Raw genomic sequence first — 206,171 nt, 5'->3', positions numbered from 1 at the left:
TTGTGGTCATCCACTGCTGGATGAAGAACCTCCCAAAGACATTTCCATATCTCACGGTCCTGAGATGTAACATTTCACCTAGCCACTTGCATATGCGCTGATGCCATCGCTTCGTCTCTGGTGAACGTGTTCTGTTTTCACGTTTTCTCCTTTAGCAACCATCTATCTTTAGTGCCGACCAATGGCCGTCATTCATTCGAGCGACGTATCCCACCAAAGCCCACTTTTGTTACATTTGAATGATATAATTAACTTTTGTGTATGCTTCAATCCATCTGTTCTTCTTTTTGCCTCTGGGTGTAATTCCAAGCAAGCATCTCTCCATGCTTATTTGTACACCCTTCAGTTTTGATTTAAAGCTTTTGTGACTGCAGGGATTCATATTCTTGGTTCTTTCGGTAAAGTCACGTAGAAGGGAAACAATAAAATAATAGAAATATAAAACAATAAAAGTCTCACGACGTTTCGACTGCAACACAAGCAATCATCAGGTGGTTTTCACACCTGATGATTGCTTGTGTTGCAGTCGAAACGTCGTGTGAAAACCACTTTATGATGATTGCTTGTACTGCAGTCGAAACGTCATGAGAATTTTATTGTTTTAGATTTTTATTATTTTATTGTTTCCCTTCTACGTGACTTTACCGAAAGAACCAAGAATATATACTCTTTAGTTTGTTCCATCTTCATTAATGTCCATGTTTTTTTATCTATGTAACAATGGGTAATCTATATTGATAAAAAAACGTTATTCTTTAGGCACATTAGTCGGTTGCCTTGCACTGTCAAGTTCTGCTTTCCATAAGTACTCGAGCCCACTGTTGTCCGCCTTATTTCATCGCAGTTGACTTCAGTCCGGCTTCAATAACTAGCCTAGGAACGCACACTGGGAGGTGTTTCCAGTTGCCTCGTGCACCACACCTCCAACCCCTCCTGCGCATAGAAAATGTGGGGTCCAACTTTGAATCTGATTACCAATCAGAGTTAACATTGCACATCTACACCAGGTATCCTTAGAGAATCGTTGCAGACAGGCCACCTGACTGGACTAATTGGGGGTAGAGGCTTTCTGGTGACGAGGCTTTTCTGGCATATTTCAAACAATCAAATAATTTATACCTTATACTGCTCTGGTCAGACCCAAATGTTCTGTGTTTGGAGTGATAACATTTCTGTGATTGAAAAAACATTGGAAAACCGTTTTAAAATGGTATATTCAACATATTTTCACCAATTATCTAAACAATATAAATTCACACTTTGTAAACATTTTATATTTTAACACAGTATTTGAATAAAAACATTGGAAACATCCACACAATAACCACAACCATCAAACTCGTAGAATAACCATGTAATTATTTGTTCTCGGACTAAATATGCTTGAAAATCACTTTTATTGAAACAGCATACAAATTTAACATTAATGTTTAAGTTATGATACAACTTGTATCATTATAGCACAATACATTGCATAGACGAGTCACAGAATGATAACGATGGCAGATACCAGGGGCTTTACAGAATAATGCAGTTGAGACCTATGAGCCCTGACGGTGAGCTATAAGCACAGTAGTGTGGCATACAGACATTGCATTGTAAATTGTGTGTGGAGACAAAGGCACTAATACTAAAGTTCATAACAGACGTTTGTTTGGGTTAGATCGCGTAAATATGTGTCGTTAAAATCCACCACCACCCGACACAGCCAACTAGTAAGGGTTGTCACGTAAACAGAACATGCCAATTCGTCACTAGTACAGCACGCCGGTGTGTTGGAGAGCCAAGCCACAACATTTACAATCAGAGTACGACGTTTCGCCAGTAATTACCACTAGCTTCATCAGTCGACATCCAGATATGTGGAGAAGTCCACCTGTTTCGTTCCTTATATAGAGGCGTAGATGTGGTGACCACGCTTCTGCGCGCTCTTGCGCCACGTGGGGGGATATTAATGAGCCAACGTACATTATGCATGCACATTATGCGAGCCCTTTGAGCTTGACCTTCCTGTCCATTGTGTGCATTAAAATAGCCGTACCAACGGTAATCCCTATTGAAATATGGTGCCCCGTATAGGCACGCATTTAAAGAACGTATTATTTGATGATTCGCTTCCACGCAGCAATAAGTCGGTGGCTATCCGAACGGTTAAAAATATGTTTTATTTATTTCAATTTCGATAGATTCCCTAGTCTTGGCCAGTAGTAGCTAGTTTTGCACAGAACTTCAACATCAAAATCAACTGAGTGTCCTTGTTGGCACGTGTTACGACCAAGTCGCTGTCCATTAAAAACTCACTTTACGCAACCCAGGAGCCAGCACAGACGAGTGCACACACTGAAAGGAATGCTTCATTTCTTTAAAAAAAAACACACATTGGATGCACGTGGAACTGACGGTGTAGCAAAAGCAATCCAGTTTTGCTTTACTTCGGGTATTTTACCATCATCTCTGATGCAAAATTATATTGATCAAGTTTGTCAATTCAAATTCTGTAAGTAAATCTATGCAATGATAACAGAAAACTTATTTTTTCCCACTAAGTGTTCAACAACTTCCACGATAGTTGTGCATGCTCCCTCACAACAACAGTCACATGACTGTCATTCGACCACACTTTTATTCTTGTACAATGTAAAAAGAGCATTATACTGCACATTTACTTCATCAGTGTGTGAGAAGTATGGTTCCATGATTTTCCTTTCCTTGAAATCGGAACATTTTTGCTAACTTGAATCTCCTAATATATACAGTACTGGCAGACCGATAGTTCTAAAGTGCAACTTATTAATGTTTAATTGTAAAACATGCTTTCTTTCTTGCTTTGAAGCCAGCCAGATTGTCAGAACATTTATGAAGTGGGTACTGAGCCAAAATGTTAATATTTCATGTTTAAAATGTATCTTTGGTCATTTCAACAAGCTTAACCCAGTTTCCAAAGTCAGAGATGGATCACATCCCTTGAATGCTGAATGTAAAATCTTATCTTTAAAGTCAAATATCAAATATATCACATGCATATGAAGCAGCTGTATCAAAACATTTACTGAAAAAGATCAATCGTATTCCTGGAAATATCATATATTGATCGCTCGCACATTCTTAGATGTCTTTGGAAATTGTAAAAATATAAAGTTATAAAAAGAAACAGACCTATACATTTTCTATTTGGCTTTCTCCTCATTTTAGGACACGATATGCTTGTAAATTAAAACAATTTCAATTTAAACAATATATCCCTTGCAATCAGACACTAGATAAAAAGTCCATCATCTTGAACCTTTTGTTAACGGTGGCATTGCAAACAAACGTCATATAATCATGGTGAGTTTTACACAAGGTGTTCCTGTTTCAATGATAAAACAGGATCTGGTCCCATTTTTTACGATATACCCTGTAAGTATCTTATTATTAAGTGATGTATGAATGCTGTTTAGCCTTGAGATTATTGTGACAATCACTGGATCATTGCAGGAGTCAACGGTTAATGTCTATAACCTCACCTAAGGATGCCTTCCTCATGCTGTATTGATTAAATCACTATGGAGCCATATTCTTGGTTCGTTCGGTAAAGTCCGTAGAAGGGAAACAATAAAGACTTTACAGAAAGAACCAAGAATATGAATCCCTGCAGTCACGAAAGCTTTAAATCACTATGGAGCCAGTTCATGGAGCTATTGTTGGCAGAATAGTTGTTTTTGTGGAAAGTCAGCCACATTCCACATTTTTCAATTCATTCGGGGCCAATTCCCCATTTTAAAGAGCCTATTACGCTACTGCACAAACCACAATTGCAGAATGAGCCAACGTTGGCGGAAACGTTTTTCCATCGCACAGAATCCCAACAATTGCACCTGGGGGGGGGGGATGAAGCTCGTGCAGGGAACGTGGACGTGGAAACTTGTGTACTTGTCAATCCACTGCTGGATGAGGGCCTCCCTAGGTCATGCGGATCAGGAGGTTATTTGTGCCATACTTGAATGCTGGGCTGTGTGGCTTGAAGACTGAGCATAAGCATGACAGCATGGATTTTTCTGCACTGCCCACTGCTGCCAACATTGCATTGTCACTTAATGTGCCTGATGCCTCCATGCTGCAAAAAATATTTTCAGAGGTACCGGGATAATTTGAGCACCTATTTCGTTCCTCTTGAATTGTACGGGAAATGCCATGGACATTCAGAAACTGATGTTATAAAAGTCATAGAAATTATAATTGTCTTTGTTATCATGTTGATCATCGCAATTATTGCTATAAAAATTATTTTTGTTCATCATTATTATCAGCATATTCAACATTGTCTTCAGTTTCTTTTAACAAACGTTAAGCTGCCATTGGATTTGCGCTGCTATTCTGCTCCTTGGTGGAGGAGAGATGAAGCCTTGATTGGTTGGCTCGGGCCACCAGCTGGAATGTGCGCTGATGGCAGCAAGCACGACCTTGATTCTCCTTCAGCAACTCCCTCCGGCTAGCGATTGGCGGTGGATTTTATGGGGGAATGGAGTTCAATCCATTCTGCCCGGTGAACTGGGCCAAAACCTTACACATGAATTTGGTGCAATAACCAAATCGTACAGGAATTGAGACAGCATGGAACCAATTTCTAAAAAGAAACCACAAAGGACCTGTGTCGTGATTGAAAGGTTACATTTGAGAATAACCCTATACTACAAAATAAAATAAAAGCTTCCCTGGTAAAATAAGGATCAAGCTAGAACACGCAATAAAATGTAACTGAAATTATGGCATTGCATTTCTGCAGACAGAATTGTTTAAACACTGTTTAATTGATCATTTAAAGTAATTAATGATCACGTAGTATTTAAGGTTTATCTTATGTTCCATTTATTTTAATCAACCGCATCAAAAAAAACTAGGAAGTAAAAAACCTATGAAAAGCTCGGCTCATACCAAATGCAATCACAATAGGCAGGGCACATTATAGGTGAAAAGTGGATGAGTAAACAATGGGAGATGAATTAGTTGTGTTAAATTATGGACACTAAAATGCACTTTTATAACCTGTATATTTTCACACCTCTAGAGGATAACACATCGTAACTTTACGATGGTGAAATATAAAAAAATGTACCATTTACTTGATCTTTAACAATTCTTTTCGATAGCACAAGGCAGAATTCAGCCTTTTAACAAGAATGCTGTCCTATTCGGTGATACAAAAAAAAAATACTTCCAGTTCTATTACAGCTGTCGCTGTTAACAAGCAGAGCAAAAGTAATAAAGGAAACGACAACAAAGACGATCATTCACCGAGCTAATCCATAGCTTCGTTGACTTCAATTTCACTCACCAGGAGATTTCTATCACTACCGCTTCCCTCTAGAGCCCGGCTACCGCCACCTCCACGTGTATATAGTGCATTCTGGAAAGTGGAACAGCCCTGTGGCCCCCTCGTTTCATAACTGTCACTGGCGCAGTCTACACGGAGCCTGCGGGCTTCGTTATGGCGGCGCCGCCGACTGCGGTATATCCAGCAGATGAGCAGGAAAGCCCCAACCACGCCCAGCAGCATGAGGACAAGGCCCAAGACATCCACAAGAAAGCCGTACGTCTTGACTGTTTTTTGGAGAAACACACACACACACAAACGCACATGGTTTGCTTTGCATTTCCGTTTCAATGTACGTACATATCTTCCCATGCACCTGCATATATGTGTATACCTTCACATGTTTGAACTTACACTGCATTATATGGTATATTAATGCTGCTCTAATATCCAAAATAAAATAGCCTGGTCATGGGCATGATGCCTGAGAGAATAAAGGGCCATCCGCCACAGTTTATGCACTTTCCATCAACTACATGCCCATTTGGTAATGCTAAGGACCACCAGATTGCATTCTGAAACTTAAGATGTATATAGACATTGTTTAGATTTGAGGCATTACATGCATGCAACCACAAAACATGAATTAATCCAAAAAGGTATGAAACAGAATCTTTTCAAGACAATACCATAACTCTAATTCATGCACAACAGTGAATTTGTATTTTAGTAGACAACGAAAAAATAATAGTTACAAAGCAATGATCCAATATTGTTGTTGTATACAGCTGCTGGACAAATGCTTTCACAGTACAGAAGTCATGCTTTCTAAAGTGTGACACATTTACATACATCATTAAAATGAGGGTTTTTTTGATGACTTATCCATCTACTGCTGGATGAAAGGCTACCCAAGTAGCTGCTTACCCTCACAGTCCCACAATGCAACAATCCACCCAGAATGTCATCGCCCCATCTCCGTTGTAGACGTGTGCTTGGGTGTCTTCCCTCCTTTGGCTCCTGCTCAGTAATTATCCTTGCCCATTAGCCATCACTTCGTGACATGTCCTGCCCAACCCCACGTATTTTTCTTAACAGTCAAATCTGCAGATGTATTGAATCTGCATATGTTCACAATCCATTGTTTCCCTTTCTGTCTCGGTGTATTCCAAGCATGAATCTCTCCATACTTCGTTGTGCACTCTTGCACCTCCGATTAGCACGGTTGGCTATGTACAGTGCGAAAGAAGTTCAACATACATACACTCTTAAGCTTTTGTTGGTCAGGGACTATGTTTCTGAACCATATGTCAGGGCAGGCAATACACACTAGTTAAATATTTTCCTCTCCAGACATTTATCTTTCCAAAAGCACTCCAGTCTGCTCTCTAACCATAAAATACCATTAATTAGCATTAAAAAAAGTGTGCAGAGAGTTTGTAGAGGTTCATGCTTGAAATAATACTGAGTGACAGATATCATATTAACTGTTGAAAAGAGTAAGTTTCCTTGGACAGGACACATCACGAGAAGGAATGGTCGTTGGACAAGGCTTGTGATGGAATGACAGCCAGAGGAGGGAACACACTTGAGAGGAAGACCACCCAATTGATGGCACGATGATATCAGCTCACGGATTGTGACATGACGGATTGCAACAATGTAGAGGAGCCTGCATCCAGCGGTGGATATATCAAGACGGACGATAACTTGCAATGGGTGAAAATAACTTACTTTTCATATGGGTGCTGTGATCTGAATCTTTCACTGCCAAAATAAAATCAATTCATTAAGCATCGCCACAGTGAAATGTGCTTTTTTGCATGTATAGCCAGCATACTTTAACCCTTGTCCACTTCTGATATATTCTATGCGAGACCTCCATTGCTGCAAGTTGGCTAAAATGTCATTTCTGCATTATTTCAAATGATGAGTCATTTTTTTATTGTATATTACACAATCGTGCACTAAACACAATTTAATATGTTTGACATTTAAACACTACGTGTACAGGGCAGCAACCAAGATGCTATACCCTCCCAATTCAAAACCTCCCATGTGAGCATTATATGCAATTTTATTCTGTGAATACCACATTTACAGAGTTTAACAGAGTTAAAAAGCTATATATGCTGATGTCTGTGACCTGTTATGTCTAAGGCTATGTATGATTTTGTTACAGAGGTCTTCGCTGTCATAGAAATATTGAATTTGAACAAAGTGCATGACATTTTGAAAATAGCTGTAGAAACACATTGTATGTATGTCCAACTTATTTCACACCAATACATAGCCAACCGTGCTAATCGGAGGTGCGCATATACGAAGAGATGTCACACATTTCCGGTGGGTGACATCTGTGTCACCACGCCCACCCCAACTTCAGCAAACATGCAAAAGGACACCCATTGTTCACATACTGGTCCACCTCTCCCCATCACACTTCAATTTACTGCCGATATTTAGCGATTGCTCCCTCCTCAAGGTTATTATTTGTTTGCTCTTTCCCCAAGGTGAAGCCGATCACACCCCTATAAATAGTATATGACAGGGGACAGTTCTAGGAGAAACAACCCTATACTTGGGTGACTAAAAATAGGTGAGCACTACATAAATAATGCACCTTCTATTATTGTACCATTTTAAAACAGCATCACTGTGAGGAAAGTGTAGCTAATGGCCCCTTTCCAGAAGGTCCCAATCGGAACCTAAATAGAGTTTAGTTTGTTGTCCTTCCCCAGGACATCCGATTAGCACGGTTGGCTATGTACGGTTCGAAAGAAGTTCAACGTACATTCATACAAGGGGTCACAGAAAAATGTACATGCACAAACGGTACCTCGAGGCATCTTGCATATGAGGCCAAGGCCGGGGGTGGTGCATGTAACCAGCTCCCACTTCCCAGTACTTGTCACCATCCACGCACACAGATCGGCATCCATGAGGCCCTGTGGATCGCCGTGCGCCCAGTTGGTGTAGAGGAGCTCTGAGCCATCCGCCCAGCGCAGGTCACCAACTTCAGTGAAGGGAGGATAACATTCATTGTATGACTACCTATATATGCCAAAATGCACACAAAGCTGTAGTCTCAATCTGTGGTTCCCACACTGCTCTATGAACCCAGTGGCGATCACATGAGCAGCAAATAATACTTGGAACTTCTCCTATGTGTCCGCTTCACTAAGCCGCACTGACCGACATAGTGAAGTATGATTAAAACTGATGACTTATATGGCATTCATGAAGATTTGAATTGACAATGCACTGTAAATAATTTTTTGTATTCTTGAGTATAAGTGAAAGAGATGGCTAAATGTCTGTTGATAATTACAACTTTACCACGAACAATAATTCAATCCAATTGAATTTTGTATCACACCTCACTGAAGCAGGCAAATGCATTTGTCTCTCCTGATTGGTATTACATCCTCTCACACGTAAATCTGCTTACATGAATACCTTGAATTATTTATATTTAGAACATCTAGTGTATATGTACCATCAGTGTCATAGCTGAGGCTGAGCCAGATGCTTGATATGTGCTGTTGGTAGGGCTGCAGGTTTTCCCACACGAAGGTATTCTCCTGCTCATCCTGAATGGACAGTGGTTTGGCCTGGGGATCTGAAAGACATTTGTGTGCTTGTGTCAGAATACATGTCTTTGAATGAACACAGGAAAAGTACAAACATAAAGTGGTAAAATAACCCACACAAAATTCAACCATGAATAATGAGCTAAAAAGTTTTGGCAGACACAATATTTATCTGACAAAAAGTTTTTATCTTATAATTCATGGTTGAATTTTTGGTTGGGCCATGTAATAATATGGCCAAATTTGTGTCGTTAATATCCTCCACACCTGACAAAGCCAAAAAAATATAATTGTCACGTAGTGTACAAGCATTTAGCGCTCTGAATATCATTATTTCAGCTAATCCACAATGTGCTCTAAATAAATAAATATTGCTGTTTTCTCTTTTACTTTATATTCACCCTAATATCCACCAGAAATAAAATCTGTTTCTTGATACTGGTAAAAAAATAGTTGTCTTTTAACTTGAAAATAATTCGAATATATCCATAAATGTATATGTTTCCTAGAGGTGTGCTTACGGATGGAGGCACAGGCCTGTGCTGCACCATCCTGGTATGTGGTGCGCTCCGGATAGAAGGCGTAGCAGTTTCCACGAAAAGGCAACCAGGACGAGCTGTTGATGGAGTGCGGGCACTGCCCCTGGATGGTACTCTTAACGGGAACCGCTTCTAGGTACGTGACACAACAGAATACAGCCATAACTGTCAACATCCAAAACGTAATAATCACTGATACATTGTATTGCAACGTTACAACTACATTAAATACATACTCTTTGGTTCTTTCGGTAAAGTCACGTAGGTAGAAATACAATAAAACAAATCGCGACGTTTCGATCGCAACACAAGCACTCCTCATCAGGTGGAACACCCACAGCAAGAAAATTCTGAAGTAGGCGAGAGAGCTGCCGTGGCAAGAGGTTATATAGGTAAGAAAGGGGGGAGGCAAGGGGGGAGAGAGAGAGAGAGGGGGGGAGCGTGAGCGCTAGGGGAAGAGGTCGTGAGGCTGGGGGGGGAAATTGGGCGGGGCTAGAAGTTGGAAGCTGAGTGTGGGACACGGGGGGGGGGGGGGAAATAAAAATCTACTAGTAAACGGCAGGTAGGATGGAAACAACCACAACCAGTTAAGGCATTACCTAGTTAAATTACATCCTTCCAATGATTGTTCAATTTGTATCCATCTTCTCGGTTGAAGTTATGTGTATGTTTACATATCTGGATGGCTTCATGAACAAACCTTTCATAGTTGCCCGAAGGTTTGCAGAGTACCTTGGTCTCGGAAAAACTATATCATGCGAGCCCACAGCATTATAACAATGGTCAGCTACGGCAGAGGTATTGGTCCTGCCGTGTTTTAGATCTGCTTTGTGTTCGCGAACACAGTCCGAGACATGTCGTTTCGTTTCCCCAATGTAACTGCTAGCGCAGACACAACTTAGTTTGTAGACACCAGGGTATTGCATGTCAGGAATAATCTCCTTCATAGATGGGATTAGATCACGGATTTTGTGTACTGTATTGAATCGGACCTGGATCTTGTGTTTGTTTAAGATTTTGGAAATCTTTTGAGTAACACCTGCAATGTATGGTAAAGTGATGGTTTTGATTGGCTTTTCAGGAGATTGTTTCTCCATGGTTGGAGAAACAGCTTTGCGAATAATGTGGTCTGAGTACCCATTGATCTTGAGGGCTTGGTGTACGTGTTCCAGTTCACTGGCTAGGTGGTGTTGGTCGGAGATGCAGTGGGCCCTATGGTGTAGTGTTTTGATGAGGGAATTCTTCTGGGCCGGATGGTGGTGGGAATCAGGTTTTAGATAGGAGTCTGTGTGGGTGGCTTTCCTGTAGACAGAGTGTCCCAACGAGCCGTGAATTTTATGGATGGGTGTATGGAATTGATGTGGTTGAGAAATTGGTTCAATGCTGGCAGGCCATGTGGCAAAATGATGAAAGTGTCATCTACGTATCTCTTCCACAAGAAAGGATGTAGAGTGGATGTCTGGATGGCATCTGTTTCAAATTTCTCCATGAAAACATTCTCTATCACTGGTGATAAGGGGGAACCCATGGGGGTACCTTCATTTTGTTTGTAGAAAGTACCATTCCAGTTGAAGTAAGTGTTGGTAAGGCAGTGCCTAGCCAAAGTTGGTACATCAGGATTCAGTCCATGTTGGACAAAGTCTTCAATTATTGCTAAGGTTTCAGGTACAGGAACCTTGGTGAATAGAGAGACTACATGAAAGCTGACAAGCAAATCATCTGGAGACAGTGAGATGCCCTTGGTGAGAGAGACCAAGTCAGCTGAGTTACGTACTGCTGAGGTAGTCTTGCCCGTGAATGGAAGCAAGGTCTCAGACAGAAATCAGGCCAGTTTGTAGGTAGGTGAGTTGATAGTGGAAACGATGGGCCGAAGTGGAGTACCATCTTTATGGATTTTTAGAAGACCATAGAATCTTAAACAAACACAAGATCCAGGTCCGATTCAATACAGTACACAAAATCCGTGATCTAATCCCATCTGTGAAGGAGGTCATTCCTGACATGCAATACCCTGGAGTCTACAAACTGAGTTGGACCTGTGGTGGGTGTTACATCAGGTAAACAAAACGACATGTCTCGGACCGTGTTCACGAACACAAGGCAGATCTGAAACACGGCAGAACCAATACCTCTGCCATAGCTGACCATTGTTATAACGCTGTGGGCTCGAATGGTATTGTCTTTTTCGAGACCAAGGTACTCTGCAAACCTTCAGGCAACTATCAAAGGTTTGTTCATGAAGCCATCCAGATATATAAACATAGAGATAACTTCAACCGAGAAGATGGATACAAATTGAACAATCATTGGAAGGATGTAATTTAACTAGGTAATGCCTTAACTGGTTGTGGTTGTTTCCATCCTACCTACCGTTTACTAGTAGATTTTTATTTTTTCCCCCCGTGTCCCACACTCAGCGTCCCACTTCTAGCCCCGCCCACTTCCCCTCCCCCCAGCCTCACCTCCTCTTCCCCAAGCGCTCACGCAGCCCCCTTCTCCCCCAACCCCACACCCCCCCCCCCCTCTCTCTCTCCCCCCTTGCTCCTCCCCCTTTTCTTACCTATATAACCTCTTGCCACGGCAGCTCTCTCGCCTACTTCAGCATTTTCTTGCCGTGGTTGTTCCACCTGATGAGGATTGCTTATGTTGCAATCGAAACGTCGTGATTTGTTTTATTGTATTTCTACCTACGTGACTTTACCGAAAGAACCAAAGAGTATGGATTCCTGCAGTCACGAAAGCTTAAAATCATTACTTTAAATACACTCAATTGCATGGCACATTTCCCATATAATTTGCACTTCAAAGTCAGTGGCAGAAGTATGAATCACACCCGTATGTGAATCACACAGTGGCAAGGTAAGCAAGAGGCCTTACCTTGTCGACTCATGCAGATGGCACCCTTGAGGAGCGTCTTGCAGCCTGTCACCTTCCACCAGCTGTCACGATCGATATAGACGCAGCCCTCGATCGTCTGGGGCTCGCCTCGCATCCAGTGTGTGTAGGGAACGTGATCATCATAAATCCATTCGTAGCCTAAGCCACCTGACTGCGCATACATACAAAAGCACGTGCATGGTCGCGCACATGCAAGTAGAAGCACGCACACGTTTATCAACAAAATTCGTGATGGTCATGAAAGTAAAATTTCGGGACTGGAATCATTATAACATATACAATGACTTATTTATCTAGAAAGGCACACTGAATCCAATAAAACAAAATTCAGAAGGGGTCTGCATTCTATGTGTTATATTAAGATGTTTACAGCCAATAAACATATAGGTATGTAGGAGGACAATGGAGCACCAGCAGTAAAGATACGCGTGTGTGAGGGCAACATTCTATTCCATACAAATGGGACAAATTATATTATTCCACATTTGCTGTACTTCCTTCTCCTGGTGAGCCAGAGTATGGCACACGACATTGGAAAGTATTACTGAATATATATTTTTTATACGAGGTCAAGAGTTTATGGAACAATCCCCATTCTATGAGATTTGTTTTTTTACATCAACTACATGGTCTCAAGTCATGTTCTGCAGTGGGCAGAAAGAGCAGTGAATAATTAATTCCTGATTACTATATAAAATTATGGCTACAGAAGCTATGGAATGTAGAACAAAATGAACATTCTGAATCAAGTGAAATTAGATGCACATATGAAAGCATTGAATACAAATCAAGCCGTAATATAAAAAAGTGTAACAAAATGAATATTATTCTTGGTTCTTTTTTCAAAATATTTATATACTTCTGACCAACGGAGATTTATAGAGACAAAACGCCTACGATAACATCTTCTTACTACCAAATGTGTGCTTTCACATGGCTCACAAACAAAAACGTGTACGTATAATTTACACAAACTTTTCATTCGCTAAAAGAGTAAGAAGACGTGTGTGTAAAGTTTTATCAACCTGGTTCAAATTGCTGTCAATAACTCTTCATTGATGGACGATAACTTTTGGGAGAGACACACTGTACATGCACAATACGGGATCCATACTCTTTGGTTCTATTCGGTAAAGTCACGTAGGTAAAAAATAAAATAACAAAAATCACGACGTTTCAGCCACAACCGTGCTGTCATGATGACAGCACGGTCCCTTCACCTGATGAAGGCCACTTGTGTTGTGGCCGAAACGTCGTGATTTTTGTTATTTTATTTTTTACCTACGTGACTTTACCGAATAGAACCAAAGAGTATGGATCCTTGCAGTCACAAAAGCTTCAAATCTAGAAAACAATACGGGATGTTTTATTATAACGGAGGTTCAAGTCAAAAACTCCGCACATCAAAGCTGGAGAGGCCGATCCACAGCGGCGATGCCACGCGGTCGAGCACGAGTGTGAGGAACGCCTGGTGTCGCGGGTCCATGATGCTGGCCAGCACCGTGTCACGGCGCTCACAGAGCCACGCCGCCTCAGGCCACGACAGGCTGTACAGCACCATCGTGTACGTTACATTATCCATACGCAGTGTGTCCACAGCGAGCGGGTCTGGGATCGGTGACGGAGATGGAAGTGCCGGGTCTAAAATGTGTACACACCCGCGCAGAAAATCCTCGGTCATAGTGGAACGAAGGAGGGGGGGGATTGACAACAGAGTCTCTAATAGTCAGGATAAGCGTTATGTTTGACTCGTCAGGGGAATCGATATGTGAAATTAAGGGGAAAAAAATATTTACTCATATAATTGTTCCAGCACTAATATGCACAATGGTAGGCAGCAGGTGAAATACTGAGGAGGAACACAGGCGTATCAGGTACTTAAATGGCATGAGGCTAAGGACTAGTATTACACTTCAGACTGCGGGACTCCATCTTATATCTGTTGATTGCTAAGAGGCTGAAAATCTACAGCGATTCATTGACTGGAATCCCTTTTAAAGCAGGCAGTTATTTGAGTGGGGAACAGTGCCATGAGTCTAAAGAAAAGTATGGAGGGTAGCTACCTGAGCTCAAGTGCATACTCTGCCGTCTCTGTTGACAGGTATTCCAGACATGGTAGAATAGTTTTCGAACAGCTCTTACACATTGGAGTTATTGAGGAATTTATTTGACAGGGCCCGCCTGCAAGTGTGCAGCAGATGTCAAGAGCCTGCTGTGGCAGCCAGGGGTGCAAGTGGCTTGGGACCCAAATTAAAATAACATGCACAATGGGTCCTAGGTGGGATCAGGGTGTGCCTGGCAGGCCATCAGGCCATAACTAAAATTCCACGCAGTGCTGTGGCATGGAGCCGACGTATAGCCCAATTCCCACCCACAATGCAAATAGGCACCCCTCTCGCACACCCTTGGTGAGAAAAGTTATTTTTTAAAAATCACACTGAAACATTAAATAATCGTACGTGAATAAAAAAAAAACCACATTGATTCTACCTTTGTATTTTTGGCAGATAAAGTTGTGCTCCTCCAGCACACAGTTCCGGCTGTCCCACTTGCCGGTAAAATGGAGTGGAGGGCCATTCCACACCAGCACGCAACTCACCTGCATCACCAGCCACAACCAAAATAGAGAACAACAGCAATTTAAGAGCATAGGTCATCACAGTTACAATTCTGAGTTGGGAATTGTCAACTGCTGCTGGTGGGTTAGATAATCTTAGGATGTGTGTAAAAATAATTTGCACCATTGTAAAAAAACACCATTATGCTAATGCTACGCCACTGTATACCAACTGCTCAATGCTCTCCAGTTAAGTGGCAAAACGAAAATATTAAAAGTTCAATAATGAACAATCACTCACCTCGACTCATTAAACGTAACAGGACACAACGATGACTCAATGTAGATGTAGCCCAACTTTAAGGGAACTATAAACAGTAACACTTATCGCTGGCATTACAATTAGAAATTGCATGAAATCTCAAGCAGGCCTGATGGTTTCCATCATATTAGAAATGCATTTTCAAAATTGTCATCTTAAAATTCTCAATTTCAGGTCAAGAGGTCATTGTGGCCAATGTCGGTGATGGGATAACGCCCTCGTTACCACTTCCTCCCGCTATATCCTGTAGCACAGTCAACACCAGACCTCAAAGGCCTGCTTTTCCAGCTACCTAACATCTGGCTTTTTGTCTTCACCTTGGTCTCTGACCTCTGGGTGCCAATACAAAATAATTACCCATCTTGCTCCCTGTCACATATGTACGTATGATATACGTGGAGACTGATTTATGTAGCCGAAGTAGTGATTATTCCATCTGTTTTCAGTGGAATGACAGCCTTCCTTTCACATACATAATTGTGCAATTGTTCCCTTCTCAAATTCAATCTGTATCGTCAAAGCTGTCCCTCCAAAAATGATTTGTTTTACAAAGAGGCTTGCAAATGTTACAGGACTTCGATTCTCACAATTTCCAAAAGCTTGTTGCAACACTGCATATACTTAAATCTTTACGTCAAACAACAAAATGCACGAATGATACGTACAAAGTCAATCTTGTCGTTGCTCCCTTGGTCTGCTTTGTCTGTGTTGACCCAAGCAGGATGCATCCAGTTGGTGAATGTGACATTGTGTTCTTCCAGCCACGTGAATGCCCCCACGCTCGCACGCACATGCAGTCCCACCCAGTAGCTGTCTTGTCCCGGTGCCAATTTCAAGATGATAAATGCTGCAAACACACATTCACAAATGTGGCGCAGTAGGAACACTTGCACCTTTGCAGCAAAAAAGGGCCCTCGGTTCGATTCCAGACTTTGGCACCTTTATCTCTGGAATTTGTATGTTCTCGCCCGGTTCGGAATGGGTTTCCTCCATATTATATGAGTTTGTCCCATAGCTAAAAAATATACAATGTTTTGGACAAACATCTGAAGAATTACCTACAAATTACTTAATTGGGATTACACATATAAATATCGCCCAATAATGCTAAAGCTTGGCAGGACCCTCCTGAAAAAGAGATGAAATTCAGCAAGGCTTTTCTGGAGAAATTAGTGTATAAAAATAACAAATTCACAAACATGTCTGCAAGGCCCACATGTTTGTATGCAAATCTGTCACTCAAGCCCATCACAAAATATAGAGTACAAGAAAATATAAACACCGATTGTATTTGACTACCATTTTACATAGCCCTAACTATAAAATTCCACTTTATTTTCTCATATGCATGTTATTGTGTGCATTATGCAAGACCTGCAAATAAAGTCAGCAAGTGTGCAGAGGTGGGTTCGCTAGGACAGACAGGCACCTTGCTCGAGATGGTTTGCAATGGTGGCCAGGGTTGCATCCTGGCTCTCGCAGTACTCCTTAGCACCCATCCACGTCCTTGCCTGCCCAGGCCCATCCACAAATCCCAAGCACTGCACCACACAGCACACGCCAAGCACACATATTGCCGTCTCTCCAGTCGAATATATAAAACAATACATTTTCAGGGACTGTTATTCCAATCCTTTGTTGACTATTCAACCTTATGGAAATGTTTGGATTAAAATATTTTAATCTGTTACAAACCAATGCCTAAATAAACGCATTTTTGGAAATACTTAAAACCATTTCCCATAATGGAATTAGTTGCAGTGAAGAGTGCGCAGCTGCATGCAGCACTAGTTTGTCACCTTATCTCCAAAAACATGCCAGCCATCAGGACAGTTCCCCCAGCCTGACGTGGCAGGGTGTAGAGGAGTAATTGGAACTGGCATTGTGACATTCCAGCGCTTGCACACTGCTGGGAGCTTCATCCCACAGCGCATGTCCCCCCAAGTACCTGAGAACCATCAAAACACATCCTCGTCAACAACAACACTCTTGCTATCCAATCAAAACACAATAAGAATTTGGTAATGTTGCTTTTGCAGTGGTGCACAGGCCACTAATAACAAAACAAAAAGTTAACACGTTTGTTACTAACATTGCCTAAATAAGATTTCAAAAAAATATAATCAGGCAATGTCCTGATTAAAGAAGTCGTTCCCCAAAACGTTGCCTATTATATATTTATTTTCATTTTTATACACTGTTGTTGACAAATGTGTTGAGTTTTTTAAAAATATTTCCTATCTAACTATGTCCTTGACAATGGTATCACTGTATTCAAAGATGTGGCATTATCTATTCAACATCTCAGCCGGTGGTTATTTCCATTGGCAGCCCTTATCCAGTGATGTAAATTCCACCTTCATGAGGTGGAACCTTAACTCTCTGTAAGACAATCAAGAGCATAAAGTGGGAAGACTTTTTAACCAAACATCGACGACCTAATGGCAGCACCACCAAACGTGATGCCGAATTTTGTTTTGTAAACAGTGCAACAGCCGGTATTGACAGAAAACTGACTTAATTTTACTGAATTGACTGAATAATCACAATAAAAGAACCGCCCTCACCCTTGTTGGCAGACATGTAGACGCAGGTCTGGAATTTGCGGGCTGCATTCGGTCTGCTTTCTGCCCATGCCATGAACGTCAACAATGAACCATCCGACCACCTACCCACACATAAAAAAGGGACATTACTGCATACTGCAATTGTGTGCAAAGTGACTTACAGAAATAATTTCAGAGTTTTGTAGAGGAACCAAACCTATATATGCACTCACTACATGTTATTTTGTCATGTTGTTTCATTATGATAAATGATATTCATGATAAATGATATTCATGATAAGTGGCTGACTCCCCTTGGCTGTGGCACTCTTGATACTGGCTTTATGATTTTCAGGGATTCACATTTTACCCGAAGTCTTAAAAGTGCCTTTGGTACTTGCAAAGGAGGTGCCATGACGAATGAACATTACCAAATTCTAAAGGTTTGGCACTATTGTGTCAATATCGCACAGAGAGTGACCGCTCAAATTCTCGCACGCTCATTCATGAACGGAATCTAACTTGATAATTGTTTTTTTACCCTTTTATCTGGCAACAAAACTGAAACCTCTTTTACAAGGAGTCATGTTTGCATTGACCGAAATACCTGCCGTCGGAATGCAAACAAAAAACATAACTCTGATAATGTATGCACTGTCCTTGAAATTGATTGGTCCACACCTGAAACAGCTTTCCTTAGAGCCTAGTCTCACATGGTGTTAGACCAGATGACGCCAAAAGGCCTTTTTTTGCCGTCCTCTGGTTTAACACCGTTTTGAGACTAGTATACATTGTAGTAAAACAATGTATACTTGATGCCTAAACAGTGAAAATGTTTGCTGTAAAGTATCATGATCAGTGTTTGGAATACAGTATAAGGATTTGATGTGCATTGCTCACACTCTTATACCATGTGCAGTATGAACTCTGTACTGTTTGCATGTTTTTTTAATTATGTTTATAATAATGGAAATCCTTCAATGTGCTTCTTACATTGATGGGGATATTATACAAAACAAGTTAAATAATGGGCCCATTTCCTGAAGTGAAATGATTCCCCATTATGCATCCCCATTATGCATCCCAATGTGTTCTGCCACGTCTACAATGCATTACTCCAAGCCTACATTCTGTACAGTGAAAATAACCAAAGTGTGCAGGGCTAGGGCTGGAGCCAGGATAGGACTGCACAATTGCAGAATTGTTCAGAAAATCTGTACTGAAAGCTGCACACTATGGCTTTAAAGTGAGTTTTCAATAGTGGTGGTTAGGGGATAAGACTTTTACGCATTTGCTGCACGTGTTGGTAAGATGTAAATATTTACAGGAATGGTTCTGCACTTAGTAATACAATTCCAAACTATCTTCGCACACTCTAACAATGTTTTGCAGAAGTCATTATTTCCAAAACATACTCTCTATTTATTGTCTACAAATTGATACTAATTTTATTAACCCAGAGGGATGATGGCTTTATTTGACCTCCGGGCAGGATTTCACCAGACAACCTTTACATTTTAAGTGGCATGCTTTGTGGCAACACTGCGTAGGCAGCTAAGACAATATAAACATATTGATCTCACTGCAGGGGCTGGGATAAAGATGTAAAAAACACACACAACCAAATGAAAATACATTTTAGCCTAACCTACCAAAAGCCAACCTGATTGTGGGTGGAAGTGGGACTCACTGAAGTTCACTATCACCATCCAGCATGCTGAGTCCAATCCACCACTGCTGCAGCGAGGCCTTGGACAGCTGTAGATGTATACACACGTGCACATGTACAGCAGCAACAGCTCTCCAAGCCAGAATCATAATGGAGGCAGAGCTCTTCTGAGTATGGGAGTCGTCTGCCATGCTGCAAATAACTAAATAACAGTTCATTCCAAATGTTAAATGACACTGACATGTCACAAACTCCTATGCATTTCATTCAAATGTATTTAATGCACATGCACACACATGCACAGCTACATGCACAAAGACATTCCCACATACACAGGCAGTATGTATGTTGAACTTCTTTCGCACCACAGCACAGTGATCTCTGTGTGGCTTTATAAGCATTGGTTTTCAACCTAAAGTTTGTCGTGTACCCCCCACCGGACCGATCAACTATCCGCGTACCACCATTTAATTGTGTACATGTTTATACCACGTACAACGTTTATTCAGTGATTTTAAACATATGAACAAATTCAATAAATAGTTACAATTTGATATTTTACAATTTTATAAAACTTGAGACATCACTTTATGGTTTGACCCGAGTCACTTGACCATCGCCATGAAGCAGAGGTGGAAGGCTGGAACACTTGAAAAATGTCCTTAAGGGCTTGTAGAATTTGTTTTGTTTATTTGTAAATAAATTGTGAAAAAATGCTGAGCTGTTGCAGCACGGGGATGGCCTAGGCGTCCAAAGGCACCGTACATTTAACAAGCCATCGTCTTTAAAACACCATTTTCTCATCAAAGGAGTATAAAACATCGTGCAAACTACGGTCATCCTCGCAACAGCGGCTTTGGCCATCGGACAAAAACGGTCATCACATCGCGTGCTTTCAAATGCGCTTCTGCGGACACCTGGAACGCTCTTCCTTTCGATAATAGGAAAACACTGGAGCTATGAACTTTTAAATCTAGAATGAAAACTAATTTCTTCACCACTTGTTTTTGTCTTTAGTTTTGTTGTCGTTCCCCAAACCTCTGATTAGCACGATTGGCTGTGTATGGTGCGAAATAACTTCTTTCTACATACGTTTCTGTCAAGTGCCTGCTGGTGGAAGTTTCAGCAGTGCCAATTTGCGTCTCATTCATGGATGTAACAAGATTGATTTTTACAGCTCTTGGATGTGCACACCAAGTACAAACATTAAATGTGAAATTGAAAGTAACAAGTCTGATGTGCATATATTGTGTATATATGTGTACGAAACTAACAGATGTGAAAAGTTAAGTTTGGCGTATAGATAACGTTTCTGTAAATTCTTCTTGGTTACCTTCTGCATGGTGTGCAACAGGTATAGAAACTCGGCCCTGTCACGCACGGAGGCCAGCTCGCCGCCCATCAGCGTGCAGGACAGGCGGGCGTGGATCCAGCTCAAGGGTTGCTGCACAAACAGATACTCATCGCCCTGGTGATGCAGCCACTGCGTGTCGCCGCTCACTGCAACGCAAGCGGGAAGCACAGCAGAGCTCTCAGTACGCCGCACGTCGTACGTACGGACGAACCTCGTGGATGACGGGGGTCAGTGGAACACAGTCACGTGTTCATCAACGATCGAGAAGCATTATGCCTGCAACAGATGCGTTACTCAACGTAATCGGGTAGCACTGCATGCATAATACTCAGCTTGTCCGCACACGACGCAGAAAAATAGATGTGGCTTCCGCTAACCACGTACACTCCACACATGAAATAACAAGCAATAACTGCATGATAATGTGTCATTTATTATTAAGAATTAATAACAATTTACTGCCCTTTTTCAATCCACTGCTGGATGTCTACCCATGGTTATCTGACCATACTTCACCTCACTGCTCAGTATGGATTGGTATAATGGGGTGAACTCACACCGGTTCAGTTAAAATTGGCCACTGATGTCAGCCATGGCCAGATATCAAACTCAGGTCTCCGGCCTCACATTGCAGTGCGAGAACCATTGAGCCACTGCCCCCCAACAACCAATTCATAACTCTTAACTGATTAGAAATGCAGCTGCCAATTCAGTACTCGGCTTACAAGCAGTGCAAAGCTGATTAACATGTATATGGGAACACAGTGACTGCAGCCAATCACAAAAAACAACAGCAAGTGTATAAGTAAGCTAATCCATGATAGTTGGTTCACCAACCATCCAGTTTTTGCCTGGACAGTCAGGGCTTTTGATCGAGTTCAACAATGTCTGTATCTATGTATGGTGAACTTCTTTAACAACCAACATGTCTGGTTGACACCTTCATCTGGACATCAAATTCCATTGTTTGGAATATAATGGCATCGTGAAAAACGTGTACGGAGTGGCGTGCTTGATGGAATGTGGAGCCTAGCACTTTCCCTGCGTAAGGCATGACATGTGCTTAATGGAACCGGGTTAGCCAATTAATAACGATTGATTTACTACATTTGCAATAAAACAAGTAATGTACCAACAATAGACCCTTGGGACCAGCCGCCGAACCGACCGAGTAATATAACTACACCACATTGCAGTAGACAAACAGTAATTTGTTTACTGGGATAAGTAAAACTCCCTTTTATCAAGCACACAAGGCCTCACAGCGCTTCAACACATTAAAACTAAGCGGAAAACAACCCGACACAGACAGTAAAATATACACACACTGCTAACGATGATAGATTCCATACATACACACATATACACGGGGTTACTGTTTTTTTGTGACAAGATTTTCATTACGTTTGTAGCTAGCTATACAATAACAGCTGGCCGGACCAGGACTCCCTCATATTAGTTCCGCTAGCAGAGCTCTTACTACTTTGAGGTGTTTTGACATTTGCAAACACTGCGCTGTAAAGTCATACAACATAACATAGCCAAAGATTACCCTGTATAGCCCCAACAGACTGTAAGAGGCAAGTGCTGTTAGCCAGCAAATGAGTACCCTAGTGCCATGTGTAAACATCAACAATAGGGAGACAAAAGCGGCCGGGCGTGGTTGCTGGCCATCCATGCCCCCCTATGCTGTTCCGGCCTTCATTGGTGCTCGCTAACAGCACTTGCCCCAACAGTCTGTGAAGGCTATACGGGGGGTCTTTGTCTTTTTCTCTGCCTACACAGTTTGGAACAGTAGGGCATAGTAGGGGGCAATCATCTCAAGTCAGTCGACCCATGCCACCTGGGTCTGTCCCGTGACCTCCTGCCAGCGGACGTTAGACACTTCACGTGGCATTAAAGTGCACATAGCCTGGCACAAGCGCCGTGGTTATGTCACCGCCACTTAGTGGTGAATTGCGGTTGTTGTTGCTCTGCCCAGAATTGTAGCACAAGCCAAAGGTGGCTTTGCAGAGGTTAAATATGATGACATTAATGATGATATAAAAACGATGTTGATAATGATAATAATTATGAGTATCATGGAAGTGATGATGCTGTATGATAACTTTGGTAATGATGAAGATGATCACGATGATAGTGATGAACATCATGACGGTGCATCTGCTCCAGCTTATGATATTCCACCACCCCTCCCCCCCCATTTGCTCATGATCCACCAGCTACGATCGGCCCCTTTCTCTTGGCAATCCACCTATACTTGTCTCCAAAATCCTGGACTGCAGGTGTGCAGTCGTGCCAACGTGAAGACCAGATAGCCATTTAAAGCTGAGTTGACATAGAGGAGGTGTTAACAGATGCCATTGATGTAAGCCATGGACAACAATCGAGTTTCAGGTCACTGGTTTCACAAAGGCCCTACGCATCATCATGATCAGTTAAACAGCATCTGCACGGGCAAAATAACATCATTACCTTAAACTTCGTCGCGTGCGTGACTGCCACAATTCTGTTGCTTTTCACGCTGTTTTAACGGCTAAAACCTGCTTGGATTTATTTTTGGAAATGCCATGAAAAAAGACTGCAGAATGGACCAGCCGAAGACGCGCACCACGACAAGGCGAACTGGAGCACCACGCCTACACAGCCTCCCACCAATGGTGAAAACCTCCAGACATTGTTTGGCACTACCATCACTCCACACTGGTGTAAAGATTAGTAGCAGTGGAATCAGTTCTTGTGAGTGTACAATCGGTCCCCCGTGAATTAAAATGTTTGGAGAGTGAACGATTTTTTTCACCAGCACGGCCGTCATTTCGTCAAACTGTAGCAAAAATTATGGCCAAAAGGGCAACGCGAGTCGGATCCAAAAATGTTAGTCTAGGAAGAACGTGTAAAATAAGTTACAAAAACTGACACCAAGAGTAGTGTACTCAAGTGGTATGGTACACACTGAAATAGATGTGCATTAATTTACTGATAAATGACAGGATCAAAAGAATGAGGCACGGCACACTATGGGTCGTTTCATAGGACCTCTCTTGCCAGTATCAAAATAATAGAAAGGTTTTACCCTTTCTGGCAATAAAACAGGTGTTAAGATATTAAAACACCAAACTGAAACCTTTCGCAAGGATTACTCTTTGGTTCTTTCGGTAAAGTCACGTAGAAAGAAATTAAATAATAGAATACGATCTTTCGATTGCAACACAAGCAACCATCATCAGGTACACATGAATGAGAAAACAAACCTAGTAAACTTTGGATTGCGAGTAACTTGGTCTGCGAGTGTTTTGCAAGACGAGCAAAACATTTTCAGTACATTTTAACTTGTGTATACTGTTTACTACAGTACTATAGTGTTGTGACCACGTGTATACTGTTTACTACAGTACTATAGTGTTGTGACCACGTGTATACTGTTTACTATAGTACTACAGTGTTGTGACCACGTGTATACTGTTTACTACAGTACTATAGTGTTGTGACCACGTGTATACTGTTTACTACAGTACTATAGTGTTGTGACCACGTGTATACTGTTTACTACAGTACTATAGTGTTGTGACCACGTGTATACTGTTTACTACAGTACTATAGTGTTGTGACCACGTGTATACTGTTTACTACAGTACTATAGTGTTGTGACCACGTGCATACTGTTTACTACAGTACTATAGTGTTGTGACCACGTGTATACGGTTTACTACAGTACTATAGTGTTGTGACCACGTGTATACTGTTTACTACAGTACTATAGTGTTGTGACCACGTGTATACTGTTTACTACAGTACTAAAGTGTTGTGACCACGTGTATACTGTTTACTACAGTACTATAGTGTTGTGACCACGTGTATACTGTTTACTACAGTACTATAGTGTTGTGACCACGTGTATACTGTTTACTACAGTACCATATTGTGACCACGTGTATACTGTTTACTACAGTACTATAGTGTTGTGACCACGTGTATACTGTTTACTACAGTACTATAGTGTTGTGACCACGTGTATACTGTTTACTACAGTACTATAGTGTTGTGACCACGTATATACTGTTTACTACAGTACTATAGTGTTGTGACCACGTGTATACTGTTTACAACAGTACTATAGTGTTGTGACCACGTGTATACTGTTTACTACAGTACTATAGTGTTGTGACCACGTGTACACTGTTTACTACAGTACTATAGTGTTGGGACCACGTGTATACTGTTTACTACATTACTGTAGTGTTGTGACCACGTATGTACTGTTTACCACAGTACTATAGTGTTGTGACCACGTGTATACTGTTTACTACAGCACTATAGTGTTGTGACTACGTGTATATTGTTTACTATAGTACTATAGTGTTGTGACCACGTGTATACTGTTTACTACAGCACTATAGTGTTGTGACTACGTGTATATTGTTTACTACCGTACTATAGTGTTGTGACTACGTGTATACTGTTTACTACAGTACTATAGTGTTGTGACCACGTGTGTACTGTTTATTACAGTACTACAGTATAGCGACCACGTGTGTACTGTTTACTATAGTACTATAGTGTTGTGACCACGTGTATACTGTTTACTATAGTACTATAGTGTTGTGACCACGTGTGTACTGTTTACTATAGTACTATAGTGGTGTGACCACGTGTATACTGTTTACTACAGTACTAGTGTTGTGACCACGTGAATACTGTTTACTACAGTACTATAGTGTTGTGACCACGTGTATACTGTTTACTATAGTACTATAGTGTTGTGACCACGTGTATACTGTTTACTCCAGGACTATAGTGTTGTGACCACGTGTGTACTGTTTACTATAGTACTATAGTGTTGTGACCACGTGTATACTATTTACTACAGTACTATAGTGTTGTGACCACGTGTATACTGTTTACTACAGTACTGTAGTGTTGTGACCACGTATGTACTGTTTACCACAGTACTATAGTGTTGTGACCACGTGTATACTGTTTACTACAGTACTGTAGTGTTGTGACCACGTGTATACTGTTTACTGCAGTAATATAGTGTTGTGACCACGTGCATACTGTTTACTACAGTACTATAGTGTTGTGACCACGTATATACTATTTACTACAGTACTATAGTGTTGTGACCACGTGTGTACTGTTTACCACAGTACTATAGTGTTGTGACCACGTGTGTACGGTTTACTACAGTACTATAGTGTTGTGACCACGTGCATACTGTTTACTACAGTACTATAGTGTTGTGACCACGTGTATACTGTTTACTACAGTACTTTAGTGTTGTGACCACCTGTATACTGTTTACTACAGTACTATAGTGTTGTGACCACGTGTATACTGTTTACTACAGTACTATAGTGTTGTGACCACGTGTATACTGTTTACTACAGTACTATAGTGTTGTGACCACGTGTATACTGTTTACTACAGTACTTTAGTGTTGTGACCACCTGTATACTGTTTACTACAGTACTATAGTGTTGTGACCACGTGTATACTGTTTACTACAGTACTATAGTGTTGTGACCACGTGTATACTGTTTACTACAGTACTATAGTGTTGTGACCACGTGTATACTGTTTACTATAGTACTATAGTGTTGTGACCACGTGTATACTGTTTACTACACTACTATAGTGTTGTGACCACGTGTGTGTGCGTAAAGCATTTTTTTCATTTTGTGTCCAAGTGTAGTGACTGTTCTTTAGTAACTGTACTGCAACAATGCTTTTTGCCTCCTCAAAAGGAGGCAAAACAAGTGTCATTGGATAGGTTCCTTGTTAAAGTCGCACAAAAATAAAAATATTCCAGTGAGCCAACAGATGGCAGTGATTCCGTTAGTGACAGTGAAAGTCGTCTTACACAATAACCCTCCTCCTCTACTCTGTCTCGTCTCCCTCACACCAGCCACGATTAAATGTAATTAATTAATTTGATTACTTTATATTAAATTTTAATAAAAATCTAAAAAGGTATTTTGTATTAATAATTTTTATATATTTTTGGGTTGTGGGACGAATCATCTCAGTTTCCATTATTTCTTATGGGGAAATTCGCTTTGATATACGAGTGCTTTGGATTACAAACACGTTTCCGGAACGAATTATGCTCGCAATCCAAGGTTTTACTGTATAATGCAATACAACACAGAGAGTCGGCCAACATAACTGTCTACACCCCACCAGGTTGATTACGTTCTTCCAAGATTGCTAAATTGGAGAGAGAGACAAAACATAGACACGGAGACACACAAGCAGAGAGAGAGACACACACATAGGCACACAGAAAGACGTCTCTGTGTCGAGGCCTTAAATAGAGAGGGGGAGGTTGGGGCAGAGGTGGAGTTGTGTGGAATTCCTGCCAATAGCGGCCGAAGGAGAGAATAAACCCATAAACAAGCACGGTAGAAAGCTAATTTGGTAAAATTAGGAAGTGTAATGCAATGCAACATAGAGTCTGATGATGATTGCTTGTGTTGCAATTGAAACGTCGTATTCTATTATTTAATTTAATTAATTTCTATGTGACTTTACCGAAAGAACCAAAGAGTAATTCCTGCAGTCACGAAAGCTTCAAATCTACTTTTGCAAGGAATCATGTCTGCATTAACCACATATACTTGGGTCGTATACGCTCATCTAAAAAAGTGACAGGCGAATCCTTTCCTCCTTCCCAGCTCACAGTGGTGATGCTGGTACTTATGAGTGAATGGGTACAATACTGACAACACCATTTGAAATAATACAATTTCTTAATTCCTAACATCTTAACTATCGTCATGTTTAAGGCACTCTGCGTGTATCTGCTTTCAGGCAGGCCTCCCGCCTCCATCTGTCTTCATGTATCCGGCATCATCCATTTTCTTACCCCGTTCGCTGCGATGCCCTAAACCAATGCCTTCGTCACATCTTGTTTGGATTATTCCAACTCTCTTCTTTACGGCCTCCCTGAAATCCTTGCTTGAAAACTCCATCGGAAGAGAGAGAGAACGCCACCACCAGACATCCCAGCTACAAATTAAAGGATGAGAACGTCGCTCCTATATGTCTAACTGCCTCCTAATTCAATCAAGGGTCAGTAAAAAGATAGTTTTCGTCGTCAATAAAACCGACACCACTTAGTGTACATGACTTTTATTTTGGCAACATTTGCAGCCTTCTTGATCAAGTTCTTCAATCATTTCCTGTAGTTAACTCCCACTGGTTCGTATAATGACTGCCATCAGTAAATCAGAGATGGTTAATGTTTTCCCCAATTATGTTTATGCATTTTTCCTCCATATCCAAATTTCAGAAAAAAAAGTACTCTTGTAATGCTGCTGAGAATACTTTTGGAGACAATTTATTTCACATGTGTGAATCCCCTTCTAATACGTGCATTATTACTTTCTTCCTGCAACCTCAGTGTAGCTGTCCAGTTTTATGAATGGGCATTATTAAGTTATAAATGTTTTGATGCAGAGGTTGGATGAAATGCATACATTTCAAAGGATTTAACGAGTTAATTTCCTATCAAAGGGATATCAGTTCATAGTCTGGACGAGGGTCAAACTGGAGTCAATACTACTTTGTAGACATTCTGCAGTGGTTGTTTCAGGGATAATCAGGCCCTGCCATGGGAACATGGACTATCCACCACTGGAGGAATGTTCGCCGTCAATGTTCGGGATTCACCATAGAAAGACATTGTATACTAGAGCAGTGTAGCTTCAACTAAACAGGAAGGTTTTAATCTTGATTTGAAGCTTTCGTGACTGCAGGAATCCATACCCTTTGGTTCTTTCGGTAAAGTCACGTAGGTAGAAAATCAAATAAATCACGACGTTTCGGGCGCATCCATCATCAGGTGGAAAAGCTTTCCCACCTGATGATGGACGCTTGTGTTGCGCTCGAAACGTCGTGATTTATTTTATTTGATACCCACGTGACTTTACCGAAAGAACCAAAGAGTAGGAAGGTTTTAGTTTTAAATTCTCGTTGGTGTTCCACTCAATCCTATTACCATTATTGTTGAACCGTCGTCACTCCACAGTCTAAGAAAAAGGTAGCCACTACGGGGGAAGTCAACAGAGGTTGCTCGAGAGCAGAGGGGGCTGAGATGGCTGGAGAACACATGCAGGGCAAATGAGAGCAGTTTGGCGAGAGAGGATGGGCACACTTAGGTCAGCGATTGAGATGGACACGACACTTGTAAAAGTTGTCATTGGAGTTTGTGTGGTAACTGCTGCAGTTGCAGAAACAGGCAGAGGGGAAAAAGCAGTGGCAAGGTGAGGGGGCATTGCTTGGTGTTGGCCTATTGGCCTTTAAAAATGAAAATGTATACACACATGTCCCAGCGTGTGTACTGCTACTTTCTCAACCCCCACCAATGTTCCTCACTATCGAAGGGCTTTGCACAACAGTTCTGCTATTGTACACACACATACAAATACAAAGATGCCCCTTATAAAGAGAACAGACTGTTGGGGCAAGTGCTGTTAGCGAGCACCTATGAAAGCCGGCACGGCACACGAGGGAGTGGGTGGCCAGCACCACACCCGGCCACCTTTGTCTCGCTAGTGGCGATGTTTACACACCGCACCAGGTGCTCATTTAAGGCTGAGTCGACTTATGGGAGGCCCAGAGCCGGTTCAGATAATCGTCACTGGTGTTGGCCGTGAGCAGGAACCGAACTCGGGTCGCCGGGTTCACAGCGCAGCGCGCTAACCGCTACACTACCGCTCACCAAACACACACACACACGTGTGTACACGCTCGATTGTGTGGATATTGGGTGGATCAGAGCATGCTTGACCAGATTTTTCTATGAGCCGGGGTCCTCGCTCCTAACTCTGAATTGGACGCTGCCTTCAGAGCGGACAGGAGCACTACCCATTTTTCCTGGCAAAGTGGCAGCTAAAATTGTTCATGAGGGGGGTTGAAAAATTGTTGTATAAAGTTACCATCAGCAGGACCTCAAGTAAAATCAAACCACACTTCCTTCACGAATCAGCTGTGTTGTCTCAGTTAACCCTCACCTCTCCTTCAAGAATATCTACCTCGGCCTAGAGGCACAACTGCCTGTGCATGGTTGGCAGCGCGACGCTTGTATCTTGATTTTTTGGATGGGGATGTCCTTACATCTCATCACATGCATTATCTTTATACCCAATTTAACTGGAATCCATAAGTATGTTTTTTGAAAAAGAACAAATATTTGTGTTCATACTCTGGCGAGCGATAGGCGCAGATTAAATGGACATACAGCGGTACCTCGGTATACGTCGTTAATTCGTTCCAGAAGGTAGGAGGACTTACACCGAAACTGATGAATATACCAAACGAATTTTTCCCATAAGAAATAAAGGCAAAGGAAATAATCCGTTCCAGAGTATAAGAAATTATATTTTATATGGCATGTTATACATTAATGGGGTTGTGTAACATAATTTAGACACTACTTATTACTAAAATGCATACATAAATAAAATAAATGCATTAATACATTAAAATAAATTTAAATAAAATTTAACAACACTTTAGCTTTCTGAGAGGAGTTGAATTAATTCGCAAAAAATTCACGTTAAAATGACAAGAAAACCACGTGAAAATTCACAGAGAGTTACAGCAAGGATTGTGCACTGAACGAGATCTACAGGCAGACTGAGGAGCGGCGCTTTGTCTCAGTCGTGAACGGGGTCTACGCGGGTACGCGGTGACTCATCCCGACCCATACAAGTTCTAGCAAGCGAGACGCCGTATCCCAAGCAAGACGTCGTATCCCAAGACATTTTTTTTTCCCGTCAAAACACGACGTGTACCAAATTCGACGTATTCCAAAGCGGTCGTATACCGAGGTACCACTGTCTCTCATTTTACCTACGGAGTATCTATGGAACTGCAGTCAATTTTTGGTTGCACTAATGTATTATATGTTGAACGTTTTAACATAATCAGGAAAACAGGAAACTAGGGGGCACATAATTGGTAATGGCTGAAACATTTAAAAAAAATAGCATTGTAAGCAAAGCAGGGCAGAGGAGCGAGAGGAGGGGGCTGGACGCCTGATGGAACACTGCGATAGGATTTGTATATACTCATGATGTCCCATCGTGGTGGATCATGGGTAACATACACACAGAGAACATTCCTGTTGCCCACCAGAAAATAAATATTGTTTTCAGTCCATCAGCTCTCTGGACCAATGTTTATCAGCGTAGTTTTGTTTAAGCAGGAAATCTCTGGTGCGGTATAAACCATTTACGCTGCGGTGTGGTCTCGCTATGCATGGGGTACAATGCTCCACTCCACATTCCGTCAAGCACGCTCCATGACAGGTTGTAGTCCACGCTTTTCACAATCCCAGTGTGCCTAAATACTGGACATTGATTTCTGGTTGAAGACATCGAATAGACACTGTACAGCTCGATCAAAAAACAGTCCGGTCAGAACCTGGATGATTGCTAAGTCTCCACTTGCATAGAGCCAGCCAAAATGTAAGAATTCCACACATGTTATATTTGTACAACTGCATAAGTTAAACATTGGCTCACAGTGGGAGGAGAGTGAATAGTGGGAAGAGGATAAGCAGCCATAATGCGGTTACATGGGCAGGGACAGTTGGGGTTGGCTTGGACTAACAGAGCCGGATTCAGTAATGCCCGTGAATATGTTATTGTGATAATCAGTTGAGGACGTTAGTCACAAAAAGACAAATCTGCACTCACGTGGGATTTCATCCTTGTCTCCTTTGGAACCTGCAAAGCAGAGATTCAAAATACATATCAATTATGTGTGAGTGATCAAAATTGTTACCTAAACCGATTATTAGCTGCTGTTCCCAAATAGTTTTACCTCGTGCAATTCCAAACTTATCCTGCTTGGGAATCGGTGCCCAGCGTTGAATTTGTGCAGTTTTATATATTTCGTTGTGTATGCCCTGCCTGCAAAAGTAGTAGTGATATAGGGGTTTTCAAAGAAGGTTAAGTAATCCATTACCTTGACTGCATAGAGGATGGTATGTTTTATGTTTTTTCAAACTCTAATGAGGTCTGGGACTGTCGATAGATGGAATCTAAAAAACATAACATACGTCACTATGCCTGATTGATACTCCACTCATTTTGCTATAATTTAAACACACTATGTTTTTCTGTAACTCTTGTCCACTGACAATGGACTCATACAATATAATTATGAACAATGCTAAGTGTAACCTGTACTTTTAATGCTAATGTTTATTACTCTATGGCGATTAAGTTCCTATATTCTAAACATTACATCCATAAGGTGGATATTCACTTCATTTTAGCATAATACATTTCCTGCCTCAATGTGTAATTATTTGTCCGACAAAGTGTTTAAGCATGTTTATTGTCGTCTCGAATGTTCAAGGTAAATTTGCAGCAACATTATTGCATTGGGGCATGCCATATATAGCCATTTATACGTTGCAGTATATCCTGTACCCGCACTTTTATTTATAATTACCGGCGAAACGTCGGACTCGAATGGTAAACGTTGTGGGTTTACTCTCCAACACACTGGTGTGCTCAACTAGTAACGAATTGGCATGTTTTGTTTACCTGACAAACCTTACTAATTGACTATGTCGGGTGGTGGCAAGTTTAATGACGCATTTATATTTACGCAATCTTACCCAAAAACCTCTATTGTGGATAATACACCAGTAGTGAAAGCCTCCTACGTGTTAAACTAACTCTCTATATTGGAATATACCAGTAGCAAAAGTCTACGTGTTAAACTAACTCTCTCTTATGGATAATACACCAGTAGCGAAAGCCTCCTACGTGTTAAACTAACTCTCTATTATGGAATATACCAGTAGCAAAAGCCTACGTGTTAAACTAACTCTCTATTATGGAATACACCAGTAGCGAAAGCCTCCTACGTGTTAAACTAACTCTCTATTATGGAATATACCAGTAGCAAAAGCCTCCTACGTGTTAAACGAACTCTCTCTTATGGAATACACCAGTAGCGAAAGCCTCCTACGTGTTAAACTAACTCTCTATTATGGAATACACCAGTAGCGAAAGCCTCCTACGTGTTAAACTAACTCTCTATTATGGAATACACCAGTAGCGAAAGCCTCCTACGTGTTAAACTAACTCTCTATTATGGAATACACCAGTAGCGAAAGCCTCCTACGTGTTAAACTAACTCTCTATTATGGAATACACCAGTAGCGAAAGCCTCCTACGTGTTAAACTAACTATCTATTATGGAATACACCAGTAGCGAAAGCCTCCTACGTGTTAAACTAACTCTCTATTATGGAATACACCAGTAGCGAAAGCCTCCTACGTGTTAAACTAACTCTCTATTATGGAATACACCAGTAGCGAAAGCCTCCTACGTGTTAAACTAACTCTCTATTATGGAATACACCAGTAGCGAAAGCCTCCTACGTGTTAAACTAACTCTCTATTATGGAATACACCAGTAGCGAAAGCCTCCTACGTGTTAAACTAACTCTCTATTATGGAATACACCAGTAGCGAAAGCCTCCTACGTGTTAAACTAACTCTCTATTATGGAATACACCAGTAGCGAAAGCCTCCTACGTGTTAAACTAACTCTCTATTATGGAAGACACCAGTAGCGAAAGCCTCCTACGTGTTAAACTAACTCTCTCTTATGGAATACACCAGTAGCGAAAGCCTCCTACGTGTTAAACTAACTCTCTCTTATGGAATACACCAGTAGCGAAAGCCTCCTACGTGTTAAACTAACTTTTTTACACTTACATTTTTTAATGTTTTTTTTTTACCCAATTTCTTTATTATTTAAAAACCAAAGTGTTTCAGCTAAGGAGCGCAGCGTGGATATGTGGAAGGGTGCGGTGTGCATGCCAGTGTCACGTTGTCGGCGCTTCAAGAGACCCGACCTCTGGGAATCTTGCAAATCCACTCTAGGCGCGTGTCACACCGCAGCTTGCGCCATTGCTTTCCCCGCGAGCCCAACGCGGCGCAATCCCGCACAGCCTCGTCGTCCTCCGCATGTCCCTCTTCAAAATCCGAGAACGACAGCTAAAGCCAGAGAGAGCAAGTGCTTTGTTGTGCTTAGTTTGTCGTCCTTCCTGCACCTCCGATTAGTGGTGGTTGGCTACGTACGGCGCGAAAGAAGTTCAACATACATGTATACGGCTGTGGTGTTTAATCAAAAACCAAAATAGTAATAGAATACATGTGAACATGTAATTACACCGATGCACACTTGCCATGTTCTTTCTCCTACCGCTGTTGCATACCATCCTGAGATTAAATATATACTACATATAACCAAACTGTATATGAATTTTAGAAGAAGATGACAGGCGTAAGCTAAACAATAAGGCAAACGCTACAGTTCATTTCCACATAGGGCTACATTCGGTCAGTTTATCATGTCAGATGTAGAATTGGAGGTTTTTATCTATACAGTATATTCCCCATGTATCTCTATCTTTCTCTCCATAGCTGCCTGTGTCTCTGCATCACTCTTTGAATCTATCTGTGTCTCGCTCCATGTTTCTTGATACTGCTGATACAGTTCCATCAGCATCACCAACTTCATCGTCACCAACATTATCATCATCACCATAATCCATCAACATCATGAAAGTTGTGGACACAGGAAACATACAATCCATATAAAACCAGAAAAGGTATAATGATGATGAGCTTGGCAAGCAAAATATAACATACATAGAACTCTGATTTATAATCATAATTTATTTTGTCCTTTTTTATATTTATCCTGAATTTTATTCCAAGTGTGCTCTCGACCTCTTGTCATGAGATTAAATTCAGAGCTCTCGAAAGAGCAGTGCATCACCCCATGCTAGAAGATGGTCTGCCAAAGAAGGAGCTATCACAGAGAGGCTTGTGAAATCTCAAATGACTTCTTATCCAGACTAGAAGGCAGCACTGCACTCACTCACCTTCTTTGCTGTAAAGAGGTAATGTTCATCATATTAGTTCTCAGGGCTAGAATCTATCCAAATCACGTGGAAATGTAATGTGACAGGGTTATTTGTGCAGTGAATTGGTGACTGGACTGAGATCAGATCATCAACTCCACTTAATCATGGGGCGGCTTCCCAGATTTGAACCCAGGATCTCAGTGGTGTCAGCTCAACATTTCGACCGCTGAGCCACCTGGCCACTTCCATACACGTTCATAAAAAAAAAGATCAGTAATTGTATTGTATTACTTTTAAAACGGACAACAAAATAACTTTGCATCGCTTCTGATGTATGTAATAATGAATCATCAGATACTGATTACATTTAAAAGGAAAACAAATGTTTAAATTGATACACAAACAGCAATTAACAAACAGAACAGCCTGGAGGTTGGGGATTGTAATGTTCCTAATTCCCGTAATCCTATAAAGTGATTAATTACAGCATTGGCGTTTGGGGTGTAGGTTCATGGAAGTCTGACTTTGAATTGTGAAAGCGATAGGAAGGCAATGGGAACAGGAGTTACATGCAGCCAGTTCGACAGACTTGTTAAAAGTCTGTTCGGCTATTCCATCACTATCTTGGTCATAGCTTGATCTTTTCAGGCTATGTTAATGTTTGCATTCAATAACAGTCGCGTAGACGATGTCTCTACGTGTGTGAGGTAGGGTTACGTGACTGCCACTTACTGCAGTGCCATCACTCCATTTCCACGACTTGATAAGTCCCGGATTGCGGCTATTCAGTCCAATCCAGAGCCACCGCTCGTTTTGTTCTCCAGATTCTCTGAGGAATACAGTGTGGGAAGAGGTTGATAATGGAGAAGGGGAGATGTTATATGGAAATAAACGACAACCTTAAAAAAAGTCTGCACAACTTAGCTTCTTGGCATGGTAGGGTGTGTTTGTTCAGCTCTATTGACATCGTGAAGATATGCGTAAATGGTGATGAAAGCTAGTCTATGTCAGCAGCACAGTGTATAAATGCTCCCACACATTCCAAGCACAGTGTGCCTGTTGCCACAGTGGATCAAGCAAATGGGTCACGGGCCAGCGGTTGGCTCGACAGCCATTGGAAAAGCAAGTGCGGCAAATCCCACAAATCTTGCGAGACAAGAAAGGCAAGACTGAAGAGGCGAGGTTCGGATTTCAATGCGAGCAACTCCCACTTCCTTACTGGGGTGGGGAGCATATCTGTGTGTCCTCCATGGGGCTGACAGTCACAGAATTTCACAAACCATGGAATTTCACAGCAGCCACAGACATGCCCAACCACCCTGTCCTCCACTTGTCCTCGCCCCACCTGAAGGTTATGATGACTATGAAGTTGATAATGACTGTCTTTACAAAGGCGGCCACTATGTCGCGTTCTTTTAGATGCACTGCGGCCGTCTGGAATGCTTTTCCATCGGATATTAGGAAGCCACTGAAGCTATGCACTTTTAAGTCTAGATTGAAAGCTCGTTTCTTTAGAACTGCTTTTCGTGTTTAGTTTGTTGTCCTTCCCCTGCACCAAAATGAGCATGGTTGGCTACATATGGTGCAAAAGAAGTTCAACATACATACAGAGCTGCGTATTCTTTACAATTCACACATAATTTATCTCGTATTTCAATGCACCGGTATCTTCAGTGGCATATACAGAACTCCTACGTGTTGGTGAATGTCCGTGTGCTGCCGTGCTTCCGACAATGCCACTTGCGGTGCACCGCGTACCCCAGGAGGCCACGGATGAGCGTGGAGACGGCGCGACCCTCAGCTGGGTCCCTCAGGCTCAGCAGTGTGGCCCCCAGCTCTCGGCAATACCCGTCTGCCTCCTCCCATGACTTCATGTTCCCCGCATCTGCAAAGTGCAGCAACTGCAGACAAAAATAAAGACATAACCTTAACAGACTGCTGGAGCTTCACGTGCTGTGAGCGAGCACCTATTTTAGGAGAACCCTCAAATTAAGATCCCAAGCAGGGCTTTAATCCAGCCGGTTTGTGGCAGTACGCGTATCCAACTCTGGAAGCCCTTTTCTGATCAATGCTCAGACGTGAATGCCAGCAATACAGCTGCCCTGAGAGCTGCATCACGCGGAACCGCACCAAGGCAAACAGCGCGCCTTAGACTTGCGACCTCCATCACACTCCCGTGCAAGCAGCCACCCATCCATTTTAGAATGCAAGCACTGCATCGAGGCATCAAAGGGTATATTTCTGAAGAGTATTGAGATTCGCCGTGGTTAACAGTGTTTCAACTGCAATACGGTAACTGGGTGACTCGAGCAAAGTGTACTTGTGATACTGCGGTGGCAGTGCTACGTAAGCACAAATCACAAAAGCTCAATATGCTCGTCACTGTTTTTAAATGAAAAAATATGTTTCAAGCTACGTGGAAGGGCCATAGCTTGAAACATTGCCCATTGTATATTTTTCTCGACCACAGGCATCATACATTCCAGCCAAAAAAAGTTCCCTGAACTTGCACATGTTCTCTGATCGACACATTCCCCTTTCTGTGCACTTTACATACATTTCAGAAAAAAAAATATTTGACAATGTGCTGAAAAAAAGAACACTTTCAACAGTGTATATTACCTCCTGTGATATGGCTATTGCAATGTATATCACATATATTATGGTGGCACTTAATTTAAAAAGAAGACTGTCACGAGGGCAGTGGGTGGCATTGTAATGTTAATGTATCAGTAAGCATGCAAATCAAAGATATCGGGCCAAATCACGTTGACCGAAGGACGGTTTTTACTCACATTTTACAGAAAAAAATACCAAATTGCAAGCGGATATCAATGGATTTCCATAGAAATGTATCATAATAGCGGTTTCCTCCCTAAAAATAAGCACAGCCATCACGTTACTTGGACCATATTATAGATTAAAACACGGGTGTGGTTAAACGGTAGTAGCGTGAGTGTAGTGGCCTACCGACCCTGTAGCAGTATGGAAGGGTGGCTATGGAATCCCATCGAAGGGGGCACTGCCCGGTGAGGCTGGGAGTGGGGTCCGGCGCGAGGGAGCCCCCTTGCTCTGTCCCAGATATCTTGCTCGCTCTCTTGCACACGCGCTTGGCACGGAACGAGACGCAGTCGTGCACTTCCCACAGGCCAGCTGCTACCCCGGTCACCATGACCACGCACTCTCCCCTGTGAGCTGCACACAGGCACGCGCGCACATGCACTCTTTGGCATCACAAAGACATCATCATAATCATCGTGGCGAATATGAAAGGAAGAAATTAAGTAGGATGGGCTACTTTTGGAAAATAGTATTTTCATGAGGAATATACTAATGAATCTGAATTACTGGATCAATGGGTACTGTTAGCAACAACATAGGGAATGGAACATTGTCACTGAGAACAAAATGTCAACACAATGAGCAACCTGGAAATTAAAGCTTCTTGCTTAAAATAAGTTGAAGGATACAATATAGGAGCCATGAAAAAGAGAGTTATTTCAACGAGTTTTAAATATTTCGATTTAAAGCTTTCGTGACTGCAAGGATTAATCTTCTTGGTTCTTTCGGTAAAGTCACGTAGAATGAGAATAAAACAATAAAACAAAAAAAGACAATAAAATTCTCACGACGTTTCGGTCACAATACAAGTGGCCTTATTCAGGTGAAGAAGCAGGTCTATCCAGGAGACAGAGCTTGAATGGACGCTGTCACACAAGGACCGAGTCTGTTCAAAATCCAACTCCGCCCATACAGCTTTAAAAAAACTCGGTCCTTGCGTGACAGCGTCCATTCAAGCTCTGTCTCCTGGATATACCTGTTTCTTCACCTGAAGAAGGCCACTTGTGTTGTGACCGAAACGTCGTGAGAATTTTATTGTCTTATTTTGTTTTATTGTTTTATTCTCATTCCACCGAAAGAACCAAGAAGAGTTTTAAATAATAATGGTAATGTCCATCAGCAGTTTGCAAGAATATTTCAGTTATCTTGTCATGATTTTTTTAAAATGCCTTCCCTTTGTCAATACATACAATAATGCCTTCCCTTTGTGTCAGTTGTCAGGGTTTCGTGACTTCACCACACTAGTCAATGTGAGCTGTAAATCGGCTGGACATAAGTAAATTAATATAGAAATGTCCATAAATCAATGTCCACGCCTATTGCTGTTCAAAAATGTGGAATGAAAAAGAAACGTGTGCATAATAAATACAGTAAAACCTTGGATTGCGAGTAACTTGGTCTGCGAGTGTTTTGCAAGACGATAATTTTTTTTAAACAAATATAAATTTGATAAACGAGCGAGGTCTTGCAATACGAGTAGTAGTACGTATACGCTTTGCCTGCCTAGCGTCACGTGATCACAACTGATATACGAGTGCTTTGATATACGAGTGCTTTGGATTACAAACACGTTTCCGGAACGAATTATGCTCGCAATCGAAGGTTTTACTGTAGGTGATATAAGACCATAAAACAAAAAACAGGAACATGTAACCAAAGAAGAGGTGGCATAATCAGACAATGGTTCATGTTAAAAGTGCATTTGAAATGTGGCAATAGCAAGGCAAGGTCTTTATTTTGCATTGAAAGGGAAACTATGGATTATTTGTCAGTATTTAGATATCTCCACAAAAATGTGTATATTAAAAAACTTTTTTTGAATAGAATTGGATATTAATTTCCAAGGGCTTTACAGAAAATAAAGACGTGTTTATATACTGAAAAATAATTAAAAAGAATGGTCAAAGTCCAATAAAAAATGTGAATTAAAAATACATCACAAATCAGTTACACCTGCATCACAATTCATGACGAAGTTTTTTCTTATCCACTACATTGCACGAATTAATTGTGTGCACCCAACTACTCTATTCACAACGGAAACGACAATTCAGGCACTGGAACTGCAAAGTGATAGCGAGGACTGTGACATTTGTTATCATTTCAAGGTAGTTTACTGCGTGATGCAAACATCAGCATCAAAACGGCATGGAACAACTTATGGGCTTCGAGCAACGTGCCCGACAAACACCTGGTCAGCGACCCCACCAACAGACTGCCTGGCTTCCACCTTCCACCGAAACAATGGGCAGCACTTAACTGTCTTCGCACAAACGACGGAACCAAGTGGAAAATCAAGGCTCTCCTGTGCGCGACATTGGCTAAGAATTCCAAACCATGGCCTGTATAGCTGCACGCTGCCCCAATTATACAGGTGAAGGTGGTGTATCTGCAATTCACCAACTCTCAGGCAAAGCAATATAATGGCTAAAATCACCCACAAGTGAATCTCTAATAAATGCTCTTCACACAGGCCCATATGGAGGACGGTGATGGTATAAATCGTGACCGGGCAGTGATAAGAGGCAGCAGGGCAGGTGTGCGCACACACCAGGCTCATTTCGGTTCCAGTTGGTGAAGGTCACGTGCTCCCCACCCAGCCATCGGAAACTGTCCAAGCCACCCGTGTTTCGCAGAGACGTCCAAAATGAGTCACCTACGCGTGGCCCAACCAGACTGCTCACAAATGCCTGCTCAAACCTGGAAAAGCAAAACAAAACAGATATCATAAACTTCATTGTCAGGCCTGCAGTTATTGATTAATCTTGCTTTGTTTGATTGTTTTAGATTGGTTTGCTACGACAAACCAGAGCTTCTCCCATTTTTGTTCTGCTCGGAGGAGACCTGTGCCCTCCGTTTAAGTAAATAATTTGAGGGGGGGCGGGGATCAGAGTTCATGTTCATGTCTGGGCTCTCACCAGTACCCTCCCATCTCCCCCACCCCTCCCCGGGGAAGCTAATGATCCATCCAGCGGGTATAATTCTGCGAGCTAAAACTCTACGAATTCCAGTCTCAAAACGCAGACGCTAAATAAAATAAATTAATGCACGTTTCCAGTAAAGTGATACGGCGAGTCACATGGACGTTACAGAGACAGGAGAGACAGGAGCAGAGGGACAGACATTGGTAACGGAGCTGCTTAATGCTTTACAGATGACAGCCCAGAGATTAGTAACCTCATCTAAACCAAAAGACATTGAAGTAAACGCCAGTTTCTAATTTTGTGAACAGCACCAAACACACATTAATATTGTGCTTAGAAAAATATCAATCCTACGACATTAATCCGTGGAAAACAAAACATCCTCATACAAAATATTACCATGTTGGTGAACATTAACTTGCTATCAGGCCTCAACATTCCAACGCATTAAATTTGTATCTGGAGGGAAAAAGACACGTGCTTCTACTCCTGTGTGCGCAGAGTCTGCATGGCGTGCACACAGGCCACATCAGCACCACCACTGCCAAGTGGGCTAGTAATCATTAAATCGTAATTCTTTGGATTAGTGCCAGGTTATCATTTATGAAATAATGATTCCAGGTCCATTGTAGACACACGCATTTACTATTTAAAATAACATATCAATAGCACGTACATTAATGAAAGGGTATTTAAGAGGGTTCGCTTTCAATAGCGGTGGGCCGAAATGACATAAACCATAGGGTGGAACAGACAAGACAAACCATCGGGTGGCTGGGTGAATCAGGGGTCAAAGACAAATATCCCTCGTATAGCCTAAACAGACTATTGGGCAAGTGCTGTTCGCGAGCGCCTATGAAGGTCAGCACAGCACGAGGGGTTGGGTGGCCGGCACCATGTCCAGCCGCCTATGTCTCCCTAGTGGCAATTTTTACACACCACACCAGGTACTCATCTGAGACTGAGTCGACCGAGGGGAGGCCCAGGACCAGTTCACATAATTGTCACTGGCGCTGGCCATGAGCACACGAAAACACACACACACATGCGCGAGCACACACACACCAAGTGAGGCTGCAGGGGGGTTTAATAAGTAACCTGCTCGTGACGGACACCAAGGTGGCCTGCTGCTGGGAACAGCGTGTCCACGCATTCTGGAAGTCGGTCAGCTCTTCGCCAATGAGGTAGCAGAATCCATTGTGTAAATCCCAACCCTACATTTTGATAAACACAACTATGTTACAAGCGCATCGAAACATAAAAGCCACATAAGAACCCATCATTAGTCAATACATGTCAAAAGCAAACATGCGGAGACCTGACATCTAAAAACATCTGACATCTAAAAACATCTGACATCTAAAAACATCAGTGTTTCATAGCTCAAATGAGCATGGGCCAGTGCTTATCTCCACTTACAGCCTTGAGCCAGTGGTGGAAACTCCACATTCCTATATTCTGTTGCACATTATCCAAAACGGAAATTGAATTTTCCCAGCTCTAAATCCACTCAGGTCGTGCATGCGGTGGGGGTGGGGGGCGTAAAGATGCATCACCACGCACATTCACGCGCAACATTGCATCAGACCGAACCCATGAACAACCTGAGTGGATTTAGAGCTGGCAAAGTTATTGTGACCAACTCTCGGAGTGGGGGCACTTGTTGGCATGCTTCCACATCTGGATTGTGTTAAGTTCAGAGCAACCGTGAGGATGAACACACACGTGTGTTTACGAGCACATTTTCTCTCATGGCCTTGTACATTTAGACCTTCTACGACCCATATGAATGCCCTGTTATGTTTTTTTTTTATATTCGTAACCATCCTGCTTGTAGGTCGAGGTTACGTGTCCTTTCCCATCTCTCGAGTTTTCATCTGCACCGAGTATTATTCAAAAATAGCTGTGATATGCATGTTACCTACAGATTATGAATGCTTTGTGAATAATTTGCACGTATTTATGTGCATATTCCCTGAGAACAAGCACATATTCACTGTTACTGGTAGGAACCTCCTGGTTACACCAGCCCACAGGGGATTATTGTGTCCGTCCGTCGTGCATCCAAACATGGGAGGAGTGGGGCTGGGTGGAGAGGGGAGGGTGGGAAGGGGCTGGGTGGGGAGGGTGGGGAGGGGAGGGGCTGGGTGGGGAGGGTGGGGCTGGGTGGGGAGGGGAGGGTGGGGAGGGGCTGGGTGGGGAGGGTGGGGAGGGGCTGGGTGGGGGGTGTGGCTGGATCGGGAGGGGCTGGGTGGGGAGGGGCTGGGTGGGGAGGGGCTGGGTGGGGAGGGTGGGGAGGGGAGGGGTTGGGTGGGGAGGGATGGGGCTGGGTGGGGAGGGTGGGGAGGGGCTGGGTGGGGGGTGTGGCTGGATCGGGAGGAGCTGGTCACCCGTGGTGCCCTTATAAAACTCAACGTTTAACCTACTCACGCCGGCTTGTGCCCGCCCTCGCAGTCGGGAATATTTGCGGAATACACCACACCACCGTTTATCCTGGCCATTGACCGAGCAACCCAACGTTCCTACCAGCTCCCTACGCAGGAATGTGTTAAATCACTGCACCGTCAATGAGATTTCTGCAGTGAGTGACATTTAAAAATGTTGTTTTTGTATCATAATCAGAAAAAAGAGCATTTCCCACTCTGATTGTAAATGTTTATGTAAAGGGAATGAGATTTATGGTGTCAGAGATATACTCTCTTGTCCAGAGTGCAGATTTCATTGAGGGAACCCAACAATGTTCGTAGTTTTATAGCCATAAAAATTAAATGCATAGGGTTTCTGTACAAATTGCAATGATTCAGAACGACTAATCATTTGGCTCAAAAGCTGAGGTTAAACAGTTCACCATTGTTGAATATATCTTAAATAGTCTCCGAATGTCTGAGATGTGTACAGATATTACAACTTTTCATGAACATTGTCACTTATGTTAAGAAATGACCAATCATAACCCAAATTTTAAACGATTTATAACTTCATGGGTATGACATAATTTTGGGTAATCTGGAAAGGATCTCCTGAAAAAGTGTTATAAAATAACTTTCTTCATTTATGTTCATGCCTTTATGCAGGAGACACTCACTCTACTCCTCTGTCCACACTCTCCAAGTGAGCAAACAAGACCTTTTGTCAAAACCCCCCAGGAAACGTTTGCTTCGTAGGAGGTAGCTCCTTCTGTTCTGATACACCAATCGTCTTCCCCCAGCCACTCACGCTGTCGTTTTCTTACTGTTCAAGACAATTCTTTGTTACTCTGCCTATGACTGACCCCCTTTCTCTATGAAACAAATATGCCTCCTTTCCCCCTGACTTACCGTATCCTATTATTCTGTACAGCCTCTTAAGATACCGTTGACTTGATTCAATTAAAAGCAAACACAAGTCCAAACTGCCTCGTAAATAGTTTATTTCTCAAATTCAAAGCAAATATGTTCTACTGCCGATGTAAATAGCCTTGGTAAAGAGTGTATCTCCTTGGCAGACTCTTCTTATTTGGTTTTGTCCCTCTCGATTCCAAAAGCAGCCTGGCGTGCCCTGGCAGATGAGAATGCTGTTCTGCTCACTACAGGGGCGCTCAGACCAGCTGTGCCAATACAAAATTCAGCAAGGATCCCTGTGTGAACTGCAGTGTCCTTAATGTCAACATTGACTAGGTCAAGGAATCCCTTTGTGTCAACTACTCAAGGTCTCATGGCTTGCAGCGAATAATTTTAGCTACTGCCACAGCTCAGCATAAGGGCAAGTCCAGTCGACTCATAACAGGTATCCTGGGAATCACATCAAATTGCCTTACAGCTCCAATACAAATAACTAACACTTGAACATTGACTAAATTCGATTGGTCAAACCCCAGGTCATCAGAGATGTCTCTGCCCGCAACAAATTAATCACAGCAAGCGATCACAAACTGGTGCGATGGAAGTTGCACTTCAGCACAGCCAAAGAGAGGCCAAAACTTATTACAGGTAAAAACAAGATAATTAACATACTCTTTGGTTCTTTCAGTAAAGTCACGTAGGTAGAAAAAATAATGCTCAAGTTTCAGCAGTTTTTTTGCTGTAGATGTCTCACCTGATGACGGAAGCTTGTGTTGCGATCGAAACGTCGTGATCTAATTTATTTTATTTTATACCTACGTGACTTTACCGAAAAAACCAAAGAGTATGGATTCCTGCAGTCACGAAAGCTTCAAATCAAGATAATTAACATCAAAAATCTAGGTGAGTCAATAATAGACGAACGCTAAGAAAGATATTGAAATGCATGAAAAGTTACCATGTTTTCTTCTACATCACTTTACCTAAAGAACCAAGAATATGAAAAGTTACCACTTGAAGTAACGGAATTAAATGTTTTATTTATTTTTGGAGTTGTGTATTTATATTCTTGCTACTTGTTGTGTATACAGAACTTTTCATTTGTATGTTAAAAGAGCCTGCCTTATAAAGGTGGCTCTCATTTTCAAATCTGTAAATGACGAAAAAGCCGACCATTACCCTCTCGTTATCCCTCTCGTTATCTCTCTCGTCATCTCTCTCGTTATCCCTCTCGTAATCTCTCTCGTTATCCCTCTCGTTATCTCTCTCGTTATCTCTCTCGTCATCTCTCTCGTTATCCCTCTCGTAATCTCTCTCGTTATCCCTCTCGTTATCTCTCTCGTTATCTCTCTCGTCATCTCTCTCGTTATCCCTCTCGTTATCCCTCTCATTATCTCTCTCGTTATCCCTCTCGTTATCCCTCTCGTTATCTCTCTCGTTATCTCTCTCGTTATCCCTCTCGTTATCTCTCTCGTTATCCCTCTTGTTATCTCTTTCGTTATCTCTCTCGTTATCCCTCTCGTTATCCCTCTCATTATCTCTCTCGTTATCCCTCTCGTTATCCCTCTCGTTATCTCTCTCGTTATCTCTCTCGTTATCCCTCTCGTTATCTCTCTCGTTATCCCTCTTGTTATCTCTTTCGTCATCTCTCTCGTTATCCCTCTCGTTATCCCTCTCATTATCTCTCTCGTTATCCCTCTCGTTATCCCTCTCGTTATCTCTCTCGTTACTCCTCTCGTTATCTCTCTCGTTATCTCTCTCGTTATCCCTCTTGTTATCTCTTTCGTTATCTCTCTCGTTATCCCTCTCGTTATCTCTCTCGTTATCTCTCTCGTTATCTCTCTCGTTATCTCTCTCGTTATCCCTCTCGTTATCTCTCTCGTTATCTCTCTCGTTATCTCTCTCGTTATCCCTCTCGTTATCTCTCTCGTTATCTCTCTCGTTATCTCTCTCGTTATCTCTCTCGTCATCTCTCTCGTTATCTCTCTCGTTATCTCTCTCGTTATCCCTCTCGTTATCTCTCTCGTCATCTCTCTCGTCATCTCTCTCGTTATCCCTCTCATTATCTCTCTCGTTATCCCTCTCGTTATCCCTCTCGTTATCTCTCTCGTTATCTCTCTCGTTATCCCTCTCGTTATCTCTCTCGTTATCCCTCTTGTTATCTCTTTCGTCATCTCTCTCGTTATCCCTCTCGTTATCCCTCTCATTATCTCTCTCGTTATCCCTCTCGTTATCCCTCTCGTTATCTCTCTCGTTACTCCTCTCGTTATCTCTCTCGTTATCTCTCTCGTTATCCCTCTTATCTCTTTCGTTATCTCTCTCGTTATCCCTCTCGTTATCTCTCTCGTTATCTCTCTCGTTATCTCTCTTGTTATCTCTCTCGTTATCTCTCTCGTTATCCCTCTCGTTATCTCTCTCGTTATCTCTCTCGTTATCTCTCTCGTTATCCCTCTCGTTATCTCTCTCGTTATCTCTCTCGTTATCTCTCTCGTTATCTCTCTCGTCATCTCTCTCGTTATCTCTCTCGTTATCTCTCTCGTTATCCCTCTCGTTATCTCTCTCGTCATCTCTCTCGTCATCTCTCTCGTTATCTCTCTCGTTATCTCTCTCGTTATCTCTCTCGTTATCCCTCTCGTTATCTCTTACCTTGGGGCATTCCGTTGGGGTGCCGCCCTCCTGCGAGTCCGGCTGGGCCTCTGACAAACTTCCCGGTGCCCGGCACACAGAAGCCTTCTTGGCATCGCATGGTCCATCTTTCCAACGACCTTCCTGCCAAGCACATTTTTTGAGAAATAATAGCAAATACTCGCTCACCAGACATAAAATACTTCACTCGCCGAGTGGCTGAAATGCAGAGCAAAAATCATAACATGTTGTGGTATAATCACGCGTTTGCCTTATGGTTATGGAATTGATACCGATGGAGAAGATATCATTAATTAAAAGTGTTAAATTGTTATTTTACAGGTTCCTTTATGCGTTAATATGGGAGATTGCTTCTTTAAAATCGTATACCTCATCCCATTGTAGTATTCCTATACATTTCTATGTTCAGTCATGATTCTAAAATAAATGCTGAATCAGACCATATAATATATGGTCAAATTAATATGAAGACCGAGTGAGAATACATTATTTACTTTTTGATGTCTGACAATGCAGCTGCTCAAATGATGTGATAACCAAGCTCCTCTGTCTACTGCAAGGTGAATTTTAGGTAGTGGGGGTTAGAATAAAGCTGTTTTGTTTTAAAATATCCACGATATATGGACATCTCTTTCAACACTAAAATAGGGCCCTAAATATTTGAGTCATGACTTTATATTTTTGTTGAATGGAACAATGATAAAGATGAATGTTCACTTTGGGAGTTTCTATTATGTACTGTAAGATATTGTAAATATATATGTAACAATTGTTTTCAATTCTATTTCTGATGCTATACAGGTCCCTGTGCAGAAGCGATGTATAATTCCACAGGTTCTTACTTGGCTGTTGAATAATCACTAACAATGCTACAGCACACCTTTGCTGAGACAACGTACCAAATAGGAGGACAAATTCATGTAACGTTTTAAACACTCTTTTGGAAATTCCGCAAAATGCGATTCTGCCTGATTCATGTGGTACTTTTTGGCCCCATTCTGCAAAAACATCCTGCAAAACAAGCAGCAGCTGGGGAAAGGCCTTCGCCTTCGGGGATTTGGAGCTGTGTGTGTATTATCAACAGGCTCTCCCTCCTAATGAATCGAGCCAACCAATCAGGCTCTGTCTGACTCACACATGCACACGCAAACTAAATGTGTGCTGAGTCTTGCACCGCTCTCCACCTAGATGGAAACTTTAAAACATTTAAAACATTATGACAATGATGATGAATATGATGGAGACGACAATGATGTATGTGAAGATATGGTTGATAAGGATGATGACTACGAATACAGTGGTTATAATGATGAAGATGATGACCTTGAAGATAAATGAAATAGTTCATTATCATAAATGACAACGATAATGAAGAGTGATAAGGATGCCGTTCCCTCTACTAATTATCTACCAATTGACAACTATCCTGTGGCAATCCACCAACCCTTAACTTCTAAATTACACAACACAAGCAGGTACACATTTCAGGCTCGCTTATTCCTTTGGAAGGCTCAGAAAAGGCAAACTTATGTTTGCCTTTTTGGGCCAGGAATGAAAATCAGGTCACTGGGTTTCATAGGACATTGCTCAAGCAATTGCACCACCAGACTGCAATTTAAACACAACGTGTGTTGTCAAAGATCAAAGACGGTGATAAAGGCTGTAAAGACAGTCAACCTGCATAACAGCAATGCCTCGTAAAAGCAGCCTGAGGCTCCGATACTTTTGGTAATAATAATCTACAGCAACATGTCAATCCACTGCTGGATGAAAACCTCCTCAAGCCATGCTGACGAGGGGTTGTTTTACTAATACTTTACCACACTGGTCACAACACTATGCTCCCCACACAGATAACCAAGAGGTAAATGTAGGGTGAGTATATTTACGCAAGGACGCTACAAACATTTGAGTTACCTTGCCCCAGAGAGAGACACAGCCCTCTCCTGGGCGACTGTTTGGATGGCGAGGATGCCAGAACGTGAAGGTGACCGGTGTGAAGTCAGACCATTCAAACACCATCTTCGTCTTGAGGTCATTAAGACCCAACCACACCTCTTCCCCATCTGCAGCAGCAGCAGCAGCAACAGAAAAACTCACTCACTCGCCCATCATTTGCACATTTCATCTTTCATAAAGTTGCAGTAAAAATGTATGCACGTGCTCTACGTGAGTCTATATTGCGTCATTTATTTGCATTGAATTCTGAGAGGATATGTTTTTTTTTCTTCAAACGTTGCAAATGCAATATATTGGAGTAAAATTTTAAGCATACTGTAATTATGGGTTCCATCCATGTAAGTGGTAAGAGTACAAATGACGGTAATAATATTATTATGCAAGTTTAGCCAGAAAAGCCTGATTTTGAACTCTTTTTCAGGGGGGGCCTCCCAATGTTTTGTTGTCATAGGCGACGATGCTACATGCAATCGCAATGGAGTTTTTTTTCAGCTCATTTGTCAGCATTGGAATATTTGGCCAATGCTAGTGACAGTGTATGTTTTAGCTATGGGAGGAAACTGGAGAACTCGAATGAAACCAATGCAGAACAGTGGGGAGATCATACAAACTCCACGCAGAAATGCATCCGAGTCGCGAATCTAACCAGGCAATTATTGTTGTGAGGCACAGGTGTCACCACTTCACCAACCATTTTCTCATAATATACACAAGTGCATGAGAAAACATTCATGCATTGAATAGACGTGGATGATTTATAATTTAATCTTTCTCAAAAGAGAAGCAAGGTGCAATCATAATTTGCATTTGTAAGGCGCATTACATCCATAGATCCCAATATGCCTAACCAAATTGATATTTTATGCCACCGAGCAATAGACCCACATGGACCCACAGCAAACAAGACCACTTGTTGCTCCCTTGTAACTTCCCATTCCTCTGCTGCCAAATGAATTATCCCGTATACTCATCCATCTTTTGGACCTTAACATATTTCACCGGTAAGATGTTAAGCACCTCAAAAGGCGAACACCATTAATGGGAAATATGTTAGCACTGCTTGGAAGGTGGAACACCTTTCCAATGATGATGAGCTGGTTTTGTAATGGGGACTGTTCAGTTTGCAAGTAAGGGCATGTAATGCGTTTTACCAACCACTAAGCACATGCTGAACTAGGAAGTCGACATCTGCCAAGCCGTGTAGGCTCAGAAGGTCGCCACCTCCTAACCGGCATCGTGCCAACGCATCCTGCCACGTTCGTTTCTCTGCATCGCGCCAAAAGCAGCTCCCGTTGAATGGTACCCAGCCGCGAGGGCACACGGTCGGTCGATTCTCCCAGCTCTCTGTAACGACACCACAATCAGTTACCTTTCGAAATCACTCCCATCGGAAGTGTAAAAGCTGTTCCCTCTGAAATTTTTTTAAATTCTGACTTCAATCACGCTGACGTAAAATGGAGACCGAATTGCCTAACTACTTAACAATAACATATCTGTCCGTCTTATGGAATGCAATGAGTGTGAATCAAGCTGCAGGTTATTTTGCAAATATAAACATTGGCCAATATCAAGTGATTTAACATGCACAATTTTCCAAAAATCTGTTAAGGCATTTAATGCAATATATCTTCATAAAAATGGTTAGTAAGTGTAACACGTAGGCTTTCGCGACCAATATCATCCATAATACAGTTTTTTAGGCTAGATCGCATAAATACGTGATGGTTAGTAAATTTAATTGAGAACTATGTAGCACCCAATAATGTGTAAACATTCTCTACGAGTTTTGTATCTTCAACCCCCGGCCATCACCCCCTCTTTATTTTGGAACTCTCTTCTTGTAATCTGAGTGTGGCTGTTCAAATTTTTTAAACAATTATTTAATTAAATATTTTATTTCAGCCTCGGTTTGTGACAGTTTAAACGGCTGCGTAAATGTCCACGGAGTGAAATGCCTCAATTAAATGAAAGCACATTGAGACAATTGTGATAAAAGGCACACACCGTTGGGTATCTGTATGGAGGTGATATTGAGGCGCTTCTTGCAAACATAGGGCAGTGCAGCCGCACACTCCTTGGTTTGCCACTTGCTGAAAAACTCGGCACGGAGAAGGGCGCAGTTCTGTCCATCCGTTTCTGAAGGGTGTCCTGCAGGAGCACAACATTTATACACACAATAAGACACAGACAAAGATCTCCCACATAGCCTTTAACAGACCGTAGGAGCAAGTGATGTTAGCGAGCATCTATGAAGGTCGGCATGGCACACGAGGGGGGTGGGTGGTCAATACCATGACCGACCACCTTTGTCTCCCCAGTGGCGATGTTTACATACCACACCGGATACTCATTTGAGGCTGAGTCGATCTGGTGGAGGCCCAGGACCAGTCCAGACAACCGTCACCGGTGGTGGCCGTGAGCGGGAATCGAACTCTGGTGTCAACCGTGAACAGTTGCAGGGTTCACAGCGCAACATGCTAACCATTACGCCACCGCTCTCCACATACGCACATTCAAAACTATGCTACGTAATTTCAAAATTATTGCGCGAGTATACTGCTGAAGGGAACTGACGCGGTGAAGAAGTGGAAATCTGAAACAAATACAACTGCTTGCACCTTGGTCCCAGTTAAGGAGCTTTAACGGAGAGCCATCAGACCACTGCCAGCCACCATCCGAGTCCAAGTCATTGAGTCCAATCCACATAATGGCTCCAAAACCACTCAGAAAGCCTGCACACAACAGTGAAGTGATTGAGGAAAAATGACAGTCAACGGAAGAAAATAAGCACTACACATTTGCACCTCAAAATGTCGTAATGCGTGGCAAAATTATCCACTGACACGATACACCAAGCAGTACATGTGCACGATGTAAATTAGCAGTTACTATCAGATGCACCAGAACATCGGCTGAGTACAGTTCAGCATTATGGTGTGTGACTTTCTATAGGGTGTTAGTATTTGCATTGTGTAATACATAAAAGATACTGAATGACTGCATGAAATGCATTCTCATGTTCTATAGAGTGTGGGTACCACGCTAGAAATAATAGCGAATTAAGGTTACTGATAATGGCAGGCATTTATAATAATTGTAGAAGCATACTTATCATATCAGGAGATAATGCTTCTATTTTTGTAGCTGCACATACGTGGAAGAGCTCATTCCATTCCAGCCATTTAAAATAAATATTAAGGCATTTATTCATTGATTTATTAAGGATTAAGGTCAAAAGTTAGACATTAACTACGTGTGTTTTCTCTTGTAGATAATAAACTGGTTCATTACGTTCTGGAAACGTGTTTGAAGGTTGCGCTTTAAGACCTGGGTTATGAAATGTGCATGAAAAATTATGACGATGTGAATTTTTTAAGTGATGTTGCAATGGACTGTATTGGCACTGACAACAGCAAAAAATCCAATGAGATTTTGTTTTAGTTCTGTTTAAAGTGAATCCTTTATGGAAAGGTGTGTATACAAAGTGTATTTACAGATAACCATCCTTCAGTGTGAGACAGTTTTGCAACAGACTTACAACAGTGCTATTCGAAAGAGTTTACTTTGCATGTTCAGTGAGCAATCGTGATGGACTGGACTCATAAAGAGTGCGCGATAACAAACGTTCAAAATGTATTAATGAACCAGCAGTGACATTGTAGTGAGATCTCGGGATATCACTGTGCTGTGCCGGCCATAGAGAGTCACGGCGTGCGATGTAACGACATCATGAACACCACTATGGTGTGGATGTAGTACCGTCCCTAGAGAGTCACAGCGTGTGATGTAACGACATCACAGACACCACTATGGTGTGGGTGTAGTACCGGCCCTAGAGGGGCACGGCGTGCGATGTAACGACATCACGGACACCACTATGATGTGGGTATAGTACCAGCCCTAGAGAGTCACGGCGTGCGATGTAACGACATCACGGACACCACTATGGTGTGGGTGTAGTACCAGCCCTAGAGGGGCACGGCGTGCGATGTAATGACATCACGGACACCACTATGATGTGGGTGTAGTACTGGCCCTAGAGAGTCACGGCGTGCGATGTAACGACATCACGGACACCACTATGATGAGGGTGTAGTACCAGCCCTAGAGAGTCACGGCATGCGATGTAATGACATCACAGACACCACTATGGTGTGGGTGTAGTACCAGCCCTAGAGAGACACGGCGTGCGATGGGTGGCACCACGCTTGGGATGCAGTGCCAGCCCTAGAGGCTAGGGTGTGGGTGTGCCGGGGTTACTAAAGGCCATGGCACTCTGGTTGACCCGAGAGGACACGTGACCGGTTAAGTCTACAAAGGGGCCCAAGTGGGGGCTAGGGGTGGTCACGTGGTCCGGGTCCGGGTCCAGATCCTGCTCGAGGATTCTGGAAGGTGGTCGTGGCCAAGGTTGGGGGCAGCCACGCCACAGAGAATATAAGCCGGGTCCCCCAGAGGGACCGCGTTGTTGTTCATCCTGAAGAAGCCTTCGTCTATGTTCTACGTCCTACAGAGTCTACAACACGTGGACCTGGGCCCGAGCTGTGGTCCGGTCCGTTGTAGCCAGCTCCGTTGTAATTAGCGTAGTTAGCCTGGTGGTCACCACCATAGGTTTTTATTCTATTAAGGGGCAGTTACCCCATGTGTTGGTGTTAAATAAATGTGGTACCTCCAAGAGTACGTCTGCGACTCAGTTGAACTCACCACAACATTAATAACAAATCTGTAAACAAAGCAGCGCACCAGAATTTGAGCGGTTGGCAGTGTGAATGCCCCTTACCGGCAATGTAGGTCTGCTCATGCATCTCCGTGATGCTAAGGAGGTCGGAGCCTTGCTGCAGGCAACTGGTGCGTGCCTCGTGCCATGAAAGCACAGCATGCACATTGAACTGGTAGCAGTTTCGAGTCACAGGATCCGTGTCCCAGAACACACTGCAGTCCGGAACTGCAAAAGCAATTGAACGACAGTGACAGGCGTGACTGTATGCATCTAATAAACAGCCAGATTAGAAAATCTAGAATCTGTTAACGATAGAATATCATCAAATCATCTACCAATAAAATTGAAAATGGCAAGATGCAGTGTAAAAAAACACTAGGGAACTTGATTTATAAAAAAAAATGTATACAGAAATTCAATAAAAGCGGCACATTGCTTTGATTAGAAAATACTTGAGAGTCACACAAGACAATGAACACAACAGTTATTTGCACCCCATCATATGGAAGGGGATTAATTCAGAATATGACAGTAAGCGTGCTGGTGAGACACTGCTGTACAAAATCCTGAGGCAACGGAGAGGAAGTAAACCGCAACTTGTGAGACACCTTGCTATATGGTTATTAGATTAAAACAACGACAACCGCCACAAACAAAATTCTGGGAATACTCCCACGTGTTCAAAGGTCCACAATGCAGTAGAAAAACAACACAGTGGGATCACTGCAATCATAGCGACCAAAGTGTTCATCGCAGACTCTATGTTGAAATAATTTTAATATTGGTACATTTTAAATTATTTGTTTATTCTGTACTATGCACAAACAGGTTCAGGTTATTACTCTGTGTGTTTAAATGTAAATCCCAATCATGTGTAACCAAGTTCTTGTTTACATGTATCATTTCGAAAATGTACTTAGCGGTCAGGTTTCTGTGATTTCACATATTAATTTCTGCAATTAGGTTCAGAAACTCATCTTGACAAATGTTGATTTTTTTTTAATCGAACTTTTCACACAAAAAATCCGCTCTTTCTATTTTCTACGAATGGCAATATCACCCTGTTGTTATTTGGAACGAGTCATTTTAATAAGCCAACCAACCACATAGTTCAGTCTTTGTTGAATATTTTTGTAAAAACTATCTGAAAGAAAACCTTTGTATGGGGCAGAGGATGTGGAATACCAGTCATGACTTTAAAACAAATGTTTGTAGCACATAAATTGGCTTTTTGGGGGATTTAAATGCAATATGTTTAAATGCCAAGTTAGAACATCACTTTGATTAAAACACTTCAATGTGAATGACACAATTTTTATATAACGGTTATTAAACATAAAATAACATTAGCAAAGAGCTCATAATGACCATGATGAGGTCACAAGGGAGTCAAGACTATTTTGCCTGTAAGTGAATTGTTGTCACGTATACTAGCTGAGAAGTGAACAGCCAAAATGGATGGAATGTCAACATAAAACACATTGTCGTGCCCAATGAGAAGTATAAATAAGTTGCCTGATGGCCCTGTATTTGTAATTTGAGTGTAATTAGTGGACAGAAAGGGTGTTTACTCACGCTTGACAGGACAGAAGCCCCAAAGTTCATCGGTGCCATAGTCGGCTGATGTGGCACACCACAGATGCCAATCATCACGGCCATCCCCTGTGCAGGAGTGATACCACCGGTGGTCATACTTGTACGGGATAGCGCACGGCCGACCATGGGAATTTCCTTGGATAGTATATATTTCTGCATGAGAGGAAGCGTGGGATCAGACATCAAAATAACAGAGTGTACGATTGTCAAAGAATAGATGAAAGGAAGGGATACAGTATAAAGACTGAGAGGTGCACTCTCAGCCGTTCTCACCACGGTACGGTCGTAAGCACAGGTTATCCTGAGTGCCATAGATCAGCAGTCGCGTTCCATTCTTAGGGTGCAGCTCAAACGGAGCCTGGGCACCGATGGCTCCACGCAGACTGAGCTTCCCTCTGTGTGGAATGATCAGCTGCTCATCATCTCCACATGCCCAACGCAGCTGCATCTCCTCCACATCGCATTCATATAAGGCAGGCTGCTCAGTCTTCTAGCAGACGGCACATACAACCCAAAACAACCTCTATTATACATAATATAAGAGTCGACACATACATGGACACATGAACATGTCTATCTCTCATAAGCAAGGCTGCCCATATTCCTGAAGGCTGGAGGCCTGGAGTAAAATTACACACGAGGACTCTCTTATTCATTAGTGACAAAAAAAACGAGTCTCATTATGGGGCCTTCTTTAGTGTATTAAGCAAATGCTATGGCATTGTCAAACACTGTTGGTGACAGCGCTCTATCTTTATAGACGGGCCCCGTTCAACCCAAAGAAGCAATAATGTGTCCTAAATATTCTTGTCACCTGATCATCTTCAGCGTCCGTTTCTGATGCGTTCAAGCTGGGCGATTTACTTGCAATACTGCCACTCGGTTGCACCGGAGCCACCCCGAGACAGCGAGACATCCCCAAGTTGAAAAGTCGCTGGCGAGACACCCATTTCCACTGCTGAGCAGGCTCTGATGAGTTACAGCTCTCTACCAAGCCCAGCCCTGAGGACTCTCCCACGAGGCATCCACCCACGTCCGGAACTTGGATTGCAAATATATCTGAATATTCCTCTCCTGTGGATGAAAAATTTAATATATTTTAAAACAAAGCACTTAAGAAAATTACATACTTGCTGTTTTGTACATTAATGTATATATTTTTGTAAAATCAGTCAGGGCAATACCATCACCACTACCGATATTTCATTAACATCTATTTAGGGGCCGTCCATAAATGACGTCATGCACCTAGGGGGTAGAGGGGGGGTCAGACATTTGTGACGATGTGTGACGAGAAGGGGTTTTAGAAATGTGACGTCACATCAAAATGCGCAACTTTAAATAAATATAAAAAACACGTTCTACTTAATTTTGATTAATTTTCATTACAATAATTGTCATTGTTAACTATTTGATTATTTAAATTTACTAAGGTCACCTTTTATTTATTCCATGAAGGAGCATTTTGCTTCTCCATGGAAGAATGGAGAAGCATACATTTTGTAAAATTTTTGAATTATTGTTATTAAACATTTTGATTCTAATGATTCTACCAGGGCTTATCATTCTGTGGTATGAATACGTGATTGTTATAATTGTACTCTCCATTTTGCTTCGTTCTACTACAAACTTTCAAGTATTTTTTATAGTTATAATTACTTTTAATATGTTACAATTATAAGAGAATTTCAATATAATATTCTGAACATCTGCAGTTTTAATTAGACGTTGAATATTTTCAAGTGAATTTTATGGTAAATTTCAGCTTTCCAACGCCTCCTTTTTAATGTTTTCTCCTACAACATCAGAGTGCAGCGCCACATTAAATACGCACTACAATGACAATAGTTTAAAGCGATTTGAAGCATGTTTTATTTTCAAAATGTAAATATGGTTTTGGGGGGGGGGGGGGGCGAGCTTTGTGACGTCATATTTTAGGGGGGTCTTACTTTTTTGTGACGCCATGTGACGAGGGGGGGGAGGTCAAAAATCGGCCAAAATCCCGTGACGTCATTTATGGACGGCCCCTTAATATCGGTTCAAAATAGTTGGGGGAAATCAGTCACATTTATTCCCACGTGTGCCACTGAATGGGAGGCGATGGGACTTGGTGACGTCACCGACATCATAGGCCGCATTGCGAGGGCTCGGCTTGTCGGGAGTTTTCCCTCTTCAAAAGACCACAAATGAAAGTCGTTTATGTTAGTCGATTAATGGTGCCGGCCAGTTCGATCTCCCGAGAGGACGTAGTAATTTAAACAATGGCTGAGAGGTGTACTCTCATAAATTTCCTGCCGTCTGTTCACAAAGCAGGGTACACCAACCAGTTTGTCGATCTGCAGATCGCTTCTGATGGGTGGTGGGGTAAAGCATGGGTACTCCCAGCACTTCCAAGACGTCTGGTCCAGCATGGAAGAGTAGGCCAAATACCCTTAAGAGGGGCTCTCTGAAGCTCACACCCTGGTGAAGGCCCTTCTGCCGGCAGCGTGTCTTGCTGGATGACGCTGCTGCTGCTGTATCGCAGCGAGCCATTAGCTGCCACCATCTGCGCTTGGTTAAGCCTCTGCAGTCAGCGGCTTTGCATTGCTCTTGCAACCACCTCGTTATCCTCATCATCCTTGCACAGCCATAGCCATGACCACTGTCATCTTGCGTCATTAATATTGGACAGTCAAAACCAAGGCCGTAATTATAATATATATGGGGGGGGGGGGGGGGACACACATTTCCCCCCCCCCAATATTCAAATATGCTCAAAATGTTCCCCCAATATATTGCAATAAAAACAATTGCTATGCTGTGTAAATTAAAACAATTTGCTAAACCTTGGCCACAATATCTGGACTTTTCTTGATATAAATCAATGCATAGATTTATGTTCATATGATTGTGGTTATGGTTGTACTTTATTATCTCCTAATCTCTGCCATTACATACAATGAAACAAGAAATGGTAAAAAAAGTAAAAACAGAGCAATGTAATACAATACACCATTAGACATTATTGCAAAACATAAATAAAAAGTCCATCCCACGTTAGTGAATTTTTGTTAATATTTTAGGCAGGAAATTAGTTATGAAATTTAGATATATTTTTTTCTGGGTTGGGACCCCCAGACCGCCTGGAAGATTTGCCCCCCCCCGCCCCCCCCAATGTTGACTCCATTGCTACGGCCTTGGTCAAAACGTGCACGCATGTGTACTGCCTTTACGTTCAAAACTCCGGGGGCACGCTCTTTGCAGCGCTTCGCATCGACCGTGTCACCTATTGGCGATGCGCTCTGACACCCCCCCCACCACCACCACCACGCTCACCGTAATTTGTTAGAGACGAGAGACGCACGGGGGGTGAGCAGGGCGATAGGGCCCCGCGTGCCGCCGATGGAGAGGGCACTTGAGATGGGGAAATCTGCAGCAGCCGTGCAGCCCGGCCATGTGCAGATCACAGCACCTCCCCCCACGGAGACTTCGCCACACTGCCCCCATGTGTAACCCACATTCCTCTCCGCTGACATTCATTATATCTTCCCTTGAGTGTGTGTGTGTGTGGGGGGGGGGTACCCGAGTTCCAAGTATTAAGGTCGGGGGGGGGTATCTTCTGCAATGTTATAATTAATGGGGGGGGGGGGGGGCTCGTTTCACGATCCCCATGCATGAAATGTAAATGTACAAATTCCTCCTCGCAACGCGCTTTATTCTCACGCTCAGATTAAAGTTATCTTCTGTCGAAACCTGTGTTAACCTGGCCGCCCTTGTTGAAGTCCTGGTCGACTTCTGCGTGTGTGTGAAGCCGTGTGTGGGGGGTTAGGAGGAGGGGGGGAGGGGGACGCAGCCCCCCACTTTTGTGAAGCCGGGTCGGTGTGTGGTGGTGGTGGTGAGCGGTGTGTGGTGGTGGTGGTGGGGAGCGGTGTGTGTGGTGGTGGTGGTGGTGGTGAGCGGTGTGTGGTGGTGGTGGGGAGCGGTGTGTGGTGGTGGTGGTGAGCGGTGTGTGGTGGTTGTGGTGGGGAGCGGTGTGTGTGGTGGTGGGGAGCGGTGTGTGTGGTGGTGGGGAGCGGCGTGTATGGTGGTGGGGAGCGGTGTGTATGGTGGTGGTGAGCGGTGTGTGGTGGTGGTGGTGAGCGGTGTGGTGGTGGGGAGCGGTGTGTGGTGGTGGGGAGCGGTGTGTGTTGTGGTGGGGAGCGGTGTGTGTGGTGGTGGGGAGCGGTGTGTGTGGTGGTGGTGAGCGGTGTGTGGTGGGGAGCGGTGTGTATGGTGGTGGTGAGCGGTGTGTGGTGGTGGTGGGGAGCGGTGTGGTGGTGGTGGTGGTGAGCGGTGTGTGGTGGTTGTGGTGGGGAGCGGTGTGTGTGGTGGTGGGGAGCGGCGTGTATGGTGGTGGGGAGCGGTGTGTATGGTGGTGGGGAGCGGTGTGTGTGGTGGTGGTGGTGGGGAGCGGTGTGTGTGGTGGTGGTGGGGAGCGGTGTGTGTGGTGGTGGTGGGGAGCGGTGTGTGTGGTGGTGGTGGGGAGCGGTGTGTGGTGGTGGTGGTGAGCGGTGTGTGGTGGTTGTGGTGGGGAGCGGTGTGTGTGGTGGTGGGGAGCGGTGTGTGGTGGTGGGGAGCGGTGTGTGTTGTGGTGGGGAGCGGTGTGTGTGGTGGTGGTGGTGGGGAGCGGTGTGTGTGGTGGTGGGGAGCGGTGTGTGTGGTGGTGGTGGGGAGCGGTGTGTGTGGTGGTGGTTGGGAGCGGTGTGTGGTGGTGGTGGGGAGCGGTGTGTGTGGTGGTGGTGGGGAGCGGTGTGTGGTGGTGGTGGGGAGCGGTGTGTGTGGTGGTGGTGGGGAGCGGTGTGTGGTGGTGGTGGTGGGGAGCGGTGTGGTGGTGGGGAGCGGTGTGTGTGGTGGTGGTGGTGGGGAGCGGTGGTGCAGCGGTTAGCGGGTTCGATTCCTGCTCACGGCCAACACCCGGTGACGATTATCTGAACCGATCCCGGGCCTCCCCTAGGTCGGCTCAGCCTCAAATGAGCACCTGGTGCGGTGTAGTAAACATCGCCACTGGGGAGACAAAGGCGGCCGGGCGTGGTGTTGGCCACCCCACCCGCTCGCGTGCCGTGCCGGCCTTCATAGGTGCTGCTACTCGCTAACAGCACTAGCCCCAGCAGGCTGCGAAGGCTACACGGGGGATCTTTGTCTTTGTGTTGGGGGGGGGTGGTGGGGGAGTGCTGGTGGGGGGGGGTGGTGGTGGGGGGGTGATGGTGGGGTGGTGGTGGTGGTGGGGAGGGTGGGGGGGGTGGTGGTGGGGGGGGTGGTGGTGGGGGGGTGGTGGTGGGGGGGGTGGTGGTGGGGGGGTGGTGGTGGGGGGGTGGTGGTGGGGGGGTGGTAGCCCGCGCATCAACAGCGGCGGTGCGGGCGACGCACTTCAAAAGAAACTCCTCCACATTGGCCATCAACAAGCGTCGTGTTTTTCAGGCTACAGTCTACATTATAGGCTGCCAGTACACTCCCCCAGCTTTATCATTGCTACAGTCTACATTATAGACTGCCAGTACACTCCCCCAGCTTAATCATTGCTACAGTCTACAGTATAGGCTGCCAGTACACTCACCAAACTTAATAACCATTGCTACAGTCTACATTATAGACTGCCAGTACACTCACCAAACTTAATAACCATTGCTACAGTCTACATTATAGACTGCCAGTACACTCACCAAACTTAATAACCATTGCTACAGTCTACATTATAGACTGCCAGTACACTCACCAAACTTAATAACCAGGCTACAGTCTACATTTTAGACTGCCAGTACACTCACCAAACTTAATAACCAGGCTACAGTCTACATTACAGGCTGCGAGTACACTCACCAAACTTAACCATTGCTACAGTCTACATTATAGACTGCCAGTGCACTCACCAAACTTAATAACCATTGCTACAGTCTACATTATAGACTGCCAGTACACTCACCAAACTTAATAACCATTGCTACAGTCTACATTATAGACTGCCAGTACACTCACCAAACTTAATAACCATTGCTACAGTCTACATTGTAGACTGCCAGTACACTCACCAAACTTAATAACCATTGCTACAGTCTACATTATAGACTGCCAGTACACTCACCAAACTTAATAACCAGGCTACAGTCTACATTATAGACTGCCAGTACACTCACCAAACTTAATAACCATTGCTGCAGTCTACATTATAGACTGCAAGTACACTCCCCCAGCTTAATAACCAGGCCACAGTCTACATTATAGACTGCCAGTACACTCACCCAACTTAATAACCAGGCTACAGTCTACATTATAGACTGCCAGTACACTCACCAAACTTAATAACCATTGCTACAGTCTACATTATAGACTGCCAGTACAGTCACCAAACTTAATAACCAGGCTACAGTCTACATTACAGGCTGCCAGTACACTCACCAAACTTAACCATTGCTACAGTCTACATTATAGACTGCCAGTGCACTCACCAAACTTAATAACCATTGCTACAGTCTACATTATAGACTGCCAGTACACTCACCAAACTTAATAACCATTGCTACAGTCTACATTATAGACTGCCAGTACACTCACCAAACTTAATAACCATTGCTACAGTCTACATTGTAGACTGCCAGTACACTCACCAAACTTAATAACCATTGCTAGTCTACATTATAGACTGCCAGTACACTCACCAAACTTAATAACCAGGCTACAGTCTACATTATAGACTGCCAGTACACTCACCAAACTTAATAACCATTGCTACAGTCTACATTATAGACTGCCAGAACACTCCCCCAGCTTAATCATTGCTACAGTCTACATTATAGACTGCCAGTACACTCACCAAACTTAATAACCATTGCTACAGTCTACATTATAGACTGCCAGTATACTCCCCCAGCTTAACCATTGCTGCAGTCTACATTATAGACTGCCAGTACACTCACCAAACTTAATAACCATTGCTACAGTCTACATTATAGACTGCCGGTGCACTCACCAAACTTAATAACCATTGCTGCAGTCTACATTATAGACTGCCAGTACACTCACCAAACTTAATAACCAGGCTACAGTCTACATTATAGACTGCCAGTACACTCCCCCAGCTTAATCATTGCTACAGTCTACATTATAGACTGCCAGTACACTCACCAAACTTAATAACCATTGCTACAGTCTACATTATAGACTGCCAGTACACTCCCCCAGCTTAATCATTGCTACAGTCTACATTACAGACTGCCAGTACACTCACCAAACTTAATAACCATTGCTACAGTCTACATTATAGACTGCCAGTACACTCACCAAACTTAATAACCATTGCTACAGTCTACATTATAGACTGCCAGTACACTCACCAAACTTAATAACCATTGCTACAGTCTACATTATAGACTGCCAGTACACTCACCAAACTTAATAACCATTGCTACAGTCTACATTATAGACTGCCAGTACACTCCCCCACCTTAATCATTGCTACAGTCTACATTATAGACTGCCAGTACACTCACCAAACTTAATAACCATTGCTACAGTCTACATTATAGACTGCCAGTACACTCACCAAACTTAATAACCATTGCTACAGTCTACATTATAGACTGCCAGTACACTCACTAAACTTAATAACCATTGCTACAGTCTACATTATAGACTGCCAGTACACTCACCAAACTTAATAACCATTGCTACAGTCTACATTATAGACTGCCAGTACACTCACCAAACTTAATAACCATTGCTACAGTCTACATTATAGACTGCCAGTACACTCACCAAACTTAATAACCATTGCTACAGTCTACATTATAGACTGCCAGTACACTCACCAAACTTAATAACCTTTGCTACAGTCTACATTACAGACTGCCAGTACACTCACCAAACTTAATAACCATTGCTACAGTCTACATTATAGACTGCCAGTACACTCACCAAACTTAATAACCATTGCTACAGTCTACATTATAGACTGCCAGTACACTCACCAAACTTAATAACCATTGCTACAGTCTACATTATAGACTGCCAGTACGCTCCCCCAGCTTAATCATTGCTACAGTCTACATTATAGACTGCCAGTACACTCACCAGACTTAATAACCATTGCTACAGTCTACATTATAGACTGCCGATGCACTCACCAAACTTAATAACCAGGCTACAGTCTACATTATAGACTGCCAGTACACTCACCAAACTTAATAACCATTGCTACAGTCTACATTATAGACTGCCGATGCACTCACCAAACTTAATAACCAGGCTACAGTCTACATTATAGACTGCCAGTACACTCACCAAACTTAATAACCATTGCTACAGTCTACATTATAGACTGCCAGTACGCTCCCCCAGCTTAATCATTGCTACAGTCTACATTATAGACTGCCAGTACACTCACCAAACTTAATAACCATTGCTACAGTCTACATTATAGACTGCCAGTACACTCACAGTATTATTGTCATTCTATCTTCGTGACTTTAACGAAAGAACCAAAGAACAAGCTCTTTGAACGGGCGACCCATTTGCCCGACGCGTTGTTTCGCATCAAATACGGCGGTGCTAACAATGACGAGCAAAGCTAATTGATGAGGACGTTCGCTCGAGAGAGAGGGAGACTGTGTGTGAGTGAGTTGGTTTATTGGTGAGGTTACACGTGAAGCTCACACTCGGGAGGAAACGAATCGGGGGGGGGTCCCGGATCCCGTCCCCACACGGGACCCGCGGTGCTGACCGGAGGGGCCCCCCGGTGCTGACCGGAGGGGCCCCCCGGTGCTGACCGGAGGGGCCCCCCGGTGCTGACCGGAGGGGCCCCCCGGTGCTGACCGGAGGGGCCCCCCGGTGCTGACCGGAGGGGCCCCCCGGTGCTGACCGGAGGGGCGCCCCGGACACGCGAGTTCATCGTCGTGAGCTGCTGCCACTCACCTGGAGCCGTGGAGCAGCAGGCGAGCGGCGTGAGGAGCAGGACGAGAAGCAGGGCACGGGCAGCGTCCATCTCCCCCAGCCCAGAAGCCAGAGCTCTCCTCCTCCTCCTTCCCCCCCAACAAACTCTCACTCCCACGCCACCTCTTTCGTCTGCGTACTTAGCACTGGGCCCTCCTTTATTGTTCACTCCTACATTCACTTTTCATTACGCGTTACCGTCTGCCTGCCTGGTCGTGAGTGTGACTGCGAGTGCTTTTCGTTCCCGTGGGAGGTTGTTTTTTTTTAGTTATTTGCTCAGTCGCTGATCATTGGATGTGCACGGGCCACGTGGCGCGTCCCGGCATCAGCAGCCGCTGCCCCTGCTGCCCCTGCTGCTGCTGCTGCACAACTCTCGGTCGGCGAGTTGCAGCTCAGTCACTGCCACCCACCCCCCTGCCCCCTCTGGCTCTCTCTCTCTCGCTCACAACAACGCAGTTTTCTAAGCCGCGCAGAGCCAGGGGCTGCACGGAGCCAGTGGCTGTACGCCAGAGGAGAGAGAGGCAGGGGACAAGGCGGAGAGGCCAAGACTCGCTCGGCAGTCACTTGCTCATACTGTCAAGACTGGAACAAGTTTGCGCACGCAGTTGCTGTTATGCCAAAGGGGGGCTCGTTAACAACTTGATTTGAGTATTTCCCCCTCCTATAAACGACAACAATGACGCGTGTTAATGAGCATGTCTCTTTTTTTTAAAGCCACCTTTAAAAAAAAAATACAATCGTGCTCATTCACTTGATGAAAAGTACCCAGAAAGTGAATGATCTAAAATCGAGTGCCAAGAATTGGACCGTATACACACACAGTTGGCGCGCTGCAACGCGTCTCGGTAGACGAACCAACATCGTCTGTCTCGCAGCTTGATGTGAGACCCACAAAGTGTGCTCTTCTCACTCCCTTCCTCCCCAGCATCACACACACTACTGCAACTTTACTCCAAAACGCGCCCTGCCCTTGCCAGAGCGTTCCCAACTGCGTCGCTCGCCTTGCGTGTCTGAACAACGTTCGTTCAAGAACTCCGTGGGTTGTTGTTCAAATACACGGAGCCGATGTGTTTGTGCGCAGTGGGATGAGAAAGCGGGAGAACCCCGGGGCTGTTGTCGTCGATGAGTTGTTGTGAGCCACGTGGGAGGGAGGAATTGGGTCTGGCAGGGTTTGTGGAGCCGCGTGGGGCACCGGGGGGGTCTGGAGGAGGCTGCTCCTTGTTTATTTTTCTCCGTGTGCTGCGAATTTATGGCTGTGACTGTGTGTGTGTTTTTTTTGCACTCGTGTTTGCGATGTGTTTTTCAGTGGTGTCCTTTAGATTCGATTTCAAGAGGAAGAGCCCAATAAGCTGTATAGGCTCTATTTCATGGTGGCGTCCGACAAACATCTTCAATGATTGTGCGAGCGAGCCATACGCGACTTTGGCGAATTTATATTAAGCCCCATTGTTCAGCCTTCATGTGTTTTCATTATAATGTCATGAACTGTTGTAACATTTGGAAAGGCATCGCAGAGTATGTTTTACTCGGGCATACATTTAAGGCCCAAAATGGTGGAATAAAGAGTCGGACACAAGCTTTTGAAATTATTAACTTAATGAAAAGCCATATCATCAGCGTGCATTTCACACATGTGCGTAAATAAAAACAATTTTAAACCGTGTTCGTTATCTATAATGGCGCTAAGTGTAAACACTGACAAAAACCGAAAAGTGTGCAATGAAGCATGGAGTGGTGGCAGTGTATGTGGATTATAAAGAGAAATTTGTAAGTACATACCATTTAGGGGCCGTCCATAAATGACGTCACGCGATTTTGGCCGATTTTTTACCCCTCGTGACATGGCGTCACAAAAAGTCAGACGCCCCTAAAATATGACGTCACAAAGCTCTCCCCCCCCCCCCAAAAAGCATATTTCCATTTTGAAAATAAAACATGCTTCAAATCACTTTAAACTATTGTCATTGTAGTGCGTATTTAATGTGGCGCTGCACTCTGATGTTGTAGGAGAAAACATTTATTAAAAAAGAGGCGTTGGAAATCTGAAATTTAGCATAAAATTCACTTGAAAATATTCAACGTCTAACTAAAACTGCAGATGTTCAGAATATTATATTGAAAATATAAAAATATTACAATTAATTATAACTAAAAAAATATAATTGAATGAAAAGCCCTGGTATAGAATCATTAAAATGAAAATATTTAATAACAATCATTAAAAAATTTTACAAAATTTCTGCTTCTCCATTCTTCTATGGAGAAGCACAATGCTCCTTCATGGAATAAATAAAAGGTGACCTTAGTAAATTAGTTAATAATAACAATTAATCAAAATTAGTGTTATAACAATTCTATTGTTTGTATTTATTTAAAGTTGTGATGTCAGATTTCTCAAACCCCCCCTCCCCCCCTCGTCACACATCGTCACAAATGTCTGACCCCCCTCCCCCACCCCCCCCCCCCCCAGGTGTGTGACGTCATTTATGGACGGCTGAATGACGCCCAAAGGAAGCCGAACTATCGCAGAGATCGAGCGATGGAATTCGTTCACGTGCAGTTTTCAAATGGCTCGTTGCATGACGAGGGCTTCTGTAAGCGGCAATTCATGATGTGTGTGTTGTGTGTGTATACATATACCTGTGCGCGTGTTGCCTGCGTGTACGTTGTGGGGAGCTGTAGTGTAGTGGTTAGCGTACTGCGCTACGAAACCGACGGATTCCAGTTGGATTCCCGCTCACATGCAGCCAACATCGATGGTCAAAAAAAAAACAACTGAGACCGGTCCTGGGCATCCCCTAGGTCGACTCAGCCTCAAATGAGTACCCGCTGCTATGTTTAAACATCGCCGCTGGTGAAACAAAGGCATCCGAGCATGGTGCTTTTGGCCATTCATAGGTGCTCGCTAGCAGCACTTGCCCCGACACTTGTGAAGGCTACATGGGGGATCTCTGTATTTGTGTGCATTGTTGACGCTTCGTTCTGTCCGCGATCTTTCTGGTGTCCGCGGCAAAAATCGATCCACAAAACTCGAGTTATCTGCGTTCACCCTCATCTCCCGCTATCTTCACCGTGGAGTGATGATGATGATGATGATGGAGGTGATGATGTATTTGATCATGATTTTGATGATGACGCTGCCGATGATTATCTTCGGTGACACTGCCGTTGCTGGGCTGTGTCCCACGAGTCGTGGATTGATGATCTCCAGATATATAAAAGGCAAAGTTGTGAATATGTGTGTCTGTTCAAAATGTTTATTAGCGTACTTCCCGACATGCAACAAACTTGAAATTTGCCATGTGGGTACTTTCCAAACTGTACACCATGCAAAAATTAAAAAAATACACTTTTGTGTGTGTTTTTTGGTGGGGGGGAGCTCAATAATGCATTTATTTTTTTGCACGGCAAGTGAGCTGTGACGTCAAATCTGTCACGTGACCCGCGCATGTGGAAGCGTAACGCATTGTAGTGTAGTGGTTAGCGCGCTGTGTACGTGTCTGTGCGTGTCTGTCTGTGTGTGTATGTGTCTGTCTGTGTGTCTATGTCTGTGTATGTGTCTGTCTGTGTGTGGAAGCGTAACGCATTGTAGTGTAGCGCGCTGTGTACGTGTGTGTGTGTCTGTGTGTGTGTCCGGCAAAACAACCCCCTACCTCCTCGCGGTGCCGGACGGGCAACTCTGTCGTGGACAGCGCTGTGGGGGGAGATCCAATTTTGATTGGCTCCTCCCCTCATGGCATATGTGTCCACCACAGGGGCTAAACGGGGGCTCTGGACGGGTGCGAGGGGCTGGTAACCCCTTCACCTTCAATTAATTACCACGAAACCACGAATTAAACTGAAATATGTAACAACTAAGCTTGTGCCGGAGGCCCCGGGGGGCCAGGCGTCTATGACGTCTCCTGGCCAAACCCCAATTGGCGGAGCCAGGAGATTGAATACCTACCCTCGGGGCTACTCCAGAAACAACGAAAAGCCACTACGGGTGGCCACGTGGAATGTTCGAACGCTCACTGCAGAGGAGAGGCTGCCACTCCTCTGTCGGGAGCTGGACCGGTACCGCCTGGATCTATGCGGCATTCAGGAGGTCCGGTGGACCGGCTCTGGCTCCTGCCACCATGAGGGGTGGACAGTCCTCTACTCGGGGCAGCAGACTGCCAAACAACAGGGTGTGGGTCTTCTTTTGAACAAAAGAATGAAGGGGGCGTGGGAGCGTGGCGGTGAGGTGTGGGAAGCTGTAAGCCCCAGGCTACTTTGGGCTCGCCTTCCCATCAACCGGAGGCGAGGAATGGTGGTCGTGGTTACTTATGCCCCCACCGAAGATGAACATCCGTGGAGGGATGCAGGCAAAGCCGATGAGTCAGATGCCTTCTATGACCTCCTGTCACAGGTGCTGGCTAAAGTGGCCCCTCGGGATAGAGTCATCATGTTGGGTGACTTCAATGCCCGAGTTGGTCATGATACTGGCACCTGGTCTGGAGTGATTGGAGGGCATGGGCCAGATCAGCTCAATAACAACGGTAGGAGGCTGCTAGATTTTTGTGCAGCCCATGGGCTTGTAATTACCAACACGCTGTTCCGGCATCGGCGCATCCACACAACATCATGGATGCATGTTGGGTCCAAGCAAGAACATCTGCTGGACTACATAGTGACGGACCAGCGAATGCGAGCCCATGTCCTTGACACCAGGACCTACCGTGGAGCTGATCTGCCCTCTGACCATCGACTAGTCATCTGTAAGATGCGCCTGCCATTCTTCCACTCCGGTGGTGGGTGTACACCCAGGACCCCATTCCAACCTAAAGTGGCCTGGTCTCAGTTATCTGATGAAAGTTGCAAGCGAGAATTTCATCATCGCTTGCGGCTGGGATTGGCATCGTCCCCGACTCCTCCTGATGTCGAGGGTAAATGGGCGAGGTTTAGGACTGTGACTCATGCAGCTGCAATGGCTGCTTTGGGTACGCGGTCCAGACCTCCCCAGACACCCTGGCTGACAGAGGAGTTGTTCAGGATGGTTGAGAAAAAGCGACAGGCCCACTGTCATCGGCTACAGAATCCCACGTCAGAGAATGAGGAGGCTTACCGCAGCCTTCGCTCGGAGGTTCGGAGAGCCGTGAGGCGCTGCAAGGATGGGTGGTGGCCGCAGGTTGCTGAGGAGATGGAGTCTGCCTCAGTGGCCCGTGATCACAAATCTCTATTTAACTCCATCAAAAAAGTAACCTGCAGCGCCACACCTATTACCATCATTAGGGGAAAAAACGGTGATCCAATTTCCGACCCCCAGGAACAGGTTCGCAGATTTGCTGAGCATTTCTGTGAGGTCCTGGGGGAGGGAAAATCCCTCAGCCAGGAAAACATCGTGGCACAAAGTGAGGATGACCCTGCTGAGGCTGCGGTGCCTCAAATATTGGATGAAGTCACCCCCTGTGAGTGGCTGGCTGAGGTTCCATCTGCTGAGGAAGTATTGAAGGCGATCCGGAGTCTGAGACCAGGAAAGGCAGCGGGCAGAGATGATCTCCCAAGCGAAATGCTGAGGGAGGGTGGCGTTTGTGCACAGACTGCCCTATATGACATCATAACAACAGTCTGGACCACTGGACGGGTTCCGCAGGATTGGAAGGATGCCCTGGTGGTCCCCCTTTTTAAGAAGGGGGACCGCACAGACTGTAACAACTACAGGGGCATCTCACTCCTCAGTGTGCCGGGAAAGGTCCTGGCAAGGATTATTCAGCATCGCCTTGCCAGGCACGCTGAGGAGAGGCTTGCGGAGCCCCAATGCGGTTTCAGGAAAGGGCGGTCCTGCACAGATGCCATATTTTCTGTCCGTCTGCTACAGCAGAGGTGTAGGGAATTCCAACAAGACCTACATCTCTGCTTTATTGACCTGGTCAAGGCCTATGATACCATCAGTAGGCCTGGGCTCTGGGTCGTTCTTCGTGCTTTTGGAGTACCTGACCCTCTGCTCACGATCATTAAGGACCTTCATGATGGTGAGCGGGCCCGGGTAAAACTACGTGGCCGGGAGTCAGAGCCATTCCCTGTACACCTTGGGGTGCGACAGGGATGTCCTCTGGCTCCCATATTATTTAACATCTATTTTGACCACGTAGTTCGTGAAGCCTTCAATAGCTGTACCGGGGGAATCTCCATATGGTACAGATATAATGGGAGGCTAATCGATGCCCGGGTGCGGTCAAGGGATGGCTCCCTATTGCTCAACCACGTTATGTATGCTGATGATTTGGTAATAGCTGCTCAGTCAGAGGAGGAGTTGGAGACGCTGCTGCTGAGACTGGAGCGTGCCACTAAGAGGTGGGGCCTTACCATCAGCCCCACCAAAACTAAGCACCTGCCTGGGTATTTTGTACCATCGGACACTCCACCCCCAGAACTCCCAATCGGTGATGGGGCAGTTGTGGAGAGAGTGGAGAGTTTCCCATACCTGGGCAGTGTGCTTATGACTGGCTCCAGTTTAACAGCAGAGGTCTCACTCCGAATCAGTCGAGCGGCAATATCTTTTCATCGGTTGCGTAACGCTGTGTGGAAGCTACCTGGTCTGTCGCTCCGCACTAAGCTTCAGGTCTTCTCGGCCACGGTCATTCCCTCCCTTCTCTACGCTTGCGAAACGTGGACCCCCCTGGTGGAACATCTTCGCCGGTTAGAAACATTTAGGCTGGCCTGCCTACGATCCATCCTGGGTTTAACCAGACTGGATTGTGTGAGGAGCTCACAAATCCTTGAAAGATCTGGGCAGGGTCCCATCGGTGAGCTCCTCCGGCAGGCAAGGCTGCGATGGCTGGGTCATGTAGCCCGCATGCCCAGCCACCGCATTCCGAAACAGCTTTTGTTTGGCCGGATTGAGGGGGCTAAGCGGGCGCGGCACGGGCTAGAGAAGAGATGGAGTGATGTGGTACAGGAGGACGTGGAGCTGAGTGGACTTGCCGATGACTGGTACCAGCGGTGTCAAGATCGGCCTCTGTGGAGGAGGCTCGTGAAGGATGCTACTGGGCAGTTGGAGGCAGTCGTCCTCCAACAACAACGGAGGGCGGAGGAGCGACGCTCACAACAACGAGCGGAACGCCGGGTGGCTAAAGCACAGCAGGTTGGCACAGTAGGGGGCACAGGTGGTGCATCAGCCAGTCATCTCAGTCAGTCGACCCGTGGCACCTGGGTCTGCCCAGTGACCTCCTGCCAGCGGGCGTTCGACACTTCACGTGGCCTCACGGTGCACATAGCCTGGCACAAGCGTCGTGGTGACGTCACCGCCACTTAGTGGAGAATGGCGGTTGTTGTTGTTGTTGTGTGTGTGTCTGTCTGTGTGTGGAAGCGTAACGCATTGTAGTCTAGTGGTTAGCGCGCTGTGAATGTGTCTGTGTGTGTGTCTGTCTGTGTCTGTGTGTATCTATGTGTGTGTGTGGAAACGTAATACATGATGATGGTTATTTAATGATGGAGTGATTATGCTCAATAGCTTACACCGCCGTGCAGCCTCCAGACTGGCACAGTTATTCGCACTGTGGGTGAACGAGACTGGCGGATACAACTCGCACAAGACGACCACGACGTTTCGACTGCAACACAAGCAATCATCATCAGGTGTGAAACCCACAGCAAGAAAATTGGAAAAAATGTATGCATTTTTGAGCTCCCCCCCCCCACCAAAAAAACACAAAAGTGTATTTTTAAAATTTGAAAAATTGTCTTGCTGTGGTTTTCACACCTGATGATGATTGCTTGTGTTGCAGTCGAAACGTCGTGATAATTTTATTGTTTATATTTTTTTATTATTTTCATTATTTTATTGTTTCCCTTCTACGTGACTTTACCGAAAGAACCAAGAATATGAATCCCTGCAGTCACGAAAGCTTTAAATCTTTATACACTTGCGAGGAAGCAGGAGCACCTGGAGAAACCGCATACAGACCAGATGAATGATGAGATTATCCCACATTTTGCTGTGCTCCCATCTCATGGCAAGCCAGGGTACAGCACCTCGACACCCATGGGAAGGAAGTTTTGCAACATATTAACATAGACAAAATGTCACTGAGGCCATTTAATTATCGATGCTGGGACTGTAATGTATCTTTTTCAGACTCATTCAACTTTTATTTATTTAAGCTTTGGTATGAGAGTTTACTTGGCTGAAGGCCCAGTGTAACCAACTCATTCACACTGTTGACAAAACAGGCCAGAGGTTACGTTGAAGGGAAACAACAAAATAATAAAATATATTTTATTATTTTGTTGTTTCCCTTCAACGTGACTTTACCGAAAGAACTAAGAATATGAATTACTGCAGTCACGAAAGCTTTAAATCAAAATTTTAGGCCAGCGGTTGTCAATAATAGGGAATGATAGGTATATTGCAAAGGTCTTTATCATTTTTGGCAATGTCTTCACGCAATATCAATTACTGCCGATGTAAAATGAGACGGAAGGGCAAATGCTCTTTTGTGTCTATTACAGTTAGTGAAAAAGTGCGTTAAAGTTAGTAAAAATGCTAAACTAAAATAAAATGTGCATTGCACTGATCGCAGCCAATAATGTCTTGCAGGAGAAGAAGATAAGGTGGATGATAAGGCAAAGATGAGTGTCGCTGAAAAAAGGTCACTCTTCAGGGTGAGTGTGAGGGAAATAGATTGCAGCGGATGGTTTAGAGGATGGAGTGGTGAGATTCGTCATACGGTCTGACTGGTATTGAAAATGACTTATGTACAACCTATGGACCTAAATGCCACCGGACGGACAAATTGCAGTATTTACAGCTGATGGAGATGGTGGAGAGTGTCACTTCAGATGACTCGTGCCCTGCCGGAGAGCCGGCGCTACAGGGCGTGCTGGGGTGGGCCCTGCATCGCCAAGTGTCCATTTGGGCCACCAAGTGTCCATTTGGGCCACCAAAATCCCACTTTTTCTCGCGTTCCGTATGTCTGTTTATGGTGCCCCTACACCACACAAGACGACTCTCTCCTGCCCACCAATCCGGGAGGAACTTGAGCCGGGTTGGCTCTCCGAGTGATGGGTGTCAGTGGTGACTTGTTGAGTGGTGGGGACCAGGAATGTACGTATGTTAAACTTCTTTCGCATCGTGCGTAGCTCACCGTGATAATCGGAGGTGCGGGGGGAGGACAACAAACTAAACACAAAAAGCAGTTCTAAAGAAAGGAGTTTTCCGTCGAGACTAAAAAGTGCACAGCTCCAGTGGCTTCCTTAAGTGCCTGGCGAGTGCTCAGCGGCAGATACATTCTCGAGTGGTGAATGTGAGCGGTCTCGCGAGCGGTGTCTGGTGTCAAGGTGCGATTCTGGTGTTAGGCGAGTGGCGGAGTGGTGTCAGATGAGTGGAGATTTGCCTCCCCTCCTGTCCACTCGGCAGTATAATAAACGCGTCGATCGGCAGGTGGCGTGTGGTGTGGTAAAAATGTGGTTACTGCTCACCTCTTCCGACAAGGCTTGCTTGGTCCGCTTGAAAAAGTAAGACCAAATGCGCGTCGTTTAGAGTTCTCTCTATGGCAAGCCCTCGGTCAGCATTGGCGTGAGCAAGCGATTTCAGGGGTGCGCCTTCACCACTGAACTAAGACAACTCGGGCGAATGTACAACGCAATGCAGCTTGGGGCTGGCGCCTTCTCCTACTGAGACAGAGGGGGTGATGAGCGCGATTCAGCACTGCCTGGCCCAATCCAGACAGCCACAGAAGCGGTGGCTGATGGAGGTGTCCAAATTAACACAACGAACGCTTTCATGCAGTCAGATACTCTTCATACTTCCACATCCAATGAACCTCGGCTTTTACCCTTTTTCATGGTGATTCAGATTGTAAAGAAGTTATTTTTTTTATAATTACGTTTTTGGTGTTATTGTTAATACCGTATGCACGTAATTATATATAAATTGACGCCAATTAAATAGTATGGATCCATAATTTAAGCCGTTCTTAATCGACCAATATATGAAGGGCTCCACACGCCATGTCGGTCCCGGGGGTGTTTGACCATACTTCACCACGCTGGTCAGTGTATGTTGAAGGGAGGGCAGGACCCGTTCTGTTATCACTCGTCACTGATGTTAGCCATAGGGATCAAACTCGGGTCGATGGGTTCATAGCGCATCGCTTCACCACCGTATACAATATACTGTAAATGCAAGTTGAACGTACAGTCTTTTGTTATTGTTTCACTACTTGTAAGCAGGCCGGATCTCTCCCGTAACTGAGAAGGCTCTAGTGGAGCCTTAGGAAATCTTACTGCTTTATAAAAGTTCACACGTGTATAGCTGACATGAACAGGATGGCATTTATTAATTCATTTTTTTCTAAATATAACACGTAAACAGATGTCAACACATTCAAATCAGTAATGCACTTATCCAACGATAAAATGTATGTTTATATATACACTTAACGGAGTATGTTCTGTCACTAAAAGCTTTACAAACTTGCATTGAGTTATTTATTGCATTTATCCAACAATATTCATTAAATAAACACGTTGCAAGGAGTCGATCTGAATTGCAACTTCAAGATAAATCAACACTTCCACGATTTTTTTTACTGACTTTAATGGCAGATAATTTAATGCAACATTACTTAATAATGATCCACTTTTCAGCAGTCGTGCTCGGTAGGCTGTTTCTCAGCTAATCGGTATTTTGATGTGCTCTTATTCATAGGCCAGTCAATTGACAATTTTTAAGGCTTCTCACTAAAGTCTGAAAAATAATGGTTGGAGTCATTTCTTTCAACCTTCTGACTTTAAGGGGGCAGACAACTGCATTAACATTTACATACCACGTTTTTTAGTGCTTCTATATAACTCAATAATTTGCTTAAATACAAATTTACATTGATGAAAGCCAAGCAGTTGGTTAAACACTGAATTTTTTATAATGAAATTATATGTTAATGAAAATGTTATATTTAATGTGCTCATCAGCCATTTTCTATAGAAGCCTAAATGCGGAATTCCCCATGCCACCGCATTTATGGTTCATCGATGCCACAATAATAAGCTGACAGTGCTGTAAATACCTGGTAACCCTCTGACATGGTAACCCTCTGATATGGTAACCCTCTCATTCATGGTAACCCTCAGACATGGTAACCCTCTGACATGGTAACCCTCTGACATGGTAACCCTCTGACATGGTAACCCTCTCAGACATGGTAACCCTCTCAGACATGGTAACCCTCTCAGACATGGTAACCCTCTGACATGGTAACCCTCTGACATGGTAACCCTCTGACATGGTAACCCTCTCTGACATGGTAACCCTCTCTGACATGGTAACCCTCTGACATGGTAACCCTCTGACATGGTAACCCTCTGACATGGTAACCCTCTGACATGGTAACAGACATGGTAACCCTCTCTGACATGGTAACCCTCTGACATGGTAACCCTCTCTGACATGGTAACCCTCTGACATGGTAACCCTCTGACATGGTAACCCTCTCATACATGGTAACCCTCTGACATGGTAACCCTCTGACATGGTAACCCTCTGACATGGTAACCCTCTGACATGGTAACAGACATGGTAACCCTCTGACATGGTAACCCTCTGACATGGTAACAGACATGGTAACCCTCTGACATGGTAACCCTCTGACATGGTAACCCTCTCTGACATGGTAACCCTCTCATACATGGTAACCCTCTGACATGGTAACCCTCTGACATGGTAACCCTCTGACATGGTAACCCTCTGACATGGTAACAGCCATGGTAACCCTCTGACATGGTAACCCTCTGACATGGTAACCCTCTCTGACATGGTAACCCTCTGACATGGTAACCCTCTGACATGGTAACAGCCATGGTAACCCTCTGACATGGTAACCCTCTGACATGGTAACCCTCTGACATGGAAACCCTCTCTGACATGGTAACCCTCTGACATGGTAACAGACATGGTAACCCTCTGACATGGTAACAGACAAGGTAACCCTCTCTGACATGGTAACCCTCTCTGACATGGTAAACCTCTCTGACATGGTAACCCTCTCAGACATGGTAACCCTCTCATACATGGTAACCCTCTGACATGGTAACCCTCTCATACATGGTAACCCTCTGACATGGTAACCCTCTGACATGGTAACCCTCTGACATGGTAACCCTCTCTGACATGATAACCCTCTGACATGGTAACCCTCTCTGACATGGTAACCCTCTGACATGGTAACCCTCTGACATGGTAACCCTCTGACATGGTAACCCTCTGACATGGTAACCCTCTCTGACATGATAACCCTCTGACATGGTAACCCTCTCTGACATGGTAACCCTCTGACATGGTAACCCTCTCTGACATGGTAACCCTCTCATACATGGTAACCCTCTGACATGGTAACCCTCTGACATGGTAACCCTCTAACATGGTAACCCTCTGACATGGTAACAGACAAGGTAACCCTCTCTGACATGGTAACCCTCTGACATGGTAACCCTCTCTGACATGGTAACCCTCTCTGACATGGTAACCCTCTCAGACATGGTAACCCTCTGACATGGTAACCCTCTGACATGGTAACCCTCTCAGACATGGTAACCCTCTCATACATAACCCTCTGACATGGTAACCCTCTGACATGGTAACCCTCTGACATGGTAACCCTCTGACATGGTAACCCTTTGACATGGTAACCCTCTGACATGGTAACCCTCAGACATGGTAACCCTCTGACATGGTAACCCTCAGACATGGTAACCCTCAGACATGGTAACCCTCAGACATGTTGCCTCCCTTTGACTCCCATTCTGTCACCAGTCTCATCCATCTACAGTCATCCCTTCTGGCAAAGCGTCCTCACCCAAGTTAACATTTAATATGCATTTGTTCTATGTCCATGTGTTCCTCTTCCTGTAAGAATGCAATTCCAAGCATCCTTGTTTTCATAAGCGCAAAACGGTGATCATGTATATATACAAAGAGGAATTTTCAACAGCAAAACATAACAGGATTCCCAGCATGCTTTTTTTATGTGAAGATCACATCTTGCGCATATTTTGCAGAGCCTTGCAACGGTCACCAGTTCCAGAGAGCCAAGATCGAGCCATTTTTAATCTAGGCAGCAGGAGGACAAAGTAACTGGAAATAAGGTTTCTTATGAGGACTTATGAGTACAGTATATGCATCACTAAAGCCTGCTTGCCTGCTGCCGGTCTGTCATCACAGCACCCACTGAAGACCAACATGCCACGCCAGGACGTGTTAGCAGACCCATCGTGGTGCGAGGACTTGCTCTCATCAAAAAAGGAAACAATTCTTAGTGAACCCTGATAAAAAAAAACATCAGTAAACCTATTAGACTTAAATTGCATCAACACTTAGGAACTGCTGACATCCCAGCAGTGGCCAAACCTCCACGTGCATTTGTTGAATACGTCATTGGAAACCTTCTTGGAAAAAATAAACTCAAAAGAATTGGAACCCACTTTATTCTGTGACTAAGGAAATTCCTAATTTTTAATACAATATCACACCTTTTATCTGCTACATTCATGGCAAATTCCTCTTATTATCCATGGCTATGCATCACTTGGAAGCAGTCCTGAGGAACAAATTATTCTTCTATTATCCATTGTCATTCTGCAGATGAGAGGAGTCGCCCAAAAGTGATGGCAAACTCTTCTTACGAGCTGCATGTATCTGCGGGTGTCGGTGCAGATGAGAGGAATTGTGGAAAATGTGAATAGCCCCCCCCCCCCCCAACATATCACAGTTTAATCCCACTGTATCATAGTGCTCCTAACCACTGTAGATCTTCCCATTTTAAAGATGGTTGTGTTCATTGCCCAAAACAGAATTTACACGTCATTTTTTTTTTAAAACTCAAAATCAGTCAATCAAATTTTAGAAGCATGTTCATTTATGGTGGCTACATGAGACGTGTGTCAAGAATGGCTGGTAACATCAAAGGGATGAGAGAAGAGTGGTCGTGAAGATCTGCTGCAGGATCTGAGGGATGAGTTTGGTGTCCATGGCAACAAAGGAACGGCCGGCTGGAAGCATGCGCTGTAACCTGGCAACGAGAAGTGGGGAGCAGGACACGCATCACAGTATACAACGTGTTCTCGAGTTTAAAGGTGTACTTTATGCAGCATTTCAAAACATATCCGAAGATACTGCATCACATACAATTAATACAACAACAAAAAATATTGAACGTGCAATCAGAACTAAAAATAACGATGAACATGGTGCTCTTAAAGGTGGTATCCGAATCCTGCAAGAGGTTTTTAAATGACGGTGAATAAAGGGAACCAGGAAGCAGAGGGTAGGGCAAAAGGAGACCTTAGACCTGCAGGAAGCATCGTTTTAAGGACAGTGGATTTATGAATACAATAAAATCACCACATATGTATCTATATACGGTACGCATATAAAATTATCCGTTTACGTGGCAGTCCGTCTGTGTTTCAAAACGAGCACTGTTATTGGTTAAACAATACCCTGACTCAGCCAATCACGCGTATCTAAACATTTACACTGAGGAGACAAAGGTGCTGGCCAGATACCCCCTTTGGTGCCTGCATTTGCCCCAACAACCTGTGAAACCCTATACAGCGGGACTTTTGTATGTTGTATTCATGTGTCATGCATGTTGATGTGTCTGTATTTGATGTGTAAGTGAATATGCCTGTGTATGTGTTGGGCAGAGATGACCTCCCAAGTGGACTGAGGCATAAGGTTGAAGCAAGCTTGACACTGCTGGTGAGACTACGAACGTCAAAACCGTTGCAGGGTTTGCTTGTATTAAGCCAATGCCACTAAAAACACACCCATAAAGGAGTGCGCAGATGGAGCGACAAATATGGGAAAGAGGCTTATTGCCGACTTATACTGGTAGGAACCTCCTGGTTACACCAGCCCACAGGGGATTAGTGTCCGTCCGTCCATCGTGCATACAAAAATGTGAGGGGTGGAAAGGGGAGGGTGGGGAGGGGCTGGGTGGGGAAGGTGTGGTTGGGTGGGGAGGGTGGGGCTGGGTGGGGAGGGTGGGGAGGGTCTGGGTGGGGGATAGGAGGGGTGTGGCTGGGTGGGGAGGGGCTGGTCACCCTGTGGTGCCCTTATAAAACTCAACGTTTAACCTACTCACGCCGGCTTGTGCCCGCCCTCACAGTCGGGCATATTGTGCGGAATACACCACGTGGTGCCGCCGTTGACCCTGGCCATTGACCGAGCAACCCAACGTTCCTACCAGCTCCCTCCGCAGGAATGTGTATTATTTTGTTGGGGACTGGTGGTGATTGTGTGCAAGCTGCCTTACATGACAATTAATTTAATGTCGATAACTTATCGCACGGCCACCACAAGAGTGGCTAAGCAAAAAAATTACCTTGCAGCCTGGTCGCCCAGCGAACCGATGAACACAACAAATGCATGCACGGACGGTTCGTTGGTAAGAGCACGCGCCAGACTTGCTGCTGGAACCCCGTAGCGTTCCAGGTTCGCATCGCTGAAGAGCACGAGGAAGCGCTCGTCTGCATCCTCTTGTGCGAGAGTCGCCGCTGATGCTCGCGCACCCTCCACGGTGTAATCGCCGCTCGCGCAGAACTGGGAGTGTGCGTGCATTGTCTGAACAAACATTAATGGGTTTTAATAGTTGTACAACATCGTTAACTATCTGACAACACATCTATTATAATCAGACATTAAATCACTCAGCAGTTAAAGGATATACATTGAGCTACGATGATAGAACTTCAAATTTCCATTTTGTTAAGCAGTAATTCTGACGCTTTAGTCCTAACAACCGGCAACAATGCTGCTTCACTTGCCATGTATTTAATTAATGTAAATTACACACATTTCTCTTCTTGTTCCACGTGTTTGGCCCACTCATGCGGGGTCCGCTGTCCCTGCCAACCTTCTCCATGCTACCGTGTCCTGCGCCATCTTTCTTTCTGCTCCTCGGGCCACCGTGTCCGATCGCACCGCATCGCCCTACCTCTTCTTCTGCCTTCCTCTTGATCTCTTTCCTTCCACTTGCATCACTTGGACCTTTTGACCCACATAATGTTCCTGTGGTTTCTCAACATGAGTGAACCACACCGGCCTTTTCTCTCTCATCCTCTGTGATTCCTACCACCTTGAGTCTTTCTCTCACTTCTTCATATCTCACCCTGTCCTTCCTTATTAAACTCAACATCCACTGCAACATCATCTCTGTGACTGCCATAGCTTGGTCCTCCCTCTTTCTTGTGCCCCAACACACGGCCCCATTAAATAGCACCGGCCTCACCACCGTTTTGTACACTTTTCCCTTTAACCAAACTGGGACCCCTCTTATTGCACACCACACCAGTCATCTCTCGCCATTTCAGCTCATTCAGCCCTTGTTCTTGTTCTCATCTCTCCTTCTAGTCATCCATCAGTACACACCATTGCACCAAGGTACTTAAACTCGTTCGTCTTCAGTAACTGGTCACTTCCAATCCTTCTGGATTATTTCTGGATTATTTCCACTGAAATTTGCCACCATATTCTTCATCTTTGTCCGACTGATCCTCAACCCATTCCCTCAAATCTTTTGCACCCAGATCTTCAAATCAAATTCCACCACCCCTCTGTTTTCACCGCATAGCACAATATCATTTGCAAATAGCATACACCAGGTGAGCTCCCTCGGAATATCTCTCGTTAGTGTGTCCAGCACCAGGATGAGTAGGAATGGGCTCAGAGCAGAACCTTGCTTCACTCCCGCTTTTACTTGAAAGCCCTCCTGACACCCTGCCGCCGCTGCTTCGCATGCACATTTTCCCTCCTTCATACATATCCTGGATCAGCCGGACATATACCTCAGGAATACCTCTTCTTCTCATACACCACCAGGTGAGCTCTCTAGGTACCCTGTTCTATGCTTTCTCTAGACCAATAAACACCATATGCAGGTCCCATTTCTTCTCTTTGAACTTCTCCATCACTACTCTCAGCGCAATGATTGCAGCCATCATTGACCTTCCCTGTCTGAATCCAAACCGACTCTCAGCAATATCCACCAGCTTCCTCAGTCTCTTTTCAAAGATCCTTTCCCAGAGTTTCATGGTGTGACTCATCAATGCTATTCCTCTGTAGTTCCCACGCCCTTGTACATCACCTTTCCCTTTAAAGATGGGAACCAATGTACTCTCTCTCCACGCATTCGGCATTTAATTCTCCATCCATATTTTCTCAAACAGCCCCATCAATATTTCAACACTGTTTTCTCCCAATTAATTTAAACATGTCAATTGGAATCTTACGTGGACCCACTGCCTTTTGATGTTTCATGCTCCCCAGAGCCTCCACTACCTCTTCTCTGGTTATAGTATCTGGATATAGTATCTGGTTATAGTATCTGGCTATAGTATCTAGTCATAGTATCTGCAACTACTTCAATTCTTTGATGTTCCTCAAACATTTCACGTGTTGGGTTTTCCATAATTCAACAACTTCTCAAAGTACCCCTTATCTCATCCAAGATTATTCGTTCTTCACTGTTCTTAACGAGATTCACATGGTTGATGTCCCTGGTCTTTCTCTAATGACACACATTTATATTTATTTTTTATGTAATTTAGATTAATTGTACTGGCATGGGTACATTTGACAAACTTCTAAAGCTCTATTGTAGAAGGTTATAATGCTTGGAACATACTAATATGGTTGATATAAAAATGTAAATAATATTGTTTAACATATATATGTGACGTACCTTCAGGACAGCCAGTCGCTGCTTGTTGTTTTTGGGAACCTTGTTGGTTGGCACCAACTCGATGTCAAAACCATCACCAGAATGGCCTACAATGTCATACTGAAGAAAAACATGAACAGTGAGAGAACACAGGACCCTTCTAAACATCACCGATTCTCCTGTTTTGATGGGTTTTCTCATTAGTTACAAACTGTCAACTGGAATAACTCGCTGCCTCTTTATACAAAATAAATATACCCATTATTTGTAGTCAACTGATGTGGTTAATTTTAGATTAGAAATAAATATTTATTGTATTTCTCTTGCTAATAATGTCCATAAGCTTAGTGTTATCTTTCATCCAGGGCTATTTTTCACCCTTGCCGGATCTCTTACTTTTATTTATCTGTGTAATATTACTGGCAATTTTCTCTCCCCATTTACTGCCGAGACCTTAATTCATGCTTTTGTAACTTATTACGTTGATCACTGTGACTCTGTGCTCTATGGCCTCAATAAATCCAATACTATGAAACTCCATATCTAGAATCATACAACCAAATGTATGACTCACATGAAAGAAAAATCACATCTTGTCAATTACGTCATCCCTTTATCGGTTCCCATTTCAATCAAGAATCAGCTACACGATTGCTGTCACCAATGTATATATATGTAAAATATTAGTTTTCTGACCTGGGATGCTGTCATGGTATAATGGTTAGCACACTGAACTTGTAAGCCAGAGGTCACCGCTTTGATCTCTTGGCATGGCAATTGAAACAATGGTTTAAAATATTGTATTGTAAATGGATACTCTTTGGTTCTTTCGGTAAAGTCACGTAGGTAGAAAAATAATAATAGATCACGACGTTTCGATCGCCACACAAGCAATCATCTTCAGGTGGGAGTGAGAAACAGGCTGCTGAAACAAGTCCTTATATAGAGAGCCGAGAGGGGGGGAGTGGGGGGTTGCCACATCGGGCAAGAGGGTGGGGGCTGGAGCTTGTGCTGAGGAGGTGGCCATTGTATTGTGAGAGATTAGCATGTCAATGTGTAGTGACGGTATATCAGCACTAGGGGGATAGAGCGCTGAACAGGGTGAAGGAAAGGCAGCGCTGAACAGGGTGAAAGAAAGGCGCGGAGATGATCGAGGGTCGAGTGTAATGACGGTATATCAGCCACTAGGCGGGATAGAGTGTGCAGCAGGAGACAAACACAGAGGGAGACACACACAGAGGGACACACCCAGAGAGAGAGAGACACACAGAAAGACACACCCACACACAGAAAGACACACCCACACACAGAAAGACACACCCACACACAGAGAGAAACACACATACAAAGAGAAACACACACAAAGTGACACACAGAGAGAGAGGCACACATACACATACAGAGAGAGAAATACAGGGAGACACAGAGAGAGACACAAACCGAGGGACACACACAGAGAGACACACACACAACATCACAGCCAGTTATAGTCTGCTAAAAAACGAGAGCCACCGCCACATCGAGGGAAAGGGGGCAACGTTGGCTTTGTTAGTGAGACATTTAGCCCGTTAAAGTAAAGACATTTAACTTGGTAATGTAACTCAGAGAGTCGGAAAAAAACGCTGACAATGGCAGGTAGAATGGTAACACCAACAACCAGGTCAGGCTTAACCTGGTTAATAACGTCCTTCCAATGATTTCTAAATTTATACCCATCTTCTCGGTTGAAGTTATGTCTGTTTATATATCTGGATGGCTTCATGAACAAATCTTTGATGGTAGCCCGAAGGTTTGCAGAGTACCTTGGTCTCGGAAAAAACAATGTCGTGTGAGCCCACCGCGTTCAAGCAGTGATCAGCCATGGCAGAGGTATTGGTTCTGCCGTGTTTCAAATCTGCCTTGTCTTCGCGAACACGGTCCGAGGCATGTCGTTTCGTTTCCTCGATATAACTGCTGACACAACCACAACTTAGTTTGTAGACACCAGGGTATTGCATGACAGGAATCGCATCATTCACAAATGGGATCAGGTCACGGATTGTGTACTCTGTTGAATTCAACCTGGATCTTGTGTTTGTTCATGATTGTGGAAATCTTTTTGGTAACCCCTGCTATGTATGGTGATGGTTTTGATTGGGTCCTCAGATGGTTCTCTACCCATGGTTGGGGATACAGCTTTGCGGATTGTGCGGTCCGAATATCCATTCATCTTGAGGGCTTGGCGTACGTGCTCCAGTTCACTGGATAGGTGGTGCTGGTCGGAGATGCAACGGGCCCTATGGTGTAGTGTTTTGATTATGGAATTCTTCTAGGCTGGATGATGGTGAGAATCAGGCTTTAGATAGGAATCCGTGCAGGTGGCTCTCCTGTAGACAGTGTCCCAACGAGCCATCAGGTCTCTTCTCGATCAAAACATCCAGGAAAGGTAGCTTGCCATCATTTTCCACTTCCATGGTGAATTTGATAGACGGGTGTATGGAATTGATGTGGTTGAGAAATTGGTTCAGTGCTGGCAGGCCATGTGGCCAGATGACGAACGTGTCATCTACGTATCTCTTCCACAGGGAAGGACGTAGGGTGGATGTCTGGATGGCATCTGTCTCAAATTTCTCCATGAAAACATTTGCTACTACTGGCGATAAGGGAGAACCCATTGTGGTACCCTCATTTCATTTGTAGAATGTACCATTCCAGGTGAAGTAAGTGTTGGTAAGGCAGTGCCTCACCAAAGTTGGTACATCAGGATTCAGTCTGTTGGACCAAGTCTTCAATTATTGTAATGGTGTCAGGTACAGGTACTTTGGTGAACAGGGAGACTACATGGAAATTGACAAGCAAATCATCTGGAGACAGTGAGATGTCCTTGATTAGAGAAACCAAGTGAGCCGAGTTAAGTACAGCTGAGATGGTCTTGCCCGTCACTTACAATATTATTAGGCGACTAAACATTACTAAAATGTGTTAGGTATTCATGACATGGAAATGTAGTGAAGGTTCAGTGTGTATAACTGAATGAAACACGTTCCTTACGGAGTGGGCAGGTAGGAACTTGGTTGGACAGCGCATTTGTACGATCTGTGTTGGATACCGTAGTCGTGTTGGAGGTTGTAGCTCTTACTATGGCATCTGATGATGATTCTTGATTTATTGCTGATGTTGACTTTACCGAAAGAACCAAAGAATACGAATTCCTGCAGTCAACGAAAGTTTGAAGTCACTGATACAAGTGTTTGTTGATGTATGTATGTGCTCAGAATCATCAGTTGTACTTGACTGTTATAGAGCACAATACTGTCATTCATCTTCTTGGTTCTTTCGGTAAAATTCTCACTATTTTATTATGTTTTGTTTTTATTATTTTATTGTTTCCATTCTACGTGACTTTACCGAAAGAACCAAGAAGATGAATCCCTGCAGTCACGAAAGCTTTAAATCGAAATACTGTCATTACCCGCTAGATGGCAGTCAAATTATGCGGATGGAATTCCGGATATGCACGACAGAGAGACAAATAATCCCTGGTGGGCAGTGTGGAACCTGTTGTTCCAACCTGTATTATTTGCAGTATGTCACACATCTTACACCAAGGAAAGGATCTCTTCCCCCAATTACTCTAGCTTCGAAAGGTTTCCCTGTACCATGGGGCCAATTGTGAGGCCAATCTAACCAACACCAAACTCACCGAGACTTTCCCCTCATAGCCCTGCAAGGCCTCCATGATGAGGCAGGCTGCCTCCATGGCACGTTCCAGTCGCCCGTCCAGGCCATTGAAGCGATACATTGAGCCCGAGACGTCGAGCAGCACACGCAGGCGCTTTGGCTTGACCAGTGGTGAGCCCAGCTGTGGAGAAGTGCAACAGCACACACAAAATCAAATGGAAACTAAACTAAATATTAATGTTATGATTTGCAAGCAACAAACTTCAGCCTTTAAGACAGATGTTCTGCATTTTCTCTGGGCGGGAAAAAAAACTATCAATAATTCAAAATAAAGTGGAATTTATTCAAAATATTTCCCTAACATCCAACTCACCGGTCAATTGACTTCCAAAACCATGAGTTGGTTAGTACATTATTTTGTAAAACGGTATATTATTTTTGGATATCAGGATTGACAGATAAAATGGCGACGTACAAGTGGTGTTACATCGTAGCTAGCGGGATTTTAAAATAAATTTGATACGTTTTGTTTTATTTGGTAGTTTTTGCTGTAAATTATATTTGGATCAGATGTAATGCTGCCATCTATTTTTTATGGTTCCCCCCCCCCCACCTCCACAATTCCAATTGTGATATTGGCATCATGCCATGAGACAAAGAATCCATTTAGAGAGTTTGCAAGGCAGTGTGCCCCGGCTTGCAAGAGAACAGCTGCTGCAGGGATTTTTCACAGGACATACTTTCCCATACACTGTCATATATTTGCATGACAGTCAAATTTACATTTTTTTCATTCTCTGAACTGGATTTAACCAAATCACAAGTGAAACACCAAATTTAACGACGTTATTTTGTGTGCAGTCACCGGTGACTGGGCTGTTCATCCACTCGCTACATTTCAGAACCCAGATTAATAAAGGGTGGCTGTCCATATTCCAATCTAGGATCTCAGGGGTGCTGCTTCATAGCTCTGACCTCTGAGCTACCACCCCCCCCACCCCCCCACCTCATTTATGACCTCTGAACTACCATCCCCCCACCCCCCCCCACCTCATTTCTGACCTCTGAGCTACCACCCCCCCACCTCATTTCTGACCTCTGAGCTACCACCCCCCCCCCACCTCATTTATGACCTCTGAGCTACCACCTCCCCCCCACCTCATTGCTGCCATGTTGCCAATAATCTTAGGACTGATATGTGAATCTTAATTTTTTCCTGAATTAAGATTGTCGATTATTTTCCAATGTTACATGTATATATTTTTTGCCTATGACATCTGGTTAACCATTGTGGATTTGTGCAGATATCTTTATTATGTACAGATTACCTCTATTTTACTGATTTGCAATACAAATGAAGCAAAAATCTACTTTCCTAAAAAAATATTTTTCTGACCCACGAGCCAAAGCTGTTCAAGCCCAAAGCCTGAGTCCAATAGAAACTTCGAGGCCTAAGGCCCGCCTCCTATTCACCTCAGGATCTTGGTCTCCACGGCGGCGGTACACAGCTCGTTCACCCGTAAGACCGTCGATAAGCTTTGCGTCGTCCAGCTCTCCTGTTGTCTGGTGACGCAACCACTGCCGCTCCTTCCCTTTGGCCTGTAAAGTTTCCATCCATTTATGTCGGCGTTAAAACAATTTCAGGGATATGTTTCCCCTGAATCTATCCTGCTATGGTACTTATTTTATCAACGCTAAAGGGACGAAGGATTGTGCTTACTCCAATTATGAATTGAACTTGCAACCTTCTGATTGCGAGCTGTATTTCCAACCACTGATCCATAATCATCATTATCATAATATATGACCGCTCTGTTTTAAATTAACTGCTAAATTAGTTTATCTACATGTCTTGTTGGGCATGGGGTTATTTGACCAGAAGTCACCATATGGGGGGAGGGGGGGGAGCAGGAATGATGCAGGTATCACTCACCACTCATGTTATCCATACCTGTCAACCCTTTATCAGTGCCTACCTTATTACAGACCAATTCAGACCTTATTGGTCACTCCATGTCCTTATAAATCTCAAAGTTCATCCTACAAAGTCCGATTATAAGGGAGAAACACAAATAGACAAAAAATATGTCATGCACACAAGTGTCGCTTGTGAACCAAGAATATGTATCCCACGACTTGTTTTATCTGGCCGTATGATTGTATTGAAACGGCTGTATGCCAATATGGACCTGAAAAATAAATTGCCCTGTACAAGAATATGGGTAGACCGTATGGGTTGACAGGTATGTGTTAACTGTAGCCTGAAATTGAACGTGATTCATCATAACTTGGTGTACCGTGCAGTAATACTAATCACTGTGCCACCACGCCACTGCACCACCCCCGTGCGCCTAAACTTGTAGAATATATTATTAGCATAATTACTGCCATAGCAACTCTAAGTGATTTATCACCATATCTCAAACATCTACATCAGGGTCAACCGAACAGGGATACCTCCAGGCTGTCGAGGATGATGCGTAGGGCTTGCACCTGGCTCCGCACAGCCCCCAGAAACCGCTCGTACGTGGCGGCATCATATTCACTCATTCCAATCTCCCGTAACCTACAAGCATTTTACACACAAGTCCACATACTGCAGTCATGAAATGAATATCATGGAATTCAAAACCTCCTATGTATAGGCAGAGGTTATGCAGTGATGAAGATAACTTTGATAGACAATTACAACTAATAAAAACAAAATCTCTGATAATAACCATATATTACCATCTAGCAACCTACAAGCAGACTACTTGCTTGGACTGTAGCCCGATAAAAATCCACTCGCATTCAGCAACAGCATCAACACATCCCACTAAGCCTCACACACTATGCACAGCCCACTGAATGGTGTGTGCTATGGCGCAATGCACGCTTTTGCAAGAGGTACAAATAGAATCTATCAGGTGACTTCAGATGCCATCAAATGGATTTTCAGACTTAATGTAGAAGTACAACCCAGTTTATTGCTTTTGAAATGCCATTTGAAAGAAAAGGGGAGGTTGTCCAAGGTATGCAAAGATAAGTTGTATGGGCATCACTATAGACATCAAAAAGGTGTCACCTACACCTACAGTATTTCAATCTTCCAGGTTTTGTGTTCTTTATTTGCAGTTGTCAATGAGTATGACTGTGAGAAATCGAACAACACCGCTGAGGGGTGCGAATATCCATGCAGGTTGCTCTGCATGGTTTACATTGTACAATAGTGTTGCCTTTGGGGCTTGCAATCAATTATTGACCAATACATTTCAGATGTAAAGGTCGGAAAAACGAATTAAACAAATACTTCATAGAACTGCACATCATCGCACGTTGGCAAGTGGAAACTAATCCCAGAAAGGAAATGTGTCACGTCTGCTAGATGTAATTTGTGAGATTCCACAGGGTCACCTCTCAGCACAAAGCTAAATACACCACATTTTAAATGGGCACAGCTGAGCACTGTATCCCCTCTGGAATGTTTTATTCAGGTTCACATTCTTATTGGGTGAGATCTAAATAAAGACTAGGGGTTTCATGATTTACCCCCTTGTGATTCGGGGATGAGATTCGATTCCATACTTTTAAACATCGTGGTTTAGTGGCTGGAGGCATTAAGTGAACCCAATACATGCAACATATACAAATCAACTAACATTGATTCTTACACGCACGATTTGATGCATGTTTCGTTAGCTTAAGAATACATATTATGCATATGAATTAATGCATCAATGCATCATCATACCGCTAAAAAAGAGCAACAGAATTGGTTGAGGACAATGTATATGAAGCTTGACTTATTTTCTACCTTGAGAACACACCTGACGAGGTATTTGGAGGAGTAGAGATTAGGGTTGCCACCTGTTCAAGTTTGACACGAACAGTCTGGGCTGTGCTCGGATGGCCAGAATTTAATTGTACCGAGATGTGGTGGCATTGTGTTGAAGTTTATTAGATTATCATGCACAGTTTTGATGAACCTTGACTGATAAATGCCTGTGTTTGGTCTGTGTACTTGACAGAAATCCTCATACAAACGCTGGCTGTGTAGCCAAACAAAGCAATGGCTCCTTGAGGAGGCCTAGAGATGCACTGGTGTGGTTTAAATTGTACGTACAAAAATGTAGTTATATTTAACATTACCAACCAGTTATACTCAATACAACCATTGCACAAACCTCACAACCAATATAATACCCAGTTCTATTCACAGAGAAGCAAATACACTCAATATAGAAGATGCATAGGAGGCTGTAAAAATAATGGTTAGATATCAGACAGCCATATCCAGACAGTACATGTGCGAGATCATTCACAAATGCAGGATATGGGAGCAGTTGAGGAATATCTAGAGGGACATATGAGGAGACACATGCCAATGATTAAATTTGTAGAAGCTTAGAAAAACAAACTGCAGGAGTTTTACACCTCTTTAACCAACAAATGCAGGATTATATATCGTATTACATCATAAAAAAGACAAGTGAATGAATATCAAACTGCATTATGTCTGGCTCTTATAGACTATGAAATGGCAATTAATACAATGGAGGCTTTTGAATGAAAGCTTTCGTGATTGAGGGATTCATATTCTTGGTTCTTTCGGTAAAGTCATGTAGAAGGGAAACAATAAAATAATAAAACCAACACCTCGGCCGTGGCAGATCACTGTTATAATTCAGTAGGCTCACATGACATTGACTTCTCCAAAACAGAGGTTCTTTGCAAGCCATCTGGCTACCATGAGAGATTCGTTCATGAGGCTATCCACATATACAAACACAGAGACAATTTCAGCCGAGAAGATGGATTTTGGCTTAGCAATCATTGGAAGGATTTGATAAACCATTTCGGGTCTTAATTGATTGATCACGCTTAAGGTGGCTTTCAGACCGCATCCATTATTGTTCGTCTCCCCCCTCCTCTTTTCCGAACATAGATGGACCAATGATTGCTTGTGTTGCAGTCGAAACGTCGTGAGAATTTTATTGTTTTATCTCTTTAATATTTTATTGTTTCCCTTCTACGTGGTGACTTTACCGAAAGAACCAAGAATACAGTGGAGGCTCTGACAAACCAAGACCTTCATATAAAATACAGCTGTTTACCAACTAAATTAAAAGCATTAGGAGTCAGGCAAAGAGATTAAATTTTACCAAGACTATTGTTAGCACTATTAAAATACATTTTCTCAAAACCATTGATTTTTTTTTATATATATATCATAAACGATGAGAGTATCAATCATCTCAGATATGTTGACAACACGTTCAGTCTTACAACTAATGGCAATGAGCGGCAGGATGTTGGCACCTCTCCTTGAAGACTTTCTCCGCCATCGCGCGCGCTGCCCGTCTCACCTCCTCAGGGACAGCGTCCTTCTCTGCCTGGGACACCTGAAAAGCAGAGGCGTGAGTGAAAAGTCACTCGCTGTCAAGGACCGTCATTTTTCCCAGGACAAGCGGGTAAAATGCAAGGTTTCCGAGTGCACTTTTCATCTAACTGTACGTTACAAATACACAAGGCAATACCTTAATGATGAGGGCCAATCATGTGGACCCACTGCAAGCTAAACAGTAGTAATCCTGATTTGAGGCTTTCGTGACTGCAGGAATTCATACTCTTTGGTTCTTTCGGTAAAGTCACGGCGATTGAAAATACAAATAATAAAATAAAAATAATATATCACGACGTTTCGATCGCAACAACAAGCGATCGTCTTCAGGTGAAAGAAACAGACTGCTGTGGACTGCTTGTTGTTGTGATCAAAATGTCGTGATCTATTATTTTCATTATTTGTATTTTCCATCTACGTGACTTTACCGAACGAACCAAAGAGTACTAGACAGTAGTATTTAGCAATGTAATTGTGTAACAGTATTTTTTTCTAACCACGATACACAATGATATTAACGGCAGTCAAAAAGAATATGAAAATACCTTATTTCTCAAAAGTGCAGGTCATACAAAACTATACTTTTACAGATCTTCAATAAAGGCCCTGTTCATAGCAATCACTGATTGCTGTTGTTTTTTTTTCATTCCTGAATGCCCTGTGCAATTGCTTTGGTGACCTCACACTTTTGTCTGTTGCATGTACAAGTTGTTTCAGGTCACAAAGCCAAATGCCCTGAATGTGAAGAACACGACTTCTTGGCAAAAAAAGCAAATTCTACTTAAGTAGATGCTCCATATATGTCTTGTCTAATTGGAGTAACAGAAACAATACTCTTATAGGTACCTGGTGTACAGTGTGGCCAGCATCCAACCTGTACGGGCCTCCCTTTCCACCCAAACCTGCCGTGTCTCTGCCACCTGTCCACACAAAGAAACCGCTTGCTTGTATTAATCATGCAACAATGTAACCTTGAGCAATCGCCAGTATTGTACAATTCATTTACAAAGATGCGGATAACAACCGCACAGGTGGAAAATAAATACATAAAATATCTGGTGTGCGACTGCAGCTACAAACAGAAAACCATAAACGATGTAACTTTTTTTTCCCCCGAAGATAAATTGGAAGGCAGTGGGTGTATGGACAATTCCACAAAGCTCTTGACAAACAATTAAATGGCTCAATCACTTAGAACTGAATCTTTAATTGTCGCTCTTCGTTGAACATGTGATATAATCAGTACATTTCTAAAGAATGATATGCAGCATAATATGGTATCTAATTCATCAACGTATATATTATACATTTTACGTGTAGAACGATGCATACAAGGTATAAAGCATTGTTTTATAGTGATTATTCCATGCGAGCAGTGTTAACGGATGCAGGCTTATTCACCTGTTCCCCCAGCCCACGTGTTGCCACCAACGTGGGGATCATTCCTGGGGTCGGTACGGCCATGCTTGGGGTCAGAGACATCTTCTCCACTGTCTCTCTGCACGGTTACCTATGCACACAGCCAAAAATCAACAAGGTTACCACTTATCCGTTTGTGTTATGGTCGAAACGTCGTGAGATTTTTTATTGTTTTATATATTTTATTATTTTATTGTTTCCCTTCAACGTGACTTTACCGAAAGAACTAAGAATATGAATTACTGCAAGTCACGAAAGCTTTAAATCAAAATTTAAGGTTACCCCTTATTAGTGTCACATTGCAATGATATAGTAACTTTTATTCTAGCTTATTCACAAACATAATTGATCAAAGTTTACGCATGACATAGGAAAGGCGGCATGACCCTGGTACTCATGTGCAATACAGTAACAGGTGATCCCCGACTTACGATGGCTTGACTTGCGACCCCCCACTTTTTACGACCTTTCTTATAGTAAGACCCCACAGCAACGACCAAAAACTCGTATCTACTACCGCCTAAAGACTGCTACCGATGCCGAGTCGATTTGTGACGAGTCTGCGTATTTCATGCAAGTATACAGTCTATATAAGAACACCCCCATTGACCACTATGCCCCAATAGTTACCTCCACGTATAGATGTTAATTTATCAACAACACTTGCTTCTGAGTTTGCTAACCCCAATATGTATAGTTTTTCTGCTTATGGGATGGTTGATTCAGCATTCTAAACTTTACTCACAAGTGTTATGGAGCTTAAAACCAAAGTGGCTATTTAAATTTTGGGCTCACACGAGCCCATCGGTTACACCACCAGTTAAAAAAATGTGTTCATAAAAAATGCTGTTAGATAATTGGGGTATACTTTATATAAAATACATTTTTACTCAGGTCAGTTGCTCTTACCTGCAAGGGAGAGCCCTCTCCTCGGCCAATCATATTTCTCCACTCAAGCAAAGAGCGTTCCAAACTAGCCAATCCAATCTCCCAGAGGCGAACACGTCCCCCTGTGTCTACAGTAACCAGACGTTCATTTCCAGCCACTGCAAATAGGAAGCCAGCATCTGAAACTCGAGATAGCCATGACGTGTAGGGCGAAATGAAGTCAGAACTGCATACGCACATACATACACACATAACATTTTTCAGTCTGTCCATCTCTCTGTTACAGAATATACTTGAGTAAGTTTCATTCCATATGGGCAAGTGTGTACTCATGATGAGTGAAACAAATCCCAGGACCCATTGTATTCAATTGTACACCTAAACAATACAATTTGGATTCAGGAATGCTGCTATAAATATTAAAAACCGGAACTACCTGTTTTCTAGGCAAAAGGCTGTCGTTCTGCCAAAAGTGGCCATATCAAAAAAATAAATGCTTTATGCAACAATGGTATTGCGATTTTAAACATTATTTGTGTAAACCAGTCATTCTTTTGACAATTTTTTTTATACGAAGTCCCCAATAAGACGACACCACTCCAGAGATGCACCAACACATCGACACTAGTTCAGGGTTACCTTGGCACGGGGATGTATTTCACCTTCTTGGAGCTGAGGTCTGTTATTTCCAAATATCCAGCACAACTTGGGTGTTTTGTCTCTGTACAACAAGATAGACTGCAAATGAGACAATATTGATTCAGAAACCCTTTGGTAAGGAAATGTGTAGGTTTCTAGCAAATGAAACAATACATACATCTGTAAACACCTATGCTAAATGAGCAGGGAAAATGCATTGGTTTAACCCAGCAGTGGCCAAAGCATATAAGAATTTTCATCATGGCTCATGACAAATAAAAATCCTCTAGGAATTATTACATTAAAAATGAATAACTTATACCAATAGATGGCAATATTACACTGTATCATACTCTGCAGTGGTAATAGTTGGTCACATAGCTTCTGGTGGATTGGGGAGCCCACTGAGATCCACTAAAATTGATCATAGTGCTTGCTGTATTGGACACCACTGGTTTAACCAACGTTTCCATAATAACATAATAAAATAATTATTATTTCATTATTTCCCATTTACGTAACTTTACCGAAAGAACCAAGAATATGAATCCCTGCAGTCACGAAAGCTTTAAATCGAAAAAGTCTCCATTTCAGTTTTTGTTTTGGAAAAACTGTATGTGTTGGTCTACAAACCTTAAGATTTGTGTAGCTATATTCTTGGTTCTTTCAGTAAAATCACGTAGAAGGGAAACAATAAAATAATAAAAATATAAAACAATAAAATTCTCACGACGTTTCGACTGCAACATAAGCAATCAATCATCAGGTGTGAAAACCACAGCAAGAAAATTTGAAAAAAGTGGCGCTTTTATTTTAACGTTAGCACCACGGAGAGCGATTTGGCAGTTATTCAGATGGAGAGTCCATCTATGTTCGGAAAAGAGGAGGAGGGAGACGAAAATAATGGATGCGGTCTGAAAGCCACTGTAAGCGTGATCAATCCATTAAGACCCGAAATGGTTTACAAATCCTTCCAATGATTGCTAAGCCAGAATCCATCTTCTTGGTTGAAATTGTCTCTGTGTTTGTATATATGGATAGCCTCATGAACAAATCTCTCAAGAATATGAATCCCTGCAGTCACGAAAGCTTTAAATCAAAATTTGTGTAGCTGTTTGAGCGTCGTTATTTTCTTCTACTTAAAATGTGTTAAATGCAACTCACTACCAACACGTTCACATCCAGAGTCTGAAGTGGTGCATCCTCTATGAGGAACCATGCATACCTGGTGCATAGAGTTTGCTTGTCGGGACGAGGTCAGCTGGTAGGGCCCGCACAATCTGATTGGTCGCTGGTAAAAAGCAGCAGCTGCTATGAGGGAGGGCAGACGAAATATCTTCCTCCCGACTCCACGCATGAACCTCAATGGGGGACTGTCCAACAGAGGGAAGTAGAAAAATGTTAAAACTTTCGGTTTTCATCAGTTTCCACAAATGTATTGAGCAGATTTAATCAAATTTGCATATATATGCAAGGAAAAAAAACTTTCATTAAATATTAGCGACGTGGCAATTTTTCACAAAATAAAATCTTCTCTAATAAATTATAAGTACATAAGTATTACTGTATATTTCTCGCGTCCTACCAACACAAGATTAAGATGGTTTGTCTTATTTAGTTATCTGCCAAATGGCAGATCTTTGGCTAAAACTCCTTCCATCCTGGAACTCCCTCCATCCAGGAAGAAGGGAAATGGATGGTTAGTGCATTCAATAAATTAATAGTACCATTGCTATCTATGTCTACCGCAGTGTGGAATGAGACTTGAACCCCTGTTGGGATCTTTGTTATTAAAATATTGAAGACATGAACAAAAAATTTAATATGTCCATATAAGGTGTTTAAATACCTCGACAACTGAAAGCACCTGACATGGCATTTCATATCAAATATTAAAAGGGAACCCCCTCCAGCGGCAGCTGTCCCTGTGCAGCGCAAGGTGACTCAACACCGGCTTAATGGGAGGCATTAAGTAAGCCTATAGAGGTGCGATGTTGCTATGCGTACCCCCAATTCAATAAATTTGCGAGCAATTATTTAACGTGGCAACTGTAGAGCATGGCATGGCACACAATAGCCGACGTCAAGGGATCTTTAAAGTCCACTGTGAAGCAGATGATGCTTAGCATGTTATGGTTAGTACACCCGTAGTATTAACCAGGGGTGGCCCACCGGATTCAAACGGCAAACCTTTGCAAAAAGCGGTGGCCTCGCTACCACTGAGCCACGTTCCATGCTTGTTGTTTGCTATATGAGAAATATGTGCGATTCTTACCGTGAGCTCGGGAAATCCCAGGAGAAGAGTGGCGTAGGTGGAGTGGTCAGCCAGGAGGCGATTGGGACATGTCACCCGGTCCCCCAGAGCCGCGCTCAGGTTTTCAGATGGAAGCTCCTCGCAGGACACTGACACTGGCCTAGTTGAGCTCCTGTCTAATGGGAGGATTCAAATCACAATCATTAGGAATGTGCTTATGCAACTGTTATGAGTAGGTGCGAGATGTTGAAGCCAATCATTGATATTATAGCTATCGCAAATGCACGCATATAAATAAGTCGTTACACGATTATTGATGAACGAATTCCACCAAAACCATGTACAATGGTTTGTTGTGATATTGATCAACAGACAGAAAGGCACCTGCAAGTGAGGGAACTTTCCTTTAAATAAAAGCTTACTTTGTTTTGTTTAACTTTTATTTTTTCAATTCAACAATTGCCTTTATTTGAACTTGGGGGTGGGGGCATACAAAGCAACATGGGGATGGGAGGGGTGGGAGAAAGGGAGAATGAGGGAGGAGCTTGAGGACGTGGAGCAGGGTCGCTCAAGGCCAACCTAGGGGATGGGAGATTGGGAGCAGTGGGTGTGTGTTTATGTGTCTGTGTGTTTATGTGTCTGTGTGTTTTGTGTATGCGTGCACGCGTGCATGCAAAAAGTTCAAGCGTTTGTGTTTTGAACGTTGTGTTGGTGCTATTAGATGTTTAACATATGTACAATGCGTATAGAATTTTCACGTAGCTGAATATATGTGCAGCATTGAGTACAGTTAACTCTCAATTTTTGGATTGGTTGTGAAAAAGAACATCATGTGCACACTGGTTTAATTTTTGTTGCTTCTCATTTGACTCAGTGCCCATTTGACTTCACTAAAGTAATACAAAATGTACTTTTATAAACAATAATGTATTTTTAAACAATGAATCTGGCTTCTAGCCGAGTTGAAGCGAGCTTTGCATTATCTGTGTTTTTGTTTTATCCGAGCCACCCCCTCACCACGATTATCCCAGATAATTATTTTTAATTAATTGCAATAAATTGTAGGTCTACATCTTACAAAAATTGATTCAAGAAAAATATTTAATGGGTTTTTTTACATTAATATAACTTGCTTTTTGATGAAAAGAAAATGTGTTTTCAATCTATGTTTTTTTTTTCACGCAAATTCCTTCAGTTTGGATTTCTATTGGGGGAACCAATTATTGAATGTGAAAATATATATTTTGAATTCTGCACTAATCTCTCATTACTGCATACTGCCAATGTATTTACTATCTCATGCAGCACTAAATGATGAACCATGATGTACACGTCTTACTTTGCTGTTAGTCTACACAGCTGCTACCAGTCCACGTCGCCCAGTAATTCTACGCTGTGCATGCTTGGCCATGCGGACCAGTGGGGGTTCGTGCGGACATGCGGCCAAAGAGCAAAGCACACTTAAAAAGAAGTGATTTAATCTTAAGTCATGTGCAATTGTGGATCTAGTGGGGAAAACATAGCACGTGTTGTTTTCCTGTTTAGGATTTTTCTTTTCTTGTTTCTGTGGCAGTCAATATTTTTCCTAAAAGTTTTTTTGGGGTCAGCTCGTGTAAGTATAAATATGTCGTTAAACCCACCACCACCCAACATGGCCAATTAGTAAGATTTGTCACGAAAACATTATATTTTCCTATTAATGCTCTATATCTCTAATAAGACATACCAATTCATGTTGCAGGGAATAATACTGACGGTTATAGCATAGTGATGACAGTGATGTAATTTCAGTGATAAAGATATCATTGCACATATCCTATAACCACACGTAGTTTATTCAAAGAGTCCCATGTTATAGTTAGAGGTCCACAGCTTCCAATTGATATCCTGGTCTAATAAATTGTGTCTCCTGGCAGGAGATGCTAACAAGCCAGCAGTGTAACCCAAGAGCTAAGGAACAATACAAACAACACATTTTGTTTTTCAGTAATCAGGTTTGCACTGGATAACAATGGAATATGAACGAGCACAACATACACATTCACGTGTTAATCGTAATCCAATACTTTTTGATCAGCAAAGATGTCGATGGTATCTGTTCCAACTCAAAAGAAAAAACGAGAACCCATCGGCTCAGAGGCAAGCAAATCAAATAAGACATTAACCATGCACCCGATGTATTAGAATCAATAAAGACACATTAACATAGGTACATTTGAATATGCTATAGTAAAAGGGAAAATACAACATTCTGCATTTAAATTTGAGCAGTTTAATTTAGAAAATAATTGACTCATAGCCATAAAATATATAAAACCCTTGATTTGTTCAGTTGAGTTCTAAGGACTGAGAAGGCCAGACAGGCCAGGCTTTGTGTGCGTGTGTCTTTGTATGCATTCTGGGAGCACAGTACTTGTGAGCATGCCGAAGCCCAAGCTGACGGGCTCCTCCGAGATGGGTTTTAGCTGGTACACAGCCTCCGCTCCTGTCGCGCTGGAGCCATGCCGTACGAGCAGGAACTTCCTACACAATGAGATGAAGGTGGTTGCACGTGACCATGTGTCCATGGACATACATGCACAGTACAATCAAGTCAATGTACACAAATGGAAAAAAAAACGCAAGACCCTGAAATTAGCAAAACAGTTGCTTGTTGTGTTTCACTGTATTTCTATTTGTACTTGTGCACCACCTGCCAATGCAGTATCAACACATTATTTGTTTTATTTTGTGTAAACTTAATTTGATGATCCCTTATAATGGAACTTGTCAAGTAATGTACTTTGGTTGCAGTTTCTGCGAGTCAAAAAGCTTTCTCACCACCCCTGCCGCAGAGGGTGGTCTTGCTTGGGTACAGCAAACCATATAAGTAATGTGCCTGGGCAGATATTCAGAGCAAGGGTAAACCTACGCGTGACTATTAATTATCTTGCTGCTGTAAAATGATATTTGCCTGAAAAAAATTGACATTACAATACGACTTGCTGAGTACTAATAACCGAAAGACCTTAACACATCCATCAACAACACTACCTGTGACCTTTTTTGAACCCCACAATTACCTGTGCACATTATGCAATCACATATGCTGTAAATTGAAACAGTTAATTGGTTACTTCTCACATTTGTTTTTAGCATTATTTTATACTACATGTGTGTGAAATGTCTGCATATATTGTCAGGCTATAGAATTCAATTGTATGCACTATAGAAGCCAGACATCTGTGATTGCTCTAACAACAAGATTATTGATTTGCTCCTTCACCATATAACATTCATATTATTCACCGGTTAGATTTACTCTCCACCAGCAGCCAGTGGTCCTGGGAGACCAAAAAGAGGGATGAAATGTTGATGGGGAGGGCGATGGATGTGACCACTCCTTTGTCAACATGCAGCAAGTCCAGCACATTCCTGTTACACACATAGCCACACAAGACACAAATCCACACGCAACATGTCTTTCTATTTCAAATGTTTGACAAATAAAAGTAAAACGTGATTTCAGTGTCTGTCATATAAAAGCTGATTTAACATATTATATCCTTCCTTCTACGTGACTTTACTGAAAGAACCAATAATATGAATCCCTGCAGTCACGAAAGGTTTAAATCAAAATTTAACATATTATAGTTATCAGTAAATGCCCGCTGGTACATCATTGTTCTGATCCAGTTATTGTATGTGCAATAATAAGTTACACAACTGTATAAATCCACTTCTGGATGAAGGCTTCCACACGCTGTGTAAGTTGTGGGAGTTGTCTGAACATACATCACCATGAGGGTCATTATGGTTTGGTAAAAGAGGCAGTCCAAGACTGGTTCAGATATCACTTTCCATCATAGTTGGTTGGAACAGGAATCAAACTCAGGTGGTCAAGATCTCATCATTCTCCCTATTATTTCCTTAGTATATGAAGCGAGATTAATTAAGGTGAATAGGCCACTGCATCATACACACACTGAATTGTTCATAATAAGCTAATAGATTGGGATTCAAACAGTGCACATTTCCACGGATCCTTTGAACATGATATGTTACGTCCCTCAGTGAAACTCAAATCTATAAGTCTACGTGTAAAATATTCTGTGGTTTAAGTCATGCTACCATTGGACAAGACTTACCCATTCTCTTTGTAAAACACAATCCAGTTTTGATGAGAGAATTCTTTTGCCATGCAATACATCTCCTAAAAATAGGACGCAAAAGATACAAGTGGTTGCAACATTCTGAATCAAAATCAGCATCTGCATATGTGAAAATATGCCCACATTGCATTGTGTGTGACTGATCAGACCGATCACTGACACTCGTGAGTGTGCATGTTTGTGTGCGAGCACAGTACTTTTTCTTAGCTTTTGTACTAATTTCTACGACGCAACCATATTTACGTTTTAAATCACGGGTATAAAGGAAAACTCAAAAACCAATCCACAATTCAAGTGACGAAAAAAACTCAACACGTTGATCAATAATCCAGCACGGGTTTATATCCAGAAGACTTTAAGTCTCTTCTTAGGGCAACCGCTGCTGACTTTGCACACAGCAGTACCCCCTGTTTAACACGTAGGCTTTCGCGACCAATATTATTCATAACTCTTATTCACTCTGCAGTGGTTCAGCCCCACCCTGGAGGTGAATGAAGGTTCTATACGCCGCAAATGAGAGGCGCCACGGTGGTGAGATGTTAACTACTTCGCCTGGTATGATAGGTTGTGGGTTTGATCCCAACCCTGACCCCTGTATATTTGGAGTTTGCATGCTCTCCCCGTGGTTGTGTGGATTTTTGTCCGTGTCCTCCCGTTTTTCCCTCCACATTTAGAAACATGCGTTCAAGAGAATTTGGTTGCTATACATTTCCACATAAGCCACTTCGTTGAGCTATCGTTTGGGATAGCCAGGCCGCTTCTTAAAGAGAGCTATATAGCTCAGTGAACCTTACCTAGTCAAATAAAAATAGTTTGTTAATAGTTAGTGTGAATGTGTTTGCACACAGTCATGTGGACACGTGCCTGTGCCTGCTCCTGTTTGCTGGACCACCATCTCTGACCCCGCGGGCGTGGTGGGTCCTGCTCCCCGGGCCAGAGCAGCAGGCGGTGCACAGTGTCCGCTTCTGGAGCAAGCAGCAGCACCAGGCCGCTCTAGCACACACCACAAATCCAGCAGCATCACATCCATCACGTCAGCAACTCACACTGTGATCACGAAACACAAGACAACCCTGGGACACCCCTGTAAACGAGATGTTTCATCTCAAGGCATTTTCCAGGTAATATATTTTAAGAAATTCAGTGACATTTCAGGGAGAAAAAAATGCAATTTACAATCCACGAATAACAACCTGTGTAAATATTTTGCCTGGTGCTTATAAATACGTCCTATTTTATTTTAAAACATTTGTCCTGCATCCTCATATTTTGTTTCATTATTATACATGCGTTATGTTTACATTTCATGTTATTCAGTCTTTTCATTGAAATAAAAATAGCAACATGAACATTTGTTGATTTAGCCACACAATAGGGGCATAATTTCATCCTTGTCTGGTGCCACTGGAGGGGAATTTCTGGTCAGATCAGTTCATATTTTCTTATGGAGGTTCCGAGCTGTGTGTAAAGTTTAGTCCGATGCCCAAATGTTGCATTGCAGTAAACAGGGAGATTCTACCCAGTCAAGCTGCTTCTTTTCATCTAGGGCTATTTCAAAGGCCTCACTCAGTGTGTTCTGTATATGTGAGGTTGATATAACATGGACTGCCTTTTATTAATCTTGTTTGGTCTTCATGGATTAAGAAAGGCAGGATCTTTTGAAAACTTATTGGAAAGGCTTGAGTGAATATTTTATAGGCAGCGTTGAGGAGCAACGTGTGTCTGTAGTTAGCAATGTCGTCTGTTGTTGTTTTCAGTTTGTGGATAACGGTCACTGGCCTGTTGCGTGGATGACAGAAGGGATCAGGTCCAATTGGGGAGAGTCCTTCTCATTCCAGTTTCGTCCTCATAGGATATGCCTGGGCTGCTGTGGTAAGTTCTGCTCAGGCGAGGGGTGCCACAAGACCCTCCCCCCTATCTGATTTATGGGATTTTATATTTGCCCGTTCCAGGTTAAACAACTCAAACTGTTTGGCAGAATTGCAGGAATTTGAAACAAAGTTTATTAAAAAATAATGTATGCAGTATATGTGGTGGAAGCTGGCCATACCTTTTTCTCAAGCATCAGCACTTGGCCGCCCAAATGAGAACCGAGAGGGGCCACAGAGACCAAGGGCTGCCAAATGGTTACACCAGCACGCGGGAAAACCTCAGCCAAGTCCACGTGCCTCAGCAGGGGCTCACCGCTGCTGCCCAGTCGCAGCGCGTACAGGCCCACAGGGTTGCAGGTCGCCACATACACTGTGGTAGCCTCCATACCTGCTCACACGCCCATTGAACACCCGATGCATACTGTTTGAGTGCAATGCCCGTGCTGGTGTCACACGAGATTTTTACGACACAGTACAGGGCTTTTTGCCTTGTGAAAATTAACACCGGAGGACCAATGTGTTTTACCGCCAACTAAATTTGGGAGATAAATTTAACACTGGAACTACCCTACAAACGATGCTTTTACTAACATTGTATTTGTTGAACTTTGTTCACACCGTGCGTAGCCAACCGTGCTAATAGGAGGTGCGCAGGGGCGAGGGAAGGACAACAACTGAACACAAAAAGCCGTTCTAATTATATTCCTGACCCAGGTGAAAAAGTCAACAAAGAGCACATTAGTGCCTTGTGGACTAGGGAATGTGATCATTAAATAATAACATGCGCAGAGATCTGGCTCACACCTGTGGGGGCTGCAGAGCTCACAGCTAGGTCGCACGCCATGTTGGTTTCGTGTAGCTTGAGACTCCAGCTCGCCTCCTCCTCTGAGAAGTGCAGGCCCCGGGGATCCACCCGCTCTGCAACTTGAGTCTGTGCTGGCTGCAGTGCAGGACCCTGCAGTGCCACAAAAGCAGCCAAGCAACAGCGATTGACGCTTCAGCTCCCACACAAGCTCGGTACATTAGCTACAACAGCACATGTTCCAAAACAGACACTAAACAACCGTGAAATTACAGCAATGCCTACTACAAGACAAGCACCCTGATAATATACAACCATAATGGTGATACGTGAAGAAAATGATACCCAGCCCAGAATAAGTATTCAATTAATGGAGTCCAATTTTTTTTCTAATGGCAATGTAGAAAAAGAGGAATCGTGGAATCTCCAATATTTTCTATGCAGAATTGCCAAGCTTGAAATTTCCTTGCGATTGTGGAATCATCACTAGAATCCCGTTATTTTACAAAACAGATTCAGTATCGGCTTTTAGATGAATGAGGATTATTTTACAGCCGAGAAATTGTCGAGAGTTCACATGGGTCACCAAATCACAGGCAAGAGGCTGGCGTGTGTGCGACGTCCGTACCAAAACAGACACGGTTCTCTTCTCTGTGAAACACTGCCTCCATGGTTGGTCTCCACTGGCCTGTCCACCTACCTCCCAATGTCCTATCAATTTTGGGGGAGGTAAAGGGAGCCTGGAAAAGGAGATAGGAAAAGAACAACACGTAACATATAATACAGGTGCACTGATTACACAAAAATATTTTACATTTTATATTGCACTTTCTACCATGTAACACAACTGCAACATTAATTTTGGATGCCAAGGCCTATTTAGTATGCTCAGTATAAAGGGGCACACTTCCCATGAATGACTGCACTTGTCAACATCTGAAAGATTTCACTGTGCCAGCTCTGGCATATTGATTCCACTCACTGTGTGAAGACATGCATATTGGAATAGCAAATAGAGGGCAAACTTCAGTTCCTAGTTTAATCGAGTGATATATATCAGGAACCATTCAAATGGAAACCCATCATGTCCATTTCTGCTTTGCTGCATGTGTTTGAATACTAGAATCTCGAAGTTACTGGCTCAATATGCTCTATATTAACCTCATGTGGTACTCACATAATCCAGTGCACATTCTAACTATACGACTGGAAAAGCTATTTGGGTATACACTTTCTGTGACGAAAATTAAATTATTTCATTTTAAAGGATTCCATATGCTTTTCAGTACTCTTCAGTGAGAAAATGTACAGCACAATTTGATAATTGTCTGAGCACAAGGAGGATAACAATTGTTGGTACGTAAATAAATATTATCGTCATAATGTGCAAACAAATTGTTGTATGCACTCGGAGGGAAGGGCTAAACCCATATAAGAATTCCACAATTTTAACGATGCATGTCTGCAGCCGAATGGGCATGAACATGCGTGGCCCTTTCCGTGCTATGTCACTAATCCAGTCTTTCCACCGATTTCTGGTAAAAAAAACAAATCCTGCAGATTTTCTGGATATTCACCTACCAGAAATTCGGAGTAGCAAACTACTCTTATGGATGACATCGCATCAGATTTGTTTTAATGTAGTGGGTGTACAAGGTTACGCAATCTACATTTTATCCTGGCCAACTACCTGTAGTTACGTGTGGAGTTTGGTGTTCCACTTCGTTGTCAGATTAAGAGGCCTAATGTCATTGGGAGGCTGCAACACCACGTGAACGTCCATGTGGGCTGGGGCACACTAGGAAGAATCTTTCATTTGAGAAGCTTGACGACACGGTATCTGTGAAGCAATGTTGGTTGACAAAAGGCTCAAGGCAGAACAACGGATTGCTTAGGCCATTTGCACATGGGCCACATTGCATCCACGGTTTAAAGGCGCTTATGAATTTGAAGAATGCAGCATGAATTTAACTTTAAGCCACGAGGTTTCTCCCAATCCCCTGTGGGTGACCAGACCTCAGGGAGGTATGCCAGACATTGACCAACATTTTGCACAATGCAAGTGTTTGATTGTGGTTGCACAATCATTAATGAGTATGTATTTGAAAATGCTTGTAACAAGTGGTTGTCTTTTGAAAATGCTTGTAACAAGTGGATGTCTTTTGTAAACTACTGCATTTAAATTATAATGAATAGGCTTCCACCCTCATTTCCATTCCTCTGTGTACTGTAATGTATTTAATGTATGTATATATTTGTTGGTGTTCACTAATAACCAGACTATAATTCTCGACAGTTTGCACTGTATTAAATATTTCCTACAATCAGATAATGAGATTTTCCATTCATCTCAATGAACATTCAAGAACAAAGTGGAGGTAATTCCAACCAATGCTGTTTCATCACTAAACCTTGATATCAATTCCCTACTCTAGATGCCGCAAGATGTTAATCAACACCTAACCTTCATGGGCTGATGGTTCCAAGCTATCAATTCGTTTAAGTAGAGTGCACATCTCAGTGTTTAAAAAAAAACAAGAACAGTAAAAACAAAACAAACAATAAACACATCTGCACATTGAAATATGTTCTCAAGGAATGATCAAATTTACGTGGTTCATGATATTTTTCTAAGATCAATGATGGAAACAAGTTGGAGAAAAAAAGATTTTGACATTTTAGTTTGAATAAAAATCGCACATTTATTTCACAATTAGCATACAATACATTGCAAAACATGATAATATATATAGTGATAGGGCATTTGGCATCAAGGAACAATGTTTGAAATTTTAAAATGTTCATCAGATATGTTATTAGAAAGTAGACTCTAATACACACATTTGGCAGTAAAACTTGATTGTTTTCTGTTCACAATGTTTCTCAGATAATTATCATTGCAAATATCTAGATTGTTTTCCTCGACTCTGGCAGACAAGGTACAAGAAGACAAACACACTGCAAAGATCTTCCCGAAATGTGATAATATACCACCAACATACATCACGCTTAATTTCCAGACTAGCTTAATCATAAGGTATCTCTCCAATTTAAGCTGAAGCCATCGGATTGACTCAACGCGTCCCGTCTGGCAATACATTTCCTCTTTCATTCATCTCAGCTTACTCTTTGGCCAGCTGCACGTTGGCAGGGTGTGCGCCGGCAGGGATGCCGTGCTTGTGCAGGGTGGAGAGGATCATGTCGCGCGCCTCGGGGCTGTAGGCATCGAAATCAAAGACGCTGCGCACAGCGCCCCACAGCCCATCGTCTGGGAACATCTGCAGCACAACACACACACAGCATATACATGAATACAGAAAGATAGCTACCACTAAGTGTATCAATCGCGCGCTTTCAGATGCGCTTCTGCGGCCGTCTGGAATGCTCTTCCTTCCAATATTAGGAAGCCACTGGAGCTTTGCACTTTTAAATCTAGATTGAAAACTCATTGCTTTAGAACTGCTTTTTGTGTTTAGTTTGTTGTCCTTCCCCTGCGCCTCCAATTTGCGCGGTTGGCTACGTACGGTGCAAAATAAGTTCAACATACAAACATTAAATCATTGATTGAATTGGCCCCCAACTCCACCCACTCATCAAGCGAATCACCCAGGCCCAGGCTCACCTGCAGATGCTTGACCACGCTGACCAGCTCACGCGTCGAATAAGGGTAGGGCGCCAGGCCGGCGTCCGCCAGGCCACGCAGCTCCCCGAAGGCGGCGGCGAGCTTCTCGAGCGAGCTCAGCTGCACGCGTGGCCCATAGCGCTGCAGCATGGCCAGCTCCGATGAGCGGCACGGGTTCTCCACCGCGTGACATGCAAATATGTCCCCTGGAATTCGTGCAGCACCAAAGCAAGTGCAAAGTTACGCACAATTGATTCCGGTCAACAGGTACAAACTTTTAACCTTTTTTGTTTCAAAATGCTCAAAGAAACGATGACATAGCTAAGTATTTGTTATGATTTTACAGTACACTTCCAAACTGGAAACCACAAAGGGCCCTATTAAGGCATAGTAAGGCACCTTTTGGTTGAGGCAAACTAGAATTCTTAAATTTTTATGAAAGCTTTGTCAATGAGCCAAAATAAATATCAGCAGAAATGTTTTGTGCCGACTTGATTGGTTGCCTTGTTTCTTACTTGTTTTGAGTATAAAAATGGTGTTTCAAAACTACTTTTTCTCAGAATGGCCATTCCTCCATCATGATAATAGAGCCCCTGATATTAAACAGAATTTTTTCTAGTCGCTTTTGAAAAGCCAGTCTTTTATTTAAAGAAATTTTATTTCAAATGTGAATTCAAACATTAACTACACTGAACTTTTTAAGATAGCAAACAGGTAAATATACTCCTATATAATATATAATACCTGATCAGTAAAAATGTCTTTACCACTTTTGGGTGGTTGTAGAGCTTAATTTATAGTCATACATTTGCCAGTGTAATTAATGAATTGTTGAAGTGTTTATTAAGTTCAAAGTTTATTATAGCATTCCAGTAATGAGACATTTTCAAGTGTGGTTTATTCTTTGAAAGAGCCTTGAAATTATTTGTCATGAAAGAATTGTGAAATTATGAAAGAAAAAAACTTGTTAAAATACGGTAATTATCTACACTATATAAACATGTAATATAGAATGTGTAAAACAGATGGCATTTCCAACAAATGCTTAAAGAGAATGTGAACCTGGTAGTGAAAGAAAATATGGATTTATTGAAAGGACGAGTTATCGTCTGCACTCTACTAGGAGAGTATTATGGGCTAATAAGTCATCCAGTTGTGCAGTGCGACTTACCCATTGCACTGAAAAAATCATTTCCCAGAAATGGAAAACCAGGCCGGTTGGCCAAAACAACCATGCGAAAGTCAGCATGCATAGAAACCACCCCTGGTCGATCCGCTGCCTTGCCCGGCGCTGCAAACACACGCACCCCATATGCACATATATGTTTAGATATATACAAACACCTGGCCAGTATACATTACTAAATACACTAATTTACAGCACGTACCAACATGTCTTAGTATATAAAAACACACGCGCGCACATGCCCTCACACGTGCGTGCGAGTACATGCACTCTCCTTATCTGGTAGTGGAGTGACCCGAGTTCGATTCCCGCTCACGGCCAACACCAGTGACAATTATCTGAACCAGTCCTGGGCCTTCCCTAGTCTCAAATGAGTACCTGGTGCGATGTGTAAAACATTACCACTAGGGAGACAAAGGTGGCCGGGCGTGGTGCTGGCCACCCAACCCCTCACGTGCTGTGCTGGCCTTCATTAGGTAATTACTAACAGCACTTGCCCCAACAGTCTGTTAAGGCTATATGGGGGATCTTTGTCTAATTACCCCAACTGACACTGCGACCCTCAAACATGCATTCGTCACATCCTGACTAAAATACTTTAGCTCTTTCTTCTTCTCAATTCCCTCATCACCCTACACGCTCCAGTTGACCCAAAATGCCAAGGCTAAATTTATCACCCGCAGCCCGTAAACAATACTACATCTCCCCAATTCTCCAATGCCTCCAATTGCTCTCAATACATTCCTGATTGAAACCATTATTACGAACCTTAATGGACTCTCTTCCCTGCCCACCTCTCCCCTCTCTCACTCTACTCTCCCCAACGCTCAACCCTCCACATTAACAGACAAAAACAAAGATCCCCGTATAGCCTTACAGACTATTGGGGAAAGTGCTGTTAAGCAAGTACCTATGAAGGCCGGCATTGTAGGTGAGGCGGTGGGTGGCCAGCAACCACGCATTGTCTCCCTGGTGGCAATATTTATACATTGTACCAAGTACTAATTTGAGTTGGAGTCTACCTAGGGGAATCAAACTCGGGTCACCGGGTTCATAGCAACATATGCTAACCACTATAAGACCACTGCCCACGGTAGTATGGTGGTATAGTGGTATAGTGATATGCCAGATACCAGTAAAATTAGAGAAGACAAGTCGATATAAATGACACTTAAAATAACAGGTTGATTCAAAATAACACCAGGGTCTATTTGAATTGTTCCTCAGAGGAAAGGAAGATGTAAGTATTTGCTGACTACCCTTATTCAGAAAATATCGTTTATAGAGTCTGAAACAGGTTTGGTAGCTGAGGTTTGGTGGTTAGTAATATCAGACCATGGATTCACTGAGGTGCAACGAGTCATCAGCATTTTAACATTTGAATGCATTCCAGAAGTTAATAATATGTGGATGTGAGAATTATGATTGACACATGTCTGTTACTTTGCATGCTGTAGTTATACTATCTTATATGCAGCACATGACTAATAATACTAATTCTTAACATTGTGTAGTGACATCAGGGATGTCACTGTATGGTGCCGGCCCGGAAGGGTCGTGCCGTTCGATGTTCCTACATCGTGGACAGCACCGCGTGGGTGGCTGTGTGTAACACCAGCCCTAGCGTGGACAGCACCGTGTGGGTGGCTGTGTGTAACACCAGCCCTAGCGTGGACAGTACCGTGTGGGTGGCTGTGTGTAACACCAGCCCTAGCGTGGACAGCACCGTGAGGGTGGCTGTGTGTAACACCAGCCCTAGCGTGGACATCACCGTGAGGGTGGCTGTGTGTAGTACCAGCCCTAGCGTGGACAGCACCGTGAGGGTGGCTGTGTGTAACACCAGCCCTAGCGTGGACAGCACCGTGAGGGTGGCTGTGTGTAACACCAGCCCTAGCGCGGACAGCACCGTGAGGGTGGCTGTGTGTAACACCAGCCCTAGCGTGGACAGCACCGTGTGGGTGGCTGTGTGTAACACCAGCCCTAGCGTGGACAGCACGGTGTGGGTGGCTGTGTGTAACACCAGCCCTAGCGTGGACAGCACCGTGTGGGTGGCTGTGTGTAGTACCAGCCCTAGCGTGGACAGCACCGTGTGGGTGGCTGTGTGTAGTACCAGCCCTAGCGTGGACAGCACCGTGTGGGTGGCTGTGTGTAACACCAGCCCTAGCGTGGACAGCACCGTGTGGGTGGCTGTGTGTAGTACCAGCCCTAGCGTGGACAGCACCGTGTGGGTGGCTGTGTCTAACACCAGCCCTAGCGTGGACAGCACCGTGTGGGTGGCTGTGTGTAACACCAGCCCTAGCGTGGACAGCACCGTGTGGGTGGCTGTGTGTAACACCAGCCCTAGCGTGGACAGCACCGTGTGGGTGGCTGTGTCTAACACCAGCCCTAGCGTGGACAGCACCGTGTGGGTGGCTGTATGTAACACCAGCCCTAGCGTGGACAGCACCATGTGGGTGGCTGTGCAGGGTTGCCCCGGGCCATGGCACTCTGGTTGACCCCGTAGACACGTGATCCGGAATGCCCATACAGGGGGCCCCAGGTGGGGGGGACTCGGGGGTGATCACGTGTCTGGAGAGAGCTCTTGAGAAGGATCGAGAGGGAACGAGAATGTTCGGGAAGGCGGGCGGGGCCGAGGGCGGAGCGGCCCCGCCCGGAGAGGGATATAAGGCGGGTCCCTGAGAGGGACCGGGGTCGCTGCATTCTACAAGCTGGAAGCTCAACATCTACAAACTGGAATCTAAACATCTACAAGCTGGAATCTCAACATCTACAAACTGGAATCTCAACATCTACAAGCGGGAAGCTCAACATCTGCAAGCAGGAAGCTCTACATCTCAAGCTGAAGCTCCCCGTCTTACGAGGCAATCACGTGGTCGGAGACCCGAGTGAGGGATCGACCCTTCGTAGCAGTAACTCGCTGTAGTCTGGCAAAGGGGCAGTTACCTCTTTGTGTTACGGTGTTACAAATAAAAGTGTTGCCTATAAAAGGAACAATGTCTGCGACTCAGTTGGACCCACTACACATATACAATTTGCTTTAACATGTTTCATAATTTTATTTGAAATACCTAACTCTTGTGTACACACCTAAATATGTATGCGCACAAGCACACATGGGGCGCACATGCATGCACCCTGCCCCGCATGCTCGAGAGGCTGGGGTTTGAGGGTCAGTGAGCTCACCGCTGAGCCAGTCTGCACACAATTGATGGTTGAATTCCTGCAGCCACATGGCATGTTCTGTACAGTGCTATTAACTCAAGTGCGCCATCTGCTGTAAATATACGGTATGCAGAGATGAGAGGAGATATTTTTTAAAGCATTTTTTAGAAAGGCAGCGAATGGACGTACTGGGTGTGATGCTACTCGTTCCAACCAAAATTTTCTGCAAACCCCTCAACAAACAAGTTGAGAATCTCACCCTTCCAGTCTGCAATGCATCTCCCAAAATGCATTTTGAAAGTTGACCTCCCCGGTCACTTACTCTAGATTACACAAATTTACATAAGTGCGCACAAACATTACACAAAACACGCAAATACTCCTTCACAGACAGGACCAGTGGATCACATTTATAGATTTGGGTAACATAAACATCAAGTTAATAATATACCTTTCATAGAATCGTATTAACTCTTTTGATGAAGGCATAGAGGATTGTTTGACCATGCTTCACCAGGATGGTCAATGCAGGTTCGTGAAGAGAGGGGAGCCCAGGACTCTTTCAGATTTAATTCACCACTGGTGTTGGCCATTGGTAGTATGTATTACAACTCGGGTGGCGGGGTTCATTAGACAGAACTACTACGTCACCGCTCCACACCATTTGCATAATGCTGTAAATGGATATTAATGTGCACACGTCAACAAGGCGAGACAAACATCAGGCCATCTCTGCCCCAGTGAATACCAGCCAATATGCGGCGCCCGTCGGCAAGAAGCATCTCTCCGTTCTCCACCAACGCCTTGAGCACACACGTCACGTTTACTGGAGCCTTGTCTGCCTCGTCGATCACCAGCACATAGCCCTGCTTCACGGCACGCACCTACAACAGAGGCACACAGACGTGCATCCCATCTTAACCAGTACACAGAATTTTGATTTAAAGCTTTCGTGACTGCAGTAATTCATATTCTTAGTTCTTTCGGTAAAGTCACGTTGAAGGGAAACAACAATGTTGTGTTGGGGAGCAGCATCATCGAAACCTGCGATAATCACGGTTGCCTATATCCCTCTTGTCCACCTCCTCAACATTTGGACTGTCACTGCTTCCATTAAGAATCCTCATTCTCCAATCTGCTCTATCCAGTCAATCTCAGGAGGCCATCACAGTGAATGCTGTTGATGTTTTCTTCATTTCTCATAAATATCGCCATTGATGCAAAGTCGACATCCCACCTCCAAGCTCTACTCTCTTAGTCAGCTCCCTTACTGCCGTATTTACACGTGATAACAAGAGGTCGTGGGTTCGATCCCGACTTTGATGCCGGTATATTTGGAGTTTGCATGTTCTCCCCGGGGCCGCGTGGATTTTTCTCCAGGTCCTCCGCTTTTCCCTGCGCTTTAGAAACATGCATTTAGAGTGTTCAGCTGCTGTAAATTTCCACGTAATAAGTCACTTAGTTGAGCTCTCATTTGTGGTCAGGTTGCTTCTGACAAAAGAGCTATATAGCTCAGTGGGCCTTACCTGCTCAAATAAAAAGTAAAAAAAAATGCCTTCTGTGCCTTCACTTTGCCAGCTGTGTTAGTCAGGTGCAGTGCTACTAAGTAAACCTGTCAGCAGAGTGCTGCTGCTTACAAGTGGGGAGTCCTCATACACAATGACTCCATCCCGGAGAGTTGGCTGCAATGTCAGGCTCTGAACCGTGGTGTCCCTGTAAGACAATGGAAGGCACACTGAGAGGAGAACAATGGCATAATTTGTACAGAGAGCACTTTGAAATTGAGTCAAGTTTAAAAGTTATGTACGAAGTGGTCTCACGGAGCAAACCAAACATAAGCAAATTCGTAAACAATAACATAACATGCAGTACTTATGTAATGCATATTGTTATTGTCATCAATGTAATTCTGGATTCTCCATGTATCAATGAACTTAATGGTTAAGCAAATCAGCAAAAACACTGATACCAATAATCATACCTTGCAGTAAATTGAGGATTGGCATTTATTTTCAATTTAGTCACCTGAATTGAGGAAAGGTGCGTGAGATTCGAGCCAAACTCAGGAGATATTAAAGAATGGATGTCAAAGTGACGTTTTGGATACCTGTGCAGCTGCAGGTATTCGCGAGGACGGTTCAGCAGTTGTAAGAATCTGTCGACAACCTTGTTCTTCCCCACACCCTACACAGATGTACACAAAATCAGCATCAACAAGACACTTCTGGAAGAGTTGTTGTTTTTGCGTTGTTTTTGAGGTTGTGCAAAACTGTAATGGGATGGGCTAGGCAATCCACGACATCAAACCTGTGAACCATGAGAGCTACAGACTCTTCTCAATAGCAGCATGCACTTTAATGTCAACCGTTTTGCTCACCGAATGGTGGCTGCATGGCTTATAAGGTTGGTTCTGAGTGACTTTAGAAGGTTAACGGTGGTGTAAGGTGGATGCGCCAGTTCAAGTATAGCAGGTGCTAGCGACAGGTCGAACGTAAGGACGAATGTTGCACCGTACGTAGCCAACCGTGGTAATCGGAGGTCACACAGCAGGGTGGAATGCAGGAGACCGAGCAGACCGAATAATGAGTGAAACTACTTAACCACTGCATCCTCCATTTTTTAAAATAATTTATTAATGGTTAGTTAAGATACCATTGAAACAACATTTATTTTGAAGAAAATATTTAGTGGCCAGTTTCATAAAGACATTTTTTTTCACAAAACATAATTAAGACAATAACACAAATGTCTCTGTGATGCTACCTGATTCCCCACAAGAAGCAGATGTTCTCCCAGATTGAAATCCTTCAGCATATCCTCCATCACACGAAGGTGCTGTAAATATACAACCAGTCAATGCCTTTACATAAAACATGTGCTATGTTGAAGTAGGTTATGACAATCAAGACAACATAAATGTCACGGCAGCAATTTAACCTTCAGACACCAGCCTATGTGACTAAATAAATTTATTCAACAAACTGTGAATTGAAGCATTCTTACACAAGCAAAACATTATCATTATATATTGACTTAAAACTTTCGTGACTGCAGAGGCAGATTTGAAACACGGTAGTACCATTACTTCTGCTGTGGCTGATCATTACTTTGATGCGGCTAGCTCACACGAAATTTACTTCTCTAAGACAATGGTACTTTGCAAGCCTACTGGCTATCAACAAAGATTCGTTCAAGAAGCCATCCATATATACAGACAAGGACACAATTTCTACCGAGAGGATGGTTATAAGCTCAGAAATCATTGGAAAGATGTCATCAACCACTTTGGGTCATGACTTGATGTGTGTTTTCTTGTCAACCTCCACCCATCAGCAGTGTGGGTGTGTGGAGCGAGGTGCAGTGCTTTGATTGGTGTAGACCTACTACCGGTGTCGGTACCACATGATACCATCAAAATATGAACTGCTCTATATATTCTAATGCAAGGATGAGAACTTAAAAGATATTAATTGCTTCCAACATGTATTTATTAACATGTTTGAATTGAAATAGAACAATAAAACATAGAACAGTTGTTAGGTTAAATAAATAAAGTTATTATAATAAAACAATTCCAATAAGAAAGTAATAGGACTTTTCAAATCGCTACAAATTACAGTCTTTGCGATTTGCTAATCGCATTGTTTAAAATTGCGATTTGAAATCGATTAATCGTTCAGCCCTAGCTACACCCATCTATAAACCTTTACAAACAATTTGCCTTTAAAGGCTAACCCCCCTTTTCCTGATGACGACCGCTTGTGTTGCGATCGAAACGTCGTGGTTTTTGTTTTTTCTTTTTATTCTTATTTTATTTTTATTACTGAAAGAACCAGAATAAGTCTACATTATAGACTGCCAGTGCGCTCACTCAGGTTAAGAACCAGGCTACAGTCTGCATTATAGACTGCCAGTACACTCACTCAGTTTAATGGCCATTGCTACTGTCTACATTATAGACTGCCAATACGCAGTCTATAATGACTGACCTGCAGGTTGTCGTAGAAGAGGATGTCCGGCACCTTTGTTTGAACAGCGGTGCTACTCACTGGGGCAGTGACATCTCCAATGTGCAGGACACCATCTCGTACCTCAGCTGAAAATGCAAAGACAGACGCACGGATTTCACCATTTTGCCCCATGGACTATCCAGATAAGTGCTGCGAATGAACATTTGCTAAATTAAAAATGTAACTTTCCATGATTCGAAACAACGATTGCAACTAAATGCGAGCTCATTAAAAAAGATCCAACTTCTCGCTTTCTTTGGCAGAAAGCAATGTGACATGTTCTTGAATTGTATTTCATGTTTTTAATGCATTGCTTCTGACATACATCTCACATCCCACACATTTCAGCTCTAACTGTAATTGAACAAAAATAATTCATCCATGCAAAATTCTCAAACTCAGCTTCTCAGTCACTGGACCAAGGACGTGCACGACCACAAAACGAGTGAGATGAATGTGTATGGTATGTCCATAGTGTCCAGGGCACTAACTTTTAATGTCTGCCTGCTCAGAATCCTTTCCAGTGGTCTCAAGACCAGCATCTTGCATGGCAGTTTGGAGGGCAGCACGTGCCAAGCTGGGAAGAAACCTTCAGACATACAAGAGCAGACACGGGCACATGTTTTAATGAAAAGTAAACAGGTAAAGGCGCAGCCACTGCTGGCAGAAGCGTCTGCAGTCGAGGAAGTTCGAGAGAACATCTCTATAGAGATTATTTGGCCTGCTCGTTCACACTGGCCAGACATTTTGAAAAGGTGGCAGTACCCACACTTTATGCCATCATATGCAATCTACCAATCAACTATGTTGTGAAATCATTTGAAAATTACTGTTAGTGAGAGTTGAATTCACTAAAAGCTACATGCTGCAGCTAACTTGGTTTTATCATTCTTTTAAAATAATGAAACATACCACCAAACAGGTAAACCTTCCATATGAGATAAATTTACAAATATCCACTTTGATATTGCACACATTAACAATATACACACACACAAGCACTTCGTTGCAACACATGGGCGGATGGGCTACCGGGAGAGGCAGGCCTTGTGGATTGCAGCATGCAGATCCTCGCCCTCATAGCGCGCAAGACGTCTGGACATTCTTAACAGCTGCCGCGTTGACAGAGACGCAGCCAAGGACCGCATCTGTGCGAGAAGACACTTTTAAGTACCGATAGATCTTTTACACTAGTTAACAGAATGGGGAAATTTTGATTTAAAGCTTTCGTGACTGCAGTAATTCATATTCTTAGTTTTTTCGGTAAAGTCACATTGAAGAGAAACAACAAAATAACAAAATATATATAAAACAATAAAAAATTCTCACGACGTTTCGACCATAACTCAAACGGTCATCATCAGGTGTGTTGGTTTGCATACATTTATTTTTAAACGGCACATTTATTTACTTATAAAAAAACGTTGGCGTCACGCGCAGCGATTTGGCAGTTTGCATAGGACTAGTCCATCTATTTTTTTGAAAAGAGGAGGGGGGAGACGAAATTTTTTATAATGTATGCTGTCTGAAAGCCACTGTAAGCGTGAACAATCAATTAAGAACTGAAATGGTTTATCAAATCTTTCCAATGATTGCTAAGATAGAATCCATCTTCTCGGTTGAAATTGTCTCTGTGCTTGTATATGTGGATAGCCTCATGAACGAATCTCTCATGGAAGCCAGATGGCTTACAAAGAACCTCCGTCTTGGAAAAGTCAATGGCATGTGAGCCTACTGAATTAGAACAATGATCTGCTACGGCCGAGGTGTTGGTCCTACCGTGTTTAAGGTCATTCGTGAACATAAAGCAGACCTTAAACACGGTAGGACCAACACCTCGGCCGTAGCAGATCATTGTTCTAATTCAGTAGGCTCACATGCCATTGACTTTTACAAGACGGAGGTTCTTTGTAAGCCATCTGGCTTCCATGAGAGATTCGTTCATGAGGCTATCCACATATACAAGCACAGAGACAATTTCAACCGAGAAGATGGATTCTATCTTAGCAATCATTGGAAAGATTTGATAAACCATTTCAGTTCTTAATTGATTGTTCACGCTTACAGTGGCTTTCAGACAGCATACATTATACAAAATTTCGTCTCCCCCCTCCTCTTTTCAAAAAAATAGATGGACTAGTCCTAGGCAAACTGCCAAATCGCTGCGCGTGACGCCAACGTTTTTTATAAGTAAATAAATGTGCCGTTTAAAAATAAATGTATGCAAACCAACACACCTGATGATGACCGTTTGAGTTATGGTCGAAACGTCGTGAGAATTTTTTATTGTTTTATATATATTTTGTTATTTTGTTGTTTCTCTTCAACGTGACTTTACCGAAAAAACTAAGAATAAGAATGGGGAAACTTGAAACCGTTTGCTTTAAAAATCACGGAAACCAAATGTCATGTGTATGTGTGAACAAGCGGTGGAATTCACATTTGATTTGTACATTTGAAGCAAAAATGCTGATGCCAGCCCGCATCCCCATATCTTCCTTCCTGCTTCCAGAATCATCAAATGTTGCATAAACACCAAACTACCTAAGTCTGCTCTTGCTGTATACCTTCATTTGGTTTTACATCTTTCCGTTGGTTGTGGACCTCTGGGTGTTTACTCAAAAACCTGTCTCGCTAAACCAAAATCAATAGTCATGGCAACTGTTATTGTGTGTGAGCATATGTGTGTATTTGTGTGTATTTCTGTATGATTTACAGTTGGGTCCCGGGCATTGCGTAGACGCTGTGCAAGCTGCAGTAATTGATGTGCAGCATCCTGGGGAAGGCCTGGGACCTGCACAATACAGTCACATTCCCTTCAGTACCCCAAACAAACCCAACATTTCACTTCAAATATATACACTGATATTGAAGGTCACCCTTTTAAACTTAATACCTTATTTAATAAATTTTAACTCTCTACTATTTCAGCTTAAATTATTGAAACATGTACAAATGTGTGTAGTTTAAAAATGTTATCATGCTGTAAAATGTGTCACATTACATTTTTTTTTTAAATCATGTCACGTTACATTTTTGCCTCCAAAGTAGAAAAACACTTCCCGGAAGTTAGTGAGGAAATAAAAAAAACCTACCGGAGCTCCCCGGCACAGCTGAGAGAAGTCTGTGCAGGTGAAGGCAAAGGCGACTAAATATGGTGCCAACATCAGGTGAGGACAACAATTCATTCAATATGAATGACACAAGCTCACCTCACACTCTTACCATAGCACGCAGGATGTCCATCTCTTGAGCAGGAGTGAGCGGTGGCACCGTGTGGTACAGGAACATGGAGAGCGCCTCAGGGCCCAGCCACTGCTGGGGGTTTCCTGCAGTGGGGCCTGCCGAGGGGCCAGGAGCAGCTGGTTCCGCAAGAGCGACCACACGGAATGCTGGGTGGATTGGGAACACCCCCCTGTTAAAACCGATACATAAGTGCACAATAACGTGAAAAGCCCTCAATGAAACACACCGAGGGAATGTCAGGGGTATTATTTATCCCGAAGATTTCAACAACTTGGACAATGGAATTGCAGATTACCAACCAACTGAATAGAAGATATTTTATGGTAAGATAATTGTGAGATAATAGTGCAATGTGCTCGGAAGAGAGGTGTATTCATAAGATAGAAGAGAAAGGAGATGTATTTGAAGATGAATACGAGAGCAATATATTCACAGAGATATTTACAAAAAGAAACAGAAAAGAGAAACGTGAGAGGTGTAATTAGACAATATGAGACAGTGTAGGAATGTATTCATTTTAAAAATATATAGTGGAGAGATGTATGTATAACAGAAATATAACATATCCAAGAGACGTAATGACAAAAGACATAAAAGATAGAAGAGAGAGTATTCAGAATATCGATATGAAAGAGAAGAGATATGTTCATAAACTATGAAAGGAGACAGGAGAGTGATGCATTGAGAAGAAAGTATATAATCTAGATTTGAAGTTTTCGTGACTGCAGGGATCCACACTCTTTGGTTCTTTCGGTAAAGTGTCACGTAGGTATAAAATAAAATAAATTAAATCACGACGTTTCGGACGCAACACAAGTGCCCGTCATCAGGTGGGACAACCACAGCAAGAAACAACTGCTGAAGTGGGCAAAACAAGAAAGTATGTGCCCACTCACAAAGCTGAAGTGTTAACCCATTAAGGACATGGCCCCACACCGATCCCACCAACACGAGACCCCTGTGCATCATAGGACTTATTAGGCCTACTTGCCTTAAGTATAAGAGGTGTACATATGCAGTGTACCTCTCTGTTAGCTGTTCAGAGCTAAGACCGGTTTCTCTTTGTAGGACTTCATAACGATCAGCACCAATCAGTCGTGAGCCATCATATAACGTGAGCTCACGGTCATGCACCAACCTGCCACCAACACATTGCCAAATGAGCAGAAACTTATAGAGGATGCATCATATAGATCATTACCATTTAACCTTACTGATATATACATGAACAAACAGTAAAATATTAATTACTGCAAGTAGGTAACCGCATTTTTAAATAACTAATGATTACAAATACAAAGAAAAAGTATTTCAAAGTTTAGGTTTTACGACACGCTTTTAATTCTCACAATGTATATTCATGCTGTAATGTCAACAATTTGCTACCACAAAGTGTAAACAAATCAGCATCTTCTCATTCAAACGAGTGCAGGTCAATGCTCATCCCTGTTGCCTGTACTGAGCAAGATGTGTAAATTCCACATTCCTGTGTACTATTATTCAACTATTTTATTACCTTCACATAAAGTTGTAGTTAATTTATCACCCCAGGTGGGATGATCGGTTTGTAAGTTATGACTCTTCTGTGAGATGGTCACATTCGTAACATAATATACTACACAAATCCAATGTTTATTCTGGATTACCTCTTCTAAAAAAAGAGCTTTCATACAACGGTAAGCCCAATTTCCAATTACTTCCCCCCCCCCCCAAACACGGGACAGTGCATTTGCTACTGTGACTGATAAGTTGCCTCCACACTCAGACTTGACGCAATGTGAGAGGATTAGGCGTGAGCCCCGCCGGGTGGTTAGTACCGGTGCAGCAGAGACAGCGTGCCAGGGTTGACACGGTGAATGCCGTCGAGGAGAAGCAGGCTACCATCACGCGCCGCTGTCACCACGGGGGATGGCCGCCACGCAGTGTCGCCGTTAGCCAGCGTCACTCTCTGCTGCAGCAACTCCCGGGCGGTCATATCCTACACAGTGCGCCATCGCGACAATAAAGACAAAGCACTTTCCGATAGCACTAACAGACTGTTCTGGCCATGTGCCATGCTGCTAGCCATGTGCTGCTAGCCATGTGGCTAGTAGCATCACACATGGCCGCCTCTCCTCAATGGCGATGTTTACACTCTGCAGCAGGTACACGTTTTAAGAATGTTGCATGCAAATATCACAGACACAATGATATTACATAATTTCCAATGACCACTAGGCAGAAGTGATGTCATTGGTGTTTTTGGAATTAACATCATCGTCTTCAGCCATGGTCAATCCAGTGATGGACGAAGGCCTCTCCAAGCCACCGCCATCTCTCACGATATAATAATCCACCTCATACCTGCACATGAGCTGGGGGCACTTTCCCAAACTCCGTGCTACTGAGAAATACCCACGCGTGGCAGTCAATGCAATATTTTTCATTGTCTTAGTCAAATTAACAGTTAAACCACATTTAAAATAATTTTCTTAAGCAGTCACTGGTGACCAACCCGGGACCATCAACTAACTACACTTGAGAATATAGTTTAGTTACGGGTGGCTACCAAAATTCAGTCCCAAGCCCTTATTCTTATTCACGGCTCAGCTCAGGCTTGGTTCTGGCTCAAGTAATCGAGCTCAAAACCCTAGCTGACCCTCGGTGCTGCTTTGTTCAGTGCTCTGACCACCCCTGATCAGTAGTGTAGCCGTTCGCATGCTGCACTACGAATCCGGCGACCCGAGTTTTATTCCTGCTCACCAGTGATGATTAGCTGACCGGTCCTGGGCCTCTCCTAGGTCGACTCGGCCTCAAATAAGTACCTGGCGCGGTGTGTAAACATTGTCACTGAGGAAACAAAGGCGGCCGGGCATGGTGTTGGCCACCCACCCCCTCGTGTGCCGTGCCGGCCTTCATAGGTGCTGGCTAACAGCACTTGCCCCAATAGTCTGTTAAGGCTATACGGGGGATATTTGTCTTTGACCCCTGATCCACCCAGACAGGGAGATAACACCTCCTCAGATTACCAACATTACACATACTAGCATGTAAATATATGCACATACCTCATATATAATTTTGTCCAGATATACAAATCATCACTGAAATTTAATCCACATTAAATGACCATCTCTCATATTCACCTGATAAAGCATGATTGATTCCATGTGATAGCCCAGCATGTCAGCAAATGCTCGTGCCAGCATACTTTTACCACAACCCTGGGGAAACACCAAGAAAAGGCAAAGTAAACACAGCAAAACACCTAAGGAGTTACACAACTGAACAGCAAAACCATGCCATTTTTCATTGAATAATGAAAGCAGGTTAGAATGTTCCCAATAATTAGTTTATCTGGTAAAACAGGCATTTATGATTATTCTCATCCACTATAATCCTATGATGACCGAGTTTACATTCAATTTGAGACCCCTAATGAAAACGCATTTAAAGCTACAGCATATGGCCTCAAATAGGGTTACAAAAACTGCTAAAACAGACTTTAATTTGATAACTTTCTCAAAGCAAATCACAAATGAGCATGCGAGTACATTTTTAGAATGTCTCCTTAAGATTAACATTTAATTTTCATGGGGCTCCTGGTAATACATCAACACAAACAATTAATTCTGACACTAGCATCTGATCTGACCTTCAATCACACAACCCTCCTGGGCCCCTTGACAACAATGTCACGAACCCTGCTGTCTACCCATCACAAGTATATTTGCATGCACATATATTACACAAATGCAATACTGTAGAGTAAACACAAATGGCTGTGAAAAAAAAACGCTGCAGCAAACATCGTGTTGTGATGTTAGAGTGCACATACCTTTCCCCCAAGGAGACAGAAGTCAGAGGTGGTGTGAGACAGCACCATGTCTGCCAGCAGACCAGCATGAGCCTCTGTCTCGTGATACCCGCCTGATGCCACTGGTCTCTTCAAATCCTCCATGCCTGTCATCACCTACACACATGTAACCATTCACAGAAAACCAACCACACTTGATACACTTGCTGTAAATCTGCGATAGCTGTAGCATCATTGCTCACGTGGTAGAGCGCTGTCATGTTTTTATGAGCGCGCATGTGTCAGGCACCTTAAAGGAGAACCTCTTGTCCCCAAAGAGAGCTGTGATGACTGCCGAGCGAGCGTCACTGTCATTCACAGCCTCACTCCTCTTCACGTTCTCGATGCGCCGTGGCTGAGCAGCTCCAGTACTGCCCACTAGCTCAAATTTCTGCAAGAAAATAAGGAGAAGTGGGGACAATAGGAATTGCATTTTTATAACAATTTCAATCTCCTGCCAACTCCCCAAACAAAAGGATTGAATAGCTAAACTGTAATATTGATTTGAAGCTTTCGTGACTGCAGGAATCCATACTCTTTGGTTCTTTCGGTAAAGTCACGTAGGTAGAAATAATAGTTTTTTATATTGTATTTTATTTCTACCTACGTGACTTTACCGAAAGGTAAACTGTACTTGGTTCTCTGTCTGACCCAAGATGGTAAGGGTTTCATAGTGATTTGCTCTTTTATATATGTCATGTCCAGAACACCATACTTGCTACTCAACGAATTTAAACTGATAATAAAAACAGAATCCTACGAACACATCGAGTACTGAATAATGCCTGCTGACCAATCAAATAAAGGTTATTCCTAGCATTAATTTAGCCCTCATTGTGCGACTTATTTTTTGTAAAAATAATTTTGTGACGTATGAAATGTTATTGTCTGAACAGTAATGGCCAAGAAGTGGAGGCCAATTTCAATGCAAACAGTAGTGGCTGAGAATAGTTTCCATAGTCAGTAGCTGAGACTGCCACATCGGTACCTTGAGTGTGTCCTGCAACGCTGGGATCCCTTCAGGCCCAAGGAGAGCAGAGTATGGGAACGCTTGCTCTAGCAGCTTCCCAGCGTCATACCCTGGCACAATTGACTGCAACCACACACACCCACACACACCATCATTCATCACATTACAATTAGCACCTCAACCGTAAAAAAACAGCAACATTGGAAAATTACTCAAGAAAATAACACAAAATTCCTCAAAAGAGATTTCTGCCAAATTATACCAAAAAATTAAAAGTTCTTCTACAAAAGGCAGGCCAAACTGTATACATACATCACTCTGCTGTGCATGTGACCAAATCACTGTGAATGCGCCGGACCTTGGCAGATCACAGAAGCTAAGCAAAGTTGAGAGTGACGAGTTTTTGGATGGGCTACCACCATGCACGTCAGGTTGTTCCGAAGCTGTTGCAGGAATACCTGCTGGACCGTGTAGCCAATTACATTGGTGCACTGTACTTCCTATGCTCCCATATCAATGTTCATAGCCTCCACCAACCGACATGAGCATAGAGAAGTATGGTCAAATAACCCCCACAATCCACACACCATGGGGATGGCCTCATCTGCCAGCGGATTGACAAAAGCGCTTTCGATGTATATTGCAGTAAACAAGCACTCGAATTGTGTAATGCTCGTACGAGGATGTGGGCGAGCGGCAGCAGACTGTTCATGGGGAAGTCAGGCAGGCCCAGTGTCGCGCCCTCAGGCGTCAGCATTGTCGTTGCAAATCCCAGCAGTTGGGCCAGCCTGCACACAGCGAGAGAGACAACACTTGTAAGATGATGAGTTTGGCACGCAGAGGGGGTTAGTCAGGGAAGCAGAATGGAGGTTCAGCAATAATAGGGGACAAGGAATATGTAGGTACGCGCAGTGGAGAATCATCCAAGACCAAGAAAAGAGAGAAAATTTACATAATTATTTACATGAAGGGTTAGGAAAAGAAAAATCCCGTAAAAATAAGGGAAGGAGTGAATAACGAAGACAGTACAGGTGACTAAAGATACAATGAAGAAGAGACTGAGCATAACGGCAGGGAGGAAACTATAAAGGTAGAAATGGTGAATATTCTGAAGCAAAAAAAATGGGGAGATTGCAAAACGATTAAACGCTTTAATGGGGCAATGTTTTCACTCAGACTGTCTCCCATCCCAGTCTCCTCCCCAGATGGTGATGGTGTACCCTCCTAGCAGATACAAGGACATTTAATTATAATCCCTTTACACAATGTGTGATATATAGTGAGTCCAACTGAGTTGCAGACGTTGTCTTGGGAGCAACACTATTTATTCCAGTAACTTCAACTCAACATAACACGACCTACACTTGGGTGTTGAATGCCCATCTAGCCACGCTACGGCAGAACTATACACGGTTCGCTATCCCGGCCCGGACCACAAGTTGGGTCCCAGACTGCGTGGCTGGAGGCTTCCTTTACCCAATGTGGATCTTCTCCACCAGCAACACGAAGAAACCCAAGCCCCTCACGGGGCCTCCGTTATATCACCCAAGCCCCGCTAGGGCTGGTACTACGCCCCAGTAAGCCGGCTGAACATAATGCCAACACATTATCCGCCATGGCTTCGTCAGCCCGGCACCACACAGTGACATACACAGTCACAACACTGTTGGATATGCGCCTTTTTCCAAAATTAATATTAACAAGAAATTAACCGATACACCGATATTTTTGTTTAATGAATAAAACACATAAGAGCATAGTAAACTGAAAAACAACACGTAAGCCAAAAAGACGCCTTGTCCTCCCGTAACGTGAGAGAGCTGAGATAAGCCGAAGGCAAGGCAATTATCACAGGCTATCTGTATGCAAGGTAGAGCTAAACTAAACAAACCGCACGTGGAGGCCATGAGAGGGCCGTTGTTCTGAAATTAAAATAATGAAGCAGACCTTGGCAAAAATTGGGTTGGGGAAATTGCAAGGCATGATCACACAGAGCGTTGATACTAACACCATCCACCTTATAATTAAATAAATAAATTTTAAAAATAACAGGCTCCAAGGACAAGCTTCCCAACCTCAGCACGGGCCGCTTTGAAAAAAAACCTGACAGAGCGCATCACAGCAAGCTGCAGGGTGACGTAAGCACGGAGCCTAGGGTCGCAGAGAGTTCGTGTTAGCCTAGACATAGGTGAGTCTAAAAGCTCAACCATTTATTCTGCATCTTCTAGCGTTCAAGTTCGAAATTCAACAACAGGAGGCGGCTAAAATTATTGATCCTCGCGCTCGCTCCAATTGGAGACCAGGTTACGAGCTACATCAATGAACTATTGCCCATTTGCTAATCCAATACTGAATGTTAATTCATCTTTAGTAAGTTCCTGTACAACCTGACCAAAGCGTATGACAAACACAGAATTTTTTTCTAAAGTCAAAACGAATTCCCTAACCTCAGCACATAGGCGAATAATAGGGCAGTGTTGACTCAAGGGCAATGGAAGAGGAGCAGAGGCGCCTTTGTCTAAATCGTAGCGTGAGAGAGAGGACAGACGCCAAGCAATTATTTCAGCACCTGCGTTCACAAGGCTGAAAACAGAGATAACACTCCCCCACCACAGCGAGACGGAAATTAATGAGGAGCCTTGAGACACATGGCGGTGTAGTCCGGATAAAGGCGCAGCCCTGAAACGAGGGCGGGAGAGACCCCATCGGGTGTCTGTGCTAAAGCTATCAGTTGCACGATAATGCGGCAGAGAGTGTGGGGCAGAGAGTGTGGGGCAGAGACTGAGACAGACAGCGAGAGAGTGGGACAGGGAGTTTCAGTTAAAGGCGCCATGAGCTATGCCCCGCTGGAATGGCCTTGCAGATACTTGAGCGATGTTAAACCGAGGGCCAGGGAAAAAGAGTGTCTCCCGGCCGCCTTTGTCTCCCTGCCGTACATGATGAGAGTATACATACGCTTAAGAGAGCACCTTCCCTTAAGCTAAAGTCAAGAGCCACGATGGAAGACTAACACAGCAAACACAGCAGACCTCGAGTCACGTGCAGAATCATAACAGTAAGTCTGTGATGAAAATGTTAACTTAAAAAAAAACTTAACCATTTCTCCGTGCGTCGGTAAAGGTCGTATGAGGGAACATCGCCCCTCCCTCCAGATTGCGCAACACAGACAAAGACGTCTGTGAGATGATTTTAAACACCTGTTGTTTTTGATGGTATGAAAAGAGGGGGCCTGGGTCTAGGAAGCGGTGAGAGTCGGTCACACAGGGGAGAATTCCGCCTCCCTCAAGGTTGTGCCACACAGACAAAGACGCCTTGAGACAATTTGTAACACCTGCTGTTTTTTTGATGGTCTATGGAAAGAGGAATCAATAGAACAAGGCCGTAAATGACGCACACAAGGATACACATACACAAGGACATACGGACGGACACACATACGAACACACGCTCCAGACCATGACACACCGCTAAATCAAAAGAAGCCCCACCTTGTGGGGAGGAGTCAAGAGGAAGGATTTTGGCATAAAAGAGGACGCTACAGCATTGAAAACCCAGTTCGGGGGAACTCATCAACGGAGCTCCTCAGCAAGGAGCTCATCACCTCAACTCAGTTCGTCCGGAACTCAGCTGAGTTCGGTCGGCTCAACGGAGCTGGCCCATCGGGGCTCAACTCATCGGAGCGGCTCCCCATCTCATCTGCAGGCGGGCAAGACCCGCCTGACAGCTCAACTCGCCCCTGCGTGGGTCGGCCTCTGCTGACGCGGAGGTCTCTGCCGCCCGCCGGGGTGGCGAGGGTCGCTGTTTAGCGACGAGGCTACGAACGTGCATCGCCAGCGCCGATTGCGCAACCGGGCCAAGCCGACTCACCTCCCGCGCACGCTACGAGTGTGCTGTGTGCGCCATCTACCGACGGGCCATCGCAATTACAACAACGTGTCAGCTGGTCAGCCTACGTCAACCAGAGTGGGCCGAGCCTAATCAACTTATACGTATGACGCACACTGCTCCACTACACGACAAATCAGGCGTTCGCTTGACCTAAAAACTCAACTCCAAACACTATTCAAAACAATTCATATCACTCAAACCTAGACGGGTCCTTAACCAGAAGCCAATACTCAAGTCCATAGGCCATCAGTGGCTGTGAAGGCATTGCAGCAGATCGAGTGAACACTCCGTCGTTTATAAGTATATTCGTAATATTTCCTCTTAATATTTTGTTTTGGGCTGTACTTCTAATCGCATAAATTACCAACTGATCCATCAATATGAATGAATCCTTGACACCTTCACCACGGAGCTACGCTCACGTGGGGGGGGATAGCGTATCCAACAGGCGATCTGGTCCACAATTAATTAAACGTTAGTCCAAGATAAGGATATCGGGGGAGAGAGCACCCCCTCACCCTATTTGTGCCTTTGGGAAGAATAACTGTTTTTGATCGCCTTTTTCGTATTAATATCGTCATATAATCTTTAAGTACTTTTCGTTACTGATCGCGCACGCACTCGCGTACTCTACAGAATACTCAACTGTTCCGTGACCTAATGCGCTAACAACGTGATAAGGGTTGCTTATGGATCTATGAATAAGCGCGGTACTGTGTGTGCTAATTCCAGTATAACCTTTCATAATAGAGTAAATTCCAGTATAATCTTTCACAACAGAGTGAATTGCAGTATAATCTCTCATAATAGAGTGAATTCCAGTATAATCTTTCATAATAGAGCATCAAGTTTTGTTAGCATATGCATGTTTTAACGACTCTCTCTCTCACCAACAGAGCTCGCGTTACGCGGCGGAATTAACCACAGGTGCTGTTGTCAAAGTGAAATCATACAGTCGTGGATGATACTGTATTATACGGTGTTAAAAGTTCCGAGATTGAGAGTCACATACTATATTAGAGTTAAGGTTTAATTAGAAATAAATTGATTAATGCAGAAGTGGTCATGTGATTCTTTGCTAAAATCTATGCATAAGATCTGGTTCTGCGATGAGATATGAACTTGGTGACCTAACATAAACACACTAATCCATACTCAGTAAATGTTAAAGCGAGAATGATATCAACTTGGGGACCTAACATAAACTCTAATCCATACTCAGTAAATACTAAAGCGAGAATCATTGTATTATCCTGATCGATAATACGAAGTTAAACCATGAAGCCGAGTTGACTCTTGACACTAGCATAACTGCATACGATTAATTGCATTGTCCCGATTGATAACAGACCCTTGTTAACGAGGCGGGGCCTGATTATCAGAAAGGCTGTCATTAACATAACCACACCCACTCGCATAAATCGATACAATTATCTCTCGAATTAGCATAATTTATAATGCATAATTACACAAATTAACATAATTCCGGGCACATTATGCAAATTTCTAGTTCCATTTAATTTTCATTATTTTATCACATTTTCATAACAACCACATATACAACAACACGTACAGATACCATTCAGTTGGTTCCATTCTGCATTTGCATTTTTGCCTCTTTTGGAGTTTCTGTCCAATGCGACAGGTATACATAACCTGACAATTGTTTTTTTACCCTTTTATCTGGCAACAAAACTGACACCTTTTTTACAAGGAGTCATGTTTCCATTGACCACAATACCTGCGGTCGGAATGCAAACAATGTATGCACTGTCCTTGAAATTGATTGGTCCACACCCGAGACTGCTTTCCTTAGAGCCTAGTCTCACATGGTGTTGGACCAGATGACGCCAAAAGGCGCACAACTCAAAGACAATGCACCATCAGAGTATGAGAGCTCTGGGTAAAGCATTTACACCATTGGAACCTCCTTTGCCAGTAGCAAAATATGATTATTGGTTTTTTACCCTTTAATCTGGCAACAAACTGACGCCTTTTTTACAAGGAGTCATGTTCGCATTGACCACAATACCTGCAGTCGGAATGCAAACAAAAAACATAACTCTGATAATGTATGCACTGTCCTTAAAACTGATTGGTCCACACCCGAGACAGCTTTCCTTAGAGCCTAGCCTCACATGGTGTTGGACAAGATGACGCCAAAAGGCACACAACTCAAAGACAATGCACCATCAGAGTATGAGAGCTCTGGGTAAGCATTTACACCATTGGAACCTCCTTTGCCAGTAGCAAAATATGATTATTGGTTTTTTACCCTTTAATCTGGCAACCAACTGACGCCTTTTTTACAAGGAGTCATGTTCGCATTGACCACAATACCTGCAGTCGGAATGCAAACAAAAAACATAACTCTGATAATGTATGCACTGTCCTTAAAATTGATTGGTCCACACCCGAGACAGCTTTCCTTAGAGCCTAGCCTCACATGGTGTTGGACAAGATGACGCCAAAAGGCACACAACTCAAAGACAATGCACCATCAGAGTATGAGAGCTCTGGGTAAGCATTTACACCATTGGAACCTCCTTTGCCAGTAGCAAAATATGATTATTGGTTTTTTACCCTTTAATCTGGGAACAAACTGACGCCTTTTTTTACAAGGAGTCATGTTCGCATTGACCACAATACCTGCAGTCGGAATTCAAACAAAAAACATAACTCTGATAATGTATGCACTGTCCTTAAAATTGATTGGTCCACACCCGAGACAGCTTTCCTTAGAGCCTAGCCTCACATGGTGTTGGACAAGATGACGCCAAAAGGCACACAACTCAAAGACAATGCACCATCAGAGTATGAGAGCTCTGGGTAAGCATTTACACCATTGGAACCTCCTTTGCCAGTAGCAAAATATGATTATTGGTTTTTTACCCTTTAATCTGGGAACAAACTGACGCCTTTTTTTACAAGGAGTCATGTTCGCATTGACCACAATACCTGCAGTCGGATTCAAACAAAAAACATAACTCTGATAATGTATGCACTGTCCTTAAAATTGATTGGTCCACACCCGAGACAGCTTTCCTTAGAGCCTAGTCTCACATGGTGTCGGACAAGATGACGCCAAAAGGCACACAACTCAAAGACAATGCACCATCAGAGTATGAGAGCTCTGGGTAAGCATTTAAAAATAAAAGGTGTCAGTTTTGTTGCCAGATAAAAGGGTAAAAAAACAATTATCATATTTTGCTACTGGCAAAGGAGGTTCCAATGGTATACATAACCTATAATATGCATGTGTGTAGCATGCATGCTTCACCAACCAGCTAGGGCACCTTGGTTTGGTCACGTAGACCCCTACACCTTGGCACCTCCATGATAAGCCATATATGCAATTACGTATGGAAATGTGTGCTATTTATATAAACGCTGTAATAAAGTGTATAAAACAATTGCTGTATCGAAAATCGACATACGTTTCAGGAGGAACGTTTGGTGCAGCTGCGTAGAGTATCTCCAGTTGCTCCTATATGGACAAGTAGCACAGACTGAGCGTAGGTACATCAAACATATTAACATAATAGGCCTGTGGAAATCGCATTTAATATATTGCAACAACGGCACATAATGAAACATCCTACAAGTGTAAGAAATCCATTCCTCAGCGTTCCTGAGAATATAACTGTCAAAGTTTGCCTGAGTAAAGATAAGTATTGGTGGTAAAACTCGTGGAAGAAATTGTGAAATGACTGTTGATAATTCCGGCTATTCCTTATCTGGATTGGAGAAAAAAATAGTTTGTGTCATGTTAACATTTTCACATAACATTCGTGAATGGTATAAAAAAAATCCTATTTTATTTAGTTCAATATAAACCTATTGGGAAGTGTTCATGTTCATTTTAAAACTACTCAAACATTGTAAGACACCTTGAAGGGCGGGTGCGGAATGTTGCGCGCCTGAAAGCGAGAGCGGAGAGGCGGGTCCAGCGGGTTTCCACGATATCGCGGCACGGGCAGACCGAGCGCGACCACGCGGAACTCCTCGCTCACCCGCTCGACCCGCCAAGCGGCCAGCTGCTCCGCTGAGTGCTCCTGTGACAACAGCACGAGGGGACGCTGCAGTCAAGTGAGGATCCACCTTCAGTTCAACAATTCATTTTTGTTGGATGCCGATTTTGTAAATTGTCATAAGAGCAAGACTTCATAATGGCCGAAATTATTGATGTCACCACACCTCGACAACACTTTCTATCCTAGCCAGATTTATGTTATACAGTGGCCTGCCCCAACATCCACTTGGCCAAATGATTTCTGTGCAATGTGGTTCCTTTCCAATATCGCAGGAAGAAACGTGTGTGCAAAGGGGACGTGAATAATATGAAATATATAAAGGTTAAATGAAATCAGTAAAATACTCTTATTACTTCAGGCATTGACATCCAAAGATGGAGGACCGTACTAGCTCTATAAGAAAACTCCATGTCACTGTGGCCATACCTGTAGAAGCTTGTCATAACGCTGTGCTGACATGAGGAAGCGTCCATCCTCCAGCTGCATTTCTCGATTCTCCAATAAATTGTTGAGAACTGGAAGCACATTCCTCTCTGCTCTCTCCACACCTTCCAGAACCAGCACCCGTCCTAGTAAGGCTGCTCGCACAGCACACTGAACACATGTGCAAAATACTTTTCCTTGAAAAGTGCATCAATGATAAATAACATATACATCTGTAAACATATATAGCGCATTGAGACATTCACTCATTATGAAGATGACAAATATAAACGTATTTTTTTTTTACATAAGCACATATAATATATGGGAGTATAGAGAAATGTTTGTTTATGTTTGCAATTATTTACAAATATTTACAATGCCATGTATTCATAAAAAATAATCAAGGTGATAGGTGTCCCATGGTGATATAATCTGGTCCAGTGAAACTGTCATCACTGGGTAAGCTCAGACTTGGGCCTTGTGACCAATGTAAGCTTGTCGAGTCCAAGGGTGTCAGAGGGTGAGTTCACCTGGTCCAGGTAGTGTGCGCTTCCCCCCTTAATCTCACGCCGCTGCTTCAGGTCACCTTCTGTCGTGTCCCGCGACAGAGCGATGTACTCCACCTCTCGCTTTGTCAGCTCCTGCACATGCAAAAATGTCAGCATCATTATCATAATTGCAAGGGATGCATCCAATATTTGGTTTGAATTCCATTCTGGCCTTTTCTATCTAAATGGTAATCGATTAATTAAAAAAAAACCTACAAAACCACTTAGTTTGAAGGTAATGTTTTACCTCAAGTTCTAAATATTTCATGTGACTGGATAAAATAATTATCCAGCCCCCAGAATGTAGTCTTTTCAGGAAAGTGCGTTTTACAAACTTTTTGAAGGAACTTGTTAAGGTTACTTGAGAATGAAAATTGTGAATGTTGGTGGATCTTGTGCTGTTATACAATGGTCATCGTTGGTTTCTGTATGAACACCCATGGATATAATTTTGTCAAGGGAAAATAAAATGTATCTAAAAGGATGTCATGATTATTTACACTATGATAGGTAGGCTCTGATGACATTTGCTTTGGTCATAAAGGCATTAATAGTTTCAAAGTACAGAGTAATGTTTAATCCACTCAGTTCTATGGTTAAAAACGCAATATATGTCAATATATGAAAAAATAAAAATATAACCCTGTATATACATGCACTTTATGTATGTGTGCACTTTCAAAAGAAGCCATTGATTAAATTTAGTTCAGTTTTTAGTTCAGTTTATTTTGTTATAGCCCTGTGAGCCATTCGGCTCTTGAATCGGGTGCAACCACAACAAACAAAAAAACAAAAACACGAACAAGAAAAACATCTTAAAGTGACTATAGCATAGAATCTGTATACCATGTACTGCATAGCGATTGAGCGGCGTAGAGGTCCTGGAGGCCCAATGAGGAACACATCCTGCCCCAAGACATCTTTCTGAAGAAGCCAGCGCAGGTGTTCCAGGGTGGATTGGGACAGTGAGCCTGTAACTACAGCACACGCAGGGCCCCAATACACCTTGCGCAATCAGATTATTGCATTATTTCAAATAAAAACTTTAAGAATGATGAGCATCATGAGAAGAACTGCATTGGACAGATTCCACAAGGGGGAAAGGTTTAATGAAGGATGTTATTGAAGGAAGAATGGGTGGGAAAATAATGAGAGGAAGGCCAAAAATTGACATGTTGGACGACTTGAGGAAACGGTCAATTGTGGAAATGAAGAGGGCAGAGAACAGAGAAGAGGTAAGAAGATGGGAACAAAGGACCTGCTGTTAAGGCAGAGCACCAAAGTAAAAGAAAATAAACACACACAGTAAAAATAGGAAAACGTGCACAAACGTAAGCCAAAACGTACAGAAATCCTACAAAATATGCATTATAAGAAGGTGTACATACAGTACTTTCAGTTGCTTGAAAGCAAATGTTTGTTTTGTAATGTCTCCAATGTATCAATGCTCATGTTGTTCAAAAGTACACGAACACTGTTTTACAACAAGACCCCATTCATCCACGTACAGCAAAAAACATTTTTCAGAGTAACTGTGACATCAGCAATTTACCGACCTTTGTCAATACGCTGATAAAGGCATCTCGATGCAATGTTGGTTATCGGGGTTGTTCAACCATAAGTTATCAAAGCTGGTAAGTGCATGTTGAGGAAGTGGGGGCCCAGGACCAGTACAACCTGTAAAGATATCACTTGTGCTTTGGCCTGAAATTAAACTCAGATTGCCAGATTTCATATTCAGCTGTGGCTAGTATCAGTGGTGAGTAATATCTGAACTTGTATTGGGTCCCTGCCCCTTGACCAACCGACATTAATAATCATGATGAACTATGGTAAAAAAAACGCCACGATCAACATGAGCCTTTCATCCAACAGTGGACTGACAAAGGAATGAAAGTCATTTTTATGAAGCAATTTAAATGCTAAAGATACTATTTCTTAAAGATCTAGCTGCCAACAACATGCATGAATACCTTTAATAACCCACACCCCATTGTCATATTCTACCCTGACTCAGGCGTAGCAACTGAGATGAGCACAACCCAAGCTCTCTGCTAAGAATACATGCCATTTCCAAAATGCCACCTATTATATATTTTTACCTTTTAGGGCCAGTGTTATTGACAATTGTCATGCATGATATTACAATGGACAGCAGTGATAAACCATCGATGGTTAACAGGAAGCAGTTTCACTGTAATATCAGCATTTCTCCAAATCCTCTACATGGACCAGCTCGATGCAATCAACAAAAGGATTAAAGATTTGTTCATGAAGTAAAATGTATAATTTGAGATTATTCAGGAGAGCAACTTTTCGTATGCACGTTCACTGTGATTTATTTTGGGTTTATGATTATAAAACAAAGACCTAAGCTATTTCGAGTTGACACCCTCCCTGAAAATGTTCAGCAAACATATTTTCTTAAAAAACCTCTGGATATTGTACACGTTTATTCTTTAAAGTATATTTCAAATATTCTTAACATAAGAACTGTATATAGCCATTTCTTGTTTACTCAAAATTACTACAAAATATGCAAAGCAACCAATAGACATCTTGACACTTACTGTGCTTGACAGGCACCAACTCAGGGTTTTGCGGCCGCTTCACCTTACGGGATACATCTCCAATAGTTATGGTCTCCCCTGGTCACAGGAGACAATACAATTAGGCAGTTGTCAATACTGTAATACAGTAAAACCTTGGATTGCGAGCATAATTCGTTCCGGAAACGTGTTTGTAATCCAAAGCACTCGTATATCAAAGCACTCGTATATCAAAGCACTCGTATATCAGTTGTGATCACGTGACGCTCGGCAGACAAAGCGCATACGTACTACTACTCGTATTGCAAGACCTCGGTCGTTTATCAAATTCATATTTATTTATTTTTAAATTGCTCGTCTTGCAAAACACTCGCAGACCAAGTTACTCGCAATCCACAAGGTTTGACTGTACCAAGTTTCATGAAAGCAGCATTTGTCTATCTAAATAGAAATACATATTCTGCATAGACTCCATTTCATGCGGTGTAATGCAAACCGATAAGCTCAATTAATGATGAAAACAGATTAAATACTCATCAATTAGATAAAATTATGCAGGTGCGTAGATCCTGTTGAAATGTTCTACACCTTTGCTGTAACAGGCAGCTAATATGGAATCCGTTTAGGAGCACGCCTGCCTTTAAGTCTCTCTTGAGCGTGCCTGGCAAGACAATGTTGATTCATCTTTTCCGGGACATTTCCCAGGTAAGTTTTCTAAGAAACTGGAAGCAATGCATTCTTCCAATTCTGCAGAGCACACCGCATTGTCCAGGTATTTGATGTAATGCCACACAACCTGCAGCACAATCAACATCCCTCAGTAGTTTACTGGGGAGGTGATCTCTCACTCATGCTTGCAAAATAGGTCTCTATTACTGCTCGTTTCTGATAAAGATTTATGGTTCTGTTCTATGCGAGAGGTCAAAAGGGCTTTACCACAAACCACACTTGTGAACATTCAAATTTTACACGGATTAAAATAAAAAATAAACATTAAATTGAATATTCTTGGCTCTTTGGGTAAAGTCACGTATAAGGGAAACAATAAAATAATAAAAAATAGCAAACAATAAAATTCTCACGAAGTTTCGACTGCAACACAAGCAATCATCATCAGGTGTGAAAACCACAGCAAGAAAATTTGAAAAAAGTGGCGGTGGTTTTCACACCTGATGATGATTGCTTGTGTTGCAGTCGAAACGTCGTGAGAATTTAATTGTTTTATATTTTTTTTATTTTATTGTTTCCCTTCTACGTGACTTAACCGAAAGAACCAAGAATTTGAATCCCTGCAGTCACGAAAGCTTTAAATCAAAAATAAAATTAAATGTTAATCTGACTTTTCCAGGAGTGAAACTGGGAAAATCCACAACCCCAGCATCGCCTAGCCCCGCCTTTGTGGGCTCGGCAAAGGGGCCGTCCATAAATGACGTCACGCGATTTTGTACGATTTTTGTCCCTCCCCCTTCGTTACACGGCGTCACAAAAAGTCAGACCCCCCTCAAATATGACGTCACAAAGCTCTGCCCCCCCCCCAAAAATATATAAACATGCTTCAAATCGCTTTAAACTATTGACATAGTGCGTAATTAACGTGGCGCTGCACTCTGATGTTGTAGGAGAAAACATTTATTTAAAAAAAAAAGTCGATTTGATTAAGTGGAACGTGTTGTCTATATTTATTAAAAGTTGCGCATTTTCATATGACGTCACATTTCTCACCCCCCCACCCTCGTCACACATCGTCACAAATGTCTGACCCCCTCCCCCCCCCCTAAGGTGCGTGACGTCATTTATGGACGGCCCCCAAGTTGGCACCACGACAACTTCTGGTCTGCTGAGTTTGACCTCTGTACAGCCATTGCGCAACACAGCATAAATAAGCCACGGTCGTTTCATTCCAATGCTTTATCAGTAGTTTACGCCTACTCTTTTATATAATTTTACGAACCTTCTATAAGCGCGTACGTTCTGCTACACCTATTTACTTCACGAGGGAACCGGTTTAAGAACGTTCTGTACAATCGCTACATCCCATGGTTGTGTGCGCACATTAAAAAAAAACTGCTGGTAAATAAAGTGACTCGTTCTGGAAAGTTGTCAAACACAGCCATGCGTCGATTTTATAATAATATTTTACAGCATTCCTGCGATGATTACTTGTATACAACATTTAAAGTATAACAATTGTAATACTCAGCTACTGAAGGCAATAACGCACGATGTTGATGACCACTAGTCTCAATGAGCGCCACTGTCAATGAACTCCACTGGTTTCAATGATCTCGAGTGTCAATGAGCTGCACTACTCTTTCGATGAACTGCACTGCAAGTGTCAATGAGATCCACTAAGTGTGAATGAAATCCACTCCAAGTGTCAACGAGCTCCACTCCAAGTGTCTACGAGCTCCACTCCAAGTGTCTACGAGCTCCACTCCAAGTGTCAACGAGCTCCACTCCAAGTGTCAACGAGCTCCACTCCAAGTGTCAACGAGCTCCACTCCAAGTGTCAATGAGCTCCACTCCAAGTGTCAACGAGCTCCACTCCAAGTGTCAACGAGCTCCACTCCAAGTGTCAACGAGCTCCACTCCAAGTGTCAACGAGCTCCACTGCAAGTGTCAATGAGCTCCACTAAGTGTTAATGAGCTCCACTCCAAGTGTCAACGAGCCCCACTCCAAGTGTCAACGAGCTCCACTCCAAGTGTCAACGAGCTCCACTCCAAGTGTCAATGAGCTCCACTCCAAGTGTCAATGAGCTCCACTCCAAGTGTCAATGAGCTCCACTCCAAGTGTCAACGAGCTCCACGACACGCCAAGGTCATCCACGTGCTCAAACACCGGCTGCCCGGCCACGTGACTCGCCAAGCGCTGCGCCCATTGGCTGACGAGCCCCGCCACGACTTTCCACGACTCGTGACAACTCAACTCGAGAAGAAAGCTCAACCGGCGACTCTCGACAACTCGGCTCGTGACAGCTCAACGCCGATCATTCTTCCTCCATAGCATTGGTGACAGCTCAAGACGAACGTAGCCGTGACCGCTCACGAGGACTCGGTCCCCTGAAGCTTCCCCACGCGTCACCGAGTTTCTCGCCGCCGCCGCCGCATGGCGCCGGGGCCCCTGGGCACCTGAAGCTGCGCAGAGGGCGCGGCGGGTGGCGGCTCGGGGCCCCGCCATGGCCCCGGCAAGGAGCCGCACGCGGCGCAGCGCGGCGTGCGGCTGCTGCTGCATGGCGCCCGTTGTTGTTGCTGCTGCTGCCGGCTTCACGAGGTGGGCCGGCACACGTGACCGCAGCCAACCAATGGGTCAGCGCCTCCGGGCTGGTGCGGGGCATTCTGGGACTTTGTCGGCGTGCCTCCATCTTGTTTAGTTCAATATTTCATGAGAAGGGTCGTACGACTGCAGGTTAAAGTTATGAAACGTCGTATTCAACTTGTTAATGTTGTGGCTGAAGTAGTTAAACTAATTGGCGCGTTGTTTGCGTAACTAAGCCTTACTGGCTGTGTCGGGTGGTGGAGGGTGACGACATATTTAGGGGCCGTCCATAAATGACGTCACGCAATTTTGGCCGATTTTTTTATCTCCCTCCGCCAGCGTCACATGACGTCACAAAAAGTCAGACCCCCTCAAATATGACGTCACAAAGCTCTGCCCCCCCCCAAAACCATATTTCCATTTTGAAAATAAAACGTGCTTCAAATCTCTTTAAGCTATTGTCATTGTAGTTGCGTATTTAATGTGGCGCTGCACTCTGATGTTGTAGGAGAAAACATGTATTAAAAAGGAGGCGTTGGAAAGCTGAAATTGAGCATAAAATTCACTTGAAAATATTCAACGTCTAACCAAAACTGCAGATGTTCAGAATATTATATTGAAATTCTCTTATAATTATAAAATATTAAAAGTAATTATAACTATTAAAAAGTACTTGAAACTTTGTAGTAGAACGAAGCAAAATGGAGAGTACAATTATAACAATCACGTATTCATACCACAGAATGAAAAGCCCTGGTTGAATCATTAAAATCAAAATGTTTAATAACAATCATTCAAAAAATTTACAAAATTTATGCATCTCCATTCTCCCATGGAGAAGCAAAATGCTCCTTCATGGAATAAATAAAAGGTGACCTTAGTAAATTTAAATAATCAAATAGTTAATAATGAAAATTAATCAAAATTGGTGTTGTTATAACAATTATATTAAATTTTGATTTAAAGATTTCGTGGCTGCAGGGATTCATATTCTTGGTTCCTTCGGTAAAGTCACGTAGAAGGGAAACAATAAAATAACAAAAATATAAAACAATAACAATTGTTTATATTTATTTAAAGTTGCGCATTTTGATGTGACGTCATACTTCTCAAACCCCTCCCCCACTCGTCACATATCGTCACAAATGTCTGACCTCCCCCCCAGGTGTGTGACGTCATTTATGGACGGGCCCTTACACTTACACGATCTAACCCTTTATTACGAATGATATTGGTCGCGACAGGCCTACGTGTTAAACTTAGTAGCCACTGTATCTATAATGCTGAATTCACTCAGCCCCTCAATCTGGGCTCGCTGGTATTTCGTTAAACTTTGCTCCTAGCCCTTCCGTAACTCTATAAACGCAAACACGTTTGGTGTACCATCGATGACCAATTTGGTATTTGTCTTTTTTTTCCCAATTAAACATTTCCTCCCCATCTTATTAATTTCTATTATATTTGTAGTGATTGTAGCGTCACCACTATGTACACACGCACACGTGTGACGTCACTATGCGGGGGAGCGTCACTTCCACGCGGGTCTACACACACATGACGTCATCCCAGCTGGAGGCGGTAATGACGTCATGCTACAATCACTACATATTCATCGTCTTTGTTCTTTCGGTAAAGTCACGTAGAAGGGAAATAATAAAATAATAAAAATATAAAACAATACAATTCTTACGACGTTTCGACTGCAACACAAGCAATCATCATCTTGTGTTGCAGTTGAAACGTCGTGAGAATTTTATTGTTTTATATTTTTATACTGGTAGGAACGAAGTTGTAAACTGAGTGTACCAGCCTGCAATAGATTAATGTGTCCGTCCGTCCGTCCCCTTTCAATTCTTTAACGAAGTGAAATCTTGTGCTGTTGGGTGTAAAATCAGCAATAGACAGCGCAGAGACTTCATATGTCTTATAAAATTGCGCAAAATTCCAATGTTCCTACCAGCCCACCCTGCAGGGACCTGTTTATTTTATTGTTTCCCTTCTACGTGGTGACTTTACCGAAAGAACCAAGAATATGAATCCCTGCAGTCACGAAAGCTTTAAATCAAAATTTACATATTCATCGTTTGCGTTTCCTCACTTATACGAACATCCAGTCGGTTGACCTGGGTTTGGGGTTTGAAGCGTGTTCCACATCCACTGTTATCATACGCAGTCCTCTTCATCAACTGGTGACACAATCCACACCGCTTTCAAGTTTATTCTGGACTCTTGGCGGTTTCTCTTCTCGCGTATTGCGGCAACATTACATGGGCTAAATGACATTTGTCGAGGTCTGGCAGCCACGAGAGGGCTTCAGGAGTCGGCGTCGTTTGCCTCTTCCTCCATTTGAAGGAGCCCAGAACTACATCGCTAAACTCTCATAATCCCATACAGCATACATTACATTTTCGTCTTCCCCCTCCTATTTTCCGAACATAGATGGACTCGTCCTTCCAAACAAACTGTCAAATCGCTGTCCGTGGTGCCAACGTTTTTTTAAAATAAAAAAATACAAACACCGCTTTAAAATAAATAAATAAACCAACGTTTTAAAATAAAATAATAAATACAAACCGCCACTTCTTTCAAATGCTTCTTGCCGTTGTTTTTTTCACACCTGATGATGACTGTTTGTGTTACAGTCGAAACGTCGTGAGAATTTTATTGTTTTATATATATTTTATTATTTTATTGTTTCCCTTCAACGTGACTTTACCGAAAGAACCAAGAATATACATCGCATAGCTGTCAACCCATACGGGTTAAACCCCGTATTCTTGTACACGGGAATTGAGTGTTCACGTCCATACAACGCACAGCCGTTTCAATATGGGCAAAAACATGTTTATATTTGTTTGGGTTTCTCCCTTGTGATGGGACTTTGTAGGATGAACGTTGAAATTCACAAGGGGCACGGGGTGACCAATGTCTGAATTGGTCTGTAATACGGGGTTGACAGGTATATCATCTTGTTTTAAAGCTTTCGTGACTGCAGGGATTCATATTATTGGTTCTTTCGGTAAAGTCACGTAGAAGGGAAACAATCACACCTGATGATGATTGCTTGTGTTGCAGTCGAAACGTGAGAATTGTATTGTTTTATATTTTTATTATTTGTTTCCCTTCTACGTGACTTTACCGAAAGAACCAAGAGTAGGTATATCATCTTCATGGTTCTTTCGGTAAAGTCACCACGTAGAAGGGAAACAAATAATAATATTTTTTTTATTGTTTCCCTTCTACGTGACTTTATCGAAAGAAACAAGACTATGAATCCCTGCAGTCACGAAAGCTTTAAATCAGGTATAGCATCCTGAAGCGTCTTTTTTCAACGGTTTTACTTAACTTGATTCCTCTGTCTGGGTCAAATCTTGTTATCTAAATTTCGTCCACCTCCCGTTGTCCAATCAATTCCACATTTTGCACACATACTCAGATCCGGTGACAATGCATGCCTGTATCAAAATCGGCATCAATTAATCAATTACTTGCCTCTTTTAAAGTAATTTACATTTTGTACGGACGGCTGATTAATTAAATATTTATTTGGGTAGGTCAAAAAGCACCGCGGTCGATGAACTCTGGAATTGCCTCGCCCAAGAAGCAGGTGCCACGTGTCTGTTGTCATCAGGATGTCGGCCACTTCCCCTTGTCCAGTCGAGTTATTTATTTTTTAGTAAACTTTAAAATAAAACCGTTGTTTAAAAAACAAACTTTTTTTAAGGAGTTTATATCAGTTCAGTTCCGTTTATTTTGGTATAGCCCTGTGAGCCATTCGGCTCTTGAATCGGGTGCAACCACAACAAACAAAAAAACACGAACAAGAAAAACATGTGTGACTGTGCAAACAGAAAATCCATGGAAAAAAAACAGCAAAAATATTCCTGAAAAAAGCACCGTATACCAACGCTGTGTGCAAAAAATCCCAGTGGGATGCAAGTCAAACAACAACCACAAGACAACTTAGATTAAGGCCATCAGTCTAACTCCGTACTACAACAAAACAAACATGTCCAAACAAAAAAACTTTTCCAAATCACCAAAAAATAAAGCCATAATTGCAACGTAACAGTGATCACAAGGACTGTGACCGAATTTTTACAATAAACTACATAAATAACATGTAACACCAAATCCTAGAGCCATAGCTGGCTGCATGAGTTACTCCACAACAACAGAAGCATCGGTCGGACTATCAAATTTTTCAATGCACCTTTAAGATCAGCACTCTAAATCAAAATACAGATAATACTTTGCAGCGGTCATCTGGAGCGAAAACATTTTATTTTACGCCAATGAATAGCAGTGGCAGCTAGGGGTGTACAACTCCTCTAGAGCAGTTTTGAGAGAAGATCTCATTGGTAGCGATTCAAGTTGCAGTTTATTGGCAATAGCATTCCAGACCCTGGGGGCATCAATAGCAAAGGCCCTTCCCTCCGGTTTTTGTACGGCAATAGGGAATGTGAAGCTGGTAAATGAACGAAGACCTGAGGTCAAATTTGTTCTTTTATATAACTGATAGTTGTAAACGCCTCCTCCTCCTCCTCTCCACCCCACAGCGCAGCACGGGGTGCAATAACTCCACCCACACACATCCGCGTTGACATGAACGTATCCTGTGTCAAAGTTACCGGGGGTTGTTCACGCAATTTGCTACGCGTCCTGCACCAGTTTCACGCCATCCTTGCCCTCTCCAAAAAAAATGCTTGCCCCGTCAAAACGCACGCGGCGTAAAGCCGCCGTGGTGGTTCTGCTGCTGATCGCAGTGAGTGTCGTCGTCGTCGCGTGCACGGGATGGGGACGTTGCGACAACCAACAGTCGCGTTGCGGTGTTTCAGCTACAACAAATAAGGAGTCTTTGAGCGCACGCCGTTTTGGGGAAGTTGGCGTCAACACCTCCGCTGGTTTCGTTTCGCAACGCTTCCATTGTGCTGCGGTAGAGGGGCCCAGCCGTGGGCTCTGCGTTCTAATTGCGATTTTTTTTCCGACATATCGCGTTTACATTTTTTTAAGTCAAGCTTCAGTTCAATATTCGCTTTGTAATAGATTTTAAAAAAGTGATGGAGCATTACCACGTGATACCATCAAAATATGAACTGCTCTATATGTTCTAATGCAAGGATGAGAACTTAATAGATATGAATTGCTTCCGACATGTATTTATTAAAATGTTTAAATTGAAATAGAACAATCAAGCACAGAACAATTGTTAAGCTAAATAAAGTTATAACAATAAAAAAATAAAACAATTCCAATAACAAAGCAATAGGGACTTTTCAAATCGCCAAGACTCGCACGCCTTTGCGATTTGCTAATCGCATTGTATCAAATTTCGATTTTAAATCGATTAATCGTTCAGCCCTAGCTCGGGCGCTGCTAACTTGTGGCACGGAGCTGCGATCCCAGCCACGGCTAACGTCAGTGGCGAGTGTCGTCTGAAGTGGTCTCTCCAGCCCCCCACTTGAACCCACAGTTACCAAGGTTGCTGACCACGTGGTCATACAACCACGTACTCTTTGGTTCTATTGGTCATACAACCACGTGGTCATACAACCACGATGACCCGCAGCGATGTGGCGGTGACCTTCACCCAGCGGTGACGAAGGGCTGCTTGTATAATTTGAAATGGAAGTACGTGTTGTATGTACTTACCAACCGTGATTAATCTGAAGTCTAAAGGAATGAGTTTTCAATCTAGATTTCAAAGGCGACGAGCTCCCGTGGCTTCCTAATGTTCGAAGGAAGAGCGTTCCAGACGGCCGCAGAAGCGCGTCTGAAAGCGATGTTCGATGTGGCTATTGTGGCTAAGCGCTCTGTGTGTAATGAGTGCCACCTTGTAATAATGTATTCGATCGGCAAGTGCAATAATACTCCGCAGACCTTTGTCATTCCGATGAAGCCGACTGTGCATGTGAAATGAAGCGTCGTCCTTTACACTTAAACCGTCATCAAAACTACCTCTAAAAAGCAAACATGCGGATACGTCAGCTGTGCTTGCGCACAGCAATTGCCCAAGCTCTGCTATCCCCCCTATATATATTAAGATGTTTTCAGCCAATTATTGAGTGTTGATACATTCACCCGGCGGGGGGGGTCGACCTATTGTCTATCTGCTCGTTTGGACAAATCTGCTTGATGAGGTGACGCTCAGACAGACGCCGAGCGAGACACACGTTCTCTCGAGGTATCGCGCATGGAGAACACTGCGCTGTGAGAACACGGCTCGTGTCCTTGTGGAAGCTTCCAACAACAGAATCATCAACACCACCCCATTAAATGTACGCTGTTCCATTTTAGCAAGTTCAATCATTTCCCCTCGTAGACTTTGACCCCCAACATCGTCCCACTTTGTATCCCTCTTTACCACCAGCTGTAGATCCCTCTGCCCCAAGGTCTATGAAGGTGGGGAGTCTGTGGAAGATTAATGCTTTTTTTGATGAGATTAAACTTGTTTTTACTCCCATTTCAGATTTTTCTGGTTGACAAACAAGTGGATGGTTGCCCTGATGTGATGTACGAATCAACGACTGGAATTTGCTGTTTCATGTGCAGTAAAGGTAAACAATGCAACTTTTGCATAGTTACAATTCCCACACAGGTTACACAGGTTACACAGGTTTTCAGCCAGTCCAAACCTCAGTCACATTGCATTTGTTTAATATATCTACTGTGCCACGTAACCCAGTACATTATTGGCTGATTCGTCTATGGTATACCTGCATCACCTCGTTTTGTTTTACAATTGAGTATTTTTTTCAATTAAACGGAACTTTATGAACATTTACTTTAATTCTATACCTTTCCCATGTCGTGGGAAAAGGGAGTGTTTTTTATTATGGAGTTCTCAAAACAAGTATATATAGCAATGAATTACAGTAACAACATTATGGTAGGGAACAGCCCCTGGTATATGATATTAGAGAACTGTTGTATTGTAGTTCAGAAATAACTTTAATAGGCCACTTACACACAACAGTAGATGGCAGCCAGAATCTTACAGCCACAAATAAGGATTATTTTTGGTTCATCTCATCTATCAGAAAATTCACAGGGATCTGAAAATACAGTAATGGGAAGAAGTGCAGTTCTCTTGACCCCTGTGAATAATAGTATTTACTGCGAAGAAAATTACAGACCAAATGAGTTATGTTGTATCTCTACATATGAAATCAAATCACCTGGTTGAACCTAGATGGTGGTTGGATGGGTGACCTCTATGCATTAAACAGGTGTTTTAGGCTTCTCCAGGGCTGATTTGCAAATGGTGACAAATTGGTCCCATCCCATGGATTAAAATCATCTTTAATATCATACCTAGGTTGTGCCCCGAGTTGTCCTACACAAGTTTTTAAATATATTAAATTAGTTGGTGTTTGGTTCCACATATGCCTGTAAGTTTCCACATTATTGGGAAGGCATTATCATGTGTTTGCAAGTCCAGCCATTTTGGTTTAATGCGTTTATAGAATATGTTAAATATATATTAGTTGGTTTAAATGAGATATAGATAGTTCTTATCTTGTAGATACATGATTAAGATTCATCCTCTCTGTCTAAGAAAAATTTTAGGTTTGGAAATGAAAATTCTTAAAAGTTATTTTGAAATGTCACAGTGGCGAGATGTTAACTACTTCGCCTGGTACGCAGTAGGACATGGGTTCGATCTCGACCCCGACGCCTGATGTAGATTTGGAGTTTGTATGTTCTCTCCATAGTCGCGTGAATTTGTCTCCGGGTCCTCCGGTTTTTCCTTCCACTATTAGAATCAACATGCGTTTAGAATATTTGGCTGCGATACATTTCCACGTGATAAGCCGCTTCGTTGAGCTATAATTTGTGACCAGGTCACTTCTGAAAAAGAGCTATATAGCTCAGTTGGCCTTACCAGGTAGAATACAAATAATTTCTTTTATATCTGCTAGACATACACATTGCAATTTTTTACTTTGTCAAATATAAAATACAATAAAATGTGTGTTAACTTGTTTATATTTTTGTTAGAAAGACTTCAAGTTAATGTTTACTTCAATAAGGTTAATAGATATGTATTAAATTATTTTTAATATTTTAGTCTATTGTTTTCAAATGGAATGGTTGGACCGGCGGTCAGAACATCAGATCGCACTCCTCACGTAACGTATTTGGAGTGTAATACTATAAGTATAACATTGTTCATGGATGCAAATCGAATGTATTTGTGCTGGTTTATTCCAGGGCAGTACAAGATGTTTGATTGCTCTTCTAACGAAGGGGATTCATTCTGCAGACAATGTAGTCATGGACACTACATGGATAAAGTCAACAATGCGACAAAGTGCAACGAGTGCAGCCTCTGTGACGCCAGTAATTACTTCATATGTAACATTACATATATTTTAATAGTTATTTTAAAGTCTGAAATTGCATTATAATTTCACCTATATTTAGTTTTGGTGACCACCTAAAGACTATACTACCCTTCTAGTCATTCTTCTGCATTTCAAATCACGACGTTATTATATATTGTGTAAATTGGTGTTGGCAAACCTTGATTTAGTCCAGAGTATGTTCACCCATGAAATCCTTGTCTGTCATATAGACGCATAGTTAAACAACCCTCCAGAAAAGATTGCATTCAGTTGCGGATGTGTATTATAATGGTGAATCAAGCCATAACCATTAAGCCGAGCCAAAAAAGTCCATTAATGTCACAAAATAAATACATTTCATGGTAAAATATCCATCAACTCTGAAATGGTGCGCAAAACTAAGAAATGTGTATTCTGTTGTGAATATTGTGGATGTAATTTTACGTTTGGTTTTGTGCAGACGAAGAAGTTGATCAGCCGTGTAATCTGAAACACAACGCCATATGCCGCTGCAGGGAGGGTTACTACCGCCATGATATTTCAAATCGTTGTGAGGAAACTGGTAAGCAATAATGATAACCATGGTTACTGTAAACTAGTTGTACAAGTAACCGAATAGCAAAAGCCACACGGCTAATGGATGTTTTTCTTTCTAAAGAAATGTTAAAATGGTAATTATAAATATGAAAAATGCAAATTGCTTATAGAAGAATATATGATCAGAGGGTGGAACTTCATGCATTATTGCATCACATGCTGACAATTAAAAGCCCTGCCTCAGTGTTCTAGCTCTGTAGGCCAATATGAAGTTACTGAGTGCATTAGAGGTGATTACAAATACTGTAGGATACACAAACCGTTTACTTGAATTGTAACTGGGTGTTATGATGCATTCCTGTGATTCAGTACCTTCACTATGACAAAACCACTTATTGGGAAAGGAAAGATATAATCTTACATCTTATTTTATATTCTACATGCTAATCTCTCAAGAAAAATAAATCATATTGCCCAGTATTATATGTAGAGGAAAGGTTTCAGATGTCAGACGAGAATAATTAAACTCGACGTGTTACAGTATTTTGATTTAAAGCTTTCGTGACTGCAGGGATTCATATTCTTGGTTCTTTCGATAAATAATTGTATTGTTTTATATTTTTATTATTTTATTGTTTCCCTTCTACGTGACTTTACCGAAAGAACCAAAAATATGTGTTACTGTATGAAAAGGTGGAACGCTCCTGGACCAATCATTATGGCTAGACAGGACACTTGTTAAAATCATATTTGTGGACTTGTTAACGAAATGATTACACAGGAATTAAAATATAACAATAGGTTTTACCCTTTCTGGCAATAAAGCAGGTGTCAAGATGTTAAAACACCAAACAGAATCCTTATTCAAGGAATCCTGTCTGTGTTAACCACACGTACTTGTGGTGAACATGAAATAAACATGCTCTGATAATATATATATGTGTAGTGAGTCACTCAGAGACACTAGTAGTAGGAGGCACTCTATTTATTATAGCCTTCACAGGTTCAAGGAGTAACTACACTAGAGTCAGGACAGCTAGCAGGCTGCCTGACTAACAACGCCGAGGAGGTGAAGACGGTTATGAACACTCCAGCAGCACGACGGGTTCCACTCCAACAACAGCCCCGAACCTTAGCTCGGGGGTCCCCTTTTATCCACCCAGCGTGGCCTCACTCCGCCCTCGGCCACGCCTCCCTTCTAGAACCTACTAGATGGGTTCCCGGGCTTTACCTCATGTGCCCCCTCCAGCACCTTTGCCCCACATCCCTCTCTCTGGCTTATCACGTGACCTGCTGGCAGACAGGGCTGCTACAACTGCAGATCCCCCTCTCTGCCAGCAACCAGCGCTACGCGCCATAGTAAGCCATTCCATGTCACTACATATGCATTATAACACTGATTTGAAGAACTAAACACCCATTAGCCTCTTACTGTACTGTATGTATATAAATTGTTCACGGAGATCATTGGGAAGATAATGAGATTGAATAGATGTATTAAAAAAATGACTCAGGGCTACATGTTTTAGCGAAACTTATTTCGCAGTGACATCAATTCTACAAAAACTGGATTGGAGAAACAAAGGCATGAATATTAATGACAACATTTGTCATAGAAATTATATCATTCAATGGGAATTAACTTCCGAAAGTGTTCTAAGAACTAAATATAGAAAGCTGCAAAGTTGATCTTGGAATAAACATGAGCAAACAAAGTTCATGTATAACATTTAACATCAATAATATTTTCCACAATAATTTACATTTGTGACTTTTTTGCAGTATAATATAACATTGGTCTAATGGTATGAAGGCAGCTAATAAATGTTGGCATGTGTTATTATTGTATTGTACTTTCATACTGTATGCTGACAATACTATGGGGATGTTTTATTTAAGTAAAACAAACCTCACTTTTACCTTCTCTCCTCAGGGCATGCATATGCTGGCATAATTGCCTCAGTGATCGTGGTTATGATTTTGGCAGTGAGTCTTTTCATTTGTATTGTAAAGAGGAAAACATCAAGGAGGACCAATGCACATTACATATTTGTTCAGAATGGTAAGAATTTCATTTATACTCTTTGGTTCTTTCGGTAAAGTCACGTAGGTATAAAATAAAATAAATCACGACGTTTCGGGCGCAACACAAGCGTCCGTCATCAGGTGGGAAGGCGTGGTCTGCTGCTGAGGCAGACTGTTTTAAATTTAACGTCGTGATTTATTTTATTTTCTACCTACGTGACTTTACCGAAATAACCAAAGAGTATGGATTCCTGCAGTCACGAAAGCTTCAAATGAATAATTTTATTTATTAAAACACAATTGTATAATGTCATTGTATATGCTGCGCTGTGTTTATACAAGATGAAGTAATATGCCGACAACTGTGCAGTGAAACCTCTCATCCTCACTCCTATGCTATGTGCCTCATCCGTGGGTGTCAAATTGACTATCATGTATGTTGAACTTCTTTCGCACCATACATAGTCAGCCGTGCTAATTGGAGCTGCTGGGGAAGGACAACCAAACATTTCCGACAATGATACTAGTCACGCTGCTGCTGATAATGGCGAGCCCGAACGATGGCGTTTCCACCTGTTGATGGATTCCATTTGTATTTGAGCTCCTTAAATATGTTGAACTTTCAACCACAGTGTCGCCTTAGTTTTTGACTTAGTAAAAGTGTAAATTATCCGTAAATGGGCTCTGGGTAAAAATGGGGATTGTTGGGAGTATTTTATTGACTGAAATGTAATGTTAAATAACTATTTTAACTGCTAAATATTGATTTGTCTTTTTCCGTTCCATTGCAGATGATGCTCTTAAACGTTACAATGAATACTTAAAAGACAAGACAATGTACATAGCAGACTACAACTTAGGAAAAAATATACTCCTGGAAAACAGATTCGTGTGTCCTTTGTTATTCCCAATTGATCACGTTGGGTATGACAAGGGGCATTATTTCATGTCCAGGCAAACGAAACACACCCACACATTAGAAAACAAACCAATGCATTATCAACAATTGTTTGACCAAATTCTAGAGTCACCGCCTCGCCTAGTTGTGCTCACTGGTGATCCCGGAATTGGAAAATCCACTCTGTGTCAAAAGATTGTGTACGATTTTGTTTCTGGAGATTTGTTTAGTCACTCCTTTAAGCACATTATCTTCTTAAGATTTAAGGAAATCAATCATTTTACCGATGAGATTTCATTCAGAGAACTTTTGGCAAAAATTCATTTGGGTATAGAAACGTTTCCCGACCTCCCGACAGCAAAAGATATCATTATAGTATTTGATGGGTTGGATGAATTCAGAGATCGTCTCGACTTTAACTTATCCAGCAGTGATCCAAATAAAAAAAGTAAAGTTAATGAAATAATTGCTGGTCTGATAGAAGGAAAGTTGTTGAAAGGGGCTTCTATTTTACTTACAACACGAAAGGTTTCGCTGGACCAATTGGCTCCCGTTAAGGTCGACCAATACGTTGAGATTGTAGGATTTCACGAAGAGGAAATAAAAAAATACTTGACAAAGATGTTCCCGCAAGATAACTTAGCAAGCGATGTCTATGAGAGAGTACAACAATGTGATCGCTTGTTCAATTTCTGTTACATCCCTGCCTTCTGCTGGATAATAGCTTCAACATTCAAATCATGTTTGAACATGGACAACATTTTTCTCAAACTATTTACGTCAAACACCACAACCGAACTATTATCAAAGTTTATTTTTCTGCTACTTAATCATCACACAGGAAAACAAATCGATGTCAATGAATCCATATCGTCACTTGCTAATATAGCATTGTGGGGACTTGAAAAATACACTCAACAGTTTGAGAAAAAACATTTGAAAGAATTTAATGTGAACCCACAAAAGCTGAACGATACTTTTTTGCGTGAGATATTTAAACCTGAAGACGTTTTAAGAAAAACAAATTACGTATTTTTTCACGAGTCAATACAAGAGTATTTTGCTGCGTTGGCTTTTTATCTGCCGGACCCAAAAATAACAATTTCAGAGTTCATTAAAAGAACGGAGTCATGTGATGATGGACATTACGATGTGGTTAAATTGTTTTTGTGTGGCTTGGCATCCGAAAAATCATTGGAAAACTTAGGTGACTACATTGACACACCAGATTTGACTCATAAAAAAATATTAATTGACTGGCTGAAAAATGACATCGGTCAGTACAAATCTGACAAGAAAAAGATCATTCATATTTTGCATTGTATATTTGAGTTACAAGACATACAGGCCACACGTGATATTACAGATGGTGTAGAAGAGATTGACATTTCAGAGGTGCATATTTCATCAATGGATTGTATTGCGCTCTCCAATCTCTTGAAAAATCTCAAGAAACCCATAGACACACTCAATCTGAGTAAATGTCGCATCAGCTTTTGTGAACTAAAAAGACTGGTGCCTGCTGTAAAGAACTGCAAAAGATTGATGTGAGTAAAATACTGACTAATATATAAATTATGTATTATACAGTATAACCTTTCATGTACAGTCATACCTCGGTATACGACCGCTTTGGAATACGTCGAATTTGGTACACGTCGTGTCTTAACGAGAAAAAAAATGTCTTGGGATACGACGTCTTGCTTGCGATACGACGCCTCGCTAGAACTTGTCTGGGTCGGGATGAGTCACCGCGTACCAGCGTAGACCCCGTTCACGACTGAGACAAAACGCCGCTCCTCAGTCTGCCTGTAGATCTCGTTCAGTGCACAACCCTTGCTATAACTCTCTGTGAATTTTCACATGCATTTTAATTTATGTATGCATTTTAGTAATAAGTAGTGTCTAAATTATGTATAACGTGCCATATAAAATATAACTTCGTATACTCTGGAACTGATTATTTCCTTTCCCTTTATTTCTTATGGGAAAAATTAGTTTGGTATATTCATCATTTTCGGTGTAAGTCCTCCTACCTTCTGGAACGAATTAACGACGTATACAGAGGTACCACTGGATACAGCTCATTCTTGTGAAGAGCCCTTTTGTCAGGAGTGACGTGCACAAGACATTGCAGGGCTGCACCTTTACCTGTTTGACAAATTATTTTTTTTCGAACGTCTAACCAATTGATTATTTGGCATGTGGAGTGAAACTTGGTTACCTGAAAAAGTGCTGTACATATGATGGGATCACGCAAGAGTTTGTACAGATGAGTCAGCAACTCCTTGAGTTTATTGCCAAAAACTGGACAACGCATATCTCAGTGAGTTGGGTATTTAATTTTAATTACCATCTTTACCCAGCAATTTGGAGGTGTAATGAAACCTGCTTCATCTGCCGAATGAATAATACAACAGTACTCTGTTGTTCAGTGTACACTTTCTTTCTTGATTCCATGTTGACAAATGTTTGTAGTTTCTGACAGGGTGCGATGGGTCTTAAAGCATTAGAAATATAATTTTACATGTTCAAACACAACCTGAGACCATATAATTGCATTCTCGATATGTCATGAGACGAAATATCTATTCGGAACTCTGGCATATCATTACATCACCCGATGTTGTAGAACGGTCCATGAAAGAAGATTTTACAGAACTGGTTTGAAATCCCTTTAAGTGAACTTGTTATGCACACCTTACAGGGTGCATTTTGCAGGAGGCCTGCTACAGAAAAATGTTGACTGCATGGCAGTCCATGGCTGATGATTCGGAAGTGGTGGCAAATGTTTGATATAATCTATCTGCTTTGTGACGATATTATTGTGAAGGGCGCCATGTTAAATAGTGTGATTGCTTATCCACAGAGGAGTCACCTGGAAGTGATCTCCTGTAAACACCAAATGAATATTTTTTTATGTGCGCCTTCTCACGGATAACACGAAGTGACAGCAAATTCATTCTGATTGCATTTCTCCACTGATAGCTGCATGGATTGCATGAACAATTTCTGTGGATAAATGTGGATGATAGAATCCGGCACCAGCATGCCCCCATATCACCCTGGATAAGAGGAGGGTTGACCTTATGCAGTATCTAGAACTGTGTAGCATTTTGAAGTTGGGGTTCCTATATCATGCACTTTAGCATGTGTTGTTACCTGCAGCCGTCAATTAGGCTGCTGACCTATCTATGCATGGTTTTTCTCCAGGTCGTACAGTTATTCACCAGCAAATAAAACACTTTACAGTACTGTTTATGGATTTACCATACATTCCAAGCAGGACTGTGCTAAAGCATAGACTGAACATTCTTGTTATACGTTGAGAAGCAAAATATTATTTTTTCCTCCTGATGACGATCGCTTGTGTTGTGATTGAAACGTCGTTTTTTGTTATTTCCTTTGAACCTATCTACGTGACTTTACCAAAAGACCCAAGGAATATGAATACAAAATGTTAATCTTAAGTACATTCTTAGGTTTTGTTAACGCTTTATTTGTATTGCTTGTAATTTGAAGGTTTACTTTCAATTTTTTTTTAGTGGCATAGTGTATACAGCAATGCATATCTTTGTATGTTTACGTTATTGTATTACAATATTTTTGTGTTACATGGATTCTTTTTACGTGTTTTTTAGACTCCTAGGCAACCCACTTGGTGATGACAAGTTGAAGTTTCTGGCCGAAGAGATGGAGGAATGTGGAAATCTGGAGGTGTTAGAGTGAGTGTTGTGTTATGTATTCTTGGTCATGAGCAACATGTTATTTGTATATTTCAAATATAAACATGGCATAACTTGATTTGGCTCTGTAGCTCAGGAGCTTTCGGCCAACACTGCCGAGACCCTGTGGTACATTTGGAGCAGCCACCGATGATTTTAAACCAGTACTTAAGCGTAGCGAGTTGATGGTCTCAACCCAGTTGCTGTTATGTGAACAGAGAAATACAATGCAAACTTTGCTTTGTCAATTCAATATATTCAAGCTTTGAGGAGGAAAAGTTTTGTAATGTGGCATGTAAACATGTGCACCAGATGGTATGGAGAAGAGGCCTGTTGATGTGACTTCAGAGGAAATTCTGACATCGCCTTCCAGGAGGAATTCTGACATGACATACTGTTACACTCTTTGGAGAGAGTACACGAAGATAAATCTCATTGTCATGCAACATCATGCCAAATACACGTTCAGAATAAAATTGGGGAAAAAAAAGCAACATTCTTTTCTTAAACATTGGTGAAGACAGATTGTGCTGGTATTACTGGGCATTTACAAACTTAAACTTAATATGTTGGTGCCCTGAGAATCTGGTGAAAATTATTTAGTAATTTCTATTTGTACCCAAAATGTATGTCAAAATTAAAAGTAACTATATTCACCATATTTTCATTTGATTACATTTGTGTAATGACTCGCGGACACGTTATCTACGCTTCACGCAGATAACGTGGTCAGGGATGACGCGCAGATAACTAGGCCAGGGATGACGCACAGATAACTTGAGCAAGGGATGATGTACAGATACCTTGAGCCAGGGATGATGCACATCATATTTTGGGCCAGGGATGACACGCAAGTGGCGACAACGCGAAGACAGGGACGACACGACAGTGACGGCATGAAGACAAATTGACCACAATCCCATGGCAGCCCTGAACCTTGCCTCTCACCTCCTTTTATTTCCGGCGTGGCCCTTACTCCACCCCCGGCCACGCCCCCTTTGTCGAACTCTCGAGCCCATTCCCGAACTTCCCAGATGGTTCCGCCTCCATAATTACCCCTCGTGACCACGTCCTGTTCCTGCACCCGCACTGTCTACACACACACACAGTCTCCACCCATACAATGTCTCCATACACGCACTGTCTCTACATCTGTAAGGATCACCCAAGCCCCCATTTAAAACAGGTCCCTGCAGGGTGGGCTGGTAGGACAAGTCTCTGCGCTGTCTATTGCTGATTTTACACCCAACAGCACGAGATTTCACTTCGTTAAAGTATTGAAAGGGGACGGACGGACGGACACATTAATCTATTGCAGGCTGGTACACTCAGTTTGCAACTTCGTTCCTACCAGTAAAAATAATCCATACTGCCGTATGGCAGCTGTCGGAGGAGGGTTAATCCAAGGGGTTCAGTGAAAAGCGTGGAGAAAGGGGGTAAGGAAATGGAGGACGGACAGGGGGCAGATAAGGAAGGTAATTGGTAATAAGGAGAACTTGGGGATCCTTTGAGGAGATTCGGTAAGAAAGAGAATGAAAAGTGGGCAGGACGTGAGTATGGGGCTTTTTGGATTAGGCTTCCCACCAGTGCATGTGTGCGTGATAATGGAACATAATTTACTTAACTGAAGATCTTCTGTGGACTTTCTTATACATTGTAAGCTCCACCACTTTCACTGTCTTGATAACTGCTTTTTTAATGAATATTTTGCTATGAATAGATACATTAATGCACAATACCTTTTTTCTTTGCAGTTTGCAATCTTGCCAGCTGACAAATGAATCAATCTCTGCTCTCCAGAAGATCGTTATGGCCAACAGTAACTTAAAGACACTCAGGTACGTTTTGTGTGACGCACTGGCACTTATCAATTGTATGTTGGATTGTTAACTCCATTTTATTGGGGACAATTTCACCAGATTGGAAGACAGCCCTATTGGAAGTTGTCATACACATACACCAGTTATATTTTAAAAAACTGAATGCTTTATTGGAGGCATGCCACTGAAATCTTAGACGTATATGCCTTCCAAAAACTGTTAGATGAAGTTGCTTTGTGAAATTTTAGCACATGCCTATTAGGACTCTTACAAGGTCAGAATGAAAGCCACTTACATTAGTCAAAATTGACAACACTACAAGTTTAGCTCAACATTTGGTTAATTTATGTATTAGTTCCTCATTAAATAAGGCATGTGTTTTAACACTTTAACCAAAAATGTTTTGTGTTATCCTGCAGAGAAATACATGGATGGCGATAGTGTATATGATTATTAGCTTGTGATATTCATATAGCCAGGTGGAGTGGAACTTGCCTGTAATCGAGCAGTGGAGGCAGGATTGGTGATTCACAAATGTTGTGAACTCTTTCCATGGGTGTCGAGGTGCCATACTCTGGCTTTCCAGGAGAATGCGGTACTCTAAGAGTGATCGAATACTGTGTGCAATGCAAGTTGCAATGATTATAATGGACGATTAAAATGCAGTAATTGTATTATATCCCCATGTTGGAATGTCATGCCAGGAAATTCTTTACCTTGCTCCCATAATTTGTCTTTCAGGCTCTGCAATAACGAATTTGATGCCAAATTCAGGAAACTGTTTTTTCGAATGGAGATAAACAAGAATGTGGAAGTATTATTAAGCGACGATCCTCTCGATCAAGCAATCCATAAAGTCTAATTGGGCATCCTCTGAAGGGCCAGGGCCTAAAACACCACCCATTACAACAAACGCATTATCTGGCATTGATGGAGAACGGAGGGTGCCGGTTATGAGTTATACTTATGGTTCAAATTTTCCAAGTTCATAAACCTTTTCAAGAAAGAAATTAACGAAGACATGAGCAATAACTTCAGAGATACTCAAGTCAGGATGGACCAGACATTCAGCAAGTTACAATACAGCACAACGCGATCACAATTGTGGATAGCAGATGTTTGCAAGAGGCCGCCCACACCGCCAATCGGCAGCATCCTGAAACTTCCTTAAACAATAGATCTATCGAGAAGAGCGTGGCAAAATGCAAGATGGATATTGTATTTTTTTTAGATACGTGAAGATTTGAGAGATGGTTAAGAGCACTGGATAGTACGTGCCGGAAGTATTTTTTGCTGTATATATTAAAGGTAGTGTTATTAACCGAGGTTTTTGTAACAGGTGACACATTGTACATATTAGCAGCATATCTAATTATTATTTACCTTTTCTAGATATGTAAATACGGATAACATGGACCATATCAATTGTTTTAAATGATTGGCTAGTGTAATGCCATAATAAAGCAGTGCCTTTCAGCTGTGGCAGCATCAGGACCTTAGCAGCAGTGGTGAAAGGTAATCATTTTTCATTAATCTCCACAGCCAATATTTCTGGATGAATGCCAACCAACACCAACGGATATCATCAATTAGTCTCCCACTGGTTATCCTTTTGGGAGGATTCTCACCATTATCAACGTTGGTTATGTGCGGCGCGAAATAAAGTTCAACATGCCACTCTGTCAATGTCCATCAGACATCACCCCCGATCAAATCTAGCTACGCGTCATGTCAAAACCCACCCAGTTCTGATTTCATTTGAAATCTCAATAGAATGTACACATGGTATGCATGTATTTTTGCATTGGAATAAATTGTTCGATTTTTATGAGGATTAATGTGATGGTGCTTCGAGTGGCAGATGTACTGAAGGTACCGTGTCAGCAAAAAGAAAAACGTTGGAAAGATAAAATATTTTATTTCAATTATACCAGTATTTAAAGTTAAAATGTAAAGTTATTTAAAAACCACCACATTTGCAATATATTATATGAAAACCAATCCGTTTGGTTCCAACATTATAATTGACAACTCCCAATCCATTTAAGTACATGTCTAAAAAACTTAAAATGTTTACGCAATACTAAAAACACTGGCAGTTCGAATATAATACCAATGAATGCACCGCAAATACCTCCCTATGTTAAGTACACCAATAAAAAAAACACGGCAGAGCATTCGCAAAACCGAGACAACCCAGCCGTGTATCGAGACGCGTTTCCCACACTGCAGCTGTGAGAGTCGGAACTGGAGGGAAGTCTTCCCCGTATGGCGAACCATTTCAAGATTAGCGTTCAGACTTTGAAAAATAGGGTTTGCGGTAGAAGAGCAAATTAGGTTTCGGCTATCATTTGATTAGGACAATTTGCACACAAGATTCACACAAGTCTCAACTGCCTTTTCTTCATGTTTTTACAGCCAATGTTCAGTGGGCTTTCAAAGCGCATTGCACAGGAATCGTTAATATACAAAAGGGCTACTATAAACTTAAGCTGTGTATGGAGGCCCGGTACAAGAGTAGACTTCCGAAAACATTCCGCAATGTCTAGCTTTAAAAAAACCCCATAACAAGCTGGAGGTAAAATTTCGATTTAAAGCTTTCGTGACTGCAAGGATTCATCTTCTTTAGTTCTTTCGGTAGTCACGTAGAATGAGAATAAAAAAATAAAGAACCAAAAGAAGCTGGGAGGTTATTGTAAACATGTTTTTTTTGGCGAGCATCATCCAATTGACACCACTTTTCACAGACAAGTCACCCCCCCAATGACTACTTGTACGACCCGTCATGGTAGATGCGCAATGCCCACCGACCGCTTGCTCAGAGCCGTATAAGGAAAATGAATGTCGCCCCTAAGTTAAGAGCTGGGGGAGAAGCGATGCGGACACCGAAAACCGGTTTACAGTGAATATTAAAAAAAAAAGACGGAAGTGTCCGTGAACAGGTACGTCCCCATACTTCACCCCAGGTAAAAGACACGCACTCCGGTTGTGAAGAAAACAAATCAACGTTCAAGAAAGCCAGCGGGCAATCTGCAACCATGCGGCGCCCCCGGGGGGGGGGGGGTCCACGCGCCCCGGGGGGGGGGGGGGGGGGGGGAGTGTCCACGCGCCCCGGGGGGGGGGGGGGGGGGGGGGAGTGTCCACGCGCCCCGGGGGGGGGGGGGGTGTCCACGCGCCCCGGGGGGGGCGGGGTGTCCACGCGCCCCGGGGGGGGCGGGGTGTCCACGCGCCCCGGGGGGGGCGGGGTGTCCACGCGCCCCGGGGGGGGGGGCGGGGTGTCCACGCGCCCCGGGGGGGGGGGCGGGGTGTCCACGCGCCCCGGGGGGGGGGGGCGGGGTGTCCACGCGCCCCGGGGGGGGGGGGGCGGGGTGTCCACGCGCCCCGGGGGGGGGGGCGGGGTGTCCACGCGCCCCGGGGGGGGGGGCGGGGTGTCCACGCGCCCCGGGGGGGGGGGGCGGGGTGTCCACGCGCAGCCGGACGCTCCGCGCGCAGCGCTCGGGAGACGCGCGCCGGTGGCCCCCGCGGGTCTCGCCCGCAGACTTGCGCGGCCTCCCTCACCGCACACGACCGCCGCCGCCGTCTCCTCCACCTCCTCCTCCGCCTCGCGCGGCCGTCACGATCTCGCCCAGCGCCACCCCCACGCTGCCGGCGCGGGGGCGACCCAGGGGCCGCGGCGCCCAGCCCCGCTCCACGAGGGCTCGGACGCGCGCCTCGGGGTCGTCCCCGCCGCGCTCTCCGAAGCCGGCGGGGAAGGAGGGACGGGCCCCGCGGGCGACCACCGCGTACACCACGCAGTGCGGCTCCTCGCCCGGGAACGGCGCCTCCCGGGTCGCCAGCTGCCACAGAGTCACCGCGAGCGAGTAGACGTCCGCGGCGGACGTCACGGCGCCGCCGCTCAGCAGCTCGGGGGCGCGGTGCGTGTAGGTGCCGCCGGGCGCGGCCGGGCGCGGGGTCTCGCCGCTCAGGCGTCGCGAGCAGCCGAAGTCGCAGAGCTTGCAGGCGCCGTCGGGGGCCAGCACCACGTTGCCGGGCTTCACGTCGAGGTGCGCGATGTCGCGGCCGTGCAGGAAGCGCAGCGCTTCGGCCACGTCCCGCGCGTACGCGAGGCGCGTCGCCAACGGCAGCGGCGCGTCGTCGCCCTCGTAGAGGAGGCCCTGAAGGCTGCGGGGACCCGCCAGCTCCAGCACCAGGGTCCGCGGGGACGCAGCGAGGAGACGCGCGATGTTGGGGTGGCGCAGCCCCGCAGCGTTCAGCTCCGCGTGCAGGCTGGACGCGCCGCGCAGCGACAGCAGCTTCACGGCCACGCGCCGCCCGTAGTAGCAGCCCTCGAACACGCGGCCGAAAGCCCCCGAGCCCAGGCGGCCTTGGAGGCTCAGCGCCGAGAGATTGACCGAACCGGGTCGGTCGTGAGCAGCAGGAGCAGCAGCAGGAGGAGGAGAGAAGTCCTGCGCGGGCGTGAGCGGTGGAGAGAACGCGCAGCAACACGCGACCGAGAGCGGGGAGCTCTTGCTGGGGGAGCCCGCGGCAGACCGCGGGGAGGAGAGGCGAGGGCGAAAGCGCCCCACTGGCAGCGGAGACGGCATGGGGGAACTCGCACACCGCGATGCGGGAACCTCGCTGCACGAGTCCCTGCGACTCGCGGTTTAAGCAGCCGGGGTCCCCTGCTGTGGCTGGCGAACCGCAGTGGATCGAGGCGTCGAGTGGCGCTACACGTGGATATTATATTACACGTGCGCGCTCATTAGCAATGGGAGGTGATTTGACACAGCACGCGCGCGGTTACTTTAATCGAGTTTCTCAATCTCCAGCCGTCGCGACCACCACGGTGTGGCTCACCGCAAGTCGTTAAGATATCGTTTCCATTCATGGGCGAATTAGGCTGCATGCTCCCGATGGGAAGTAATCACGGCACTAATCACGGCAGGCTGCACCCTGGAGGGCTTGCTGCTAATCTCGATTCACAGATCGAGAGCACTGTAGTTAAGTTATACGGCAGTGAGCATGTTTCAGCCTCGTGTAAGCCTTGTACCCAAAAGGTTTTTTTGAAAGAAATCGATAGGATAGGACGATTACAATGCATATTTCAAATAAAAGTACTGTATCCTACTCGCAAACAATCAAATGCATGTCCTTTATATATTTTATAAACTAAGATATTTGGGACGCAGCCCAACACGTGGACATGTATTTACACGGCACCGGTGATAATAACCCTTAAAGAGAAAATTCAGAATGAATGTAAATTTTAATGTCATAGAATCGGACTGTTTATGAAGGTGGACCGGAACCTACATTTTTAAGAGGACGATGAGAGCAAGTTGAGTGCTTTTGGAAAAAGCAACGTACCAAAATGCCCCGACAAAAGAGTATTTAGTGTATTTTACCTGCTGGAACAAAAGCTAAAAAAGTGAGATTTAAAGCTTTCGTGACTGCAAGGATTCATCTTCTTTGGTTCTTTCGGTAAAGTCACTTAGAATGAGAATATTATTTTATTCTCACTTATTCTCATTCTACGTGACATTACCGAAAGAATCAAAGAAGCTAAAAAAGTGCATTTAGGAGCATTGTTAGAGATCCATGATTGGAATTACACCCGAGAGGAAGAATACATATGTCGTGGCAAGGCTCTCATCCAGTAGTGGATTGACGTCTGAACATATGCTACATCGTGTCGACGTCCCGGAATTGCACCTGTTGGGCAGGAAGTGCCTTCACTTGGGTGTGCAATATGCTGCCATGAGACGCTTATGAACTTCGGCTATCAGTTTTGGTGTCGACGTTTCTTTTGCTGGTGTGTCAAACCATTTGTATCTTACCCGTATGTGCACACTGGAATCACAAAATATACCAGTCATTATGCTCTTTGGGAGAGCCGTTGAATACGGTCCTGATGCATAAATGTGCCAGACATAACTGTACAGATATATATTCTTAGTTTTTTCGGTAAAGTCACGTTGAAGAGAAACAACAAAATAACAAAATATATATAAAACAATAAAAAATTCTCACGACGTTTCGACCATAACTCAAACGGTCATCATCAGGTGTGTCGGTTTGCATCAATTTATTTTGAAAACGGCATATCTATTTATTTATTTATATAAAAAAATAACTTTGCGTCACGCGCAACGATTGGCAGTTTGCCCAGGACTAGTCCATCTATTTTTTGAAAAGAGGAGGGGGGAGACGAAATTTGTTATTATGTATGCTGTCTGAAAGCCACTGTAAGCGTGAACAATCAATCAAGAACTGAAATGATTTATCAAATCTTTCCAATGATTGCTAAGATAGAATCCATCTTCTCGGTTGAAATTGTCTCTGTGCTTGTATATGTGGATAGCCTCATGAACGAATCTCTCATGGAAGCCAGATAGCTTACAAAGAACCTCCGTCTTGGAAAAGTCAATGGCATGTGAGCCTACTGAATTAGAACAATGATCTGCTACGGCCGAGGTGTTGGTCCTACCGTGTTTAAGGTCTGCTTTATGTTCACGAATGCGGTCCGAGATATGGCGTTTAGTTTCTCCAATGTAACTACTACCACAGAGGCAACTTAGTTTGTAGACACCAGGGTATTGTATGTCCGGAATCACATCTTTTACAGACGGAACCAGATCACGGATTTTATGTAATGTGTTGAAACGGACCTGGATCTTGTGTGTTATTCAAGATTTTGGAGATCTTTTTTGTGATCCCAGCAATGTAGGGTAAAGTGATGGTTTTGAAAGGCTCCTCAAGAGGGTTCTTCTTCATGGTTTGAGTGATAGCTTTGCGGATTGTATAGTCGGAGTAACCATTAGCCCTAAGAGCTTGGTGTACGTGCTTGAGTTCACTGCTTATGTGTTCCTGGTCGGATATGCATTGGGCTCTATGATACAGAGTCTTGATGAGAGAATTCTTCTGTGATGGATGGTGGTGGGAATCCGGTTTCAGATAAGCATCCGTATGGGTAGCTTTCCTGTAGACAGAGTGGCTCATTGAACCATCAGGTCTCTTTTTAATTAGGACATCCAAAAAAGGTATCTTGCCATCTATTTCAAATATTTCAAATAGATGGCAAGATACCTTTTTTGGATGTCCTAATTAAAAAGAGACCTGATGGTTCAATGAGCCACTCTGTCTACAGGAAAGCTACCCATACGGATGCTTATCTGAAACCGGATTCCCACCACCATCCATCACAGAAGAATTCTCTCATCAAGACTCTGTATCATAGAGCCCAATGCATATCCGACCAGGAACACATAAGCAGTGAACTCAAGCACGTACACCAAGCTCTTAGGGCTAATGGTTACTCCGACTATACAATCCGCAAAGCTATCACTCAAACCATGAAGAAGAACCCTCTTGAGGAGCCTTTCAAAACCATCACTTTACCCTACATTGCTGGGATCACAAAAAAGATCTCCAAAATCTTGAATAAACACAAGATCCAGGTCCGTTTCAACACATTACATAAAATCCGTGATCTGGTTCCGTCTGTAAAAGATGTGATTCCGGACATACAATACCCTGGTGTCTACAAACTAAGTTGCCTCTGTGGTAGTAGTTACATTGGAGAAACTAAACGCCATATCTCGGACCGCATTCGTGAACATAAAGCAGACCTTAAACACGGTAGGACCAACACCTCGGCCGTAGCAGATCATTGTTCTAATTCAGTAGGCTCACATGCCATTGACTTTTCCAAGACGGAGGTTCTTTGTAAGCCATCTGGCTTCCATGAGAGATTCGTTCATGAGGCTATCCACATATACAAGCACAGAGACAATTTCAACCGAGAAGATGGATTCTATCTTAGCAATCATTGGAAAGATTTGATAAATCATTTCAGTTCTTGATTGATTGTTCACGCTTACAGTGGCTTTCAGACAGCATACATAATAACAAATTTCGTCTCCCCCCTCCTCTTTTCAAAAAATAGATGGACTAGTCCTGGGCAAACTGCCAATCGTTGCGCGTGACGCAAAGTTATTTTTTTTATATAAATAAATAAATAGATATGCCGTTTTCAAAATAAATTGATGCAAACCGACACACCTGATGATGACCGTTTGAGTTATGGTCGAAACGTCGTGAGAATTTTTTATTGTTTTATATATATTTTGTTATTTTGTTGTTTCTCTTCAACGTGACTTTACCGAAAAAACTAAGAATATGAATTACTGCAGTCACGAAAGCTTTAAATCAAAATTTGTACAGATATACATTATATAAACAAATACCATGGAATGTTTATTACGGTGCCGAATGGTTTAATTCTCAAATATATTTTCACAACTCTTACACTGTAAATAATTTTCCATTTTTAAGATGTGTTTTCGATTGTTTTCCTCTTTCGCATGCACAGAATCACTGTATTTGTCAATATGGAAATGTCTTCATCTCGCTATGAATTAAAATGTCTCATGGCACTGATATTTTTTAGTAACTTCCTAAGCATAAAATTATATTTAAACAACCTATTTTCTAGTCTATTAAATTGCTTTAAGAACCTGCAAGTAAAACAAAAACTTTTTAATATAAAAAGGTATGTTTATGAATAACCATTCTTTATAAGAATTTAATCTATAAAAGGTCGGATAAATGTGTTGGCCCGAAAATAGAAAAACATTTGTACATTCCTATACAATAATTGTGATTTTTACCCTTTACAGTTGCATATATTTCTGGATGCTGTCATTATGCCAATCGGCACGACCTAGACTACAGAAACACTGCCAGTCTCTCCGAGTTCCACGTGCTGGCACAGCTCACTCCTTGTCACAGTTGTACTGCAGCAAGTATTCAGCCTGGGGGTGGCACAAAATGGATGAAAAAACAAATATCCATGTGTTAATTATTAAATCAAACTCTCAACTGTTAAAATAAGCAATAGGGAAAATTCCACAATCTGTGTTGGTGTTCACTCCATCCATATAGTAACCTGATTACCACTCGCACTTTGGCTTAACCTGAACTCAAGAAGCCGATCAACTCTCACCCTCACTCTAGCTCTCTCTGCTGCTAGCCACTTTTCATTGTGGCCATGTGCTTGGCGCCACAGTCACAAGATGTTAATTACCTCGCCTGGTATACAAGAGGTTGTGGGTTCAATCTTGACCTTGACGCATGTATATTTGGAGTTTGCATATTCTCCCCGTGGTCATGTGGATTTTTCTCTGGGTTTTCCCTCCACATTTATAAACGTGCGTTTTAAGAGTGTTTGGCTGCTATAAATTTCCACACAAGACACTTCGTTGAGCTGTCATTTGTGGCCAGGTCGCTTCTGAAAAAGAGCTATATAGCTGTGGACAATGCATTGAGTTTCTCACCACAAAGTCGATGGGGTCGTGCGGCTTCACCTTGCAGCACTCGTCGAGGCCCTGAGCCAGCGGCGGCATCACGTACTTCATGAGGTAGTTACGCAGGGGCAGGTGGCGGGCACCCATCGCCTCGTGCTCCTGACGCTTCACTTCCTCCCAGCACGCGTGCTGGCGAAGCGGGATACGAGCAAGGGCAGACCAATATAGTTTGCTCCTATTCTTAAAAAAAAAATAAACTATTGCCCCTGGAGTCACTGACATTTTATTTGAAGTTAAATAAAAGAAAGCCTAACCCTACCAAATGCCATCAACTTAATTAGTCCTTACCCCTTAAACCAATCGGAGTCTCTCCTGCTACCGCACACATCATCTGAGGCCCAAGCATGAGAAACCTCCGTTCGCTCATAAAACTCAGTGTTCCTTCATAGATGTAGCTGTAATAATGAATCAGGAGAGAAGCAAGAACCCAAGTCTGTAAGCATTATACTTAAAATTCCCGGTTAATGATTTTGCTTGCTTTGTTGAAGCTTTCGTGATTGCAGGAATTACTCTTTGGTTCTTTCGGTAAAGTCACGTAGAAAGAAAATAAATTAAAGAATAGAATACACACACTCTGTCTATGTTGTGTGTCTCTCTCTGTGTGTCTCTGTGTTGTCTCTCTCGGCTGGTGTGTCTGTCTGTGTGTACCCGTGTCTGTGTTTTGTCTCTCTCTCAAATTTAGCAATCTTTGGAAGAACGTAATCAACCAGGTAAGGTGCTGACTGTTGTGTTAGCCGACTCTCTGTGTTGGATTGCATTGTGTTTCTAAGTTCACGAGGTTTGTTTTCTACCTGATGACGATTGCTTGTGTTGCAATCGAAACGTATTCTATTATTTAATTTCTTTTCTTTCTACGTGACTTTACCGAAAGAACCAATGAGTAATTCCTTTATTTTTGTTTGTAAATTGATGTAGTCATCCTCTGTATTTCTTTTACATTTTCAACCAGTTCCCTATTCCTGTCACATGTAAAGCATGTACTCATACTTGCTGTTTATATCGCGACATATGTAACCAAGATTGTAACCAAGATCTGTACCATATAACATCTGTATCGTCGCAGGACGCCCATGAAATAGAGCCTACCAGCTTATTGGGCACTTCCTACCGAAATAAATTAAATATATCTACCTCAGCATACACGTCTTATCATTGCACTACAGTTACAATAGAATGCAGCTCCACTATAGTTACAATAAAGTAAGGCTGCACTAAAGTGTTTTGTATGTAGAAGGAAATCAAACACAGAGGGATCTCACTCAATATTCATACTGATAGGCAAGCAACCTCCTTCTCCTGGCCACTCGCGACGCGTGATACAATTTAATGTTGAGTTCAGGTGTGGGATGCCTGTATTACTTGAGCTATTCAGATGAGTTGTGCCGATCAATGCACTGACCCACTCCTCTTCCTGACAAAGTCTCTGGGCAGCCTGCTGTGCGTCCAGCAGCAGCTGGTCCACACGCCTCCGTGCCTCTCGCTCCCTCTGCTTCGCCTCCGCTCGCTGGGCTAACTCCAGCTGCTCCTCCGCTGAGGGTCCGTAATTACGGGGCTCGCCAATCAGCTTTCTAATCCGTCGCTTGATCTGAGCCACCTCGCAAACACTCACATCTGCATTAACACACGTGTGCAACACAACATACTACTTACTACGCATGCACTTTAGAGGGCGTTAATTCATTTAGGTTACTCGTCTATTGCATAGCCATATCAGCTCCTTGTGACCCATGTAGAATTTAAGGTTTCAAGTTATTTTGTTTAACCAGGTGAGAACTCAACACAACAGGATAGTCTCATTTGCAAATAATCTAGGGCATTAGTCTAACCAGTAGGTGCCGATGATTGCTATGTATAATCCTAATTGAGGAATAAAAGGTAAAGATTAGCTAAAGTAATTAGTATGTTATGGCGACAAGTTATCTCTGCTGCATGAATTCAACCACATCACTGGTTCACAGCATACACATCTGCACACATTATGCTTTAGAGAGCCGACGAAGACGCCGTGGCATTGAAACGCAAAATAGAACGCGCACGTGTAAAAATGTGCGAGAGCCAAACACTGACCAATGTGGTCAGGATGGATCTCCAGCTCATCGAAGTAGTCGAGGACCGTGTCGTCCTCGGAATGGCGAGCGTGAAACTCTGCGAGGCGTCTCCTCACGCGCTCCTCCGTGAGGTCAGCCTCCAGCACGGCGCACTCAGGCAGCGCCATGGCGCGGTGTAGCACAACGTCGTCTTCAGCGTCCAGCGACACCACCAGCTCTGTCACGCGGTTTGTACGCGACATCGCGCTGCGGTCACTACCCTGTCCCCTGCCACACACACTCACCTTGTCCGTTCTACTTTAAAAAGGAACCAACTAAACGCTGTTTTGCCATGCTAGCGAAATAAACACTGCATACCTGGGATTATGCTCTTGTCAAAGAGGGGCACTTTCCTCTTATTCAGTTCTTCACCATCTTCCTCGTCTTCCACTGTCAACATAATAGTGTCACTAAAGAGGAGTATTACCAGATTTTCAACCATTCCGGGCTGGAAACACCTCGCCACCATTTTTATTAACTCTGCCATAAAAATAGATGTAATCTAACACCATTGGTAATGGCTTGTTATCTTCTTCTATTGGTAACCCAGAAGCATTTGTGGATATTCCACTTCCTGTCACAATAGACAGTTTCTCCAGAGCATTGCCACTGTGACATTCCGGCAAAGTGAGACACATTTATCGATGCTAGCGGGATGATGGGACGAGTTTATTACATTCTCCAATCTTTCAATTGTGAGGCAAGCGCTCTCAAAACTTATTTCCAATGGCAATGCAGCACTGCCAACAGTATGCTAGAATGATAACAGTGCGTACGTTGATCGCCTCTCAAACACGTACCACACCTAGTGAGAGACTGGCCTTAACTGGAGAGAAAACCAACCTCTAGTAATAGGTTTTACCTTTTTAACAGGCACAAAAACTGACACCTTTATTCAAGGCATCATGTTTGCAATAACCACAACACAAGCAGTCAAAATGCAAACAAAAGAGACAACTCTGATAACAATATGCACTGTCCTTGAATTTGATTGGTCCATACCCGAGACGGCTTTTCTTAGAGCCTAGTCTCCACTGGTGTTGGACCAGAAGACGCCAAAAGGCGTACAACTCAAAAACAGCGCACTATCAGAGTATTGAGGGCTCGGGGTGAGCATTTACATTATGAGACCTCCTTTGCCAGTAACAAGATATAGGAATAGGTTTTACAACTCTGATAATAATATGCACTGTCCTTGAATTTGACAGTGCATATTATTATCAGAGTTGTCTCTTTTGTTTGCATTTTGACTGCTTGTGTTGTGGTCATTGCAAACATGATGCCTTGAATAAAGGTGTCAGTTTTTGTGGCAGTTAAAAGGGTACAACCTATTACTATATCTTGTTACTGGCAAAGGAGGTCTCATAATGTAAAAGTTGTAACACTTTGTTGCCTTGGTTTGACTAACGCATTACGAGAAATAAACTTGGCCCACAAAGAGACGTGTGCTGTAACGTCATATCTAGCTATGGTGTCACACACGTGGCGTGTGCCGGCTTGGCTGATGTGGTTTTTGTTGTGCTGTGTTGCTATAGCCAATTGTTGTGCAGCAAGCGCGCTGCATCAGTTGCATGACCATGCTGGTACGTAAGTGGGATATACGTCGTAGCGGTGATTAAGAAAAACTATTGTAAATTATAATTCACGCCGTTTATCTGAAATGCACATAAATATTAAGTACGTTATTTGAAATATTTTAATGTTATTCACGTGAGTAAATCTGCCGAAGATTTTTTATAAAATAGGTTCATGTGAAAAGTATTTTAATGTCCATTATGAAATTTCACTTACAGTTATATGTTAGTTGGAGGGAAATTGGTGGATGGTGTTGTGGATTTACCTGTGCTAGTATTACCAAAAACATTTCCAACAGTCACCTCCACAGGTAGTTGTACTCACCGCCAAACAGTTGCACTGCCTGAGAAAATGTTTTGGGGAAACCGTCCAGCACAAAGCCCTGATTTTGGCATGGTGGGGAAGACAACGTCTCTTTGTACAACCGTACCAAGTACGAATCTTCCAGTCGTCCTGGGCACCGCCAGACACACACAAACAGAGAAAACCCCATTTATCTTCACAGACTATAAAGACATGGGCAATTAGCCACTTGAGGATGTGAAAGTGGAATTTAGATAATCCTACACTTGGGGTTTCTGCAGCGAGGATGGGTTATTTATGGGAAGGCAGGGCTGGACCATGAAGTTACGCAGGCAGGGTCAGGTTTATATAATGCAGTTGATTTCTGAAAGTGATAGCAAGTCACTGTTCCATATGGCCAGGCAAAACTAAGCCAAAGTAACGCCATACTTAAACCAGCATTTGGCGGTACTAATCCCCATTGGCAGTTCTGAGTTAGAGATTGAAATTCCACATTTCCATAATATAGTCCAGTCTTACCAAAAGGAAAACCGATTTCTGATTTGCCAAGTGAAGTTTAATTTACTGAGCTCTAAGAAATTATGAGCGCAGAAACTCTTGGCTAGGATTGAAACGCACAACATAAGAGTGGGCTACAGCTGTTGTAAATAAAACACAGAGCCATAAAAGACGTGCAGTGGTGGTAACATCTCTTCTGACGAGACAATACACCTTCATTCTGCAGCATGTTCTCTCTAAGAGCCTCAAGAAAGTCCTGCGCTTCTTGAACGTCTTCTGTAAACGCCTCCACGTCTTCCTCGTGCCACTCAGTCTCCTCTTTCCTGCTAGCTGAGCCAACGATCCTCTCCTGATTCCCAGGGACAGAGACGTTAATAATAGACAGACATTGTTTCATCACCAAAATAATATAACCCTTACATCTATCGCCCAATGGGCCTTCCACATCACAGTTTTCCAGTGGCGTTTTTGAAACTAGCTAAAAGGCCCATCCGTCAAAGAACTTAAACATTATTTGACTGAGGATAAAATGGCCAGTTGTTTATTTATAATCCGTAATTCATTGGGAAAATGCATAATTGTGGACAAGAGAAAGCAATGTGGGGTTGTGACCCGCCTGTGTCTATTTTTAGGCATACATGGGACACCCATAAATTCCTGGATTCTTATGGTAAGAACTAAGGATGTCTAATCAACATGCTGTTATATGCGCTGCACGAGACATGGGGCATTGGCTGCCTGGCCTACCTACCAGCTTGGATAGAGCCTCTGTGATGACATCCTTCATGTTGACATGGTGTATTTTGTAATGCTTGCACAGCATTTGGGCCACAGTTGTCTTCCCAGTTACCGGTGGGCCCAGGATGCAGATTCTGATGGGCTGGGGATATAAAACAAAATATCTCTCTCACGACACAGCCCTGATGAAACAGTTAAACATCAGTAAAGTACGTTATTGTGGAATCTCCTCCCTGTATGAATCAACTCTTAATAACTTCATATTTGCCTTCATTTCTTTACACCATTTATTCGGAAAATATACCATAGTTTCCCGCTCGCGGGTCAACTCTGGCCAAATCATCAGCAGTGCGTGATGCAATCATGATGACGAGTTTGGCACCACCGTGAATTCCACGCACGAGCCACACCTTTGCGGCGATTTCCACTCTTAGCCATGGATAAACGTGGACAATACAGTGAGCCATCATGCGTTTAATAGTATAATACGAAGACTATTTAAGAGGAGAGCACATATGGGCAGAAACATATACATACAGCACTCACTATAAAAGGGCCCTTGTGCAATGTACACACAACATAAGCGTCATTAAGTGATGCAGTGGAGAACACTGTCTCAAACCTGGAGTTTCCGTGTGGCCCGGAACTCGCGCACCACCCGCTCCAGGTTGGCCAGCAAGCCGGCCTCCGCCACCCAGCGCACGTTCAACTCCTCTTTGACAAAAACGGCCTCCGCACACACGTCCAGCAGCAGCTGCTCCACATGATGGGGCTGGCAGGCGTGCAGGCGTGGACAGTGCACTCGCTCGATCAGATATGCAACCTCGCTCATTGGCTCGCATCTACTCATAATGCCAAGTAATAAGCAGTGACCTCTTTCACTTGCAGAAATTTTCACATGATTGAATATTACCCACGATGACATGGATCAGAAATATGGACACAATCAAAGAAAATGGAAGAAAAGCCAAATAGCATGCAAAAAGCTTGGATAGATGCATGCTGGGATATACACTGAAAGACTAAAAGAGGAACACAAATAACAGAGAACAAACGCAAATCATAGACATCATATTTGACTGCTAAGGAAAGTAAATGGGCTGGAGTATGACACTTCACTAGGGTCGCTTTCGGCCAATAGATGAGACTAACAACAGAGTGGTAGTTTAAGGAGAAAACATGTCTGAGAGGTCGACCACCTCAGAGATTGAGCCATGCTATCAGCTCATGTTCAGGAGTTAAATATATTGTGGCATTGCAGGACCATGAGGGTTGGTGATAGTGTGGGGAAGCCTGCATCACCAGCCATGGATTGATCATGGCTGGTGATGATAATGTCCTCTACACTATCACACATTTTGATTTAAAGCTTTCGTGACTGCAGTAATTCATATTCTTAGTTTTTCCGGTAAAGTCACGTTGAAGGGAAACAACAAAATAATAAAATATATATATAAAACAATAAAAATTCTCACGACGTTTCGACCATAACACAAACGGTCGTCTTCAGGTGTGTTGGTTTGCATAAAGTTATTTTTAAACGGTGTATTTATTTATTTATAAAAAAACGTCAGCGCCACGCGCAGCGATTTGGCAGTTTATTTAGGACTAGTCCATCTATATTCTGAAAAGAGGAGGAGGGAGACGAATTTTTTTTGTATGCTGTCTGAAAGCCATAATACTATCACACATGTTAAGTCAGGTGAAAGTATCTCCCACTTGAAACATTGGGTGCTGCTTATCTCCGAATGTTGTCCTAAACCATTGGTTAAAATTCTACATTGCTAAGGTGGGGCGAGTATCTACATATGGTAACCACTATTGACAATCCAAAGAGTTTTCCTTTAATCATCCCAGAGAGACAACGCACTGAATTTATCCATGACTGGATTTTAAGTCACAAACTTACAATTTTAAGTTAAGCACCCTAACCAAAATATGAGCTGAAAGGAATAAATATGTTTTTGTACTGAAATGTTATATTATTTAAATATATTAATCGGCAAACAAGTTGGAAGTTTGCTAAATAGAATGTGGCAGAAACGTCTTATAACCAGCAAGAGGAGGTTGAGACATTTTGTGGTGTAACCTAAAACATTTGTTGCGAATTCAATGATGAGGAGAGTAAATTGTCGCGATGGTGAATTGCCAGTGGCGTGGAGTTGTGGAGGAGTAAATAAGCCCAGGCTGCTGGGCACCGGTGGGGTGGAGATGCTTCCTCAGGAGCACTCTTACCAGGCAGTCCTTGTTGCTCAGGGCTTCATGTTTGGAGATGTGGCTGATGCGCCCCGTGCCCAGCCTCTTACTGATAGCCTGCGGTGCGGAGATACAACTTTCCATTCCATTCAGAAGCATCTCCACGTCACTCACAACCAATAGTGCACACGCGATTGAAGGCTTCCACTAAGTCTTCACATGATGAGGATAATGGGGTACATTTTCATGTCGGTCCTATTTTTCACCTGATTTCCGGCTTGTGGACCAAAAAGTAAAACTATTTTTATGCTAATTCTGAGGTAGGTACATTGAAACATATGTCAATGTATACATACTCACATCAATATTTAATTATTATGGTCAGGTGGCACTGTCATTTGAATCCATGACAATCACAATCAAAACTTTTTGGAGTTAAATTCGAGTCGGGGGTCGATTCAGCACTACAGTCCTAATCAGTGGACAAAACGAGTAACAGTTTGTAGGTAGTCAACAAGCGATAATGCTGTACGATAGTGAGGCTGACCTCAATCATGGGATGAGTGTGGATTCATTATTTTTATCTGATCATACAAGCGAGCTTTCACCAGCCAGAGAGGTTTCCTAAAAATGCAGAAATACCAAAAAAACCCCTTCCATCCCAAGCAAGAACTTCCTGAAAAAAATCTTGAGAGACCAGTGAGGTTTTCCAAAGTAAATAAAGTATTCGTCTTGTTATTTTAATTATTATTTGAATAAAGAATAGCCCATCCATGGCAAAAATGCGAAAACACGTTCTTACCTGTGCTACCTCTAGCTGAGTGTGTTTGCCCTCGTCCACAGCCAGGATGTAGCGAGTCTTGGGCTTGTGGTCAGCTATATTCTGAATCACTCTGGCAATATTCAAAAAGGAATGTCAACTCAGAGTGCCTCATTGTTCAGACCGAGGTGGTGCTCATCTCTGCAGAGTAGCTCTCAGTTACAGTTCTGTGGAGGTGGCCAGACACTGCACAGGATAAACACTTTTAACTTTATACTCACAGAGCGAATGTTTTAGGGCAAGTTCTTGCAAAACAATCCCTCATAAGGATTTGGCCAAACATCCCAATGCAGATTCTCCTGAGAGTGAGTGATGATTTCCTGGATTAATGGAGTACTTTATTTACTTCCTTAGGCAGCATTTCTACAAAACCTCTATAAGTGACAACGTGGACAGAGCAATTTGTTCACCTGCCCTTGCATCTCAATTTTACAGCTCATCAACACAACCCCGGCACTGGTGGTGTCCGTTGTGATTATACTAATTGTTTGAATTGTGCAGGGCATTTCCTTAAAATGTTTGTGGTTATAATGCTACCGAGTGTCAACAGAGATATATGCATGTTTTTTTTTTCCCAGAGAACCTTTCCAATCAGCATTTCAGCGATTAGCTGTAAATGTTCAATCAGTCGCCACCTCCAGCAAGTGAAAATGTTCCGACGTATGGAGAACCGAGCAAGCACACCTCCCCCTTACTGGCTGTTAACACCAGCATTGGCAGGCAAAAGTGCCCATTTGCAAGGTACCTTTTGCGTAATCAGCCGATTGTGCTTGTGCGTAATCAGTCGACTGTGGGGCAAGCACAATGTATTAGACGACAATGTTTGTTTTCTTACAGAGTATTCGTATAGATGGGAATGATACCTGATGTGCCTACATGCCTGTGCACACTGACAAAAAACAATGACTTAGCAACCACTAAGTGCTACATTCAAGGTCAACCATGAGCCCGGATTCGCCAAAAGAGTAAAAGGATTCCCATACCCTGCCAGGTCTCGGATGTGAATGGTCGGCAGGACGTTTGTTCCTCTATCAATCACAGGTACTGCAGGCGACTCTCCCAACCAGGCGGTCTGTTAAAACATGAACACATGTGTGAATGCTGGGGGCACACATCAGTGTCACTTCTAAAAAAAAGATGAGACAAATATCAACCTGTAGAATTATGCTGTGATAGTCACCTTGAAAAAAAAATGAAAAGGTTCTTCCCCCATTCCATAGGGCAGTCCAGAAGACACCACATAGCCAATGAACTTTTTCTTACTCTGAAAGTAAAAGTGTCATCAAATAACATTGCACCACGATGTATTGTCATAAGTGTAGCAACATTTGAATCGATTGGCGGTGACCCGGGTCACCATCGTGACCCGGGGGTGCCAAAACCTCCATAACTCCGAAACCAGAAGGCCTATGAAGACGGGAGATGTCACTGAGCCCGATACACACGCCAAATATGGAAATAAAAAACACATGCAAAACACCCATAAAAAAGGGGGGCTGCTGGGGATTTGTGCGTGGCAACGGCTGTTTATTGCTTGTTTTGAAAGTGCATCAGGATGCTGGTCTGGTCATTCCCCAGCACGTTCTGCTTCTTATGGGGGCGGTCACCCCCCTTGTTTTTGGGAGCGAGACCACTTGGAGGCAATGGCGCACCAGGCGCTCTCTTGGTACGGCCGGCGGTCATGGTCGTGCTGGCGGGATTGACATCATCGTCATCATCGCTCCCAGCGTCGCCCTCCGGCAGGACAGGGTGGTAGTACCAGCGATGCTCCCAGAAAAAAACCCTTAAACTATGCCCGGCCCACCAATATTTTGCGGTGACCCGGGCTACCGCCAATCGATTCATTTGTACTAATGTATTATCATTTGTTAGCCTTGAACAAATATTGAAACTATGGGTTAAATATTTTTTACTTGATTTACAAATATATCCCAATTGTGCTATGGGATTTGTGTCATGCGATAAAGAAACACCCATCAGGACCTTCCTCAGGCAACAGGACTGTAGCCAGTTCCGAGATCCTGTGTCAATGTGTCTAAATGTGGTCGTTACAGATGAGCACTTGCTGACCATGTGATCGCAGCCAACTTAAGTTTATTATTATTACTACGCTTATTTACCCAGGAAAGCCTCACTGAGTCTCAGGTCTTTTTAGGAGGGTCCTGCCAAAGTTTCGCAGTAGGGGGTGATGATTGCTATGTGTAATCCCAATTGAGTTGAGGGTAAATCTCACGAGATTAGAACAATAACATCTTGAGAACTAAGCAAAGTCCAATTCATCATTCATTGGTCATGTATTCACTCACTTAGAATATATATTCATCATAAATGTCGTGCTTCATTGTTTTATACTATTTAGAAATTATGTTGTTAGTACCAACTGAACTGACCTAATATACCACATCATGTGAGGGAAAGTGCCAGGAAGATGACAGCACATGGCTACTTGTGAAGTAATTTGTTGCTCACCATGTGTCTGGCCCCCAGTGTACTAATACATTCTTGCCCTGTGAGCCGTGACCAAATTAAGCAAAAAATGTGTAAACTACACTTCAGAACTTGGCTTAATTATTAGTGATTAACTAGATTCAAACCTAGTGTTGGCAAAGGCATTATAATTCATCATGAGCCACCTGAGCTAGCTAAGCTAGCTGGCCATCTTAAGAGCTGAGTAAATAAACTATGTAAATACCGTCTTGCCCAGCTTCATGACCAGCTTCTCCAAGGCCACATGATCCTTGAATGCAGGATGAGGCCTTCTTTTCCGATGGTCATCATCAGTGAACGGAACCTCCGGATCATCCTACAGGGTGAGAGGCACATCAGAGCCTGACCATCCCTTGTCAGTTTCTCCAGTAGGAGAAAACTAGTAATTTTACATTCAGCATCCCTATCTCCTCCGGAACTACTGTATGCACCTCACAAATTCTGGAATCAGTCAAAGATAGTCCTCTATAACTGCATAATATTTTTTTACTTTCAAATATCATGTATTTTTGCTAAGAGGTTTATGTGGCTGATAATTTTGTCATTTTTCTGTCTCCGAATGCAAATTTTTCTTTAATTGTTTTCGTATTTTGTTATGATTAATTATATTCTAATGATGCTATCGGTGCCATGTCATGTAATGAGGCATTATTTATTTGGAACACACAATGAACATTGCAACATCTCATCATGTGGGTAATGGCCAATGGTATCAAGAGAATTGCATATGCCACCACTTCAACAGGCCACTCACATGTAACCCTAGATAGCACCATTATGCCCTGTTAAGAGTATTTGATGCATATGTAGTTGCTGCAATCTTAACTTTCATGCTACAATACGATACAATCCCAAATTTCACGATGTGACAATCATCACAATATCAGTTTCCCATTTTTTATCATTCTACTTCACATTTATTTTTATTGTAATATGTTTGTGCTTTGCTGTACTTTTAGTATGAATAAAGATTACTTGAAAGTTATTAAATTTCAGTTCACTCAGCATACGTTTGCCATATATAATACACCTTCTAATCAATAACGCTTAAAACACACAGCCAGTGAGTTCCTCAAATTAATTAAACAATGAGCACCACTATAAAAAGGATAATGTTAATCACCATGTCATAAATTACTCTGAAAAACAATTTTCAAAGACTAATTTATCTATTAATTTACAGTACATCTTTCATTCTGGAGCTTTTAACTTTAAAAATATTGAAAGGAAATAAAGGTACTTCTGAAAAAATGAGCAACGACAATCACGACGAGAATATTTTACAAAACTGACGATACAATCATCGTGGATCTTATATCACACAATATATTTTAGTATCACCATATCCCAATTAGAACTCCACCACCTTAATGTAATTTTGTACGTTTTTGTCCAATGAACCAGGACGTTATGGATCATAGCATGGCTTGCTTATGTTCAAGAAGCGTGTGCACTTTTCATGCAGTGACTTACGGGATCCACAGGCTTGGTGAGTGTCCATGTCATGAAGCTTGAGATCAAGATGAAGATCTTTGGGTCCTTGAAGTTCTCAATCTCAGCATGCAGGGCTAAGATAGCAACAACACCAACATTTCACATATCAGTGGTGATTGCAGATGACACAAAATCATATTCAACAATAAATAGAAGACTACTGCAAATAAACAAATCAAGACCAATGTCTCGAATGCCACCAACAATGTACTTATGTCTCATAAAGTGTGAACCTCATTGTAAGGTTTATACCAAACTAAGACTTTTAAAAGCATACCTGTCAACCCAAATGTTTTACCTGTATTCTTGTACAAGGAAATTAAGTTTTCAGGTCCATACGTTGTACAGCCGTTTCAATACGGGAAACATTTTTTTTGTCTATTTGTGTGTGTTTATTTCTTGTGATGGGACTTTCTAAGATGATATTTATAAGGGCACAAGGTGACCAATAAGGTCTGAATTGGTCTGTAATAAGGTAGGCACTGATAAGGGGTTGACAGGTATGTAAAAATAATAAAGTCAAACGAGTGATTGGCAAAGCTTATTACTACTGGTGATGAAAATTCTAAAACCCAGTATCTACATAGGATGACCACTGAGAGATTTTCTTACATTGACATGCTAATCTCTCACAATACAATGGCCACCTCCACAGCTTCGTCGTCGTGGAGGTATCCCAGCTCTCCGATCTTACATTTACATGCAAATTTGATTTCTAGCCCCACTCACTTCGCTTATGACCCTTGGGCTACACCCATCTCAAACCTTTATAACATCCTGCCTCAGCAGAATTCACATGTCAAGATCAGTTACAGCCCAGCTTCTCTGCTACCAGAGGAATGGAAATATCATCTCATGGTTTGTGGTGCATATTCCTTTCAGCAGAAGACTAGTGCCAGAGTAAATAGTGGATACAATGGTGTTCTGTACCTGAATGTACCCATGCAGCCTCATCCAGGAGATCGGCCGTCTCCCTGATGTCATAGACAATAATGTCGCAGCCCAAGAGGAAAGACTTTAACTCCTCCCGAGATGAGGCCTGTTCATGAATGAGCCACGTCACATGTGAAAAAACAATACCATTTTTTGTGAACTTAAGGCTTACTTTATTGTTGTCTATAAATACAGCCACATGTTCGCTTGTATTTTTGGCTGAAAAATAATGATAGTCCTTTATCCGTGAAAGCCTTACTAAGTGTCAGCTCTTTTAGGAGGCACCTGTATTGGGATTTTGGCCAATTTATTTTTGAGACTTTTGTTAAATAAGAAGACACCAAAGTACCTGGAGAAAATTCCTAGAAATAAGGGACTAACACTCACTAAAATAAAAAAAGTTAAGATCATCTCCATGCACTACCATCTCCTGGCCATTTCAATACCCATGCTCATGATGATATCAATATAATTCACCACCTTGTGTGAAGTCAACAATATTTTTCCTATGTATCGACTGGTCCTGCCACAGAATGTGTAATTTTCAATGGTAGCTTATGACTGCCAAAATAGATTTGTAGCACCCAAGACTTGTTTGAGCAGGAAGATACTTTCAAGTGTTAAGATATGTTATTTGTAACAATTAAAATAAGCATTTCATTCTCATCCTCATCAGCTGTTCTATCCACTGCTGGATTTAGGCCTAATTTGTCACCATCCCTCACAGTTTCGTGATTCAACAATCAATGTAGCTCTTGCACAAAATGATCTCATTGCTTCAGGAAGGTGACCTTCCTCTCAGGTGTGTTCCTTCCTTCAGCTGCCACTGTCATCCATCTCAACCATCAGCCACCTTCCCTTCTAGCAGTGTTTTAGCCAAGCAGACATGGATGTGTCTTGCCCAAGCCTACTTGATTTTCTTAAGTTAATGAACAATGTCTCTAATGCATGTGCTCTTCTTTGTCTATCAGTGTAGACATCTAACTGTTGGTCTTCAGAAGACATAACACTAATATTGGAACTACCGTACTGCAATGTGTTTATAAACAGGAAAAGGCAACATACCTGCACAGTCTCAAGCACAAAGGGTGGTGGCTGCTGCTGGGTCTGGCTCAGGGACCCTACCACCTGGTAGGTGCCCTCCCTCGCCTGTGAGAAGCCGTCCTGCTCCTCCCCCTCCTCTTCCTCCTCCAAATCCAGTGGCTCTGTGGATTCCCCGACCACGCACTGTGACAGATACTGCCGAGAAAAGGGCACACAAATGCCAAATATGCAATATTAATGGTAACATACTTTATGTGAAAAGATTACAATCTTAGCTTAGCTCTGGTTATCAAGGTTTAATATTTCCCACAAAACTTCACTCATAACACTGTGTGGTGGCATGGGAAGGGTGCATCTGTCTCCCATGCAGCCTGGCACCTCTCATAAAAGCCTGCCGGTTGTACGGTTGTGAAATGCAGGGTGCTTTAGAAATGTTTTAACACTTCTGAGAATTTGCAACAACACCACAAGAAATGTGCCTCCAGGCTCTGGAGACCACCTGGTGAAGATTCCGGGCATGTGTTGATAATGATGGCGGACAAGTGGAGACTCTTTGACTTTTTGAAGCTATTAACATACATTTGTTGTCACGTTACTGTGTCTTATCCGTTCTTTTACCACAAAAAAACGATAGTCCCATGTAAGTGTTAACATTTTCTTGAAGCATCCTGTATTTGTGAGCAAGTGAATATAACCAAATTACAAAATCAAAGTCATACTCTAAGAAGTACTGGGATCTTGACTTAAAGCTTTCGTGACTGCAGGAATTCATATTCTTGGGTCTTTCGGTAAAGTCACGTAGATAGGTTCAAAGAAAATAACAAAAAATAACGAAAAAACTACGACGTTTCAATCGGAATCACAAGCGATCGAAACGTCGTAGTTTTTTGTTACCGAAAGACCCAAGAATATAAGAACTTGGATTTTAAGCCCGGAAGCAGTGGTGCAATTATGATGCCTTTATAATCAGTGTATAAGATGAATTTAGCATTACTAACTTGAAGTTGTGGCTAAAAATACACTAAGTCTAGCCACCTTACCCAAAGTGGTTCAATGGTGAGTACTTGAATTTGTATCTCTTTAGTTAGGGTCGAATGTAGATGCAATTAAACTCACCATTCAATTACATTTGATTGACACTCCTCCATGTAAGGTCAAAGGGTATGAAATTGCCTGATGGTCTAAAATTAGTTCCTCTATTTGTATATTAAACGCTTCAGAGAGATTTGATTTGAATCACTCATGGACCTGTGAATCTACACGAAACATAACTGGAATCACAATGGCAATTCCAGATCTCAAAGTTCTTAAATAAAATCCCACCCAGAGCTACTTCGCAGAAACCTGAAATAAATAAATAAACAATTATGAATGCCAAGGGAATAAAAGTATGAGTGATATTATATGTTCTACAATACTCACCGTACATTCTTACACGGTGACATTATACATACACTCTACAATTTCCCAGCGGCATGCATGGTAAACAAAGCACCATTATGTTTAACAGAGTAAATAAAACACAACACAAAACTGTCGATAAAAAACATTGAATTAAGGAATTATGAGACAGTAGACTCAGGCTCTAAATGTAATGAACATTTTTTTTATTTAAACCATTTGGCTGACTAAAATAAGATTTTATTTTATAACGTGAAACGGACACTTTCTTATTATTTTATTAGCATTTTGTATTGACACAATGCGGTTGTATTAATTTAAAGCATTTAATGCAGGTACATCACTACAGTGGCACTCCCCTTATCCGCAAAATTCTATTATCCGCCAAGTAGGCCCATCCACAAAGACCATGGATATTATGGGTGACAGTGGAAAATGTCAGTCATTGCTGTCCACACTGTGGCGATAGGTCCCTGTGCTGTGTGGCAGGACGTTAACAGTGTCAACAGTGTACCATACATACTGTAACATGGGATATTTCAGTGCAGAAAATAAACACAGGTGTCTCCTCTTGCACAATTAAAAGTTGAACAGCGACAGGATGCTCTCTCTCCCTCACATTTCTCCACAGGAGACAAAACATCAGGCATAAAACAACAGCCTCCGATTGGCAACAACACATATATGTTAATCACGGGCGGCTGAGACTGTGAATCTATACGGTTATATGAACAAGGCTCTCTGCATGGATGACACTGCTCAGCATCACCCATTGTATTATGCCATGCTCCACATCACAACACATATGTGACGCAGCATTGGCATTGCATCAGGAAGACCAACAAGGATCAATTACTATGATCCAGGGATAATTATTTTTCTAACAGTTCTCCATAAAAAGTGGTCCCCACTTAAAGCTCAGATACAAGGTTACTGGAACTATACTATGCGGTATAACCCAAAAATACATATAGACCATTGTATTAGCTATAAAAAAATTTTTGTCACAAGTCATACTTAGAGCTGTGAACAAACCTCTCCAATATTCCTGCCGACATACGAGTCGACATGGCTGATGAACACCCTCCTGATGGGCAGGCCCTCTCCTCGTGACTTGCTCATGGCTGCTGGCACTACTGTCTCACACAGCAGACACACAGGGGTGCACCTCACACACAAGATATAGTCATCATCAACAATGGCCATTATCTATACGGTGTTGGATGAAGGTCTCCCCAAGCTGTCACGATCTCTAACAGCATCTTATTGCAACGATCCTTCTATCTCATGCACACGCGCCGATCTCCAAGAAAAACTGAACATCCCTCCTTATATCTCACTTGAAAACAGAAGATACCATTGTTTATGTGTATGTATCTTTCACAAAAAAGTCTCAAACACGGTACATCTACAATATATACAGTATTTAGGAAACTTGTCAAAGCATTTCCTTGAGTCCTGTATTCATTTGCACAGGGTCTAGTAAGGGCTTATTCGATACAGAATAATCCAGGGACATAGGCTATTTGGCCTTGATGTCATCTGTGACCGTTGAGTGGTGTACTATTTAGTCTTTGGTTCTTTCGGTAAAGTCACGCAGATAGAAAATATATAATAAATAAAAGCATGAAAAATGATCAAAAAAAAATAAAACAAAAAACATTAATGTAGACTGTAGCCTGGTTTTTAATCGGAGTGAGTGTACTGGCAGTCTATAATGTAGATTGTAGCCTGGTTATTAATTGGAGTGAGTGTACTGGCAGTCTATAATGTAGATTGTAGCCTGGTTATTAATTGGAGTGAGTGTACTGGCAGTCTATAATGTAGATTGTAGCCTGGTTGTTAACCTCAGTGAGCGTACTGGCAGTCTATAATGTAGACTGTAGCAACTGGTGTACTGTCACCTAAACAGCACATAGCACTTGAGCTGGAGGGATCTGCTGATGGTGTCCGGTGAGTGTAACTATAGAATACTACGAACGATGCATTCACGCAAGCACCCGATGCTCCGTTTTGAAGTTTTAAAATGAAGCATCTTTGAATTATATTGTTTAGAATGAGATAATTGTATTTCTTCATTAAAAGCTGAAATCATTTTAAATATAGAAGACTTAATTGAAAAGGACATTTCGTGTGAATTTTCTCTCGTCGTTAAGAAGATGGCCTTGCTGGGGGTTCGGGATCGTGATAAGGCGACATAGCGCTGCTGGCCGTTCGAGAAGACCGCCGTCTGCAGATCGATTCCAACGTGATCGATCGTCTGTCCCTGCGTACCGTCGTTCATGAAAATGACGGAAAGTGATAGCGTTCATCACAGATAGATAAAGTTGTGCGCTTATATAAGAGTACATCAGTGAGTGGTGTTAGATTGAGCGTCTGGTGAGGGTCAAGTGAATGTAGTGGTTTTTTTTTGTGAGTGAGGTGTCTGATGAGCATCTGTATCTCTGTGGTCCTGAGATACAGTAAATGTATTTGTGTATTTTAGTGGGTAAAAAATAACTCCATTTACGTCTCGGCGTGTAGTAGCATATCTCAGTGTGGCAGTATACCTCTATGTACTGTATCACAGCGCGTCAAATAAAACACATTCTCCTGTGGAGGGAGCTGGTAGGAACGTTGGGTTGCTCGGTCAATGGCCAGGGTCAACGGCGGCACCACCACGTGGTGTATTCCACAAATATGCCCGACTGTGAGGGCGGGCACAAGCCGGCGTGAGTAGGTTAAACGTTGAGTTTTATAAGGGCACCACGGGGTGACCAACCCCTCCCCACCCAGCCCCACCCCTTCCACGCCCCACCCAGCCCCTCCACACCCAGCCCCTCCCCACCCAGCCCCACCCCTTCCACCCCCCACCCAGCCCCACCCTCCCCACCCTCTCCACCCAGCTCCTCCACACCCAGCCCCTCCCCGCCCTCCCCACCCTCTCCACCCAGCCCCACCCCTCCCATTTTTGGATGCACGACGGACAGACGGACACAATAATCCCCCGTGGGCTGGTGGTGTAACCAGGAAGTTCCTACCAGTATTAAGTACTGTGCTAGATGTATGTTTTTAATTGTACTGTTTATGTACAGTACTGTGTAGCTCAGTGTGTATCTCTGTGTACTGTCTGCATGGCTGCAGTTGACGCACTGTACGTGTAATTTATATACTTGTATCTGTATGTTGGTTATGTACTGCGTGTATCTGTGTAGTTTATGTACTGTATGTATGCGTAGTTTATATTCTGTATGTATCTGTGTGAAGTTTAGGTACGGTGTGTATGTAGGTTGTGTACTGTATGTATCTGTGTGAGGTTTAGGTACTGTATGTATCTGTGTGAAGTTTAGGTACTGTGTGTATGTAGGTTGTGTACTGTATGTATCTGAAGTTTAGGTACTGTGTGTGTGTGTAGGTTGTGTACTGTATGTATCTGTGTGAAGTTTAGGTACTATGTGTATGTAGGTTGTGTACTGTATGTATCTGTGTGATGTTTAGGTAATATGTGTGTAGGTTGTGTACTGTATGTATCTGTGTGAAGTTTAGGTACTGTATGTATCTGTGAAGTTTAGGTACTGTGTGTATGTAGGTTGTGTACTGTATGTATCTGTGTGAAGTTTAGGTACTGTGTGTTTGAGTTGTGTACTGCATGTATCTGTGTGAAGTTTGAGTCCTGTGTGTGTGGGTTGTGTACTGTATGTATCTGTGTGAAGTTTAGGTACTGTGTGTGTGGGTTGTGTACTGTATGTATCTGTGTGAAGTTTAGGTACTGTATGTATGTGTAAAGTTTAGGTACTGTATGTATCTGTGTGAAGTTTAGGTACTGTGTGTATGTAGGTTTTGTACTGTATGTATCTGTGTGAAGTTTAGGTACTGTACGTGTGTGTGGGTTGTGTACTGTATGTATCTGTGTGAAGTTTAGGTACTGTATGTATGTGTAAAGTTTAGGTACTGTATGTGTGTGGGTTGCGTACTGTATGTATCTGTGTGAAGTTTAGGTACTGTATGTGTGTGGGTTGTGTACTGTATGTATCTGTGTGAAGTTTAGGTACTGTATCTGTGTGAAGTTTAGGTACTGTATGTGTGTGTGGGTTGTGTACTGTATGTATCTGTGTGAAGTTTAGGTACTGTATGTATCTGTGTGAAGTTTAGGTACTGTATGTGTGTGGGTTGTGTACTGTATGTATCTGTGTGAAGTTTAGGTACTGTATGTGTGTGTGGGTTGTGTACTGTATGTATCTGTGTGAAGTTTAGGTACTGTATGTATCTGTGTGAAGTTTAGGTACTGTATGTATCTGTGTGAAGTTTCGGTACTGTGTGTATGTGTGTGTGGGTTGTGTACTGCATGTATCTGTGAAGTTTAGGTACTGTATGTATCTGTGTGAAGTTTAGGTACTGTGTGTATGTAGGTTGTGTACTGTATGTATATGTGTGAAGTTTAGGTACTGTATGTGTGTGGGTTGTATACTGTATGTATCTGTGTGAAGTTTAGGTACTGTGTGTGTGGGTTGTGTACTGTATGTATCTGTGTGAAGTTTAAGTACTGTGTGTGTGTGGGTTGTGTACTGTATGTATCTGTGTGAAGTTTAGGTACTGTGTGTGTGTGGGCTGTGTACTGTATGTATCTGTGTGAAGTTTAGGTACTGTGTGTGTGGGTTGTGTACTGCATGTATCTGTGTGAAGTTTAGGTACTGTATGTATCTGAAGTTTAGGTACTGTATGTATCTGTGAAGTTTAGGTACTGTGTGTATGTGTAAAGTTTAGGTACTGTGTGTATGTGTGTGGGTTGTGTACTGTATGTATCTGTGAAGTTTAGGTACTGTATGTATCTGTGAAGTTTAGGTACTGTGTGTATGTGTAAAGTTTAGGTACTATGTGTGTATGTGTGTGGGTTGTGTACTGTATGTATCCGTGTAAAGATCGGCCTCTGCGGAGGAGGCTCGTGAAGGACTCTCCAGAGCACTTGGAGAGCACATCTGTGCAAAAGAGCTTCACAGCTCAACAGATTCCTCAAGGTGTATTACTGTATCTATTTATTTATTTTAAAGTGATGATTCTGACGTTACCTTCCCGTGGTGACCGACCGCCGTTCTCTCGCCTCTCCGTGCGGGTGGCGCGCGTCCCCTAGGTTACCGGCAATCTCGGCGTCGCCTCGTTGCTAAGAGACGCCCCCCCCCCCGCCCCCCACCCCACCCGCTCTGAACCCCCGCGGCCCCCCCCCCGCCCTCCACCAGCACTGGCCCCGTGACGTGGCGCGCTCCGCACAAAACACCACGTGGAGGCCTCCCCCCCCCCGGCCCCCCGGCCCCCCAGACACACACATCCCCCTGGGCCATCAAAGCCGCACAATTTGGGCCCTAGAGGCCGGTGACAGCTTGCCTCGCTTTGGCTGGAGGTGGGCGGCGGGAGCGTGGAGGTCAAAGTGGGGCCGGCTATGCCACGTTTTAGGCCGTGCGAGGGGGGCATTAACCGGCCTCACGGAAACCACAATTCTCGCACGAGCCACGCGGCTGCTCTGGGGCAACAGGACATTCCACATTCACGATTTCTACCGGATTGCACCACCAACCACCGACGTCCCACAATTAGTCTAATATTTTGTAGCACCCGGCTGGGTTTGACCCCGCGGGTAGTTCTGGGAAAATTGGCATCTGTGGTGGGGTGACAGGAATTATTTTGTACCGAAATCTTGTGCCATTTTGTTTAACTTTCCCGCAGTATACGGCAGAGCTTTGAGACTACACTAAGGCTGAATTGAGAAATATGTGTTTAGTGGATGCGAGAACACCGATTATTATCATGGGTGATGTAGCTGTTTGAACGGCTCTCCTCCACCCTACCCCCGGGGCCACGTGGTGGTGTAGATTGGACCCCACGCAGCCCATTGGGTTGTGAGCCTTCCACAGGCGAGCCCACCGTCCTCTGCCTGCTCACCCGATGAGCCACTGGCAGCCCCGAGACACGGGCGGTCGTCTCACTTCACGTCGCGTTCACCCTCTGTGTCCACATAGGACCTGTTATTGTCACAAACATGGCCTCGTTTCATTTACCCCAATTTAGAATTTTAAAAAAACCTAGGCTATTTTCACGCAGTTTTTCCTCTCTTAAAACACGCTCTATGATTGGTGTAAAATGTTCTTGTTTAATGTTTCACACTGGATGTTTGGTAAATATAACCATCTGTTACACACATTTTTCAAGGTCATTTTAAAGGCAGTAAGCTATGCATAATACATGTTACCGTTTAAAGATATTGCTATCGTGTATCTGCAACCAGAATAACAACATTTTTTTCTAATTCGATCAAAACTCTATATTTCAAGAGCCGCAATACATGTGGATAATGTCACTAAGCGGTCCTTAAAGAATCGCATGCGGCTCCGAACGCGCAGGTTGCCGACCCTGGCCATAATTATATCTGCATATGGCTTTCCGCATTTATTATACTTAATCGAGTCGTGTGGATTTATCAAACAGATATCATGGATAATGCCACAATACTCTAATCAGGTAATAATGAAATGCAATCAAAATACTCTATTGAGTAGTTATCTATTGGATAGTGAGCAACACTTCGTGGCATGATCCCCGCCACAGTGACGTTATCTCTACCACTCGTTGAGGGCCACCAATGGGAATTAGAACCGCCTCCACACTCGCTGGACCATAGAGACACTCGGAAATAGACTCAATATAAATTCACTTTAATTTGTAATATTGCGTCACGCCGCACATCCCTTAAGTCTGTTGTCCTCATTAGCCAGTTTCGTGCTGCAGCTACAACGCTTTGCAAGGTCAGCTCAGCTGATGCTCGGTGATTCTTGTTTATCCCACACACAGAGGCCTCGTGTTTCGTGTTTGTCTCATAAACAGCGCCCCCGTGTTTCGCATTTATTCCAAACACATTGGCCCGTTTTTTTGTGATTACCCCACACACAGGGCCCCGTGTTGATGTTTACCGAACACGCACGGGCCCCTTGTTTACCCCACAAACGTGCGCGTTCAGCCACGTGTAGTGCCGACAAACTCACGTGGGAGGCGGGGGATCAGATGACGCCTACTCCCCTTGCTACAAAGCGCAGGCTCGACTCCTCAGCTGGGGCTTCTGAGCCTCACACTAACCTCCCCCCAAGTCTTATCTCAGCACCATCCCATCATTAACAAGCCCCATCCCAGCCTCATCTCAACATCTCAACCTCGTCCCAGGCTAATCCCAGCCCATCATTAACAAGTACTGGCAACGCACTCCTGTCATCACAAGAGTTCAGGACGAGTCTTCAATCAGGTGAGCCATTCTCGTAGAATGGTGTGTGTAAGATGCTGTACATGATTCAAATAGCCGAGAGATTTTGTTTTAAATTCAGCCTTTGTACCAGTGTGAATTAATGCTATGTGTTTGCTCATGTACCATTAATTTACCATGTATATAATGAACTGACATTCGGTGAATGAATGGTGACGGGATGACATCTGGAATACTATAGAGAACGCGATCACTGTGGAATCAGTTCATTGTTATGAGTGAAATTGATTGTGGCATCTCAAGACCATACAAGATGGCAATATTTGTGGGCAGGCCTTAAACCAGCAGTGGATAGCCACTGGCTGATAACGCACTCGTACCAGTGACATATACAGTATTAGTGATCTCCTTGTGCGAGTATCTAAAAGCGCGTAAGATACCTGCAAGAGTGCACATATGCGTGCAAGAGTGTGATATACCGATCGTCGATTATGATTGGTTCTTACGCTCACTTTACACCCACCGAGTTGCGCCTTAAAATATATTTGCGATGTGTGACCCGTGCCGTCGTTTGATATCTTGTGTTCCACTACCTACACTATAATGGAATATAGTTTTGTGACCAGTGTCTACATCGGCTGGAATGCACCCATTCTCGTGAGTTCTCGGAATCTAAGCGGGTTTGAGTGTTAACGATGGATGGCTAAATTTTGATTTAAAGCTTTCGTGACTGCAGGGATTCATATTCTTGGTTCTTTCGGTAAAGTCACGTAGAAGGGAAACAATAAAAGAATAAAAATATAAAACAATAAAATTATCACGACGTTTCGACTGCCACACAAGCAATCATCATGATGATGACAGCTGTGGTTTTCACACCTGATGATGATTGCGTGTGTTGTAGTCGAAACGTCGTGAAAATTGTATTGTTTTATATTTTTATTATTTTATTGTTTCCCTTCGACGTGACTTTACCGAAAGAACCAAGAAGATGGATGGCTAGTTTAACACGTAGGCTTTCGTGACCAATATCATCCATAACATTGGGTTTTTTTCGGGTTATATCGCGTAAATATTAATGTGTCGTTAAACCCGCCACCACCCAACACAGCCAACTAGTAAGGTTTGTCACGTAAACAGAACATGCCAATTCCTTACTAGTACAGCACACCGGTGTTTTGGAGAGCAAATCCACAACATTTTCAATCTGAGTACGATGTTTCGCCAGTAATTACAACTAGCTTCACCAGGCGACAGCTAGATTTGTCACATTTATATTTACGCGATATAATCCCCCAAAACATCCTATATTATGGATGATGGATGGCTACCATGCACGCAAAGGTTGTCATCGGCAGCTTCGAGGAGGAGGGCAGTCCGACAAAATCAGTTGTACTGTGCTTCCCATGCTCCCACGTCTACGGCTCCCCGCTTCCAACCCACACTGACTACCGTGGTAAAGTATGGTCAAATAACCCCCACGACTCAACATGGAGAGGCCCTCATTCCAACAGTTGATTGACAAAAGGGCTCTACGTGTACATCTTGTGTGGAACCACACTCAGCACAACGGCATAGGTATTCACAATACAGTGCATTGTAACTGTTTTTGTACATTAATTGGTTGTGTTTATAGGTCCGTTCCACATTTGGTTCACGTTGAATTATTTTCCACGTGCTTAGAGATGTACCCGCGTGGCGCGTGGTGACATTAAATTGTGATAAATTTGCGATGAAAGTTTCATGCCGCACATACAAGTCCAGTAGATATCATTAATCATGTTCAATCCACTGCTGCACCAAGCCGTCCCCGAATGTCGTCGCCATCTCTCACAGTAATACTCCACCTAGCACCTACACACGGGGCTGATTCTATCAATCAGTTTCTCGGTGAACGTACTCTCTCTCTCGGTTGCGTTCCATTCGTTGGTCACCAGTCACTTTAGACTGATGGCTTTAATCTAAGTTGTCTTGTGGTTGTTGTTGTTGTTTGACTTGCATCCCACTGGGATTTTTGCACACAGCGTTGGTGTACGGTGCTTTTTCTGGAAGATTTTTGCTGTTTTTTTCCTGGATTTTTCTGTTTGCGCACAGTCACTTTAAGATGTTTTTCTTGTTCCTGTTTTAGTTTCTTGTTTGTTGCGGTTGCACCCGATTCAAGAGCCGAATGGCTCACAGGGCCATACCAAATAAATGTAAACTGAAACACTGAGGCGCTAGACCGCATTTCGGCGTGGATGGAATGGAGGCGAGAGGCAGCGACACTTCTTGGGCTGGGAAAGACACTGCCGAGCTGACCTCGCGAACTCGGAGTTCAAACGCGAGCGGATGCGGTTGTGTGGCAATTAGGAAGCAGCCATGGCTCTCAACACTCGCAAGAAGTCTGCGCCCGTGCTGCTGACCGAGGAGCACCACGAGGAGCACCACGAGGAGCACCACGAGGTCGAGGCGGGAGGAGGAGGAGCAGCAGCAAGGGTAGGACCCACCGCCCGTCGTCTCTTCCATCGCGCCATCAGCGCCCCCGACGGAAACCAGCGGAGAGTTTCAGTGCAGCCTCCATATGGTATGTGTGGATGTTGAACTTCTTTCGCACCGCACGTAGCCAGCCGTGCTAATCGGAACATAGATGGACTCGTCCGTCTGAACAAAGCTCGTCGCTCTCCGTGGTGCTAATCCCTCACACCAACATCATGCTAATCCCCCAGTTACATGCTAATTTATTGTTAATATGTAAACTCCTCTCCCCCCTCCTCCGTTCCGTACATAGATGGACTCGTCCGTCTGAACAAAGCTCGTCGCTCTCCGTGGTGCTGATCCCTCACACCAACATTATGCTAATCCCCCAATTACATGCTAATTTATATGTAAACTCCTTTGTCAAGGTGCTCTGTTCCTCCCACACAGCTTAAAAGACGCTGTCCATGCTTGGCAGTGTTCACTCAAGCGCTGTTTTCCGGACAGTCCTGTTTCTTCACCTGAGGAAGGCTACTTGTGTTGTGGCCGAAACGTCGTGAGAATTTTATTCTGTTATTATTTTTATTATGTTATCTCCATTCTGCGTGACTTTGCCGAAAGAACCCAGAAGATGAATCCCTGCAGTCACGAAAGCTTTAAATCGAAATTTGAACACGAAAATTTGTTCTAAAGAAATTAGTTTTCAATCTAGATGATTTAAAAGTGCATAGCCTCAGGTGGCTTCCGAATATCGGAAGGAAGTGCCCCCAATCATCACGGTGAGGGCGAATAACCGCGGTGGAAGGTGACCAGCGGGGGGTTAACCACCGTTTACCTTAAATCACGAGTTCACGACGGGGTCAGTATCAAATACTGCGTAAATCACCTGCGCAGGGTTAGTTAATTTTAGTTTTTTAATGGTAACCGGTAAAGCGGTAACTTCATCCACCATGTTTTATCCACTGCTGGATGAAGGACTCCCAATGTTATAAATATCGACATGATATGTTTTCCAAAGCTTTGAGAAATAAGGGCATGAATATAAATGGGGAAATAGTAACCAGTAATTATACAGGAATTGTTAAAATAACGTTTAAAAAGGCTGAAAAGTGGGGCCCAAGATATATTCGAGAAAAACAAAACCATGTTCAAAAAGTTTTTGATCCGATTAGCTTGATAGCTCATCGGATTCCTCCAGTGTGAAAAAATAAATGATTCTGAAGCTCCTTAAGATGGCCAGGAGATGGCATATATTTCTACAATGAGTTAATGAACTAGTGTGTGCGGACCTTTGAGTGGTATCAGCTGATATTCTTGGGGTTTTCCAGGTAATATGAATTTCTCCCATCATGCAAAACACCCATTGATATGTAATTGACAACCCCCCCTTAAAGTTTTGAGATGCTGGTTTTCATGGATGAAAATTAATTGTATCAGCACATTCATTCCATTAGCGCGGTTGGCTACGTACGTTGTGACAGACGTTCAACATACATAAATACATTTAATGAACTCTTCTATCATTATGAGTGGTGACATGCCCCAGTGGTTGCCGCTTGTTTCGGAGGTTCGCGATTCGAATCCGGTGGCAGCCCTGATTATTACTGCAAGTGCATTAACCGTAAAAATGCACACGGTCTACTTCAGTGGACGTTAAAGATCACATGACGTTATTCGTAAAAGTAGGTTATTTTCTGCTGGCGTAAAATTACTTAGTTTTTTTTGCATAAAATCATCGCCCCCTACTAATTGGTAGGAGCCTACTGAAAAGGTCACAAGACTCAGGCTTTTCTAGATAAACAAGCGGAATAATAATAAGTTAATGTTTCCATTTTCCTGAAGCTCGCTTTCATTGAGACGTGTTTGTGTCGATGCTGTGAATGCAGCGCGTCTTCATGGCATGTTGCGCGAGACGCACGAGGAGGAGCACTTGGAGCTGATTACATCCTCAGAGGGCCACCACCATCACCATTTCCCGGAGGCCCAGCCACTCCCACCATCAAAAAAAAGCATGCCCAACATGGCCGTGTTTGTCATTACGCTCACGTCGTCTCCAGAGCAGGAGGCGGAGGGCAAAGACAGGGATGACACCGACACAACCTCAAACATGCTGATGACAACGCACGTTTACTACGGTGGCCACGTGTTCAATCTGTGCCGAAAGCCCAAGGTGGAAAATGAAGACAAACACGATAACTCCACCACGGTGTGAAGGAAACGGTGTACACGTTCAATGTGTGTGTGCTGAAGAAAATTAATTTAATATGTGAATAAGGCCTTGCAGACAAAGTTGATGGGGCAAGGTCTTGTGTTATGTTCACCTTCGAAAAGTTATGGTCATGTGCATTTCTCCATAGGAAGTTAGAATGACAGTGCAGTCCATTTAAATCACCTTACTCAACAGTTGCCTTTCTGTTCTAGTATTGGGTACAGATAACGACGTTTTACTGTTGTATACATTCCATTACTAGATACATTTCTTGTTCTTAAAACAGGATATATTTTTTTCACCTGTAATTTTTACTTGACCAGAACATCACAGAAAGATATGTATTCAACTTAACCAGTATACAATGCAAAGGCAGCTTACTCAGCAGACCAATCTACTCATTATTTCTGCCTCATGATCTCAATTAGGGTTCCCTTAATCTGCCAAACATTTTTGAGGGCATACATAGGACATCAATACCATGCGTCCCTGGGGCTTCACTTCACTTTAGAATGAAAATTACTTGAATAAATGCTGTGACTAACAGATTTGCATAACGTTTATTACATGTATTACACGTTTAACAAGGTTGTTGTGGATGTTGTAGAGATTGAAGACCCATTTCCCTAAAACCTATATCTTTACATTGGTAATGTTTGGTAAGACCTCTTTTTCATTTTTTGACTTAAAGATTTCGTGACTGCAGGAATTCATATTCTTGGTTCTTTCGGTAGGAAAAAAAAATAAAATTAACAAATAAAATATAAACAAAAAATCCACGACGTTTCAATCGCAACATAAGCGGTCTTCTATCTAAATTACTTTACCGAAAGTACCAAGAATACCTCTTGTACAATTGGAGAACAAAGATATTTCACAAAGTTTTACCTTACATGTTACATAGAACCATGATTGCTTTTAATAACTTTAAAAAAACCTCTTCATAAGGTGGAAGACACGGATTTTGCAACATACACTTGAGTACTTATTAAATGTCAGGCAAAATTACAAGTGTGGAGATTACATGTAATCAAGCACTGTTTTGAGTCATACGAAAACATTCGCTTCTGGTTAATGATTGCACGTGATTGACTTGTGATCAATATTACAGCCATGTACCTACACAGAAACCTCTCCCAAACTACCCAGTATATATGCGTAAGTGCCACTAGCCAGAACACGAGATGATCGTTTTGCCCCAGATGATGTTATTTTGGATCTATGGAAACAAGTTGAGGAACAGACCGTGGCATGTGAACACAGCATTTTATGTATGTGATAAAAATACATATTACAGCCCATGCACCAGATTATCTTGAATTGTTCACAAGCCTTCGTATACTTTGGATGCCATGTGCCAACTTGACACAAGAGTCATTCTATGAAACGTGGCTCTGCAGTCTCTAGCCATAATGAATTCAAGAGTGTGGAATGAAAGCCAGAAAATATTAAGCATAACAATATTTGATTAATTTCATTTTATTAATCACCACAAACAAAAATAAACTATAAAAAATCTAATTCACAAATCATTTTAAAACAAATCAAGATATTCAATTGGCTCATGTGAGTTTAGTCATTACAAAATATATGCATCATAGAAGGTATAAAACATGCATGTACTCTTATTTTTTTAAACATTTGCCATTCTACAACACTTATATAACTGTGGGGGGGGGGGGGAAGTGTTCATCAATAAAAAAAATGGAGAAGTCGTGATTTTGTTAACTCTCCTGACATTTAAAATGGACGGGTAACTTATGAAGGTCATCATAGCTGCATCAGAGCACTGAGCTGGCACCAACTAAAGTCCCAGGTGTATATCTGGGCAAACGCCTGTGATCAAACAAGGTCTTCGAGGATAGCACAATGCTCTCAACATGATCACCAGTGTCTGCACAACATAGGACTACAATCATTATTAGCTTCGCTTGGCTGTGAAGGTTCACGGTTGTAAGTAAATATTGAATGATGCTGTGGTTAGACTGCTTAACTCGCAATCCAAAGGTTGCAAGATCAATTCTGGTCAGGGACCTACTCAATCTATAAACCCCAATGTGGCAGATAAATGTGACACTTTGAGGAATGTCAACATTGGGCTTTCTAGGTGCAGCTGGCGCCAACCATTGCAATGCGCTTCCCTCACCAGCACGACTGCCACCCCCAATGATAATTTGAGCAGGGAGACACTGGCTTATTTACTTATAAATATGATGAACCGTGTATTATAGAAGATTAAGGTGCACCATCTAGTACTGAGAAGAGGACCCTATTGAATTGACCTGAAATAAATTGTGGTGTCAAATTTGGGACTACTCCATGATGTGGCTTCAAGTCCAGCTATGAATTCGATTTTTTCCCCATCCTGCTATGAATCTGATATAGAAAATGGGATAGTGAACAATTGCAAATTATATATTTGAATTAAAATGCTTGGAAAATTTTCTATTTTGTTAATGTTTACACTGAAAATGTGCAGTAATTTTTCAACAAATCCATTGTTTGTAAATCCACATTTCTAGATTGTAGTGAATTTTTTTCAAGCATTTACAATTTCATATATACTTAACAATAAACCCTTAAAAAATAAATGATGTAATAATTTACATTGTATAACAAAGGGAGCGGTGGCAGAGTGGCTAGCGGACTCCTCAGAACCCAGTTACTAAAAATTCTATTCCTGCTCATGGCTAACATCAGGGAGTGATACCTGAACCAGACCTGGAAACTCCTCTTCAGCAATCCATACTGAAAAGTGTTGCGAAGTATGATCAAACAGCCTCCCTGATTAACGCGGAATGGGGAGGCCTTCATCTAGCAGTGAACTTACACGGCTGAAATTTATTATAGAGCATACCTCGTTGTGGAATAATACAGAAAAAATGTATATGCCGAATTATAGCATGGTTAATTTTCACATTTCACGCTTGCAAGTATGCGACACTAAAGCATTAAGAAATAAGACGTCAGCCCATCTTAATGAAAGACTTCGCAATCCAACGAGACAACTGCTTTTTAACACATTTAGGCTCTGAGGTCCAGGCCGTCTGACAAAAGTATGAGGCTCCATTCATGAGAAAATGAACTGAAATGTAAAGTTGCATGACTTTTGAGGTATCGTGCCCACATGTAGTGTCAGTCGCGTTGGAGTCATAGTAAAACTGGCTGTGTTAAAAATGCACAGTGCATGACAGAAGTGTCTGCATATGCGACAAAAGCACTCGCCACATACAGAAGCATTTGAAAACTATACGCAGCTGTGGCCCGTAGCCAGAATTTTAGTGAATTGCCATTTACTTTTAGAAGAAAATATAAACTGCTGCTATATTGTGGATCGATAATGTCTTTCTGATGTAATATAATAGCACTGAGTAATGTTTATTCGGGTGTTGTCTTCCATTGTCTCCAATAACTTTCCATATAAATTTTTTGAGCATTTCACATGCCTAATAATGAAAAAAGCTTGCACAAGAAAGAATCTTATGATAAATCTTCAGTGAAAATCATTAACTTTGATATTATGCATTGGCTAAGCAGTTGTTTTGTTAATGAAGGATTTGATTCAAAAGTGTTAGTGGAATTTTCTGCAGATTTTTGATAGAAATGGCCCAATCTGTAACTAGTCATGGACACCCGGCCACTTTTTCACCAATTACTGACATTTTTACCAGAACATCAATCAGACTTAAATGAATAACTAATAAACATGAATACACCAATTGCATGATAACAGCTTATTCCTATACCACTGCCTCCAGGCTCACGTATGCGAATGTGGTACTGTCTAAAGCGTACTCGCATAAGTTGTGCATAACGTGCTTTATCAACAGAACCTACCTACAGTCCAACTAAAACTCAATCACGTCAGAATCGTAATTACATATGAACATTTTTGGGAAATTTGCATGCATTTAACTCATTACAACTTATAAATGAACATCCAAACGCACTTTTAAAAAAGCATGATGCATAAAATAACTAAGCATGTGTGAGTAGCTGGGAGCATGCCACTCTCATCACCCACTCACACCTCACATCACACATAATCTGTCCTGCCAGAGCCCTTTGATCTGGGGGGCCCGTGCCGTGGGGGGCCACGTGGCCGCGACTTCTTCCCCGAAGGCTTGGAGCTGCAGGAGCAGCACAGGAAGGCGCCGCCCATGAGCACGAGGCAAGCACCAACCCAGCCCACAAACAGAGCCTGTCCAAACTCATACCTGGAACAAGAATTCACACACACGTATGTGCGTCAAGGTATGACACAGGTAGCTTAAAAATGCTAGCTGGTAAAATCTTTCTAAATTAGTTTTGAATCTTTTTTTCATTATTTAAGGACGATTTAGGACGGTTGGCTACGTACGTTGCAAAAGAAATTCAACAAACGTTTAAAAATATATAATAGGCAAAAATACACAAAAGGCTACATTTTGGGCAATAGCCATCAAACACTGAGTGGCAAGGCAAATGCTAAGGTGATTGTGTAGCAGCAAAAAGTGGGTAACACAAGCAATCATTTTTATCCTGGCTTATGGAGTAGCTATATGTGTGGCACAGCACACACTCACCTGTGACTACATAAACACTCACCTGGCCTGTACAGGCGTCAAGGGACTGTAGAACTCCCGCGCAATTTCCGCAGCGTAGTAAGACGTGCCACTCAGACACAACAGCCCTAAAACACACGAGTACACACACACATTCACACATGAGCAGAGGTCTGTTATAATAAAACAAAAAAGACATTTTATAAATCAATGAACTAGAGCCATGATTCTATAAAATATAAGATACAGCTGGAAATAATTTTTAAATTCAGTTGGACAATTTCATTACCATGTAACATAATTAAAAGCTAAATTATACCTTACTGTTCATACATTTTGAGTGCCATGAAATATAAGGGCATCATTGCATTACATGGGTAAAAATAATGTTCCATATACAGAACTCAAAAAAGATGCACTCCAATAATCCGTGGATCCTAAAATTCATGCCGCCCTGGAAGTTTGAGAAACTCACAATCTTTCGTGAACACATTTTCCGGTGGCTTTATGGACTTTTTAAAAACATCATCTATTCATTTTCAACAATAAACAGCTCATTATCGGTAGTCGGTATGTCTATATGCATTCAAATACAGTGAGAGAAAAAAGTAATTGATCCCCTGCTGATTTTGTGCATTTGCCCACTGACAAAGAAATGATCAGTCTATAATTTTAATGGTAGGTTTATTTGAACAGTGAGAGACAGAATAACAACAAAATCCAGAAAAACGCATGTCAAAAATGTTATAAATTGATTTGCATTTTAATGAGGGAAATAAGTATTTGACCCCTCTGCAAAACATGACTTAGTACTTGGTGGCAAAACTCTTGTTGGCAATCACAGAGGTCAGACGTTTCTTGTAGTTGGCCACCAGGTTTTGCACACATCTCAGGAGGGATTTTGTCCCACTCCTCTTTGCAGATCTTCTCCAAGTCATTAAGGTTTCGAGGCTGACGTTTGGCAACTCGAACCTTCAGCTCCCTCCACAGATTTTCTATGGGATTAAGGTCTGGAGACTGGCAAGGCCACTCGAGGACCGTAATGTGCTTCTTCTTGAGCCACTCCTTTGTTGCCTTGGCCGTGTGTTTTGGGTCATTGTCATGCTGGAATACCCATCCACGACCCATTTTCAATGCCCTGGCTGAGGGAAGGAGGTTCTCACCCAAGATTTGACGGTACATGGCCTCGTCCATCGTCCCTTTGATGCGGTGAAGTTGTCCTGTCTCCTTAGCAGAAAAACACCCCCAAAGCATAATGTTTCCACCTCCATGTTTGACGGTGGGGATGGTGTTCTTGGGGTCATAGGCAGCATTCCTCCTCCTCCAAACACGGCGAGTTGAGTTGATGCCAAAGAGCTCCATTTTGGTCTCATCTGACCACAACACTTTCACCCAGTTGTCCTCTGAATCACAGATGTTAATTGGCAAACTTCAGATGGGCATGTATATGTGCTTTCTTGAGCAGGGGGACTTTGCGGGCGCTGCAAGATTTCAGTCCTTCACGGCGTAGTGTGTTACAAATTGTTTTCTTGGTGACTATGGTCCCAGCTGCATTGAGATCATTGACAAGATCCTCCCGTGTAGTTCTGGGCTGATTCCTCACCGTTCTCATGATCATTGCAACTCCACGAGGTGAGATCTTGCATGGAGCCCCAGGCCGAAGGAGATTGACAGTTCTTTTGTGTTTCTTCCATTTGCCAATAATTGCACCAACTGTCACCTTCTCACCAAGCTGCTTGGCAATGGTCCTGTAGCCCATTCCAGCCTTGTGTAGGTCTACAATCTTGTCCCTGACAAGATTTGGTCTTGGCCATGTGGAGAGTTTGGCATCTGATTGATTGATTGCTTCTGTGGACAGGTGCCTTTTATACAGGTAACAAGCTGAGATTAGGAGCACTCCCTTTAAGAGTGTGCTCCTAATCTCAGCTCGTTACCTGTATAAAAGACACCTGGGAGCCAGAAATCTTTCTGATTGAGAGGGGGTTAAATACTTATTTCCCTCATTAAAATGCAAATAAATTTATAACATTTTTGACATGCGTTTTTCTGGATTTTTTTGTTGTTATTCTGTCTCTCGCTGTTCAAATAAACCTACCATTAAAATTATAGTCTGATCATTTCTTTGTCAGTGGGCAAACGTACAAAATCAGTAGGGGATCAAATACTCTTTTCCCTCACTGTATATAATTTATATGCACGGACTGCATACATTTCTATTTATCTTTAACATAATTGCAGATGAAACTATAGTGCCATCTTGTTAAGGTAACCTGTTAGGGTGTGAAAAAAGGAATTTCCTTGTAAGAGCAGGAGCACACCCACTGATTAATTATATTATATGATAAATGAAAACAGTAGCCAAGCTGACCTTTTGGCCTGTATCATTTCCCATGTGGCTGATGGAAGCACGAACAATTCGTAAATGTTTCCATTTTTGTCAATAAATCCATTAAAACAATGCATCTTATTTGCAAGGGAGACCTGCAGCATTACGCATAACATGTGAGCACACACCGGCAACGAGGAACACCACTCCGCCCAAGATGGCAAAGCGGTTCTTGCGGGTTTTGTTGTCCGATCCCATGCGAGTGCACTTCATGCCGACGGCACTTACTCCCAGCGCAAAAAGACCCACCACGATGGAGCAGATCATCAGCGCACGGGTTATCTGCACCCTTGCTGCACACACAAACATTAAAACATTTTATACAAGGATTAGTAAAGGCATGGTGATGCAGTGGTAAGTGTACTGTGCTATGGAACCAGGCCCAAGTACAATTTGCAGCCATGGCTAACATCAATCGTGGTTGATATGTGAACCACTCCTAGGCCCTGTGCTGACCAGGCTTGAAGTGTGGTAAACAACCCCCCTGACCAAAACATCATGGCAAGGCAGCAATGCATTGCGACAACCCTAGTAAACATGCACCCACTAGGTGACAATAAATTATTGTGCCTAAAAAATTCACCCTTTACACATTACCTCGTTTGTTTAACCAGAACTCAAGAGAGCAGGATTGTCTCTTTTGCAGGAGTGACCTGAGTCACCAAAATGAAAAAAACAATGACACACATGGAAGTACAACTAGGCACCCAATGGCCTGCGTGCTCACAGGAGTCATTGGACGCAATTGTTGGTGACATCATCATCACCAACACAGAGCGCTGGACACCACACAAGGTGGGTGTGCGCATGTGGATAGTGGTAGTGTCATGGTTATCGCAATACACTACGAACTGTGCAACCAGAGTTTGATTACCGGTCACAGCCAGCATCAATATCTGAATCAGTCCTGGGCCTTATCGGGATGAACTAAGCCCTAACTGAATACCTGGTGTGGTATTTCAAGTCACTATCTGGGACACAACGGTGGTGGGGTCATGGTGCTAGCCACACCACCTCCTTGTTTGCTGTATTGCCTTTACAGGTGCTCTCTTATGGAATTTGCCACAACAATCTGTTCAGGCTGAAGGGGAATATTCGTCTTTATTGTGCGAGCACTCACTGGGCAGCGCGAGGAGGGAGTCAAATATCTTGCACTGGATCTGGCCCGTGCTCTGCGAGGCGCAGCTCATGAAGAGCCCCTCGTAGATGCTCACGGCCGTGATGATGACCTCGCCGGCGTAGGCACTCGTCCTCCACTGCGGTAGCCCCGTGGCGGCGATGATGGCGATCCATCCGCACATCCCCAGCGCGTAGCCCAGCATTTGCAGTCCCGAGTTGGCCATCCTCGCCTCGCTTGAAACTTCCCTTTAGAACTCGTTAATGCCCACTTTCACCTTCTTGTCTAATACCACAACGTCTTTCTCCTGAGGATAACTTTGATTTTCGTTAAAGGAGAGCTGTGGGAGACAATGCGAAAAACGCGCATGAGGATCGTGCAGACATGTTTGGTGGGACAAAGTGTAGATAGCAGTGGTTATCTGCACAGCAGCTGTACCCAGTGAGGATGGGGCGTTGTTGGGTGTGGTTCCCTGTGCCCTAAAGGTGTCACATGTAGTCGGACAGGTGCTGTGTGCGTTCATTGGGTTGTCAGATGATGTGTTTAATCAGATAGGCGAGTGTAAAACAGGCAGTTGGACATATATGCTGTCATCAACAGAAGGTAGATAGATGTGATGTATAGATTGGTTTGGGTTATGTTTAGGTTTGGGGTGGGGATCCGGGTTGGTGGTTTGGGTTAGGATTGGGTTTTGTGGGGTTATTGTTGAGGCTCTGGTTGGGGTTGTGGTTAGGGTTGGGTTTGAGTGGGGGTTAAGGTTAGTGTTACATATTTACAGTTGGGGCTAGGGTTGTCATTAAACTGTAGTTAGGGTTGTGTCTATAGACGGGCGGGATTAGGGTTAGAGATGATGGGGTTAGAGTTACAGTTGTGGTTAGAGTCAGGGTTGTGTCTATAGACGGGGTTAGGGTTGTGGTTATAGACGAGGTTAGGTCAGGGTTGTGGTTATCGATGGGTTAGGTTTGGGTTGTGATTAAAGATGGGTTAGGTTAGGGTTGTGGTTATAGATGGGTTAGGCAAGGTTTGCGATTATAGACGAGGTTAGGTTTGTGGTTACAGACGAGGTTAGGGTTGTGGTTACAGACGAGGTTAGGGTTGTGGTTACAGACGAGGTTAGGGTTGTGGTTATAGATGGGTTAGGTAAGGTTTGTGATTATAGACGAGGTTAGGTGTGTGGTTACAGACGAGGTTAGGGTTGTGGTTATAGACGAGGTAAGGTTTGTGATTATAGACGAGGTTAGGTGTGTGGTTATAGACGAGGTTATGTTATGGTTTTGGTTATAGACGAGGTTAGGGTTGTGGTTATAGACGAGGTTAGGTTTGTGATTCTAGAAGAGGTTAGTTTTGTGGTTACAGACGAGGTTAGGTTTGTGGTTACAGACGAGGTTAGGGTTGTGGTTATAGACGAGGTTAGGTTTGTGATTATAGACGAGGTTAGGGTTGTGGTTATAGACGAGGTAAGGTTTGTGATTCTAGAAGAGGTTAGGTTTGTGGTTACAGACGAGGTTAGGGTTGTGGTTATAGACGAGGTTAGGTTTGTGATTATAGACGAGGTTAGGTTTATGGTTATAGACGAGGTTAGGGTTGTGATTATAGACGAAGTTAGGTTTGTGGTTACAGACGAGGTTAGGGTTGTGGTTATAGACGAGGTAAGGTTTGTGGTTACAGACGAGGTTAGGGTTGTGGTTATAGACGAGGTTAGGGTTGTGGTTACAGACGAGGTTAGGGTTTTGGTTATAGACGAGGTTAGGGTTGTGGTTATAGACGAGGTTAGGGTTGTGGTTATAGACGAGGTTAGGTTTGTGGTTATAGACGAGGTTAGGTTTGTGGTTATAGACGAGGTTAGGGTTGTGGTTACAGACGAGGTTAGGGTTGTGGTTATAGACGAGGTTAGGTTTGTGGTTATAGACGAGGTTAGGTTTGTGGTTATAGACGAGGTTAGGTTTGTGGTTATAGACGAGGTTAGGGTTGTGGTTACAGACGAGGTTAGGGTTGTGGTTACAGACGAGGTTAGGTTTGTGGTTACAGACGAGGTAAGGTTTGTGATTATAGACGAGGTTAGGTTTGTGGTTATAGACGAGGTTAGGGTTGTGGTTACAGACGAGGTTATGTTATGGTTGTAGACGAGGTTAGGGTTGTGGTTACAGACGGGTTATGTTATGGTTGTGGTTATAGACGAGGTTAGGTTTGTGGTTATAGACGAGGTTAGGGTTGTGGTTACAGACGAGGTTAGGTTTGTGGTTACAGACGAGGTTAGGGTTGTGGTTACAGACGAGGTTAGGGTTGTGGTTATAGACGAGGTTAGGGTTGTGGTTACAGACGGGGTTAGGTTTGTGGTTACAGACGAGGTGAGGTTTGTGGTTATAGACGAGGTTAGGGTTGTGGTTATAGACAAGGTTAGGTTTGTGGTTATAGACGAGGTTAGGGTTGTGGTTATAGACGAGGTGAGGTTTGTGGTTACAGACGAGGTTAGGTTTGTGGTTACAGACGAGGTGAGGTTTGTGATTATAGACGAGGTGAGGTTTGTGGTTACAGACGAGGTTAGGTTTGTGGTTACAGACGAGGTAAGGTTTGTGGTTACAGACGAGGTTATGTTGTGGTTGTGTTCTTTCCGCCCCCCTCCCCCACCCGGTCCTTCCCGCGCCAACCAAGCGACACCGGGGGCACAGCAAGTTTCCTCACGACGCCTCACGCACTCACCTCGCCTCACTCTCACCGGCACTCACCCCTCGCCCTCACCTCTCACCTCTCGCCCTCACCTCCCCTCACTCAACGGCACTCACCTCTCGCCCTCCCCTCACCTCCCCTTTCGCCCTCACCTTTCGCCCTCACCTCTCGCCCTCACCTCTCGCCCTCACCTCTCGCCCTCACCTCACTCTCACCGGCACTCACCTCCTCTCGCCCTCACCTCTCGCCCTCACCCTTACCTCTCGCCCTCCCCTCACTCTCACCGGCACTCACCTCTCGCCCTCCCCTCACCTCCCCTCACCTCTCCTCACTCTCACCTCTCGCCCTCACCTCACCTCCCCTCACCTCCCCTCACTCTCACCGGCACTCACCTCTCGCCCTCCCCTCACCTCACTCTCACCTCTCGCCCTCACCTCTCGCCCTCACCTCACCTCCCCTCACCTCACTCTCACCGGCACTCACCTCTCGCCCTCCCCTCACCTCCCCTCACCTCTCCTCACTCTCACCTCTCGCCCTCACCTCACCTCCCCTCACCTCACTCTCACCGGCACTCACCTCTCGCCCTCACCTCTCCCGCGCACTCACCTCTTTTTCGCTCACCTGGTTGGAGACGACGTCACTTCCGTTATCACCTGTTGCGGATGTGACGTCATTGTTTAGATCACCCGACCGCGGTTAATGCGTCACGCGCGGGGAAGGGGGGCATTGTCTGGCGCCGTGACGTCACTTCGTTACCTGTCGCGAAATGACGTCATCTCCTCGTTTCCGCGTCAAAGGGACTCGACGACACGACGTTATCGTCTTTGGTTCTTTCGGTAAAGTCACGTAGAATGAGAATAAAATAACAAATTAATAAAATAAAATAACACAATAAAATTCTCACGACGTTTCGGCCACAACGCAAGACAACAAGACGGCCGCTTGCGTTGTGGCCGAAACGTCGTGAGAATTTTATTGTGTTATTTTATTATTTTATTCTCATTCTACGTGGTGACTTTACCGAAAGAACCAAGAAGATGAATCCTTGCAGTCACCAAAGCTTTAAATCGAAAGACACAACGTTACAACACAACGTCGGCTTTCGCGACCAATATCAAGGACGCTCAATTGCTCAATTGATGTTGATAATGTCCAAGTTCTGTGCAAAAACTAGCTACTACTGGCCAAGACTAATTATAGAATCTATCGAAATTGAAAAAAACAGTACAAATAATTTTAACCGTTCGGATAGCCACCGACTCAGTGCTGTGTGGAAGCGAATCGTCAAATAAGACGTTGTTTAAAATGCGTGCCTTATACAGGGCACCATACTTTCAATAGGGATTACCATTGGTACGGCTATTTTAATACACATCAAAGAGTAAAGATCAAAGGGCCCGCATCATGCGCATGCATAGTGTCCTGTTCACTCAAGGGGCCGTCCGTAAATGACGTCACGCGATTTTGGGCGATTTTTGACCCCCCCCCAATCCCCCCCTCGTCACACGGCGTCACGAAAAGTCAGACCCCCCTCAAATATGACGTCACAAAGCTCTGCCCCCCCCCCCAAAAAAACATTTCCATTTTGAAAATAAAAAGTGCTTCAAATCTCTTTAAACTATTGTCATTGTAGTGCGTATTTAATGTGGCGCTGCACTCTGATGTTGTAGGAGAAAACATTAAAAATGAGGCGTTGGAAAGCTTAAATTTAGCATAAAATTCACTTGAAAATATTCAATGTCTAACTAAAACTGCAGATGTTCAGAATGTTATATTGAAATTCTCTTATAATTTTAAAAGATTAAAAGTAATCATAACTATGAAAAAAACTTTGTAGTAGAACGAAGATAAATGGAGAGTACAATTATAACAATCACATTCATTCCACAGAATTAAAAGCCCTGGTAGAATCATTAGAATCAAAATGTTTAATGACAATCATTCAAAATTTTTTCAAAATTTACACTTCTCCATTCTCCCATGGAGAAGCAAAATGCTCCTTCATAGAATAAATAAAAGGTGACCTTCGTAAATTTTAATAATCAAATAGTTATAGGTTTTACCCTTTTAACTGGCACAAAAAACTGACATCTTTATTCAAGGCATCATGTCTGCAATAACGTCGTGAGAATATTATTGTGTTATTTTATTTTATCAATTTATTATTTTATTCTCATGCTACATGACTTTACCGAAAGAACCAAAGAAGATGAATCCTTGCAGTCACGAAAGCTTTAAATCTAAATTTAACTGCCTCTACGGAGAGGGATTCCACACAACCTTAAGATCATTCAACAGACTCCGGGATAAGAAGGCTCAACTAATCGAGTCTCTCACCTTTCTGAAGAGATGCCGCGACTCTAAGGTAATACCAACCGCATTTACACTAACCTCTGCTGCTGCAACTTCTCTCAATGCAAAACGAATTCTAGCTAGAACTAGCTTCGCTCTTATCTCGGAAAAAATCGGACTTACACGCACCGAACTCGATCAGTTAGACAAGACACTCTACAAATCACACTTAACATTGACAGCAACAATGTCTACATCGGATTGGGAACATGTAGACAATATGACTACCTCTTCAGCTGCCACTATGTCGACCAAATGTAAGGACAATTTGATTTCCAAATTCAATCACCTCTCCAACAAAAAATCGGATCCACACACCGAAAAGATAGATGTCAACAAAGTCGTAATTAATCGCAGTAACAGTTCCATTTCTGATGGTCTGAAATCCGTTTTAGCTAAAGGTCTAAACTTTGGTGTCACACCGAGACACTTACCGGTTAATGATATCATTGCCCATGTCGACGTTGCACTCAAGGGCTTGAGTCACATCTCTGCAGACGTAGCAAGATCTGAAATCGCTGCAACCCTCAAAACGCTAAGTTGCCACCCAGCAACATCAGCAAAGACGAACGTTTTGAATTATCTCAATTAAAAAAGAGAGATGATATTGTCGTCCTCTCAGCTGACAAGGGCAATGCCACTGTCATCATAGACAAAACAGAATATAACAACAAAATTCAAGAACTACTCAATGATGGCAGCTATACAAAAATAAAAAGAGATCCCACCAACAGCCTGGTTACCAAAACGAACAAAATCATCTCTGATTCAACAGCATTAATTGATGAGACAAAACAGTTCTCGTTGAAACCCTCTGCTGCCAGACCACCAAGATTATATGGCCTTCCAAAGATACACAAAGAAGATATACCCCTTCGTCCCATCGTCTCTACTATCAACTCCCCCACCTATAAACTGGCAAGTTTTCTTGCTGATAGACTGCGACCTTTCACTGGAAAAAACACCTCTGCGGTACTAAATTCTACTCACCTGGTATCGACAATCAAAGGCATTTCCCTGTCCCCAGACGACCTGCTTGTCAGTTTTGATGTGGTGTCCTTGTTCACCAAAGTCCCGGTACCTGACACCATCGCTATCATTGAAGACCTGGTTCATCAAGGACTGCATACTGATGTACCCCCCCTGGTGAGACATTGCTTAACCAACACATACTTCACCTGGAATGGAACTTTCTACAAACAAACTGAGGGCACCCCAATGGGCTCCCCCCTATCTCCGGTTGTAGCTAACGTATTCATGGAACAATTTGAAACTGACGCCATCCAGACTGCCAGTCTACGCCCGACCTTATGGAAGAGGTACGTGGATGACACCTTTGTCATCTGGCCACATGGCCAGCCTGCTCTAGACCAATTCCGTGACCACATCAATTCCATACACCCAGTCATCAAATTTACCATGGAGGTCGAAAAAGATGGCAAACTACCCTTTTTGGATGTCTTAATTAAAAGGAGACATGATGGTTCAACGAGCCACTCTGTCTACAGGAAAGCTACCCATACAGATGCTTACTTGAAACCGGATTCCCACCACCATCCATCCCAGAAGAACTCCCTCATCAAGACTCTATACCATAGAGCCCAATGCATTTCCGACCAGGAACACATTACCAGTGAATTCAAGCACGTACACCAGGCTCTCAGGGCTAATGGTTACTCCGACTACACAATCCGCAAAGCCATCACTCCAGTCATGAAGAAGGATCCTCTTGTAGAGCCACTCAAAACCATCACCTTACCCTACATTGCAGGGGTCACTAAAAAGATCTCCAAAATCCTGAATAAACACAAGATCCAGGTCTGATTCAACACAGTACATAAAATCCGTGA

General features: G+C 43.1%; 9 protein-coding genes across 16 annotated transcripts; 2 read left to right on the top strand and 7 right to left on the bottom strand.

Annotated features, from left to right (window-relative positions):
• Window positions 1-1,380: 1,380 nt before the first annotated feature.
• On the bottom strand, window positions 1,381-64,674 carry MRC2 (mannose receptor C-type 2). Of its 2 annotated transcripts, none has more exons than XM_032960443.2 (31): window positions 63,600-64,674; window positions 55,492-55,751; window positions 54,951-55,164; window positions 54,657-54,830; window positions 53,142-53,306; window positions 50,983-51,096; window positions 50,369-50,512; window positions 49,520-49,708; window positions 48,323-48,471; window positions 46,406-46,528; window positions 41,538-41,653; window positions 40,067-40,215; window positions 37,649-37,869; window positions 36,433-36,575; window positions 35,407-35,503; window positions 33,658-33,799; window positions 31,475-31,504; window positions 20,751-20,917; window positions 19,439-19,506; window positions 17,770-17,870; window positions 17,002-17,150; window positions 16,632-16,743; window positions 15,868-16,049; window positions 14,814-14,922; window positions 13,726-13,964; window positions 12,303-12,474; window positions 9,408-9,557; window positions 8,793-8,915; window positions 8,133-8,309; window positions 7,028-7,060; window positions 1,381-5,580 (listed from the first exon to the last, which is right to left on the bottom strand). In XM_032960443.2, the coding sequence occupies exons 1-31, from the start codon at window positions 63,667-63,669 to the stop codon at window positions 5,279-5,281; spliced, it is 4,584 nt and encodes a 1,527-aa protein (XP_032816334.1). In that variant the 5' UTR covers window positions 63,670-64,674; the 3' UTR covers window positions 1,381-5,278. The 2 variants fall into 2 exon arrangements, with proteins under 2 accessions (XP_032816334.1, XP_032816325.1); XM_032960434.2 differs by having other exon boundaries at window positions 54,951-55,167; window positions 63,600-64,672.
• LOC142925557 (uncharacterized) lies at window positions 42,809-46,399 on the bottom strand (the record flags this gene model as incomplete). The annotated part of the gene is made up of 1 exon (XM_076068482.1): window positions 42,809-46,399. A coding segment is annotated over one exon (1,599 nt), but the record flags the coding sequence as incomplete, so codon positions are not given.
• Window positions 64,675-73,899: 9,225 nt separating the features above from the next.
• LOC116945869 (von Willebrand factor A domain-containing protein 8-like) lies at window positions 73,900-94,541 on the bottom strand (the record flags this gene model as incomplete). Its single annotated transcript, XM_032960493.2, has 12 exons — window positions 73,900-77,644; window positions 78,962-79,200; window positions 81,320-81,418; window positions 84,981-85,139; window positions 86,432-86,557; window positions 87,416-87,524; window positions 90,260-90,342; window positions 91,188-91,261; window positions 91,743-91,851; window positions 92,670-92,874; window positions 93,288-93,386; window positions 94,513-94,541. Coding segments are annotated over 12 exons (1,440 nt in total), but the record flags the coding sequence as incomplete, so codon positions are not given.
• A 1,449-nt stretch (window positions 94,542-95,990) lies between these two features.
• On the bottom strand, window positions 95,991-137,447 carry VWA8 (von Willebrand factor A domain containing 8). Of its 2 annotated transcripts, XM_032960454.2 has the most exons (33): window positions 136,971-137,447; window positions 133,863-133,940; window positions 132,139-132,269; window positions 131,275-131,385; window positions 130,745-130,912; window positions 130,175-130,339; window positions 129,722-129,771; window positions 123,076-123,184; window positions 122,415-122,519; window positions 121,677-121,817; window positions 121,409-121,543; window positions 120,717-120,794; window positions 119,409-119,569; window positions 118,616-118,729; window positions 117,571-117,760; window positions 117,062-117,139; window positions 115,378-115,493; window positions 114,837-114,934; window positions 114,325-114,431; window positions 113,099-113,170; window positions 112,443-112,519; window positions 111,973-112,048; window positions 111,084-111,219; window positions 107,159-107,278; window positions 105,988-106,193; window positions 105,492-105,643; window positions 102,994-103,105; window positions 102,368-102,518; window positions 101,743-101,951; window positions 100,557-100,685; window positions 99,669-99,733; window positions 98,830-98,955; window positions 95,991-98,064 (listed from the first exon to the last, which is right to left on the bottom strand). In XM_032960454.2, the coding sequence occupies exons 1-33, from the start codon at window positions 137,071-137,073 to the stop codon at window positions 97,881-97,883; spliced, it is 4,053 nt and encodes a 1,350-aa protein (XP_032816345.1). In that variant the 5' UTR covers window positions 137,074-137,447; the 3' UTR covers window positions 95,991-97,880. The 2 variants fall into 2 exon arrangements, with proteins under 2 accessions (XP_032816345.1, XP_032816352.1); XM_032960461.2 differs by lacking the exons at window positions 95,991-98,064; window positions 98,830-98,955; window positions 99,669-99,733; ... (2 more) ...; window positions 102,368-102,518; window positions 102,994-103,105 and having other exon boundaries at window positions 103,133-105,643; window positions 136,971-137,444.
• Window positions 137,448-140,899: 3,452 nt separating this feature from the next.
• On the top strand, window positions 140,900-156,278 carry LOC116945874 (NACHT, LRR and PYD domains-containing protein 1 homolog). 2 transcript variants are annotated; one of them, XM_032960508.2, is made up of 9 exons: window positions 140,901-141,862; window positions 143,567-143,654; window positions 145,312-145,440; window positions 145,906-146,007; window positions 147,916-148,044; window positions 148,799-150,452; window positions 152,547-152,630; window positions 154,385-154,468; window positions 155,192-156,278. In XM_032960508.2, exons 1-9 carry the CDS (start codon window positions 141,800-141,802, stop codon window positions 155,310-155,312), a joined length of 2,454 nt encoding a protein of 817 aa, XP_032816399.1. In that variant the 5' UTR covers window positions 140,901-141,799; the 3' UTR covers window positions 155,313-156,278. The 2 variants fall into 2 exon arrangements, with proteins under 2 accessions (XP_075927098.1, XP_032816399.1); XM_076070983.1 differs by lacking the exon at window positions 145,312-145,440 and having other exon boundaries at window positions 140,900-141,862.
• Window positions 156,279-157,856: 1,578 nt separating this feature from the next.
• On the bottom strand, window positions 157,857-160,432 carry LOC116950850 (serine/threonine-protein kinase mos). Its single transcript, XM_032968971.2, has one exon. It carries the CDS (start codon window positions 159,031-159,033, stop codon window positions 158,005-158,007), a length of 1,029 nt encoding a protein of 342 aa, XP_032824862.1. The 5' UTR covers window positions 159,034-160,432; the 3' UTR covers window positions 157,857-158,004.
• Window positions 160,433-162,659: 2,227 nt separating this feature from the next.
• On the bottom strand, window positions 162,660-184,521 carry LOC116945880 (adenylate kinase 7-like). The gene is made up of 19 exons (XM_032960520.2): window positions 184,416-184,521; window positions 180,406-180,506; window positions 177,991-178,164; window positions 176,923-177,031; window positions 175,972-176,066; window positions 174,704-174,814; window positions 173,192-173,275; window positions 172,995-173,083; window positions 171,994-172,084; window positions 171,231-171,308; window positions 169,618-169,767; window positions 169,009-169,137; window positions 168,471-168,606; window positions 167,781-167,909; window positions 166,200-166,271; window positions 165,862-166,059; window positions 165,194-165,405; window positions 163,765-163,923; window positions 162,660-163,242 (listed from the first exon to the last, which is right to left on the bottom strand). The coding sequence occupies exons 2-19, from the start codon at window positions 180,490-180,492 to the stop codon at window positions 163,204-163,206; spliced, it is 2,142 nt and encodes a 713-aa protein (XP_032816411.1). The 5' UTR covers window positions 180,493-180,506; window positions 184,416-184,521; the 3' UTR covers window positions 162,660-163,203.
• Window positions 184,522-186,141: 1,620 nt separating this feature from the next.
• On the top strand, window positions 186,142-193,897 carry LOC116945904 (uncharacterized). Its single transcript, XM_032960577.2, has 3 exons — window positions 186,142-186,634; window positions 188,942-189,155; window positions 190,933-193,897. Exons 2-3 carry the CDS (start codon window positions 188,951-188,953, stop codon window positions 191,256-191,258), a joined length of 531 nt encoding a protein of 176 aa, XP_032816468.1. The 5' UTR covers window positions 186,142-186,634; window positions 188,942-188,950; the 3' UTR covers window positions 191,259-193,897.
• On the bottom strand, window positions 192,719-202,696 carry LOC116945891 (claudin-19). Of its 5 annotated transcripts, none has more exons than XM_032960563.2 (5): window positions 202,591-202,696; window positions 199,306-199,642; window positions 198,314-198,478; window positions 195,843-195,927; window positions 192,719-195,472 (listed from the first exon to the last, which is right to left on the bottom strand). In XM_032960563.2, the coding sequence occupies exons 2-5, from the start codon at window positions 199,526-199,528 to the stop codon at window positions 195,292-195,294; spliced, it is 654 nt and encodes a 217-aa protein (XP_032816454.1). In that variant the 5' UTR covers window positions 199,529-199,642; window positions 202,591-202,696; the 3' UTR covers window positions 192,719-195,291. The 5 variants fall into 5 exon arrangements, with proteins under 5 accessions (XP_032816454.1, XP_032816446.1, XP_032816437.1 ...); XM_032960555.2 differs by having other exon boundaries at window positions 202,576-202,688; XM_032960546.2 differs by having other exon boundaries at window positions 202,546-202,608.
• Between the last annotated feature and the right edge of the window lie 3,475 nt (window positions 202,697-206,171).

This window comes from Petromyzon marinus, chromosome 2, assembly GCF_048934315.1.
Source record: "Petromyzon marinus isolate PM22_M1 ecotype Great Lakes invasive population chromosome 2, UKy_Petmar_22M1.pri1.0, whole genome shotgun sequence".
Lineage (NCBI taxonomy): Eukaryota > Metazoa > Chordata > Hyperoartia > Petromyzontiformes > Petromyzontidae > Petromyzon > Petromyzon marinus.
This window is presented reverse-complemented; position numbering and strand designations above follow the sequence as displayed.

Bases quoted from the DNA above. Each gene is read 5' to 3' on its own strand.
- MRC2 (XM_032960434.2), bottom strand. From the start codon at position 63,669: ATGGACGCTGCCCGTGCCCTGCTTCTCGTCCTGCTCCTCACGCCGCTC. The intron at 33,800-35,406 runs GTAAGTGGCAGT...CTCTGGCTTTAG, and splicing joins AATGGAGTGATGGCACTGCA to CTGTCGTTCTCGGATTTTGA. The intron at 8,310-8,792 runs GTACATATACAC...CCTTCACTGAAG, and splicing joins CCTCAGCTATGACACTGATG to TTGGTGACCTGCGCTGGGCG.
- VWA8 (XM_032960454.2), bottom strand. From the start codon at position 137,073: ATGCAGCAGCAGCCGCACGCCGCGCTGCGCCGCGTGCGGCTCCTTGCC. The intron at 122,520-123,075 runs GTACGAGCATTA...GTGTGGTTGCAG, and splicing joins TGCCGCTCGCCCACATCCTC to TCAATTGTGCCAGGGTATGA. The intron at 121,818-122,414 runs GTACCGATGTGG...ATTTTCTTGCAG, and splicing joins CGTTGCAGGACACACTCAAG to AAATTTGAGCTAGTGGGCAG.
- LOC116945874 (XM_032960508.2), top strand. From the start codon at position 141,800: ATGCTTGCCCCGTCAAAACGCACGCGGCGTAAAGCCGCCGTGGTGGTT. The intron at 143,655-145,311 runs GTAAACAATGCA...GGTTTATTCCAG, and splicing joins CTGTTTCATGTGCAGTAAAG to GGCAGTACAAGATGTTTGAT. The intron at 146,008-147,915 runs GTAAGCAATAAT...TTCTCTCCTCAG, and splicing joins AAATCGTTGTGAGGAAACTG to GGCATGCATATGCTGGCATA.
- LOC116950850 (XM_032968971.2), bottom strand. From the start codon at position 159,033: ATGCCGTCTCCGCTGCCAGTGGGGCGCTTTCGCCCTCGCCTCTCCTCC.
- LOC116945880 (XM_032960520.2), bottom strand. From the start codon at position 180,492: ATGAGCAAGTCACGAGGAGAGGGCCTGCCCATCAGGAGGGTGTTCATC. The intron at 177,032-177,990 runs GTATGTTGCCTT...ATTCATGAACAG, and splicing joins TTGTGCTTGAGACTGTGCAG to GCCTCATCTCGGGAGGAGTT. The intron at 165,406-165,861 runs GTCAGTGTTTGG...GTGTTAATGCAG, and splicing joins GATCCATCCTGACCACATTG to ATGTGAGTGTTTGCGAGGTG.
- LOC116945904 (XM_032960577.2), top strand. From the start codon at position 188,951: ATGGCTCTCAACACTCGCAAGAAGTCTGCGCCCGTGCTGCTGACCGAG. The intron at 189,156-190,932 runs GTATGTGTGGAT...CTGTGAATGCAG, and splicing joins TTCAGTGCAGCCTCCATATG to CGCGTCTTCATGGCATGTTG.
- LOC116945891 (XM_032960563.2), bottom strand. From the start codon at position 199,528: ATGGCCAACTCGGGACTGCAAATGCTGGGCTACGCGCTGGGGATGTGC. The intron at 198,479-199,305 runs GTGAGTGCTCGC...TTGTGTGTGCAG, and splicing joins CTCCCTCCTCGCGCTGCCCA to CAAGGGTGCAGATAACCCGT. The intron at 195,928-198,313 runs GTGTGTGCTCAC...CGTGTGTTTTAG, and splicing joins AGTGGTGTTCCTCGTTGCCG to GGCTGTTGTGTCTGAGTGGC.